At 34.6% G+C, this 288,358-nt stretch overlaps 1 protein-coding gene across 2 annotated transcripts; it reads left to right on the plus strand.

Annotated features, from left to right (window-relative positions):
• The first annotated feature begins 52,167 nt into the window (after window positions 1-52,167).
• Window positions 52,168-191,813, plus strand: CDH9 (cadherin 9). Of its 2 annotated transcripts, XM_037001658.2 has the most exons (13): window positions 52,168-52,353; window positions 82,529-82,585; window positions 92,453-92,729; window positions 146,901-147,195; window positions 153,025-153,144; window positions 153,750-153,917; window positions 155,938-156,125; window positions 157,094-157,347; window positions 184,472-184,608; window positions 185,112-185,233; window positions 188,910-189,027; window positions 189,123-189,374; window positions 190,803-191,813. In XM_037001658.2, the coding sequence occupies exons 3-13, from the start codon at window positions 92,502-92,504 to the stop codon at window positions 191,288-191,290; spliced, it is 2,370 nt and encodes a 789-aa protein (XP_036857553.1). In that variant the 5' UTR covers window positions 52,168-52,353; window positions 82,529-82,585; window positions 92,453-92,501; the 3' UTR covers window positions 191,291-191,813. The 2 variants fall into 2 exon arrangements, with proteins under 2 accessions (XP_036857553.1, XP_036857544.1); XM_037001649.2 differs by lacking the exon at window positions 82,529-82,585 and having other exon boundaries at window positions 52,169-52,353.
• The last annotated feature ends 96,545 nt before the right edge of the window (window positions 191,814-288,358 follow it).

Here is a 288,358-nt window from a genome sequence, read left to right on the forward strand (position 1 = left end):
TCTAATAGGGGAGAGAGTAATAAAAGTGAAAAAAAAACATGCAAAATGATAAATCCAAATGATCATAGCATAATAAATGAAACAAAATGAGTGAGTGTAATATGGCATATTGCAAGTCATTGCTGAACTTAAAAAGTGCAGTTTTTATAGTAAAGGATGGAAGAACATTATATAAGATTGTATATGATGCTAGTAAAAAAGAGCAAAGAACTAAAACATTCTGAAGGAAAAAAAGTTTGAGAAGGATTGCTAATAGATTTCATCCGGTTTGTGTAACTTTCTTGATTTAAGAAATTTCAATGGCATTTTCAATGAGGAAAATGTGGCTCTATATAATTAACCTGAGAAATTCATCCAGGCAAAAAGGTTAATGCTACCAGAAATGAAAGTTAAATTATAGCTATTCAAGTGAAATAAATAATCTGGCTTAACTGTATGAAATGATTATCTAAAAAATGATGTATGAAGTGAGTCTGCTGGTTAGAGAAAACATAATATGATTGATTACATGATTTGTAAAATTACCTAATACTTTCGAATAGGTAACAATCCTGATTCATTTTTATTTCATTTTTCTATGCATAATTTGAATATATTTTTTCAATTTATTTTTCGTTTTGAAATGTATCACTAGATGTTTTGACCGCCATTTCCAAAGCGCAAGCCCGTCTAGAAATACAATAGACTGTAGGGTAATTATTATTTTTAGCAATTCCAGATATCCTTTAAGTGAGTTGCTTTCCCTATAGTGTAAGTTCCACCAGTCATTTATGTAGGTAATCGGATAGTTCTTTTTCAGTTTTAAGATATCTTTATTTCATTTGTTACAACCATCATGCCGATTTGAGAATATGAATTATTTCAATTGTTTTCAGAGAGTCTAAAGCTACCCTCAAATAATAAATAGGATTTGAACTTTATTTTGCCATTTATTCTTGAACTGTTAAGTAATTCACTTAGTTAACACTGTTGGCTAGGGAAGGTAATACAGAACCACAGCAAATCAAAAGAAAGTAGTGATTGGTAATCATTCAAGTTTACTTTGAAATGGAACTACAACCAAATGTAGGTGCTTTTTTCATAAGATGAACATGTTTTTGAGACCATAAGGCTTTTCATATGCCTCCTTGATAGTCACTCTTTATATATGTATATATTAGTAGAAAAAGGCATTGAAGGGATGCTCAACAGAAACTTACATCCAACCCCCAAATGCCCAGCATTGCATCATATGATGTAAAAGATTTTTGGGATATCAAATTAATTTGAATTCCTGCTCCCTTTGTTTCTGTAGGGTATGGGGAAACAACTGAAGTACAGTTCTCAAAAAATAGGATTAGGTATTACTCTGATTTATAGACTCATTTTGTTGTCTTGAGAAAGACATACAATGCATGTACTTGTTTTGTCTTTAAGAAGAGTGGTTGAGGGACATTTTTACCAAATAGAAGGCATATTTCTTAACATCCATTTTTACTAGAAGATACTCAACAAGATCTTCAAATGTGTAACAAATGCATGAGGTAGGGAATATGATTTCAGAATAGAAACCTATAAAGTTAAAGCAGAGAATTGAAATACTACCCACTGAAAGGTGGAATCCAACTGTTCATAATTGCTCGTGAATGCAGAAAGTAAGAAAAAGAAGGGAAAAAAATGCCCTAATATTTCCGATTCATTTTCATGATCCATTGGCCAGCTGCTATGAGGAGAATCACTAATGAAGCATGTGGTTTCATGCTGTTTGGCCCCACAGCAGGAGCCATGCTTCACCTTATGGTCACATTCTTTACCCATTTCTAATACCAAAAAGGTCCATGTGTTTTAGACACATTAAAATAAGATATGTACATATTATTCAGCTTTCTTTGAAAATCACTGACAGCTACCATACCATTTGTGAGAGTAACAGCATTCAGTGGAGCATTGTTCTGTGAAATGGAGTACAGAATCACATAGTGTGAAAGGAAAAATGTAAAATCAAAAGTTTTCCAGAAGCTATTATTTAGTCAGGTTTTTGTTAAAGAGTTAACACTGTAATAGCTCACCTGTAATTTTTGTTTCTTCTTCTGAGAATAATTGGACTTGGTGAAAAATCAGATCGGAGTGTTTATTACTTGTTTTTGATTTTCCCATCACTTACGAGTTTTGTGTTGCATTTCCTAGCATGGTAAAACTCTACGTGTCTTTGACGTTACAGCTTACAACTGAGTGTTGACAGCATAACAATGAGATTTTCTTACTAAGTTATTCTTACAAGTATTACAAATAAAATACATAAAGGTACTCTAAGTTCTGGCATGTCAAAATAAGCAGCATATTTTTTTCTTAAGCTACCTACTGGTTAGACAGGCTACTCAGTTGACTCGACAAGTGTAAAGATGGAGCTCCTTTTTTAAAAATTTTTTCCTCTGCATCTTGTCCTGGTCTTGAAATTGAGATTGATTTTCAAATGTAAACAATTTGTAGAATTCTATCTCTGAATACTAGCTGTCATTAAAAGATGAATATGTATCCTATGTTTGTCCACTGAAACATGCCCTAACTCAGAATGTGCAACCTAAGTTGAAAGAGCCATTAGTGTGCTTTCTTACATTATTTAGTTCACTAATGATGAGTTTGTTCTATGAATAATAAAAATGCTGCTTACTAATTTTCTATGCTGTTAATATCGATGGCTTATAAATACATGTGTTGTTAAAGTTGGGATATTAATATTTTTCAAAGAGGCATTAAAGAGTCAATTTTTAGCTGGCAAGTACCTAAAATATTTTGTTTAACTTCGAACATATGTTTACCCAACAGGTCAATACTGTATGGAAAAAAAGATGAAGAAAGTCTTTGAGAAAATACAGCATTTGAAATGTCTAAGTATTGTTCATTATGAAAAATGTGCTAGGTAAATTCAAAAAAGAAAAAAATGCTATAATGTAAATCACTCAAAAAATATACATCAAGATGCCCTATTGGTACTTAGGAAGGTGATAATATAATACAATTCAGTAAAACCATCCATTCTTCAGTAAAACCTACCATTCCTGGAAGGTACCCTTATGTTTTACCTTTCTAGCCAATCTTTTATTGGGATTATGGGTTTATCTACTTTCTAGAGATAAGGAAATTGAGGTTCAATGAGGATAAACAAACTTGCCATGTAGTTAAAAATATGAAAGATGTGATCATGTCCCTATATTCTCTTGAGAAACTTAAATGAAAGCCATTGTGCTAACAGGGAGAAAGGGTAGAAAGGAAAACAAATCACAAAAAGAAGGAAAAAAAGGGGAAGGAGACATTGCCTTTGCACACTGTAATAAAGTAACATACACATGGTAATGAAAGAGAAATACATGAATATGCATTTACTTGATGAAGCTCTATACTCCATATTTTGAGCTATAATTAGGTATTTCATCGAAAGAGAGCACCTATCATGTACTATGGACAGGTTTAAAGTATTTTTCATTCACAGGAGCCAACTTTTGGAGATTAGGGTTTCCTCTTTTTAATTAGAGTTTCCTTAAGGAAAGCATTAGTGTATGAATACAGTTTTTTTAAAAGGAACTTAATTTTGTTGTTTTAGAAAACTCACACAATATCAGTTATTATATATATGCATTGTAACTTTAGGGATATCATTCATTAATCTGTAAAAGGCAATTATGAGTTTAAAATTTGAAAAATCTATCAATGATTATAGTGACATTTTGTTTCTGATTTAGTGAAGTCATTCTACTTCTTGGAATCAGCTAATATTTTCATAGTAGTTAGGTAGATAATACTCTACATCTTTCAAAAAGACACTTGGTATGTTTCTGGAGTAATATTCTTGTCTTTTGATATACAAACTAAATTCTGATGTAACTTCCATTATAACTTTTATCTGAGGCTTCCCCTCTGGCTCTCTATGTTTTGAAATTTAGCAAGAAAAGTTACTGTAAGTCCAGGGGGAAAAATATGTTCCCAGCCTGGGACAAATAACCTTTGAAGCCAAAAACAGTCAGAGTGAGAAAGAAAATGGGAGAAACCCCTTTATTGCCAGTCATCTACTTCTGCTCACCCCTGTCTCTTGCAACCCAGCTGCAAAAGGACCCCACCAAACCTTTCCAGTCCAGGTGTGTCCTTGCTCCCCACCACCATTTATAATCACCTTTCGATATGGAGATGGACTACTTCTCTCCACTCCTTGGAAACACCTATTAATATGGAGATGCACTAAGGCCAGACAAGAAATTCTGGAAACATTGCAATTTTACCTACAGTTACATGCAATGTAATGTTTAGATGGGCATTTCTAAATACAGAGTCATGTAAAAAAAGTAAACATGATTTCTGGACCTTAATAGTTGTCAAAATAGTAGAATGCAGAATTAAGTTTAAAATAACTTAATATGTAAGTTTTAGACGTATGAGTCTAAGGGCTGAGAAAGAAGAAAAAAAAAATAAAAGAAAGGGGAAGAAATGTGTCAAATAGAGTACATATGTATCCAGAGAAAATTTTCAACATTTTTCCAACATTTTATTTAAAATGGTCAAACATTCTGAAAAGGTGAAAGAAATTTACAGTGAATGTACATCACCAATCACTAATATTTTACTATAACATTTTACATAAATATTTTAATGTGGGATTTAACATATAACTGCCCATTTATCCAGCCCTTTTTCATCCATGCCTCTTTTTTATGTATTTTTAATCATTATGTTTTTAAATTGTTTGTCAAGATTCTCATGATAGACATGCAGATCTTTGCAAAATATTTTCTCAATCAATCCTGCCTCAAACATTATTCTACTTAAAATTGCAACCCTCCCAACATACACAAACATATATACATGCACACACATGCATACGCACACATACTGCATCAGATTCCCATTACACCATCTACAGTTTTATGTAAACTTCACCTCTTCCCATCTTACTATGAGAATGTAACACTATAAAGATGGGAATTTCTGTCTTTTATTCTCTAACTTAGTTCAAAAGTCTAAAAGCCTGGTGCTTAATATGTATTCAATATATATTGTTTGTATTTCATTGTATGTATATATGTGATGATATAAACTGTGTCATTGTACAGTATCCTCATGTTTACAGGATATATTTCCAGGTTTCCATATACAATTTTACAATTTTAAGATACCTGTATAACTTTGCAAATTGATCCAAAAGCCTGTTCCCTGATAATGTCTTTACTAATTTTAAAACCTTTTTTTTAGTTTCTTTCTAAAGTTATTTCTCTATCCTGGAGATCTAACTTCCAAGATGTAGTTTTAAGAATAATTGCAAATAAATTGATTCCATCCTTAGTTTTCATTTTTATCATCAATGTCATTTTCTATTTGTTGATTCTGATCCTTTCTATTGCTACATTTCTACTTCCTGTTTCTGTTATGGGTTGAGATTGTTCTCCTCAGTTCTTGTCCCCACTGCAACAAAGAATTGAAAGGCAGGAACACAGTAGTGAGGCAGCAGGAGAATTTTATTTGAACACACACCAAGGAAGGAGCAGTCCAGATTCAAGGTAGACAAAGGCTCTGAACTTTTAGGGGAAGCTCTATTTATCATGACCTAGCTGGGGAGGCACTTCCCATGATTGACAGGGTGAGGTCATGGTCATTTGACAGATCTAATTATACACCCATTCCTCTCGGTGTATATGTCTTTTCCCAAAATGCACATAGAAGAGCCCTTGGGGGGATGCAAAACTGGAATTTTAATGAGATTATGAGGTGTGGTTTGGGCAGTTCTTAGTTTTGTTAAATTGCATCCATGTTGGGACCTGGTTGAGACCAGTGTGGCCTGGTCCCAATAGGCAGGAAGTTATTTCCCTGCAAAGCCTTTGTCTTTACGTGGGACCCCTACCTGGGATGTTCGGGCAGTTTTTTCCTGGAACCGTATCTTCCCCTTCTGGCTGCTCATGTCTATCTTTCTACCTAATATTCCTGACATTTCCACTACTTCTAGTCGTTTCTATTAATTCTATATTAACACAGATATCAAAATTAATAAGGTAATTGAAAGCCATGGAAACATAAACACACAGTGTCTCTCTCTGGGATATTATGTATGGAAGACCAGCAAACTTTCAGGATCAAAAGAAATATAAAAGAATGACAAGCAGTAAGTAGAGTGGGTTTTTGAGGTCCTCCGTATTCTCTGACATGCCCTCATTTAACAAAAAGCCAGTCTCCTAAGCTTCCTATTCTAAGCGGTACAGTGCTTTGCTGTTTTGACAATCTGTTTATTATGATGAGGTCTCAGCTTTGACTTAATCTTGACATCAGTTGGCTTTTAGCTGAAAATCTGCAATTGAGATGGTGAAGCTGTCACTCTTGTTGACCTTTTAACAGCCTGGTGACAGAGACTCAATTCCTCTTGCTAGACTTTAGTTAACCAGAGATTCTGTGGGCCACTTTAAAGCAGAGATTTGGAAACACAAGTTAACAACCTGACAAACAGAATTAAAACATTCAATGTGTGAAAACATGCTTGTTATTCCAGCAGATGACAGAAGAATTTTGGCTTTGGCTTGCATAAGCAGCTTTTCAAAATACATGAGCCAAATTCAGCAGATAATTTTTCATTCCTCCTTTTGAGTTTGGTGGTGATTTCTCCTGAAAGTAAAACTGTTCAATGCTAGAGAACAGCATGTTTTAGACTAAAAACTTTCCTGATGAAATTCAAGGGCAATGGAAATCGGCTATCACAAATTAAGAATATTTATATAGATAAAGAGTGCTTACTAGGACTTCAAAAACCTTTTGCTCTCAAATTCTGTATAATTACCCTATTACTTTTCCTGAAAAAGTATTTTCATGATTGATATTTGGGATCATATTTTCTCTTCTTTTCTTACAATTTTCCCTTGCAATCCTTCCCCATTACATGCCTGATTCATATTAATCCTTTAATAGTAATTCTACCTCATCATTATAATAAATCGTTTTAATGAGCATTTTAAAAAACACTTCTGACATTCTTATCAAGCATTTAATAGCACAAATTAAGTAAATGGCAAATCATGATTTCATTTGTATTCACTGTAATGTTATTCATAAGACATTATTTTGGCATTTGTGTGAATGCAGCTCTCTATTTTCATGGAAATTTATTTTTATTTTTGTTCTTAATTGAGTCAACTTGACTCATTGTTCTAGAAGGTTTAGTTAGCTGGCTTGGAGTACCTAAGAAATAATTCAGGTACAAATGGCTGAAAAGAAGTTCCACTCTTTAACGAGGGTTTTGTTGGCCTGTTAAATGTTTAAAAAGATATTAATAATTAAAATTTGGGAGTATTTCTATACCAGTCAGAATTTCTGCTTTATCTTAAAAAATATGGTTGGGGTTAGCAGAAATAACCTTGGCATATGGAGTGAGCTCTCCAGTTTAAGCACCCACTAACTTCCATACTGTGCTTGCTTCCTTACTTTTATTAACTTCTTATCTTTGTCAGGCCAGTGAAATTGTATCACTTATGACACAGGCTTCCCTAAGGAGTACCAAAGACACCACTCTGTCCCTGTGTCACCTGTTCAGATTGTTTTGCCACCCATCAAGACTGGTTCCAATCTGAATCTAGGTACAAGACCTTCTGTAACTAATACTATCAGTAGACAGATAATTAGGTAGAACACTAATTTGTTAGCATTTTCCGAAACTAAGAAGGAAATATTTGTAACAAAATAAACCACTTGCCTGGACTAAACTCCTAGGCTTGATTACAGGCAGAATCCTCTCTCACCAAATGAATGTTATAGAGATGGATTGGTTGCTTGTGGTTCTCTGTGTTCATGACAATTGCTAGTTCCTAGAAAAAATGCTTTAATTGAGAAATGTTATGGAATGTGACAGGGACCATTGGTGTAGTCAGAGTAGGGTGAGGGACTCTGGAAAAAGCAAGGCAAGATAGTTACAATCAGAGAAATGTAACTCCATGCAAGGAAACCCCTTACCAAAACTGTGTTAAATATTGAACTCTAGAGTCATTCTTCAGTGAGATCAGTTAACATTCCCTAGATGGAGGAAAGTAGGCCATGTTTTTATTATGGTAATCATTTGTAATAATGTTTAAGATTCACTTTAGCATGCTAAAAGGCCCAGGCCTATGTGCTGTCTTTCCTCCTTCAGATCTGAATGAGGTGATTTGCAATCTGGCCAATTAATATTGGCAAGCAAGCCCTGCCATAAACAACATAGTAAAAGTCAGGAAGGATTCCACCTTAAAGATAAGATTGCATTTTAATACCCAGGAAGTTTGAAGTAAGATTATTAACTTACTCTTTGGCAAACAGACAATAACTCAGCCCACCTTGGGGGCTGGGCAGGTGGCCTTGTTTGATATGCTTCAAGACCAAGACATCAGTATCTCAGGGAAAAATCAGAGCAGGAAGTTCCTGTATTAATTCTAAATATTCAAGTCCACACCCCTAAGCCTTTTATCAGTTTTCCAAAAATCCTCAAATGCCTATAAAATCCCTCCACAATGCACAACTATGGCTCTCTTGTCCCCTCCTGGAGTGAGCCAGGAGCTCTGTCTTCTCACTTTATCTCTAAATAAAAGCCACTCCTTGGCTCTCCTACCTTGAGTGTTTGCTAAGTTCATTCTTCAACTCAGCAAATAACCCTGGCATTAGAATGTTATGTAGGTTTTTAAGATTGTCAGAAGAGAAAATTGAAATATTCCAAATAAAACAGTTTTTGATAGTGACTATGTTTTGTTTTATTTTTCTTCCCTTGTACTTTAAGGAGGTCCTGAATTTCATTCTTTAACTCAGTCAAGATTATGTCTTCTCAGCTGGGGGCTTAATTTATATTGGGTCAGTGTGCTAACACAGCAAAATACATTTCAAAAAAGTACATTTTCTAGTTAGCAGTTATTTTTTAATATGAGGTTTGTTGTTCCTAAAAACAGTACTTGTGATAAACTTTCTTGACATTTTGTTTCCTCATCTTTCAAAGATGAGCCTTTAAAAAGCCTTCACACATCAGTGAGCCCTACAATGCCGCCTTTCCCATTGGTAAATCTTTAAACTACCTGTACATTAGTTCTTTATCTTCTCTTTTACATTTTCATCATGATCGAAGAGAAAACCCTTCATTTACAAACACAGAAATTCTTGCTTTGCTATTTGCAATTAATTGCAGGAGATTGTCCAGTTTCTGCGCTTTGCAGTATTTTTTTTTCCCAGCAAAAAAATAAGTCCTTTCTGGGCCTCCTTTTTCATCTGTAAATGTGGATACTACTACTTGGTTTGCCCAACCCTGTTAAGGGTATTTGGAGCATCAGTGATTATAAAATTGAAGATTGTTTTAGACAACAAAGAATTGCTCTCTTAATTAATATTTCAGGCCAGGTCATTTTTTTCCCTCTGTCTTTACATCTAAATGAAATGTGTTAGATCTGGAATAGAAGGATAATGGTAGGAATAATAGAGAATGGTGGAAGAGCAATAAGGCCTTACTCTCAGGAATAAAAAGAAGAAATTGAGTTGAAGGAATCGAGTTGAGATCAAAATAATGATCTCTTTGAACCAGAATAACTTTTCTAATAATCAAATGTAATAATATTGATTCAATGTGCAATGTCTTGTAAATAGATAAATGTGTATCATTATGCATAGCATGAGGAGTACACCGTGAGCTAGGCCCTGCCTATATTTCCAGTCCTTTATTTTTCAATTGTCTATTGTCAATTTTCTTAATTCTGTTATAAGCAAACTTTTCTAATTGGGAATTTCCCAAACAAGCTTTCTTTTATATGTTTATTTTAATTGAAGGTTTTTATTCTTTTAATTCCATAGTACTTTTGTCAAGTGACCATCTCTTTCTGATATCTTAAAAATCCAATCAGGTTTTATTTACACTGTGAATTATGCTTAACATTAAAAAATAAAGTGATTACTCCTTTGCTTTAGCAGACATTGTGAATTCTATTCAGTCTTTTCAGATATGGGGGTGGGAGAGATGGAATAGAATTAACAGCCAATAAGGATGAGAGGAAAGAAAAGAGACTATATTCTGGGGCATAAGGAAGGTGTCTGAATAACCTTCATTGGAAACCGGACATGTGCTGTTTTTGTGTCTATCTGGATTTGTCCCAGGATGGAGGAGACAATAGGCCTTTCAAACTACAGATGTTGAAATTGAGATTTATACAAGGGGCAGTGACATAAATTTGAAAGATCTGTGTCAGAGAACAAGAATCCAGACATTATTGTTACTAAATCAGAGCAGGACAGTTTAGAGAACAGAAAGCAGAACCTGGAGTGATTCCTTAAAATGAAATGTAATGGATAATGGTTACAGCAATGGATTTTTTGTTTCTTGTTTGCCTATTTGTAGAAGGATATTTTCAGATTTATTCATAGAGAGGGAACAAGCTGTTAAGGAAACCAAGCCAGTACAGAAAGAGAAAGAAAAAAGGAAAACCTGGGATATGGCCAAGGTCTCAATAGTGAACTTTTAGGCTAATTAATTATGAAGAGTCTGCTTCGGCTCTGTCATACAGCCTAATAATATTCTTTAAACCTATTTCCCCATGATTTGATAAAAGAAGTTTATATTTATATAATGACTCTTAAAACAAAAGCACTCTCTTTGAAATGGCTGTGTAGGATGATAAAAATAATTTAATAATTATTTTAAAAATAAATTACAATTATTGAATAGCTATTGTGTTCAAGGCATTGTGCTAAGCAGTAGACAAACATATTCTCATTTACCCATCTTAAAAATTTTCCAGTCACCATTTTATGAAAAACACATTCAATCTTGGAAGCATTATGTTATTTGACCAAAGTCCCTGAATATTAAGAAAAACTGGAATATGGGACAGGTGTGTCTGTTCCTCACATTGTGAGCATAAAAGTTTCCACTTCTCACAACCTGTCTAATCTCTGTATGTTTACTTTGTGGGTAACTTTCTGCAATCATACACAGAGAAAGCTGTTTTTTTTCTATGAATTATTTTAGTGTAAAATATTTTTAAGTATTCTCACTAAAATACCTTACCACATATTAACTTTATGATTGAGTTTTGCATGCACAAACTAAAGTTAAAAAAGATAAAAATATAAATATTAATAGAAGCCCTTCATTCACTCACAAAGCACTATTCAGAAGAATGATACAAGGACAATGAGTTGTTTTCCTTTTTATTTTAAATAATTAATAGCTGGCTACCTAACATTTTTGGGAGCAGATTCAGAAATGTCCTTCAGGCTCTGGATCTGGAATTTGTACAGATTTACATATTTTAAAGCCAAGTATGGTTTATTATTGAAGCTTCCTATACAACAAAGAAACATTTTTAGATTAGATGAAGAGTCATATATTCTGCTGATCATGAAACTAGGATTATTTTCCCTGATGCTTAGTAAAATGTTTCTTAGGACATAAAATATTCTACATTTAGGTTACAAATACTCAAATTTTTATTCAATCCTCTCTAAATATTTCATAGTACTTCTAGTTATTTGTTAATAGGCATCTATTAGAAAATAGGCATTGGAATTTCTGTACTGTGGAAAAGAAAGGTATATTTTCTAAGTAGCTAATTATAAGATAATATAGTATATAACCAAAACTATACTTATGATTAAGAAATGAGTTTCACTTAAGAGTGAGGCATTTGCTTAAGGGAATTAAGAAATGTTGAATTTATGTAGCTGAATTATTTGAGGTTGACATGTTGAGTACCTTCAAATTATACTATAACTTCAAATTATTAGAAATAAGCTAATAGGTGTTCTCATTTATACTAAATGAGAAAGAGGAATTTGGACTGGAATTTTAAATTGATATTAAACTTCAATTATTTCATGCATTATGAAATTGGTACATTTCATAGACATTTTCACATTAAATATTAAATTTAACACTTGGTTTAGAATGCTAGGCCATGTAGTTCACCTTGAAAACACAACTAGGACAGGGAATTCTATATGTTTAACAGAAATTTCTTCCTTTCAGTCCATTTTCTGCCCGCAACACATCTATATCTGATATTCTATGCTACAATTAAAAGGGAGATTATTACACTTGGGAAAATAAGTACACGTGATTTGCTGCTTATAAATTAGGATAGACTCAACACAAAACAATGGGAAAATAAAAATATAACATGTAAACACTAATTATAAGAAAGTTAGAGTAGATATGAATGTATAAAAAAAAGTAGACTTCAAGAAATGAAATATTGCATGGATAAAAACAAACACTTCATCATGATGGAAGACTCAATCAAAAAGACATTTAAAGAAATCTAAATCTCCATAATTAATAAAAAAGCCACTGTCAGTGAAATACATAATGGACAAACAATAGGAAAACCAATTAAATTAAAAATAGATGTTTGTAAAACTAAAAAGTTAATAAATCTATGATTAAGAAAATATAGATGATACAGGTTACTAATGTCAGTGATGAAAGAGAAGGAATTCTAACTTATTTTATAAAGTGAGAATTACTGTTTCACAAAAAAATCCAAACTAGAATATTACAAGAAGATCAAACATGGTCATCTGAAGAAATGGAGAAAAGTATTTCACTAAAGTCAGCAACCAGAAAATTAGGAATAAAGGGAAAATTCTCTAGCTGATAAAGAATAGTTTGAAAAACCAGCAATGATCGCCACAATTAATAGTATAAAATTAAATATTTTCTCCAATTAAAAATAAAACAATGGTTTCACCTATACTCTGATTGAGTTATTTATTGTTGGCACTATCCAGTACAAGAAGGCAAGAAAAAGAAAGAAAATGCATACTGATAATGAGATGTAAACTGTCTTGAATCATAAAACAACATAATCATGCATGTACATAAATAAAACAAATATTTGAATATCCTTAAAAGCCTACAAAAACCTATTAGAAATAAGCTAATTAGCAAGGCCACGGGATTAAAATCAATATACAATTAAAAGAAAATGTAAATATTTAGGATTAAATTTAAGAATAAAATTTAGAAGAAATAAATAAGTTTTACAATAATTTTTTTGAAAGTGAAGAGCAAAGCTGGAGGACCTAACTAACTGATTTCATGATTTATTATGAAGCCACAGTAGGCAATAGAATGTGGCATCAATATATACATAGATATAATAATCAACTGAAAAGAATAGAGGGTGCACAAAACTTTCATATGCATAATCACCTGATACTCTATAAAGGTGCCAACGTAATTCAATTCGGGAAAAGTTCTTTACCAAAAAAAAAAAAAATAGGGCACACAACTTCTGTATACTCATATGATAAAAACAGGAATCTTTACCTGTTTCTCAAATCATCCACAAAATTTACCTCCATGTAGAGTACATACCAGTACATAAACATGGACACCATGTATAAGCTGGAGTTTTAGAAACCTTTCACATTCTGAGATATTCTACAGCAGTAAAAAGGAACAAACTACTGATTCATACAAAACATTGTATTGAACGAAAGAAGTCAGGTACAAAAAATGGAACATTCTGTCTGATTACATCAATGGGAAGTTCTAGAACAGGGAAAACTAAAACTTTATATCAATGGGTATTCCTATGAAGGAACAAGTAAGATTTTTCAGGTAAATATCTAACTTTGGGTCTCTGATTTTTCTGTTAATAAGTCTTTATAAATCAGTTCCCAAAAGAGAACTTTAAGAGAATTCTTTGACATATAGTTAAATTAATTATGTTACTTTTGTCCACTTTTTATACTACTTGAGTCTCAAGGATTTCCATATTTTGTGGTAGGTGACACACTACTGACTTTGCTAACAAAGTGTGCAACTAAAACAATGATTAAAGACTGGTTGTGCTTTCAATTTGATCAATAACGAATATCTCGAGTTAGGAGTTTTTACCTGGAGTGACACTAGAAATATTTAAAAAGTCTAAGTGTATAAACACTGTTAAATTTCTTCCTCCTATTTTCTTTTTCTTTACTGCTTTGGGTTTCAGTGTGCTGTTGTATTGGAGAAGGAGTTACAGGTTTGAAGAAATTAAGAAATAAGGGTAGTAGCTATGTATAGATAGTGCTTGGATAGAAAAACAAATAGGAAGAAACAAGAACCAGGAATAGTGAGAATGAACAGAGAGAAATAAGTGGATAAGTGATTGGGAGAGGGGTTTGAAAATTATAGAAAAACAGGATATGAATGAAAGAGCTAGCCTGGTGTGGAATACCCCTCAGTAAAAGGATTTTAAAGAAATTTTGCCTCATGTCATGTTATCATTTTCTTTGTTTTTTTCTTTCTCAAGAGATACTCAGTATAAAGCTTTTTTCAAATTTTGAAAATTATGTAAAAAAAGCAGTATGTACAGTGAAAGCAAAGATTACAATACTTGTTAACTCTGATGATGTGCTTTCTCACATTTTGCAGAATTTAAAACAATTATGAAATAATTTGCCCAAAACTTTAAACTTAAAATCCTATCAAACAAACCATAGAACAAACTCTTATATTCTATTTTATTCTTTCCTTTTCCCCTAACTTCATGACTTCCTCTTTCTGTGAGAATAAGGCAAACTCATTATAAGAAAATATGGATACAACAAACAAGCATATGGAACAATCAAAATCTTAGTCATCTTGTGTTGAGTTTGGCACGTATCCTTCTCCATCACTTTATTTGCATATTTGATCCATGTTATTACATGGAATCATATTGCACATGCTATGTATAGATTTACCAAAATCTATTTAACAGGTCCTCTTATTTGATGCTGTTAGGTTCTGTTTTGGCCAAGCATGAGATGATTGAATGACTAGGACATGGAGTGCTGTACACCAACCTTCACACATTACATTTGTCAGATTTCAGGTACGTGGCTGTGTCTGGGAGCAAAAGAATGAGAAATAGGATCTCTTTGTATTGTTGTGAGGCTAGGTTTTCCCAACTGTGAGCAGAAAGCACAAAATAGAAATAGCTGCCTAAAGCTTAACATTTGAAAGGTAAATTAAACACACTGAAAAACAAATGATAAACTTATTTAAAATATAGACCAGTACAAATTTCTCCAACTAAAATTGTTTTTGACCAATCATAATTATAATAGACCTGTTTTGATAAAGCATAAGTTAATCAATTCATTAGATTTATTCTATCCATATTTATCCTGGGCAATTAAAGAAAACCTAAAGTAGTGATTGTATTGTTTTTATTTATGAAAGAAGAAACAGGTCTTATGAACTTAAACAAAGATACCATAAATAAAATATTTTTTTTCAAACTTTCATACATCTCAGAAATGAGGGGAAAATCCTTCCAGTTTATTCAGAATTATATTATACCTGATGTTCTCTTTTTTTCTTATTTTTCCTGCAGCAAAGGATTCTGATAGAATCAAATGTAATTGAACAAAATGAGATATTATTTCCTTCCATACAAAGGATGCCAAATAATATTTGAATTTATATGCAACCTTGTATCGTTATTTACGTTTTTATATTCAAGGCTTGCCTATTGATTAGTTTGTAAATTTTGTCATGAATGTGACTTTGAGTTTGTAGATGGGGATTTTTAAAAATACCATTGTATCACACTTTTTTATCTTGCCCTGATGATGGCAAATAAATTAGAAATGGAAAAGCGCAATAGGGACAGTAGTTTGGATAAATATTAAGGTAGAAAATACATCTCACAAATGTAGGATCTCTGAGGATCAAAGCACTGTCTTTCTCACTGCTACGTCCTTGGCCTTCACTATAGTTCCTACTACATAATAAGTGCCCCATAAATATTTGATAAATCAGATAGCATTTTTTTTTGTCCTATTGGCTTTGAGATGTGTATTTTAAGCTTTTGGTTGGGCAATAATTATCACACAACTCTTTCTACATTTCTCTTACAAATAGAAAGAGGCAATAACTGCATAGTGGTGAGACAGTTTTATTATGGACTGAGATTGCCTGGGTTCAAATTCCTGCTCTGGCACTTGCAAACTGCATAATCTTGATAAGATGTTAACCTGTGTAATAATTATCAACTAGAAAAATGGGAGATAATAATAACTCATGTCTAATATGGCCAATGTGATAACCTTATGTGTTTCTTTCAGTACCTGAGACCCAGTAAGCACTAAAGGGGCACATCATAGCTCATTCAATGAAATTTGTAGCTGAATTGTGTGCCTGCTAATGTCAGTAGTCTGGTATTATTTGTTTTTGAGTGACTGCAAACAAATCAATACAAATTGTTAGTATTTTATAAATTAATCAACAGTTTATCTCTTAAAATGACTTAAAATCCTGTCTTAATGGTTTACATTACTAGACCAATTTGAACTCTGTATACACTCTGTGCTCTGTGTTTTTGTGTTAGAAATATTCTTCTAGAAAGCTTTTCTGTTTCAGTCAAATGAGATTATTTGCTCTTGTATTTTAGAACAATAGCAATACAAATATAGACAGATATGGATAGAATTCTAATATTTCAGAAACTAGTGATATTAATTATAAAACTTTAGTCCAAATACAAGGGCAAGGATATAGTTTTCACAATACTATATGATGAAAGTATGTAGACTATGAAAAGATTACTTTCAATGCAGTAGTATATTTTTAAATACTTTCTTTAGAAATTTTGAATATAGATTTGGGCTTGTGTCGAAGTAATTTTCTGGGGTAGAACTCTTTTTGCTAGTCATTTTTACTTATTTTATTTGTTTGGATTCACCTTTTCAATGAAAAATTAAGCATTGGTTTCAGGATTTTCTCTGTTGAATGAACAGAGTAAACCCAGTCTTTGAGTTGCTGAAGTGAAAAGGTAACTGTTAATAGTCATCAGCAGTAGGAATGTGAAACTGAAATTGGTGACATACAGAGTGCTAGTAGTAATTTTCCATCTAGAACTATTATTCAAGCATCTCTGAAGGTTTCCTTTATAAAAATAATAAAATCACTTTCCACTGTATAAAATGGCCATCTTTTTAAAAGAAAATATAGCTAGTGAGACTGAAAGTTGGAAAATTGAATTTATTGTATACTTCAGTGAGAAGAGTAAACAGTAGACGGTGGTGATGGTGATGACTCTTTTGAGTTGAATTATTATTATTCTCATTCTGTTGCTCTTAGACAGAAGTTGATGCATAGACTTAAAGACTTTGCATGATACTTCAAAAGACTTCAAGAAATCTGCCATAATTAAACTAAGAACACTTAATGACACATTTTCTATGAATATGTTCTTGTTGAATTGTAAGCCTTTTAGATATAATCCTGTAAGTTACCTCTTATTCTTCTTATCCCAAGATATAATGCAAAAATTCAAACAAATGTGAATAAATGTGCAATTAATCCTAGTCCTTCTGGATTATTCACATCACAGACAGGGCACTATAGCCATTTGAAAACCGTACAATTATTTGAGATCTCTAATGGATATTATAATACTCAAATAATATGGTCATTCCTTGACGTGGTTGTCATTACTTGCTTATGACAATGTAATAGTACATTCGTAGAAATTTATTATATAAAAAAAAATCTTAGAGCAGGAAAAGAAAATCTGTCCAATGATTGGATAGTTAAAATCATTTCTAAATGATGTATGAAAGTATTAATAGTGTCATTAAGAACATAGATTTTTAAGCTACATAGTCTTAGACTGTCTTTAGTTCTACGTGTCAAATACCAACAAATTGGTCCAACTAATTTAGCTGCTCTACTTTGTTTCTTGATCATTAAAATTAGAGTAATGATATCATGAAATGGTTATGAGGATTATATGAAACCCTCACCTGGATTTAATGAGGTTATAATTAACTAGTCAGAGAAACCACTTTCTAATTCACAATCATAAAGATTTATCATAGAGGTATTTTCCTTTCACCCATTTATACTCTTTTCCTGAAATGGAGAAGATATTCTTACTTTCAATATCAAGTTTTATGATAATTAAAAAATAATTAATGAGTCACCATGAAACTGGGTGATACCAAAAATTTTGTGACTGGTAAGATATTAAATGTGGTCAAATCAACATAGATAACAAGTTTGAACAGCCAGTAAATGAAGAACCATTTACTACAAACCAAGTAAATATCAGTCCATCAAAAAGATAAATACACAGACAAAGAAAATACAATCATATTTATAAAATTGGGATAAGTATGTTCACAGTTTTTATTGAAAATGTATTCTTTGATGTTATGTTTTTTTCTTTGTTTTATGTTTTGTTTTTGTTTAGGCTATACTTGGGTTTTTCCTGTTTAATATACTTTGTGATCAGTGGATCTTGTGTAAGATGATAATGCATAAATAGAAAACCTATTTATTTTTATTTTCTACAAATATATTTATGGGTATTATATTATTAATTATTCATGCAGAATTAAAGATATTTCTTCTTTCCTATAAAGAAGTCATCATTATATGGAGTTTCTTACAAATTCTACCTTCTCCAATAAATAATTAACTTTTGGTTACACAAAGTCCATAGTTTACATGAGGGTTCACTCATGGTACTACTGTACATTCCATGGGTTTTGAGAAATGTATAATGACATGTACCAACAATTATAGGATCATACAGTCCCCTGTGCTCTGCCTGTTCATTTTTCCTTCCCCTAAGTCCCCAGAAACCATGACTTTTTTTATCCATTATTTTGCTCTTTCTAGATTGTTGTATCTTTCGGATCATACAGTATGTAGGTTTTAACAATTGACTTTCACTTACTAATATGCATTTAAGTTTCCTCCATGTTTTTCATCTTTTTTCATGTCTTGAGCGCACATTTATTTTTAGTGGTGAATAATATTCCATTGTCTTCATGTTCCAAAGATTATATATCCATTCATCTAGGAAGGTCATCTTGTTTGCTTCCATGCTTTGGCAATTATGAATAAAGCTGCAATAATCATATATGTGCAGGTTTTTGTATGGATGTAAGTTTTCACCTATTTTGCATAAGTACCAAGGAGCACAATTGCCAGATCATATGGTAAGAATATGATTAATTTAGTGAGGAGCTGCCAAACTGTTTTCCAAAATGCCTGTACCATTTTGCATTCCCACCAATAAAGCACCATTTCTGTTGCTCCTTATCCTTGCCAACATTTGATGTTGTCTAATATTTTAGGTTTCTGCCATTCTAATAGGTACATAGTGGTATCTCATTATTGTTTTAATATGCAATTCCCTAATGATATATGATCTTGGGTATCTTTTTATATGGTTATTCACCATCCATACATCTCTTTGGTAAGATGTCTGAGTCTTCTGCCCATTTTTTAGATAAGTTGTTTATTTTCTCATTGTTAAGTTTTAAGAGTACTTTCTAGATATTAACAGTCCTTTATCAGAAATGTTTGAAAATATTTTGTCATAGTCTATAGCTTCTCTTCTCATTCTCTTAACAATAAAAGAAATGTTTTTTATACAGCAAAAAGTTTTAATTTTAATAAGGTCAGCTTATTAATTTTCTTTCATAGGTGGTACCTTTGTTGTTCTGTCTAAAATGTCATTGCCATACACAAGGTCTCCAAAATATTTTTCTTATGTCATCTTCTAGTTTTGTAGTTCCCCATGTCACATTTAGGTCTATGATCCATTTTGAGTAATTTTTTGTGAAGGGTGTAAGATCTGTGTCTAGATTCACTTTTGTGTTTATGGATGTCCAGTTTTTCTAGCACCATCTGTTGAAAAGATCATGTTTTCTCCATTATATTGTGTTTTTTCTGTTGCCAAACATCAGTTGACTGTATTTGTGTGGGTCTATTTTCAGGCTCTTGCTTCTGTTCTAGTGATCTATTTTCTATCCTTTAGTCAATACCATACTGTCTTGGTTACTGTAGCTTATATAAGTCCTGAAGTTGGGAGGTATCTTCATATTTGTTCTTCTACTTTAATGCTGTTGAAAAAGGTTTATATTCTAATTTAATAAAATATAATTGAGAACTGTTTTGTACGTGTATTTTATTTTCCAGAGCAAGCATTGACAAACTATTTTATTAAAGTCAGACAGCATATATTATGGGCTTCTTAATGGCAGGTTTATCTCCAAATATTCAACTCTGCTGTTTCAAGTAAAACAGTATTAGTTAAAATGTAAATGAATTAAAGTGGCTATGTTACAATCAGTCTTGAGTTGTAAAAGCAGGGCTGAAGCTGAGCCACCTTCAGCCCATTGGTCATAGTTTGCTGAATCTCCTGTTTTAGAGAATGACTTTTCTACCAACAACACCTATGGGAAAGGCACCATATGTGTTTTGTTTACTACGTTATAACAGGTAACAAACAAGTTCTTGGCACAAAGCATGAAATTAATCCCTGTATGGTAAAATGATTAATAAATAATATTTTTTATTGGAACCAACTATTAATATTTTAGTTCATAGAAATTATATTTTGCCTATAATTCAGTAGTGTGTATCATATTTGCAGCAAAGTATAAAGTCCTTTAAAAGGATTCTGGTTATAAGAAACTAATAATTAATGTATATCTCTCAGTGAAAAGAGTACTATTGCATATTACACCATGAATAATGTACACAATCATCCACATCTACTGATAATAGTTTGTACAATTCAATAAGGAGACTATAACAGAAGAAAAAAGGATGATATTCCCATTAGGAACTTTAATTTCTATATTTAATACTGATGACTCTATGTAAGTATTTATAATGGAAAAATACAGTTAGCTAAAAGTCATATTGTATATACAAGTTTCTCATAGCTCTAAAGTAGACACTCTCACTCAAACACAGTAATTTATAATGCCTACATTTTCCAGTAAGTTTCATTGTATAAGATAAATTTCTTCTGAAAATTCAGTTTATTTCATGTTTTAATTTGGCTTTTCAAAATGTGTGCACAAAATTATTTAGGAGCACATTTACTTCTGCAAATTGCAGCCTTTAATAGTCAATTGTAGTATTAATATTCATATTTCATTCCAGCTTGCTAATAGTCTTTATTCTAATCAGAATATGCAAACCTTTGTTATTATTCACTGTCAACATCCCCTTAACAAATCACATGGGGAAAAAATGTTCTTTAGCACACTGAGAGTGTGATCTGAAATAGGGATTTTATTCTTGTGGGATCCAAAAGACATGCTGGTATGGACAGTCAGAAATAGGAAGTTACCCAGAAGAGTGTTTTCCTTTTGTTCAGGAAAAGTTATATTTATGAAATAAAAGAATATTTATTAACATAGGTGCATATGAAAAATACCATCTGTAAGAAAATTATATAGGGACTTTCTTTTAATAAAATTTATCTCAATAAATTATTTACCTCTCAAAAACTGGAAATTTTTCTTACAATACCAAGTTTCATTTTATGATTAAAATTTACACCATAAAATCTTTAATGCTTCCACTATTGCATAATCATGGAGCTTGAAGGAACGTCAAGCATATTCTGAAAATTAACACAATCTTCTTTGTGGACTATAAAATTACCATATTTAATGGTGTCACTTTTGACCATGAGAAAGCAATACAAATGATCGATGATGAAAATCCTCAGGCCAAATACTTTGCAATAGCCACTGCATATACAAGAAAATATCTTACTGGATTTCATTAATGTCAACAGGGATCCATTATTTTAAATAAATTCTTCAAGTACAGTGAGCTTATCAGTCATGTATAAAATCAACCGTTAGTGTTTTCTGAATTTGTTTCCATGGTATTATATTTAAATCCATGGTATGTAATGGCTTTTTTAATACCTTGTATTACTAATGAACAAGGGCCAAAGATGTTAAAGAATAAAAATATAAAGATTTAATATAGCCTGTTAAACTATAATTTTAGTTTTAGCAAAAAAATTGCCACAATGAACAACCACAGGTTATGACTGCCACTGTGTTCACTACCGTAGCACTCCAGTTCAACTGTCACTCCAGTTCAACTCTGGTCCTGACCGTACATGTGTGCCCTAGTTTCCTATCTCTTGAGCGATTTATAGAACATTTCCATTTGCATTGGATGCTCTAGCTTCAAAATACATGGTTTAACAATTGACGTATTTTTCCTTTCTCTCTCAGCATTCCTGTCTCCTAATAAATAAAGCTACAAAGGTTAAGTTTTCCTTTAGGGCAAGTTCAAACAATTACAGATGCCTCAAAATGTTAACCTTTCCTATTGATCTGCATTGAAATAGTATGTGTGGGTCTAGACTTCAGCTGTTCATATAAAAGGCATCCAGTGAAAACAAAACTGAAACTTTACTCCTCAAAATATTGCAAGGGTTAATATTAACTACCTTTTATTGACATAATAACTGAGGCTTACAGAGCTTTGCCAGCTTGCACAAAACTTCATTGCTGATGGGACTGGAAGAGGCTATAAAGAGAAAAAGAAGATATTAGGGAGAAAAAGGAGAGAGTATCTGTGGGGGACAGAGGACACAGTTGAGAGAGCGGAGGAAAATACAGTGGGATATTGAACATCGCCATTCAAGCAATATTATCAAATCCCAGTGCTACTAAATATTAGTACTATTAAATGCTGAAGATATAGGGCATTTTTTCTTTTCATTTAAAAATTGTTTCAAATGTGGGCAATCTGAACTCACTGTGATTTTCTTTGATTTAGTTAAAATAGTTTTTTTCAGTCTACGTAAGAATTTTTATATTTTTTTTAAGATTTGCAGTATTTTCTTGAAATATCTCCCTACATTGGTTTATCATTATTGGCCTTCTCAATACTTCTATATCAGCAGGGTCCAATAGAACTTTCTGCTCTAATGTGGTGGCCAGTAGTCACTTGTGACTACTGAAATTTGGCTGATGAGAAGGAAGAAATGAATTTTAAATTTTATTTAATTTTAATTAAAATTTTCTGGATTGTATTCTGATAAATGACATTAACAGTCTCCTAGTTTAGAATTTCAATGTTGTTTTATTCTTCTTATCACTTTGGTGTATGGTTTTGAGTGTGTGTGAGTGTGTGTGTGTGTGTGAATGTGCATGATTTGGGGCCCTACAGGAAGTGCAGAGATTTATTGGGAGTGACGTCTACTAAAGAGAAAGGAGAGAGTGAGTAAGAGGAAGCAGGAACATCCTAGAGGCTGTGATGTGGCTCAGACGCGCGTGAGGAGGGGATGGGGGAGAGGGGAAAGGACTCTGAGTGCACTAAAGCTCTGAGGAAATCTGAGCAAGCCCAGTGGGGAATTCCAGAGCAAAGATGACCTGTTAGAGGAGTCACAAATTGTCAGAAATTAGTACTCCCACCACACTCAGTTGTCTCGGGGGTTCCCGGGGAGAGAGTAGGTCTAGCTCTTATGCTACAGCAGATTCTTAAGGCAGCTGGAGGCTGTCAAAGCCTTGGCTTCCTTACTGTAAATTCCTTTTTTTTTAAATTTTTGATTAAGGTATGATTGATATAAACTCTTATGAAGGTTTCACATGAAGAAACAATGAGGTTACTACATTTACCCATTTTATCAAGTCCCCACCCATACCCCAATGCAGTCACTGTCCATCAGTGCAGCAAGATACCACAGATCCACTATGTCTCTTCTCTGTGCTACACTGTTCTCCCCGTGACCCCCCACACCCTGTGTACTAAACATAACACCCCTCAATCCCCTTCTCCCTCCCTCCCCACACCGCCTCACACATCCCTCCCCTTTGTTAACCACTAGTTCATTCTTGAAGTCTCTGAGTCTGCTGCCATTTTGTTCCTTCAGTTTTGCTTCATTGTTATACTCCACAAACGAGGGAAATCCTTTGGCATTTGTCTTACTCTGCCTGGCTTATTTCACTGAGCATAATGTCCTCCAGCTCCATCCATGTTCCTGCAAATGGTAGGATTTGTTTCTTTCTTATGGTTGAATAGTATTCCATTGTGTATATGTACCACCTCTTCTTTATCCATTCATCTACAGATGGACACTTAGGTTGCTTCCGTATCTTGGCTATTGCAAAAAGTGCTGCAATAAACATAGGGGTGCATATGTCTTTTTGAATCTGAGAAGTTGTATTCTTTGGGTATATTCCAAGGAGTGGGATTCCAGGGTCAAATGGTATTTCTATTTTTAGATTTTTGAGGAACCTCCATAATGCTTTCCACAATGGATGAACTAGCTTACATTCCCACCAGCAGAGTAGGAGTGTTCCCCATTCTCCACATCCTTACCAGATCTTCTTGTTCTTAGTTTTTTCAATGCTAGCCATCCTTACTGGTGTGAGGTGATACCTCATTGTGGTTTTAATTTGCATTTCCCTGATGATTAGTGATGTGGAGCATCTTTTCTGTTGTCTGTTGGCCATCTGAATTTCTTCTTTGGAGAACTGTCTCTTCAAATCCTCTGCCCATTTGTTAATAAGGTTATTTGCTTATTGGGTGTTGAGGTGTGTAAGTTCTTTATATATTTTGAATGTTAACCCTTTGTCAGATATGTCATTTACAAATACATTCTCCCATACTGTAGGATGCCTTTTTGTTTTGTTGATGATATCCTTTGCCTTACAAAAACTTTTTAGTTTGATGTAGTCCCATGAGTTCATTTTTGCTTTTGTTTCCCTTTCTTGAGGAGGTAGGTTCAGGAAGAAGTTGCTCATGCTTATATTCAGGAGATTTTTGCCTATGTTGTCTTCTAAGAATTTTATGGTTTCATGACTTACATTCAAGTCTTTAATCCATTTCGAGTTTACTTTTGTGTATGGGGTTAAACAATAATCCAGTTTCATTTTCTTGCATGTAGCTGTCCAATTTTGCCAACACCAACTATTGAAGAGGTTGTCATTTCCCCATTGTATGTCCATGGCCTCACTGTAAATTGTTAAGGGGGATCTAAGCTGCATGTCTTCATGCTCCAGTCACGCCTGTTGCTCTTCAGGTCCTATTCTATATACGTGACTGAGATGCAGCTGCAAGATCCCCATGGGTCTTAAGTGCAAACTGAGGAGAGAGAGGTTAGTGGACAGAAGGCCAGGCCTCATGCCACTGGTGGCCTTTGTAGCTACAACTGCTGCACATCTTCTTACCCCTCCACTATCTGTTCTAAATTCCCATCACCCTTCACTGTCACCTTGGCAGACATTAGTGGCTTTTCTGGTGATGTGACCCAAACCAAGGACTAAGAATTCTGAGCTTCGAGTAACCATAACCTTCACAGGCTGGGGCTGCTGCATTGATATGAGTTTGGTCCTGGCTGTTTTTGAGCTAATGAGTCTCAACCTGCTGTGAAGAAATAACATAGGCACTAAACCCAGGGCCAATCATTGGCTCATTTATATAACAGACAATCTTCCATGGTCTTCATCCACTGTAACTCTCATACAATCTGCACTGCATATCCTTCACGTATGTGATCTCGGTGTTTCACACACACACATGCCCTTGACCTTGAAGGTCCTTGACAAGGCAGCCAGGCCATTTGCCACACCTTATGATTTTGAATAAATTTTCATGTTTGACCACTTTCATTTCTTATAATGAGGGCAACTCTGTATGACAGTCTGATTTCTGCCCTTTGAGAAGGTTTTCCTCTTCCACTGTCTTTTTTTTTTAAGAACATGCCAAATGTGTCAAAAAACAGCCACTGTCTATTTTATGGCTTGAATTCACATATCAAGGCTACCCATCAATAAACAAAGTTCAGGTTCTTTCAACTGGCCATGCAGGACCCCCTCCCTTATTGCCATGGAAATTAAGGAAAGGATGCCAGTTTACCATACGTGTGACATAGGAATCAATGCCACCAGCTCATGCAGCTTATTATTGCCTTCCATCCTGGTTTAGGATTGAACCACGATATACCACTTCCACATTATAACCGGGTGCTCCTAGGCCTGTACAACACTGTGTCTTTTCAGGTTGGAGGGAATCCGGCTCATAATGGGTATTTTGTGTCCCACAGTCGAGTTTGATCTCTCTTGGGGCCCAGTAACATCCACAAGCTCTTCCTCAAAAAACATACCACCCTCTGCTGCAAGTAACTTTGTCTTGGCTCCAGATTTCTGGAAACTATATTATGATTCTCCTGCTGAGTTTTGCCATAAAATCCACATTGCAACATTTCCCATTACCAACAACCTCAATAAGGTCTGCCAGATTGTACGTCCTAAGTAACAGGCCTGCCTGGTCACAGCCTGGAACTACTGTCTCTTGGCTTTCTCAGACTTTTTCATGCCACCCACATTATGGTCAGGATGTATTACTAGGTGTAGAATACATCACCTATAGAAACCAAGAGGCCCACCAAACATTGTGCTTCCTTGTTTGTATTAGGGGATACAAGATGGAATAATTTTCTTTTACTTTGCAGCTAATATCTTTGCATGCCCTGTAGAACATCTAAGTTTATTAAACTTTGTCAGATTTATCTCTCACCTCTGGAGCACATTTTTTATCAATGCCTCTAGCAAACTGGCCATCTCTTGCTCACTGTGCTTAAAAGCCTAATGTTACTGATATAATCGAGGAATATGATATTCCCTAGGATGTCCAGACAATCCAGACCATTTTGCACTGAAAGCAGGAGAGTTATGTAGCCATGGAGCAAAATGGAAAAGGTATGTTTTTGACTATTCTATGTGAATGAAAACTGTTTTTTATCTTTTTTGCTGGTTGAGTTAGAAAGAAACATGTTTTCTAGATAAATTGCCATATTCCATGTACACGAAGCCCTTTTATTCCATGTTTGTAATGACACTACCTCCAGATGGAGCTGGGATCAGGACTACTAATTCTTTAGCTTGCTCTAGTCTACAGTCATTCTCCAGGATATATCTGCTTGCCATTGTAGCCAGACTGATAGGTTAAATACAGATTTGATGGAGATCATTAGCCTTGCATTCTTTGGACCGACTCATCTTTACCATTCGAGGGCAGAGCTTGAGTCTGAACTGCAACTCCCTTTAGAGACTGTAGTGTGTTACCTGTGTGCTAAGTCTGGTATGCAGAGGGCAGCATCCCCCTGTGAGTCCAGGTAAAACTGGAAAGAGTATACAGTAAGAGCGTAAGTCAGTCTGAGAGATCACATACAGAATTATGGTCTAGAGCTGAACTTCTTGAACTACTTTGGCTGTCCCTCCGAGGCTGTCACACTAACTGCAGCCCTCTGACTTCTGGCAGTCTGCAATCTGTCCTCAGTTGCTTCAGGGCTCAAAAATCCCCACTGCTATTAATAAGCCAAGAAACTACATCTCCCAACCTCAACCTTCACCAGCAGAGGAGATCCAACACCAAACTTCTTAACATCATCCTGATGGTCTTAGTAAATTACACGTCCTCTGGGCCTTTTCATGGAACAACATCCTCTGGTGCTTCTTTTGAACCTAACAATGTATCCATTCCTGCATGTCTGTCTCTCTGGTTCATATTCTCCTCCTTCTGAGATGACAACCAACCCAGGCATTTCACCTTCCTTCAGTATGGAACATTATTTTCTCCAGACTTCTAAGAAGCACCCTAGTAGGGCATTTGCCTTATTTGCTAGGGTTCTTGCTAGGAAGGTAAATTATACATCCCAAAGAGTGTCCCCAAGTCAATGGGGCTTTATGTCCTAAATCCATTGATCAAATATTCTCAAAATCCAGTCCCACTGGGGCTACTTGCTGGTACTTGAACTACCTTAGGGTGTAATCTTTTCTCTCTCTTATTTGGCCCTGCGTATGTCTAGTTTGCATATGCTTTGATTAAATATTAGTTATTGGTCTGAAAGCCAGCAGAGGTGAGAGCAGCCCCTTGCCTTTGGGAGAGAGGTCTCCTTCTGCAGTATATTTCCATGTGGGGGAGGAACTACTTTTTATTAGTAAGGGACATACTCCCTCTTCAGATTCTGAGGGTTCAGAGGAAATCATTAGAGACACAGTCCTATGGGGATCCATCTGGATATTTTCACCTCATGTTTTAGAGTCCCAGATTTTCTCTACTGGGGCCCTGACCTTAGTAAAACAGCCTTGGCTTAAATGATAATTCAAACTTTGAAGTTTTAAAATTTTAACTGTCAAATTCTGTGCATGTCATCAGTGGTGTTTGTTCTCATACTACATGAGATAAGGACTTGCTATAAGAGATAATCTACAAAAGTGGCCTTTGCTCTTTTAAAACTCATTTATACTATTTGATAAACAGCCTTGATTTCTATTTTCCCTCTGGTAAGTGTCAATGCCCCTTGGTAATAAACAGACAACTTCAATATTTTTATAGATATTCCCTCCTACTCATATCTTATAAACATCTAAGTCTTAGCGTATGTACCCTTCACTGGAGACTTTTCCCAAAATCACAACCAGAAGAATTTTTAGCCTCTGGGCTACCATATTGTGCCAGAGACTATAGACATACCACTTACTCTATCAGCTACTCGGCAAGTGATCTGGTCCCCAGACCCCATCATACTGACTATTTTCTAAGACTGTTTCTGACAAGACTACTGTGTCAGTTTGGATCCTCCAGGAACCCTGCAGTACAAGATAAAGTTTCAAGGGCAAGTGATTTATAGTGAGCTATACCTATGCAGGTTATGTGAAAAGATCAGGTGTTGAAGGAAGAGTCCAGCTGCTTTGATACCTATGAAAAGAGAGGAGGAAGAGTGATTATTTAGGAAGAGACTCCATATGTGGTGCAACTTTGAGAAAATATCAGCTATCCCATAGTGGAATTCTAGGGCAAATATTGCCCATTAGAGGAGAATGGCACTAGGCAGAAATTGCCAGCTACCAGGAGCTACCATACTTGGTAACTTTTTGGAACTATCTGGAAAGAGCATAACCTTGGCTCAAATGCTGCAATTGATCCCAAGGGAAATACAGCTGAAGGCTATCATTTCACTGCATTCCTCATATAGATTCCTTTTGTAAGTAGATCTGAGTGGGATAGGTGCATGTTGGTCATGTTATGTATAGGTAAATATTTTTTATTATATTGTAAAATACCCTGTGCTTTGTAATCATTAATTCATCCAACACATATTTTAAATACCTACTTTGTGCCTGGCAAAGAAGGCTGATGAGCAAGAAGGCCCCTTTGTGGTGGAGTTGTTATAGGCCATAAAAAGAATTAGAAGGAAATACATAAGATACTATTTAAATAGTTAATGCATCAAGGTTGGAAGAGTGAGGCTGTTTGAGTGGCATAGTTAAAAGATTATTTCTTTGATGGTAACATTTGAGGACCAAAAGATGTGCATAAACTAGGTACCAAAGAAATCAAACAAATCAAGGAAAAGAGCATTGCAACCATATGAACAAATTAATGGAAAGCCATGAAAAGGACAAATAGTTTGATGGGCTGTAGGCACTGAGAAAAAAACTAGTGTGAATTAAAAATTGCTACATAAGAATTAGAAACAGAGGAAAGAGACAGATTATGCATTTTCTTGTAGGCTGAGGTGGAGAACTTGATTTTACTCTATAGGCCATAAATAGCCTACAAATTATTTTAGTAAGATAGATTATCTGATTTGATTCTGTTTATTATGTGATTAATTTGTTTGGTTAATGAATATAATGGTGTCAGTGGGAGTTGAAATAGAGGCATCATTTGAAGATCTTGTAGTAGTACAGAAAAGAGAGAGAAAACCATACTCAGTGGTAGGGCTGCAACTGGTATGTGCAAATATATTTGAGTTCTTAATCTGAATATTTCCAGACCATATACATAGAGAAGATTATGAGGGCACCTAAATCAGCCTGCAGAGGAGGTCACTAACAGCATCATACACTTCGTGTTAATGGAAAATGGTACTGGGAAAATTGATGGCTTACTGCATATTCAGACTAGCTATAGTAATTCTCTTCTTTATCTGTAATTGGAGTAACAAGAATAGTCCAAAGTGTTTAGGTAATTATCTCAATTTCCAGGTCAATGGAAACCTCACTGGGTTCCTCTAATCTAGTAGATTCCAGGATTTGGAGACAAAAAGCTTTTTTTTTCTAGCAAATAATTGAGAATAACAGAAAGAGTGGTAACTCCCATTTCCACATCTCTGTTCAGAATATATTTTGAAAGTCTGGCTATGGGGGGGAAAGGGGGTTAAGCCATTGTACTGGTTGCTAATAAAAAGACATACTACATCATAGAGGGCAACTGTTCACTCTAAGAGCCCTTGCCACCTAGCTGGTGCTAAAACTGAGTTCAACAAAAGGCTATTCTATCAGGTGAGCTGATTTGGAGCAAAGGTTACATAGAATGCTTGTAACTTCTCTGACTTAACTTACTGTCTCACTTGACTTGCCCTAAGAAGTGTTCCTTGGTCGAAAGTGATACTGTGAGGAATAAAATTGATGAACAATATTGCATGAATACATTGATGATGCTTTTGACAGAGTTATTGTGACCAGTAAGGCAGCTCCATATCCAGAAAATGAATCTATCCTAGTGAGGACAAATCAATGGCCCTATGATGAAAGATCTAATGTAATCAATGTATCATTAATGGCTAGATGGTCCCCCTGGAGAAATCTATAATATGGGACTCTGTTATTAACAGGTTGGGTCTACACAGGCCAGATCTGCTTGGTGAGATCTATTCTGGGCCCTGCTAAAAATCTAGCAGGCTTACAGATTATTTGATTACTGGTACATAATAACATGCCCAAATAATTTATAAGCTGCATGCAAAATACAAAGAAATCCTAAGCTTGGTAAGTCTTTGTTGGTGGTGAGAAAAGCCAGTTGTAGTATGTTCTTAACCATGTAGGGAAACTTTCAACATAACTCAGAAGAAGAGAAATATTACTGAGCTAAAGGGCTTCTGATTTTGTGGGTTGTATTTCTCTTTTGTACTTGCTTGTAAACAAGGCCTATAAAGAATTCAGTAACTCCCAGTTACAAGGTCTAATCAACATTGCCACATCTTCATTGCACATCTGTCCAACTTTCTACTGTTAGCCTCAATACTTTCCCTGAGGACACTTTACTATACATTCAACAGACTGAAAATACTGTAATTGACACCCATTTCTCAGGAGCAAAGCTCAAAAACTGAAGAAGAAAGGATATGCAAACTCCAGCTCACCTACCCTTTCAGTAAGATAATTCCTAAATACATGTTTTATTCTGTCCCCTGGACTTCCAGTGGAATTAGGTTCCAGGTACTCACAGTGGTAACTTGACTAATAACAACACACTTTCCTATAATGTGATAAAGAATAAATATCTATAGATATTTTAGGGTTTTAACAGTCAAAATCTGAAAAAAATTTCTCTTTTTAACTAAATTATATTAATACCTTGGTAACACATATCATAGGAAAACTAATTAGTAGAGTTGTTATATGCAGTAAACCAAGAAGATAAATAAGTAAATTGAAAGCTATTAAAAAAATAAAAATAAATGGGACCCGATTTTTTTCTGTAAAAGTGAGATGGGTAATTAAGGTTTAGATTTATTTCCTATTAGTTATATCTAACAAAAATAGCTGTTTGAATTTACTATCTGCATCCTGAAATGTTTAGGATTATGGCAAGTGAGATTTGTCAAGTTTTAAGGCTCAACCTTCTAGCTTTTCTAATTTAAATTGTCTTATAAAGACATGTATAGAGTTCGCACCCTGCTTTTAGGAGGCAGATCAGAATTGCTCATAAGGTTTACACACAGATATACAAACAATAAATTCTAGTAACAGCAATGGTGTTGGAAAGCAAATCAGGCATGCATGGTGGGAATATAAATTGTGAAAAATGTTTAATATCTGGCAGCATAAATTAACATCAAACGTGTATTACCTCTGACACATTAAAGCAGATTTTAGAATGCAACAGAAATGATAACACTACACATATGCCTTGTAAAACTGTAGAGGAAGAACATGAAAATGAATTAAATGTCCATATTGGGAATAGTTGACTTTTTCTATATTCATTCAATGAAATTGAAATACCATAAATCCATTCCAAGTCATAACTGAGTATGAAAGTGTTTTTTACAATTAAATAAATGAAAAAAGAGGGAAGGGAGGAAGGGGTGTGTAGGAGAGAAACAGTTGAAAAGATATCAAAGAAAAAAAAAATTTACCAAAGCATTCAAACTGGCTACTTCAGGAATCGAGATGAGAGTCTGACAGTCACTCTTTCTAAAGATTAATACCATACTCATATTTAAACCAAAATATATAACAAATAAGCAAGAACAGGATAGTAAATATAACATGTACATGGATTTATTAATGACAGTATTAAGAACCTTCATTTAAATATAGAATTTGATTAAGGGAAGCAAATAATAGTCTTCCTTTCCGACTTAAATGACAATTAGAAGCATAGTCAACATTTAGCATGCTCAACCTCAAAATTCACCAATCACTGTGTTTTGGGGCCTTTTTATGGTCCACATGGAATATATTATTCACTTTAATAAATTAATAAAAAGATGATGTTTTCCTCCTAAATTTCTTGTGTAGAATGCAGTGGCCTCTGCTTAAAAAAGGTCTTTGTGAACTCAAAACATTTTTAAACCATTTTGTAAAATCTATCTTAACTATGAAATACAAAATCTACTTTTTTTCTTTTAATACTTAAATGGTTGCCAGATCATCCAATATACCGTTGTGTAAAAAGATCATGCGGCAGTTAGGGATTTCAATATAAAAGGAAGTTCATCCTCCAAACTACCCTTAGATTTAATTTTCACTTTGAGTATTTACTTGATCAAGAGTAAGAAGCATTTCCTAGATTCTTTTATTCACTTTCAATTTACAGCATTATAAAGTTAAATTTCAACAGTTGAAAACAGTTGAAACAGATGAAACTGTTTTCCAACAGAATTTTAATAGTCATTAAAAGTTAGGTTTTTAATGCAAATGCTGTCAGGCTCTTAGCATCTTGATGATGTTCGTTATTCATTTCTGCTGCAAGGAAACTTTAAAAACTTTTTTTTTGGTAGCTGACACTATTCAATGCTTGACTTATTTTAAGACTCTTTTAAGACAATGGAAAAGAACAGTCTCATACAGAATTTTATCTGATGTAATGCTCAGACAAAATTTTGGAGAAGAATAAATTAATACAATGAAGAAGAAAAGTCTTGTCTGTTTACCTGGGGAGAAGAGAACCCACAGATAACCAGAAGTGCAGATAATTCACTTGGGTAGTTTGCTCTTTCAGGGATGAGCAGAGTTAACACAACCTTATTTTTTCATACCTACTAATTTTCATTCTTCTTTCTCTGCATGCTTTTAGAAGCTGCTACTGTGGGGTACTATATAGACCACAGGCTTTCAGTAAGGTATAGAAAAAGCAAGATATTAAATTTGATTTGTCTAGTGATACCAGTAGTTAATTATACAACCTAATTTTGTGACATTTTGCACCTTAGTTAAAAAATTGGTATATCTAAGCATGGATGAAATGAAGGTTCCAGTGGCCAGGATTCTCACCTGGCCCTGGTTGGCTTGCTCACTACACATGTGCGGGCAATACGTCGTTATTGACTCTAGATAAAAAGCTCTACCCAGTGCTCTGGGTGACATGGTGGCACAGCTGCAAGGCTGCAGGAGAGCAGAGGCTGGAGTGGTGGCAGCACTGAGGACAGAGGCCCAGAGAATGGCTGTGCAGGTAGAGAGGCCCAGAGGTAGAAACCAGCTTGCTGCATGCAGACTTGCTCTGAGTGAACAGGATTCTAGTGACTGACCTGCCACCATGGAAATAAAGTTGGGTATAACCCTCTCACTCCACGAATAGTCTACTGTCATTTCTTTGGTCACATTGAATCCATACCGAATTTGCCTGGGGCTGAAACCCATTGGCAAGACACTGAGAAATTGGAAATCCTTTTTTATTTGCACATTGTAATTAAATTGTCAACATAGATGCAGTGATTTCATGGTTAGTTACTATTTGCCAGTAATGTGTCTCAAACTAGAAATCACTCCAAGTGAAGAAAGTGGGGGAATAGAAAAAAAAAAGAGAAAGAGACAAAGATATTTCTGCACAAAGAAATTTGAAACTGTGTCTTACTTAAAAAAATCAATTTTCGAGTAAGCCCAGTCTCAGTGTGTTTGGTAGTTTGAGTTTAGATAACCATTTATAAATGCACTTTTGCATTTTGGTTTAATCAGTGGTATTACATAATGGCAGGATAAAGTCTAAGATGCTGAGATCAGAAATAGTTTTGACTTACTGTGTGATTGATAAAACCTGTTTGAAACAGAAAACTTAATTCTATTCAGATGCAATACCAGTGAGGAAACTTATTCCACTTTCTTGGTAGAACAATAGGAGATATATAATTCTGCCTAAATTTGTCTCACTGTACAGTTCATAATTAAATACATTATCACAAGTGCCTTTTCTACTTTTATATTAGTGATTAACAAAAGAATGATTTCACTTAGATGGTATAAATTACTATTCAAATAGAATAATCACTTTATATATTAAAATCATTTATGCTTAACTTTTAGAGAACATTTGTGTACACATTTATAAAGGTTTATAAGATATTTGGTTATATAATTTACAGTTTTATGAATTTTTAGTGATAATAATTAAGTTGGTTGCATGCTTACTATTTCAAATTATACAAATGTATTTTATGTATGTGCCTTCTAATTCTAGGAAATTTTGAATATTTTCTCAGAATGTCATATTTTTTCTGGAAGTTATAAATTCCATTTTAATAAAATAAAGGCATACCTCATTTTATCATGCTTGCTTTATGACTTTGCATTTTTACAAATTGAAAGTGTGTGGCAATCATTTTTCAGCACCATTTTCTGATGGCATTGCCTCATTTCCATGTCTCTGTCACATTTTGGAATTATTGCAGTATGTAAAACTTTTTCATTATCGTTTATTTGTTCTGGTGTTCTGTGATCAATGATTACAACTAAGATAATGGTTAGCATTTTTTAGCAATAAAGTATTTTTAAATTAAGATATTACATTGTTTTTAAGGCATAATGCTATTGTATACTTTACAGTAGACTACAGTATAGTGTTAAACAAAACTTTTAGATGCAGAAGGAAACCAAAAAATTCATTGACTTTGCTTTATTGTGATACTTACTTTATTGAAGTGGTCAGGAACCGCACTAACAATATCTGCAATATATACCAAGTTTAACATACACTTTCTTGAAAAAAATATATATATATAATACTCATGTGTGCACATGTGTCCATAAGTGCACAACCACGGTATGTGGCTGTATATGCCTATTAAGAGATTATACTCAACTCACTTTGATAATTCTATTCTATTCATTTGCATTATAACAGAATTAAAAGCTTTTCTCTTATTTCTTATTGTCTTAATATGCCATCTGCAGAATTTAAATGATAATTCTGCTAAAAATTCCATCCAAATGGAGAATTACATAGTTTTGGTTAGCGAAAAGAATGTGGATTCTGGAATTCTTAGAAAAACAGGTTCCCAGTAATGGACTCATGACTACGTATTATGGAAACTTTCTCTACCTCAGATGATATTGTCTGTTTGCTTGTTTTGTTTGTTTTTTGATCTTACATTGGGAGGTGGTTTGGATAATCAAGAGACTTCACCTAAGGCACTAAATATATCATATGAATATTGCCTAAAATATCAAATGTATTATTACACTTTTTATTTACATGGTCATTTATTTTTTACCTAACAAGTATTAATTATCACCTCTCCCCATGATTCTGTTATAGTGGGAGAGAAAAGAATACAAATAATAGAAGAACAAAAATGTTCTGTTTAAAAAACATATAGTTTGGCACACAACATATTAAATATAAAAATGCTAATATAGAATTGTGTTCAATGTTTTTTGGAACCTAAAGCAGGAAGCTCAATTCTGCTTGCAAACAGAGAAGAAAGAGTTACAATGGAAGTGATATTTGAGCTATGTCTTGAGTATGTGTTCTTCAGGTAGACTGAGTTTGAAGGTAGAATGGGCAGGCAGGGAGAGATTGAAATGAACTGGAAACTTTCTAGGCAAAGGGATCAACAGATGGAAGTAAAAAATAAACTGACATATTCAGCTACCTGAAAATAAGAGCACATGGCTCATATTTAGGCATGTGTGTCAGAGGAAATTTTACACCATAAGGCATTACATAAACCATATGTAAAGAGGAGGGATAACAATAGCAAATCTCTGAGTCATTCCTTTCCTACTTGAGGTTAATTTAATTGAGAGACCAACTTTTCTTTGGGACAATAACCAATTCAGTACTATGATATTTGAGATAAGGCAAAGTAAAAAGGAAGCTCTGCATTTATGTGAGCTTTCTCCCTAGGTTTGTTTTCCAAAGTTGCACAGGAAAACAGAGAACAAGCAGAAGTGGCTATATTGCTGCATGGGTGAAATAGAGATTGGAAACCAAGGCAGCCAGGAAAAGCAAGTTTTGGAGATAAGACATGATAAATGTAGAAACTCCATACAAGGATTCTCTAAAATATACACAAAAATTCCCCTGGTGTCCTTGACTATACACACTAAACACAAAAGTTTGAAATACCAAGGGCAGAACAGATAATAGGAGATTCAAAGCCAACTGGAAATGTAAGGTTTCAAAGTGCTGAAGTCTGTTGAACCCAGTGAAGATAGCAGTGAAGATTTTGAATGTTCATTTAAGACCCTGAAAGGCACTAGGAGAAAGAGCAAACAGAACTAAATCTGCCCTCCTATGCCTAAACCAAGTTACAACAGGGTCAAGGAAATCCATGAGAATTAAACTGATAGAACAAATATCAACACTGTTCGGAAGATAGCATAATCCAAATTCTCAAGACGTATTACCCACAATGTTCAGTAAACAATAAAAATCACTGGACATGTTAGGAGATAAAAGCCAAGTGATATTCAGAAGGTGAACTGTCAATAGAAGCATACTTAAAAATAATTCAGATATTGGAGAAAGCACAGTACCAACACAGTGAGGATTAATATGTTAAATAGAGAAAATAGTTGACAAAATAGTTTAATAAAATGAATTAAACTGGGCTGGTATCAGCAAATACAAAATAGGATTGTAAAGCTTGAAGACAGTTCAAGAGAAAATATCCTACCTGAAACTAGAGAGAGAGATAAAAAAATGGAAAAGGCAGAGAGCATGAGGGAAGTTTAGAAAATGATAAAAACAAATAACAAACATGTAACTGAGGTTCTAGAAGAAGAAGAGATTGGGAGAATGGAATGGAAGCATGTCTTTAAAAAGAAATAATGAACAATAGTTTTCCAGATATAAAAAAAAGACATCAAACCACGTATTCCAAAAAGTGAATAAATAAACTGCAAGAAGAGAAAAAACTACACTGAGGAAAATCATAATCAACCCTCAGTGAATGGAATGTACAGAATAAATCTTAAAAGCAGCTAGAGAAAAATAAACATTATCTTTTATCAGTAATAAGAAAACTGACTCCTCAACAGAAGCTTTGTCTCACCACTAGACAGAGAAATGTTACCTTTCAAGTGATGGAAGAATATAGAATAGTTAGTGAAGAATTCCATGTCCAACAAAAATATGCTTCAAAGGGGAAGATGAAATAAGAATAGTCTCACCTCCACTACAGGAAATGCTCCATCTTAAATGGAAGCAGATATATCTAACAAGGAATAGACAGCATTAGAAGTGACAAATACATGATTAAATATAAAATATTATTCCCTATTTAAAGCAATGTTAAATACAATGTTATAGAATTAAAATATATAGCAACAATTTCACAAAAAATAGGCACAGGAAATGAAGTTATTCCATTATTATCTTTTGCATTGTTTTATATGCTGTAAAATACTAAACTGACTCTAATAATAAAATATGTATTTGTTGTCTCTAAAATATTAAGGCTGTATTTTCAATTTCTAAGACAGCCAGTAGAAATAGTAATAAAAGTTTTATTTACTAGTGGGAGAAAAAACTAGTGGGAGAGAGAAAATGAAATAAATGCAGTTTTTAAAAAACAAATACAAAAAATGGCAGGAAAGAAAGAATAAAGAGAAAATAATAAATAGAAAAAAGAACAATATGGAAGATTTGAACCCAATTATATTAGCAATTACACTATATATGAATGATGTAAAACACTCCAACTGAAACAAAGATTGTCAGACAGAATTTTTAAAAAATTACTGTTTTAAATACATGTTCACATTAAATAAAATTAATTATATATGAAGCTGACAAAACCAGAGTTATTCCCTACCCTAGGAATGTTTACTACATAAAGCACAAACCTGATGCTGGTGAGATTACTACCACAAATTTTCACTATTGTGCTTTTCTTCCCCGTAAATCAGGGGGCAAGACATGTTCCCTTGTTGTACATGGCAGGGGTTCAGTGTATACAATTCGTATTTCCTCCTTTGGTTTTCTCTGTAGCAATACTATGACAATCTCTCTTCTTTACATGCAAAAAGGTAATTTTTCCCGATCATCTTGCCCTTGCCACATTCTGCATAATTGAGTTAATATTATGTGAGCAGGCTTACTCAATGTTAGCTCTCAGTACTCGTCTGGAATCCCAAAGTGAAAAAAGTCAGACAACTGAGACTTTAGCTGTGAGTGAACTGAGGCAAAACAAAACATTAGTCTTGGCCCAGTCAGGAGCTAAACTGGAGGAATGGCCAATGTCAAATAGGAAAATGTGTAGGCCACTGGAACCAGAAGAATTCTTGAAATAGATGAGGGCTTGTCCCTGTAGGGGAACTTCTATCTTTTTTCAAAAAAAAAAATTCTAAATTTGATGCAAGTCACTTAGGTCTCTACAGAAATGTTATTGACTCATTTGTTCCTTACAGTGAGATATTGAATAATTTGCTCAGATTCACATAGGTAGCACATGGAAAACTTGGAATTATAGTCTAATTTATCAATCCCATTTCCCTGAAGGGAAGACTATAAAATCAGACAGGTGTGCCCAGAATATGTTCTCACATATGGCACACTGGAAATAACAAAGTGTCAGAGTAAAATACATCAGGGTTCAAACTCAGCTGTGCCACCTGCTAGCTGTGTGATTTGGTCCTTACATTGACCATTTCTGAGCATGCATTTCTTCATTTGTAGGGTGAGAAAATTCATGCAGTCTCTTTTTCTATTACTGTGGAGATTCAATGAGGTCAATTTATAAAGTACCCAGTATAATATCCATCATGGTTGTTTTTCAAACTATGGAGGCTTTTATTATGGAAAAAAAAAACAGCGCTTATTCTTAAACAAGATATAAGTACATGTTGGTTCTTCTGCATGCATTTTTTTTATTTTAAGAACTGAAATTAATACATTAAGATATTAATCTTCCTACACAATAGCTGAAACTATGAAATCCAGTGTTGACTAATTACATCTCCTTTTAAGGTGTGTTTGTAATCATTATATCTCCAGCTTTGCCTGTTAAGGTATTCTGCTGTATATATAAGATTAGTCATATTTTACAGATAATGAGGCAACTACAGACCACTCTTTCTTTTAGAAAAAAAAATTGACATCTTACATATTAACCAATTGGCTACTTTAAAAATCAAAGGTCTCCCTTTATAATCTCTACTATATGCCAGGCACATAATCATGTTTGTGCTGGTAGCACCATAATGTATAAAATAAGAAAAACTTCCTGCCTCCAAACTTATGGTGTCATATAGAGAGATGCCAATAAGCAAATAAAAGAGACAGAAGGAAATTTGTGTCCAAATTTACGTCCATTAGTGACTGATACCCAAAGAGGAGTGAATTACTATCCTGTGACAGAGGAGGTGGTATGTATACTGTCCTGCAGGATTAAAAAAGAAATACAGAGAACAGAATTTCCTGTCAGAAAACAGTGTTTGTGAAGTATGCAAAACAAACAAATAGTAAGTGTGAGGAGGGATCAAAAATTTCATTGACCTTGAGTGCTGAATAGTGCAATTGGAAGCCCTGGAATTTGGTCTTCTGAGACTACTGGGAGTCACATGCTTAGATCCTCCCCTGAACATAACTGGGGGCTGAATCTGTAAGCCCATTCTCATATCAATTCCCAAGCCTGGGGCTCTTATCTGAACTATCTGCCAATTGGAATCATAGGGGCTAAGGAACTGTTAGGGTCTGGCCTTTACCCTAGAAGAGCAGAATCGGAATCTCAGAATGGTGAGCCCAGATAAGAGACACAGACATAGGTACATAGATACAAAGAAACATATACATAGGTTTTAAAATATGATTATAAAAATACAGAAAATTATAAAAGAGGTTGTTAATGTCATTACAGACATGGAAGGAAGGGGTAGTAAAAGAAAAGAGGGAAATGGATGAGGGAAAATAAGAGAGACAAAAGCAGTGTTGAAACAAAAGATTGTAAAGTGTCCATAATAAAAATAACAAACACGGTATGATCCCATTCATTTAAAATTCATTGGGTGGGTGATTTAATTTACATGTTAAATGATAATAGAAACTTTCTTTTATTGGTGTGTTGAGTGGTTTTCTTCTCTGACTTGGAGGATAAGCATACAGTGTTAATGTATAAACTTATAGCAAACCTATTTTAATTTAAAAAAGAAAATAAATGACAGGATTTTTATTAAATTTTCATTTTGTTTGAAACTTATATAAAGCCAATAATATGCCATTTACTGTCTAACTATTCTGTGCTTCTCCATGTATGAAAAGGATACATAGATGAACAAAATGTTAGGGGTTTTAAAAATATCTTTATTTAAATGTAGGTATCAGTGGAATATCTGTTATAACACTCTTTTCAGAATATTTTTCTGACTAACATATTCTGGGCAAGTATATATATATGTATTTCTCAATGTTTACCCATGAGCCAGTTAAGAAAGTTTTAAAATATGTTAATATGTATAAATCATTTATAAATTGGCATGTTCTTCTAATCTAATTCATTCCTAGAACTTATCCTAAATCTAGATTCATGCTTCCTATGATAAATGTGATAAATGTTTTCCTATTCTTGATAATATTCTATGTGATATTTTTAAAAACCTCTTTAGCAAGGATAAGCATTTTAGATATAATTCAATACTGTGTATGAAGATTGGGGAATTTCTCCAGGGGAGATTCCATGTACCTTTGCCCCTCAGTACCTATATGGTGATGGACTGTGCTGCCAAGAGGTATTTGAAGCTTGAAGCTTTATAATACAGTGCTTAAGAGGATAGAATTAAGCTTATGTAGAACTGGATTCTATTCCTGGTTCTATCAACCATCTGATCTAATAACTTTACCAGCTATAAGTTTCCTTGCCCTGTATCAATAAAAAACAAAATCTACCTTATAGAGTTGCTTTAAGACATTTATAAAATTGCTTTTATTGTAATTAGTGGTATTATTATTAATAGTGATAGTAATAGCAGCTGTAACAATGGTAACAGTAGTTTTCATGTGATAAGTATAACTATAAACAGTGGAAGCCTTGTTTGAGCCATCCATGTTCTACAAGATTTATGAATATCCAAGGATAGACTTCAAGGTTTCTGTGAACTTTGTAAACTTTCATCTTCTTTATAAAGCCTAGAAAATATCAGAGCTCACAAACTATAATGAAAAAAAAGAGCATTAAGAACAGTAACTCTGACTCCAGAATTCTACCTCTGCTGCCTTATTTGGTGTATGGATCACTGCATGATTCCAGAGTTTGTCCACGGTCCACATTTTGTTGCTACACACATGACGTAAATGCTCCTCTTTTAAATCTTCTTTGTCATAATTTTCTGAAAAAGTATTATTCTCTAGAGGCAATGTGTGTTCAGTCTGGAATGAGAACTGAACAAGAGAGTATACAGGGAAATGGTTTTGATAATGGGCTATGAGCTCAAACATGAGTGAGCAGAGATTTGAGAACCTCAAAGGGGCAGTCAATAAGAGGTCCTGCAGGGGAGGTAGAATTGTTGGCATCCAGTAAAAGAGGGAGTGATTTGAAAGTCTAAGTCAGAGTAACAAAACTGGGCTTCTTGAAAAAATCATATTCACGCAAGAGGAGGATTAAAGATGGTGGTGTGAGAGGTAAGAGAGAAACCTCTACCCAAAACCACATATAAAATGAAAATATAACAAATACATCAAATCCTGAAAGAGCAACAGGAAAGAAGGCTGTGGCAGACTATCTACACCTGGGAAAACAAGCAGACCTCAAGGAAAAGGGTAAAGTATCAAAGCTGCGATCCAGGAGGACCCAAGCCCTTCCCCCATCCCAGCTCACCAGATAGAGGAAGAGAAATGGAACAGGGAAGGGTTGGAGTCTAGGACTGCTGAACACCCAGCCCTGGAGATCTGCACTGAGAGCATGAATCTATATTACATGGTACTCTGGAGATTAGTGGGGTTGGAAAGATAAGACAGGTGGAATACTTGGAGAGACTGAGATTCCAGCTGCTTGTGGAAAACAGGGATCCACATTTGGCTGCTCTGGGACAAAAGAAAGGCAGGCAGTCTGACAGACTTCTTAACAGTGAGAGGCATGCTAAAGGGATAAAGATTGTGCAGAGCTTACTGCTCAGGAGAAAGGATAGGTGGACAAAATTGTCAGCATGGACAATGCCCAGTGGGTAGGGAACCTCTAGGAGCTTCAGGTACTCCATACTCCTGCTAGTTACAAAACTACAAGGCCCCCCCACCATGATACACAACCTGCTGCTCCTCCCTCCTGGCCAGCACTGACTTGGAAACTGCGTGCTCCTGCCATTGCATGATGCCAGCAAGAGGGCAGCCCCACCTATGGAAGCTATAAGAGCAAAACATAGAGGCTTCTGCTTGCATTCTCAGCCCACTGACACTGCAGCTGGGAAGCAGGAAAGAACTCTTAACTCCCAACAATCACCATTGCCACTCCCCTGAGACACTAGCCATCACCCCAGGGGCTGAGCAGCTCCAGAGGCTAGAGCTTCTGGGCACTTGAGGGCACCACCTACAAATATGAAATGAAAAAGGAGCCTGGATCAAACAAAAATTCCACAAACACAAGAAAGGTGGCCAAGTGAAACTGAAATTAATAACTTCCTGAAATAAATTTCAAAAAAAAATTAAAACCATGCTCATGGAGCTACAGAAAAACATTCAAGAACTCAGGGCAGAATTTAGAAATGAGATACAAATGTTCAAGAATACAGTATCTGAAATGAAATATACAATGGAGGGATTTAAAAGAAGCTTAGATGAAGAAGAGAAGACAGTGAATGAAATAGAAATTAGAGAACAGGAAAACAAAGAAGGTGAGGCACAAAGAGAAGAAAGGATCTCTAGGAATGAAAGAATATTGAGAGAACTGTGTGACCAATCCAAACAGAACAATATTCACACTATATGGGTACCAGAAGAAGAAGAAGAGAGAAAAGGGATAGAAAATGTCATTGAGGAGGTAATTTCTGAAAACTTCCCCAATGTGGGGAAGGAGATGATAGTCTGTCAGGCCATGGAGGTGCACAGATTTCCCAACACAAGGGACCCAAGGAGGAAAACATCAAGACATACAATAATAAAAATGGAAAAAATCAAAGTCAAGGACATCCAGAGAGAGAAAAAAGGTCAGTTACAAAGGAAAACCCATCAGGCTATCATCAGATTTCTCTACATAAATCTTACAGACCAGAATGGAGAGGCATGATATATTTAAAGCAATGAAACAGAAGGTTATCAAACCAAGAATACTCTATCAGGAAGATTTTCATTTACATTTGAAGAAGAGACTAAACAATTTCCAGATAAACAAAAACTGAGAGAATTTGCCTCCCACAAACCATCTCTACAGTCTATTTTGGAGGGACTGCTATAAATGGAAGTGTCCCTAAGGCTAATAGCTGTCACTAGAGGAAATAAAACTACAGTAAGGAATGTAGAACAGTTAATTACTAAGCAAATGCAAAATCAAATCAGCTACCCCCAAAGTCAGTTAAGGGATAGACAAAGAGTAGAGAGTATGATACCTAATACATAAAGAATGGAGGAGGAAGAAAAAGAGAAAAAAAAAGAAATTTTAGATTGTGTTTGAAATAGTATAGTAAGTGAGTTAAATTAGACAGTTAGATAGTAAGGAAGTTACCCTTGAACCTATGGTAACCATGAATCTAAAGCCTGCAATGGCAATAAGTACATACCTATTGATAATCACGCTAAGTGTAAATAGTCTGAATGCAGTAACAAAAAGACATAGAGTTATTAAATGGATAAAAAATAATACCCATCAATGTGCTCCCTACAAGAGACTCACTTCAAACCCAGAGACATACACAGACTAAAATTGAAGGGATGGAAAAAATTATTTCATGCAACTAATAGGGAGAAAAAAGCAAGAGTTACAATACTTGTATCAGTCAAAATAGACTTCAAAACAAAAAAGTCACAAAAGACAAAGAAAGACATTGAATAATGATAAAGGGGTCAGTCCAACAAGAGGATATAACCATTATAAATATCTACTCACCCAACACAGGAGCAACTACATATGTGAAACAAATACTAACAAAATTAAAGGGGGAAAAAGAAAGTGATTATTCATTTTAGGAGACTTCAACATTCCACTCACTCTGAAGGACAGATCAACCATACAGAAAATAAGGAAAATAAGTAAGGAGACAGGGGCACTGAAAAATGCATTAGAAGTGATGGACCTAACAGACATTGACAGAACACTCCACCCAAAAGCAGAAGGATACACATTCTTCTCAAGTGCACATGGAACATTTTCAATAATTGATCATACACTAGGCCACAAAAAGAGCCTAGTTAAATTAAAAAAATATAGAAATTGTACCAACCAGTTTCTCAGACCACAGAGGTATGGGACTAGATATAAATTGCACAAAGAAAACAAAAAAAATCCCACAAACACATGGAGGTTTAACAACATGCTCCCAAATAATCAATAGATGAATGACTAAGTAAAAACAGATCAAGCACTATATGGAGACAATTGACAGCAACAGCTCAACACTGCAAAATCTGTAGGATTCAGCAAAGGCCATGAATCTAAGAGGGAAGGATATTGAAATGCAGGCTTACCTCAGGAAAGAAGAACAATCCGTATAAACAGTCTATACTCACAATTAATGAAACTAGAAAAAGAAGAACAAATGAGCCCAAAAGTCAGTAGAAGGAGGAACATAATGAAGATTAGAGCATAAATAAATAAAATCAAGAAGAATGAAACAATAAAATCAATGAAAGGAGAAGCTGTTTCTTTGAAAAAATAAAATAAATAAACCCATGGCCAGATTTATCAAGAAAAAAAGAGAGTCTACACATATAAACAGAATCAGATATGAGATAGGAAAAAATCACTACAGACACCACAGAAATACAAAGAATTATTAGAGAATACTATGAAACATTATATGCTAATAAACTGAATAACCTAGTAGAAATGAACAACTTTCTAGAAAAATACAACTTTCCATGGCTGACCCAAGAAGAAACAGAAAATCTAAACAGACCAATTACCAACAAATAAATTGAACTGGTAATCAAAAAACTACAAACAAAATCCCTGGTCCAGATGGCTTCACCACAGAATTTTATCAAACATTTAGTGAAGACGTAATACGCATCCTCCTTAAATTTTCCAAAAAGTCACAGAGGAAGGAAAACTTAGAAATTCATTCTATGAGACCAGCATTACTCTAATACCAAAACCAGGCAAAGACACCACAAAAATGGAAAACTACAGCCCAATATTCTTGATGAACATAGATGAAAAATATGCAACAAAATATTAGCAATTCAAATTAAAAAATACATCAAAAAGATCATCCATCATGATCAAGTAGGATTTATTCCAGGGAAGCAAGTATGGTACAATATTTGAAAATCCATCAACATCATCCACCACATCAACAAAAAGAAGGACAAAAACCCCATACAGTTGCATCAAAAGAATAAAATACCTAGGAATAGAACTAAAGAAGTGAAAGATTTATACCCTGAAAACTACAAGACACTCATGAGTGAATTTAAGAAGATAACAGTAAATTGAAATACATCTTGTGCTCATATATAGGAAGAATTAATATTGTCAAAATGATAATCCTGCCTAAAACAATCTACAGATTCAATGTAATTTCTATCAAAATACCAACAGCATTCTTCAACGAACTACAGCAAATAGTTCTAAAATTCATATGGAACCACAAAAGACCCCAAATAGCTAAGGCAATCCTGAGAAGGAAGAATAAAGCTGGGGCGATAATGCTCCCCGACTTCAAGCTCTACTACAAAGCCACAGTATTCAAGACAATTTGGTACAGGCATTTGAACAGACCCAAAAATCCAAGGAACAGACTTGAGAGCCCAGATATAGACCCAAGCATATATGTTCGATTAATATATGGTAAAGTAGCCATGCATATACAATAGGGAAATGACAGTCTCTTCAACAACTGGTTGTGGCAAAACTGGACCGCTACATGCAAGAGAATGAAACTAGTTTACTGTCTAACCCCATACACAAAAGGAAACTAGAAATGGCTCAAAGACCTGAATGTAAGTCATGAAACTATAAAACTCTTTGAAGAAAACATAGGCAAAAATCTCTTGAGTCTCAACAGGAGCAACTTTTTACTGAACACATCCCCTCAGGCAAGGGAAACAAAAGCAAAAATGAACAAATGGGACAACATCAAGCTAAAAATCTTTGTACAGCAAAGGACACCATCAACAAAACAAAAAGGCATCTTACAGTATGGGAGAATATATTTGTAAATGACATATCTGACAAGGGGTTAATATCTAAAATATATAAAGAACTCACATGCCTCAACACCCAAAAAATAAATAACCCTATTTAAAAATGTACAGAGGAGCTGAACATACATTTCTCCAAAGAAGAAATTAAGATGGTGAACAGGCATGTGAAAAGATGCTCCACATCGCTAATTATGAGGGAAATGAAAATTGAAACCACAATGAGATATCATCCCCTCACACCAGTTAGGATGGCCAACATAGAAAAGACTAGGAAAAACAAATGCTGGCAAGGATGCAGAGAATGGGGAACCCTACTGTATTTTGGTGGGAATGTAAATTAGTTCAACAATTGTGGAAAGCAATATGTTGGTTGCTCAAAATACTATAAATAGAAATACTATTTGACCCAGGAATTCCATTTCTGGGAATTTACACAAAGAAAACTTCTCAGATTCAAAAAGACATATGCACCCCTATGTTTATTGCAGCACTATTTACAATAGTCAATACATGGAAGGAACTCGAGTGTCCATCAGTAAATGAATGGATAAAGGAGAGGTGTTCAATATACACAATGGAATACTATTCAGCCATAAGAAGAAATCAAATACTACCATTTGCAGCAACGTGGATGGAGCTAGAGGGTATTACGCTTAGTGAAATAAGCCAGGGGAGAAAGATAATCACCAAATAATTTCCCTCATTTGTGGAGTGTAACAGGAAGCAAAACTGAAGGAACAAAACAGCATTAGATTCGCAGACTCCAAGAAGGGACTAGTGGTTTTCAAAGGGGAGAGATGGGCAAGGTTTGGTGGGGTGGGATGGAGGGAGAAGGGGATTGAGGGGTATTATGATTGGTACAAATGGTGTGTGGGGGGTCACAGGGAAGACAGTGTAGCACAGAGAAGACAAGTGGTGACTCTGTGGCATCTTACTATACTGATGGATAGTGATTTCAATGGGGTATGTGGGGGACTTGGTAATATGGTAATGTAGTAACCACAATGTTTTTCTTGTGAAACCTTCATAAGAGTGTATATCAATGATACCTTAATAATTTTTAAAAGTACCAAGAAAAAAAACACAAAAAAACACGTTCATGCTTTTGTTGATAATTACAAGTCTAGGAATTAAGCCACAGGTTAGGAACACCAGTCAACACACACATGGGTGGAAAGCAAGGTTTATTTAAGGAAAACAATCTTACAGGAAAAACAACATACATAATTTTGCTATGGCCTGAATTTTCAATTAATAATTAATTATTAGTATAATAATTAATTAACTAACATATTAATTAAGCTAATTAATTTGTTAAACTCTTAATGCCCCAACTGATGCTGTTAGTAGGTGGGGCCTTTGGGAAGTGGTTAGAACCCTCATGAATGGGATTAGTGCTCTTAGAACCTAGAGTGATCCTTCATCCCTTCCCCCACGGGAGGGCATCATCAAAAGATGTAAAGTTAGCTCTCACCAGATACTGGATACTGAATGTATTGGTGCCTAAATCTTGAACTTCCAGCCTTCAGAATTGTGAGAAATAAGTTTCTGTTGTTTGTAAACCACCCACTCTTGGTAGGTAATAACCATGAGGTTACAGCTGAAGAGGAGAGGAAATAATCATTGGAAATGAGACATCAAGGGGTCAAGTTCTGCATGGGTCATCTAAGTGATTGCCGAATTTAAGAATGATAACCGTGGTTAAAGAACAATAGAGGAAGAAGGAGGAGAAGGGGGAGAAGCAGGAGGAAGGAGAATAGAAAAGGGGGTGGGTGGGATATTAACCCAAGAAATTAGCTTCAGTGAATGAAGAGTGATCATCTGGTTTTTAAATTGTTGCAACAAGGAGAGTTAGGTCTGAGAAAATCTATGGCAAGCATGGATAAAGAAGTGAGAATCTATGGCAAGCAAGCAGATTGCTGACCCCCAACTCTAGGCTTTGTGGTAGCTATAGCAGTAATATCATCTCTCATGTGAGAAATATGTAATGGAAGAGAACCTTCAGACAACAGCCAGCTTGGCGTCAGAGCAGAGACCTGAAGAGAACGTTCAATGGAAAGGATGAGGACACAGGATTTTCTGATATGAAGCAGATTCACTAGCAGTCATAATTGGTCTGAGGGAACTCGGGGAAGTCTCAAACCACAGGATGGTAAGAATCATGGGGGTGATACATTACTGGAGAAGCTTCAGCATTGGAAAAGGTCTGATGTAAGTAGGGATGTGAACAATAACGGGATTAATATTGTGGGGTGAGGCCTCATAGGGGATGTTCACGATAGCGGCATGCCCAACAAGTTGTTACACAAAGCATTTCAGTTTTAGCTGGGAAGGAGTGAGCAGTTCTTAACAGAAGGAGGTGGTGGTTTTAAATTCCTGGGTCTATTAATGGTATGTACCGTCTGTCTCACAGTTGTCCCAGTGCAATACCCTGTCCTTATGGTCCTCTCTGAATAATATTGGACCAATTATATGCTTAAAAACTCACTTGAATATAAAAGTTTAGTTTATTCATTAATTCATCCATATTTCTTTTTCCACTTCAGTTAAAGCAAACTAGCATTGTGGTGCCTTTACTCGAGATTTCTTTCTCAACAACTTGTAAAATGATTATTGTATAATAGAATAGTTTTTATACTAATAAAATGCCAAAGAAAACCTCAAGTAAATTTCCTTTGTGAAAGTAAGGAGGTTCTGGTTACAATTCCAGTGTGAGGAGTAGGGATCCTTACACCAGGAAGCAGTTCTCAGGAAACCATCTGGGTGTCCTATAATTTAACTCAATTCTGACACTGTCTACCTGGATTAGTATCAGATCCCACAAGAAAAGGGTTTAGTCCCATTAGATTGCCTCCCCACCCATTTCTGACTCCGGTCGGTCACAAGCTCAATCTATTACGTATACTTCTGACCAATTGGCTGCAAATGATCCCCTCTTTGGGTTCAGTTAACTTGCTAGAGAGGCTTACAGAAATCAAATAAATATTTTACTTACTAGATCACTAGTTTATTATAGAAGGGTATAAGCCAGGAACAGCCAGATGGAAGAGATGTATAAGGCAAGGTATGGGGAAGGGCATGGACCATTCATGCCATCTTTGAGGGTGCCTTCTCCTTAAATCTGTATGTGTTCCATAGCGAGTAAGCTCTCCAAACTGGTCCTTTCTGGTTTCTATAGAGGCTTCAATACAGGAACGACTGATTAAATCACTGCCCATTGGTGACTGATTCAACTTCCAGTCCCATTCCCCTCCCCAGAAACCAGGAGTGTGAAACTGAATGCCCCAATCCTCTAATCACAGATTTGGTTCTCCTGGCAACCAGCCCCCATCCTTAGGTGTGGTCTGAAAGTCGTTGCATTAACATAACAAAAGACACCTTTCTGCTTTCCTAAAGTAGGAAATTCATAGGGTTTTAGGAGTTTCTGTGCCAGAAAAGGGGAAGAAGACTATAAATTACGATATAACACAGGGATACATCAATTCTTTTGAGCAGTCTTAAATAGATGGAGTCCTCAAGAATGGAGAAGCATTATGTCAGAAGAAGAAAAAAAGAAAAAAATTCCGTAATGTTTTTTGCAGTAAGGTATTACATGTCAAGTACCAAATGATTAAGAAAGCTAATTCAAGCTAAAGTAATCTTGAAAAGAATGATTCAAATTAATATTTTACATTTACTCAATGTAAGGAAGAGGAAATATACTCTTACTATTGTAAATAATGATGATTAATATTTTTGTACAAATCTATTTGCTAATTCATAAGCATTATTCTAAGTATTAAAAACTATTTTATATGATTAAGAAAGCTACTTCTATTTGAACTTACAAGTAGCTATAAACATGATAATAAAAGAATTCTCAAAAATTCCAAGATTTATGCCCTCCGATTTCAAATGCTCCACAGTCACTATGACAAAGGAGAAAAGCAGAAGACAGGGATAGTAACCATGTTTTTACTTGGCAACACTTCCCCCTGCCTTTTTCCTAGGACTAGTAAAAATAACTTAAATCAGGTAATATAATGCTTTGTTGAATTGTGGATTTCACACAAAACAATTTTTCCCTACCGTTAAGTTTCAGGGGGAATTGAAATATATGCAACTTTAGGGATTTAGGGCTTTTATTTGTGAATATTTACCTTAAAATTTGATGAAATATATTGTTTCCTTTTTCCCACTTTATGTGCATTACTTTATCTCAGCATTAACAAAGAAAATCCTATAATATGTGCTTTTAAAGGAACAAGTAGACGTGGAAGAAATAAGTATAAAGGAGTGTGTGAATTTTACATGAACTGTCTTTGCCTTGAGAAAACACTCTTAGCCTCCATGAAGAATTCACTACGCTGTCCTTAACCACGTGAATCAGTCTAGCTCTGGACAATATGCATAAAGCTTTACATCTTCGTTGTCTTCCTTCATTTGTAGTTGAACAAAACTATGTCCCTTTTTTTGTCCATTTCCTAAACTTCAAATTCACAGTTATTTAAAACCACATACTACAAGTTCAATTACCATGCATTGGTAACATTTTTACTTTGGGACACATAAAACTGTATTTTCTAAGTACTTGTTTTTCCTTTTAAGAAGTAAATTTCCATAATGCACATACCTCAGATAGACAGCTCTATAACCTGCACTTCACAGATAAGCTTCACCATGGTCTGGGATAGGGGAAGTGGCAATTTTATTTTTATTTTCTATTGTCAGTTTTCCTTTGAAGCATCAAATAGGATATTGATATTTTTTGGCACTTAAGCTATTTACTTACTGTGACTTAACGAGCCGTTACAAAGTGAGCCATATTCCCACCATGCATTTCATACAACTATTACTAGAACTTCTTTTCAGAAGGATTTATCTACTAATCAATATCTTTCTTATTGTGCCATTTCCAGAGTACTACAGAGACTTCTGCTCTGAAACAGGGTTTGACTCTAATGTGGTTTACCTTCCCTAATAGCTGTAAGACGTACAACAGCAAATCTAACAGGTAGACCACCTGGTTCTTGAGATGTGGCTGTGCTCACAATCATTTGGACATTTCTGGGGAAGTGATAAATCTTCAGTTGCATTTATGAGGTAAAAAGCAAAGTATGGTAGAAATGTGAAATTACACTTGAAACCATTCTCTTTACTGAACAGGTTAGGACATCAATTAGTAGGCATATTTAAATTACAGTTTTGGGAAGATTGACTTTATAAACTCAGAGACACACAGAAATTCATCATTATCAGTGGTAAATATAAACTGGATTTTGCCCTTCCTTTTCTTAAACTTGGTCTTTTGGTATGAACTGAAATAGGTAGCCTGTACACAACATTCCTTTCCAGCAACAGCATTTTTCCTGTGATCTATATTTTCTACAGATGATTTACAGGTTACACGCATGCTGTGACCTTTCTCTCCCAACTGCAAACAGATTAAGCAGAGCTGATTAACCGAGACTACAAACACTGGGTTATTTTCTCTTATGAGGGTCTTTGACAGAGCCTCCCTCTCTGAGCCCACCCATTTCAATCACTTGCAAATCACTGTGCCTGAAGAGGGCTTCACTCTCGAGCCCCAAACCTGGAGCCCTGCAGCGCCATCAGCGGCAGTGTCTTCCCCTGGGAGGGACGTCTTTTATTAATCAGGAACGCTGAATGGAAACCAATCAGATAGAGAGTTTCTTTGGCTTCAGCTTCCTGCCTGTCTGAGTTAAAAGTAATGCTGGAAGAGGGCTGCACACTGAGATGCCTGAAGCTTCAGCTGTGATGATACTATAAAAAGAGAAGGAATGAGACAGAAGCAACACCGGAATCGTCAGGGCTGAGCAGGGCTAACCTCAGTTTCATTGCTAAACAAGGTAAATGTCATTTACTTTGCTTGACAATATAAGCTATTCAATGTTTGCTTCCTTATAATGCAGTAGTACCAATATTGCTTTCTCCTGGTTTCTAAATATTCTGTCTCTTACTCTCAACATTTGGAAGCAGGTAAGAATACATTTTGTAGTATTTGAGTAAGATGTTAAAATGCTCTGTGAAAAAATCTTACAGTGTTTACTTCTTATTTTACTTCTACAAAACTGATCCCTACCAAAGCTCTTTGCCTAGTGCTCCGTTTGCATATGAAGCATTATTACAAAAATAAAACTCAACTTCACATTGTAGTAGTTGATTTGGGGGGCTTTGAATTACTCACATGTTATAATGTGTTTAAGTATAGGATTATTATATACTTTGAAATGGACTCCTGGTTTCCTCATAACTTTTGTTTACATAATTTGAGTGAGAACTGTCAAAAGCAAGGACATCTTTTATAATTTAATCAGAAGTGATTTCTTTATTTTTTAATATTAAAATGAAATAATCTATAAACAGTAAAAATAACCCATCTATAGATGGACAAAGGATGTCAGGATTAAGATAAATCACTTTACCTGGGAGAGGAGATTTCTTCACATATTTCTGGTTCCCACTCAGGTCACCATTCTGCATGTGTACATCTGCTGGCTTTAATTGCTTTTCATTATTATAGGCAAATGCATCTCAATGTAGTACAGACTGGATGAAAACAACAGGAGAGAGAGAGAGTTTCAAAGGCAAAATTGGCATGTTTTATTTGAAGTGATATGGAAAATGCAATAATTTGATGGAGCATTGTTGTTTTTATATTCCTTTGCATACTCATTCATGTCTGTTAAATTATCAGCCCACTCCTCTCAAAAACGGCACAGTGAATTCCAACTATAAGGTTATCAATATCTATAGTATTTACTTTTAGGTACTGTTGACAATATATGTTCGCAGAATCTAGTTTAATAACAAAGATGCATGAAAAGAGAAGTGATCACCTCCAGTAGATAAGTCCACATTTATCTGTATGATCAACTTTTAATGAGGATGTAGTAGACTATAGATTTGAGGAGAAATTGGAGGTCTTCTCTGGAGATTTGTTGTCACTTAATATTTTATGTTATAGACCTATGAGATTACTAAAGATTTTTTTCAAAGGGTGTTCAAATCTCTGTAGCACGAAGTAATGAGTGATTTTGTGACAGCAAAAAAATTAGTGGTAACTTTTGCATGCCAGGAAGAAATCTTCACGTGGCTCTCATTACTTTATCAGTGGAATAAAAAGAGTTACCCATTGTCAGCCATAGCTGACTAAAAATGAATTGGATCCTTCAGTATTCTTAACTCAGAAAAAAAAAGTGTGATTTTAAAACCTCCTGCATTTGATAGATGGCAAATCCTGTTTCATAGTCAGAAACTGCTTCACTGCTTAGGCAATGGTATGTCAAGTGTAGAATACATTTGCGTAACTACAAAACCAGTTAATCCAGATTTGAACAGTAGATACTTTGAAAGATAAAGAAAATGAAACAGCAGGTTCTTCCAGCACACAGCAGCAAAGAACTTGGACAAAACATGAGCAGCATGCATTTGTGGTCTTGGCATCAAACATGCCATGGAATCAACTGAAGTTCTCTCAAAGGGAGAGTACCACATAATTGTATGTACTTGGTATGTATATGCTGAGATGTTGAAATACTGTCATCTCTTTATCTGTTCGTTTTGAAAAATGAGAAAATGTAAGCTCCATAAAGCGCATGGTATGAGCAAATCTAATCCTGGAAATTATGAATAGAAAAGTGCATTAGAGGAAGCAGATAGTAGCACCTACTTAAAAAAAAGTCAAATAAATTTGGTAGGACTAATAAAGCAAATCACTTAAGATAATGTTATTTTCTAGGATGGAAAAACATGGTTTTTCCCTTTAGCACACTATTTGATCATTTCAAACAATTATGAAATAATTTACATAATTGTCATGATTATTTTGTTCATTGCATAATCGAAGTAAAAATGTCTTGCACCACTGCCTATGTGTAACAAGTTCACAGTATTAAAGTTGGCTTTGAAATTGTGTTTTTAATTGTTGTGTTGCTGAACTTGATAAACTGTATGTTGGATCAGAAGCATTTCTGAATGTCACCTTGCATGAAAAGATTTCATTGGGGATTTTCCTGTGACCCTATATAAGCAAACTTTAGCCAGTGCACTGTTCCTTCTATGCTACATTCATAAAATGGGCTTCAAGAAATTAATTGGAGATTTTTTTCCAGCTGGCTCACCTCTCACTAGACATTAGTAGTGATTTGAGGTAGATACAGATTCCTGACAATATTTGCACAATGTATAGATGCAGTTAATCAGAATGCTTCAGACAATGTTTAAAATTATATAACCTAAAATATGTGTGTAAGATGGCAATATATTATATGCAGGAAAGTATAAATTAAGGTGAAAGTTTTCATGAGTACACACTGGCCATAACTTGTTTTCTATGAAAGTGAACACCTTAGATGGATAATTATTTAGCATTAATACAGAGGCTTCAGTGTAATAGATCATTAGTTTGCTATTTTCTTTAAGACTAAATTTGTTCTCTCAAATTAAAATTTAACTATAAAGTATAAATAAATCTCATGTTTGAAAAAAAGTACACAATTAAAAAAAAAGTCCAAAGTGGTATTTTAAATATTTATACTTGTGACTTCAAGGATATATATATATTTATATATACACTTATGTATATACATATGTGCTATTAAAGTGATACCAAAATAATAGGAATATTAACTACACAGTAAGTTTGATTTATGATGAGGTACTTTATTATAAAAACTCTAGTTAGGTTCTTAGGTATTTTACTTCTTAAATTATTTCCTTAATTAAAATTAAGTTTCTTAAAAAGAAGAAATCATGGTAAAAAGACCAAAGGACATTGGTTTTAATCAACTTTGTTCTCATCTGATCCTAACTTATAAATATGATAAATTTTATTGTAGAAAATGACATGTTTCCTAAGACGTTTTCTTTGTATTTTTCATATCTATTATAAAAATGTGTTGTGCCTTAAAACATATCCCAAAAACATTTCTTAATAACCATGACATTATCATATATATGTGTTTAAATAGATTCTAGAACTTTAGAAAAGGGATTTTAGCCACCTTCAACTCTATTGTAACACAAGAAACCTGAAGTTTGAGAGATGAGGTCACACATATCCATTGCTGTCAATTATATATGAAAAAAATTGGTAACATTATGGGAAAATATGTCAAGTTAAGTCATGAAAATCATATTAGGAACACACACAAACACACACAGTGATTAATTGAAAACAGTGATTCCTAGATTGTTTTAATATTCTGAGAAAAGTTTTTTATCTTGAGTCACTTCAAATTCCTCTGCCTGGAACCACCATTATCCTCATCATTAAAATATGGTAAGAAATGCACAGTGAAGAGTGTCTTTATAGCACTTTTATACATTTCCATAGCAGTCCTAATATGTTAATGCACTTATTCCTAAATTTAGCACTAGTAAGAGATGGGTTTATAGCCGCATTAAGAATGCAAAGTGCCTGAATAAAAGCACGATCTCTGGAGCCCAACCAACACATTGTATATTAGCAGTACCATGAAACACTTCCCAAAACGTAAAAGTCATGATAATGGATCTTACTGTCTATGAAGGGAAAATGGAAACCTCATGAGGAATTGTTGCTGTAGTGTATGTGTGTGTGTGCGTGTGTGTAGGGGGGTAGAGAGAGAGATTTATTTTTTAAGGGAAAAAGGAGAAAACCTGAATATTTTCTTAAAGTGACATTCAAGGTTTTTCTCTTTTTTTTTTTCTGTCCCATTACTTTGACAAATTATAAAACAATTGCAGGAGGAATGAATGCCTTCATATTCTCTGTTTCTCTTCACGAGCAAGATAATTCTTGGTTTTTCTAATTAATCAATGAAACACCAGAGCATATAATTGTTTCATAAGCATGAATTAAAAAACCTGCCCCTCATATTGCTTATTTGAGATTGGCTCTATTGTTGTGAAGAGCATGGATGACCTCATTATGTTTTTTACACCAAATGCTTATTCAGCTTATAATAGAAATAGCAGTGACTAATGGTTATTGTTTGACTTTTGAGTTTACAGATGAATATGTTCCTAAATGTGTTGTAAGAAATTGATACACCTGACAGAATTTATATTGGAATATGCTAAGCTCACAACAATTTATGTATTATTAAAAGAATATTCAATTATAATGGGATTTTTACTTACATTTACTGAAACAGGATTTCAGGAAAGTCATCAAAAACAAGAAACAATATTTACAGGAAGCCAGTTTAACAGGGAAGACAACAATGTCTATATTATAGGTAGTCTAAGCAAATAAATACTAAGCAAATAACAATAATTCACTTCTTGGGGCAAAAGACATCATATAATATTCTGCTTTTAAAATATTGGGACAAAAATCCTAAAAGTTTTTAAAGGACATTTCCCCCAGTCAAGTAACTTCCTTATCATCTATTTTTCCTACCAAAGTAGGTCACTATAATAATTTAATGAAATTGCCAGAAATATTTTTTCAAAATACTCACGTATGTTATAAATACTTCGTAATGCACAAAGAGCATATCAGAAATACAATACTTTAAATAATTTTCACTGTGATGATAATTAAGTCACAGGTGAAACATCTGAGAAAATTTACAGATCAAATTACAAAGTAACATCTATGTCTGTATCTTTATAGCTTTACCTATGCATCTGGATCTATACCCGTTTCCATTTATATTTCTGTGGATCTGTATCTGTAGGTAAATCTGCGTATGTGTATACTTACCTGGAAAATAGAAATAACACAATCATTCCACTGTGTAAATTAATTAGTCTTTAGACTGTTACAATGTTGCATCATTAGAAACTGTAAAGCATGTGTGTCAGTAACTTATAGATATTAAATCATAAGCAAATAATAATAAAGCAATTAGAACTTTCTCAATTTTATAAAAAGTTATGCTCAATTATAGTCCTTGTATTATGGCTAATTTGGATAAGTTTTTGAGCAGGGAGAATTAGACATTCTTCTTTCAAAATTGTAACTAGAAATAATCTTTCTCCATCGGCTTTCTACTACTCTTGAAGACCTCATAAACATATAATCGCTTTGCCCATTCGTATGGTGGGTGGGGAAATAGTAACATGAAATAGGAATTATAATGATTTCTCAAACCATATATGGTAAAAATTAGATTATTATCAAAAATAAAATCATTATTTTTTCATTTGTTATATGTAATACAAAGAAAACACACTATATGTTGGAATTTAAAATTATTTATATGGCCATTTTTCCTAGCTGAGGGTCAAATCTATAGGTGTTTTATATTTGTTGTATTATTGGGTAAATTATTTGCTTAATTGCAAATTTGTTTTATATTAATAATATACAGCTAAAATTAAATAGCTTCACCTTGTATCTAACAAGATATATACAATAATTAATAAAACAGTCAAGGATAAATACTTGTATTACTGCCACTCCTTCCAGATTAATGTTATAACATACTTATTAGTTCACTATAAATCATTATTTATGCATAACCTGAGCAGGGTTTGGAATAGGTTTAATTATTATAAATTATAATTTTTTTCCTTTTCCTCCAAATCTTGCCAGTTTATCTAGATAATGTGACATTTTATATAACACTTAATTGAGTTATGTTTTTAACATAAGTCCACTAAATAATATTCAGACTTGTATTCTGGCAATACTCTTCTTATAACTACATAATTAATGTACTATTATAATAGTACAAAACTATTGTATGCAAATCATATTTGTATGTCTTTTACATTCAACTTACATTGACATCCCTGATACAATCATTACAAAAAAAGAATGTTATTGTCATACCTACAATAAATATATTTTTAATAATTAAAATTAACTTTGGTCAGTTTAAAATAGGTAGTCATCTTAAAATACAAATAATCAATGTCAATAATAAACTTAGCTTTTTTAATATTACAGGGTTATTTTAGTATATGAGAGTGAAGAGTTTTTTTTATCAGTACTGTTTCTATGTATTTATCTCTCTATATCTAGATGGAAGTATAAATACACACGACGTATCTCAAGCTCACTTTGTTGGATTGAGACCTATGTTAAATTTCATTTTAAAAGCTAAATAAGAAAACCATTTTATTTAAATGGGAAAGAAAGTTTCAGCTTTGGAAAATTATGTGATTTTAGAAAACTAAAAGGATAATATTTTGATAGAATTTTAAAAAATAAGTATATATCAGGAAACTGCTTGAGTTTATAATTGCTTATACACAAAGATGAATATTGAAACTAGTGGAGACCAAATAATAGAATAAAGGGAGATAAGAAAGTGGCAGAATTCCATCGTAGCCCCACTAGAAGAGTCACACAGCAATTTGATTTAATAATGATGTCATCACAGACGACATCTCCCCAGACCTCTGCTGCCTATAGATTTGCTGCTTGACAATCAAAGTTTTACCCTGGGGACCACCACAAGCCTTTATTTAAACATGGACAAGGAGATTCTTCTCCATTACACTGAAGGTTAAACCTTGTTTATTGATGTCTTACATTGAAATTGAACTTTAGAGGTGTTGAGGGAAGAATAAAATGTTATTTCTGAATAGAAATGTAACCTGTGTATGTCTTGAATTATGTTTCAATGACCATGTTTATAAAATTCAGTGTTCTGTAATGACAAGAAAATGTAGGTAAACAGCCCAAATGGAGAACGAGGAAATTCTACCCTGGAATGAAAAATTATCCAGAGTATGGTTGTAGACAAATATATCACTACTTGTATATAATATTTTGTTCTATAAAATATGTATTTGAAAAGCAGATTTAGTAAATAAGTAATTTTTTATTATTTTAAAATTCTACACGTATTAATACAATACAGTGGCTTTCTACAAATAAGAGGTGTTTTATAAACTATCAATGATGTTTTTTATTAAAATTTCAGCTTTAGGTAATTTTTCTAAATATAGTCATTTAGTGTTTTTAATTATTTTTCATTTGCATATTTTAGCTTCTGTCATTAGAACTCAAAAACTGAGGGAAAAATTTAGAAGTTTTAACTAATCAACTTCCTAAAAGTAAATTTTCAACCAATTTAATATATAGGAAAGTAAGCATATGTTAAGGTTACAAAAGAGAATTTTCATACTTAGCATGTGATTAAGAAGTTCTCAATAACACATATATTAAAAAGATATCAACTAATATACTACTAAGTACACAAATACATATCTGTATATATATTAAAAAGTTACTATTTTTAAAATGTTAGGTGACATTTTGTGCTGGAAGTGTAACATGTGTTTTCTCCTTTAAATATAATTATAATCTTTGGGAAAGATATCCACATCCATTGTTTATGTTTTTTCTTCTGCTTTAATGCTAAATCATTTGATGGCTAACAGAGACTTCACGTAGGTTGTACATTGTCCACTGCCTTCTACCAAATTGAACACAAATCTAAGGTGAATCATGAAAACAGACTTATTTTTCCCATGCAATGAAATGTGATGATTGATTTCTCTTCTTGATTTTAACTACCTGTGCTTTCTTACCTTCATGGCAGCTTTAGCTTTGGTGCAACGTCTGCTGCCATATTCCCTTTGCTTCTTTGCCCATATTCTTTCCTCCCCCCTCTCTTCCTCCACTTTAAAGACAGACTATGTTTAACTGCGAGTGTCCAACCTTCTTAACTTGACTTGCATTTTAGGGAGATATTCAGTGAACAGTAACAGAAAGTAGCTTTCCAACAGGAGAAGCTCCTTGCATGTGGAGCTCATAAAAATTGGTCAGTATATTCATGCATGGTTTTAGACACTCTTCTCCTCTGCTCCAGCTCTCCTTGTGTGCACTTTCCAGATGACTAGATATGAACCTCAGTGGGGTTTGAGTTTGACCAAGGTTACAGTTCATTAAAAAGAGATAAATAGAACAAGGAAACACACTGCGACTGACAAGGCAGTTGGACTATAAGTCCAGGAATGCAGCCCTGTGTGAGGATTTTGAATTAAGAAAAATTGATGCTTGAAAACCAAAGGCTATCCTTTTCTACTTAATACTCATAGTGTGTGTGTGTGTGTGTGTGTGTGTGTGTGTGTGTGTGTGGAGAAAAATTGGCAATGTTTTGATATTGACTGCTTGGCTTTAGGAGTCCCAAAATGCATATAAACTTTTATATTAAGAATCTGCTCTTGTATCCCATTTCCATGTAGTAGAAAAGATAGTCCATCTTACAGTTGGCAGATGGAGGTAGAATTAATGCTTCTTATAACTTCAGAACCATAGTGTAGTGTTCTAAACATGAGCGGGCTTGTTGAGAAGTCTATTCAGAATCCAATATTCTTTTATTTAAACTCACAATTGGGAAGAAGACCAGATTTTTTGCAATAATTGATTAATTAATTGGCTGATTATTTCATTTTCTTAACTTTGAATGTACTTATTACTGAGCACCTCCTCTGTCCTAGGTTCTGGGCTATAATGAAATGCACTTTGGAGACCTTCACATGGAAACCACCATTGTTTCCAAACAACTTCAGTTGTTAGAGATTCTCATCTTGTTGTGACAAAAATTATTTGCCTGTAACTTTATTTTATTCATATAGCTTGGAACTAATCGTTATTCCAGCCCTATCTAATAGTGTTAAACTCTTTCATAGAAAACTTTGTCCAGCCTATTGTTTCTCTTCAGTATAAACGTTCCTCCTTACTGCAATTTTATAATTAGTAACATTTTACAGACTGCCCTACCATTCTAGTTTCCATATGTGAAATGAATTCTTCTTTGATATTGTCTCTAAAACTGAAACCAATAATTCTAAATGGGAACACACAATAAGTAGGACTATAGCTCCCCTATGAAAGCTACTTTTCAAATTAATCCAAGACCATATTATTATGCAAGGTATCATTTCATGGTAGTAAGGACAAGCAAAGTCCTGGAGTCACATGTCAAAAGTGTAAAAATCAGATTTATTATATACCTCAAGTATGAGTTTGCAAAAATCTTCTCTCAGAGCACTGGGAACTCTCTGTGTAAAACTGAGAGTTTAACAGTATCCACATTATAGTGTATCAGGAAACACAGTTGATTGTTCCAGTAATACCTACTGTTGTTATTAGAAAGAACTTTATTGCTTAGGTTCATTATACCTAGTAAAGAGTATTGATATTTTCCATATAGAAAAGCATGAGAAAGACCTAGCTTAATTTGATGACTAACTTCATTGTTCTTGAAATTAGATAAGGTAAATCTGGAAGTCAGTTATAACATTATGAATATAAATATTCATATATATATATATTATATGGTTTCTTGAGTTGACATTGCATATGATGAAAATATTTTGTATTTTGAATAATTTAGTGCTGTACATTTATATCTATATCAAAATTAAGGTTTATTGCTTTCAGTTGGAATGAGTACACTACATGTGGATCTTAGAGATGAGTGAATTATGAGTCTTTTAAATCAATGGTAATAAAATTTCATAGTATCTCGTATCACCACATATTTTAATGTCAGGTGTTTAACTTTTCTTTTCTAGCATTTTTATGGTTTCTCTCTTTTATTCTTTGAATTATATTAATGACTATAAAGAGAATGACATTCTTGACCTTAAAGCTTATAAAGATAGTTTATTTGTATAAGAATTTTAGTGTGGCTTGAAAAATACGGTTCAAACAAAAATGGTAACAATGGCATGCTTGTGAGTAGCACACACTAAAATTAACTTGGAGGTTATATTTGCAGTGAATGTTAATGATTTGATACTTTATCCCTAAATCATCGTAAAATAGAGTTTATGCTATTCATGAAACATAGACACTATTTTCAGTTATATTATTCAGTAAATTTGTTCTATAATCAGTATTGGTGCCAAATATTCATTCAACCTTTGCTATTCATACAGCATTTTTCTGGGTTCTGAGGTTTCAGCGATGAACTAGATACAGAATTTCTAATCACAGGAAGGTACTTCCAGAGGAGTGATACAAATAAATAGATAAGATAAATAAATAGAAAAGGTATGTTGGCAAAATAGGCTGTGTGATGGAGAGGTACTGAAGGGGTGGTTGGAACTTTATCCATATGGCGAGGGAGGATTTTTTGAGACGGTGATATTTGAATTGATTCTGAATGGAGAAAAGGAAATACTATGAGAAAGATCATTTTAAGTAGAAGAGATGGCAGGCTCAGAGGTTGTGGTATATTAACAAACATTGCTCATTTTATAATATAATCCTAATCACAATTAATTTAATTTATAAACACTACATTGTTATATTATGCTTATTTAAATATTTAAAAACTTAGCAGTCAGAATGTAAACTGGGCATTTTCCATTTTTTATTATAGCAAATATGATACATCAAGTTAGGAGAGCAACAACCTGCATTGTTACATTTTTTTCTTGTTTCATTAAATAAGCAGTTCCAATATAATGTAATAGTCATCTTTCTTGTGTGTGCAAAGTTAGACTTTCATTAATTGTTACTATTTATACAGTGGTGGGAATTTCAGTTACTGTAGAATATTTAAATATTAACTATGCATGTCCAAAATATTGGTTCTCTAGATTCTTCTGATTATATACAGAAGAAACACTGAAGCTAGAGCAGGAAAGAGTATATTATTATGAGGACATATGTACCTGTATGTATCTTTCTATATTTCTACATACTTATCTATAATGGTAAGGGACAGTGAATCTTGCAGCTCTTCAGAAAAAATAATTTGTAATAAGATTGATCTTTTATCCTAACGTTGAAGAAGATTCTATTCTTTTTGAAGGCACAAGGAACAGTAGATTTCTGTCTTAGAATTTTCTTGAATTTCTCCAAATGTTGACTCCTTCCTAGTTGTGTGATTTTAATCTTGAACACAATTTTCATATTTCAATATACTTTGTAAAAGAAGGAATCTACTTATGTGAATGCAACTCTTTACTGAGGATCTGCTGTCTATAGGCTCCACTCTTGTCATTTTATAATGTAATGCCTCCTTTTATCTTCAGGCACTTTTATGGTTTCTCTTTCTTTTTGACTGATTTCCTCTTTTCAATGATCTTCATTTAAATTTTCTAAGGTAACTGTATTAATCTAATTCTTGTTTATTTGTACCAGGACCAGAGACAGTCTTTGGGTTGGTATCCAGAATTTGGTTGGCTGGTATTCAAAATTTTCCTAATTGTATCTCAATTAGATGACCCCAGTCATTTCTTGGGTCCCTGATATATAATGTATTTGCTGAAAAACTGACCATTAACCTCACAAGGACTGGGTGGACATCCTTCTTTAAAAGGGACTATGAGCAAAATACTCCATGTATATTGATTGATACGTCTACACTAATTATGCAAAGTAAACAATTATAATAACAAAATTCTCACCGCAAATAACGTGTAGATGATACGCTTCTCATCCTACACAATGATGTTCATGTGGCTAACATGTATTCTGTAGTTATAAAACAAAAATGAAAATATGCTCAATTTTGGAGTTTTAAAATTATATCATAAAAATTTATTAGGTGTTTTCAACAAAGAAACACAACAGTTTAAGTGTTTTGGGTGCATCATGTTTTACTAAGTTATTATTTCAGGAAGTTCTACATTGCTTAATTATGAAAATGATACACATACCACATTGGAAGGTATAGTATTTATTACTTTTGGTCTGATGCTAATTCTCTGTCTCTTAAGTTCCTGCTTCTCCCTTTCCCAGCCCAGATCTGCCTGTCTTTCTTTTGAGCTACCGAGTAGGGAACAAACCATGTTTACTTAAATATTAAATGCAATGGTTTAGTGTTCAGATTCTTGAACTAGAAATGCCAACTCCATCTTTTGCCTCCAGTGTGGTCTCAATGAACTTGTTTCATTTTCCTAAATTTCAGTTTTCTCATGTGAAAATTGTGGATAATTATAATTATTAGGGTTGTTAAGAATGATTATAATAACATGCATCAATGTGCTTATCATAGTAGCCACTTAATACATATTAATTTTGCTTACTATTATTATTATATTCACAATGTAGACTAAATATTAATTTTGCTTAGTACTATCATTATTATATTCACAATGTACTCCAGCTGTCAGTTTCGTACTGTTTTTAGAGAATTTTACTATTCTATTTGGAAAAATTAGCTACAATATTCTGTTCATATTTCAGGACTTTTTTCCTTGTCTAGGCTTTTAAAAGAAGGTAGAAAATGAAAAATAAGCAGACCTTCAAATAATTGATAGAAAAGATGCTTTGGGCATCTGCTAACATTTTACTTGATTAAACAATATATTTTCTCCAAAGAAATTTGCACTGGCTTTTAAAAATGCCATATGATCAATCATGAATGCAGAGAGTAGGAGTAACAAGTAAGAACATATTGGAAACATTGAAGAAATGTTAAAAATTATGTAAGCAATCACACTTTCAAAAGGCACAGAGCACTAAAAAATACTCTCAATTATGAGTATGAAAAATATGTTTGTAAAATGTATGAAAAATATTGGTCTTCGAGAAACATTTGTTCCATTTTCATTATGAAAATGGGCCAAGTTGTCATAATGGTTTTCAATGATATTGCATGTTATTTTAAATGAAAAAAGTTTATCCTATAAAATGTGATCTCTCTCAGAAGATTTTAAATTACTTAAAGAATTATTCCACATAATCAGGGATTATTACAGCAAGTAGGAACCTAACTGACGTTTTATTTAATTGACCGGTTTTATACATAAGTATGCCAAGCCCCCCAAGAACTTTGCTTAAAATGATCCTAGAGGGGAAAAAACAAGAGTAGAATTTAGGACTCTAGGAACAGATTTTTATGATTAAAAATGACTCATCAATGTCAATCATTGCATTTTTAAAAACTCAATTTTAATTCATAACACTGTATATGTAAAACATGGCATTATAGCAAGCATGTGTACCCAAAGGTAAAAATGACTGCCATTTAATTCACCCCTGTGGTTGGTCCTGACTTTCTCCACAAACCTTACTGAGGGAATAAGATGAACCCACTGATCTCTGTATGTAAGGACAGTCAAATAGATTTATGCCAAGTGTCTCTGCTATCTGCAAGAACTAAAGTGGGTTGTCTAATTGTTTCCCGAATTTCATAGAGTGAAGTTACACTCCAATCTGGTGTAGTAAAGAGAACAATGGATGGGAATAAAAAGACCAGAGATAGGGGTTTATATTTATCACCCAGGGATTTCAAATTTATTATTACATTTCTTCTTATTTTAAAAATGTTAGCGACAGACTAGAAAACATCTAACAGCTTTTACAGTGCCAAAGACAATTGAATGTTTGCTTGAAAAAAGTCATTAAGCTTTCCACTGTTACTCTAATAAGCCTCTATCTTGTAGGGAAAAAATGGAATAGAAATAAATGATATTGTAAGAATTCAAACCTTCATAACATGCTTTCCTACCTCATTCTCTTGAAGTCCTTTTTTGTAGATGTGAGTTTCTCTAGGATGGTGTCCAATCTGGTACCAGATCTATTGCTTTTTTCAATTGACTATCTCTATATTACCTACATTTCTCCATTGAAATTTGAAATTCAGTATATAAAAAGAATATCAGTTGTAATTTCATTATTGTCACTCAATCAGTAATGTATTCAGAAATGTATATATTTCTCATGTTTACAGCACCACTGTGTCAACCATTCTGTCAGCATATGTACAAATATTATAACAAATTCAAATATCAACCACCTAAGAGTTTCCAGTAATTTATTTTAAATCAATTTACACCAATTTATTTTAAATCATTTTTTGTGTACAGATAATTCAAATAGTATGATCTACTCATTTGACTGAAATTATATGTATGTTTCTGCAGTTATAAATTTGTGCTATTTTTACACTACATATACAAAATATTTCTATATTATAGCAAAGATTACATGGTATGGAAAAAATTTTTGATACAACTGTTCAATCTTTGGTGAAAAAAGAGAGTATGTCAGTTTGCCAGTTTTAAAGATAAAAATATAAGTCATTTGAAGGATAATTAATTCTAAGTCAAATGAATTACTAAAAAACACTCAATTTGTAAAAGACTAGATTTTTTTTAAAAAGGAATGTAAGGTTAGCTATTTCTTTAAGACATTATGTATTGGAATCTTTCAATAATTTTATCCTTGGGTATAATTTACTTGGCTTATGTCAAAAAAGAATCTCTCAGGCACTTCAGTGTTAGACCCCCCCACCAGTTAAAATGAAGAAATTACTGTCTTTAACCATGTTTTATCTATAATGTTATGAGATTAATATGAAAAGCATAAGTGTATAAGATAATTTTTCCCAAATCACAAAAGAGCAACACTCCTGGTTTCAGCATAATGTCTTGGGGAAACATAACACACAAGTATCTAATAGTCAATTAAACATTTTGCTTTCATGATCTATTTACATGAAAATTAATTATTCATAAGTAAGTTATCTCCTCTCCTTGTGATTTCCTACCGGTGTTACAGATTTCTTTCTGATGTCTGAAGAAGGAAATTAATTTATTCACTAATTAAATTAATCCTATTGTAAAATAACATTTTGTAATAAGGAACTACAGATTCTGTTTATCTTTGGCAATGAACCTTTATTTATAATGTTATCTTGCCTTAGTCTATAGGGAAAATGGGTAGCAGCTGTGTTGTATAAACCACACACATAATTAGCATACAGGATCTCTTTGCCAGTGATATGGCTGAAGATCTCTAAAATATTATACATTCCTAATGTGTTTTGTAGATGAATCATATTTTATTTTACTCCTAACAGTGTTCATGTACATGGAAATGCCTCAGTATTATTCATCCTATTTATGTAAGTACAGAAAAAACTCAATGATTTTAGTTACCTTAGGTTTATGGTGATTCCTACCTTTCCTTTGTAAGACTCAGTATTAAGATATTTTATTTAATGTTCCTTCCATCTTTTGTAATTTATTTTTATTATTTGATGGTCACTGAAAACTAATTTTCTTCTGGGGGAATAAATAATTTTGGTCCATAAATTAAGTACTGTCCATGATTCTTCAATGCTATAAGTCTATATCAGACCCAGTTACATTTACATCGAAATATAGGCACAATTCATTTGTGAAATTGATCCCAAACTTCATATTCATGAAGCCAAGCTACTTAGCACAATACTTTAGCTCCCTCTTTTGGACGGTCCAGATTGCAATAATGAAAATATGAGAAAATGCCCTAATTGGCCTTATTTCTACTGGCATTTGTAATATTTAAGATAATGCTTATTCCATTATTTAACTGCATAACATTAATAATTTTAATCCGTTTCCTAGTAAAGATCAGTCAAACCTACATCTGGAAATTTTTTTACTAGTTAAATGGTAAGTTATTGAACCCTTCATTTTAAAGCTAAAGATGTATTTTGACAATATCTTAATACATATTATTTAAAATGAATTAATACTTACTTAATTTTAAGAGGATTTTAAAATGCCATTTCTCCAAGTAAGATATTTGAGCTCAATTATCCCATAAACTGCATACTACCCTTAAAGCATTTAAAAACCAAGACTTTTAGAAGTATTAAACACCAGATATTACAAATTTGGTAAATTTTTGTTTTAAAGGTTGTTAACTATTTTCCTTAGTTATTCCAGTAATGACTTAAAAAATTAATCAAGATATATAAAAGGTAATTTGACAATCTCTTGGATATACGTATGTAATGAATGTATGCATGCATATATGTATTTTGTGTATTCTACATATATAATTACTTTAAATAGTTATATATACCTTATTCCATAATGTCATCACTTAGAATAGTTTAATGCAAACACTAAAATAATATAAACTCCTGAAAGTCAAATTATCATATTTGTTGTTAAGCAGCTATGTTTCTCGCAGTGACTGAACTGTATGCATTAAAGTGTTTAATGTCTAATAGCAATAAGAACCAATTATGTGATTATACTGTAATTGATGAAATTCTTACCTTCCAGGAAAAAAATTGAATTATAATTAATATGATATATTGAGTCAATTATATTGATAGAATATATCAAATTGTATTGATACAATATAATATATGATATTATGTTGTACATAATATAGGTGTACAGTTTAGTGATTCAAGATCTATATCCATGATGAAGTGCTTGCCATGATTTTTATTTTTTTGCCATTGAAATTTATTTGTTAAACTTTATTTTGGAACTAAAGAACATCTTAACATTATGAAAATGTTTTTAAACCCTGTCACTATACTCAATATAGTAGACAAGGCAGTTAAGTTGGCAGATTAAAATATCTTAAAATTATATTTTGAGATACTAAGCTATTATCTAATTATAGAAAATAAATTATAATGGATATGTCATCACAGCCCAGTCAAAAGGAATATAATTTCCTCTCATCTATTCCAGTTATGTCCATTTCCTAAACCCTACCTCTAAAAGGATAACAAGTCATCTAATGTATTGCAAACATTGGACAACTCAAAACTATAAAAATAATTTTTCAAAGTCCAGATGTCAGATGTATGTCAAATGGATACTAGAAATCTTTGCATGTAGGGAAATGACTTTACTCTTGCTCTGTTTTGTAAAAATCTTATTTTATCAAACGACACTTAAAATCATTGTTTCCAATGAATACATTAATAATCTATCATGTTTATTTATGTATTATTTAAAAAATTTTTGACTGAATGGCCATTTTTTTCCCATATAAGTGTTAGTTGATTCCACCATATCTGTGCTATTTTTTTTCTGGTTTCTGTGTTCTGTTAAAAAGAAGGTAAATAGCAAATATGCAGAAGCTTTACAATGAGCTTGATTTCATAATGTGCCAGTGCTACATATGGCAATTACCTTCAATCTATTCACAAAACGGCACCAAGACCAAAGATAAAATAAGAGCATTTACTATATTTTCTAATTATAGAAACAGAACTGTGTAAAATAAGAGAATCAGGCTGGAATTAATTCTGGGTTATAGAATGTGTTAACTACCATGTTATTTTTCTAATGTTACACACAAATAGTAAGTAAATTGAACATTATAGAAAAATCAAAGAATCAAAATTTTTAAAAAATGCAAAATCTCATTAAGAGATGGTCATGTGAAACTGTGAGCATACATATTACATATTTCTGTTTCTTGGTCTCTATCAATATCTGCATCCTCAAATCTATATTCTTATCTGCAATAGCAGGTGTACCTAATGTTTCCAACTCTTCAAAGTTTTTCTTGCCTTTCATACCCAAATACCTAAATCTAATTACAGTGTCTGTGATAAAAGTACACCAAATCCACCTTATCAAATATTTTAAAAAAAATTTCCAGGAATGTTCCCCAAATCCTGGATTTCACCTATTAGTACTTGCTTAGAATTCTTCTTCAATTTTCTTAGCTTATCTCAACACTTAACCCTCACTGGGCTTCTTGTTTCCCCCAGCCCTACTAATACTAGGATAGTATAATAGTTAATAATAATGATATAATTGAATACCCTTTTCAGAAGGATAAATTGAATGAAAATTATTTTAAGGAACAAAAGGTACCAGGAAGAAAAAAAACGAAATGCGGTACATCACTGCTAAGTCATCTCCACAGTCCAGGCACTTTCCCACGACTTGATTCCTGGTCATCCCCATTCTTGGTGCACAGCCAGCTGCCATGTAGCTGGGGACCGTTTCTCTAAGCAACAGGTGGTATTTTGTCACTAATTGTTATTTGGGAACTCAGAATCCTCAGTCCCTCTCGGATTATAGGATATTAATATTTTTAAATAAAATATTTACTCTGATAACATTACCCCAAGGTTCCAGCAATTAAAAAAATGTTTTTACATTATTAAAAAAAGGTTTAATATCTCTGTAAGAAACATGGATATTTGGCTTTTTCTGTTCAAAAGGCATAAGGTTATAACTTGATCTGTATCTGCATGATTTAAATGGGCTGCCTGAGAACTGAAGAGCTTTCAAAAAGACAAATCGCACCTTCTAAGAGAAGAATCTAAAAAACAATTGTATTAACTTTGTTAATGGTTTATCACTAATAATAACTACCCATGGATCAGGAATATTTGCCCTAGTTTTCTGTCCTAATTTTAGGTAGATATACAAAATACTTAATTTTTATGTATTTAACATGGTTAAGTGAAGAGGATGTATATCTGAGAAACACTGTATATAGAAGATGTGAAAAACAAATTGTTTTAGTTCTTTCTCTAAATAAATAGGAACTTAAATCAGTTTGAATGGCTTTCCACTTTTTGGTTTACCTCCATTTATGAAATGTCTCATTTGTAACATAGGAATCGATTGAAATAATTTTCTGAGAAAGATATATATTTTTTAATGAACAAATATTAGGATTAATTAATCTCTGTCATTTTAGAACCAATGACTGCTTTTACTATGAAAATCAAAGATAATACACTCTCTTTTTCTCACATACATATGTAGTAAGAGCATATGTGTTAGGAAATAGTAGAGCCTGAGATGAAAAAATAGCATGGGTTTGATAATGGAACTCTGAAAAATAAGCGGAGGGATTTGAAGGTGATAATAGATGACAGTACCAGAGCCTCATTTAAACCATGTAGATCAGAGTTTACAAGGTTGTGCTATAAAATGAGATCATCTGGTTTCATATTTCAACCAACACAGTCACTTCCTAACTCCACTCCTAGAGGAGTGACTTGATCCTACTGAATCCCAAAATCTTTAACTGTACGAGACTGCTAATAATTTTTCCTATATGTTCATTTATGAGGCTCAATGAAACATACCTGAAAAATAGGTTTGTCTATTATGTTAAAGGAAATACAAGGAAGAAAAGGCATTATATATACTTTGACATATGTTTGTCAGAAATCAAGGAAAAAGCAGTAAGAAAAAAATAGAAGATATGAACAGTTTCGAGGTGATGATGTTCTGTATTTAACTTCAAACTTGTCATGTTGGAGAAGGGAGGCAAAGAAAAAAATGATAGAACTTGACAAGCACTCTAGCACTTGAAACTGCAAGTGATCTGGAATCAACACTTTAGAAAACTGTCAGGGCTTAATTTAAGTGAATAAAAACATACCTTTCCTTTCTGTGGATTAAGAAACACTCTGTTCTTTGAAACTTTGTTCTCTGATTTTTCTCTGAATCTCACCAAAATTTCATGTATAAAAAGTTATCTTATCTTACATTTTTGGATTTCAAGAGCTTTTTTAATAGTTAGTTGAAGAAAATAGAACTATATTTCAAGGATTATTTCCCCCCTGAATTTAAGTTACTCTTGGATTTAAAATTACCACTTAGGAGAAAATTGTGTGGCCAACTGTGCTAAACTTCCTCCCCAAGTGGACAGAACCCACTTCTCAGACTTTTAAATGCAGACATTGACAAACTCAAATTTCACAAATAGCTAAATGTTAAATAAGCATTCTTATAGGATGAATAACACATAGGGTTTTATATTGTCCAGTGGGTTCCCTTTCTGAATTGATGTCAGATTCGACTCTACAAGTACCATGATTAAAAAGTTTTTGTATATAAATTGCACAATTGTTTGTGTTCACATGGTGGCATTTCATGATGAGTAATCTATTTTTTCATCAAATGAGAATCTCTCTCACCTTCATTCCTCTCCTCAACTTAGTACAGTCTGTTGATTTGTAGGAATGTAAATGTGAATGACTTCTAAATGTACAGCCAAACCCATATTTGATCTTGATTTAATTTTCTAGAAAATCCAAAATAAAGTATATTAATGGTATGTACTCATATGCTGGTACTACCTGTTAGAGATTTATTGAGATGCTACAGTATCTATTGCTGATGATGGTTGCCATTAAGAAAAAATAAATTTCAAAACCAGGGAAATACGCAGAAATGTTAAAGGATAGATTATCTCACTAATTAAAATTACATAAAATGTCAATGCACATTGTATCTATTTTTATCTATATGGTCCCTCTGATTATTTACCAATATTAGTTCTCTTTCTTCTGAAAGTGATGGTGTCTCGTTAGATTAGGATGGTAAAATTCTGAACTAAAAATTACTTTTCACTAAGTTACTGTCAGGAAATAATGACATACTGAATGTTCTGAGTTGCAGTGTTGAGACAGATGACCTCATATGCTTAATAAACAGAATCCTATTAGAAGACACCTATAGCAAGCATTTGGCAGAGTATATGTTTATAATATTGTTCAATAAAAACATGAGGTAAATGATTATGTGAATCACTATTAATGTCCAAGAAACCAGAATATATTTTAGAATTTATATTTAGTATAGGCACCATCCTAAGTAGCAACATTTGCATAACTTTTTTGGCTTTGATGAATATACTTCATTTAGCATTTTATATTTCTGATGCTTAATGATGCTATTTAAGCAGGAAACATATGTTCCTTTTAGAAATATATAGAGGAAACATTTAAAATAAACTGGTCTTACTGTGTGGCAGACATAAATGAGTTTTTCTACAGAGAAGGATCCACAACAAGAGTTGTATCAAACTTGAAAAAAACCTGATTTTAAGGTTAACTTTTGGTACATTTTTGCTTTTTAGTTTTCCTCTTATAGCAAATGAAAATATGTCCTAACAAAGATTAATAGTGAAATCATAATTATTTAATGTGAAAATAATAAATACTCTCCTTTTGGAATTCAGTGGGTGAATAAAAAGATATTTCAGTCTTTTACTAACCCTTTTGGTTGTGCAATATTTTTAACTAAACTTTAAGCAGTTTTAATTGTATAGTGCTTTAAAAATAAGGTTCAATTAAGTGCAACATGTTATGTGTAAAGTGAAAGATAATATGTTCACATTTTAAAGTAGTTTGCTATAGTTAAATGTTTCATTACATCCCGTCTTATAAGGCACAAATTGAGCACATTGAGTCACTCGAACTCTTGGCCCATTATTCCTCTTCTACATCAGACCGCAATTCTACTCTAGCCTTTGGGTATATGATAAGGATAATTAATTTTTATTGCAAAACACTTTTGATTCACAGCTTCTTTTTTATTGAAAAAACACCAGGATCATTGGGAGAGCTGAGAGTGGCAGTTGGGGTAAAATAAAAAATAAATCAATGAAATAAGAAAAGGTCCTTACATAAATGCTCAGTAATTACAGCCCATGAGCTAGAAGAGTATGATTGATTCGACTCTGCACATGAGGTTGGAGCAGTGGGGTGAGAACTAAGCCTAGTCCTGGACAATGTTTCCCTTATATATGTATATATATAGGTATACACACACATAAAGACACCCGCACACACACACACACACACACACACACACACACACACACCAATAAGTCATATTGGTGCCAATTTTACTGTCCTTTGACATACTGTTTTAAATCAGATTCCTTGATTTGTTTGGTAAAACTGTCATAGAATTACTTGAAGAATTTTTTTCCTCAGCCTATATTCCTATGTTAATTACCTTATTCTCAAAATTCATACTGCTTTATTTGGGTTACAGTATAGTGATTACATCGTGGGTACTAGTGCCACACTCCCCAAATACAGATCTCAACTACAACTGAAAAACCCAGTGCCCAGACGATCACCAAGAACACAGTTGTAGACGAAGTAGGTAGACTGACTTACTGAATGGGAAGTCTTTTGGTCAGAGGAACTTAGGATAGGCTTATATAGAGTTTGGGAATTTGCTGGGGTACTTGGAAAGTACTATAAAAGCAGAGATCAGCACTTGATTAGGTAATACCAGGATATTGGGGCAATTCTGTGTCAATATCTATATAGAAAGTTGGAGAAACAGTTTGAAGTTGTTTTTGATCAAGTAGTAAGCAGGAATGGAAAACATTTGGACATTTCTGGGGTGTGTAATACCCCAGCTTTTGCCTTGTTCACTCATAGCTGTTTAGTGAGTTCGTCTGATGATATTCTGCTAAATTGTTTGTGTTCATCAGGGCAAACCACAACTTAGCTCATAGCTGCCAGTCTCGGTACCAGATGTCAGCTCTCAGAGCTGATTTTTATTTTCTCTTTCATAACCTAATGGATGTTTATCTTGGGCAATTTATTTAAACACTCTTAACTTTCATTTTCTTGTGAATGAAATGAAAATAACAGCATATTCATCAAAAGGACTAGTGTGTGCAGGGAGCTCATAACAAAAAGTTTCTTTTTCTTTCCCACTATATATTCATTAAAGGTTGGCTAGAGGGGGTGAGGGGAGCTTCTTCTTGCCGTCATTTTGGGTCCTCGGCTGGGAAGTGTTGCTATGCTTGCAGAAGTTCATAAACTTTCTTCCAAGAAAGGACATACATCATATCCACTCAAACTTAGCTGGCCACATAGACACACACAACCTCAAGATGGCAGTGAAGCATAGTCCCAATGGACTAGAAAGAGGGAGACATGGGCTGCTCGTGGACAGAACAAATGATTACCAAACCTGTGAGGTGCTTAGAACAGCATCTGGTCCTTAACCTGTGCTTAATAAATGCTAAATATAAAAATAATAAATGACTGTTACATTATTGCTATCATATCCATTTCCTTCCCTCCATAAGATTTATCTACATACGTAAGTTTATTTTCAGATGAGCTTTCCAGGTGAAACAAACACTAGATTTTAATATGCGTCTGACATTGAGATAGTAAGTAAAATTTTGTGTTAAGTGTATTGTGCTCGAATAGGTGACTTGCAAAGGTAAACAAGTTTATTTTTACACTAAAACAGTTTTTAAGTGTGGTTAGTATTTGAAATTTGAAACCTAGGAATAATTCATAGTTGTTGCTTATTTCATTTTTTTAGTGTGTTTAGATTTTATTTGACCGGTAAAATTAAATAATCTGTACATCCTGTGTGAAGTTGCCAAGTGGTACACTAGACTCATCTTATGCTGTGACTGTGTAGCAATAATTGAAAATATTACCATGGTGATTGCTATAGTAACATTTAAATTAGCATCAGTGCCAGGAAATCTTTACTATTGATCTGATAGAGCTTATTTTACAGTACATTATGAGAATATAAATGGAATTGTGCTGTTTTTTCATTCTATAGTATGAGGGAAAATAATGTAAGTTTTAAAAATAATAGATTTTTTTAGAAAAATGTTTAACTGCAAATGGTCATGATTTATGTATGATTAATCATATATTAATGATATCAGAATACTTACATAATTTTTTTCCACATTACATTATATTTCATTTGAATTTAAAAAAGTAAGATACATATAATTCAATATGCTGAATATTAAGTATTTTAAATTTGTTAAGCTATTTAGTCTTTCAACATGTATTTCTATTCTCTGTGTTGTGCAAGAGGATTTAATATACTTATGAAAGAAGATCCCTATTCTGTTTTTAAATCATCATCTTGAAAAGAGAGTCATAAGTAATTTGTTAGTGAAACTTATTTTTTCCAAAGCTTACAAGAGAATTAGTAGTAACTCCATGAGTATTACTATTTTTATTAAAATCCTGTTTTACAAATTAAGAAACTGAAATCATTAAATAAAGCACTTTATGTAACTCTCTGTCCTTAATATTATAGACTCAATGCTAAAACTTAAAAAAAAAGAATCTCTTATCTTTCTCTAGTAAAGTCAAAGAAATATTACAAATTGTTAACAGATATTTCTGTTTAATTAGCCCTGAATTAGTTTCTTAGGGCTGCCAGAACAAAGCACAGGGGGTTTAAAGCAACTGATATTTATCTCTTACAGTTACGGAGGCTAGATGTCGGAAATCATGGTGTCAGCGTGTCTGTACCCTCCATAGAGTCTAGTGAAGAATAATCCTATTTCTTCCAGCTTGTGGCATTTGGCTTGTGGCAGCATAAGTCCAGCCTACCTCTGCCTTCACATGACCATCCTCACACCTCACTGGTGCCTGCTCCCCTCTCCTTATGTGCATACCATTGGATTAGGGCCCACTCCAATTCAGGATGACTTCATCTTAACTTGATTACATCTTCAAAAACTTTATTTCTAAAGAAGTCCACCAGAGGGGTGAGGAGTTAAATATACATTTCGGTGAACACAGTTCATCCCATAACATGCACACTTACATGCTCGTGAAGCAATCCCTGGAACTGTTAACCAAATATTTCTGGATTTCTCTCTTCCAAACACATCATAGGACTGTTTGTCTTTTCTCCCACATCTGAATGTAGTCATAACCATGGGATTTGCTTCAGCCAGTGAAATGTGAGTGCAAGTGAGTGTGTCTCTTCTGTGTGGAAAGCCTAAGGGCCGACACAGGGTTCCCTTTGCCCCCTCTCTCCTCTTGGCAATCGTGGGAGCATGGCATTGGAAATACCCTTGCTTTGGGTTCCTGGTGATAAGGTTTATCACAGCCTCCCAGTAAAACCACAATGGCTATGTGCCCTGAATAAGCATTATAATATGAGTAAGGCTAAAGCCACTGAAATTTTGAGTTTTTTGTTACCATAGCACAGTGTGATGGGTGCATAAATATCTACTGGAAATTATATGCTTCCCTAACCATAAGAGCAACAACAAAAACTCTAAAATTTGTAGCATCAACTTAAGGCTAGGCTACCCAGGAAGTGGAGAAGCTTTACCAGAGTTTCAAAAGATGGATATTTATTTCACACAAGGATATAATGTTTGGTAAAACTATGACTGGTGGTAACTTGGAAAGCAGATCCTGGACCCAGTGAACTTGGGGTTAATGTAGGAAAAGAGAGTGTTAATAGTATATATTTTTCACTATGGCTGTATCATCCAAGTACTATAAAAAGATAAATCCAGAGAGCTTTTGCCAGTTTTCTGATAGAAATGTAAGGAAATGGAGATGGCATAAGTGGGAGACTGGCAGGTGGAGAGGAAGAGGTAACATTTTCTATGCTCCTTGATAAAAGAGAAACAAAGTGTTATGTGATCATGGCTGATTGAAACTTTTAGAGCAAAAAGCAAATCAAGAGAATGGTCAACACAGCTATTTTTAAAACTTCTGAATGGATTATATCATCAAGGTTAAGATCTCAGTTAAGACTTTAGTTCCTAGCAAATCCTTTTACTTTGACAAAATATCTAATGTTAAAGATACTAAGGCTGTGGTTCTCCCAGTAAAGCCCAATAAAACCTAGGAGGCTACAATCAAGTAGGCATAGCAAGACCTGTGGAGCAGTGGGAAGAGAACACATAAATATAGAAAATCTAAGAAGTATTTTTAAATGACACATGAAATTCACTAGCGTCAAATTGAAAAACAGGGTTTAGTTTAGTTGTCCTGCTAAAGAGTTCAGCAGCCTGGACCAAAAAATGTCTGTGTCTCATGGAGGTTAAAATGATGCTGGGGCCGTCAACCTGCCCAACCAGTAAGCTGGCTAAGAAATGTGTTCAACTCTCAAAGGCTGACACTATCCACTGCCTTCTTCAGCAGTGGTCAGTGAGGTCAATGAATACCAAGAATTCCAGAGAGTGAAGGTCACAAAGAACAGTATCCAAAGGAGCTCCTCTTGGGAAGCACAGCCTCATTCTCCATGACAGGATGAAGAGACAGGCAAACAGGATTCCAAATCTGCATGGCTTTCAGAAGAAAAGCATTTATTGTGCTTGCACTGACTCTGTACCACCACTGTTCATTGCAGGTGTGGAGCAAAGACACTATCATTTTAGTTCATAACTCTCTTCATGAGAAGCCTCATCTGGACTTGATATAGATACTACTTACTGCCTGTGATCCCCCCCTTAGCCACCCCCTCAATTTGAACTTGATAACAAGTCTAGATGTGACTTATGAGTTGTATTTTTTTTTCTCCAGGGGAAGAATCAACCTTATGTATGGTAACCAGGGCTTGAGTTGTCTTGATGACCTGTGTTATTTACTAAATATCTCTGATTTCTCTTGTTTGTTAGGAACATATTTCACTAATACTATTCAAGTTAGACAAAGTAACCTGATTTGTTCAATGAAAAGTGAGTGGAGTTGATGTGTGTCAATTCTGGGTGGAGGTGTTAACAGACTGAATGTCAATTGTAAAGTTATTCTTTGTCCTGTTTTGGCAAAGGTGCAAGCAGAGATTGAATATGTCTCCTTTATCCTGAAATTCTGATAAACATGAGATGTAACAACCTTCACTTGCTGACCTATGTGGGTGTGAGAAAGATATATTATTGTTTTAAAACACTGTTATCATTGCACTCACTAGTCCATTCAAACTAATATCCAGGCACTATTCTATTTAGTTTATGTGTATCAAATAACTTAACTCAAAACACCATAAAAACAATACACATTCAAGAGAGCCAGTGGTTAAATAACATGTTCAATGTCACCTAGATAGGACTAGTGGAGCTGTGATTTGAAACCAGACATCCTGACTTGAGGACATGCTCTCAATCAATAAACTGCAAGAGTCTGTGTCTTAAAATTTGAAATAGTTTTGCAAACCAACTGCAGAGAAGTGAAATTAAGACAGATATAAGAACATCTGCAAATGTATTTGTCAATAAGAAACATTGTAGCTTGTTTTAGGAAGTAAAAGTTAGACCACTTGACTATATGAATATTTAGAGACCATTTGAATAGTCCAGGTAAAAAACAATGTACATTTACCCATAAAGACATTGCAATATATGAATTATATAGTGAAGGCCATAGTTTCAATCCAGTGGCCAGTTTCCAGTCTTCATATTTTTGATCACTTGATTTTGGGTCACTACCTCTTACTGGATACACTTCCCTCCCTGGGCTACAGGAACACACCACTCTTGCTCGGTCTTCGTCTGCTACTCTCTCCCCCTCCCTTCTGTCAGAGAGACCCAACTGAAACAAGCCAGACACTGCTGCTGTAGGAACCTTGATTCGGCTTTTGCTCTGAAAATACTGTCCACCACATATCTTCTTGGATAGCTCCCCTTTCTTCAGATATTTACTCAAATAACACCTTCTCAATAAAGCCAACTTGTAATTTCACTTGCTTCCTTTAACCAACCAACCCCTTTTATTCAAATCCCATGATGTTGCTCTAAGGTTTTTTCAAGAGCACCGAATATCTTCTATCTACTATATGTTTTTCACATTTATTATGTTTATTGGATGGTGTTTGTCTCTTCCTGACCGAGTATAAGTTACATAAGAGCAGTCATCTTCGTCTTTGTTCTTGGCAATAGTAAGCACCAGATAAACAGTTAAAGAATAACTGGTTGGTTCATTTCTACAGAGTAGATGCTCATTCACACCACGGATATAATGTTAGATGGCTCCTTGGAGTCCATCTAGGACTTGGATTTGGATACAGGTGATTGGCTGAAAATGTGCTTCTCAGGAGAAAAAATGTAAGGGAGGGAATGAAGCAGGAGTGAGAAAGGAGAAAGAACACACCACCAACATAATCTCAGGTTGAGTCTAGTCTTGGTGTGATCCACATGAAGAAGGCTCTGAGCAAAAAATGGAACAGAGAATTGACCCACATTGAAACAAGAGGTTTGCCTATTTATGCTTCAGTGTCATTGCCCATGGTAGTGAATAGAGTGATTTCCCTAATTTGGTTGTGCTCCCAGTGCAGAAAATTACTCAGAGGAAAGTGATTACTGCAAGCAGTTAGCAGTCAAATCTCCCAGCATCTAGCTGATAAGTAGACTGGCTTGGTAACTGGGATTTACATGGAGCATAAAAGCATTTACTACAGCATCCAGATTGACATAATAAACTACGGATGTGTTTATGCCTTTAAAATGGTTAGTGTAATAGTTTACAATGACCCTCTCAAATCTATTTATAGTTTCTTAGGCAAAATTCATATTGTTTCACTGTACATTAATAGAATATAATTATATAATGACCTAATCAATAGCTTCAGCGTGAAGGAAAGGCATACTGTTATTTTATATTATGCACCTATTATATTGCAGGTTTTTTTACACACATAACTTTATTTAATCATTTATCCCCTTAGAAGGTAAGTGCATGATTGCCATTCTAAATATAATGAAAATAAAACCTAGTTAATAAACTCACTTCCACTCATTGAGTGACAAAGGCAGAATATTAATCCAAACCTCCTTCAGATTTACTATCCATTCCACTCATCTACCTGCATCTATAATGTCAATGTAAAATTACATATTTTTCAAAATTAAGTCTGTTTTATTTTGAAAGTAACTGAGAAATCTTAAATTCATATATTTAAACAGAAAAACATATCAATATTTCTACTAATCTCTAATTGAAACTTAGCATATTTTTCAATTATATTTATGGCTATCAACCCACAGTAGTATTAGAGGTATCTGTGACTTTATATCAGTAGGAACTCAATATTACATGAAATACCTTATACATTTTTCTTTGAAATTATGGTACTGATCAGATATGCTGCCAAGTCTTCTTATTTATTGCATTAGGTAAGAAGCATTATATTATTTTACCCCAACTGGTTTTAAAAATATGTTGATGGCTGTATTTTTAAAAAATTGGTTTCCTTTTTAGTACTATGTATCTTGTATGTTAATTCATGCTTTAAAAACATTACTCTGTCATCAGACTGACAAAAGTTTCATGAAACAAAAAAGTTGAAATTCCTTTTTAAAATCCTTAATATTGTCTTGAATATTTGATTAAATATTACCTTCATTTATATCTCTGTTGTGGAAATTATTATACATACTTGTATATTTGTTCAATGATTTATTCCTCCATAGCTATTTAATGTCCCTTTCTCTCCATAGCACTGCCAAACACATCCTACCATCCACCCACTTGTTCCCATTTGCCCCAACCCCATGCTAAGACAAACTGGCCAACAGTTGGGTATGAACTCTTGCTTTCCAGAGCAAACTCAAGAAAGGAGCTCTGTCAAATCAAATACATTTTTAAATATGGGTGGAACACTACGTGTTCCTTCTTAAACGAGAAATACTTAGCGTAGGCTGATGGCATGTCAGACACTCATTAACTTGCATCTGACACACTCTGATGTTCATTTCTGACACTGGAAGTTGACATGAAACCACAGGCAGAAAATTCACTTACAGCTTTCTCCAGTAATTAGAAATTTGAAATGTAAATTTAAGTTTTTCTTTCATTTTCCTGAGGGATTAAATATTATTCAACAAATGACTTCTAAGGTCAGTAATCTCTTCAGGAATGTGTCATAAACAAACTGTCTCTTGTTACATATGTAGACTATATTCCTAGAATGTATACTCCTTGAGGAGTTTGCTGTTCTGTTGAGCTAGAAAAATGACTAGGAAAAGAGTAGGTACTTCATATATATTTGGTGAAAGAATTAATATGTGGGTTTTTTGATAACTTTATGGTGCATCACTGTATTATATGTAAGTTGCATTACCTATTTACCCTTCCCCTGCTCTTACACATTTAGTTCATTTTCAGCCCCCTCAATGTTTCTGTCAGGATATTTGCAGGAAATGAGTATGCAGGTGACAGGCTCCATGATTAGGAAGGGTTTAATGCAGGATGTGTCCAGGGTTAAAGGAACTAACTAGAGATGGTGGCATAGCAGGAATTCACAACTACATGAACCTGTCCCCTCCTGGGCCTAACAGAGTTAGGCAGGAGCTGGGGCAGAAACTACTCCAGAGAGAGTACCTGTATTCTGACAGCTTTCTCTGCAATGAGCTGTGACTCGATGGTATTCTGGAGTGACAGCTCATTGTAGAGAGAATCAACCAATCTTAGTGGTGCTGCATGGAGGAAACTCTACCTCCCTTTCCTCCTGCCTGTGCCTCATGCTGTCTGACTCCAACCATGGACCAGTGACCCCACCAATACTGAATTTACCTCCTGCCATCCTGAGCAAAGTGGAGACTTCAGATTGGCTCTGAAGGCACAAATACAAAATGTCCAGAACATCTAATAATAAATAATGGTTTGATAAACATGGTTTTACTCAAACATTTCTTTCAAATGTCTGATTTCTTAAGAAATTTTCCTAGAATTTGAATTACCTGGTCAAACACTGTAAATGATTTTAAGGCTTTACACTTATGACAAATTATTTTGAATGAAATGTTATACATCAACAATATTCAAAGAACTATTTTGGTTTCCTTTTCTGTACCAAGAACTATGTCCACCCTATGACCCCTTAACAGCACTAAATACTATCCTTCCTTTTTTTCAGAATTTCAACTTTCATTGCCAAATACCAAGGTTTATATACTCAAAACTTAATTATAAGGTTTGTATTTTCTTATTTTCCATTGAGACTGAAATTGTATTTGTATTTTTTTACTACATGTATAATTTTAACCATTGTATTATCTTTAATAACCATGGAAAATACTTATGGAACTCAATATTTTAAGTCTAGTCTGGAGCATTCCTGAAATTCCAGACTCATATATCTAAATGCACATGTGTTATCTACATTTGGATGCTAAATAAGGTGCATCAATCTTAACATGTTCAAAATCAAAACCTTGATTCCCTATTCCACACACTACCTGAACTTCTAGTGCCTCTCATCAGTAAACATTAGCTCTTATCTATTGTTCAAACCGAAGCGGTGGATTCATTCCTAAATTTTCCACTTCCATTCCTTCATCCCAGTGAGAACATTGTATTATTAGGATTATTTCAATCACTTTCTAGCTATTATCTCTGTTTCCTTTCTTGCTTTACAAAGACTATTTTACATATGCCAGCTAGAGTTACTCATTAGCATTCAATTATGTTACGATCCTCCTGTGCTACAAACTCTCACGTGATTTCGATATGAAGGTTAAAACAATTTACGGCTTGCATGACTTTGAAAGCCTAGTGCCTCTTGGGCCTCACAGATGATGACTCTCCTCTGGTTCATTTAGCTGGATGTACATGCATGTTCCCTCTGGGACCTGAAGGCTTCTGACATAAAAACTCTTCCATGTCAAGTATTTGCAGTTTGTTAGTCCCTTTCTCTGGAACTCTGTTCCCATTGAAATCCTCATCCCTCACACCCTAACTCCTCCAGCTTTCTATTCAAATGTCACCATCACTGAGAGGCTCCCTGTTTGACCACATTGTTGAAAATAATGATATCTCCCCCAGTACATGTAATTTATCCTCTATCCATTAAATTTATTTTTCTCAATAGGGGGCCATTTTTAGAATAGTTTTAGATTCACTGAAAAATCAAGAAGATAGTACATACTGTTCTAATATGATATGCCCTTTATCTACTTTTGCCTACTATTAACATATGATGTTAGCACAGTAGTTCTTTTATAATTAATGAACCAATTGATATATTATTAAATGAAGTCCATAGTTTATTCAGACTTCCTTAGTTCAAATTTAATAAATTTTCTGTTTCAGAATTCCCCCCAGGATATTACACTTCATTTAGTAGTCATGTTTCTTTAGTCTCCTCTTGGTAAAGATAGTTTCTCAGACTTCTCTTATTTTTAATGACCTGGGCAGTTTTAGAGAGTCAAGTATTTTGTCACATTCCTCTCTATTGGAGTTTGAAATTTCTCTTATTATCCAGGCTTTATGTTCTTGAGCAAGAAGACCACAGATGTCAAGTACCATTTGCATGATATCAAATCAAGATATTTGCTATCAACTTGATTAATACTATAGATATTGACCTTGATCACCTGGCAGAAGCAGTGTTTGTCAGCTTCCCACAAAAGCAAACAAACAAAACACACACACAAAACCTTGTTTCCCTCAATTTTCATACTGTGTCTCTGGAAGGAAGTTACTCTGTACACCCCATACTTACAAAATAGGGATTTGAGTTCTTCCTCCTTGAAGGTAGAGTTTCTAGATTATTTGGAATTCATCCTTAAAGGAGATGTGTTTCTTCCCCAGTAATTCATTGATTGAATCATTTATTTCTATCAATATGAACAAAGGGGTATTTATTTTACCCATTGGGTTATAATACAATCTTTATTAAATTTCTTATTCATATTGTTAGAGATTAGGCCATTGAGGACTTTTTCATCCTGTGTCCCTTGACATATTCCTGTAAATGTGGGTTTGGGGATGCATGTGTGTGGTAAGCACTTCTTTACTTTCTGGCATTATGATATGCTCCTTGTTCATCTTGTACATTTCCTGTTTTATTCTTGGAATCAACCATTTCTCCAAGGAGCCATGGTTCCTTTAATTGGAAAATGGTATTAGAAACCAAAGTCTGGGTGCCAGGTGAGTTCACTGGTACTCAGTAGCATTGTTGCTAGGCCATCTCACACAGCAAAGGAAGGAATACATCTGTGTGTATGCTAACTTGCGTATATACACATATCTATAAATTTATGTTTTCAGTATGTAGCCTTCTATAACTATATTAAAGTATGTGAATTTTCACTAATGTCTCCAACACTATTCTATTACCACATGGATCATACTGTCCCTTCCCCTTGTCTATCTATAAATTCCTACAATAGTAAGCAACCTGACTCCCAATAGATGTCATCTATCTACTTAATTGCTCAATTTCACTATACATGTATAGCACCACAAGAATCTCTAACCTATACCCTCAGGAGAAACAACTTTAATGACTAGAATGCAGCAGTTATGTGCAATTCTTTCCATTTAGTCTTAGGGACTCTGCTTACTTCTGAGGTTATTTAGGTCAGCACCTTTCTCTCCCATTCCCTTCCCTGAGATTGTTACACACATTTGTAGTTAGTTAGAATCTGCTGTCATTGTCTATATTCCTTCTTGGAGCCCCATCACTCCAGCCTCCAATTCCTAAATGATTTTTTATTTTAATTTTCATAGTTGAGGTTCATTCTGTGTTGTGAAGTTGTACAGAATTTGACAAATGCATAGTATCATGTAGCTGCCATTGTGGTACCATACAGAACCCACTGCTCCCAAGGTCCCCTTTGTCCACCTGTTCATCTCTGCTACCCTCTTTCCTGGACCACTGGCAGCTGTTCCTTCAGTTTTGCCCATTCCAGAAAGGCATTTGAATCATTCAGTGTCAGTTTGAGTCATTCAGTGTGCAACCTTTTCAGACTGAATTTTCTCACGTAGCACTATGCATTTAAGTTTCTTCATGTTTGTTTGAGACTTGATAGCTCATTTCTTATCTCTGAATAATATTCTATATGGATATACTACAATTCACTTCTCCACCTATATTTTCCGCTGGTCTCAACCAATATTATGATTTTTAAAAAGTTTTTGTTTCTGGATGTCCAGATATTCCAGAATTTTGTTGAGACAGCTATCCTTTCTCCATTGAATTGCCTTTGCCCTTTTATCAAACAATAGTTGACTATGTATGTGGATCTAATTCTGGACTATATTCTATTCAGCCAATCTTTGTGTCTATTCTTTTGCTAAGACTATGCTGTCTTGGACTGTAAACTTAGAGTAAGTTTTGAAATTGTCTTGCTTTATTTTTTTATAACACTTTGGACCACTGTCACTTCATTTATTTATTTGTTTGGTTTTGTTTATTTGTCCTCTGCTACCATCTCTACAAGACAAGGTACTTTGTTTAATTAATTGCTGTGGCAATAATACCTAGAATAGTCTGCATGTGGCATGTTTTTATCAATTTTGTTTAGGCAATGAATGCATACAAGTCTATAATTCTTTTTACTTATTTTAAAATACATGTCTATTATTTTTAAAATAGTTTTTCAGAAAATTCTTTATAAATGATACTGACTCATTCTCTATAAAATTTTTTGTTTTGTTTTTTTTTTCTCCTTTTCTCTTGTGTTTAAGGTGGAGGGGTCCACCCAGGTTGTGAAAAGTGTTGAGATTTCATACAAGCTTAATTACCTATTCCTATGTAAAACCTTCTCTTCATCTCATTTCCTACACTTACAGCCTCACTGTTGTTCTTTGTTCTTGTATTGTTTTTCCTCAGGTGAGAGTGTTATTGCATATGCTTTTGCTATAGAATAGTGTACATTCCTCTTGGCTTCAATGTAGCCCAATTTCATGCTACCTGTTATGTCATTTTGCTACACCAACTTGGAACTTTTCATTAGCGTCTAGTGTTTAAGGAGAAATTCACTAAAAATGTCACTATTGTTTGTGGTAATATCAAATTTTACCTGCCTCTTCAACCAATAATACCTTGTCAGCCAACATTCTTAAACAAGTCGTGAACATAGACTGCTCTCTCCTGAGAGATTTCCAAACTGAAATATATCTAAAATAATACTCCTTAAGTTGTCTCCTTTTTTTCTCTTGGCTGTTTATATAATGGGGGTGTATTACTGAATGGATATAATGATATCCTGGCAAGCACCAAAGGAGCATCTTTCAGTAGAGGATTATACATAAGTTCTGATTCTCTTGATCCCTATCCGTGGGACCAATGCTGGGAAAACACTTGCTTGCCAATCTCAGTCTACTTTTAATTGAAAGTTGATGTTGTTTTCACATATCATAGAATTATCAGTTGTTATTTCTTTTCTTAATCTAGCTCCACTATCCTTATGAACAGTAGTTATTTTTCTCACATTCTGGTGATAGGTTGTTTACATGCTTTTATTTTCTCTAATTCTATATATTCTACTTATGTCTTCTTATTTTGGTTAATGTTATTATTGGTTTTATGATAAGTTATTGGAAAAACCTGATTTAAGAGCTTTTCTTCTGCCATCAGTCTATACTGCCATATTTCTAGGAAAGACATAAAGCTAAATTTTTAAAGCTGTGAGTGTACTGGTGTTAACTCTCAAGCTTTGGATTATGCAAGATAGGCAGCTCATGTTTCTTCCTTGAGTTTCTGTTTTTCTTGAAATCACTTTACATTTATTTAGGTAAGGGTTATCTAAATTATAATGTGACAATGATTGGAGTGGAATTCTTGGAAAATAATAAATGATTTTAGAGACCTTAAATAACAAAAAATATGTGTGTGACTATATATATATATATAAAATCAATGAAACAGATGATCAATTATACATATTCATATACACATATATTTATATAGCACATGTAATAATTATCAATTACTATGAAAATAGACATGTGAAAACATATATCCATTAATAATTATTTGATTATGAACTCAAAATTTTGGTGTCTATTTATGTGATATGCATAGCACTTGTTCTTTATATATGTCACCTAACTGAGCTGTCAGACTTGTTTCCCCAACTGCTGTAAAAACACAGTTGTTCGTTGAAAGAGCACTGGCCATGGACTCAAACAACATACATATGGCTTTTCCCAAAATCAGAAAATAAATGGGTGATCAGAAATGATTTCCTTTAACTCTCTAAACCTCATAAATATCATTGGAAAAAGATTTAAATTATATGACCCTATCACACAGTTGTTTTGGTTTTTCTTTATTTTTTTTAAAGATAAATAGGTTAGTGTAAGTGGGAGGGTGCCTTTGATTACAAGTCATATGACAGGGTACTAAAATTAATCAGCTACAATTGTGCAATATGTATATTTTATCTGAGAAACTTTGCCTGAAAAATAAGATTGGAATGATTAAGTACTTTATTTGAGTTTAAATTGTAGGGATAAGAAATAATGATATACTTTAATTCTGGGTATGTATTTTATATGCTGAACATCCTACTTAATTACAATAATACACTTTTTTGATTCACAAATAGCCAACAGACATTTTTCTCAAATGCAATTGAAATTCACTTCTCCACCTATATTTTTTTTGATTCACAAATAGCCAACAGACATTTTTCTCAAATGCAATTGAAACATAATTAAGGGTACAAGGGAATAATAATACAACAATATTCAGTTCTTAAAGTTAACAAGACTCAAGTGAATTCCCTGATTACAAAATCAAAGTTAAACTAAATTTGAAATATTGTACTTTATAATGCATCTGATGGTATTTATTTATCAACAAAAATGTGTGATTAAAATGCAGAGCAATTTAAGTCTGATAGAGACAATTAGGCATAGAAAATTTAGTAATCAGCTTGTTGCAATTGAATGAGTAAAGGATATGAAGAATTTTTTTTTTAAACCCATGAGATAAGAGTTTGCTAACTAAAACTAAATGCAACAAACAAAAAACCTTTTAGGATATGCACTTTTGTCTGAGAGCAGAGGAATGTTCTGCTGTTAAATTGGCCACAATTGAGGTACACAAGTATTTCCTAAATGTGAAAGATTTATGCCAAGAATTATCAGAGAAATAAAGAAGATAATTAATGAAAAGATTCTAAGTTCAAAAAAAGCATTCAATAATTTATACCAAACACATTTTGAAGTTCATACTTAATCCTATGTTGTACAAATTTTTATGAATAATACTCTTACTTCCCTGAAGATTATATTCCACTTGTTAAAAAAAATTGTTTCAAAAGACACACTTCCTCCCAGTTTAATTATTTGCATATATCTATTAGCATGTTTATGCAAAGGAATATCAAACCAATCTTCTGTGTGCTTCCAGGTTCAAATTGGGGGTTTTTCCATTTTTGGCATGAATCAATTAACTCATTAATTTTACAAATATATATTAAGTACCTACTGTATGTAATTGCTGTCTTATGCAGAATATGGTAATTTATAAAATATCTCACATTAGAAGTTACATTATAACTAGAGGAAATAGTCAATAAGCATATAATCTACTAAATGAAAGAGATTATTAAAATCATAGTAAATAATATAAACGGAATAAATGAGTGATATGAAAGAAATCAAAGTAGGGAAGATTGCTTTTGAAAAAGTTGTTATAAAAGAGTTTTTAAGAAAGTAAAATGTTTCCCCATCATAATACGACAGATTATAGAAGAACCTATCTTAAAGAGTGTCATCAATACTTAAATTAAATTATGTAAAATTAGGAGGATAATAAATCACTTTGCTTCCTATTATTAATTATGCCAAATATTGTTAGTGACACTATCAAAATGGCTTTTTTCTACCAAATATAAGAAAAAGTTGATTCTTATTTTTCTAGTAGATCTTTTCCCCCAATATGAATGACTCAAAAAATGGCTCAACATCCACCCAGTTCACAAACTAATAAACTAGAGTTATGTTTCCTTTTTTTTATTACACCCCCCATAACTAATATGTGAGAAGGTAGTGTCTACTCTTCTGAATATGTGAACTATGGAATTTATCCATGTTTTTGGTCTGGTTTCCCTGAAGTGGACCCTGAGTTGAAGATTTGTATGCAAGTGATTGATTATCGAATTACTAACATGTCAGAAAGTTAGGGAGAGAGTGGGGAAGCAGGACAGGAAGAAAATTTCACACGAGTATGATTTCAATCAAAGTCCCAGCCTCATTATGATTCTGTAGGGAAGCTTTGGGATGTGAATAACATGTAGGTTTCCATACTTCCTCACCTATTAAACAGTGGCTCCTGGCTTCCATAGTATGTGATTATGGACCTGCAGGATCCCTGCACACGTGGGCAAAGTGGTCCCTGTAGCCAAGAGAAGTCTCCCAAATACAGCTGCATGGGAAGACCTTTGGAAGCAAAAAGAGAAGAAATATATAGTGTATGTAGTGTGTGTGTGTGTGTGTGTGTGTGTGTGTGTGTGTGTGTGTGTGTGAATGTAGCTATATTAAAGAATCAAAGGGAACCTTAGAAAAGTACTAGTGTCCCCTTCAAACTATTTCTCAATATACCATTATCATCTTTTTCTGGACTAGAATAAGTGTCCAATTGTTCTCCCCTTTAACCATATTCCTTATCTACCTCTAATCAATTTTCCACTCTACAGCTTGGTTAATCTTTTCTAAATGTCATGTTAAAGTCTTCGAACTACTTTCCACTGCACTGAAAATAAATGCTATTTCATACTCCAGCGTGTACAGGTCTATGGGATCCTCACCTCTGCCTATGTCTCTCACTCCATCTAATACTAACTTTTCTGCTTAAAAGCTTACATTCCACCCAAAGTGGGCATGATGGTTAGAAAAGACTACAGGAGATGAAAAATGTTCTCCAGTTGCTTTTTCAAGAGTGATTAATAAGGACAATGACCAAAAGAAATCTCCCACCAGATAGAAAATAGGGTAACCGGTTTGGTCAACTAAGGAATTTGTTATTTTATCAAAGTGAGATATCAGCTTTCTTTGAGATTTTCTGTCTCATTGCTCATTTCCCAGTACACCATCGTTGATCAACAGAATTTGGGAATTGTTTTGAGCAAGTGGCTGCTAAATGCTACTTTTCCATTACATTTTTCGACATACTATTTGACATTGTAGTTTTCTGATAGTTATTTTGGAGTTTTACATTAGCTAAATTTACCAATTTCCTGGAGTTTACAGGATTATGAATAGCCAAATGAGGACCTGTCAAATACCATCACCCAAGATTTTAGAGTCAATGACATAACTTTGATTTCTCTTATTCTGGGAAGCGTGAGTTTGTGGCCACTTATGTGTATTTTGTTAAATAAGAGCATTTAAAAAATAATGGGTATGGAAAATAGGAGACCTATGTATTGCCGGACAGAGCCAGTAACTCTGGACCATAGCAAGCATCCATTCCACTACCTGCCAATCACCATTCTCTGCTATGCTATGTAGGAGGAACCACGGTTGGTGGTGATGATGATGATGATGATAATGATGATGATGATGATGATGATGGAAACATGCTGAGAATTTGTATGCTAGCTTCTTTACATATATAATCTGATGTGAAAGTGGTTTTTAAACCTGTTAGTCCAAGAAATAGTTCTAACACTACTTGTGGATCTTTGTCAAATTCTTCACCCCTCAGTTTTCTCATAGGTCTATGCTGCAGTAAAAACAACTCCTTGTAATACAAATAGCTATTAATCTGCATTGATAAAAGTTCAAAGTGAAAATTAATAGCAATATCTTGTGAGCCAGGTACTGAATATTCTCCTTTAATAGGAGTAGATGAGAATTAGTGATGGGGGTTAAGACCCCAAAATTTCACAGATAATAAGGGACAAAGCCAAGCTAGAGGCATATATAGGACTTTCACATCTTGATAATTGCAACTGATTCCACAGATGGATGGCCCAGGCCTGGGCATCTGGCCTAAGACAGGTAAATCAGAATGTATTACCAGAATTTTTTTTCAAACTCAAATTAGAAACAACTGCCAGTTGCTTTCTGGATTGGAAGATATTAAAACTGAACTCCATTCCTGTAGTCCATCAGGTTGAGGAGATCATTATCAGCAACAGCATCTTTGTTATTATCTCACATCTTCTAAATTAAATGCCTTACAAATTAAAACAATTTGCTAATAAATAGAATTATAAATGAACTATCATCACTAATATAGAATCAGTTATATCAACAGATGGACATTGTATGAAAATTCTGGATCAAATTATCCCATAGGTAAAACTCCATATATAATTTTGCAATACCATTTTTGGTTGCTCCTTTTTCTTATTATTTTAGGGTATAAATACATATCATCTTTCTAAAGTATCAGATAAAATGTTTCCATTTACAGAATGTTCCCCTCAGTTTCAAATAAATTTGAATGACTTAGTCAACTGATTCTTGGAAAAAAATTGTTATCAATTGGAAAGGATCAACATGGTATGGTGCTAGGTATTGCAAGACACCATCCAAAGATATTTGGTATAATTTAATTTGTCTTGAGGCAACATCTCAATATATTACAGAAAAACAAGGAAGACAAAGAGAACAAGGAAGAGGAAAAGAAGTAGGAGAAAAAGTTTATAAAAGGTGATAGATTGTGAACAGAAAAAAGTGTTCTTTTAAGTATTAGGTCTATAAATATGTAGTATATATTAATAAACATTAAACTTATTAATTGTAAGGACTTTAGGAACATTGCTATAATCTTTGGTGTATTGTAACCTTAATTTTTTTCAGACTATGTAATATTTTAAACTACAAATATACTTACATTTACGTGCTTCAGTGTAGTGATATTCCAGTCAAAGGGCAATTTTCTATATAGTTTATTTGCACTACATGTATCTTTCTACTTTTCTACATGATATGTAAGCTTTTGAATGATAATTCACTGATATAATATCGGTAAATAATGTATATATATTATTTATAAAAGATTTAAATAATGTTTAGAAAAGTTTTACAGTTAACAGGTTACACATAAGTTAAACACAACCTAATAAGACATCTTTTCTCCCACACTCCTCAGGGGAAGCAGACGGTATATTGAATTTGATATCCTGCTGAAGCTACAGATAATGAGGACTTACCATTGCCTACCACTATTCATCTGGACCTATATGTTTCACACAGTTGATGCTATCCCATTACAAGAAAAGGCTAACAGTGATTTACCAAGCAAAAGGATAGTGGGTCTGACAAAAGATGATGGTAAAGTGCTACATCGCACCAAGCGTGGCTGGATGTGGAATCAGTTCTTCTTGTTGGAAGAGTATACAGGTACAGACACACAATATGTAGGCAAGGTAAGAATTTTTATATGATAAATCTGGAAGCCAAAAGTGATAGCAATTTATTTTTTACAGCAACTTTCCATGTCACTAATGATTATTCAAAGATATTAGACTAATCATGATGTGCAGAAGGCATGGTATTGCATATTTCTTCAGTAGGGTAGGATGAGGATGTGATTTGTTCAGGTAGCTAAATATAGGGTCGTATCCACAGTCAGCCTCAAAATAAAATAAGACATGTATGAACTTGATTCATTATTAATCAGCTAATAGGATTTAATTTTATGTGTATGCATCTAAAGATTAAAAAACTTTCTTTGAAATTTAAAGTCAAGGTAGATAATAACTTACTGTGTTATCTGAGGCAAAACAAAATACAATTGTCATATACCAAAAATTATGAAAACACATTGTTCTTTACTAATGAATAATTTATTAAGAACAGTATGTTGTTTGAGAAATAAATACAAAGACTTGTACATGCTTCTATTTCTTACGATCTGTCAAACTGAACTACTCTCTGCCTTTAACCCAGACCAAAGGGTTTGATGCAGGAGGAAGAAAAAGAAGTAGAAAGGAGACATGACCTTTAAGAAGACTTAATGCCACTCCAGTAGCACTGGGGAGTTAGTGGCAACAGGAACATGTAACTCCCTTCTTGTATCCAATTTTGAGGAAATAGATTAATTACCTCCCTCCTTTTCTTTCCTTTGTGTCTCAAAGGTGAAATGATCTTTCTGATCTCCAGAAATTTCTATTTATCTTCCCCTTACCACTCTCATTCATACTATTTCATACCCAGGACAATGCTTTTGTTCACTGTGGATTATCTCCACTTTATACCCAATACTGAGATGCTTTCAAATTCTGAGAGCAAAACAAAATAAACAATTATAAATGCTAACATTGCCCATAGAACATGTATTTCTTTTTCTCGATTATTGGCACATACACTAGAAGGGACTATAATGGTCTGAGTATTATTTGACTCATGGCAAAACTAGACAAATAAAAATAGGCCAAAAATTTTTAAAAGACACAGAAAGTAGCCTGTTTCACAAAATTCACGTTTATTGCTTTTAAACCAGAAGCATATTTATTCTGTGAAATTGCCAGAGTCTTGGTCTAATTTTTCATTTTGTGTGTGTGTGATAGGATATTTTTTCAAATGCAGCCTTCTTTTTCAGAAGCCTATTATTTCCTCTTCTTTGGATATTTCTATCCTCTGGTTCCATAGGTTGGACTCATTTTGCTCCATACAGTCCACTTGCTGATTATTTGTTCTCTCATTTCTCCTCAGGTTAGTCATATAGCATACCTAATTTAACATCACTTTTCACTCTATAGTTTATAACTAACATCAAGATATTTGAAGGTCAACTGAGAAATGTTTGTGTCTAAAGATTTCAAATTGCCTTATGATTCTCATTCAAAGGCAGTGTATAAAGGACACTTTCAGTTCATGGGCTTCATATAAAGGGTTTCATCCTTGGAGAGTCACAGATGCAGAAAAAAAGAGATTCTTGTAATCTTAAGGCAGTCAAGGCTCCACTACGAGCATTTATTTTCAGCTGTAAACAAAAATCTTCCCTCTAAAAATTGTGCCATTGATTAATTGACCACCATTACTGCACTCTTTTAAAATATGCATTAAACTTTATATCTTTTTGCACTGTCTTGCTTATTTTTAATTAATTCCATAACTTGTCAAAAACATTTACTAAAAGTGTGTTCATAGTTTTATTTAATTACTTTTCATAAAATACTTTATCACTTGTATTGGGAAAATCAACTTTTTTTTCACCCTTGGACAAGTCAAGGTGTTCACTTTTTGGTGCTATTTAAACTTGACAAGCACTACCATGAGTCCAAAATAGAAAACCCAGTACGATAATCAGAAGTTTCGTCAAATAAGGATAATTAAACAGAAACTATGTGTCAGATATTTTTGTTTTATCCATGAAAAAATAATGTGTATGAAAGAGAAACTGTAACAAAATAAAATATCTATACTACTTTTTGAAAGAATTACTTTCTCTGTTTTGTAATAGGGACTTGTCTTAGATATGCCATGTACCACATTAGTTCACTATAAAAGTGGGTATCCAGCTACTACTTAGTTTTTTTTTTTTTACATTCTTAAGGGTCAATTAAATCTCTTCTAACCTATTCTCTTAACTTTTGACATCATTATTCATTTGCCTATACAGAGACTAGCTAGACTCTTGGCCATGACTTTTGCCAAACGTGTGAGTTCTGATGGTGTTTTAACTTCTTGAACACCACACAGATTGGCTTTTAGACCACATTGCTCTGGCTTCCCTGGGTAAACTGAAATCTAGGCTTCCAGGATTCCCTGCACTGCTGACATCCCATGTGGTATAAAAGCTTACCATAGTTTCTTTCTTAGTTTTATAAAAGCTAAGTATTACAGAAAATGATAAGACTCATTAATTTACAGGTGATATAAAATTGTGTATAAATCAAAGGATATATGATCCTTGGATATAAAATCTAGGAAGCAATTTTGGAACAGACAAAGTAGTAGCAGCAAAATTTAATTAAGTACACATGTGCACAAGCATCCAGTTTACACAGTTCAGTCTTGATTATGCAGTTCAGTCCTAGAATGCAAGGGGGTTTTAACATTTATCAAGTTCTTGTTTACAATTGGCTATAATTGATTTAGGTGCTAACAAAAACAATGGGAAACACTGATACCAACTGCAAAACAAATAGTATTCTGGTTTATATTAAATCAAGTAATCAAAATGTGGGATGACTCTCTCGCTCTCTCTTTTGTATGTTGACATATGCACCAAATATTAATTAGTTCCCTGAGGGTACATAAAATAATGTCCTTGGATAGGCAATTTTCTCTTTAGCTTTCAGAGTATAGCAGTTTGATGTGTGCAAAGACAAAAATAAAGTCTCAAATTCCCTGAAGGATGTTTGATAAATTTTATAGTATATTATAGTGTTTTTCAGAATCTAAATAAATTATCTTTATAAAGGTTTTAGGATGCCATTACCTGTGGTACAGAACATGTAGCAGCTGCTTCTGATTTATGGGCACACTGTATCTCAAAATTCTCTTTATAGGTTGGTTGTTTAAAGCTAGGAACACAAGAGAAAAATATTAAGCATTAAGGCTAGGTTCTCAGGACAGTCCGTAAAGATTTTTTTCACGCGGAGTTCTATAAAACTCTACTTTTATAGCAGATTGCTGTCATTTAATTCTTATAAGCAATCCCCTCCTTGCCAGTACTGTATTACACTTCATTATATCACCATGAGCACACTCAATAGCCTCTTTACTTGACTTTATTTTTACTTATTAAAAACATATTACACACTGTTTCTTGAATCATACCGACCTCTTCGACAAAAACGTCAATAAAAAAATAACCCAAATTACTTAAGGAGGGTTCAAAGAATTCAACATCATCACATATTCCAGATGTTCTGTGTCCCCATAACTATGCAGCCTGAGCTCTAAGCAAAGAGAAATCTTTCCTTTTCCACATTTTTGACCACCATTTCATCATGTTCACATGGTCTTTTTCAGGAGCTTTCTAACATCCTTTCCATAATTTCATCTCTTCAACTTAAGTCCTATCTCAAATGCATCCTCTTACCCATCTTCACTCTCCCCAGTTAGAATTTTCTGTCAAAATGAAACCATCTATCAAAATTATTGTTCTCGATACAGTTTTAGTATATTGATTTACAATTTTACCTCCTGGAATCTGGGACCTTAGGGCCTTGAATTTGTTGTGTTGGACTTAAGTTTTTCCTTCCCCAAAATATTTGACATCATATATTTACTCAAAATTAATATCCAGTTGCTAAACCAATAGATCTTCCTTGGGTTTCATTAATCTAGGTACTGAAAGCCTGACATTAAGAAACACAGAAAGAGCAGGGAAAATTTAAAATAAATATGTTCTCTTTTCAGACACACATTATACCAGTCAATTCCTCTTATATATTTCCATTATATTTGAGGACCCTAATTGCAACCAAGCCCTCCCATTTTGCCTCAAACAGCATATATTTACACTCACTTTCACTCCAAAATAATCTCTGTGTCCTTAATAAAGATAATTTCAAACAGGAGTAAGAATTAAAAAAAAAAACATTAAACAAATTCTGACTGATTAATGAATTTTAACTATTCCTAGAAAAATTTGCATTTAAAATTTAAGTGAACTCTTTTTTTCCAGAAATACAAGTAACTGTTAAACCATTCAAAAAATTTAGTGTAGTAGAACATGTTTATTATGATTACTAAACCTGTGTGATTTTTCCTGATACCTTCCATTAATTTCAGTATTTATGAACTATTTCTAATATTTCAACATTTTTTTCTTCTATTTCCAAAATTGCAGAAGATTAAATATACCCTAACATACATATCAATGTTAAAAAAAAAGAAATGAAAAGAAGAAAGAACGAAAGAAAAAGAAAGAAAGAAAGAAATAAATAAATAAAAGAAACTTAAATAGAAATGTAGCATCTTCAGGACGATACAGAGAGAGGGGTGGAAAAAATATTTAAACACAAGCATATTTATTATCATATTATTATTATTATTATTATTATTATTATTATTATTATTAAAGCAATTTGTGCTCCCTACAAAAACCAGATTAAGAAAATTAATGAAAAATATGAAAGATAACTACAATCATAGCACAAAGATAAGGTTAATATGTTTACATATTTCTGATTATTTACTGGTTATATTTTTTGACAATTGGATTTCTATTATTTATACATATTTTATTTTGTCTTTCTGAGTTAACGTTGTGTTGCTTTTTACTGTTAAAATGTCAGGATTAGCCATATCCTACATCACATATGTAATCATAATAATTTGAATTTTTCCAAATATTCTATTTAGACTCTGCCTGGTTTTATACATGTGTGCATGCACATATACACACAACACACACTCTTCTATGATGAAAAATTTTTACCTGATAACTTTAAGTGTATTTTAAATTATCTTTATATATTCTTAGTTTGCTAGAAGTGGAATTTCCAGAATCAAAAATATGAATGATTTTAAATCTCTGGATACATATTAGTCAACTGCATTTCAGAAATTTATTCCACTTATCTTCCAGCAATATGCCAACATAGGACGTGTACACAGGATATTTATTTGTAAAATTATGACTGCATCTTAATGTGGACTTTAGCCCTGTATATTATTATTATTCAATTAGTTTAAAAAACTGAACACCTATAAAATAGGACACGATGGGTGAGTCCTAAAAATACTAGTAAGTAAGATGAACTGGTTCCTATCTTAGAAATAGATACAAATAGATATCCCTACCTACAATAGGCAATATGTTAATATCACTGGTCTGCTTAGAGACCTGATAAAGAGTCTCAATTTAGGGAAAAGATGACACTTTTTTTTCTCCTTATGCAGTAGATGAACACCTGAGTTCTCTTTAGCCTAATTTGGCACTAGAATCATTCTCCAAATTAATAATATATGCATGTTTGTTCATGTATTTGTTGATTTAGAAATTTCATGTTTTCCTTTTCCAATGAACACAGACATTTTTACCAGATATTCACAAAATACTTAAAACTTTTCTTGTGCAAACCTTTTTTAAGTTGTTCACAATAAATCCTAATTTCTCATACTGAAATCTTGTAGCTAAACCAATAGATCTATTGGTTGTATTTTTCATGGTGCAAAAGTGTTAGGAAGATATTCTAAAGAATGTCACACCTCCTTTACACTGATTTCATAGGTAATTAAAGTCACTTTAGATATGCCATTGAATATTGCTTTTAGGGGAATTCCTCTATACACCTGTTTTGCAGCCAGAATTTCCTTGGGATACTACAGTATTCATCATATTCAGAACCATACATTAAAAAACTGAGGCAAAAAAAATGAATTCAAGATTAAGGACTAAGTGATTTAGCAAATCCAAGGGAAAAGAGCTTTTTTTCTATAATGGGAAGAGATGTATTTGCATGTGGCCACAATGTGAAAGTTTCAACTTCTTCAGTACTTTCTAACAACGGAAGTTGAAACATTAAAATCATATTCTCCCACAGTTTATATTATATTGATGTTACTCTAAAAATATAATCAGATCTATTGCTATCATATGTTAATGGTTTTAGAAAAAACCTGCAATTTTAAAAACTATTTTGGCAAATGTGTCTTATATACTTGAAAAGAATATGTATTATGTTATTACTGGGTATAGAATTCTACAATCTCATATACAGTTGGTGATGGTATTCTTCAATTCACTATCATTACAATTTTTGTGTCTTCATGTTTCAATTCTTACTGGGAGAAGAATATTGGAAAGTTCTATTTTTAAGTTTATTTTTTAACTGTTTTTTTCTACATTTACATTTATTTTTTATGCAATTATTAGGTGAATGATCAATTATCTTTTATGTGTCTGATTACTTGGTATTTTGTTATTATGAAATATCACTCTTTATCTTTTGTGGTACTACTTTCTTGAAGTTAACTTTGCCTGATACAAACTTACTACACCAATCCATTTATGATTATGGTTGTGTGGTTTAACTTTCCCATACTTTTGCTTTCAGCCTTTTTATGTAATTCTTTTCTAAAGTGCAATTCTTATAAAGACCTGAGTTGGTTTGTGCTTTTCAATACAGTTTGACAAACTTTAATATTTATAGGAGTGTTAAATCCATTCATATATGATGCAATTATTGATACATGTGGATCTACATCTACTGTTTTCTTGTTTTCATTGTCCCACACAAGCTATGCTCCATGAGTGGAACCAGAACGCATACGTATTTTTTCTTTGTTAACACATGTTTTCTGTCAGTAAATGTCTTAACAATTGAATGCAGGCATGAAATGAAGTCCTATCATCAGCATTGCAAATATGACTTAGAGAATATAGGTTGATTTTATTCTATTCTATTTTTGTTCATGAGTAATTTTTCTTTCCCACATTGTAGGATGAACTGAAGAAGAAACTGGACATTAATCTAAAAGACCGTCAGAATACCACATAATAAGTTTTAAGTCTCTGCTTTAAGTGACTATTTTCAGAGTTTCAATTGAAATAGTACCTCAATATGTTAGGGAACATTATTGAAGGAAATAAATTGCTTGAAAGAGAATATTAAGCCATTAGCATAAAATATTCCTAACACTATATGGGAATAATGGCAATGACGAGGCAGAAGTACATACTTGTATTTAATTGTCCTCTATGTCCCAGTGTTCCTGGCACTGTTTCTTCCTGTCAGCCACTACTGAAATACGGCCAGTATACTTAATGAGTTAAAGGATAATTAACTTTAAAGAGGAAAAAAAATTATCACCAGCCACTCTATTTCAATTAATAACCAATATTTTCTAGTAATTATGTTAATGTACATTTTGAAAATACCCATGTTTAAGTTTCTGCTTGCCTAGAAAATTACTCTTTATACTCACTAAAGTATATTTCATACTAATGACAATCAATAAGAAATGCAATATTAAATATCCTTAAATAAAGATAATTAAATAAAATTTTATAAATAAAATTAAGTAAATCAATAAAGTATACATCTTTAAAGCAGCAAAATACCAGGTTACTTATTGATAAAGTTTTTAATTTACAAATTCCTGAGATAAACTTTATTGACTTTTTTATGATTACCCCAATAAAGCAAGTCTTAAACTTTCTTGAAACATCTTTATTTCAAAGTGAGTGAATATTTTTATATGTACATGAGAAAATAATAAAAAGTGGCTTGATCAAATAACAAACCACAAAATAGTTTTTAATATATAGAATAATTTTTCTAATGTATAACAAAAGCAAGATAAACTGTATGCCTTTTGCCCTAAAATTTATTATGAAATCTATTGATTTTGACAAAATAAATGAAAATATGTAATTTATAATGAACCAAATTTAAAAATCATATTTCTCTCACAAATGAATTATACTCATTTGACTTCAATTATAGTTCAAAATTAATGTAGAGAAAGGAATGTTAAAATTTCATTATAAAATGGATATTAGAGAAATAGTTAAAAGGAATAAAATGAAAAATCATACATATGAAAGAATTCTATTAACATTTCCCATAAATCCATTATAATGGAAGTTCTGAAGTAAGTTATGAGTCTTCAGTGTGTGTCTTAAAAGTACATAGATCAAGGATACTAGAAAACTTTCATTTTTCTCCCTTCTGGTTTTATTAAGCTGGTATTAGCAAAAAAAAAAACTTATTTTGCTGGTGACAAATTGGAATATAAAATGAGAAGTTAAAAGCTTTGACCACCCCAGTGAAGAGAAGAAAGGTAGGGTCACAGGTGAGAAAGAGACACACTGTTACAGAAAGCCTTGCCTTTATCTCCACTAAGGGCTCATAGGAAGAATCCACAGAACAAGTTCTAGAAAAGAAGTACTGAAACTTCTTGTGATATTAAGAATGCCCTTTAATTAAAGACAACAGTGCTAAGGTGATTATCTGGTCATGAGAACTAATAACATTTTAGAATTTGCTTTACAGAGATTATTTTTTGACCATTTACTATGAACTGTAAGGAAACTGAAAGAGATCCAGGTGAGGAATGAACACAAATTTTAAAATAACTCAGAAATGGCAGGAAATTGATGTTACATCTTCCCCTTGAAACGTTTGCTTACTAATTCTATTCTGCTTTGTATCAATCAGTCATTATCATTGTGTCCTTTGCTCTTCTCTTTAAATTCTAAGTCAAAAGGCAATAACATAAAATGTGAAGATTTGGGTTAAGAATGTAAAAAGTACAATTAGAAGATTTTGAAAAACTTGAAATTAGAGGTGACTAATAATTAAGTGGACTCCTTTGTAAACCAATAAATTCTCTCTCATAGTGTGCAAGGACAGCTTAAATGTACACTGATAGTTGAAAATTTATAAATGAAGAATAACATAAAGAAGAAAATAGATAACCCCACACCTCACTGATAACTATAGTTGTGATGAATAAATTAATTTCCTCTGGCATTCTTTTTTGTCATAAAATTTGTATATAGTAAATATCTGCAAAATACAAATTGTGTTGTGCCTTGTGTATCCAAAAGTGTGAGCAAATCTTGATGTCCCCAAATGATTTTAGAGAAAATAGTTTCTAATTGCTATGTAATAGTGTATCAAATTGAAAATTACAGTATGAAGAACTCCATAACAAATAATAGTGACTGTGAACATAAAGAATTCTGAAAGAATAAGGGTTTTAATGAATATGCTGAGTGTGTTTGTATATATGTTGCTAACTTGGTTTGTTTAAAGATGTGCCTGTATAAACTAAAATATGCACATCTTAATTGTACAATTAAATTTTATAATTGGATATGCCTATGCTAATATGACCAAGATCACAATATGGTAAATTTCTGGCATCTATCCCTTTCTGATCAATGCCCTCCAAAAGGTAACCCCTTTGCTGACCCCAAATCCCTATTGAGTAATTTGCCAGTACTTAAATTTCACATGGATGAAATTAAATAGTGTGTCTGGCTTCTCTATTTCAACTCGTGGAGGATAAATTCATTCATAACACTGTGTGTACGATGAAAATTTGATGACTGTACAGTATTTTATTGTACAGTATTACCACAACTGATCTATTCCCTTATTGGTAGTTGATTGATGTACTTCTAAATGGAAACTATAATAAACAATACTCTATAAAGATTCTTACACATTTTAATTGTCACATGTTGATTCATTTCTTTTGAGTATTTCAAGAATGGGATTGCTGAATCATTGAGTGGATATAGGTTTATCTTTAGTAAATAGTAGCAAAAGTTTTCAAAGAGATTTTGTCAATTTACACTCCCACCAGGAAGTTGTGAGAATTCTAGTTACTCCATGTATTTACTAATGCTCTATAGTGTTAATCTTACATAATTTTGAGAGTTTAAATACTTTCAGTGGTGTATAGTGCTATCTCATTGTAGTTTTTATTTGAATGATTCTGAAAATTTAAAAGTTAGTTATGTTTTCATTTTGTACTGACCATAACTGCCTTATCACTTTATAAAGTCCTTTATATACAAGTCATTTATTAGAGATTCTGAAATTATTTTCTTCCAATTGCAGCTTACTTTCTCATTATCATCATACTGTATTTTAATGAAGAAAGTTTCTTACCTTTAATGCAGGTCAGTTTATCTATCTCTCTTTTTAAGCGTATTGAGTTTGGTGTCCTATTTAAGAAACATAAGGTAGTATCTTTTTTTTTTTTGGAAACTTTATTGCTTTATCTATCACACTTAGGTTTATAAGCCAATTTAAATTTATTTATGGGTTCGATGTAAAGTAGAGATCAAACAGTCTATGTAGATATAGAATGCTCCAGCATTTTTTTTAAAGATTTTTTTGTAAAGATCATTCTAATGGCCATTTCTGTGTAATTCATGAGGCTGTTCATGTGTGCATGCATTTGTAGTCATTTCATTGACCTTTCTGTTTATCCATATGTTAATAAAAAGCTATCTTAATTATTTAAGGATCATTGTTTTATTTTTTGATCTAGTCATTTAAGTCCCCCAACCCTATACGTCTTCTTCAAGATCGCTGTGTCTTTTGAGGTCTTTTGCATTTTCATAAAACCTTAAAATGTAATTTATCAATTTTCACTACTCTCAGGAATTGTTTCAGGGTAAAGACAAAAATGACATACTTTGTAAGGGAATGTGTGATCCTGGATAAAATACTGGATTTTGATGGGAAATTATCATAAATTGATTATTGGAACAATTGGCATATATGAAGATGGATTGTTTATTTTGATGTTAAATATGATTAGTCACATTGTTAAATTAATTTATACTATGATTATATTAGAAACTTTCTTGTTCGTAGAGTATAGATGCTGAAATATTAATGGGAGGTCTAAACTGATCAAATGTCTACAAATGGGAGATGGTAATTGTAATGTATATAATACATGCAATAATTGATATGACAGATATCATATACCAAATCTATAAAGCAGTAACTAAAAGATGAACAGGCAATATAAAAACAAGCAAAAGGATTGAATAACTATTTTATAAGAGATGATACCTAGGTGGCCAGAAACTATATATATGTATATAATAGATGCTCAACTCATTTTAGGAAATGTTGATTTAAACCACTCAAACACCAGAATGATTAAGAGTAAAAAGACTCAAAATCCCACCATTTAGTATGATTTACCAATTACCAATATTCCACCTAATTTGTTTTATCACTCTTACTGTTTGTACAGATTTTACATTATGGCAGAACTATTTCAGTGTCATTACTTCTAGGGCTTGTCCCTTCTTGATCTCTGCATAAGATCTGAATACTTTCAAATCCACATGAACTTGGCAATGACTGAACTCTGGTTCAGTCAATTTCTGGTACCTGCTGAGGAAATCTCTGTTCATTCCTTAGCCTTGCTGACATTTCCAAGTTTCTTGGAGTTGAATCTTGTGCACAGGAAATTTAGATGTCAACTTGGAAGTGTTAACAGAGATTTGGAGCTCCACTCTCTGTGACTCTCTGCTCCCCAAGGTTGCACCCTCCAGTTTCTAAACACTCTGGCAAACCCAAACTCTGACCACTCTTCCCTCATCCAAATAATACTGCTTCTCTTTGCTTTAGCTCTAATTGTATTACTCCTACCCTCCTAACTAGAAAGTATTCTCAGAGGAAAAGTCTGGTAAGGGTGTTTTATTTTTTGATCTAGTCATTTAAGTCCCCCAACCCTATACCTCTTCTTCAAGATCGCTGTGTCTTTTGAGGTCTTTTGCATTTTCATAAAACCTTAAAATGTAGTTTATCAATTTTCACTACTCTTAGGAATTGTTTCAGGGTAAAGACAAAAATGACATACTTTGTAAGGGAATGTGTGATCCTGGATAAAATCCACAGCAAGCTGTGGTGATCCACAGCAAGCTTAATTCAAGGTCATAGACTGTGCATTACCTTGTGTTTTCATTGGTGTCCAATGTCATCAAACAGCTTTGTCTGTTTACATGTTTGTATGGTCATGTTTTCGTAATTATTCTCAGTGGGTATATTTGCCCAATGCAGCTAATCTCTGAGGATAAAAACTCCCAGTCCAAGATTGTTTTTGAAAGACTCATCATGATGTAAATATGTGGGTTTTGTGCACTACTAAGGCTAGCAAAATTTTTCCAATGTTCCTAGTCAAAATAAGCTCTCTTTTTTCCCACAAACGTATAGTTAACATTTCCGTTTCATGTTATATTCTTGTAAGTAGAACTTTCAGAGTGTTTTACATCATAGGTGATAGTATGATCACTTCGTTGTCACTCTAAAGGATACAATCGCTGGTATTTTTGAGGTTTTCTCACATGTTAAAGAAACATGATGGCTCACTGTCTCCTTCCTGACAAAGACTATGGCCTTCCAGTGGAAATCCATTTGTAAATGTTTTCTATTCATTCCTTGCCTTGACCAGCAAGTCCATTTTAGAGTGGCACTTCTGGCCTTCCACTCCCAACATCTCAAATGCCCTGTGAGATCAATGATTAGTGTCCTTTCTTTCCAGGGAAATTTTGAACATGTCAGTCATTCCATCAGTGCATCAATAAGAGGATGAGGGCAGAAGTCAGGTGTCACTAGTTAGCTTTCATATTTTGAACTATCTGTTCTTCCATTCTACTGCATAGATAACAGGGTTATGTAAAATAAATAACACCACCATTATGTTTTTACTGAATTTTATAAAAATACTTCTATTTTATATGTACAAACTGGCTTATTCTGAAAATATAGATTTCTTTTGCCCTACTTCAGTGCCAGGCACATATTAGCACCAGTTTGTTATTGATTGAGCATGAGACTATGATGAAATCACTGTGTATCCTGATGAAGCACTAAATAGAGCTATATAGACAAACAAGCAGATATCTTCCAAACTCACTGAACTGCATTACTGGAGTTTTGCAAAGGAAAAAAAATCATGTGTCTATTTACTTATTTATCTTTATAAGTAAAAATATCATCATTTTGCTCACCAAAGATGGCCTTTTATTAACATGAAAACATGGTCTTAACAAAGTGAAACAGAAGGTCAAATTAAATGTTAAAATATATCATGCAAATACTTAGGTAAATTATGCGATACTAAGTAATATAGCGTTTACATTTGATTTTTTAATGTATTTTAAAATATGAACAATTCATTATAATCACTGAGTCTTAAATTCATTCATGGTATTAAAATGGAAAATGAGATCACAATACAAAATGAAAGAAAACCCATTGAAATAAATACGCATTAACACATGTTCCCTGAAGTGTATTAGGGTAAGGAGAGAGGTACTCAAATTTATGAAACTTTTTGTGAGGGTCACTTGAAAAGCATTGTTCATGGAAGAGACTGAAATTGATGGATAGTATTCCATAATTATATGTGTGTGATAAATTTAAATCCAGCCTCAATTACATACTAATAATTAATGTGGCTTGCACCACTAATCTTGAAGAACATTTTCTATAAAAAAATACAAAGTAAAATAGATGCCATGAAGATGATCAGAAGCTAAAATGCAAAAGCAATGGTACACTTACGCAATCAGGTATGTGGCAGGACCTTCCACAGGCTACATACCACGGTATCCAGATAGTTTTCCAATTTCTTAAGCAATTAGCTGAAGTCATAGTATTAAGCTAATATAGAGGGCACATTCAATAATAAGTTTTAAAGCCCCACATCATGATCACGTACCAATTCAAAGCCAAATAAAAATAAAAGCTTATTATTATTATTACCTTGGTGCAATTAGCAATCCTAAAAGTGATTCATTATTCTTGCTTCTAAGTTTCTTCCTCCTACCCTTAACCTCCAATTAAAAGGCAGAATCAGAAGACACTTTTTCATGTTCGGCCATATGCTGTCAGTGCTGGTAAGCTTTTAATAATTTGCCTCACATGGCCACTGAAGAGCACTGAGTAGAGAAAGTACACAAACTAGATTCAAGAAAAACAAATGCATTTAGTTTATTCCCCTTCTGCGATCGATCTGATTCTATTAATTTATCTCCCAAGCTACACATGTATTGCTGTTGTAAGTAGTTATCCTCTCAATGTCTCTAGTCAGCTTTCTTATATTAAATCTCTAACTGATCCCATTCCCCCTGATTTTTATTTCCTCTTTCAAATTACTTTTCTATACTCTACCAGAGTATTTATTTTAATTATGTATCACAGTGCTATCCTGTTCAAACATCCTTTGTAATGGCTCTTCCTTGGGAAAATCCTCAAATATGTTGAGATTACCATTCTTCTAAAAACCTTAACAATAGGGCATTTACTATTCTTTACAGTATAATTACACCATATTTAATTTACCATTAATCCCCATACCTCCACGGTTTATTCATACCTTCCGTTTTATTCTCTGTATATTAAATCTTATACAAACTTAAAAGGTTTACATTTGATTATGAGCTGATAACCCTTATATATTTTATAGTGTTTTATATCTTAGCATTCGATTGTTTCTGTGTTTGTGTGTGTGCATGTGTTGTGAGTACATTTTTGTGTAGGTTGTGAAAAGAAAAATTATTTAATCCCTTTACATTCTAATTCCCCTATCACAGTGCAGACATGTGTACACAGTTTTCTTGGTAAAGAGATTAGACTCAAGTAAATATCTTGAGGCAAATTCTATTGTCAACGTACATTTCAGTCATGTAGTTGATTTTAGCAACATATACAAATAATAGGTTGCATGATAATGATACACTCTAAACTCCCTTCTTTGTGACTTGCAGATCTTAAATTTAATAAATTTTGTACATTGAGAGCACAATGGACAATACTACTTAAAGCTGTTCCTACTGAACAGATACTTTTCTGAAGTTGGAATGAAATAGGGATAATACATTGCTGTAGTTAGCACTCCCCAAGGTATAATAATTGCCTTTTGAAAATGATGTGTGCAAGGTTAGAACCTTCATTTGTATTCTATGAGATATAATATGACCGATGAGTGGACCCTAATTTTCTCTCATGTCATTTCACTCTTGGTAATATGGGCTCCATCTTGACCATTTTCATGGTGAATCGTGCTGAATTCATACGCAGTACACAGTCTCTTTTCTGACTTTCTAGTCTAGGCTAGAAATAGAGGCTCCCATTTTAGCTTTGCATAAAGCTGAAAAGAAGCAGAGTTCGCATTTGTGTCAAAAGGAACTTGATAGAATAAAAGGTAGCTGAAATGTGTGAATTGTGATAAGAATGGCCTCTTCTATGTCAGAAGCATTTCTGAGGTTTTTACCGCTAACATTTTTTTCCCCACTAAGGATCATAAAATTTAGAGGAAATAAAAATTTATGCTGGTATTCAATTTGAATTATATATGAAGATCCCAGGACTATTCTTATTATAATCATACTAGACATTTGAATTACTGTAGGACTTGCAACATTTATGAGAAAAATCATCTTATTTATACAGGTATACAGGACAACGTCAAATTTGCAAAAAGAGTTTTTTTTTCTCAAATAAGGTCTTGTCTATATAAATATATGGAAACAAAATTCAGTGAAGGCAGAGAAATGAAGGTTCTGATTACTAATGCAAAAGCTTCAGGGTGTACTCAATTATTCTATCATACTTCTCTAGAGTTGTTACAATGATTTAGTCAATTTCTTTGTTTATTTAGTCCAACTTAAGCCTGGAAAGTATGATGTAACCTGAACAGTGAATCTTGATCATGGTTATCCAAGCAATGCAATATTGGTGAAACCATTTTCATGACATATGGAACCACATACATCATGTGTATGTATATACACTGATACAGTGACACTGTTTTTTCTCACACATTAGGTAAGTTGTTAGAAAAACTATGAATGAAAATATAAAACAATGTGTCTTATGGTCATTTCTTCATTAAGCTATTTGTAAAAGATTAATTTATTAGAAAGAATGTAGCTTAAGGTCAGGAACTATAATTTAAATTTTATATAGTAAAAAGAAAAAGACAATGACTAGTTTTGTGACATTTCTGTAAAAAGAAAAAGAATGGACCTCTCTCAAATTGTTAGAAATCAGAAATTACTACTAGATTTTTAACTTATTTTCAATTTGGAAATTCAAAAAGTGCCACCTGAAATATTTATGAATTCAAAATTGGTTTTATCATGACACAGTCTGAGACTTACAAGCCTCACATTGAAAAGGTTATATGTTTATATACATGGTACATATATGTATATGCAATTTCCTTTCAACCTACTAGTGATGTGAAATCAGCAGAGGACAAGAAAAAAAACCTAGATTTATTGATGTTAGTTAGCAATAAAACAAGGAAAAGAGAGATACCAAATAATAAACAAAGATACCAAGTAAAGGAAATTTTGAGATTTTAAAGAATTGTTACAATACAGTTAAGCTGTACAATGGTGTATAGATATCTGCTACTTGCAGGCATTATGTAAGGACATCTTTGGTGTACAGTGAATGTTTGTATCACATAGTCCAGTGGGATTGGGAGCAGGAACATAGCAGTAATGGAAAGAGCTAAATTTTTCACTTTCCACTTAAATGGAATCCTTGCTTTTGCCTTACTTCATTCTCTAATTTATCACATTGATATTTCAAGAAATTGAAATGATTATCATTCTGAAAATCTTTTTATGGCTAATTAACATTAAAACAGATTCTCTACCTCACTCCCTCTTGCGGTTTCTCCCTACTGGAATGTAAGCTCCTCGCAGCAGGCATTTTCATTTGTGTGGTTCATTGCTGTATTCCTAGTGCCTAAAAAAGTGACTGGAATATATTTTGGTACTTAACAAATGTATACATTCATAAGCACTCTTTCTGAGGAAAATTATAATCAGAGTAATTAATTAACTAATCTAAGGATTTTATTTTATAATCAATTTCAATATGGACAGATGTATTGTAATTTCCAGAGGAGCAGTCAAATAGAACTTGATCCTGAAACTTATGAGCAAGGCTGCTGGTTTAGAGGGACTTTCTCAGATAAATATGGTGTTTGATGACACTGATGGAATTAAAGTAACAGGGGAATAAGCCTAGGAAGAGAAGAGAAGATAAAATAGAAGACAGGAGAAGATGAGTCTAGAACTAAACACTGAGGAATGCATATACAGTTGACCCTTGAGCAATGGAGAGGTTTGGGGCACCAACCCTCTGTGCAGTCTAAAATCCATGTATAACTTTTTACTTCCCAAACACCTAACTAATAATAGCCTACTATTGACCAGCCTTACTGATAACATAAACAATAAATGAACACATATTCTGTATGTTATATATATTATATGCTGTACTCTTGTAATAAAGTAAAGAAAATGTTTGTTTCAGATTGTCACAAATCTCCAAAAAATTTTTCCAACATTTTTATTGAAAAAAAATATGCATCTAAGTGGACCTGCACAATTCAAACATGTGTTCTCCCAGGGTCAACTGTAGTTCAGGAGCAAGAAAAGGACTAGTAATTCCAGAAGAAATCAGTATTTACAGATAAGGAGAGGCTCCAGAAGAACCAGAAAAATTCAACACCAGAGCTTAAGAAAGGATAATTTGCAATAAGTGTGTGGTAAATGATGTCACAGCAATGTATTTATTTCACTGGACCAAGAGAAATACTGGTTTTGTTAGCGCTGAAAGAACCTTTCACTTTTGTGGGATGGGACAAATTGTGAAAGAATCTCTTGGGAATGTTAGAAGAGTAATTGGAGAAAGTTATTAGAGACTCCCACCTATTGTAGGAAAAAAGAAAAGGAAAAATAAGTGGTAGCTTTAGGTCAAACAGCAAGATATGTGCTCAGAATAATAATTTGAATATGGATTGCATTTTAGATTGTGTTCAATCCTGTGAAGAGTTCTATAGGTGCACTTGCCCTTCAAAGCTGCCCGAAACTGAGATAAGGAACCCAGACTTCATACTCTGAATCAAACACTGAATGTGGGGAGACACGGGGAGGGGGTATAACCTTGGGTGAGGCCCTTTCCTGTCACTGAGCTGCAGTGACTAGACCCTCATCAATCAGCTGAGGAAATGAGTGCCCTCAGTTCTGTAGATCAAGTTGATCAGAACATGCAGGTTTATAGCACTTAATTCAGCGGGCAAAAATAGTATCGTACCATATTTGCTTAAACACACTAGGATACTTATGGAGTTATTCAACATTTCAAATATTAAGTGTTTTATTGTATGTATTTATAAAATATATTAAAATCTTTGATTTTGTTGCTACTGTTATTGCAAAACTTTTAAATCAGTCTACATAGAACATGAGAAAGAAATGAACCAAAAAAATCCAGTACTGGGTTCTTTTTGGCACTCTAGTTTCCACATCTCTTGGGAGAAGCCCGGAAGTGTGCACATAATTAGACTAAAATCATGAATTCATTTTCTTATTGTCCAATTATTGCTTCCTGTTCATAAGGCTCATAGGTGCATCACCAACTGCACAAGAAAGATATTTTATTTTAATAATATAATAGGAACACTATTTTACATAAATGGCCTAGTTATAAGCCAATATTAATATTAGATATTTTGATTAGGAGATTCTATTTTTTATAGAGGAATTTACAACTGTTCTGTTAAAAGGGGTAAAGGATATTCTAAAAGCACTGAGTAGTTGATTAATCTCTTCATTTCCTGTCCTGGTAAAATCACTAGGAGACCAATAAGAATTAAACTTATTAGCTGGAAATTTTTACTAAGGAAATAAGTGATTAGAATATTGCTGAATCAGAGCTGTTCTACTTGTCTCTTACCAAAAAAAAAAAAAAAAAAATCAGGTGCCTGAATATAATAATATTGAGAAAATCTGTTTGACTCATGAAAACAAAATTTTTGTATCCTGTCAACACACTTTTTATTTTTCAGGGAAAAGAGAAAGATTAATGGAGAGAAAAATAGCAAAAAAATTATAGTATATACTGTACAATTTGGATATCTTTGCATTCATTGAGAAATGATAAACCATAACTCGGTGGACCAAATTCTTAGAGAATAGAAACAACTATGTCCTCGTGGTGCTCTTAGAAATCTGGCTTTAGTGAAGTAAAAGATTAAAAAATATTTCCCAACTTCCCATGTTCTAGAATGAGTGTGCATATGTATGAATTATAGAGGCTTGTTCTATACTGAACAGAAGTTTTATGCAGCCTTTTTTTGAACAAAACACTATGGCAGCTCCATTACAAAGCTCGTGAAAACACTACTCACAATTTATTATTTTTAACATGAGCATTCATACTTTTTTTTTTTAATGGAAACCTGTAATGGTTGCTCTTGAATACAATTTGGTAAAAGCAATTCAATTTAGTAAGGTAGGTTAAATATCTTTTCCAAGATCATACTAGTACTCATCCAGAAAGATGTTCATATTCCTAATTAGTGTTATTTCTTTCTATTACTCTTTTAAATTCCAATACAAATTACCTTTTCCCCACATCTTTATTTTGTGATTAAATTAACATTCACTGAGCTTCCTGATCTCTGGGGATGATTTACAATGTCCGCTGAAATAATGCATCACTTTTTTAAAAATGACAAAGAGATAGTCACCATGCTGCACAAATGTTCACAGGATGTGTGTTAAGGGTCAATTTGCACTTATGCCCATTATTCCAGAAAAATGTTTACAATAATGAAGTAAAACCTCCCAGGTTCTCTGTTTTCAGAACATTTTTGGAGAAAGCATGGGGTGGCTAGCTATTTATTTATTTAGTGATGATTTTACATCTTTGTAGCAAGCTGTTAAGTAATATACTGTGATGTTCTGGCAATTGCTGTCACCATAAACCAGGAAAGATAAAATTGAAGCTCAATCCCTTTGTGCTTAGCTTACTTCTTATATTATCTATATATTTTGAAAGAGTCTACACATAAGTGGCTTATCCAAAATCAACCTGAAAGTACTCCAGTATAGAACACCTCAAAAGGGACTGGAACCAGAACCTAGATCCACTGCTATTCCACAAAGAAATGTAAATTATTTTGGTACTGTTTTATGCTCTACATTTTCCTCTAGGAAAAACAGGCACTATTCCTCAAAAAAGGGCAACACCTAAATGCTATAGATTAAAGATGATATTATTATCAGTAGTTCTAAGTGATTAATTCTAATGTGATTTAATGAGTTCTGATTAACTATTGTTCAGGATTTATGTGTAGCATAGTAGTTGTATTTGCAAATAATAGTACCAAGGGTAATTTTTTATGTCTTATATTCTCATGAAATCACTGTGCAGATTAATTTGTTCAAATAGAATAGTTTTTTTTTTATTTTGGAAGGAAAATATATTGATTTAGCTGTCAGAAGGGTCCATTTACTAAGACAAAACTTTCTTAAGAAAAAAATTTGATAAACTGATTAAATAAATAGTGACATCTTCAGGGCAAAATCTAAACCAGCAACAAAAAATTAGTTAAAATTAGAATATATATATATATATATATTTCTCATTATATCTATCTATATATATAGCACTTGATTTCTGTGTAGTGGTCAGTGTCAATGTGCTGGGCATCAGTATAATAAATAAAGTCAATTGTCCTTTCAACTGTTTTGTTTTTTAATTCATTTTACTCTGTTATTATGGTAAGTCTTATTTTGAATAAATAATGATGATGACATATTACAGAATGTTTTCTGAGGTTTCTGAAATCAAATAAGAGATTTTTAAAAAACTGTGGGTGAGAATGCAAGTTCCTGACAAATATGAAAAGCTTGAGAATTAAAAAGAAATACTGCTGGGTCTCATTGTTTATGTGTTTTAATAATACAAAAGATTTTTATATACCCCAAGTATGTCATATTAAATAAGATCATTATGCCAAAAAGAGAAATATGCTGGGTTGAGATACCTTTACCATCTCTTTCATACGTGAAAAGAATCCAACCGTTGTCCCATTAAAGACAAATATAAAGAGAAGACACTGAAATAAGACAAGTTTCTGTAAAGAAGGAGAAGGTTTAAGAAGACGTGATGAAGTTTCTGCTTCCTCATTGGGCTTTTCAGTCAATATCTATAAACTGAGAGTTGCTAGCCTGAGTGGGTCTAGGGTCTGGTGGTAGTTAGGATCGGTTAGAAGACGAGTCTTTAGCATGCATTGGCACAGATCTTCACTCAGCTCTGCCTCCCTTTGTTGCCTTCAGACCAGACCAAATGTAAATGTATGTATTAATTAGTTAATTTATTTATTAAATCTCCTACAATATACTACAAATTACATAATGATCTGTAAGTAGGTATGTTAGTGGGTTCATTCGTTGGTTTTGGTAGAAATTAAGTGGATTAAACTTACTTTTTTTACTTTCTGTAAGGAGATAGTATATCTGGGATGACCTGGAAAACATGTAAGAGTAGAAGAGTAAAAGTAATAGATGACTATATAATAAATAAATAATAAAAGGTATAGGCATCCTTGATAATTTTTTAGTGAATGGAGAGGGCTTTGCATTTCATTAGGACACTAAAAGAGGGTTCTGCAGTTCTACCTAAAAAGATGTTAGAATATATCAGCTAATACCTAGCTTTCAATTGAAGCTATACTATACATTTGAAAATTAATGTCACTCAGATGACAAATAAAAATATGCAGAAAGTCTCAAAATCATAAGAATTGTTTTCTCAGTATCTGCCACTTACTGAATCATACTTTTTAGTTTGTCAAATGAATTGTGAATATTTTCCAGAGATTTTAATTTTTTTTGAAGTATTTGTCTTTTCATGTTGACAAAATTTATAAATGCCATACTCAACAGAAACCCTCCAGTGTCATAGTTGTGTTATTAATATAATTAAAAATTATATCAAACTTCTTAATATATTAAACTAGTTGTTTTATAAATGGCATATGGGAGGTAAACTCTTTGTAACCATGCATCAGTTGTCTTGACTTCTATCCTATCCTCCCATTAAATTAACACCTTTACTTAGAATAGAATCTGGTTTTAAAAGAGTTTGAACATGAACATTAACAGCACTTGTTATTCCTTTATTTCCTAGTGTCCCATATTTTAATTAGAAGTCTGCTGTTAATGTAGTGTATGTTCTTTGCAGGTGATTGCCTCGCTGAAAGCATTTAGAATGCTTTCTCTATATATAGTTTTGTAAAATTTATTGATACCAAAAGAAAAACTCAAAGAGGATCCAAATTTCTATGTTTCATCATTTTATCTTTGTTTAAAACTTTTGTTGGATGTATTACTAACATAAAATTAACCATTTTGAAGTATACAATTCAAAGGCATTTTCAGCAATCATCACTTCTATCTAGTTATAAAAGATTTTTATCCTCCCCAAAAGAAAGCCCATACCCATAAAGCTATCACTCCGTAGTGCCACTGGTTTCTAGCCTCTGTTAACTACCAGCCTGTTTTCTGTCTCCAAGGTTTTATGTATCCTGGATATTTCATACCAATAGAATCACACAGTATGTTGTTCTGGCTTCTTTAACTTAGCGCAATATGTTTGGGGATCATCCACACTGTAGCAAATATCAGTACTTCATTTCTTTTTCTAGTTGAGTAATATTCCATTGGATGAATATACCATACTTTTTAAATCCACTCATACATTAATGGTTCTTTGGTTCCACCTCTTTGCTATTGTGATGATGCTACTATGAACACTCATGAGCACATATAGATTCAATACATGTTTTCAATTTTGGGGGTTATGTAGATAGGAGTGGGATTTCTGGGTCATATGGTAATTCTATTTTTAACTTATTGATATACCATCAACCTATTTTCTATAGCAGATGTACCATCTTGCATTCCCACCAGCAATACCTTAGGTTTCCAGTTTCCACATCCTTCTTGGGACTTGTTATTTCCCATTTTATTTTAAATAAAAGTTATTTAAATAAAGATACATTATTTAAATAAGATACATCTTGTACCTTGTGGCTTTGATTAGTATTTCTCTAATGACTAATAAAATTAAGCATTTTTTCGGTATTTTTTTGGTCATTTGCATGTATTCTTTGGTAAAATGTCTCTTCAAATCCTTTAATCACCTTTTTTTTTAATTGTGCTGTTTCTTATCTCTGTTAAGTTGTAAGAGTTCTTTACATATTTTGGATACTAGACTATTATGAGATATATGCTTTACAAATGTCTCCTCTCATTATGTAGGTTAATTTTTCACCTTCCTGTTAATGTCTTTCAATGCACAACAGTTTTTGTTCATTTTTGTTTTTTTCTATGATTTCAATCTATCTATGTTTCTTTTGTTGGTTCTGTATTTGTTGACATATACAATCCATTGACAAATCCAGTTGTGGAGATTTACTCTGATGTTTTCCTCTAAGAATTTTATATTTTATTCTCTTAAACTTAAGTCATTGATCTATTTTGAGTTAATTTTTTGGTATAATTGTATTTTTATCTCTACATTTTTCCAATCACACCTGTTAATAATATATTTTTATTGCAGATATTCTCTATATTTTTTATTACAGATATTTCTAGTTGTCCTTTTATAGTGAAATATTTTGCTATAGTGAGTGTAAGTTCTTCCTGAGTATAATAAGCATACAATTAAGAATTTGTCTTCACTGTACTGATGCAGTATTTTCTGGGTACAGTTATCTAATCTCAACTTAGTTATTTTCAAAACACAAGTTTACTGCAAACATATAAGCATTTTTTGTCTGTTTATGTCTATGACTCCAATCACAACCATTATTCCTTAATTTGTAGGTAATCTTTAGCTTTTTACATACTAAAGATCCATATAGAATATAAGCTTTATGTCAGAACGCACATGTGGGAGTAAGGCAGGCAAACAAGGAGGGCACGCTTTCATTAAATAAATAAAGGAGCCTAGTGTCAGAAATATTTCTGATTTCTTAGAGAGCTTATGTCTTGCTTCAGTCTGGAGGAAACTCTCTCTCCCCCGTGTTGGTTAGGGAAGAAGGGTACAAAAGCTGTCCGTGATGCCATTGTAACAAACCCTTATTTGATTAATTCCCTCAGTGTTCATCCTTCTTCTCTCTTTCACTTTCCTTTTCTCTTAACCTCTGGATTTCATATGTATGGGGAAGAAAAGTCTCTTCCTTTCCTCACTAGTGTTCTTTGTTGCTCTATGAACTTTTTGCCTCTTTTCTCAGAATCACGTGCTAATTAATCCCGCCCATTTGCTCTACCCCAGGAATTAGCTAGAATTAACTAATGCTTCTCCTCTCATTCTCAACACTGTTATGAATCCCATTCACTTTAGTATTTCTTTTTTCATATTTCAGTTGGTCTGAAAGACAGAATGGGAGCTAAAGTTCTTTTCTTTATCTGTTATTTTAAATCAAAATTCTCACAATGACTTTGAGGTAATCCTTAAATAGAATCCATATGTAAAATGATTGTAATTTGTCTAAAATAAAGACAGTGCCAGAACATATTAATGAATTTGAAGTTGAGAAAACATAAAGTTGTACAGCATGGAATCTGCATAATATGTATAGTTGTGCACCAAATTTGCCACCAAAGAAAAAAATATTTAGGTAAATAATTCCAAATATTCATGGAAATATTAATTTGACAGCATAACTATCTTCAATAACTAGATTTTATTATCCTTAACAGATACTTTAAAGAACATTTATCTTTTATATTATACATATATTTCTCACTAATATCATATAAAATGTCCTCAATATCACTCCTATAGCAAACCTGATTACAAGCTTCAGAGAGTTTATTTCTTTTAGCATTTTATATGGGAATCAAGAAGGCAATATTAAAATTCAACTAAATAAAGGGGTATTTTTGAAGCAGCATGTAAATGAAATAAAAAATCTCAAGTACAGAAGTTATCAAATTAATTCTATTAGGATAGTTTAAGGAAATAGTAAAAGCTGAATACTGAAAATAGGAAAGGAAGTAAATGTCTTCATAGATAAATTTTAAAAAGCACATGGAAAGAAAACTTCATTGAGTTATGCTAATAATTATGGCTAATATTTAGTGAACACGAACCATGGCCCAGGCACTTTTCTAAGTATTTCATATATTTTGACACATTGAATCCTCAATTCTAAGAGTGATTGCTATGTTATGACTAGTTCATGGAGATACAAAAATGGTTAGGTCACTTGCTCAAGTCACATAGCATGAATTTACAGACCTGGTATTTGAATCCAGTTTGCCTTTAAAGAACACACTGTTAACCACTACATTATAGTGATGCTTAGGGTAGCTTAGGGTATTATGATATATCAATAGCACATCAACTAAGTGTAGAAAGATTGGTATTGGAAACTGTACCTGAGGATATGTGATAAAATGATGATCCCAAATATGCCTATGTCCTAAAACTCAGATTCTGTGACTTTAGTACATTATATGTCAAAGGAGAATTGAAGCTGCTAATCAACTGACCTTGAGATGGGGGTGCAAGTATGGGTTGGGAGAAAGTAAGAGAGAATGCAACCACAAAAGGAGTTTCAGAGAAATACCATGCGAAAATCTCTTAATCTATTGCTAGTTTTGAAGATGGAGGAAGGGGTCTGTGAGCCAAGGAATCAGGCAGGCCCAAGAAACTTAAAAAGACAAGGATGAATTTTGCCTAGAGCTTACAGAAAGGAATGCAGTCCTGCTATCTTGATTTTAGCCCACACAGACCTATCAGACATCTGACCTAGGGAACTGTAAGAACTATGAGATAATAAACTTTGTTACTTTAGGCGTTAAGGTTGTGGCAAATTGTTACAACAGCCACTGGAAACCAAAACAGGTTATCACTAAGGGCTTCTCAATATTGTAACATTTAACCTGAGCCTTGCAGAAGGATTGGAAATTATTACTTCAAAGAAACATGAGAAGACATTCCAGATAGTGGTAGCTAATACTTGAAAGAGAGATGGAGCCAACAGTGAAAAAGGAACAGATTAATTGAGGGATATACTAGCAATGTTTGGTTTTAGTTTACAGTGAGTGTTTAAAAGCTTGTTATGAAAATATTCCAACAGTCCACTGTAAATTGTTACTTAAATTGAACTTTATGAAGACAAATGACACAGTCAGCATTTGATTTTAAGAAGTGTTGTCAGTTTGTGTAATTTAAAAATTATCATTTTTTTCCTTCTTCGATTATAATTTTTATCTTCACCACAGTAGGAGAGATTTTAAGATTCAAGGAATGGTAATCTAATTTTTTAAGAGTGGGCAAAAAGCAAAAGATCTAAATTTTCCAGAACTTTAGAGAGAGAATAAATGTTTACAATTGATAATTAGTCACAAATGGAGGAAGGTGTGGAAAGTCTTGTTAATTAGAAATTACATATTAATAGAAAAGGATGAACAATGATGATAAGGAGTCAGGAAATTTTGATTTAAATACTTTCCCATATTAGAATTCTAACATGAGCTTAGACAAGGTAATTGATCTGTCATTGTACATTGAAGAGTTTGTGCTCAATTATATTGACATCCACATGGTAAAGAAAGAAAGCTGATACGGGTATAGTTTAGTGAGTGAGGAGGGAAATAAAGACCAGATAAATTTGGAGAGAGAGGAAGAGGTAATATCAGGTAGGTTCTTGGAAGCCATAGTCATCTTTTGGTTTTGTGTGTGTGTGTGTGTGTGCGCATGCATGTCATTTAGTACAATGAAAAGCCATAGGTGTATTTTAAGCAAATAATTCACGTAAACTGATTCTATTTTGAAAAGGATAAGTGTGGTTGTTGTGAGGAACATGAACTCTAAAGGAGAATGAGATTCAGGGAGACTGAGGAGGAAGCTACTGAAAAAAATTCAGGTGGTCACAATAGTGGCTTGAACGAAGATATTAACAGAAGAGACTGAGACCATAGGATTCACAGATAGATTGGACGAAGGGGTTGAGAGAGAGGAAATAATTATTTTGATATGATCAAATACCCAATGAGCAGTACTCTTTACAACAGTGAAGTGTGTTAGAAAAGGCAAGGTAGGATGAGAAGTGGCTTAGAGAGAAATAGAGAATTCTGTTTGGGCCACATCAGGTTTTAACTGGTGTGTTTGATACACTGATAGATATGAAAAACAGGCATTTAAATATTAGTTATGAAAAGAAAGTTTAGGCATGGAGATGTCATTTTGAAAGTTATTATATATAATCTGTATGTAAGGCAATTTGACTAAGTAAACTACCTAGAAAGTATAAAAAGAAGACAGGGATAAAAATTCTTATTATTATACAAAGGTAAATTCATTAAGACAGTATCAAGGTAATGTCTAGAAAAAAATGTTTTGTGAGGACTAGGACACAAGTTCTATTAAAAAAAATTTTTTTTTGTTTTAAATTTTTTACTTACATTTCTGCATATATAATTTCATTTTAATAAATAAATAAGATATAATACATGCTGGGATTTTTAAAAATTATTATTTTTTAATTTTTTGCAAGCTTCATCTTCACCTCTCCTTACCTTCATGTATCACTCTTTTTTTTTTCTTTTTGAGAGGGCATCTCTCATATTTATTCATCAAATGGTTGTTAACAACAATAAAATTCTGTATAGCGGACTCAATGCTCAATGTACAATCATTAATCCACCCCAAGCCTAATTCTCGTCAGTCTCCAGTCTTCTGAAGCATAACGAACAAGTTCTTACATGGTGAACAAATTCTTACATAGTCAATAAGCTCTTACATGGTGAAGAGTAAAAGGGCAGTCATCTCAGAAACTTTCAGTTTTGATCGCGCATTATGAACTATAAACAATCAGGTCAAATATGAATATTTGTTTGACTTTAATACTTGATCTATATGTGAATCCCACATTTCTCCCTTATTATTATTATTATTATTATTTTTAATACAATGCTGAAGTGGTAGGTAGATGCAAGATAAAGGTAGAAAACATAGTTTAGTGTTGTAAGAGAGCAAATGTAGATGATCAGGTGTGTGCCTGCAGACTATGTGTTAATCCAAGCTAGACAAGGGCAATAAAACATCCACGGATGCAGCAGATTTCTCTCACAACAGTGGGGGGGAGAGGTTCTAAGCCTCACCTCTGCTGATCCCCAATTTATCACCTGATAAACCCCCTGTGACTGTGCCTGTCTTAGGTTGTTCCTCCCTTGAGGAATCTTACCCATCTCTGGCTAACCAGTCATCTTCCGGGGCCATACAGGGAAATGTAAAGTTGGTAAGTGAGAGTGAGGCCATATTGTTTGAAAAGGTTAGCTTTTTACGTCTTGACAGATTTATGCCCTGTGGCTTCTGTGCCCAGCATTTGTCTTGAGGTATCTTTACCACCTGGAAGAATTATGATACTCGGTAAATTCGATATGAGGCACGAATTCTATTTAAGGGTTGTAACTAGGAAGGAAGAAGAAAAGCTATAGAAGTAGCAGGCGGAAGAAAACATGGAAAGATTGATTATTTCTTTGACATATCATCTTGTAGAGTAACTTAAGCATGTATAGGTTTTAAACTACTAAAAAATTACACACAGACATAGACATAATATGAATACAGTTGCATAACCAAAGCAGACCTATAATTACTAGCCATCTCCAGTGAAACGAAGAAAACCTGTTAGGAATCCTAGGCATTTGTGAAAATTTATCTATAATATGATGGATATTGTCCAACTGAACTTGAACAGTCTGAGAGAAATCAAAGAAGTTAAAACAACCCATTCCTGGGAACTGTTCACATCCCATATTTTCTTTTAACAGTAGATAGTCTGTAGTTGTAAGATTTTGGAGTGCTACAACTTGCACTTTCCCTAATTCTTGGTTGAGTTCCGACACTATGGATCCAGTCAAATTTGTTGTTTTACTGTATGCACAGGCCAGCTTAGATATCTCCTTCTTCATTCCCATGGTAATTCCAGGAACCAGTGGGATGGATGCAGCTACAAGGCTAGCAGCGCCTGGATCTTTGATGAGGTTTTTTGATGATCTTCTGGTGTGACTCTTCCAGAGAGTGCTGATGTTGGAAGTTCTTCTTCATATCGTATCTTAGTTCATTTTCTGGGTAGCCCAATTAGTCTTTGATCTTCGGTATAAACACACACAGACCCTTTGCCCACATTTTGATATGCCCTTTATATTATTGTGTAGAACTCATTGGAGGTCACCACAAAGGAACTGCTTTTTTTTTGTTATCATTAATCTACAATTACATGAAGAATATTATGTTTACTAGGCTCTCCCTATACCACGTCCCCCCTATATACCCCTTTACAGTCACTGTCCATCACCATAGCAAAGTGTTGTAGAATCACTACTTGTCTTTCTGTGTTGTACAGCCCTTCACTTTCACCCACCCCCCCATTATGCATGCTAACCTTAATATCCCCCATCTTCTTCCCCCCCTTGTCCCTCCCTACTTACCCATCCTCTGCAGTCCCTTTCCCTTTGGTACCTGTTAGTCCATTCTTGGGTTCTGTGATTCTGCTGCTGTGTTGTTCCTTCAGTTTTTCCTTTGTTCTTATACTCCACAGATGAGTGAAATCATTTGGTATTTCTCTTTCTCCACTTGGCTTATTTCACTGAGCATAATACCCTCCACCTCCATCCATGTTGCTGCAAATGGTAGGATTTGCCCTCTTCTTATGGCTGAGTAATATTCCATTGCGTATATGTACCACATCTTCTTTATCCATTCATCAACCGATGGGCATGTAGGTTGCTTCCAGTTCTTGGCTATTGTAAATAGTGCTGTGATAAACATAGGGGTGCATCTGTCTTTTTCAAACTTGATTGCTGCGTTCCTAGGGAAAATACCTAGGAGTGGAATTCTGGGGTCAAATGGTAAGTCTGTTTTGAGCATTTTGAGGATCCTCCATACTGCTTTCCACAATGGTTGAACTAATTTACATTCCCACCAGCAGTGTAGGAGGGTTCCCCTTTCTCCACAGCCTTGCTAACATTTGTTGTTGTTTGTCTTTTGGATGGTAGCCATCCTTACTGGTGTGAGGTGATACCTCATTGTAGTTTTAATTTGCATTTCTCTGATAATTAGCGATGTGGAGCATCTTTTCATGTGTCTGTTGGTCATCTGAATTTCTTTTTTGGAGAATTGTCTGTTCAGTTCCTCTGCCCACTTTTTAATTGCATTGTTTGTTTTTTGTTTGTTGAGGGTTGTGAGCTCTTTATATATTTTGAACGTCAAGCCTTTATTGGATCTGTCATTTACAAATATATTCTCCCATACTGCAGCATTCCTTTTTGTTCTACTGATGGTGTCTTTTGCTGTACAGAAGCTTTTCAGCTTAATATAGTCCTAATTGTTCATTTTTGCTGTTGTTCTCCTTGCCCGGGGAGATATGTTCAAGAAGAGGTCACTCATGCTTATGTCTAAGAGGTTTTTGCCTATGTCTTTTTCCAAGAGTTTAATGGTTTCATGACTTACATTCAGGTCTTTGATCCATTTTGAGTTTACTTTTGTATATGGGGTTAGACAATGGTCCAGTTTCATTTTCCTACATGCAGCTGTCCAGTTTTGCAAGCACCATCTGTTGAAGAGACTGTCATTTCGCCACTGTATGTCCATGGATCCTTTATCAAATATTAATTGACCATATATGTTTGGGTTAATGTGTGGAGTCTCTAGTCTCTTCCACTCGTCTGTGGCTCTGTTCTTGTGCCAGTACCAAATTGTCTTGATTACTATGGCTTTATAGTAGAGCTTGAAGTTGGGGAGTGAGATCCCCCCTACTTTATTCTTCTTTCTTAGGATTGCTTTGGCTATTCGGGGTCTTTGGTGTTTCCATATGAATTTTTGAATTATTTGTTCCAGTTCATTGAAGAATGTTGCTGGTAATTTGATAGGGATTGCATCAAATCTGCATATTGCTTTGGGCCAGATGGCCATTTTGACAATATTAATTCTTCCTAGCCACGAACATGGGATGAGTTTCCATTTGTTACTGTCCACTTTAATTTCTCTTAAGAGTGTCTTGTAGTTTTCAGAGGATAGGTCTTTCACTTTTTTGGATAGGTTTATTCCTACGTACTTTATTCTTTTTGATGCAGTTGTGACTGGAATTGTTTTCCTTATTTCTCTATTGGTTCATCGTTAGTGTATAGGAAATCTACAGGTTTCTCTGTGTTAATTTTGTATCCTGCAACTTTACTGTATTCCAATATCAGTTCTAGTAGTTTTGGGGTGGAGTCTTTAGGGTTTTTTATGTACAATATCATGTCATCTGCAAATAGTGACAGTTTAACTTCTACTTTATCAATCTGGATTCCTTCTATTTCTTTGTTTTGTCTGATTTCCGTGGCTAGGACCTCCAGTACTATGTTAAATAACAGTGGGGAGAGTGGGCATCCCTGTCTAGTTCCTGATCTCAAAGGAAAAGCTTTCTGCTTCTCGCTGTTCAGTATAATGTTGGCTGTGGGTTTATGTTAAATGGCCTTTATTATGTTGAGGTACTTGCCATCTGTACCCATTTTGCTGAGAGTTTTTATCATTAATGGATGTTGAATTTTGTCAAGTGCTTTTTCAGCATCTACGGAGATGATCATGTGGTTTTTGTCTTTCTTTTTGTTGATGTGGTGGATGATGTTGATGGATTTTCGAATGTTGTACCATTCTTGCATTCCTGGGATGAATCCCACTTGGTCATGGTGTACGATCCTTTTGATGTATTTTTGAATTCGGTTTGCTAATGTTTTTTTGAGTATTTTCGCATCTACGTTCATCAGGGATATTGGTCTGTAGTTTTCTTTTTTGGAGGGGTGTTTGCCTGGTTTTGGTATTACGGTGATGTTGGCTTCATAGAATGAGTTTGAGAGTATTCCCTCCTCTTCTATTTTTTGGAAAACTTTAAGGAGAATGGGTATTATGTCTTCCCTGTATGTCTGATAAAATTCTGAGGTGCATCCATCTGGCCTGGGGGTTTTGTTCTTTGGTAGTTTTTTGATTACCACTTCAATTTAGTTGCTGGTAATTGGTTTGTTCAGAGTTTCTGTTTCTTTCTGGGTCAGTCTTGGGAGGTTGTATTTTTCTAGGAAGTTGTCCATTTCTCCTAGGTTTCCCTGCTTGTTACCATATAGGTTTTCATAGTACTCTCTAATAATTCTTTGTATTTCTGTGGGGTTCGTCCTGATTTTTCCTTTCTCGTTTCTGATTTTGTTGATTTTTGTTGACTCTCTTTTCCTCTTAATAAGTCTGGCTAGAGGCTTATCTATTTTGTTTATTTTCTCGAAGAACCAGCTCTTAGTTTCATTGATTTTTGCTATTGTTTTATTCTCAATTTTATTTATTTCTTCTCTGATCTTTATTACGTCCCTCCTTCTGCTGACCTTAGGCCTCATTTGTTCTTCTTTTTCCAATTTCCATAATGGTGCCATTAGACCACTCAGTTGGGATTGTTCTTCCTTCTTTACATATGCCTGGATTGCTATATACTTTCCTCTTAAGACTGCTTTTGCTGTGTTCCACAGTAGTTGCAGCTTTGTGTTGTTGTTGTCATTTGTTTCTATGTATTGCTGGACCTTCATTTTGATTTGGTCATTGATCCATTGATTATCTAGGAGCGTGTTGTTAAGCTTCCATGTGTTTGTGAGTCTTTTTGCTTTCTTTGTACAGTTTATTTCTAGTTTTATGCCTTTGTGGTCTGAAAAGTTAGTTAGTAGGATTTCAATCTTTTGGATTTTGCTGAGGCTCTTTTTGTGGCCTAATATGTGGTCTATTCTGGAGAATGTTCCATGTGCACTTGAGAAGAATGTGTATCCTATTGCTTTTGGATGTAGTGTTCTGTAGATGTCTATTAGGTCCATCTGTTCTAGTGTGTTGTTCAGTGCCTCTGTGTCCTTACTTATTTTCTCGCTGGTGGATCTGTCCTTTGGAGTGAGTGGTGTGTTGAAGTCTCCCAGAATGAATGCATTGCACTGAATTTCCTCCTTTAGTTCTGTTAGTATTTGTTGCAGGTATGTTGGTGCTCCTGTATTGGGGGCATATATATTTATAATGGTTATATCCTCTTGTTGGACTGAGCCCTTTATCATTATGTAATGTCCTTCTTTATCTTTTGTTACTTTCTTTATTTTGAAGTCTGTTTTGTCTGATACTAGTATTGTAACACCTGCTTTTTTCTCTCTGTTGTTTGCATGAAATATCTTTTCCATCCCTTGATTTTAAGTTTGTGCATGTCTTTGGGTTTGAGGTGAGTCTCTTGTAAGCAGCATATGGATGGATCTTGCTTTTTTATCCATTCTATTACTCTTTTTCTTTTGATTGGTGCATTCAGTCCATTTACATTGTGGTGATTATTGAAAGGTATGTACTTATTGCCATTGCAGGCTTTAAGTTTATGTTTACCAAAGGTTCAGGGTTAGTTTCTTTACTATCTTACTGTCTAACTTAACTCACTTGTTGAGCTATTATAAACACGGTCTGATGATTCTTTATTTCTCTCCCTTCTTATTCCTCCTCCTCCCTTCTTCATATGTTGGTTGTTTTGTTCTGTGCTCTTTTTAGGAGTGCTCCCATCTAGAGCAGTCCCTGTAAGATGCCCTGTAGAGGTAGTTTGTGGGAGGCAATTTCCCTCAAGTTTTGCTTGTCTGGGAATTGTTTAATCCCCCCTTCATATTTAAATGATAATCGTGCTGGATACCATAGTCTTGATTCGAGGCCCTTCTGTTTCATTGCATTAAGTATATCATGCCATTCTCTGTTGGCCTGTAGGATTTCTGTTGAGAAGTCTGATGATAGGCTGATGGGTTTTCCTTTGTAGGTGACCTTTTTTTTCTCTCTGGCTGCCTTTAATAGTTTGTCCTTGTCTTTGAACTTTGCCATTTTAATTATTATGTGTCTTGGTGTTGCCCTCCTTGGATCCCTTGTCATGGGAGTTCTGTGTACCTCTGTGGTCTGAGAGGCCATTTCCTCCCCTAGTTTTAGGAAGTTTTCAGCAATTATTTCTTCAAAGACACTTTCTATCCCTTTTTCTCTCTCTTCTTCTTCTGGTACCCCTATAATGCGGATATTGTTCCATTTCAATTGGTCACTCAGTTTTCTTAGAATTCTTCATTCCTGGAGATCTTTTTATCTCTCTCTGCATCAGCTTCTCTGCATTCCTGTTCTCTGTTTTCTAGTCCATTAATGGTCTGTTGCATCTTGTCCATTCTGTTTTGAAGTCCTTCCAGAGCTTGTTTTATTTCTGTATTCTCTTTCCTTAATTCTTGCATATTTCTCTGCAAGTCCATCAGTATGGTTATGACTTTTGTTTTGAATTCTTTTTCAGGAAGACTGGTTAAATCTATCTCCCCAGGTTCCTTTTCAGGGGAAGATGTAGCAGATGCCCAAGCTGTCTGGGTTAGTCTTGTCTGGATCAAATTTTTTGCCTTTTCATGTTGATAGGTGCTATTGCCTGTCAGCTGGGAGAGCCACACTTTCCTCTTGCTACTGGCCTTTCTTTACTGGGACAACTGCGACCCTTAGTGGCTTGTGTTGGGCAATTGCATGTAGACTGGGTCTTTGGATCTTGCCGGCCGGTATGGAGGAAGCTCCCTTGCTGAGGGGTTGGCCAGCCTCAGTCTGCTTCTCTGCTTTGGCAGGGTCCCGGAGGGGTAATGGATGGGGTGCTGTTTGGCTGTTTTCCTCCATGAGGTGTCTCAGAGCTGTTGACCAGGGGGTTAGTGCACCCGGGTTTCCTTGGAATATCCAGCTTCTGGACTGTGACCTGGGTTGTTTCCATCCAGCTGTTGCGTCCCTGTCCCTTTAACACTTTCAAAAAGCACTCACTTTTCTTTGTCACAGGTGCATCAGCTTTGGGACCTGCTCAGAGGTCTTACTGCCCTGTTTCCCTAGTTTCCAGCCTTCCATCCATGCACTGTGCCTGTGCTCTGGTGCAGATGGCTAGGGCTGGTTGTTTAGCAGTCCTGGGCTCCCTCTCCCTCCCCACCCTGACTCCTCTCCTCCTGCCGGGTGCTGGGGTGAGGGGCGCTCGGGTCCTGCCAGTCTGGGGCTTGTATCTTACGTCTTTCACCAGGCGCTGGGCTCTTGCACGTGTGGATGTAGTCTGGCTGTTGTCCTGTGTCTTCTGGTCTCTCTCTTAGGATTAGTTGTATTTGTTGTATTTTCAAAAATATATATGTTTTTGGGAGGAGATTCCCACTGTCCTACTCATGCAGCCATCTTGGATCCACCTTCCTATATTTTTTAAAATTTTTAACCTTAATAGAGTAACAGTCAAATTTTCAAATTCACTGTAATAATTGAGTCAAAATTATATAATGTCTATATATATCAAATTACTACTTCATAAGATTTTCTAAAGAAGAATGTTTTAATGTTAATCAGTATGAACTTTAATGTTTTCCAATAAAAATGAGCAGGTATGTTGCAGAATTATAAAAATTTCCATAAACACTGAGGTTACATAGTGTGAAGAGTCCACTGCAGGCAGTGTGCCTTATACTGCAAAGAATATCAATTGCATAACATGCTTTCTAATTACATATTTAATTTTTTTTCCTTTGCTGTTTAAAAATGCCTCACTATTCAACTTTGTTCTCTCCTTAAACCATGTGTCCTTTAAGGAATGGAGATATTTTGGGTTCAATGAGAGACTTAGAAAACCAAAAAGCCTGGGGAAAACTTTGTTTCTGACTGGACTCAGGTTTCGAGGGTGAAAGTTCTGTGGGGTTATTCAAAACAAGGACAGAAGTAACTGTGAGAACAGCCTTGCAATGTCTCTGCTTAAGGATGGTAAATGATTGTTCTTCCTTCTAAGCTAAGACAAATGATTGGAAATTGTCAAGTCACACTCATATAGATTAGAATTATTACCCAATATCTAGCTTCACTAACTATTTCAAGGATACATACACTATCCAAAACAAAAAAATTAGAAGCAATTGCGGGATGCTCAGTGCAGCTTTGCAGATCCCCATAGAATGCATCTCTAGCTCACATCTAAGGAATAGGTCTCTGAGTAAGATGGACAGTTGCCTGCTTTGGAAAACAAGTGTATTTAGGTTACAAAGCACCTCCATTTTATATTTACATAGGTTGCATGACATTTTCTAGAGAGCATGCCTTATTAATCATAGATATTTTATTTAATTAACATAGGTGACCCTAAACCAGTCCACTAAAGCATTTTAATGATAAATATTATCTTCCTACCAAATACCATTGATTTATTTTTAAGACATCTGTTCTTGGTTTTTTATGAGACTAGAGCAGTTCATATGTCTTCTTTCAACCCAAGTGCTAACCCCCATTAATGCAAATGAAACATGCTGAAGGCTAACTGCTTAACTTTCTAATCTCTTCTCTGTCTTCAGGCAGTATCTCCATACTATATATTTCTACGAAACAGTTTCTTTTCCTATCTTGTAGTTTATTCTATATTTTCTACAAAGATTAATCTTACTGGCACCATGACAATGAGTTGGATTTGTCTAATATAGCTTTTAGTAGAATTTCCTTTGCAAAGCTTGTTAAATTAGATGAATCCCTTTTGAGTTGTTTTAATATTCTTTTTTCAATGCAGTTACTCTTATTCTTCCAATGACTATGGTCATTTGAACTTTTTATGTGTGTTGATGTAAACATTTATTGAATGTGAAATTTTCATAAGGCCAACTTTACTTCATTTTCTGGAGAAACAATTTTCAGGGTCATTTCATCAATTGTTGGCTTCCACTTACATCATAAAGTAGCATCTCATCCTGTAGAATTATCACATCTCGTTTTTATTTAATTCTATAAATCATTTTCAAATCATTTGTTCATCACATAGTTTTGTCAGAGAAATTAATCTATCAATTTCCCTATGTACCATACAGTCTGACTGACTGACAGACTGTGAACAAACACCATTCTGTGAATTTTGGGTTACATTTGACTGGTGGACCTAACAATATCCAAATTATCACAGGAAAGTGTTTAGGACATTGGCTTCTAGATGTAAATCCCCATTAGGGATGACAAGGTTTTGCCCTATCTACTCAAACCCAATTAATTGCATCATAGTGAATATTATTATTTGCAATTTTCAGGACATTAAAAAACAGTGATAAAAGCCACAATTCTTTGTTATGATCCATTGTTATTTAAGTTTAATATAGTACTCATACAATTGAGCTTCCTTTGTTTCACTCTCTAAGCCACACAGTCATGGACCTTAAAAGCCATCACGGATTACGATATCTGATAGTCTTTCCTTGTAAAGAGTATGCCCTCTACTACCATTTTTGACAGCTATGCTAAAGTTTTTATTAAATGAATCCATATATTTAGAGATTTTATTTTCTCTCAAGACCAATTCCAACCATTGACAGTCTCCTGGAAGATAGCATTTTCTAGTGTTCCTTTTTGGGTTAGCAAGATGTTTCTGTCATGCTGACAACCTTCTAGGATTGGCATTTCAATCCTACTCAGAATCTCCAGATGAGCTCCTAACATACCTACAGGAAACTTGAAATAATGGGGCTAGTGCTTGTCAAGGAACCACACACACTGTTGCCATGGCATAATGAGCAGGAGTTCAATATTTCTTCTATGGGAACAAGTCCCAGATTTCTCCCTCCACCTGCAAATGGTCATCATTGGATCTAAGAGAGAGAACTCAGTATCATTCTCTTTCCTGAGATGCTCATTTGGAAGTTTCATATGGGCCATCCTTCCCTGGTATATTGTAGCTCTGGGAGGGGGCTCCAAGCCCTGAGCAAGTTTGCTGTGGATTCAGTGAGACTGAATAACAACAACATTGGGGATAAAAGAGGTTCATACCAAGTTTTATTCTCATGGCAGTAAGTAAAGCACTGGATTCCATCTGCCTCATCTTAGCCCCCAGCTCAGCCTCTGCTCCCCTTCCCTCTGCCCATAGCACAAGGCAGAACTCTTCTTATATCAATACCGGCAGTAATGGCTTACTGTCAATGAGTATCCAAGTATGTGCCTGTGCAGTAGGCTACATACTACTTCATCACATGTATACAATGGGTGAAATTAGGATCAGGTGAGAATCCTGGGTGTGGAATTTCCATTTTCCCTACATATATTAATCCTTTATGAGTGCCTTTCCCATTTGTTATATCCCCCATTTCTATGTAATACTTTTCTTTCTACCTCAGTTTGACCTTTAAGCTTTGCAGGCAGCTTACAGAGCTAGTACTAAAAGCAGACTTCCTAACAATTCTGAAACACTTCCTTTCCCCATTTCCAGGTAGATGAGGGGTTTGACAGGTAGAGAATATAGGACAAGCCCTACTGCTTGGTAACAGAATTGCATTTGTAGATAACCTTAATTAGGCCACAAGAGTTGATGTTATGACTCATCCCGAAATACCTTTACATATATACAACAGTAAATTCAATGACACAAAAATTAGCCGTAAGCATTCTTTATATGTACAGCATTTTTAAGTGAGTCTGGCATCACTGGATACAGAAGAATGAAAGAAAATTTTTCATAGATGGAAGATGGAATATTTCTTCATTGCATTCCACGACCCATCAGTTCCTACATGTAGATTCTACAAATAATTCCAATGAAGATGTCACCTTATTCCTTTCATACGTCAGCACATGTTCATTTAACTATTAAGCCAACACTTAGAACCTTTTCTGTTGCCCATTTTCAATAACAAGGCTTCAGTTGCCAATTGAATAGAGCACTTCTCTGCATGTAATAAATGCTATGACCGTAAAATTTATGTGTCCTTGGTTCTTTTTGTATAGTGATAACAGTGTGTAACCTGAGTAGAAGAAATATACCCATGTAGGACACACTGACAGACAATATGCTATTCTAAGCCTTTAAGTGTAATCTCTGATATTACATTTATTACATGAATAGCAAAACTGAAATAAAATCAGTATCAGGACTGGAGAACATATACATGTAACCCTTAGGGCTACCAGTAGAAGCCATGTGGTAGGAACTATGTCATGTCCTGGTCCTAAGGAACTTTAGCCACAGCCAATTTTTTTTTTGAGAGGGCATCTCTCATATTTATTTATTCATCAAATGGTTGTTAACAACAATAAAATTCTGTATAGGGGACTCAATGCTCAATGCACAATCATTAATCCACCCCAAGCCTAATTCTCATCAGTCTCCAATCTTCTGAAGCATAACGAACAAGTTCTTACATGGTGAACAAGTTCTTACATAGTGAATATGTTCTTACATGGTGAACAGTACAAGTGCAGTCATCACAGAAACTTTCGGTTTTGATCACGCATTATGAACTATAAATAATAAGGTCAAATATGAATATTCGTTTGATTTTTAGACTTGATTTATATGTGAATACCACATTTCTCTCTTATTATTATTATTATTATTATTTTAATAAAATGCTGAAGTAGTAGGTAGATGCAAGATAAAGGTAGAAAACATAGTTTAGTGCTGTAAGAGAGCAAATTTAGATGATCAGGTGTGTGCCTGTAGACTAAGTGTTAATCCAAGCTAGACAAGGGCAATAAAACATCCACAGATGCAGAAGATTTCTCTCAAAACAGGGGGGGTGAGGTTCTAAGCCTCACCTCTGTAGATCCCCAATTTCTCACCTGATGGCCCCCCTGCGACTGTGCCTGTCTTAGGTTGTTCCTCCCTTGAGGAATCTTAACCATCTCTGGCTAACCAATCATCTTCTGGGGCCATACAGGGAAATGTAAAGCTGGTAAGTGAGAGAGAGGCAATATTGTTTGAAAAGGTTAGCTTTTTACTTCTTTGCAGATTTATGCCTGTGGCTTTTATGCCCAGTATTTGTCTAGAGGTATCTTTACCACTTGGAAGAATTATGATACTTGGAAAATTCGATATGAGGCACGAATTCTATTTAAGGGTTGTAATTAGGAAGGAAGAAGAAAAGCTATAGGAGTAGCAGATGGAAGATAACATGGAAAGATTGATTATTTCTTTGACATATCTTCTTGTAGAGTAACTTAAGCATGTATAGGTTTTAAACTGCTAATTAAATTGAGTACACGCATTAACATAATAGGAATACAGTTACATCAGGCTTTAGATTCGTGGTTACCAAAGGTTCAAGGTTAGCCTCTTTAGTATCTTACTGCCTAACTTAGCTCGCTTATTGAGCTGTTATATACACTGTCTGGAGATTCTTTTCTTCTCTTCCTTCTTATTCTTCCTCCTCCTTTCTTCATATGTTGGGTGTTTTGTTCTGTGCTCTTTCTAGGAGTGCTCCCATCTAGAGCAGTCCCTGTAAGATGCCCTGTAGAGGTGGTGTGTGGGAAGCAAATTCCCTCAGCTTTTGCTTGTCTGGAAATTGTTTAATCCCACCATCATATTTAAATGACAGTTGTGCTGGATACAGTATCCTTGGTTCAAGGCCCTTCTGTTTCATTGTATTAAATATATCATGCCTTTCTCTTCTGGCCTGTAGGGTTTCTGTCGAGAAGTCTGATGATAGCCTGATGGGTTTTCCTTTATAGGTGACCTTTTTCTCTCTAGCTGCCTTTAAAACTCTTTCCTTGTCCTTGATCCTTGCCATTTTAATTATTATGTGTCTTGGTGTTGTCCTCCTTGGATCCTTTCTGTTGGGGGTTCTGTGTATTTCCGTGGTCTGTTTGATTATTTCCTCCCCCAGTTTGGGGAAGTTTTCAGCAATTATTTCTTCAAAGACACTTTCTATCCCTTTTCCTCTCTCTTCTTCTTCTGGTACCCCTATAATATGGATATTGTTCCTTTTGCACTGGTCACACAGTTCTCTTAGTATTGTTTCATTCCTGGAGATCCTTTTATCTCTCTCTATATCAGCTTCTATACATTCCTGTTCTCTGGTTTCTATTCCTTCAATGGTCTCTTGCATCTTATCCATCCTGCTTATAAATCCTACCAGGGTTTGTTTCACTTCTGTAATGTCCTTCCTGGCATCTGTGATCTCCCTCCAGACTTCATCCCATTGCTCTTGCATTTTTCTCTGCATCTCCATCAGCATGTTCATGATTTTTATTTTGAATTCTTTTTCAGGAAGACTGGTTAGGTCTGTCTCCTTCTCTGGTGTTGTCTCTGTGACCTTTGTCTGCCTGTAGTTTTGCCTTTTCAGGGTGATAGAGATAGTTTGCATAGCTGGTATGAGTGACAGCTGGAAGAGCTTTCCTTCTTGTTGGTTTGTGGCCTTCCTCTCCTGGGAGAACAGCGACCTCTAGTGGCTTGTGCTGAGCAGCTGTGTGCAGAGAGAGCTTCTGCTTCCTGCCCGGCTGCTATGGAGTTTATCTCCACTGTTGCTGTGGGCATGGCCTGGCTCGGGCTGCTGCTCCAAAATGGTGGAGCCCCATTGGAGGGCTCCATAACGGGCCTCCGAGCTCCCTGCTGCCCAAGGGGTTAGAGTGCCCAGAGATCCCCTGATTCCCTGCCTCTGGATTAGGTGTCCCATCCTGCCCCTTTAAGACTTCCAAAAAGCACTCGCCAAACCAAAACAACAACGACAAAAATAATTAATTAATTAATTAATTAATTAATTAATTAATTATAAAAAGAAAAAGAAAAACACACGATTTTCTTTGTCCTCAGGCACCAGCCTCAGGCACATGCTCACCAGTTTTACTGCCCTGTTTCCCTAGTATTGGGGTCCCTGTCCCTTTAAGACTTCCAAAGAGAAAAAAAAATGGCCACTCCTGTTTCTTTGTTCTCTGGTGTTGGCCTCAGGCATCTGCTCGTTGGTCCTGCTGCCCTGTTTCCCTAGTATCCAGGACCCCATGCATGCACTGTGCCTGCGCTCTGTTCCGGATGGCTGGGGCTGGGTGTTCAGCAGTCCTGGGCTCCCTCTCCCTCCCCGCTCCAACTCCTCTCCTCCTGCTCGGAGTTGGGGGGAGGGGTGCTTGAGTCCCGCGGGGCTGGGGCTTGTATCTTACCCCCTTCATGAGGCGCTGGGTTCTTGCAGGTGTGGATGTGGTCTGGATGTTGTCCTGTGTCCTCTGGTCTCTATTTTAGGAAGAGTTGTCTTTGTTATATTTTCATAGATATATGTGGTTTTGGGAGTTGATTTCCGCTGCTCTACTCACACTGCCATCTTGGCTCCGCCTCGCCACAGCCAATTTTGAGAAATTTATTTTCCATTGATATTAATTTCTAGGCACAGTAGATATTATTTTGGATGCTAGAGGGATTTGTTATCTCTCAGCCCATCAGTTATTGGCTGAGGCTCAATATATATTTTCATTTCATAAACCCAAATAACTAGCTTAAAAGTCTGACTAAGGCACTGCCTTAGCATTCCATTGCCTTTATGAGCTGTGTGTTTTCATTATTAAGTAACAACATTTTATAATGATTTAACTCATAATTTATACACAATAAAAAACAAAGCTATTCTTTAGAGCTTGACACCATATATATTTATATGTATTCACACATCTCACTTACATTTGTTATAATTGATGTAACAATATTGTTATATTATAATTAATTAAAATCTATAGTTTACATTTGACATCACCTCTATGTTATACATTTCTATGGGTTTTTACAAATGGACAGTGCCAGGTACCTACTATTATAATGTTATACAGAGTAGCTTGTCCTAAAAGTTCTCTATTCATGCCTCCTTCACTTCCCCAAAAATGTCAGGCTACTACTGATATTTTAATTTTCTCTAAAGTTTTTCCCTTTCCAAAATATCATATAGTTAGAATTATGCTCTGTGTGTCCTTTTCAGACTAGTTTATTTTACTTAGTAATATAAATTTAGATTTCCTTCACATGTTACTTTAAAGAATTATAATTGATTTTCTAAGAGTAGAGAGAAAATAGGATATAGAAAAGGTTCAAAAAATCATAAAAGCCAGGAAAAGAATAGGAAAACATAAATAAAAAGAAACAAAACCAGGGCAATGAGTAGAAAACAATGCCAAGTATATAGTTATTAAACCAACTACATCAATAAACTTTTTAAATGTGAATTGTCTAAGTACACCAATGATACGAAGAGAGAGTAGATGAAAATTACAGAACTCCACTGTATGTTGTTTAAAATAAACTACATTAAATATAGACACAGATATGTTAAAAGTAAAGAGATGGAGAAAAATATTCTAAGCTAACATTAAGGAAAAGAAAGTCAGAGTAACTATATTAATTTCAGAAACAATTCATATCAGAACAAGAACATTTATCAGGGATGAATAGGGGGATTACATAATGATAAAAAAGGTCAGTTCTCCAAAAGACATACAATTCTTAATGTGTATGCACATAAGTGCAGAACATCAAAATACATTATTTTGATGATTAGATTTTAATTTTGATTACATAAGAATATTGGTTTTATTTTCCTTTTTGTTAGTGCCTTTGGTTTTGTATAAGAAGTATTTGCTTGTATTTACATCATGAAATCAAGGTCATACTTTTTTTCCAAGATGCTTTTTGGTTCTAGCTATCATATTTAAGTCTGTAGTACATCTCAGATTAACTTTTTGTGAATGATCTGAGGTATGGATGAAGTTTCTTCATATTTTAAATAGTGATACAAAGTTGCTTTGGCAAAATTTACTGACAGTTCTTCCATAATGAAATTGTATTGGCATCCTTTATCTAAACTCGTTACTATGTATGTATGAGTTTATTTCTAAATTTTCTATTTTGTTCTCATTTGTCCATCTACTACCTCACTTTCTTCATTATTGTAGTTGTATAATAAGTTTTGAAATTCAGTAATGTAAGTTCTTCTACTTTGTTCATCTTCAAAACTATCTAGGCTATACTATATCATTTGTATTCCCATGTCAATTTTAATTTTAGGTTATCAGTTTATTTTAGAAAAACAACAAATTTTTAAACAAAATTAAAGAAAAATTTTGTTACAAAATTCCATCGCTGGAATTTTGACAGGGATAAAGTTTGTTCCATATATGATATGTGATATAATATTAAATATATATTTTTGGAGGGCAGGAGAACAGATATAACAGAGATCATAATAAACAAGGTATGGGCCAAACTTTGCCCAACCCCAACTCAACTTAGTATAATCTGGCGAATGTTCCATGTGTCCTTAAAAATAATGAGTATTATGAAGATGTTGGGTTTGCCCTTAAAAATAACGTGTATTATGAAGATGCTATAGAAATATTATTGAGGTTGATTTGATTAGCAGCATTATCCAAATATTCTATATCTTTACTAATATTTGACTTATAGTCTATAATTATTGAAATTAGTATGTTAAAATATCTAACTCTATATATCACAGTGAACTTCATATTAATATAGTTTCATATAGATATATGTACATACATGGATTACTATACACTCACATTTCATTCTGTCAGCTGATAGGTTCTAACAGCAACAAGCACATCTACCACCCAGATCTTGATTTCTAACTTCAGTCTCAGTGAAAAGAACCAAGGTTTCTTGAAGAAATGACTGATTCTAGCACTGGGACAGGAAATATACAAGATGATCCTGGATACGTAAAGGAAATGAGCACATGCAAAAACACACATTAAAGATGGGGGAATGGCAAAAGGACTCAAGAACTGATTGTAGGGATTCCAGGGCGCAGAGCTGGAAAAATTGGAGCAAAGAAAAATAGTGATATTAGACTATAACCCAAAACATAAAATTAAAAAATCTCATAATCCATACTGATATTAATAAATAATCATAAATAGGTAAATGAGAGAGAATAAACAAATCTCCCATGTAGAGCAATTCAAAATAACTTATGAAGATACTGCTCCTTCAAAGAAATGGAGCATAACTCCCCATTCCTTAAATGTTAGCAGAATACTGTGATTTCCTTTGTAAGAATACCTAAGGAAAGTGGGAAAATAGAGTGAATTTACAGTGGGAACATGGGGCAAATACTAAGTAAACTAAGTTAACATCATGGGTAATATATGTTTTTGACAGTTCGTACCCTTTATATGATGTAATGAAAATGGCACTTTACTACTATAGACTTTCTGCCCAAAACAGGTAATCCTAGTATAAGCATGAGAAAGAACATCAGATAAATCTCAGTGCTACTAAATACATGCCATGCATTACTCTGGAGGTAATAAAAAATACAGAAAATCTCAGAAAATGTCAGTACAGACGGTACAGGGGAACCTAAGGTGCATGAAGGCTAAATGATATGTGGAACAAGTAAAAGATATTAGGTAAAAAATAAGGGACTCTAAATAAAACATTCTATAGTTAATAATTTGTCAATATCTGTTTATTAATTGTAAGGTAAGGAAGAACTAATTGTAGTGTGTTTGTAATTTTTATGTAAATCAAAACATTCTAAAAACATTACTGACATACATGCCCAGTATTAGATGAACATATTTGTTATTTGTACATTTATTGTTATTTGCTGTTTTAATTGTAATGTCTCACTGTGATCATCTAAAATCTCATAATTTCAGTTATAAGTATTTAATGTGTTAGTTTCTTATAAGAAATAAAAGCTTATTACTTCCATAATAAAATCAACTATGTTTTGGATTTGTCTGCTACTTCTTTTAGCTTTAGGAAATGTGTTTCATGTACTTTGAAAATTTACATTAATGATTGTTATATCTTTCTGAAGTAGTATCCCTCTCATCATTATTAAACATTCCTTTTCATCATTTCTTAAAGTTTTTGTCTGATATTAATATAGCCCTATATACTTCCTTGTAATTACTGTTTGCAAAGCTTTTCTTTCTTGATTTTAAATTTATTTGTTCTGTTATATTGAAAGCAGGGCTCTTTCAGCATGCAGAATATAGCAGGTGGTTCTGTAACATCTTTCTGTGTTGACAGATAGTAACTGCACTAGTTGGGGTGAGGATTTAATAACGTGTGTAACTGTTGAACCACTGTATTGTATACTTTAAGCAAATATAATATTGTGTATCAATTATACTTCAATAAAAAGATATATATAATTATTTTTAATGAATTCTGATCATCTCTTCCTTAGTTGAGATTTAAGTCCATACTATGTAATCTAATCACTAACATCTTTGTGTTTGTATCTTCTACTGGCCAACAATGTGTTTATCTTTGATCTAAATCTAATTATTCTTTGTTTTTCTCTTATTTCTTGCCTTTTTTATGGAAGAATACTTTTATCTGTCTCCTCATCTTTCTCCCCTAATTAGTATTCGATTTTATTTCCACTATTGTCTTTTAAGTTTTTTCTTGTACTTTTTAGTGGCTGGCCTAAGGATTATAAAGGGATTATAAGGATAAGGATAATATCCATCCTTATTTTACTCAGGTCAAACTGAAATATGATAAAACCCACAGAATGTTAGAACTTTATAAAAGTAAAATTTCATTTACTTTTCACACACTTGGATATTATTATATAATTTACTTTTCATTTACTTTTCACACACTTGGATATTATTATATAATTTACTTTAACTGTGTTACATTAACCTTATAACATATTGCTATTATATTAGACTTAAACAGTGGATTATATTAGTGAATATTTAAAGACAGTCCTCATATTTATAAACTATTTTGCCTTTTAAAGTCTCCTCATTTCTTTCTTTGTGTCAAAGATTCAGTCCAGGATTATTTCCATTCAACCTAAAGAGATTATTTAATATTGCTTGAAGTAAAAGTCTTATAACAGCAAATTCCATCTGCAATTTTTTCTCTCAAAATGTTATTATTTCTTCATTTTTGAAGATTATTTTTACTGAAAAATTCTAGCTTCCATTATTTGTAAAGTGAAGTCAGTTGCCTTTCTTGTTATAATTATTTACCCTGAACATATGTTTATTCCTTGGATGCTTTTAACATTTTTTTCTTTCACAATAGAATCATACTAAAATCAATTTTAAAAAATGGTAATAAGAAAACATTCAAATATTTGGAAATTAATAACATGCTTCTAGAAAAATAAAAAGAAAATCACAAAAAATTTATAGAGAATATGAATATTTTCTCTAAATCCTTAGTTTTTATCCATTTGACTATGATTTGCTTAGACATACTTTTCTTCATAATTATTTTGATCGAAATTCACCAAAATTGGATATGTGGCCTGGTGCCCTTCATTAACATGAAAAATGTTTGCCATTATCTCTTAAAAATTATCCATTATCTCTTAAAAATTATTGTCTGCTACACTCTTTCTTCCCTTTTGTAACTGCAAGTTCATATTTTATTTGGTTTTCCAATTACATGCATGCCTATTAGTAGTTTGCATATCTGGGTTATCTGTGTTTCTGTTTCTATGGCTGGGAGAACATATATATATATGTATATGTTTCAAATCATATTCTACTGGTGTTTTAGTTGTTTTATATTACTATATTCTGGGCATTGTAAAGGATATAATTTCCTGTCAAACCTTGATTTTAGGACTGTTTAAATGGGTCTATTTTACTTTATCTCTTTTTCTTATGATGTGCTTTTTTACTCATAGAACACAGTCCTGTCTCCTAAAGTATGGTTTTTCTCAAGTTTTAACTTTGTGCTCACAATGTTCACTTAAAACTGAACCATTCTGGATAAAGAACAGGTGGTACATATACACAATGGAATACTATTCAGCCATAAGAAAGAAACAAATCCTACCATTTGCAACAACGTAGATGGAGCTAGAGGGTATTATGTTCAGTGAAATAAGTCAGCCAGAGAAAGACAAATACCAAATGATTTCCCTCATTTGTGGAGTATAACAACGAAGCAAAACTGAAGAAACAAAATAGCAGCAGACTCACAGACTCCAAGAAGGAACTAGTGGTTACCAAAGGGGAGAGGTGGGGGTGGGCAGGAGGGAAAAGGGGATTGTGGGTTATCATGATCTGTGCACATGGTGTATGTGAGGTCACAGGGAAGACAGTGTAGCTTGGAGAAGACAAATAGGGACTCTGTGGCATCCTACTACACTGATAGTGACTGCAATGGGGATTGGGGGGACTTGATAATAAGGGTGAATGGAATAACCACATTTTTTTTCTTGTTAAACCTTCATTAGAGTGTGTAACAATGATACTTAGTAAAAAAACAAACTGTACCATTCTGTTTATGTCAATATTCCTACCTCTATGCATCCTTTGCAATGACTGAAATGATCAGTTGAAATCTTAGGCTACTAGAAATGTTCAGTGCTAGCTAGTCCTCCCTGTATGTGTAGAGTATATGATTCTACTACAATTTTAGCAGAACTCTTATGCAGATACTGGGATCCTCTGTGGCTTTCTCCTCTTTGTACCCTGTCCAACAAATTAGTGTCACAATAGCAGCCTTGAAATCTGATCTCTGTTTTCTCTGCCCAGCCATAATAGCTAATTTCTGTACATTCTCCATTTTCTTCCAGTAAAATTCTTCCCAGGAAGAATGGTAAGGTAAGCTATAAATTTATAGCTTACCTTGGTGCTTCTCTCCTGTTGTTCAATTTCTAAAAAAGTTGTCTCATATATTTTGTCCAGGTTTTTACTTGTTTACTATGAGAAGGTAAGTCCAGCTAATTCATCTTATCCCAAACTGGAACTTTTTACCGTGTTAATATATTGCATATCAGTGGCCTGATATTTAGTTCCCATTTAATCTCATATACCATAAAACTGCATATTAATATATTAGTCATGAAGCCTGACCCAGAACTTTTCCTCTCTGTCAGCTGACTGAAGGAACTCTTCATTGGGCCATAGATACAGGCCAGGATAGAAAAGGCAGTACAGTGGGAGTGAGGCCCATGGCACTTGCGCCACTGCTTCCTGTAACTTGTGCTTTCAGGGCGTGTCCAGACCCAATCACATAGATACTTCCACTTGATGATAGAGTGCTGCTGTGCACACTTAACTTTATGGTTTGATGGTTAAGATGACACCCAGTTCATGATGAACATCTCAGGTTGCAGGGTAACTTGTGACTCATGCTTAAACATTTAGTTTCTAGACCCAGTAGCAGGCCAAGAGCTGTTTCTCAAAAAGAGACTAGTTATCCACTGAGAACTGCATGGGTTTGTTCTAGAATCCTAAGAACCTGCCCTGCAGTTCATGTACACATCTCCCATAGCAGCCCAGACCTGTTGCAGAGGCTTCTCAAATTCTGGGTCTCACTCAAAACTAGCAGCTTTTTAGGTGACACAGTACTTAGATAGGAATAACATGCAGATGAGGTAAAGGATGCCTCCAGAATTCAAAGAAACTGATTAGACATTGTGCTTCTTTGGTTGTAAGATGTGCCAGATGTAACAATTTATCCTTCACCGTATTATGGGTTTGTGGGCCCACTTTGAGATGGATCTCAGGTAAAAATCCATTGATCACCTGACTTCCATATGCTTCTAATCTGGTTGGCTGATCACACTGATGATTTGGGTCTCCTGCAATCACTGTCAGTTCAGAGCCAGTGTCCAGTAATACCAAAATGTCTGATGATTTCCCTTCTTCCTAGTGTGTTACCCTATTAAAAGATCTAGGTCCACTTGGGGAAGTCTGGGAGAGAGATTCATAGTATAAATTTTGGCATATGTACTAGGGTCCTTCCTCAAGGGGATCTGGTATCCCTTCATTCAAAGGGCTCTGGGTCTATAAACTGGCTCAAGTTTGGGAATTGATTGAGGGGTCATCACTCTGTTTTTGTGATTCAATTCAGTCTTTTGTTCTCTTGACGTTGAAATTTTCTGCTTTACATATCAGGTAAGAATTTAGTAGGCTTCCTATCTGTTTCACTAATAGAAATATCATGATCAGCTAACCAATGCCATAGGTATGTGTGAGTCAGACTCCTCTGATTCCTGCTTGACTCAACTGCCCATTTACTGTAATCCCACCATCATTCTTTTGGCTGTTGAGCACTGCCATTTGGCACCTGCCATTCTAGGGTCCAATTGCCCAAACTGAATTTCTGTGTCACAATTCAGTGACTGCAGTTCCCATTGTAGGGTCTGTCTTATAGAGAAGAGTAGCCAGAGGTCTTCAGGCTGCTAGGACTCCCTCCCAGTCTTGGTGAAAGGTATGTTCTCTGGGCTTTCTCAGCATGAGTGAGTAGGTTTTAAATGAGAAACCTACTCTAATATTCCAATCTCCCTAAGGATTATTGATTTCTTTCTCTGAAAAACCTAGACTAACACAGATTTTATTTACGTAAAATAAATTTATGTATATTTATGCTATATGTATTTATTGTGTAAGTAAATATATATATATATATATACACAAAATTGGCTTTCTCTGGAAATAATGTAAATATATAAATATATGCTATATTATATGTACAAGTATATTTGTATTATTACATACAAATATACATTTTATATATTATATTCTTATATATACATATATATAATAATAAATTGGCTCACATGATTTTGGAGCCTGGAAAGTCCTAAGATCTGCAGTGGGCTGGATGGAGACCCTGGAATGCTGACACAATGGCTCACATCTGAGTCTGAATGCTTAGGAATCTGGAGACCAGGAGACGAATGGGTGAGGGAGTGAATTCTTTCTTACCCAGAGGGTATTTTTTTTGGTGCTCAGGACTTTAAAGGGTTAGATGAGATCCACCCACACTGATAGAAGGCAAGCTACATTACTCAGTCTACAGATTCAATTGTTAACCTCATCTAGAAGCATCATCCTAAACATACCCGGAGTACCATTCCACCAAATATCTGGGCACTTTGTGGCCCACTTAAGTTGATACATTAACCACCACATATGTATTTTAAATTTTAACCTCTTTTTCATTCATATTTAATTTTTTCAAACTTATAAAACAAAATATCTGTACCAGGGCACAACTAAAAAACCATACTGTCAGAAAGTACAAAGTAACAGTGTTTGAAAAATTTAGCTAGGATTCAATGTGCTTTCAGTATATTAATTCAAGTTTAGAAGAGGAAAATAAGTTATTTCCACCAAGGGAGGACTATTTGGTTTAAGAAATCTGAAGAAAATAATTATACTTTGGTACTCATATTTCTTATGTCATTTTATGTGGGCTTCTCTCTATGAGAGAGAAACAATATTCATAAGATTTCTACTTTATTTTGTTTAATCGATCCTATGAAAAATGTTGAATTTGGGATTCACATAGAAAATTTTATTTACATTTGGTTATTGTATTACAGGTTTTACTACGGATTTCTATCAATTCTAAATGTATGATTCAAAATTCAACATTTTAAGATACCTTTGGTTTTTGTTAGGTTGCATTAGAAAATAACTAACAGGAGTTTTCATTCTTAAAATGAAATTATGAATTAAAGACACTGCTTTAAAATGTGTGGCTGATTAGTGTAAAATAGTTATTTTAAAATGATATTTTAAATTAATAGAGTAAAGAGTATATAAAAAATATCATGGCCAGAATTAGAACATGGAGGAATAGGGTAATCTAAATTACAATGATGTTAATATATGAATGAAAAAAATATCATTTTGCTGCAAATATTTTATTTTGTAACTAAAATCCAGTATTTTCAGGAAGCATATGTATTCTGAAAATCTTGTAATTCCATAAATATTTTAATTTCTCTTTGAACAACATCCTCAGTCCAAACAGCATCATTTAATAGTGAATTTTCCTTTAAATTTTAAAAATTGAATATAAACAATTCAGAGAAACATGTAGTGATTATGATTACTATCATGTTTGGCTAAATAATTTTCCAGACTCTGAAATACTCTGAATGAAGAAAAAATATTTGAAAAGTGAATTGTTTCTATAGGTATTTGAGTCTAAGTAAGATGCAGAATCATATCTTACTTAGTGGAGAGGTACAGATTCAGTTCCTTGCACATTTTAATACCACATTAAGTGTTAAATGAATATTGGCTAAATGAAAAAAGATATAACATTATTATAATTTTATTATAATTATGTTAAAAATATGGACAAATAATGGGGAAGAATATAGGCTATTAAAACTGATTTTTATTTATGTGTATGTAAAATTTACACAGAAAGGTTATAACACTATGAACTTGTTCCTGCTTACTTGGTTACTTAGGAATTCCCATAAGATAATCATCGGATAGGGGTCCCTGACATAGTACATGGTCTGTGCTCCACAGTACTTACTGTTCCATGATTTTTAGAAAATGGCAGTGTCACCCATGGATTTCCACTATTTCAGTCTGAAAATAATTAACAATATTGACAAACAACCAATCTTTCATGTTTCTCAGAGTGCATAAATATGAGAACAGTAGAGTATAGGCTGTGGGAGACATTTTATAATTTATTTCATATATTGTTCCTGTCTAGTTTTATTTTTCCTTTATTTGATTGAGAAATTAACACAAATTACTCATCAAAATATATAAAACATATAACTCAAAAATATAGGAGAACAATTTAAAACTAACTGCTCTCAATATTATGAATCTTCTGGGTATTTTTATCAAAAAATAAAGATATAACAAGTTGAAATTATACCATATATACTGTTTTTAACATGAATACCTTATTTAAATGATTTATATCCAACAGTACATATGTAAACCATCATTTTAATGTATACAAACAATATCATTATATATTAATTAGCTTAAACGAATTAATAAGGTGAACATTTTAGTTGTTTCCACAATTTTTGCCAAATTAAAAAGAACTTCTATAAGTATCAATTCTCTATCTACCTATCTTTTTCATTTTTTTCTAATTATTTTCTTTTATTAAAGCATCTTCTTTGCTTTTTCTCTTTGTATAATAAAAGTACTAGCAATACAAGAACATATGTAAAAAGTTATTTGAAAATGTAGTCATTAAAAGAATTTTGTTGACATATAAAGATTATGCAAATATTTTGAAGAAATAGGTATTGACATCCTAATGATTTAAAATAAAAATATCAGTCCTTTTCTTTTGGATTTTACAGTTTAGTGGGCATGGTAAACAATTTCACCAAATGTGATAAGTATTATGATAGGAGTTGATATGTGTTTCATAATTATAGATCAGGAATATCTTGTCTTATCCATAAAATAAGGAACAGTATTCTTAAGAAGAAAATTTTAAAACGAGACACGATATTTTTTGGAGAAAATGCAGAGGAAAGGAAGGGTATTAAAGGGTGAGTGAAACATATGCAAACATCAGAATGAAAGCTGGAACAGGCCTTCTAAGAAATGAAGAAAAAAAAAACAAGGCATAATTAAAAAATTGGTATGCACAGAATGCATACAGAAGTGGGTAAAAGTGGCAAAGATGTATCTGAAAATCAGGATAACATTATAGCCGGTGTATAAATAAGGGTATAGAGTACAAACAAGCAAGTAGAATAACAATAAGAGTAAAGATTCTTTTTTTAATTAATATTTTCCCCTTTCAAAGAGGCTTAAACACACACACACACACACACACACACACACACACGCACACACAAATTGCTCTGTATAACAGAAATTTGTGTGACACTAAGACTGGTTTGTAAGACTTTAGCTTATGTAAGACTAAGACTCGAGTTTCAGAATGTTAGGTTTGCAAAAATGTATGATTTTTTCCAATCCAAATTACTGTGAATTCATGATCCATTTGTCTATTTTAAGTACTAAAATGTACAGCCTTCCAAATTAAGAAGAATTTTTCTTTTATGATATATATGTTTCAGAAGAGGGAAGATAATAAGTGAAAAACTCCCAATATTTTCATTAAATTATTTATACGGCCAGTGGAAAAGCCCTGTGTGCTTTATATCACTTTGGATTTCAAAAAAAGTCTATAAAATATGTCTACTTCTAAAAAAAGGAGAACATCCTGGTTAAAAGAGTACTCTCCCAAAGTCATAGAAAGAATAATGTATAGATTAAAATTCTCTCTGTTGACAGACCCTGTGCATCTACAAGCAATACTATACTGAAGGGAAGTAAAATCAGTTTAAAACTGCAGTGTACATCCTAAACTTAATGTCATAATGAGTTCAGGAATTCCTCTTCTCAGTTCCTAGAGTTACTGATTTTTATGTAATCCAGAGTAGATTAATATTTTACATTCAAGATCTAGGTTAATGGCTTTCTTTTCTTGGTAATGTACTAGAGGTTTATATGTTGATAGCTTCCCATTCAAAAACATCTTAGAAACAATGTGTTTTGAAAAAGATTTATTCATTTCCATTTTATTTTCAATTTAGTCCCTTATAATGTATAAATATAACTGTTTAAAAATTTTGAAAATGATAAAATAGAAACGTTTAGTGTCCCTGCAGTGAAAATTAAGAAAACTAGTGCATTCAATGTTCTAGTGTGTTTTGTGGAGACGAACTGATATGTGCCAAGATTATTTTTTCTGTAATACCAATGCATATATTTATAGAACTTTTCTTTTCTACCTCTCTGAAGCTTCACACTGACCAAGATAAAGGAGATGGAAATTTAAAATACATATTAACAGGAGATGGGGCTGGCAGTCTGTTCGTTATAGATGAAAATACAGGAGATATTCATGCTGCAAAGAAATTAGACAGAGAAGAAAAATCCCTGTACATTCTTCGTGCCAAGGCTATAGACAGAAAAACCGGGCGGCAGGTGGAACCTGAATCTGAATTTATCATTAAAATCCATGATATCAATGACAATGAACCAAAATTCACAAAAGACTTATACACTGCCAGTGTTCCTGAAATGTCTGGAATCGGTAGGTATATTCTAATCCATGTAAACTTTTTTATTTGTTTGTTTTGCTAAGGTAATTATTATGGACATACAGTCATGATATGTGACATTTTTTAGAATAAGAAATATAGCTTAAAACTACTATTGAATCTCAGCTGTCTCACTTCTAATTATTTTCCATTGTGTGTATATATATAGTATATATATACTATATAGTGTGTATATAGTTTCCTGCTATGTTATAAGTGATATGTAAAATGATTACTGAGAACAGTTAATCTATAACATTTCTACCAACATCTTCATCTCTACTCAACTGCCACTGAAATGGCAGCCAAGTTGAATGTATTTTTGCCTGAAATAAAAGGAATATCAAATAGTGTCAGCAGTTTTAGATGGCTTTGCTTGCATTAGTTTGCATAATAACATCTAATGCTTGCATTTGACAAATTTCTTTTGATCGTCTCATTTGATCATTGAAACAGCTTCATGTGGTAAGCATGGGAAATAAAACTTTAAATCCCCATTCTGTTAATTAGAACTCAGGATTCAGAAAGATTAAGCAACTGAATTAAGATCAAATAGTCTGGTAGCATAACAACAATATTCCAAGTCTTTTTATGTTATTTCAGTTACATTCCACTACAGAATAGTAGTTGTTCAAACTGAAAATAATTGTTTCATTTTTTAAGGCTGCCCACAATTTTAAATACCATTTGTTATTATGCAATGTTTTTATCTCTATGTATTCCTCTACTTATACAAAAGGTTTGCATTTGTTGAGATAATAGAAGTTGACTATTAAATCATAAATTTCTTAAAAAATTTTGAAAACCCTATGATACAAACTGACAAAAATACCCAAAATATGACTTATTTTCAAAATTTGGTACTACTTAGTTGAATATTATTTCAAAAAGAGTTCCAATTATACATTTTAACATTATTATAATTAATACGTTTCTGCCTAAAATAATTTCTTTATCAGGAAAAACAAGCTTATAGCCACCTTTACTTAAAGAGCGATATAAAATGTTTAACAACTATGTGTGTCATCTAGCAAGAAGATGCAAGAGTTTGTAAAGAAGCTGCAATTTCCTCTCACCTCAGTGAATGAAAATGAAATCTAATCTGTCCGAAAAAGTGCAGTTCTATTGCCTTTTCAGGTGTTCATTCCAATAATACGAAAGGGCCTTAATAAATTAAATAGGAGTCCTATGAAATTATAAAGCCAGGATGAAATATGAGCAGTTGCATTTTATTTCATATTTAAAAATATGTGTTAGCTTAGCACAGTTTCATGAAAAGTAGTGGATTGGTCCATATGCATTGACCAGGAGGATAATGTAGAGATACATTATGATCTCTTTATGGGTTTATATTTGAAATGAAAATATCTAAACTTGTACTCTTCATTTCAAATTCCTGTTGATGAGCATTCTAAAGTAGTTTGGTTTTCCAGGTAATATCCTTTATGCTTTATAAAACATCATTGTCTTTCTTGTGCGTGTTATTTTTGCCAGTTAATTTAACAATTAACAGTACAAAAACTTTCATTTATCTTTCTCCAGAAAAGATTTGATATGCTGATGGAAGTAAATAGTCTAATGAAGATGACAGATATTTAGATATGGTACATGTTTATACTAATTTATTTAAATTTGAGTCACTTAAAATTTTTTAAAGCATTACCTCATCTTTAAAAATAATATTTATCAGAGATTATTAATATTTAATCTCAAATAACCTGCATTTTCTCCCATATAATTGTGTTATTTAGTGGAATATTATCTCTCACTGTATATTTCTATCACCTATCTATCTAAGTCAAATACATTCTTTATCATCTGAAATGCTAATATAATTTAGATTCGCATTTTTGAAGTATATGACTTAAACAGGACTAGGCACATCTCTATTTTATTTTCTTAAAAATCCTTCACTTGTTCAATACCTATAATAAAATATGGAATATATAAATTTATACATGGAAGAAGCCCTTTCTGACAGGCAATCTGTATTTCACTTATATAAGCTTAAACTGTGGACCGTACAATTTCCAATTATTACAAGACTTAAAAATAAGAATTTAGGCCATTGCCATGTTCATTCCCTTCATATCTCTGATTCAAACAAAACTGAGAAAAACATAGCAGGCAGCTCTGTGTGGCTCTGGTTTCAGCTTTTGGAACAAATAAAGATTTGAGAACTACAGGTCAATCCTCGTCCAATTCATGGAAGATGGTTATTGTGCTATATTAATAATATTGATGCCACTGCATTAACCGCTTCCTCCTTGGTTCACCCTTAGACTTTGTATGTATGCTTATTTTTAAATGTATGCTTATTTTTAAATAAAAAGGTACGTATATACATATACACTATCTATATGCAGAGGATACTGTATTTGGTTTAATCAACTTTTAATAAATAAGTAAAAATGAATCCAAAAGAGTTAAACCAAAAACACACAGTGACAGCTTATTACTGTACTGGTTTTTAAAGAAAAAATAACAAGGCTAATGAATGCAGGTAAAGCTGGATAATTTTAATGCCTTCCTAGTTTTCTCTACTGTGAAGCCTTTATGCTTACTATGCATAAGTACTTGCACAGAAGTTTAGAAAGCTGATTTTATTAGATTCTCAGAAACTCCTCAAAAACATCATTTTCTTACTTTATTCTTTTAGTTCAAATGGCCCTCTAAATAAAATTAAATTCAAATAAGAGTAAGGATTGGGGGGACTGCATTTTATATTAAGCTCTTAGATCCATATATTGAAAGTATTATGTTTAAATAAAATATACGTGAATTTTATATCCTGAAATTGTTATTTTGTCATAATTCTCCTACCTGATTTAAAGGATAATAAAGATTAACTCACAATTTTGCAGATATAATTTTCTCTGCTTTTACCTATACAAATAACCATTTACAGTGGAAATTTAAAGAGCAATACTTAGGAAGTTTGTCAGGCTATGTGTAACCCATATATTGATAATTAAAGACCCTACATGATCAGTTAATAAAGAATGCCTCTATAGAAGTAATGCACAATTATTTCATTCTAATATTAATTTCATCATGAGTAATTTTCATTTCCATGAAGGAGATGAAAAACATTAATTTTGGGGGTAAATGAAATCTAACAGAATAATATGAAATTTCATCATTATTATTCTACCCTTCTTTCCAATGATTTCCTCCAGGGGTCTGCTCTGTACTGTTCTCTTCCACCTGTTTGTCTTGTCTTCTTTTGCTCTATCACAAATTCCTCTCCTTGCTTTTTCCCTCTCCCCTTGTTTTTTCTATCAAAAGCATACACTATTTTGCATTTCAGTTCTCAGAATCACATGTTCTTCCCCCTTTTAGCCAAAAACAAATTACTCCAGTGAACTCCTGAAATGTGAAATGCTAATTAGCATCTTCTGATCAGAGCAAACAATCTGGATGGTACATGAAGAATATTTAGTCAAGAAAAATGGGATACACTTCGATTTAAATATTTGTAGCAGATCTCTACTTTTTATATTTTCCTTTTTTTGTGTATAGTCACTGTACTTTGATTAAAGATTATCTGTTAACTTTCTATATTTGTATGTATTCATATTTATCTAGGCAAATTCCTGTGTAAACCTGTGGGTTTGGGATGCATACTTCCTCATGAACTGGGTCCCCTAAATGGTCTCTCAAAAATTTACCAGTTCCCCCTCTAATGCCATTCCTCCAACAAGGAATCCCTCTGTAGTATTTCACAGATCACACAAATAACTCATCAAGCAATCCTTCATGTCCTCATCCAGGACCTTTCTTAGAGGTTCACCGCTTATGGATTCAATGATGAAGCCATTGGATAAATTATTTAAAATGGTGCTTTTTCCTTCAGACTGGCTTGGTTGAAACTCGTGCCTTTCACCAGGCATTGCCCTACTTTTGGAGAGTGTATATCACACTGGCCAAAACATGCAGATAACAAATACCATAAATTTGTTGTTCAGGCTTCACTACATTTTATTTAATGTTTTTATCTTTGTTTAATATAGAAGTAAAATATTTTTCTTTGAAAAAAAGAAAAGAATAAATATCTCAGAAAATTTAGAGGCATATAAAAATCAAAATGATGTATTTATTTTCTTTTAATTTGCTTTCATGAACAAATAGAAAATCAGTCCAAACATATGAATCACTTTCTGCCTAATTTTATTACCAAACAGTATTCACTATATAGTAAGGCATTATATTTAGGGGAAAAAAATCTATCCATTCCCTATAGTCCAACACACTAAATAGTTCTCTTTTTTCCCATCTTGCCATTATAAATAGTGTCAGTGATATGCGATCAGTGTTTATCAGTGTCTGAGAGCACTCCTAATTATTACCATGATTCTAGAGATGGAATAGTATTTTTTATACGCATTTGCAACATTTTAGCCACATCACAGGATTAATTTCTATTCTTTAGATTAACTTCCTGTCTTTTTTTAGGTTAAGTATTTTTGGATAAGTTCAAAGATCTCATACCCATAGGAAAATGAAAACAATGAAAACCAAAAGTGTCAAAAAGGTATCAAGGAGTATTTCAACCTGTGCTCACTATGAAAGAGAAAAAAATGAAACTGGTAGCAAAAGACATGTCATAAAATTGATGAATTAACTATTTGCATTGAGCCATTAGTTATGCTTAATAATTCATATTTCAAGTAATCCTCCAGTATGAAAATAATTCTTTTTGTAACATATGCTCACATAGGGCTACATAAAAAGAAATTAAATATAAATCAAAAACCACTTTATGTGAATTTGTCAACATTATTGTAGCAGAAAAATAACCATCATTTCTGCTTTGGCCTAGTGAGAACATAAGTGAGTACTTTTTAAATGATAAGAGAGTACATGTGGGATTGACTGAGTGACTAGTAGGGTCCCTCTCATGGGTAATACCAATTCTGCTGCAGCTGAGAAACAGAGGCCTCAACACGAAGGGCTCAAGTTCTCATCTCATGCTAATTAATTTTGATAAAACATAAAAAGAATGTTGCTAAATCCATGTGGTGGTATTCAAATACACTGATGAGAAATGAGTCATTAGTTTAAAATTTCAAAATTTACATAAGAGTCAGGTATTTGATAAATTATTTGTAGTTTAGTGGAAAATGTAATATAAACTCATTTTGCCCAAGGGAAAGATGATAGACTTCAGTTAATAGTAGTTTCACATTATAGAGAGGAATGTTAAATTACAGTATTACATGTGACAAAAAAATATACATTTACTTAACTTTTGGGGAGAATACTGATTTACATATGTGCAGCAAATATTAACGTCACATATGAATAAATATAATCATGTATGACTATGTTAACTACATTTGAAAGGTTGGTGCACTTAATGATCATATATATCTTGAACACACAAAAGTTTTGCATGTCAATTTTATGTCATTTTTCTTTGTTTGCTTTTTCATAAAAACAGTTAACTTACCAGAGTAAGAAGCAGCAGGAATGTTTTCATTGTTAGGTTTATTTTTGAAAAAATCATTTCCAGTTAGCAATATAAGTATGCATGTGAAATTTTGTCCCTCACAATATTTTCAGTGAATTAAACATGCACTACATTTGCCTCATTATATTCATCTTCGTAATAAAATTGTTTTTGAGTTTTCTTAGATTCCTCAAACAGTAAAATTAAGGGATATTTAATTGTTAAAAGAATGAAAGAGAAAAGTTTTTTTTTTGAGGGGGCCACATCATTAAAAAAAATTTCTTCAAACATACCAACAATAATTTTTCAGAAAGATAGTTTCCAGTTTAGAAGAACTTAAGTGTCTGTGTTTGGATGGGCATTCATGTAGGTACATCTGTTATACAAGTAACTGCGACAGATGCAGATGACTCCAACTACGGAAACAGTGCCAAAGTGGTCTACAGCATATTGCAAGGACAGCCATATTTCTCAGTGGACCCCGAATCAGGTAACAACTTCTAATACTTCTCCTTCTCATTATGCATGTTCTCTTTCTCATGATGTAATACATCTGGATGTGCAGTTAATTTATAGACTTTTCCATATTTTCAAAGCTATCCATACACTATTGTGTTTCCATTTATTTCCTACAGTTATTCCATGGAAGCAAAAGTAAATTTTTTGTTATTTAAATAAATTATTTAAACTGTTACCTCTTTAGACTATTTATTGAGTTTAAATTTATGACATTAAGTACATTTTAGAGATTCAGCACTTTATGTGTGATAGGAAATACTTAAAACCTAAAAAATGTGATAATCATCAAAATTAAGCAAGCCTATTTGTCTGAAGCTTTTGGATTGAAGTTAATTTTTTTAATCAAAAGGATAATTAAATCGATTTAGTAAAACTCATTTCTTGAACAATAGCCCATAGAAGAATTCTTTCTGTTCTGTCAACTATGTTAAATTGGTTATGGATTGAAAGACTTATTTAGGTACACTGACATTTTATCTGTTTGTTATGATTAACCTCTGTAAAACGAATCTTGCATAGCTTCATTTTAAAACTCAGTGATTACATCGTAAAATATTTGTCTACTCTTTCCAAAAGGCATAATAAAAACTGCATTACCAGACATGAGCAGAGAAAATAGGGAGCAGTACCAAGTGGTTATCCAAGCCAAAGACATGGGCGGCCAGATGGGAGGCCTTTCTGGAACCACCACAGTGAACATCACTCTGACAGATGTCAACAACAATCCTCCTCGCTTCCCCCAGAGTAAGGAAGGTTTCAGTAATCTCATGTCAGAAGCTGCCTCCGACACACTACAAACAGAGACTATTATTTGTACCAGTGGTTTCATTACTCGTGTATGCAAAAGGCAAATCCACAATCCCTACCCCCCCAACAAAATATCAGTACTTCCCACAAATTGAAAGTGACTGTTATCATTTTCATCATTAAATATGTAGTGAAAGGAAACATGGAAATGACGTATTTGGGGCAAATTTAATTATCCTCTTTTAAAATTCAAAGAATTATAGTTTTCCAGACTACCTTTCTCAACATTCGCTATGATCATATCACTCTTTTTATCTCCTTCCTAGTTAGGAGTGTAGACTCAAGTCAAACTGTCTGGCTTCAAATCCTATGTCCAATCCATATGGCTTGCCTTAGTTCTTTTGTCTACAGATAATAATTATAATCGCTTATTTAATTGATTCTAAAACACTGACTTGTTGATGTTTTATTGTCTCTGAAATCAGATACTGTATTAAAATCACTGCGAGTTGGTTTAATTGGCAGACTTTTTCATTTCTTAGTGATGCAGAGTTATGGTATCCCTTGATTGTGATACCATCAGATAAATTTCACTGATATCTGTTACCTACTTGTGAAGATTAAATCAGTCAACATACTTTCAGTTGTCACCATTTTAGGTATATATGTTGAACCATGGATGCTTTGCATACCATGAGGTACTACAAAAATACATTCGGATTCTCGGCTGAAAATGTTTCCATTTTGCAGTGAAGAAAACTTTAAAAGGCCATATCTTGGAATGTTCAATTAAAGCGGTACCAATTAAAATTTATAACATTGATTCCAATTCAGTAAAGCATTATTCCAGACTAATCAAATTTAAAATATTTGATGATTGAGCTTTTGATAGTGGACATATACATATGATAAATGCTAAAAAATAAAGTTTGCTGAGAACATGTTTCAGAAGCCTGATTAGTATAAATCTAAACTTTTCAGTCATTTTCCTTAAATATAAACTGAAAGGGTACAACTTGATGAATTATCAAATGGCCTGCCACTCTATAATTGCCACTTTATAATTCTGTTACATATTATAATCTTAGCAAAAGGTTTGGTACTATAATAGTAATGCTAAAAATATTTGAGAACCAGACCCTGGGCTGAGCATATTAAGCACTTAATTTTATGCAATCCTCATAAAAACAACTATGTGCTAATTACTATCGTGTTCTCCTTATTTTAGACATGTAGAAATCAGAGTTTAGAGAACTTAACTAACTTGGATGGTGATAAATTCAAATCGAGGCAGCTGGATTTAGAAGTCCTTCTTCTTTATTACCAAGCATATAGCAAAGAGAATAGACTTGGAATTCAGAGACTTAGTTTTGCATTCTGCTTTTGCCAATTTTACAGGGTGATTTCCTTGAGTCTTATCCTTGAGGATAATATACGAAACTTGGTCCTATGAGGTCTAATATTAGAATTAAATAAACATGGAAGACCTCAGTCTTAATGTAGAGCTCAGCACATATTAATGTTTAAAGATACAACTATCTTCATTAACATTTTTTTGTGTGATTTTTTTCCTATTGTCTCTTGAATAGTCACAAACTAAAAGGTTTTCAGAGACAGCAAAATGCAATATAATGATTGGCTGGAACTGCAGGAAACACATTCACAAACAAGAACAAGAAATTGCTACCTATGGATTTATTTTTCTGTCCCTGACTTAGAATATAACAATATGTTCTTTAAATAACTTAAAGGCCTGCCATCTGTTTTGTAAATAACCTTGGGACATTCACTTAACCTTTCTGAAACTCATATTTCTCATTTACAAAATGAGAGTATTCTGCTTTTATAAATTATTTTCCAACTTAATAAATCGATAATTTTTGACAGCTTACAATTCGATATGATGAAAAACTCTCCCAATTTAAAATTAATCTCTTTAAGTAAAAAAGGCAGAGGAAATGAAAGATTCTTGTTATCTGAAGATGAAATGTCAAAACAGCTCTGATTTAATTCTCAGGTACATATCAATTTAATTCTCCTGAGTCTGTACCTCTTGGAACCCATCTTGGAAGGATAAAAGCCAGTGACCCAGATTTGGGGGAAAACGCTGAGATGGAATACAGCATTGCCAAAGGAGATGGGGCAGACATGTTCGAGGTCATCACCGACAAGGACACGCAGGAAGGGATTATAGCTGTCAAACAGGTTCCTTTTTGCTGTCGTCATTTTTTCACTAAGTAGCTTCTAGTTTATTTCGCTTTTCAGTTAAAGGAAGAAAAACCTAGGATTTAGTTTCCTCATCCTTTACCTGCTCTCTGTCCTTCACATGAGTCAGAATAGTTGTGATTTTATTTCAAATAAGTTAAGCATCTTTATCATTAACACTTAAAAAGTGATATAAAATGTCTACTCATAGTAGATCTAATTTGTTCTCATAGTAGACAAAAATTCTAACTAGAATTTGATAACCTCCTAAATATTGGTTTTGTATTTCTCTGTGGCAGAAAAAAAATAGTCATACAGCTATCATTTTACTTCATACACTTTTTAAAATATTTTAATTGTTCAGTGTGATGGTCTATCCAATAGATGAAATGTGAGGGCGCTTTGTGTTTTATGTTGAATTTCTTGATTTGTAATTCAGTGTAAGGGAACACTGTGGAAATTTACATTGAGTAGTCCAGCTAAATATTGATTACCTGACAGTCTCTGCTTTCATTCACTTCTTGCTTTCCACATGTTCAGATTAATGAAATGTTTTTTTTCTTTTTAGAAATGTAGGATCTAAGAAAGAAACGTATATGAATAGTTTGCCAAATTTCTATTCTATATTTCCTTTAATTTTAATGTTGCAGAACTTTAATAGTAATAATAAGAAACCTATATATCTATTAGATAATGCTTCTTTTACCAGTGACCACCAAAATGTGAAATGCATTACCAAGTGGAAATCGATCAACGTGTGTACAATTATATTCAGTTACCCCCTATAGATAAGTAGTAAGGCAAACAGTTTTTTATTTATTTGCTCTACCTATGAAGCAATATTTGGGAAAATCATTTAACCCGAATTACTGCTACTATGAAGAGAGCTTGTTATCAAACTTTGAAATTGCCTTCCATTGCTATTTCTGCTATATGGTATTAAATTTTCTTATTTTATGTAATTTCAGAATTTAGATTTTGAAAACAAAATGCTGTACACTTTAAGAGTAGATGCAAGTAACACTCACCCAGATCCACGATTCCTACACCTGGGACCTTTCAAAGACACAGCAGTGGTCAAAATATCTGTGGAAGATGTCGATGAGCCTCCTGTGTTCAGTAAAAAGTCTTACTTAATAGAAGTAGATGAAGATGTCAAGGAGGGCAGCATCATTGGACATGTCACAGCATACGACCCAGATGCCATGAACAATTTAGTAAAGTGAGTATTTTGAGAAAATTGAAGTTTGCTGAAATATAATAATCTTCTCACTATATATATGATGTGTGAAAGAAAAATACATTGTGCAATGTAGGATCAACTACACCACACACATCCATAGCTCAGTCTCCTAGCTTGACTGTCTTCTCAGGGCTCTGGATTTTTATTTTATTTGGATCTTCATACTTTACAAGATAGACTCTACTATTACACATTTCGGCAGATGGTAAGATTAAGGCACCGAAGATTTAAATAACTTGCTATAGACTCTTTGGTGAAGCTGGGTTTGAGAATCAGATCATCTGACTCCAAAGCCTGTGATTTTAGTCTTTACCTATTGCTTTGATTCTTGTCTCATTGTCCCTCTTGGATAAATAGTAGTTCAAATAACTGACCTAAATAAATAAGTTCTAAGAAAATATTTGTTATTCTAGAAATTGTATGAAAGAGATGCCTTGAAAATGTTGAAATATCTTCTTTTGTAACAGTCACTAGGCTTACTGTATTATCAATATTTTAAAGAAACAATATGTCAATTATATTCTAATAATGACAGAGAATTAGTAAAGAGAGTAATGATACTTGAGAATTGTAGAAGTATTAACAATTAGTATAGTATTATGTGGGGTAATGTAATAATTTCCCAAAGTTTGAATACTGTATTTGCCATTCAAAGTTTTCAAATTATGCCAAAACTAAATGATTCTTATACATGGTACTTAAAGAGAATGTAAATATAGTTGTAATATAAATCGATGAATAGGACGGGTGGATGAAGATGGGTAGATATGTCAGTGAAGACAGAACTGGCTGAGGGGACAGATAAATAATACATTATTTGTTTTGTGTTGCTAGTAAAATGCCTAAATACTGTTTTAAATTTAATATCTTAATTAAGGAAAATAAATGGCTAAATAATTATTGGAATGACCAGATTTGTTTTTTTCTTTTTTATTTAAGTATCATTGATATACATTCTTATATTGGTTTCAAGTACACAACATGGTGATTCAACAGTTGCCCACATTATTAAATCCTCACCCTCTACTCATGCAGTTACTAACTGTCTACATGGGAAGCTGTTACAGAATCACTGGTGACCAAATTTTTTATAATTCATGTTATGCCAGCACATGTAGAAAATTAATAAATACAATAGTAAATTCATACTTATTGAGTTTCATTTGAGATGTAATGACTATTCACATGTTGATTTACAAAGCAATCATTACTGCACTAAATATGTCCTAATGGATATTTAATTTGTTGCTAATATATTATTAACATAAACAGTCCATACAATTTTAATCTATAGCTAATTCTCTTAGTTTATATTAGCTTGAAATATTTGGTTTGTTTGAGGTTAATTAGAATAGAATTCACTAAACTTCCTCTCATAAATAAATACTTAGCTTCAAATTATGTATAAATTATTTTTAAAATATGAGTTACAATATTAGGAATACCTAGATTATTTCACTCTGACAATTTTTATCAGCATATACATAAAAATCTATTAATTTAAAATCCCTATATTATATTAAACAAAACTCATAAAATGAAATGAATAAGTAATCCAGTTTTCTGTTGGTCTCTCTATATATACTACCATGTTTATATATAAAAAAGTGTATTTGTATTTGATTAAAATTATATTTAGCTGATTAATTTTGGCATCGCTTATATGTGCATTCTTTAAGTGGCAAAAAAAAATTTAAGATATTTTCATGTTCTTTGCAATATTGAAATGGAAATAAACCACCATATTAAAAAAAGATAAAGGATTGCTTACACCAATATATATAAATGCTCAATGAGTATCAGCCCGTGATAGTTTTTGCCACATTACAAACAATAGTAGTCAGTGTTGTCTGTGCCTTCATTTCTCTCTAGTATTTGCAGCATCAAATGCTTATGCTAAAAATCTCTCATTCATATTTTTTAAAAGTCATTGATTGTTACTTTTGTCAATTAACATTCCTCACTGTTGTAGGCAAGAGGGAGTACATCGACTCTTTTAGATGAAGAACCATTTATTGCCCAACTATTGAGCATTCCTTAGTGAGAATGAAACCAAATTTTAATCTGTGTATCCTTTCCTTATTTGTTTAGGAGGATACCTTGCATATTAGAATTCAGTGACTGTTGGTTAACTTAAGGCAGGCACACTGACTTCCGTGTTGCCTAAATTTTGTGCTGCCTTGTTGCCAAGAGTTTTTGTATATGCAGAAACATCGTTTCATCAAGCTTTATCGGTCTAACATTCTTTTCTACATAAACACTTTCATCTTTACATTAAGTTAAGTGATAAGCAATAAACTATATTTTCTTTCATGCAATTGTGACACCAAAATCATGACATGAGCCTGTGGAACATTTTACCTAGTCTGTCTTCCATAAGTTAATTGTTATCACTTATTGAGCACCTGCTATGAAATGGATACTGTCTAAAGAGATTTATGTTTATTAGCTCATTTAAGCTTCATCACAACTTTATAAGTTGGCAGGCACAATTGTTATCACCTACATTACATAGAAGAATAAACTGAGATGCAAAGATTTTAAGGAGCCCTCCCATGGACACAGCACAAGTAATTAGAAGACTTTAACAAGTTCTTTAGTAGCTGTTCTCTGCTTTCTTACTGATGTGATTATTAATTAGAGATTATTAATATAATGTCTCTCACTTGTAAACTAATTCAACTGACCTCAGTGGTACAAAGTAAAGCCTTTAAGGACAAAATTGTATAAAAGGCAAAACATGACATCTGTGCCTCAGAATCTGGTGTAGTTTCTCTTCATTTTTCCTTTTGTCTATAATAGGGAATTTCATAAGCTCAAACTGTAGGCATGTTTGTTTGGGAAAATTATGCCTTTATTTTTATTATTCTTTTTTAACAATTGTGTTGAGGTATTATTGAACAATAAATGGCACAAATTTAAACTGTATGCTTTGATAAACTTTGGCGTATTCATATATCCACTGAAACGTCACCAAAATCAAGCTAATGCACATATCTAATCCTCAAAGCTTCCTCATGCTCCTTTGTAACACATCCCTCTCAAACTTCCCAAAATCCAGCCCTATCCCCAAACACTGATCTGCTTTCTGTCAATATATATCAGATTACATTGAATATTCTTAAATTTATATAAATAAAATCATACAGTATTTATTCTGTTGTATCTAACTTCTTTCACTTAACATAACTTGGTATTTTTCCAGGTTGGTTTGCATCAGTGCTATCCTATTACTGTCTAGTATTCCAATGTATGTGGAAATGCCACAGTTTGCATATCTGATCATTTACTAGTTAATATTTTGTGTTGTTCCAAACAATTGAATATTATACACATCTGTGTATTATAAGTACATAAACATTTGTGTATTTGTATAATGATAGATTTTCACTTTTTTTGAGTAAATATCTAGAAGAGTTATGAATGGACTATATGGCAGGTATAACGTGTTTGACTTTTAGGAAACTCCCATACTGTTTAAAGTGGTTATATATTTTACAATCCTACCAGAAGGTAGTATGGTTGGTATCCTTACCATGTCGCACAGTCAGCACTTTTAATTTTAGCCATTCTAATAGGTATTATCTTTATGGCTAATGTTGAGCATTTTTTCCATTTGTTTATCTGTCACCCACATATCTTCTTTGATCAAGTGTCTACTAAAATATTTGCCTAAATTTCACTGGGTTATTTCTTTGTTATTGATTTGGAGATACACACACACACATGTTGGATACAAGTCCTTTATCAGATACGTGATTTGCAAATATTTTCTTCCAATCAGTGGCTTGTATTTCTATTTCTTTAAAGTGACTTTCAAAAAGCAAAAGTTCTCAGTTTCTATGAAATCCGTTTATTAACTTTTGAATTTATGTATTTTAAGTGTATTTTTTAAATGGAAGTATAGGTGTGTATTGAGTATTTTTGTCTTATGAAGGACACATCTGCCTGATCCCCAAATTCTTATTCTATGCTTTCTTCTAGAAGATTTATTGTTTTTATTATTATATTTTCCTTTATTATTTATTTTAAGTTTATTTTTATATGGTGAAATTTATAGTTCGAAGTTCTTTATTGTTTTGGATAAGCAGTGTCTCCAGCACTATTGATGATCACAAAGACCATCATTTTAACAGAAAAACCTTTGTATCTTTGTCAAAATTCAGTTACCCATATATGCATGGATCTAACCCTGAACTTTCTCTATTCCAATTATATATTTATCTGTTTACATAAATGATACACTTTTGTGTAGCATTATAAAAAGCTTGAAATTAAGTAATATTTGTCATGTAACATTTTTTACTTCCAAATTTGTTTAGTAATTCTAGGTCCTTTGCATTTACATATGTCAACTACCACAAAATATCCTATAGGTTTCTGATTGGGATAATGTTGAGTTAGTAAGTCACTGTAGGAAGAAATAATGATGTTGTAATGATATCAAATCTATTAAACCCATAAACAGCGGATATTGCTCCACTTATAAGGGCTTTTATTTCAGGTATGTTTTCTGTTTGTATGTCTACAAATCAAGAACATCTTTTACAATTCTTATATACCCTTAATATAGCAGCAAGAATGTCCAGGATAATGTTAAGTATAAGAGAAGGAATCTTTGCTTTCTTTGTGTCATAAGGAAATCATTTATTCTTTCATTATTTCATATGATGCTATCTGTAGTCATTTTTAAAAGGCTTTATAAAGTTTGAAAAAATTTGATTCTCTTCATTTGTTTTTAACATTATTATCAGGAATGAAATTTGGATTTTGAAATATAGTTTTTATGTCTATTCAGATGACCATAATGTAAAATGATGAATTAGCTCGATTTATTTTTCAAGTATTGAACAAGCCCTGAATTATTGGGCAGAGGACCTGTATGGATATTTTTCCAAAGAAGTACTACAGAAGGCCAACAGGCACATGAAAAGATGCTCCACATATCTAATCATCAGGGAAGTACAAATCAAAATCACAATGAGATCTCACCTCATACCAGTCATAATGGCCACTATCCAAAAGATAAGAAATAACATAGCCACATCACAATATAATTATTATATATTTGCTCAATTCAATTTTACTGAGTTTTAAAAATAATTTTGCTTCTATGTTTATTTTGGATATTATCTTAAAGATTTGTTTTCATGTAATGTTTGTTTAGATTTATAGTAATGGTAATAGAGTTTCATAGAATGCAATAGGAAGCATATCCACTTTAATTTCTGGAAGAGTTTGCATAGAATTGACATTATTTTCCTAACTTTGTTTTAACTGAAGTATAGTTATTATACAATTTTACATTAATTTCAAGTATACAACACAGTGGTTCACCAGTTACCCACATTATTAAATCCCCACTACAATTAATGCAGTTGCTGTCAACATAGAAATATGTTAGAGAATCATTGGCTATATTATCCATGCTGTACTACCATCCTCATGACCAACTTGTATTATGTTTGAGAATTTTTGTGCGCTTTTATCCCCCTCACTTTCCCACTCATCTGCTCCATCTCCTGCCACATGGTAACCAGCAGTCATTTCTTAGTGTCTCTCAGTCTATTGTTATTTTGTTCTATTTATTTTGTTCTTTTTTCAGAGTCCACAAATAAGCAAAATCATATGGTATTTGTCTTTCTCCACTTGGCTTATTTCATTTAGTATAACACCCTCGAGGTCCATCCATGTTGTCACAAATGGTAGGATTTCTTTTTTTATGGCTGAATAATATTCCATTGTGTATATGTACCACCTCTGCTTTATCCATTCATCTATTGATGGACACTTTGATTGCTTCTGTATCTCGACCATTCTAAATAAAGTAGCAATAAACATAGTGGTGTGTGTATATATATATATATATATTTGAATCAGGAATTTTGTTTTCTACTGGTAAATTCCTAGAAATGGAATTACTGGGTTATATGCTTTTTCTATTTTTAGTATTTTGAGGAATCTCCATACTGTTCTCCACAGTGGCTGTGGAATTTACATTCCCACCAACAGTGGAGGAGGGGTCCCTTTTCTCCACATCCTTGCTAACACTCATTATTTCTTGTCTTTTGGATAGCAGCCATTCTGACTGATATGAAGTGATATCTCACTGTGGTTCTGATTTGTATTTCCCTGATGATTAGTCACGTGGAGCATCTTTCATGCGCCTATTGGCCTTCTATAGTTCTTCTTTGGAAAAATGTTTATTCAGGTCCTCTGCCCATTTTTTAAAACAAGTTATTCATGTGTTGGTGTTGAGGTATATAATTTCTTTATATATTTTGGATGTTAACCCCTTATCAGATAAATTGTTTATGGATATATTATCCCATACTTTCCAGAAAAAAAAAATTACTCATGCTTACATTCAAGAGATTTTTGTCTATGTTTTCTTTTAAGATTTTTATAGTTACATGTCTTATATTTAGGTCTTTAATCCAGTTTGAGTTTAATTTTGTGTATGAAGTTAGTTCACCAGTTCCATTCTCTTGCATGTAGCTGTCCAGTTTTCCCAACAACAGCTTTTGAAGAGTCTGTCCTTTCCCCATTGTATATTCATGGCTCCTTTATCATATATTAATTGACCATATATGCTTTGGTATATATCTGGATTCTCTATTCTGTTCTAATGATCTATTGGTCTGTTCTTGTGCCAGTGCCATACTGTAAATTGATGTATTTATGAATATCATACCATCTTTGCATCTCTGGAATAATTCCACTTGGTTGTGATGGATAATCCTTTGATGTATAATTTGGTTTGCTAATATTTTGTTGAGGTTTTTTGAACCTATGCTCACCAGGTATATTGGTCTATAATATTCTTTTTTGTTATGTGTTTGGTTTTTGGTATTAGAGTGATGCTGGCCTCATAGAATGAGTTTGGATGTATTCCCTCCTACTTTTTTGGAATACTTTAGGAAGGATGAATATTAGGTATTCTTTAGATGATTGTTAGTACTCAGCTATGAAGCCATCTGGTCCTGGACTTCTGTTTGTTGGGAGTTTTTTGATTACCAATTCCACTTCATTACTGGTAATTGGTCTGTTTAGGTTTTCTGTTTCTTCCTGGGTCTGTCTTGCAAAGTTGTACTTTTCTAAGAACTTGTCCATTTCTTCTAGGTTGTCCCATTTATTGGCATATAATTTTTCATAGAATTCTTTAGTAAGTCTTTTTGTTTCTGTGGTGTCAGTTGTAACTATGTCCTTTCCATTTCTGATTTTATTTGAGTCCTCTCTCTTTTGTCTTGATAATTCTAGTTAGGGGTTTGTCTGCTTTGTTTGTCTACTCAAAGATCTAGCTCTTGGTTTCAATGTTTTTTTTTTCTATTGTCTTATTCTTTTCTATGTTATTTTTTTCTGCTCTGATTCTTATTATATTCCTCCTTCTACTAACTTTGGGTTTCACTTGCTTTTCTTTTTCTAGTTTCTGTATTTATGAGTTAAAACAATTTATTTGGGGTTGTTCTTATTTCTTGATGTAAGCCTGTCTTGCTATATAATTCTCTCTTAGAACTACTTTTGTGGCATCTCACATATTTTAAGCTACTGTATTCTTTTTTCACTTGTTTCCATGAATTACTTGATTTCTTCTTTGATTTGTTTATAGATCCATTGATTATTTAGAAGCATGCTGTTTAGCATCCATATTTGCAGTCTTTTTTGTTTTCTTCATGTCATTAGTTTCATACTATTGTGGTCTGAAAGTTGCTTGATACAATTTCAACCTTTTTTAATTTATTAAGCTCTTTTTGTGTCCTAATATATGATCTCTTCTTGAGAATGTTCCATGTGCACTGGAGAAAAATGTGTATCCTGTTGCTTTTGGGTGGAATGCTCTGTAGATATCTGTTAAGTCAATCTGATCTTGTGTGTTGTTCAGTGCCTCTGTTTCCTTAATTATTTTCTGTCTGGCTGATCTGTCCATGGATGTCAATGGTGTATTAAAGTCCCCTAATATGACTGAACTGCAGTCTATTTCTCCTTTTAGTTCTGTTAATATTTGTTTTACATATTTAGGTGCTCCTATGTTGGGTTCATTGATATTTATCACTGCTATATCCTCTTGTTAGATTGACCCCTTTATCATTACATCATATCTTTGTCTCTTATTACTCTTTGTTTTGAAATTTATTTTGTTTGATTAAAGTACTGCTACTTCTTTTCTTTCCCTATTATTTACATGAAACATCTTTTTCCATCCCTTCACTTTCAGTCTATGTCTGTCTATAAGTTGAAATGAGTCTCTTGTAGGAAGCATATAATGGGTCATTTTTCTTTATCCATTCTGTCACCCTATGCCTTTTGATGAATGAATTCAGTCCATTTACGTGAAGGTAGTTATTAACAGGTATGTACTCTTAATGACATTTTGTTAGTTGTTTTCTGGTTTTTGTAGTTCCTCTCTGATCTTTCCTTTCTCTCTTTTCTCTTGCTATTTGATGGTTTTCTTTCATGTTGTGATTGGATTCCATTTTTTTAAGTTATGTATCTATTATAAGCTTTAGGTTTGTTGTTACCATAAGATTCACAGATAGTTTCCTATATATAAAAAAAGTCTATATTTGGTCACTCTGTTTCAAACACAGTCTAAAAGTACTGTTTTTTAATTCTAACTCCTCCACACTTCATGCATTAGATGTCATAATTTGCATTTATTGTGCATCCCCCTTGGCTGATCTTGTGTATAGTTGACTTACTACTTTTATTTATTTCTTCCAATTTCATACTTGCTTTTTTTAAGTAATCTGTCTCCTATCTTTAGTGTAGGTTTATTTTCACTGATGAAAAACATTTAGGCTTAAGAACATTTCCATCTTCAGAAGACCCTTCAACATATCCTGTAAGGCCAGTTTAGTGGTAGTGAATTCTTTTAACTTTTGTTTCTCTGGGAAACTTAATCTCTCCCTTAATCCTGAATGATAACCTTGCTGGGGAGAGGATTTTTGGTTGAAGCCCTTTGGTTTAAATACATTAAATATTTCATGCCACTACCTTCTGGACTGTAAAATTTCTTCTGAGAAATGTGCTGATAGCCTGATGGGGTTTCCCTATAAGTAATTTTTTGCCTCTCTCTAGCTGCTTTCAATACCCTTACTTTACCATTAATCTTTGTCATTCTAATTATTATGTATGTTTGTGTTGTCTTCCTGGGATTCCTTTTGTTAGGGGTTTTCTTTACTTCTAGGACATGGGTATCTATTTTCTTCCCCAGATTGGATAAGTTTTCAGCAATTATTTCTCTCTCTTCTTCTGGTATCCCTAATATGTGAATATTGTTTCATTTGGAGTTGTCACACAGCTCTCTTAGCCTTCTTTCATTTTTAGTGATTATTTTTTCTCTCTTTTCCTCATCTTCATTGTTTTCCTGTTCTCTAATTTCCATCTCATTGATTATCTCCTATAGTTGTAGCAATCTAATATTCATTCCCTGCATTGTATTTTTCATTTCAGTCACTGTATTCTTCAGCTCTGATGGCTTGTTTTCAAATATTCTCTTTGCTCATGTTCTCCCTAAGATCATCAATAGTTTTCCACAGATCTATGAGCATATTTATGACTGTTATTTTGAAATATTTATCAAGAAGATTGGTGTTCTCTATTTCATTTAGCCCTCTTCTGGTATCTTATCCTGTTCTTTTGTTTGGAACAAATTCCTCTGACTCCTCATTTTGTCTGAGTTTCTATGTTTCTTCCTTTGTATTAGATTCATCCACTATGCTTTCTGGTTTAGAGAGTAATGATTTTATGAAGAAGGTGTCTGGTGGTGCCCAGAAGCTCAAGACTCTGCTCACCTGTTCCTAGTTCTCTTTTGTGGTGGAGCCACAGTTGCTATTGGTAGGCTGTGAGTGGGTCTGCCTTCCTGCCTTGCTGCTGGCAGTGGCTGATCTCTGACAGCAGAGGTCCTTTTTGAGCTTTGGGGATCATTGTTGGCAGATCTGCCCTCTGTCTGCCCTGCAGTGATGGCAGCACTGCTGAGCTGATAAGGTGGGTGGAACAGTTTGTAACATCTGGCTGAGTTGCCAACAAGGGGGTAGTCACTTCTGGAGCTGGCTCCCACAGGCACTTTCTCACTTAGGGTGAGAGAGGGCTGGGAGAGCTTGAAAAGACTCCCTTAGACTCTGAGGCAGCAAAGTCTAACCACTGCTGGGACAAGCAGGATGGATATGCAGAGAGATACCTCAGAGCTGAGCTGTCATCAAGCAAGATGGAATGGTTGGGGCTAGCTCCCATGAGTACCTACCTAATCAGTTAGGCAGAAGGAGGGCTGCAAAGTCACCTTCAACCTGCCCTTTCTCCTGTAGAGAGAGCTCCATCCAATTCTTGCCACTCTGGCACTCTTCCTGCTGCTGGTAAATCTTTCAAATTGCTGCCTATATGCTGGGTCTCAGCAGGACAAGTGGAGCATGCCTGTCCTCCACAAATTGAAGGATGCTCAGCCTCCCAGAGTGCTCTGACTCTCCCTGGTGTCCAGACCCATTACTTGGGAGGATGGGTGGGAAGGAAGGGATAAGGGTGGGGAAAAAAAAAGGGGGCATTTAATTAGCATGTATAATGTGGGCGGGGGTTATGGGGTATTGGACAAAAGCCCAATGAAATGTGGACTCATGTTCCCACAAAAGGTTTCCAGCACCAGGTGTGCAGAGTTTCTGAGCTCCTGTCCCCTCCCTGCTCTGTTCCCCTCCCTCCTGCTTGTGGGCTGGTACGGGGGAAGGGCTTGGGTCCTGCTCAGTCATTGCTCTGCCACTTTATCCTTTTCTGTGTGGTTCTTCCTTCACCAGTTGTAGATGATCTGTTCTGCAATATTCAGATTGTTTTCAGGGTGTTTTTGCTATAGTTGCTTCCTGATGTGTATGTGGGAAGAGGTTTCCAACTTGCCTTCCTACTCTGCCATCTTTTTTTCTGAAAGTCCCTTTAAATGTTTGATAAATTTAAAATCAAAGATATTTAGGACTCAAATTTTCTTTTTCATATAACTACAAATTCTATTTCTCTAATAGTTGTAAGAGTCCTTAGGTTGTCTAATTCTTGCAAGAGCTTGTTTTGCTGTGTTTTATTTTTTCTTCATTTATCAAGGAATTTGTGAATTTCATCAAAGTTAAAAGAAGTTGTTCAAAACTATTTTCGTATTACCCTTTTAATTTCTCTGATTCTCTAATATTGTAGATTTGTATCTACTTTCTTTTTTTGACCAGTATGACAGATTTTTTTGGCTTACAAATCTTCTCAAAGAACTAACTTTGGATTCCATTAATTTTTTTCAACTGTTTACCCATTTGTTTTCTAGTTCAGCTTTTTTCTTTTTTTGCTGTTTTTCTTCTGCTTATATTGAAATTCACTTGCTCTTCTTTCTTATTTCTTTGTGTTGGAAACTGACACTTATTTTTTTATCATATATTCATTTTAGTGATATAAATTTCCCTCAGTATAGTTTTATATATGTCTCAGAATAACTGATATTACTGTATTTCAAATTTCTTTAATTACTGTTTTCACAATATATATTTTCTATCCTTCTGCTGTTCACCTGTTTTTGCTAATTTAAAATGGTTACCCTATTTCTATTATTTAAAATGCTTCTTGTAAGATGCATATAGTTGTGTCTTTATTACACAGTCTAATACTATATGCCTTTTAATTAAAATGTTTAGGTTGTGTCCATTTAACATGACTAGAGAAACTGCCAAGTTTATAATTTTGCTATTGCCTGTCTCTTTATTTTCTGCCCTCTTTGTATTAACATTGTATTTTATTTTGCATTCCTTTTCATTTACTGTTTTTTCTATCACTGGTTTTGGGTTTGGTTATAGAATTTTACATTGAGAGCCATTTTCTAACTTTCTTTCTTTACTTTACTTTCTTTTTTTATTATTATGGTATCAGTTATCTACAATTACAAGAAGAAAATTATGTTTACTAGGCTCCCCCCTTCACCAACTCCTCCCCACATACCCCTTCACAGTCACTGTCCATCAGAGTAGTAAGATGCTATAAATCACTACTTGTGTTCTCTGTGTTGTAGAGCCCACCCCTTACCTCCCCCACATTATACATGCTAATTGTAATGCCCTCTTACTTTTTTTCCAAACTTATCCTTTCCTTCACACCCATCCTCCCCAGTCCCTTTACCTTTGGTTACTATTAGTCCATTCGTGGGTTCTGTGATTCTGCTGCTGTTTTGTTCTTTCAGTTTTTCTGTGTTCTTATATTCCACATATGAGTGAAATTATTTGGTACTTGTCTTTCTCTGCCTGGCTTATTTCACTGAGCATAATACCCTCTAGCTCCATCCATGTTGTTGCAAATGGTAGGGTTTGTTTTCTTCTTATGGCTGAATAATATTCCATTGTGTATATGTACCACATCTTCTTTATCCATTCATCTACTGATGGACATTTAGGTTGCTTCCATTTCTTGGCTATTGTAAATAGTGCTGTGATAAACAAAGGGGTGCATCTGTCTTTTTCAAACTGGGCTGCTGCATTCTTAGGGTAAATTCCTAGAAGTGGAATTCCTGGGTCAAATGGTATTTCTATTTTAAGCATTCTGAGGAACCTCCACACTGCTTTCCACAATGGTTGAACTAATTTGCATTCCCACCACCAGTGTAGGAGGGTTCCCCTTTCTCCACAACCTTGCCAACATTTGTTGTTGTTTGTCTTTTGGATATAGCAATCCTTATTGGTGTGAGGTGATATCTCATTGTGGTTTTAATTTGCAATTCTGATACAAGCAATATGGAGCATATTTTCATATGCCTGTTGGCCATCTGAATTTCTTATTTAGAGAACTGTCTATTCAGCTCCTCTGCACATTTTTTAATTGGATTATTTGCTATTTGTTGAGGTGTGTGAGCTCTTTATGTATTTTGGATGTCAACCCTTTATCAGGTCTGTCACTTATGAATATATTCTAACATACTGTAGGATACCTTCTTGTTCTATTGATGGTGACCTTTGCTATACAGAAGCTTTTCAGCTTGATATAGTCGCACTTGCTCATTTTTGCTTATGTTTCCCTTGCCCAGGGAGATATGTTCATGAAGAAGTCACTCATGTTTATGTCTAAGAGATTTTTGCGTACGTTTTTTTTCTAAGAGTTTTATGGTTTCATGGCTTACATTCAGGTCTTTGATCCATTTTGAATTTACTTTTTTTTTGTTTTTGTTTTTGTTTTTTTTTTTAGAGGGCATCTCTCATATTTATTGATTAAATGGTTGTTGACAACCATAAAATTCTGCATAGGGGACTCAATGCACAATCATTAATCAACCCCAAGCCTAGTTCTTGACAGTCTCCAATCTTCTGAAGCATAACGAACAAGTTCTTACATGGTGAACAAATTCTTACATAGTGAATAAGTTTTACATGGGGAACAGTGCAAGGGCAGTCATCACAGAAACTTTCAATTTTGATCACGCATTATGAACTATAAACAATCAGGTCAAATATGAATATTCATTTGATTCTTATACTTGATTTATATGTGAATCCCACATTTCTCCATTATTATTATTATTATTATTATTATTATTATTATTATTATTATTATTATTATTATCATTTTACTAAAATGCTGAAGTGGTTGGTAGATGCAAGATAAAGGTAGAAAATATAGTTTAGTGCTGTAAGAGGGCAAATATAGATGATCAGGTATGTGCCTATAGACTAAGTATTAATCCAAGATAGACAAGAGCAACAAAACATCCACGGATGCAGAAGATTTCTCTCAAAACAGGGGGTGGTGAGGTTCTAAGCCTCACCTCTGTTGATCACCAATTTCTCATCTGATGGCCCCCCTGAGACTGTGCCTGTCTTAGGTTGTTCCTCCCTTGAGGAATCTTACCCGTTTCCGCAGTGATAAAATATCAGTGCGCCAGGAGGTTCAGCATCCTAAATCTGTGTGCACCTGCTGACAGACTGGCTATATGATGTAAAAGCAGAGCCAAAGGTTGAAACACAAATCCACAATCACTGTGGGAGGTTTTAACTCACAGATCTCAGTAACTCTTAAAGCTGGTGATAGTCTGTAGTCGCAAGATTTTGGAGCGCTGCAACTTGCACTTCTCCTAATTCTTGGTTGAGTTCCAACAGTATAGATCCATCCAATTTGTTGGTTTACTGTATGCACAGGCCAACTTAGATATCTCCTTCTTCATTCCAATGGCAAGTCCATGAACTAGTGGGATGAATGCAGCTACAACTGCAACAGCACCAGGATCTTTGTTGAAGTTCTTTGATGATCATCTTCTGGAATGACACTTCCAGCGTATGTTGATGTTGGAACTTTTTCTTCATATTGTATCTTAGTTCGTTTTCTGGATAGCCAAATTAGGCTTTGATCCTCTGTATAAACACAGACACTTTGCCCACAACTTGATATGACCTTTATACCATTGTGTAGAACTCATTGGAGGTCACCACACAGGAAATGCTTTTTTTTTTAAGAGAAAGGAATATTATCAGACAAATGTACATCCATAGCTGATCATCTGACACCCTTTAAATGATCAAAATTAAGGATATTTAAAGCATGCACTATTTATTGATTTACAGTTAGTTTTATCCTATCGGGGAGTATTCCCCCTTATCTTTTTTTTTGTCATCATTAATCTACAGTTACATGAAGAATATTATGTTTACTAGGCTCTCCTCTACACCAGGTCCCCCCTATAAACCCATTTATAGACACTGTCCATCAGCATAGCAAAATGCTGTAGAATCACTACTTGTCTTCTCCGTGTTGTACAGCCCTCCCCTTTCTCCCACCATCACATTATGCATGCTAATCATAATACCCCCTTTGTCTTCCCCCTCCTTATCCCTCCCTATCCACCCATCCTCCCCAGTCCCTTTCCCTTTGGTACCTGTTAGTCCATTCTTGGGTTCTGTGATTCTGTGGCTGTTTTGTTCCTTCAGTTTTTCCTTTGTTCTTATACTCCACAGATGAGTGAAATCATTTGGTATTTCTCTTTCTCCACTTGGCTTATTTCACTGAGCATAATACCCTCTAGCTCCATCCATGTTGTTGCAAATGGTAGGATTTGTTTTCTTTTTATGGCTGAGTAATATTCCATTGTGTATATGTACCACATCTTCTTTATCCATTCATCTATGATCGATACTTAGGTTGCTTCCAATTCTTGTCTATTGTAAATAGTGCTGCGATAAACATAGGGGTACATCTGTCTTTTTCAAACTTGAGTGCTGCGTTCTTAGGGTAAATTCCTAGGAGTGGAATTCCTGGGTCAAATGGTAATTCTATTTTGAGCATTTTGAGGAACCTCCATACTGCTTTCCACAATGGTTGAACTAATTTACATTCCCACCAGCAGTGTAGGAATGGTCCCCTTTCTTCACAACCTTGCCAACATTTGTTTTTGTTTGTCTTTTGTATGGTAGTCATCCTTACTGGTGTGAGGTGATACCTCATTGTGGATTTAATTTGCATTTCTCTGATAATTAGCGATGTGGAGCATCTTTTCATGTGTCTGTTGGCCATCTGTATTTCTTTTCTGGAGAACTGTCTGTTCAGTTCCTCTGCCCATTTTTTAATTGGACTATTTGTTTCCTGTTTGTTGAGGTGGGTGAGCTCTTTATATATTTTAGACATCAAGCCTTTACCGGATGTGACATTTACAAATATATTCTCCCATACTGTAGGGTACCTTTTGTTCTATTGATGGTGTGTTTTGCTGTACAGAAGCTTTTCAGCTTAATATAGTCCCACTTCTTCATTTTTGCTGTTGTTTTCCTTGCCAAGGAAGATATGTTCAAGAAGAGGTCACTCATGTTTATGTCTAAGAGGTTTTTGTCTATGTTTTTTTCTAAGAGTTTTATGGTTTCATGACTTAGATTCAGGTCTTTGATCCATTTTGAATTTACATTTATGTATGGGGTTAGACAATGGTCCAGTTTCATTCTCCTACATGTAGCTGTCCAGTTTTGCCAGCACCATCTGTTAAAGAGACTGTCATTTCACCATTGTATGTCCATGGCTCCTTTATCAAATATTAATTGACCATATATGTTTGGGTTAATGTCTGGAGTGTCTAATCTGTTCCACTGGACTGTGGCTCTGTTCTTGTGCCAGTAACAAATTGTTTTGATTACTATGGCTTTGTAGTAGAGCTTGAAGTTGGGGAGTGAGATCCCCCCCACTTCATTCTTCTTCTTTAGGATTGCTTTGGTTATTCGGGGTCTTTGATGTTTCCATATGGATTTTTGAACTATTTGTTCCAGTTCACTGAAGAATGTTGCTGGTAATTTGATAGGGATTACATCAAATCTGTATATTGCTTTGGGCAAGATGGCCATTTTGACAATATTAATTCATTGTATCCAAGAGCATGGGATGAGTTTCCGTTTGTTAGTGTCCACTTTAATCTCTTTTAAGAGTATCTTGTAGTTTTCAGCGTATAGGTCATTCACTTCTTTGGTTAGGTTTATTTCTACATACTTTATTCTTTTTGATGCAATTGTGAATGGAATTGTTTTCCTGATTTCTCTTTCTATCAGTTCATTGTTAGTGTATAGGAAAGCCACAGATTTCTGTGTGTTAGTTTTGTATCCTGCAACTTTGCTGTATTCTGATATTAGTTCTAGTTGTTTTGGAGTGGAGTCTTCAGGGGTTTTTTTTATGTACAATATCATGTCATCTTCAAATAGTGACAGTTTAACTTCTTCTTTACCAATATGGATTCCTTGTATTTCTTTGTTTTGTCTGATTGCCATGGCTAGGCCCTCCAGTACTATGTTAAATAACAGTGGTGAGAGTGGGCATCCCTGTCTTGTTCCCGATCTCAGAGGAAAATCTTTCAGCTTCTCGCTGTACAGTATAATGTTGGCTGTGGGTTTATCATATATGGCCTTTATTATGTTGAGGTACTTGCCCTCTATACCCATTTTGCTGAGAGTTTTTATAATGAATGGATATTGAATTTTGTCAAATGCTTTTTCAGCATCTATGGAGATGATCATGTGGTTTTTGTCTTTCTTTTTGTTGATCTGATGGATGATGTTGATGGACTTTCGAATGTTGTACCATCCTTGCATCCCTGGGATGAATCCCACTTGGTCATGGTGTATGATCCTTTTGATATATTTCTGAATTTGGTTTGCTACTATTTTATTGAGTATTTTTGCATCTACATTCATCGGGGATATTGGTTCTGTAATATTTTTTTTGGTGGGGTCTTTGCCTGGTTTTGATATTAGGGTGATGTTGGCTTCATAGAATGAGTTCGGGAGTATTCCCTCCTCTTCTATTTTTTGGAAAACTTTAAGGAGAATGGGTATTATGTCTTCTCTGTGTGTCTGATAAAATTCCGAGGTAAGTCCATGCAGCCCAGGGGTTTTGTTCTTGGGTAGTTTTTTGATTACTGTTTCAATTTCTGTGCTCCTAATTGGTTTGATTAACTTATGTGTTTCTTCCTTGATCAGTCTCGGAAGGTTGTATTTTTCTAGGAAGTTGTCCATTTCTTCCAGGTTTTCCAGCTTGTTGGCATATAGGTTTTCATAGTGGTCTTTAATAATTCTTTGTATTTCTGTGGAGTCTGTGATTTTTCCATTCTCATTTCTGATTCTGTTGATTTGTGTTGATTCTCTTTTTCTCTTAATAAGTTTGGCTAGAGGCTTATCTATTTTGTTTATTTTCTCAAAGAACCAGCTCTTGCTTTCATTGATTTTTGCTATTGTTTTATTCTTCTCTATTTTGTTTATTTCTTCTGATCTTTATTATGTCCCTCCTTCTGCTGACTTTAGGCCTTATTTGTTCTTCTTCTTCCAATTTCGATAATTGTGATGTTAGACTATTCATTTGGGTTTGTTCTTCCTTCTTCAAGTGTGCCTGGGTCGCCATATACTTCCCTCTTAAGACGGCTTTTGCTGCATCCCACAGAAGTTGGGGCTTTCTGTTGTTGTGGTCATTTGTTTCCATATATTCCTTGATCTCTATTTTGATTTGTTCATTGATGCATTGATTATTTAGAAGCATGTTTTTAAGCCTCCATGTGTTTGTGAGCCTTTTTTGTTTTCTTTGTATAATTTATTTCTAGTTTTATACCTTTGTGCTCTGAAAAGTTGGTTGGTTGAATTTCAATATTTTGGAATTTACTGAGGCTCTTTTTGTGGGCTACTATGAGGTCTATTCTGGAGAATGTTCCATGTGCACTGGAGAAGAATGTATATCCTGTCGCTTTTGGATGTAGAGTTCTATAGATGTCTATTAGGTCCATCTGTTCTACTGTGTTGTTCAGTGCCTCCGTGTCCTTGCTTACTTTCTGCCAGGTGGATCTATCCTGTGGGGTGAGTGGCGTGTTGAAGTCTCCTAAAATGAATGCATTGCAGTCTATTCCCCCCTTTAGTTCTGTTACTATTTGTTTCACATATGCTGGTGCTCCTGTGTTGGGTGCATATATATTTAGAATGGTTATATACTCTTGTTGGACTGAGCCTTTTATCATTATGTAGTGTCCATATTTATCTCTTGTTACTTTCTTTATTTTGAAGTCTATTTTGTCTGATATTAGTACTGCAACCTCTGCTTTCTTCTCTCTGTTCTTTGCCTGAAATATGTTTTTCCATCCCTTGACTTTTAGTCTGTGCATGTTTTTGGGTTTGAGGTGAGTTTCTTGTAAGCAGCATATAGATGGGTTTTGTTTTTTTATCCATTCTATTACTCTGTGTCTTTTGATTGGTGCTTTAAGTCCATTTACATTTAGGGTGATTATTGAAATATATATACTTATTGCCATTGCAGTCTTTAAATTCGTGGTTACCAAAGGTTCATGGTTAGCCTCTTTAGTATCTTACTGCCTAACTTAGCTCGCTTATTGAGCTGTTATATACAATGTCTGGAGATTCTTTTCTTCTCTCCCTTCTTATTCCTCCTCCTCCGTTCTTCATATGTTGGGTGTTTTTTTCTGTGCTCTTTTTAGGAGTGCTCCCATCTAGAGCAGTCCCTGTAAGATGCCCTGTAGAGGTGGTTTGTGGGAGGCAAGTTCCCACAACTTTTGCTTGTCTGGGAATTGTTTAATCTCTCCATCATATGTAAATGATAATCGTGCTTTATACAGTATCCTTGGTTCAAGGCTCTTCTGTTTCATTGCATTAAATATATCATGCCATTCTCTTCTGGCCTGTAAGGTTTCTGTCGAGAAGTCTGATGATAGCCTGATGGGTTTTCCTTTGTAGGTGACCTTTTTCTCTCTGGCTGCCTTTAATAATCTGTCCTTGTCCTTGAACTTTGCCATTTTAATTATTATGTGTCTTGCTGTTGTCCTCTTTTTGTCCCTTCTGTTGGGAGTTCTGTGTGCTTCCTTGGTCTGAGCAACTATTTCCTCCTCCAGTTTGGGGAAGTTTTCAGCAATTTTTTCTTCAAAGGCACTTTCTATCCCTTTTTCTCTCTCTTCTTTTGCTAGTACCCCTATAATGCAGTATTGTTCCTTTTGGATTGGTCACACAGTTCTCTTAATATTGTTTCATACCTGGAGATCCTTTTATTTGTCTCTCCATCAGCTTTTATGCATTCCTGTTCTCTGGTTTCTAGTCCATTAATGGCCTCTTGCATCCCATCCATTCTGCTTTTAAGTTCTTCCAGAGATTGCTTCATTTCTGTAGTCTCCCTCTGTACTTGTTCCTTTAGCTCTTGCATATTTCTCTGCAGATCCGTCAGCATGTTTATGATTTTTATTTTGAATTCTGTTTTAGGGAGACTGATTAGGTCTGCCTCTGCAGATCCTTTCTCAGGTGTTGTGTGAAGTATCTTGGACTAGACCAATTTTTTTTTGCCTTTTCATGGTGATAGTGGTGGCTGTAGGCAGCTTGCAGGTGTGTCAGCTGCGAAAAGAAAGTCCTTTCCTGTTTGCTGGATGCCTTGCCCTTCTTCACTGTGTTTGTCAGTTACTCACACTCCTGGAGCAGCCATCGGGTTAATCCCCTAAGCTGCTGTGGGCAAGCTGTCAGAGCAGCGCAGAGCCCTGCGGGGAGTGGTGGGTATATCGGGTGCGCTCCCACACGAATGCAATGCCCCTGCAGGGCAGCTGTGTGTCTGGCTGGGATTCTGGGTAGCTGCTGGGGGCGCCGCTGCTCCTGGGTCCCTCTGGTGCTGCCACCGCTGGTGCGTGCAGGCCACACTCAGATCCCTCTGGCACTGCCACAGGTGTACGTGGGCCCAGAAGAGGGCCTTTCCTGCTCTTCTCTGGCACCGCCGCCACCAGGGCAAGCTGCCAGTCTCCCACTACTAGGCTAGTGTGTTGGAGTCCGTGCCAGTTGGGGGAATGACTTGCAGGCTGCTTATTGCTGTGAGGGGCTTCAGAGCTGCACTGCTGCCCAGGGCATTAGGGCGCCTAAAGTTCCCTGGGATTCCCACATACTAACTAATTTTGCTGGGGTGACTTCGTCCAGCTGTGGGGTCCCTGTTTCTTTAAGACTTGCAAAGAGCACTCACTTTTCTTTTTTCTCAGGGGCGCCAGTTGCGGAGACCTGCCCGCAGGTTTTGCTTTTCCGTTTCTCTAATATCCATCACCCCATGCACCATGTATCCGTGCTCCGGGTGCAGATTTCTAGAGCTGGTTGTTTAGCAGTCCTGGGCTTTCACTCCCTCCCTGTTCTGACTCGTTTCTTCCCACTGGGTTCTGGGGTGGGGTGGCATTTGGGTCCCACTGGGCCACGGCTTGTATCTTACCCCCTTCATGTGATGGTGAGTTCTCGCAGATGTAGATGTAGCCTGGCTCTTGTACTGTATCCACTTGTGTCTCTTTTAGGAATAGTTGTATTTATTGTATTTTCATAAATATATATGTTTTTGGGAGGAGATTTCCACTGAACTACTCATGCCACCATCTTGGCTCTGCCTTCTACTTTACTTTCTTTTAGTACTATTTCTTTACTATATGTAAAGATGTGTCATTCCCGTGTTTTTCAATTGACAGTTTCCTAAGACATCTCATTTTTCTGTTTTTTTTTCTGCATGCCTGCAATTTTTTATTGGATATAAACTTATGCTTTTACTGTGTTTAGAGTTGGATAGCTTTGCATTTTCATAGACCTTTGACCTGTGTTCAGGTGTATGATTAAGATGCTTGAAACATCTTAATGTTAATATGCCTTGTTCTGTGCTTCATTACAGAGCTTTGTCTAGGACTAATTTTGCCTTACAAATCCAGTACAACCTTTCTGAATAGTCTACCAAAGCCCTATGAGTTATGAGTTTTTCCATTTTGGTTGTTGGAAACTGGAACTATTCCCAGTCACATACCAGTTCATAGTTTTACTTCCTCAAATCCTTCTGATTGGTTATTTCTATTGCTTCATTTCATTTGCTCCCATTGTTCTAATCAGTACTCAGCTGAAAAGTTGAGTAGAATCTTCTTCAGATTTCAGTAGTTCTCTCTGTGAGGCTATCTTCTCTGAAGTATTCTGCCTTGTAAATTCTAGACACCTTGCTCTCCACTTGGATTATGAGCATTATCTCCTAAACTCAGGGGAATAACAGACTCCATCTGAACTCTCACTTCTGACATTACCGTCTGGAAACCCTCCCTGGCAGCAAGCTATGGGAGTTTTATGAATCACACCATTTCTTTCTCTTTTTCCAGAGATTCTTTTCTTTGTTTTCTGTTGTGTAATGTTTAAAAATAATTGTTTCATACATTCCATCTAGTGGTTTTTTGTCAGTGGATGGGGGAGTAATAAATCCATCTACTGTTAGTCTATGTTTGCTAAAAGAGGACAAAGTATATTTTAAACATGTTTTTGATTATATAGTTGTAGTCATTAATTTTAGAAACATGGATTAGAAAATTTTGATCAAATAAGACATATATAATTCTCCTCTCAATATACCTTCCACTGCTGTTTTATACTATTTCTATCATTTAACAATATCCTAACTAATTTTTAGTAATTAGAGCTCATTATAATATACACATAGGTTTATGTAGTTCTATAAGTTGTGAATATTTGCCAATGTCATTAAAGTTCTTAATACACCTCTATTGTCTAAATAATACACTATCACATAGATGATATATCACTGACAGATATTTAGATTGGAGATTCCATCCCCAATCTATATTTACATAACAAATAATAGTACATATTTTTATATAATATATAATTTTAAGAGTAAAATTTCTGAGTGAAATACTGATAGTAAAATTTGCAACCTTGCTTCACAGTGTATAAAAATTGCTGATAAATTTTAAGTTCATAGCTAGCCCAGAAATATTTTCTTTTTAAAGGGTACTAAAATATTGGAAAAAACAGTGAAAAGCAGTTTGACCTATAAAATCTCAAAAATTATGACAAAGAGAAGAAAAACATTGAGAGACCTAATAATCTCAAACTATGTTCCTAAAATTATAGTGTCAAGGCTGCCAACATTATAAGGCCATGCCTGAAAATATAGCATAAATAATATGTTGAAAAAGCTTTAGTTATCCAATTATACTGTGAAAACCCAGGAATAAGTCAAGAAGGAGACAACATTGTAATATGTGATTCTCTTGTTTTCTCTAATTTATAAAGATGGCTATTCCTAGAGCATAAACAGTCTATCACAAGCACCATGGAGAAACATTTCCTAGGGAAAAGTTGGGAACTATTTCTCACTCACCAGTAAATTTGTTCATCAAACATATTTTCTGAAATACATCTGCCTCTTGCAACATGATATTATGGTTACAATTAGCAGCTGTTGTCAGATCTGCTTCACCTCATTAGTAATCATGGATTTCCTAAGTTATGGGGTTGATTATAGCTTTACAGGTTCTGAAAGAACATGTCTCATTTCACACCTATTTTATGCTCAACATATTTAAAGTTCAATGAATTTTAGAAGAAACCCTTTTTACTGCAGTCATTTCAAGAAGTAAGAACATAACTAACTTGCTGGCAAAAATTTTCGTTGAGCTTAAATAAAATGCACATGATTCTACCATAAGCTGGTACAAGTGAATTCATATATATTGTGCTTACTATTTGATTTTATTTCATAGAGTAAAATAATAATACTTTAAAAATCATGTCACTAATATCTGAAGAAAAGATTTGAACTATTTGTTTAAGCATTAGACAGTCACATTTTCTTTTTGAAGGGAGTGAAGGTCACAATTCTTAGCTAGAAAATACATTTCTGGAAAGCAGTAGCTGGAAAGGGAAGACAAACATAGCCTAATTATGTTGACTTAGTCAGTGGAATATGTACCTGGAATTCAGAAACGGCGAAGGAATGCTCTTTGACATATGTCTGCATATCACTGATTTGTTCTGATGCTTGTAATTTAATATACATGTTTTCTTGTTGTAGATGAAAATACAAGAACCTGATATGAATTGGATTCTAAATAGTAGAATATAAAATTGAAAAGCAAACAAAGACCATTCAGTTTGCACAAGCTGTTTATCACTTGTTTGCTGCCTATAATATCTTGTCTCTGTAGAAAGTATTCATTCAAAAAATGACAGTGGTCTTTAAAAAAAACTTGTTCAAAATTCATCATAAGAAAATCATTTATGGTTTTCATAGGTCATCTTCTGTGACACAGGGATAGTTTTGTCCTTTGTTAAGTTTTATCAGGCTTTTTCTGGTTAGTTGTTGTAATTCGGGCTATTTACTATTAATAGGTAAACCAGAACATCTTATTCTCTGTTGAAAATAGAACACTGGCGGCTAAATAAAAGAAAATTATTTCTGGGCTTCGACAAATTGTGAGACATCATTTGCACTAGGGTTAATTTCTGAAGCAGACCTGGAAGTCTGCAGTATTAATGGTAAAGTAAGCTATTTCTAAATCATCAAAGAGTTTCCCCTTCATGAATTCTTAACTTTAAAAATAGTACCTTTCAAGGTTGAACCTAAGAGTAGCCACAGGCCTATTTTGATCCCACATAAGCTTCAAGTGAGTCAAAGCTGACTTGTAAAATGTTAGAGTTGTTAACTATTTCTCAATCATAGAAGCTCCAGACTAATCTCTATGACAAGTAGCAATAGGCACAAAGGGATTTTTATTTTTCATTTTGATATTCAGTGCAAGCCGTAGGAAGAAATTCAAGATCCATTCGGCCATAGCAGATAATTGTTAACAATTGACCTTTCCAACAATGGAGAGAAATACGTTCAGTTGAATATTGTGAATAGAGTTCCATTCAATACATAGATGTGGTTGCGTAATGTTCTTTTACTTCCTTTCTTTGTGTTCATTTTAGGTTTGTTTTTATTCCTAAGCAGAATATGGTATGAGCATTTAAAGAAAATAGAACTTTTTCAATGTTCTAGTGACTTCTCAGCCCACATTAGGAACTAAATTGTAGGAAGGTTGACACTTAGAGGTAGGAAACCTTGTATTTTGTTCCACTTTAGCACTATTAAGCAATAGGGATTAAAAAAGAAAATTTAATATGACTGAATTGTTTAATTTTATTATATTAATAGCTATTTTAAAAATAAGATCTATCTCAGATCCTTGTCTGACAGTGAATTATCGGTTAAAATCTGATACAACTTTTGCTTTCAGGAAATATATATATATATAATATATATATATGTATGTATGTATATATATGCCATTATGCATTTTTATATATTCATTTATATATTCAGGCTTTTAATTATCTCCTCTCTCTTTAGGATTTACTACACCAAATATATAACTAGTACTCTTGGGTATTGACCATGTATCATATGAGTTTTTTTTTACATCTTCCAAATTATTTTTATAAGACCATGTAGGAAAATTATAATCAAGATTACCAAAAAGTGAGGAAATACTGATATTTCCATGTAATTCTAAAATCCATTGTACAGGCCTTCCAAAGGACAAGAAGGTGAATAAGCTGGTTCCCTGTTTGGGAGTAAGGTTTAGAGTGGAACCTAAAGCCAACTATGTAAAGTTTTTAGCTGTTACACCTTTGAGATGAAATCCAGTATGTACGGACATTTTTTTTTCTCATATGCCCAAATACTCAAATTGAATTGGTGTCTGTTTATGGAAATTGTCATTTTACAAAGTTTAGCAGAAAATGACTTAGGCAAGCACCATGGGGTACATATATTAAGTTGCAATTATTTTGGAAATGTTTTTGGAAGTTTGCAGTGTTGATGATAAAGTAAGCTATTTCTAAATCATCACCATGTTTCTCCTTCATGAATTCTTAAATTGAACAGTATTGTCTACTGGATCTTTTAAGTTCAAATAATTCCTATAGCAATAGACTAAGCCATGGGTTCTTTATTAAAACAACCAAATAAACAAGTCATAGAATTTAGATAAATGTGTTTTCATTCAATGCTTTTTAAACTGCCAAGGTTTCACAGTTTAGAACACTGGCTGATAAATATCTATTACTTATGCTTGTCAAAGCCATTGTATGATGGTGAATATATTACAGATTCATAATGGGACCTGAAATTCTCTAATTGACCAGATCACAAAAGGCGTTCATCTGCTAAACGAAATGTCTGGGAAAAGAACTATACCGATTACTGATTAGTCTATTAGTTGTCTGTCAGTGTTCTTCCTTTATCTCTCCTTATTCTAACTGTTTATGGTCTAGAACCTTTCCTGTAGAAAGCCTTGTCCACAAACCTACATAACATGGGATTCACCTAAAGTTTCTTAGAAGTGCAGAATCCCAGCTCCCACACCAGACATCCTGACTCAGAATCTATTTTTAGCAAGATCCTGATATAATTCATTTGAACATTAATGTTTGAGAAACAGGTTCCTACATGGTTCAATTAAACACTCAACAGAAATCCCAAAAAGGTGTAAACTGTTAGTTAGTACTGCTAACATTGCCTGATGTAACCGAAGGATTTTCATATAAGCTAGCCTTTTAAAAGAGTTCTCTGGGACCGAATTATCCTTCCAATGCTGTCATAACAAATTACCATAAACTTAGTATCAAAGGAACTCAAATTTATTATCTTACAATCCTGTGGGTCACAAATCTGGTATGAGTCTCAGTGGGCTAAAATCAAGATGTTGGTGTTTCAAGGAATACATTCCAGTGGAGATTCTGGGAGAGAATCATTTCCTTGCTCATTCAGGTTAATTAGCAGATTTCAGTTCCTGGCAACTGTAGGACTGAAATCTCTATTTTCCTGTTGGCTGTCAGCTAAAGGTCTGAAGGTTCATTCCAAGTTTCTAGAGGTCACCTGCATGCCCTGGCATGTGGCTCCCTTCTACCATCTTCAAAGCCAGCAATGAGGGGTCAAGTCCTTCTTTTACATTAGACCTTTTTTCTTCTGTCTCATCTCTCTAGAGCACTTCTCTGCCTTTTTTCTCCATGTTAAAGTTTCTATGATTAGTTCAGCTTAAATAATCAGATATCATCTTTCTTCCCAACATCTTTAACCTTAATCACATCTGCAGTCACTTTTGCCATGTAAAGTAACATATCTGCAGATTCCAGGCATTAGGAGGTAACATCCTGCCGAGGGGTAGGGTGCATTATTTTCCCAGCCATAGAGTGATACTAAGTTGACAGAGACATCTTTCATACCCAGCCCTGATGAAAAAGAGTCATGGAACTCTGTGTTATGTCATTTCATTCTTATTTGGAATAGGTTGAAGGCCCAGACTGAAGAATGACTTTTGATTCAGCCAAGATGTTCCTTGGATAGAGTCATTTGAAAACAATGCATTTTACAACAGCCTCTCTATCTATATTCACTTATATTCATAAGGACTCTGTGGACACATGTTCTTATGTGTTTTTTCTAACGTAATTCCAATTTATCAATACAATTTACTCTACTGAATTTAGTATGACCTTTTATTATGTCTCACATACTGCAAAGATAGTATAAGTAAAGCAAGTGACAGTTAAAAACTCAAAGGGTTTTTCTGTATAAATAATGAGACCGAAGTACACAGAATCAAAGGCCAGTAATAATGGAAACCAAGTATAGAATGCCAAATATATCAAGTTTTCTAAAGGACAATCACATTAAATAAAAATCCAAGAACAATATTAGCATTTTACTGGTAATATCTTTTATCAGGAAATTGTTTCAATTGCCTATAGCTTGAAGAAAATAGTTGATGAACTAATAATCTTCAACCAATGCCTGAATTTGTGAATCTCTTTTCTACCAGATACTCTGTTGATCGGCATACTGATATGGACCGGGTTTTTAGTATCCACTCAGAAAATGGCTCTATTTTTACTTTGAAGCCCCTTGACCGGGAATCCTCTCCTTGGCACAATATCACCATTACAGCCACAGAAATAAGTAAGTTGGAAATATATCCATTTGAACATGTTATTTCTCACTAATGCAGTAAAATAATGACACAAAGTAGACTCTTCTTCTTGAGTGGAATGATTTTCTCATTAGCAAGTTCTGCGAGAAACAATTTAGAATGTTAGATTTTTAAGTTACTTCAATGATTATCAAATATTTATTTTAAACTTGATTTTCTTTTGTGCATTACTATAGGATAAAAATATAATTTAACCTCATAAAAACGTTTAATCAACATAATTTAACCTCATAAAAACGTTTAATCAACTTAAGAAAATTTTCTCTTACAAATATACTTCATTCTCAATCATATTTTCCTCTTTTTATCATGCTTTCCATCTGGACCATGTAAGAAAGCTGAGCTATCCATCAGCAATTCAATCAAGAAAGTGAATACCACAGAATGATCTGTTGCTAAGTTACCAATGGGGGACTGTTATCACTGTTTCTCTGTGAAAGAGACTGAAGTCTTACGCGTGTTCTCATTGCAGATAACTCAAAACAAAGCAGCCACATCCCTGTCTTCATCAGAATTCTAGATATAAATGACCATGCTCCGGAATTTGCAATGTACTATGAAACATTTGTTTGTGAAAATGCAAAACCTGGGCAGGTAAATAAAATTATTATAAATTTTAAAAAACTGTTTCCTCTTCACAAAGGCAGATCACATTACATTAACTGATACAATTATTTTTCATGCAAACTATTGTCCGTCCTTGTCACCCATTTATCTCCTCTTACCAAAACAATTACAGTGATCTTTAGAAGAGTTTTAAAATTTTTATTGTGTGTTTATTATGGAATCCATGATATAATAGGAAAAAATATAATATACTCTTTAATTTATGTACCAGGCATCTAGTGAATATCGCATATGTATAAAGCTCCTACCTGGATTTATAATTACACTGATACTGAGTTATATCACAATAGAATGGAAATACATTATTAAATAAAACAAAGTATGAACATGAAATTATTCTGTGTTAGTATAAAGGGAGTGATAATTGTTTTGTTGATTAAATTTTGCCACTTTTAATTGCTCAGTCAGGATATTTTGTTTTGATATGTTATATTTTATTTGTGATTTTTCAACTTTAATGTTATTGAGATAAAAAAGATTGTACAAGAGTTACAATGCCCCTTTACAAAATAATATTTGGGATATCTCTAAAGTAGTTTTAAGCAGAATATGTTCATTTTTAACACTATTGTGTTATTTTACAAATAACAGTAATTACATAAATTTTATTGAAAGGAATTTTAACCTGTTATTTAAATATTTCTTTAAGGAAAAAGTGGGTAGATGTTAAGAGTCTTATACAATTCTATCATGTCTTTTAAAATATAGAAAACAAAGTAAATGCAGTCTTTTTTCTATTCTAGTAGAGATTGTAATAGACTGACTGTTTCTGTCCCCACAAAATTCATATTGCCATACAGTGAAGCCATAAACCCCAGTGTGGTTATATTTGGAGATGAAGCCTCTAAGATAGCAATTAAGGTTAAATAAGGTCCTAAGACTGGGGTTCTATACTGATTGAGTTAGTATCATTTAAAGAAGAGATAACTGAGAGATCACTCTCTCTGTCTCCATGCACACACAGTGAAAGGTCATGTGTGGGTGTAGCAAGAAGGCATCCTTCTACAAGTGGCAACCCAGCTGACCAAGACAGAAATACATACCACATTTCACTTACATGCACAAAAATAAAAATAGGGTTTTTACCTTCTTTTGCCAACAAAGAATCATTACACAGTGATTTGGATTAAAAAGTTTTTATTTTTTCACTTTGCAACATGTAATGGTCATATTCTCAGTTTGATAAATACTGATTTTTAATTTGATGCTTAATTTTCATAGCATAGCTGCACATTATTTTATTCAACTATCCACCTATTAATGGAAATCTGATAAACAAAATGTTACTCTAGCAGACAGCACTGCAATGAGCATTATAGTAAATTAACATTTATATACTACATGGTATTATTTTCCTTTTATATAATCCTCAAAGTAGGAATAATACTTTTCTATCTATAAATACTGATGCTTTCAAATAGCTAAATGTCATGTACAAAGTGTTAACTCCCCCCAAATGTAGATGATTGCCTATTTATTGGACAACTCTAGATTTTAAATATCTCCCAATATGTATTACCATGTAATAATTTTAACATAAATCCCTCCAAAATTATTGAGGCTGAACATTTTTTTTATAAACGTGGCAGTTTTTTAAAAACTTCACAGATGCATTAGTTTACTAAGGCCACCATGACAAATGATCACAAACTAGGTAGTTTACAGTAGCAGAAATGTATTCTCTCACACTTTTAGAGACTTGACATCTGAAATCAGGTCCATCCTCTTTCTGAAGACTCTAGGGGAGAATGCTCCTTTGCCACTTCCTACCCTCTGTGGTTCCTGGCAATTGTTGGCTTTCCTTGGCTGGCAAACCCAAATTTACTCCAATCTCTGCTTCCATTATTATGTGACATTCTTCCTGTATCTCTCTTTATCCAAATTTCCCTCATCTTACCAAAACTTCATTCATTGGGTTGGGGCCCAAACTAATCTAGTAGGACCTCATCCTTGCTTGATTACATCTATCTATAAAGAGACCAACAAACAAGGTCATATTCACAGGTACTGGGGATTAGGACTTAAACATTTTTTGGAAGGACACAATTCAACTGCCAGTAGTCTAGAGATATTCTTTACTTGTACTTTAATATGATTTTTTAATTGATTCATGTGTTATTGATATCCTATAAATTATTATTTGATGATAAAGTATAACTGATATTAACTAATTATAATTATTTTAATATTACTAGTATTCCAATTTTTATGTCAATGTTCATATGCTTGGTGCAAAATAATTTTCTTATTAAAATTAACAAGGTTAAAATAAAACTTTAAGTGACATATGTATTCTCTTAAAATATGTTTAAACAATGACTCATTTCAAGAACTCAGAGTCACATTATCAATGGTTGAATACTTATGATTTAAAATATTACTAAAAATTAGATACATTATTGCTAATGTGGAACAGGAGGTTGAGCAAAAACATTACATCTTATGTAAATGTTTTTCTATGTCATGATCCAATCTTCTAGGGGGAGAAAGTGTATTAAGTCTGTATTAATGATTGTGCACTTTCAGAAGCATTGTACAAAGAAATGTTGACATGCCTCTGTCAATAAAATGAATAAATTATAGTTGATATTAAATTAAAGAGGAAAAACTATTGATTAGGGAGTGTGCAGATTGTATGGCTATAGAAGGTACCCAGTAAGCAAAACAAAAGTTACTTTCAACTACTGTGAAATTCCAATAATTGTTTATCACAGAAGTTGGACTATTATACCTGGAAGTGGTGCAACTGTTTGTTTTTCTGGAAGAGAAATTTGAAAGAGCAATTTAATGGCTGTGCTTTCAAATCACACAGATGGCAGAATGAGGACTAGAAAAACAGGCACCCAAGCAGCTTAGTGCTTTTTCCACTATAAAATGCTCAATGGAATTTTTATGCCCACCCTGTCATTTGCAGCTCCTTCTTCACAGGGTGGCACAGCACACCTCTGATTCACAGTGAGCACAGCTGAGAGGTGCTATCATTTCTCAACTTGGACAGTGATTTTATAAAACTTAAAAAGCACTTATTTGCATATGTTGCTAGAAAACTACAAATACCTTTCAAAGAAAAGTAAATAATTTGAATAAAACATGCATTATGATTGTAGTTATGGCATCCTATATTTTTAAAATCTTTTGCTTTCTGGTACAGGGCATATTGCACATTTTGCTAAAAATATGTTAATGTTCTTAATCTATAAGAATGATTGTGCTAAGCACTTTTTAAAACTATGTGTGTTATGTTCTCTGTGTTTGAAAAAAAACATTATCTACTGGAGGCAACAAATTGATAACCAATTAATACAAAAATAGACAGACAGGGGCTTCCTAACAATACTAAAAGAGGACAGATGTTTGAGTGACCAAACTTTTCTTTAAGGTTGGACTCTGTGGTGGCCCAGAATCAGACAATGATGCATAGAGATATCCTGCACACTAATACTTGATGGTTACTTTTATTCTTAATTAAATAAGTTTCAATACACAGAACCATAAAAGAAACTTTGGCATACTTTTCTGAAAATGGAATATTTTTGTTTCTTTAATCTCAGGGATATATTTAAAGCACACTGATTTCAAATGTCTTGTAATAACAATAATTGAGTTTTGTTGTGCTTTATTTATTGTATTTATTTGTTTTCAGTTGATTCAGACGGTCAGTGTCATGGACAAAGATGATCCTCCCCGAGGCCACAAATTCTTCTTTGAACCAGTGCCAGAGTTTCCCCTCAATCCCAACTTCACCATTGTAGATAATAAAGGTAGAGGACTTTCCACAGCTAAAAAATTATGAGATCTTAAGATGCAAAATTAAAATCTGGCCTGAGATTTTTCTCCCCTACCATTTATTTTCCAGATAACACAGCAGGAATCATGACGCGCAAAGATGGGTATAGCCGCAACAAACTGAGCACCTATCTACTGCCGATTTTAATCTTTGACAATGATTACCCAATTCAGAGCAGCACGGGCACGCTCACTATTCGCGTATGCGCCTGCGACACCCAAGGAAATATGCAGTCCTGCAACGCGGAGGCTCTGGTCCTCTCCGCTGGCCTGAGCACGGGGGCGCTCGTTGCCATCCTTCTGTGTGTCCTCATTCTGCTTGGTAAGCTCTGCTCCCTGAGGCCCATTCAACTCGAAGAATTGCCCAGTGATTGGGCATGAAAAGCACTCTTCTCTAGAACTAAAGATTGAACATTTTAACTTTTTAATTAATTATTCCTCCAGTTAGGAAAAAAAAAAAGTTGTCCTTGGGGATAGGTTCAGCTTGCCAAGGATGAAAACAAGTATATAATACCTAATGATAAATATAAATAAATAGATAGATAGATAGATGATGCATAGATAGATAGATAAATAGATAGATAGATAGATAGATAAATGTGTGTATGTGTGTGTATATATATATATATATATGCTTAGAATTATATTTTATATTTAAATATACTTTGTATATTTATAGTGTTTAGTGCTAAGAACCATGGTAACTGTTCTAAGGACATTTAATCTAAGAGTTGCTTTAATTTGCACATCAACTCTTGAGGTACTTTTATCCCACAGAAAGGCTAAATTACAAACTCACCTATTTAGAAATTTTTTAACTAGCATTCAATCCCAGTTGATTCTGTTTCAGAAATTACCTTTCTAACCATCACTCTCAAAGCCAACTACCTTTACAAATGATACTATTAATAAATACTAAGTTATGTATATTAGACATCTAATTGGCAAATGCACTTGTCACAATAAGATATACATTTCTCATGACATTTCTTATATGTAGGTGCAAATTTAGTTTTAGCAAATTAGAAGTTTCAAATATTCTTTTTAAACTAGGCGTTATGGTTGTACCTAGTCCTGCAATTTTTCTAAATAAAGTCATGCCTCCACTAGCAAATGGTTCATTTGAGCATGCCCTAACAGGACAACAATTTAATTCAATTAAACAGTTGTTCCACTGTAAAACATTCCCTCCAAAATTGTTTCCATCAAATATTCATCCAAAATGCTTATACTTAGGGCCTTAGAGCTAGCCAAACTTATGTTCCAATGCTCATATGTGCTGGCTCCTTTTCACTGCAAATCCTTTCAAACTATCTGGATGGAATCCCTTTGGGCAGATACCCTTGCAGGACTTCAGTGAAGGATTGATGAAAGTGAGCAGAAAACATTTGTCTCAGTTGAGATGATCCAACTATTTAGGAAAACATTTTCTCAGGGTGGTTTGGAATGTGCAACACCACCATTACACTTCTCCACCTGCTGCAAGAAAATGCACCTCCTCTCTGAAATATTTTTTTGTATCCCCATGGAGATTAGACTTTGGCTTACCCTTTTAGCCAAGTGCTACTGCCATCATATTGTTTTATTTGCTCTGATAGTCCTACTTTCCTAGTTAAAAGCAAATGGAATGATCCAAACAATCTTAGCACCTCTCAGATGGCACAAACTTCACTCACAGAAGCATGCTTCATTTAATTTAAAATGGAGTCATGGAATCTCACTAGTTTCGCTGGTCTGTTCTTGTTAATAGTTTTAGTTGTGCTGTTTGCTGCATTGAAGAAGCAAAGAAAGAAAGAACCTCTGATAATTTCCAAAGATGATGTCCGGGACAACATCGTGACCTACAATGACGAAGGTGGCGGGGAAGAAGATACCCAGGCTTTTGACATTGGCACATTAAGGAATCCAGAGGCAAGAGACGACAGTAAACTTAGAAGGGATGTCATGCCTGAAACTATTTTTCAGATAAGGAGGACTGTGCCTCTTTGGGAAAATATTGATGTGCAAGATTTTATCCATCGAAGATTAAAAGAAAATGACTCAGACCCAAGTGCACCTCCTTATGATTCACTGGCAACCTATGCTTATGAAGGGAATGATTCCATAGCAGATTCACTCAGTTCTTTAGAGTCTCTCACAGCAGATTGTAATCAAGATTATGATTACCTCAGCAACTGGGGGCCTCGTTTTAAGAAACTTGCCGATATGTACGGCGGTGATGACAGTGACCGAGATTAAGAGTATTGTATAACTTGATCAACTTTAGTGGGAGTATTCGCTTTGTTAGTGGATTGCGTGGCCTGCATACTCTTCCTTGGAGGAAATTTTTAAAAATCGAAATTACAAACAATACGTAGGTGTTGTGTTAGTAAGGGTTTGCTTAATCAGTAAATTTCTGTGAATGATTACGAATGACCTAGATTTTAAAAAGTACTAATAACCAGTTCACCCTCTTTGCCTAACAATCTCTGAAGGAAAGTATATAACATCAATAATCAATAAAAATATATAAAAGGCTTTTTGTGCCTTTTCTAGACATAAGAACTTTATAAATGTTTTCTTAAATAACTTAGGTAACCTTTACTATTAAATGAAACATCGTGCAACTGCTTTGTAAATTAATATAAAAACTATATCCCTAAAGAAATAGGAATGCCTATTACTGCCATATTTATTTAGTTGAAGAATGTCTTTGTGTTAATTCACTCATATTTTTATAAGTGTATATTTATATTTTTGTATTTTTATGAAATAAACTAGTATTTATAAAAATACTTTTCATTTTATTTAATTCCTAGGAGCAGTCCTGATCTCAGTTATACAGAAATATTTTATATCTTTAAAGGTAAAACATGGTTTACTCAGGGAAAAAGCAGCTAAGTAGTTACTGCATGTGGTTTGAAAATTGAATGTAGTAAAAATATAAAGTAGCCTCAGTACAAATTGTGATTGTCTGCTTCAATCACTTAAACATGGGCAAGAGTTTATTGAACAACTGATTTTTACCAATCATTAGTATATGAAACACATTTGGAATATAAATATGAATATACCTGTGAATAAATAAGTTTTTTGTACATTTTTTACTATGGGATCAACGAGTGGATTGCATGGGAGAGTGAATGAAATATATGTTAGTAATATCAGGCAGATGAAGAAAAAAATCTGAGTCTCTCTTTCTCCATCACTACTACAATTTTCAGAATAGAAATGATAGTTTTCATTTTTTTCTTCACGATCAGACAATTAATAGAATATAATCTAGGTGACATTTAAAGTATTTCAACAAATTAGATGAGTTTTTTTAATTGATAATTTTATTGAGGAGATTTGAAGTCATTGTACTTAAGCTAATCTTGAAAGAACTAGTGACATGTAAACTGGAGAGAAGAAACCCTAAAGAATGTGAAATTTTCCTAATGATTGAGATTGTTCAGAAAACAGGATACAGGCCCCTTAAGGCACAGTAAAGAGAAGAGAGAGGGAGAATTGTGCATAATAATAATATACAAATCTTTGAAAGACTACCGTGCAGAATACTTGCCCTGGTTTGATCTGGAGATAAAACCTAACCTAAAAGGTGGAAACTTCACAGGAGGTTACATATTACTCATTTTGTGCCATGATTTATCCTTTTCTTTCTTTTCTACTACTCATCCTCTAAAAGCAAAGGTGATGCCAGGGTGATTTCTAGGTGGAATTTATGTAGAAATTTAACACGGACTGTTATCAAGCCTTTTCAAACAGCAAGTATTTAACCAAATTACAGTAGGCACTTATCTGTTCTATTTTGTTACGATGTCATAAAATTTTTGAAGACTAAATTTCTATAACTTTACCACCAACAGCTAACGCATATTGAAGATTTCATTTAATGCTAAGAAAAAAAAACAGACTGCGCAATTAAGAATTATTTGAAATTTCTCTAATTATCAGAATTGTCAGAAGACAGGAAGTTTTTGTAGTTTCAGTTCAGAAAGTTTTAGTTTTTACCTAAGAAAGTAGTTTCCCCATTACTAGAGCTCTTCCAGTATGAATCAGACAAATATTTGAGGAAAATGATATGAAGATGGTAGTGACTTAACATAGCAAGAATAAAAATGAATGAGATATCTATTTTTGCCTCTTAAAATAAATTTATTCTATAATCACTAGAGAGATAAGTGACAATAAGCAAAAACATTCTCAGGAGATCTGTGATGTATGTGTAAAGTCTGCGTAGAAAAGAAGAAATTATGTCAAGACAGGAAGGGGTAATTGATAGTTACATTGCTGGTCTGGGTTTACCTGCTATAAATCCTAAGAGTGACACAAATAAACCAAGCTGCCTACAAGGTGTAGACCTACAATTGTTATGAGAAAGTCATATTGATACTAGATAGAAAAAAAATGTTAAATTAAGCTCAGTTATGAAGAAATGTTACTTTGACCACCATTTTTTGGCAATTATGTGATACAGTTAGTTTCAGAGTTCTCTCATTACTTGATCTGGGAATGACTGATGGTCTGTTTTGTTCAAATGAATTACCAGATTTGGATAATACTAATACTTCTTAAAATTTTCCAATAATCTAATAAATTCCTGTAGTGGAAAAAATGCATGCAAGAGTTAGATAAGATTTTATCGTTTCCTTACTGGCAAATAAAGAAATTATTTAACTGCTCCAGAAAAGTAGGGATGATTAAGATTTACCCTATTGGGTTTCGATAATTTTATTTCACTATGGGCATATAGATAGATGTATCTATCTATGAAAAAATTTCCAAACATAGACCTCCCATCTTTCCCTCTTCCCTATAATCTAAACATATATTCAAAGAACTATTCTAAATTTCAACTTGCATGTCTAATTAAGTGGGGTAAGTACACATTTTAAACTCTGATATTCATTCCTACACCTGTTCTACTCCCAACTTGGCCATATCAGCTGACCATAAATCTATCCTCTACTTGCCCAAGCTAAAAATCTTGCTGGCATCCTTCATTCTCTTATTCTGTTATTCTGTTATTCTTGATATCCAAATTTTAGAAATTCCTATTGACTATACCTTCAAAGTGTATTTGATATACAATTATTTTTTTATCACATCTCCTGCAACAACCTTGGTCTAAAGGTTTTATCTGGATTATTGCAATATGCTTCTAAGTGCTCTTTTTTACTAGCCTTAGACCCTACCATCTATTTTGAACATAGAACACAGAGTTAGTTGCTTTTCTCTTTCTTTTCCTTTTTCTTTCTTCTTCTTTTGATTAGGTAAGTGTGCACATCTCATTTCTCTACTCAAAATTCATCAACTAACACAGTGAGAGTCTCACAGATATCTGCCAGATCAGGTTCTTCTTATTGTCTCTTCAATCTTTGTTTCCTCTATTTTCTTAATTCATTTCATTTCAGTTACTGGACCTCTTGTTGTTCCTTAAAAAGGACTAAGAATTTTCCTTTTGAACTCACGTCATTCTACTAGGAACAATCATAACCCAGACATCCATGAAGTTATTTAGCTATGTAACTTCCTTCAAGTCCTGGTTCAGATGCTATTTTCTAGGTGACAACAATATTAAACAAACTATTTAAAACTGCAACCTCCAGAACCGATTTATCCTTTCTTTATTTTCAAATAAATATTTTCCACAGCAAATATCATTTAACATGATACATAATTGGTTTATCATTTAATATTTTTGTCTGCCTACTTCTGTTACAACGATTGTTGGTTCACAAATTGCCCTCCCCCTCCCCCATGCACAAAGGGCAAGGGAAGCTGAAGAAAGAGGCTGGCCACTCCAAGTTAGGTAGCAGTTTCAACAGGCAAGGGAGTTTTGAGAGGGGCTTGTCTGGGACAACTGAAACGTGAGTAAACATATACCTGCCCACCAGAGTCTTAAAAGTTTATATAAAAGGTTTAACTGAGTTCAATTACATATTCCAGTCCAGATGTTCTCAACAACACCTTAGTCTCTCAATGCTGCACCCATGAAGCAGCTCCTAGTGTGGGAATACTGGGCAAAACATATATTCCAAGGACAGGGGGTGGGGCGAGGAGCTGCCAATACCCAGATCCAATTTGTGCATCAACCTGCAGTCTTGTCTTCTCAGTGACCTCCTCCAACAATGTTTATTACCCTTAGGCAACAAGTTTCATTTATTATATTTACTAAAATATCTCATGTGCCTAGATTAGTGCCTGATGTCTTGCTGACAGGCCCCAAATATTTGCCAAATATAAAATGATATGCTCAATATTTAGATACGATGCTTTTCTTAATTTGATAAAATATCATGAATACATACGAGATTAAAATAAACATTAAAAAAAAGAATTATACTCAAATTTATAACAAGGTGCATGCCTTCACGATGATACTGATTATAGTCTAGAACTTAAAATCCAAGTACTGTTTGCCGAACTCTGGTTGATTATAATTAAGTCACTATTTGAAAAGATCTTTTCAAAAGACAGACAAGCATAAATTATGTTCCAGGTTTTGTTTTTTTTTTAAGCCTGTGAAAATAAATACAGGAAAAACCTCATTCAAAATAGAGTGAAGTCCTGAAGAGGGAGCTCTTAACATGCACCACTTCACATACCTGGCAGGAAGAATCTAACTTCATATACTCAAACAGAAGGAAGGATGGTTTTCTCCTCGCCCAGCAACACCCCAGCCAATGAAAACAGCCAACAAGAAGTCACCACAACCCCAAACTCGCTCTCTTTCAATGGACTTTCATTTCAACCAGACTGGTCTAATTTCCTTCTTTCCTGTATAAGAGAATGCTCCCCAACTTTGTTCTCCAGACTTGCCTATGGCTTGTCATGGTTTGCATCCCCCAAATTAGAAACCTTCTGCTATTCCTGAATAAAAATTTTGCTGGTAAACTAAAACTGGCTGTTTTATTTTTACAATAAGCCTCACATTGAACTAAAATTGTATTCAATGATGTTTGCTTCTAAATGAACACAGTAATAGGATTTTACTGTATTTCAGGCCATCAATTCTAAATGTCAGAATCACAATACAACATAGAGAAGGAATTTTTTAAAAAGGGGACTTCTCTTCTGCAGTTTGAATTATCTTTACAATCTGTAGATGAGTAGTAGAGTGTGGGTAAAGGGAAGCTGAACAACTCTTAAGAAAATATTTTCTTGCACAAATATGTTGAATTTCATTCCAAATTTCTGTACTATATGTGACTATTTTTAAAGAATAGGTATTAGTCAATGATCATCTATTTAAGTCCATATAGCCAAAATAGCACTTCACGGATATTGGACCTTATCTGATTTGCAGTCTCTGTTGCTGTTTGACAGAATGTTGTTAGCTAATATAGTATTAAAAACAGGAACAAAAATGATTACATTATTAATAACAATTTAAAAGTCAAGATATTTTACCTGTAAATCATTACCTTTGATTTTCTTGAACAATCTACTGGTGAAATTAAACATTTTCTCCCATATATTTATACTTTACTCAGTTATTTTCAGAAATTTCCAGTTCTTGTTCTTCAGTTATTTTAGATATTTTCTTCTTTTTTTGAATACATAATTATATAATTTTGATAGTAATTACTTAATATTTATATTTAAATATCTTTCACAAGTACATGATTTTTGTTTACACTATAATTAAATATAACTGAAATTACATATGCTATGGTTTATGGTTTCTCTTCTAATTTTGCTTTGTTTTCTATGTGTCCTTATTACTAATTTGGCCTGAAACTATGCATCAGTTGTCCAAACTTTCTCTCTAGAGATTCAAAAGCACAAAGAAATAGAGAACCAGTTTAATCTCCTGAAAGAAACTTTTTCTTCCCTTCCTGACCCATACCAGTAGGATGGACTAATTGCCCTCTGTACCAGTGCATCCTATACCTGCTCCTGTCATCAACATGGGCCTTCCCAGGATCTGTCCCTTGGAGTTGGAGTCTTGAGTTCCATATTCTATGTCAAGCACTTTAGGTTTGTTTTCCTGGTTTTCCATCTCCATCATTTTTTTATTATACAATTTTTTTATTTAGCTATTATTGATATACACTCTCATGAAGGTATCACATGAAAAAAAGTGTGGTTACTATATTCACCCCTTTTATCGAGTCCTCCACCCAATACCCCACTACAGTCACTGTCCATCAGTGCAATAAGATGCCACAGAGTCACCATTTGCCTTCTCTGTGCTACACTGTCTTTGACCATGATGCCCCCCCACACCATGTGTACTGATCATAATACCCCTCAATCCCCTTCTCTTTCCCATCCCACCTGCCCTCTCCCACCCCTCCCCTTTGGTAACTGCTGCTCCCTTCTTGGAGTCTGTGAGTCTGCTGTTGTTTTGTTAATTCAGTTTTGCTTCATTGTTATACTCCACAAATGAGGGAAATCATCTGCTACTTGTCTTTCTCAGTCTGGCTTATTTCACTGAGCATAATATCCTCCAGCTCCATCCATGTTGTTACAAATGGTAGGATTTGTTTTTTTTCTTATGCTGAATAGTATTCCATTGTGCATATGTACCAGATCTTCTTTATCCATTCATATACTGATGGACACTTAGATTGTTTCCATATCTTGGCTATTGTAAATAGTGCATAAGGGTGCATATGTCTTTTTGAATCTCAGAACTTGTATTCTTTGGGTAAATTCCTAGGAGTGGAATTCCTGGGTCAAATGGTATTTCTATTTTTAGTTTTTTGAGGAATCTCCATATTGCTTTCCACAATGCTAGTTTACATTCCCAACAGCAGTGTAGGAGGGTTCCCCTTTTACTGCATCCTCGCCAGCACTTGTGGTTAGTTGTTTCGATGCTGGCCATCCTTACTGATGTGAGGTGGTATCTCATTGTGGTTTTCATTTGCATTTCTCTGATAATTAGCGATGTGGAGCTTCTCTTCATATGCTGTTGGCCATTTGAATTTCTACTTTGGAGAAGTGTCTGTTCATATCCTCTGTCCATTTATTAATAGGGTTATTTCCTTTTTTGGGTGTTGAGGCATGGGGGTTCTTTATATATTTTGGATGTTAACTCCGTGTACGATATGTCATTTACAAATATATTCTTCCATACTGCAGGATGCCTTTTTGTTCTGTTCATGGTGTCCTTTGCTGTACAGAAGCTTTTTAGCTGTATGTAGCCCCGATTCTTCATAAAACCACGTATTAAAAATTTATACTCCGCTACAGTATAAAACAGCAGTTCAGTGGAACATATACAAAGCAGATTTATTGGGGGCTAATAGCAAGCTACAGACTAAGTGGGTTCTTCTGTCTATGCTTTATAGAAAAAAATCCAATTAATCAATAAATATTTTTACTAATTATATAAACATGGCAAAATGTCAAGATAATATCCAAAAAAAATCACTGAGAGTAAAAACTAAAATGCAACAGTATGCATGAGATTTCTGTGGGTCACTTCATATGGGAAAATTAACCTATAATGACAGAAAGTCCCACAGAATTTTGTATATTAAGACTGCACATTGGAAAAGAAGTCATATAGACTGTGTGTAGGATTAAATATGTCTGTTTTTCCTTAAAAGCTACATATATATTTGAGTAAATTTTTAATCTTGTTAAAACTAACAGTAATAGGTAAATTTGTATACACACCTTGAAGGCAAGTAACAGTGGGAAGTTTTCCCTGTTCTCTTGCACAGGACTAGGGCAGGGAGGCAGTATGAAAGAACAGAGATTTGAGGTTAGAAGGGAGACTTCACACCCTGCATTTCCATATCATGCTTTGAAATCTCTGAATGACCACTTTTGAATTAATCTGTGGGGCAAGCAAATGAAGATGGGGCCTAACAGTAATTAAGTCTAATTCCAAGAGGGAATAGTGAACATCACACTTGTCACTAACCATATTAATTCTAAATAGGACAATCTGGAACTTGAGAACATCTTGCTAGGATGAAAGAACAGAGAAACAGGCAATGGCAACACTGATTTCACTGCTTTTTTCTCTAACCGCTGAATAAAACCGTTTTTATGTTGTTGTTTGTTTTTTTGCAAAGGGTATCCAATTAAATCAAATCACAGAGGTAAGCCAAGCAGGCATTTTGATGGCCCTCCTTTTTTCCCCACACACATATTCACCCACTCCCCCAGCATGATTTAAAATTTGCCTAAATGAAAATATTTTCTCAAGTGCTGAGGCAACTTTTCAATGAGGGAAAACTCCATGCATGGTCAAGTGTTAAACGATAATAATTTTAAAACTAAATAAATAAATTTAAAACTAATTAGAATTCTGCCAAACATAGGTTCATATATTGATTCTCAGTCATTGTTTACATTTCTTTAATAATACCTTCTGAAAATTAAAAGATTGTTCAAATATGTTATCTTAGTGTGTCTGCATAGTCAGATTTTAATTGTCATAAAAAAGTATTTGAATTAACATTCACCCAATCAATGGGAAATAACTATTTCTGAAGTTTACAGTATTTTAAATATCCCCCTGTTTTTCCAGAGTGGTAGCTTCTTGAATTGGTAGCATCATGATAATATACTGGCTAACTTATAAAAATTGTTGCTAACAAATTCACACTTGTTTTGGTTTGAACTGTTGATGTATTTGCTTAATGAAATAAAGCATCTTATCAAGACGTAATTGTGTAATATGGTAGTTCTTACTTGGGTATTATTTATTGAGTTATATTAACCTAATGAACTGATGAAAATGTCGATCTAGTGCCTCTAAATAAAAGAATAGACCTGTTCTCAATAAAAGAGTTGATTATACTGATCTAAGCACTGGTTAATAAAATAGTGGGGAAGTTATTTCCATTTCATGGTGTGTAAAATTAATTCCTTAACCTTCCAGCTATAATGAAAGAGCATATTCTGCATTTTTCATTATTAATCTACTCTCATACTTATTATCATGAAATTATATTCAATATTCTCAACCTTTATTCATTAAAACTTTAATGCAATAACTATCAGTTTTGCTCACTGAATAACAAATAATTTAGAAACAATGTGAAAAGATATTTAAATGCAAATCTCTGTTAAATGGAAGAGTGATCTGAATTCTAAAAAAATGTATTTAAAAATCGACTAATTCAGTTGAAAAAATAGAACTAAACTGCTTGCTGTTAGTTCATATATGACAAATTAATTAATTAGCATGATTTGTTTTCATTTACAGCAGCTGAACAAAATCATGTTCTACTTATTCTCTAAATACTTTGTTCATCTTCCTTTTAAGAATAAATATACATGCCACCAGGCAATAAAAACCTATAAATACAATAGTATTTCAGAAGAAAAACGATGTGTACTTAACAATTTTGGGCATCATTTTTTTATAAACTTCTGCATTGGCAGCAAAAACACCTTTGTGAATTGGGATCAAGGATGTGAACTTAAGATTAAGAGGAAATTCTGTTAATCTTTGAGGGAAAAGCTCTTTTTAGAGATTCCTATGAAGGGTCCAAGAGGAAAAGCAGTAAATGTAAGTGATCAAAAAGAAAAGCCCCAAGCTAAAAAAATATGTTACAAATCTCAAAGGGTAGTTGCATTTTCAAGATTTTTTAAAGAGTAGAATTCTGTTCTGAGGAAAAAAAGAAGAATGTTCATCCTTCTTCTTCAATTTATGATGAAAAGGAAATTACCTCATTAAAATCTAATTCAAAATCAAATCCCAAATAGAATAAAATCAACCATAGAAATGAGTTGAATTCTAATCCACTGAGAACAGTAACAATGATTTAAGGACAAGTATTCTCATAAATTCTCATGTGTTCTTACAGCATTCATCATCTTTTTTAAATGAATGTCCTTTATGAATACAAAGCCTCATAATGTATTATTGATAGGAGAAAAAATAAGTAGCCAGGGAGATACTAAACAAGAAAGAGTACATAGTCTTCCTTGGTTTATCTGCCTATTTTATTTAAATTATACTTTTCACCATTTCCACTTTTGGAGTTGTCAAGTCTTCATCATCATTAATTTACTCAGTAATACACATAGCCAAAGGAGAGACTGCCAAGTCCAAAACATGAATTTTATATTTTGGTTAGTATCTCATAGGTACTTACAAGGGAAAATAAAAATTTGCTAATAAAAGCATTAAAAAATTATTGTTAAGGCCATTTTACTAAAATCTGTTACATACTAAGGTATTAGTATGTATGCAATGTTTAATGGCTCTGTCATTTACATGTGTTTTGGAATCTAATAGCATCCAGGAATTGTGCTAGATGTTAGTTGAGCAATGACAATAAGCAATGACAGTCTTCCTTCAATGTTTGGCATAAAAGTATATTCCCGCTATGTTAATGATGGCCCAATTTGTGTATTAAAAACACAATTCCAAATACTAAATTTCTGATAACACACCTAAGGATTTCAAAACTCAATATAACACAAAGAGAACATAAAATATTTTACTACCAAATTCTAGCAGTATCTATGAAAGTATCACTCCTTGTCTTTAGCCAGAGTCACTTTTTGTGTCATACCATTTACTGAACTGACCAACTGTCTACATATTCACAAATAAAGTTTTCTCATTTTCTAGAGATCACCAGTCTCTTTAGGCAAGTTCTCTGTACTTTCTTTGTTCTTTCACATGGAGTTTCAGAAGTTCTAAAATATTCCCCTTTGCTTTCTAGGGGCCATGGAGAATGTGGATTAGGAGGCAGGATTGAGGAATTAGCAGACAGCTTCCATCTTTTCCACAGGAAAACTGTCATTCCACACTTTGTTCTTACCTCATTAAGTATCTAAAAAGTAGTGGAAAGAACCTCCAGAATTTTATCTACCTTTCAAAATTAGGAGACACGTGATGGACTTTCCCAAAAATGCATTCTTTTCTGTTCTATTACAACTCACCGATTCAGGAATTTAGTAAGTATCTAATTAACAAGAGAAGGGAAGCCAGATTATATTTTTGATAAATATATCCCTGATCTGTTTCTGTGACTTATGTTTGAGGCCAGGTGAACACTTCACCTGACTTCGAGAGGTAGAAATATGGTAGACTGAAGAAGTTGGCCACTGATTTTTTACAACATCTCCCATCAAGAATTATAATTTCACCATGAATCTGAGCTGGCATTTCAAAATGCTTTAATCTAATAGAATGTGGGAGGAGTAATTTGTATAAACTCTGACAATTCCTTAAGAGGACTTTTCACTCTACCCTTGCCCTGAGAAGTGTTGTTTCCCCAGTGAACGAGTTTGGTTAACCTCCTGGAGGACAAGAGATCAGATTTCTATGAAGAGAGCCTCTGACATTTCCACCTATTCCCCCAAAACTGTGGTTAAGCACAGCAAATAATACCCAGGCCAATATAAGAAGGACCACCCAACTAAGCCTAGACTAAATTGTCAATCCATCTACATGAAATGTTTTTTGTTTTATATCACTGAGTTTTGGGCTAACTAGATTTATAGCAGTGAGTAGCAGAACCACTGGGGAAGAATCATTTCCTACCTGCACATTAATGAAGGGAATGAAAATAACAATTTTCCATGAACAAGATTCTTTGTGACCTCTGACATTTATTTCATGACTATCCCTCTGTATCCCTGTAATTGTGACATATTTTTGTCCTCATCTTATATTTAATTCATTAAACTAGAAAGCTGTCATACTCGGTGTGTATAGTGTGTTTAACTGAATAAAGGGATCATACATGAAAGAGCAGACAGAGTTAAGAGAACCAAAGGAGAGTGAAGCATCCAGTAACAAATGACAATGAGAAGAATTTTAACTCATAGTCCAAAAAAGATAAGGAAAGAAGATGTGTGACAGGAGCAGTCTGCAAGAGGATCCTTAGTAAGGTCTGCGGGTAGAGACCTGTCTAACAGCACACACATTGAAAGCAGAGAGGGGCACCAATATATTCTGGCTTCTCTCTCTGCTTGCCCCCATATCTACTTATGGCATTTTTCCCTGGCTAAATCCAATGGAAAGCTAAAAGACAAGGAAATCCAGTGATGCAGTCTGTAAATTTTAGCATCCTACAGCACAGAGTAGATCAACACAGAGCAGATCAGGGAAATTTGGAAAATTGATCTGGAGAAGCAAGGGAAATGACCCATCATAGTTTGGTCTATTGTGAGACCTTAGTGGAAATCTCATCCAACATTCAAATCATTCTGAGCAGAAAGCTGATGTTTCCTCAGTGAATTTATGTGTCAGGCACTGTGCTAAGTGTTTTATGTCTATATATGCACCTATTCTTTGAAACCCTGTGAGATTAGTATCACTATTATCCCTATCCCACAGTTGAGGGAACCAAAGCATAGAGAGATAAACTATTTTCCCAAGGTCACACAGCTGAAAGGCGGTAACACTGGGAAGTCCAACAAAAGAATTTCTGGGCTCAGAATACACAGTTTTGTTCACTTCTCTGCATTGCTTTCAAAAGCTTCCATAATATAATTACTGGTGAAATAAGTAATGCCAACAGCCCTGGAAACCTAAGGCTAAGAAGAAGCTTTGAAATTAATAGGCAGAAATTAAGCAGGTCTGTCAAAAGGAACCTGAGTATCTAGAGGTACATGTACTACCTCAGTATCATTTCCATCAAACATTGGGCAGATCAGACCAGGCACTACATTTATACACATGTTCAGACAGATCGGAAGAGATACTCATGTTTATTCCAAACCTAGAGATTCCATACAAATTCTCCCCTAAAACGTGGAAGCAAACTCTAAAGTAGTGCTTTGTACTAAAGACTTATTTAATACATAACTAGTAGCTGTTCAATCAGCAGATCAATTAATTTCTTCTAAGAATTTTCTAAGAAAATCCTGAACAAGCTAAATACTTGTCAACTCTTTCCAAATGACCCAACTATGGTACTCATTCTTATAACTCAAGGCAGATAGCATCTCCTATCAACCTGAATATATTACAGGACCATGGTTTGCTGCTGAGTCTTTAAAATAAATTGTTATATTAGTTATAAATCAAAGGACAATCTCAAGAGAAAATTATTCCAAATTATTTTTGAAAAATAATATTACCAAAATAGTCAAACTGTATACATTCTCACAATTTAAATTTTTATGATAAATTTGGAAACTTAATTTGCTCCCAATCTCAAATGTATGAGATGGAATTATGAATTTCTATGGTAGTGTTAATAACAGTCTGACTAATCAAACATATATAAGAAAGAAATTAACATATATGTTTAGAAGTCTATTATTATAAAACATTCTGAAGATCAAGCTATAATCATTAAATTATTCTATCGTCCAAAAATATATGCTATATGAAAAACAAAAAAGGCATTTTGGAGCTATGAGACTTTGGCATTATAGCAATAACTTCCTAATATTAATAAACCTACATATATGTAAAGACTTTTGGATTTCTAAAGTCTGAGAGTCAATAAATTCTCATCAGATGTGATCTCTATGATGATTTAGTGGGCTTTTGTAGTTTATTCACCTTGGCATGTTTCAGTAGAACATATAAGAAAGAAGGATCCTATATGTCTGGAATAAATGATTCCTATTTCTTGGTAGTAGACTCTCTTTTAACAATAAATTCAGTGACTGATAGTAAGATAAAGTACATCCATTAAGTTCAAAAGTCAACCCAAATAAAATCCTGGGTGATATGTATACATTTCTCTTTTTTTCAGAATTTAATAAATTAAATAACTTTAATATGTGCTTTAAGTGTACTAGCTCCATGACTCGCTTTTATTCATCTTCAGCCATTCTCCCCCATTAGTGTGGTCACTCCAGAAGAACACAGACTAAATCCTACATATTCATTTATCTGTAGCACACAGCACATGCTAACACTGTGGAATTAGTTCATATATATTTGTTGGTTACCTGAACAAATATATCTGGGATGGGTTGAATATTCCTGTCTTCAACACATAAAGTAGACAAGAAAAACCTTGCCTCATAAAAGTCAGAGGGTGTTCAAAATAATTCTTTAGAGAGCAAATTAAATGAGAGGCAACATTTTTGCCAGAGGGATTGTTTCTGCTAAAAAGACTCATTGAATAATAATAATAATAACAAAGTCAAAGCTAACTTGCTTGTTCTTGGTCAGTGAGAAATTAACAGAAGGATAAGTGTAAAACAATCTGTGAAGACCTTTCTTAGCAACTGTGCTTAGATCATCAGTGAACCTCTGTCTGAGAGACGTATTGATATTCTGGGACATGATGGCAAAAACTAATTCATTTCAATGGAAAACAGATTTTAAGGAGACCATGTTTCTGAGAAATTCCTGAGTGGCAGCCCTGTTAAGTAATGTCTCTTTTAAGGAAGAAAGACATGAGTAATTGATCACAGAGAAAGGGCTTACTTGATTTTATATCTAAAGAACACTGTTTCTCTAAATCACTAGGATGAATCACCAGTTGGCATTCATTGCAGCCATATACCAGTGAGAGCAGATGGAATATAAAATGGTATGAAACATGTTGACTGAAGAAACACACATTTTAAAACTTAATGAAAGACAGAACAACAAGGATATAAAGTAGGCTTAGTGAATGCTAATGTAATTACAGCATACGGAGAAACCCTACGCTTTGAATGATTATCCAAATGGTAATTAATAGTACTGGTAGTAATACTAATAATATATTTATTATTTTTCTAAACATTATCTTAAGCATTTTGAGCATATTATCTGATCCTCAAATGCCATTTGAGAGGTGTGCTCTTATTAATCCTATTTTATTGATAAGATCAATGAGACTCAGAGGTTAAATAAACCTTTGGGAGTGGCAGATCTAGCATTCAAAATAGATTTATCCCAATATTTAAGCTCACAAACATTATGCTATATCAATGACATTAAATCATATTTTGAGGATTGTGTTCTTTGTATTAACGAACAGATAAATGATGTAGGAATTTTTGTGTAGTACCTTGAAATGTATTAACTCAACAAACATTTCAGTGCTTACTATGTCAGGCACTTTAGGCACTGGAGGTAAGACAACACCTTACTTCAAGTTCCTTATTTTTGGGGGGCAGTATTCAGTATTGCTTCTTGAGCATTTACTATGGCTTTGTTACTAGTCTAAGCTCTTTAAATCTATTAAGTGATTGAAGCTATCAGTGAGGTAGGACTATTATTATATACATTTCTGATGTGAGTAAACAATTAAATAATTTGCTTGAGTTCTCAGTTAATAAATAACAAAGCTAGAAATATCCCCCCAGGCAGTCTGCCTCTAAGTTCAGCAGATGTAAGCACTAGAAAATAATTTGAGAATGTATTACCAGGGGGCTATCACAGCTTCTTAACTGCTTAGTCAACTCAAAATCTACTTCCCTGAGGATGAATTCAGTAATAGAGTCTAAAGATGGAAAACATACCCAAATAAGTTAAATATAACAGTTTATAATAGGAAGAAAAAGCAGCCTCAAATATAAATCAGAATCTGTGGAGCTGGAGATCATGGAGTACCAGGCTCTGTGGAGCAGAAGTGTCAGCCTACTGTAAGGATCACCTTGATTCCATACCTGAAAGAGAGAGAAATGGGTCCCCTTTTTAAGTAACTAAATTAGTGTTGTATCTCTCTGTTACAGTCTAACTTTGCCACGACCCAAAAAAAGATGATTATTAAATTATTTAAGTCTTCTCATTATAAAAGAGTATAATTACCAAAAAACCATATACTTGAAAGAAAAAAAAACTGAATCTAGCTTATGTTTTAGCTATTCTTAACATGTAGAATAGGAGCAATTTTAGATATGGGAACATTTGCCATTAAGGGAATTGGAATCCTCATGTCCTTTAGGTGAAATGGGCCATGCTTAGTAAATTCTGTCTGGAAATCCAGCCAAGGCTCTTGTATCCTACTCATTCTGCTATTTCCCAGTCTATAATTTATTGAAGTATCAGAATATGGACCAGTGCTTCTACTGAACTTTTTGTGTGCATTTCGTCTCTTCTAGTATATGCTGCATTTACCAAAATGACATTCATTCAATTCTAATTTTGATCCAGACTGGGATCATCAGTAAATTTGCCATGCTAGAAAAAGATCTGAACTCAGTTGGTGTGGGTGCTTCTCCAATCAGATCTCGGTTGTATAATTTTTCAGTATCAGAGGTATTTTCTACCATAAGTAGTTTATGAATTATTTGTGTGTTTCAGAATTACACAAAATCAGACTGAAGGATCTGAAAGGTAACCATATTGGTATTGGTTTGTCTCTGCATCTGAATGCTGGAGTCAGAAACAAAGCAGAGGAAGAAACGGTGGATTGTGCATACATATTTCAAAACTTTGAGCATATAATCCAGCACTGCATACGGCTTCCATGAACCATAGGAAGTTTTGCCTTTGTGGGTCCCTTCCTCTATAAAAAAGTTAAAATTGTATTTTGCATCTTGACTTAAAGATATATTTCATATATCATAAAATTCACCCATTTAGAGGGTATAACTCAAAAATATTGAGTATTATTACAAAATTGTGTACCATTACCACACTTCGTATCTGTTTCATGTGTTATCCTTCCAATTTTAGGACATTTTTATTATCCCCCCAAAAGACTCCATTCCCCTTAAAGATTACCCTTCTATTTACATACACCTCCCAGCTCTAGACAAATAGCAACATATTTTCTGTCTCTATAGTTTTGCCTATTCTGTACATTCTATATAAACAGTATCATACAATATGTGGCCTTCTATGAGTTGCTTATTTCACTTAGCATAGTGTTTTCAAGGTTCATCCATGGTGTAGCATGTTATCAGCTCTTCACTTCTTTTTTTTGATAAACACTATTCCATTGTCTGGTTATATCAAAATGTGATCATTCATTCATTGATTTTCATTCAGGGTTTTTTTCCCACCTTCTGACTATTATGAATAATTCTCTGTACATTTGTATACAAGTTTTGTGTGTAGATATGTTTTTATTTCTGTTGGGTATGTAGAGATTATTTTTGTTGGTTTTGTTTTTTCTGTTTATTTAGTTAAATACTATCTTATTAGAGCAGTTTTAGGCTCATATCAAAATCGAGAACAACTACAGGGGACGTTCACCTAATGCAGGCCACTAACTGGATTGTCTCCTCACAAGCCAACCAGGCAACAACAAATGCATTTATGTTCATCTTATCTTCATCACCTGTGACAACTCTACCTAACATAGGTATAAAACAAGAAGATCAGAAGGCACAAGAGCCACACACAAGATATTCTGTATTATGCTTTTATGGGTGTGATATCAGTAAAATAGTGCCCATAGAACCATGTGACTGTGGACTAAATAATGAAAAAAGATGAAAACAGAAAAAAAGATAAAGGTAGAAGGTACCATCAAGCAATCTGGGAATTGGTGAAAAAGAGATCTTTTATTGTATTTCTCGAGTTTCTTTTTTTAAAACTGTCTCTTTGTGTTATTGGTATATTGGAGAAAGGTGACCCATGTGACATAATCAAAATGCAATTGCCTCTTTAAAATTAATTTAGTAAAATATGGTATAAACTGCTAGTTTCATCTAATATTTGTTACTGCCTAGTAGTAACACTTCTAGCCTAGCAAATGGTCACGTATATGAAGAACACATCCCAAAGCCTCTTGCAGCTAGTGTGGCCATATCACTGATACCAACAGTTAGATTGCAAGCAGGGTTCATATGTTTAACCACTGGAATAGTATACTCTTTGCCTCTTCTACTGCCTTTAGTGCAGAAAAGATGGAAATACGTGTATAAGGGTAAATTACTAAGGATAATGCACAAAATCAATGAAGCAGAGCTAATACACTAGCTCAGACTTTTTTGTGATAAAGCGATAAATTTCTCTTATGCAGGTAATTAATTTGGGAAAAGTTACTAAATGTCAAAAACATGGTGCCTATTCAGTTACAGGTTTTTGGAATGAATAGTTTCTCTCAATTATCAAAACTCTGAACTTTCTCTATTGTCAAATATACTCCCAGCCACCTAAGCCAGAGGGCTGTAGATTAATCATTTTCAGTGGAGTTTGGTCTGTCATATCTCTTGGTTATTTCATCCCTCACCTGATAATATTCCTGACCTTTCCTGGTCTGGAGGACAAAAATTAAGAAGGAAAGGGAAGATAAGAAATTTTCTATAAAATAGATCAGTCCTTTCTCTGTATGGTGCACACCTGATACATGTAAACAAACACATACGTACTTGGAAGTATTTGCTTTCAGTATTTGCTTTCCAGATGTAGCATGATGTTTATTCATTGCAGTTCTCTCAAAATAGCTCATCAGTTTAACTCTCATGCCCTCCAATTATCTTAGGGAAAAATTGCCTTCCATTATGTGAAAAAAAAACAACCTTTATAACCAATGCCTTAATTCAATAAAAGTGAAGTTTAATCCATGCTCATTTTATAGTTCAAATGATTTTACTGAAAATGATTTTCCATACATCCATTCAATAACTCAGCAGGGCCCTTCCATTTTGCAATTTAACCATCTGTTGCATTTGACCAGTAGGCAGGATAGAGATGGAGATAGAGAGAAAGAGGGAAGTTGAGAGAGAGCAAAAGTGAGTAAAATTGGAGGCTGAAGATCTGCAGGAAAGAACTGAGATGGAAGAGAATTCTGGGAAGACTAGTCAATGGAGCTCAGAGTATAGTTGGAAGTGTTTCTTTAGTTAGAAGAATGAAACGAATTGATACAAATATTAACTTTTCTAGATTTTTTACAGGAATTTGAAGAAGTTGCTACTTATTGACTTTCATTTTCTACTAAGTATTAGATGGGAAGTATTAGAAATGGAAAATTTGGAGGAAATGCAGAGGCTTTGAAATAGCTGACTCTAGAATATCTCAAAGCATATTTCATGAAATATCAATGTTGCAAGATGCAATATGAATAAAAGATTCTATGGTTAAATGTAGAAAGCAATACCTGCATATTCAATGAAGACTCTCACATTACATTAGCATATTAGAGGTCCCAGATTTTGGTGCTGAAAATGGGTACATCATCTAATGTTTAACCCAAATGGTTCATCAAAAATATTTAAAATTATAACTTTCTTTGACTTATTACAAATACTATTGAATTTAACATTTCATATAAGCCACATAAGAGAGCAGTCTTCATACATTTTTTCAAGTGCTAGCAATTGTTATAACATTTTCAAAAAAAAAGATTATGTCCATCCAATTTGTTCTCTATCTAGACACATTAACACCAAACACAACAATTATCTCAATCCTTAAAACAATCAAACTGAATGGATATGTGGGTGATAGTAGACTGACTCACTTTCAGTTCTGCTGTGAAACCATACTGACAGGAAGGAAAAATACATAGAGGAGGTTATGGTAAGTGCACGCTTGTTTTCCAATACCTAGGAGATAGATATGTGTCTGCTTCTGAATATAAAAAGCTAGAATCATATTTTTCCTAAATTTGATTGGAATAAACTCACTCTTGCCATCTGCTGGATTTATTAGAGGCCAATGGTGAAATGACTGAGAAATAATGGGGGCTAAAGGTAGAACCCCTGGAAACTCACAGGATTTTATGTCTATTTGTTGAAGTAAAGTTTCCCAATGTATTCTTTTAAGAAAACAAAGGAATTTTTCAAGTCTAGTTGAAAGAAAATTTTTCCCTCAAGCAACTATTTGCATAATAACATTTAAGGCAATTATCTCCATAAAGGGATTGTGGGATTCTGTAATATTTCTCTTGACAAAAATCATCTAAAATTTTTTTCTTAAAAATTCTTAGAACTATGTGGTATGTCAAGTAATACTGTACAACTTATTATGCTTCAAACTCTTATATCAAGTTTACTATAAAATTCCACATTTGTCTATTTAGATGACATCCTGACAATTTGTGACATAAAATAATTATTTAAAAATAATGAATTACATTTTACAGAATAGGAAAAGTGCATATCAGTCTAACTAACCAATAATTTCAGGGATAGAAAAAAACAACAAATCCAAAACTAAGTTGTTGTTTATCATAGTCCCATAACAACTATGTGCAGCAGGAAAATACTAATATTTAAGGTGATTTTCGCAGCTTACCTCAATTCCATTGACATGAGTTCCCATTTTGAGCCATCCAAGATATGCTGTATGATTTATCCAATTTAGAATGTGGTACAAATACCTTAGTTTATGATAAAATTTATACATAGATTAAGTCAGAGCATTAAATATTATACATTTTGAATTAATAAAGCAAGGGGGGTAAAAAAGTACAAACTTCTAGTTAAAAAATAAGTAAGTCTGAAGATGTAATATACAGCGTGGTGACCACAGTTAATACCACCTTTGCATACTTGGAAGTTGTTAAAAGAGATATTGAAAGTCCTCAAGTTCACAAATTCATAAGAAAAAAGAAAATCACCTATCATGGCAACATATTAAAGTGTAGTCATTCAAGACTGTATTCAGGGATAGGTTTTAGAAAGAAATCTTTCTTGTTTTTTGACCCATCTTCATTAAAATTGTCTTCTATTCCTCCTTTGACTTCTACCAGTTTCTGTGTGCTTTGAAAAGGCTCTCTGCAACGCCTCACTCTGAAATGACCCAATATGTAAAACAGGAAATTCCATTAAACCTCCACTGTACTGAGAAAATGTATAAGCTCTCTATATCCTTTGCTCTCATTTTCATGTGCTTATATTTTCCTCTTTGAAGATGGCTTCTGCCACTTACGTCTCCTTTCTCTTCTTGTACCTCAGTTTCACTTCTTGTGATATTAACATCAATGCAAAATAGATATTCCATTGTGTAGTATGATACTTTATAACTTTACTTTTAGAGGATAGTTACTTTACCCCTTTTGGCAAAGTAGGAATATATATTTTTCTTAGGATTCCACTAATCATATTTGAATTTTAAAAGTGATTCTTGGCAAAAATACCAAAAAGGATGATCCTATCCTCAGGAAATAAAATGTCTCCCTTGTTGATGAAACTCCTAGTTATCTCACTTTAAAGTGTTCCCTATTATAGACACTGAACAAGATCAAAGAAGCCATTAGAGACTGGGAAAGTAGGAAATAGAATGAGCACTTACACTTTAAGCTTTTTATGGCCCACCACGTGTAGATTTAAATGGTATAGCATAATCTTAGATCTGCATTGACAGATGTCTCTATACATCAGCATTCAATAGTGTTCTTCCCAGTTGTTAGATAAATGTAGTCATAAGCATTAAACAAAGGCTCTCATACTGAGTGTATGGCGATAAAAATCAAGATGTAGGCTAATCCCTAGAAAAATGTGGTTAAAGACTTTGGTGATCTATGCTACTTAAAGAAATGACAATAGACAGTTTTAAAACCTCTTGGAGGCCTTTTAGGTATCGAAAATTTTGACAAATTTACTTTTTTAACTGATGTGTCCACCCTGCTGGTGGTTAAAGCAAGTATTTAGCTTAAGTAATTGTTAACTCTGAGAAGATTAGAACAAAGACCAGGTGAAACACCTCTGCTAAATGAACTTTAAACCTATGCTCTCCAATCACAGTACTTATTTTTCTATATACAATTGCTTGATGGTTCTCCTTCATCAACATCTAGTCTTCTTTATTCATTTTGTAGATCAATTACTTAATGTGATGACAAATACATGATAGACACTCGAATTATTAATTTATAACAGAAAACTCAATGAAAATGAGTACAAATTTTATAGATAAATATAGTAAAATAGTAGTTAATTGTTTATATGGAAAACAATAATTGGCCATGCTAATTTTTCTTTTCTTTTTTTTATTTTTGTAGTGTTATTTTTTTTAATTCTTCTAAAATGAGTGCATAAATCATGCAATTCCACTAAGACTTCCAATGTTATTTTTTGTTTCCTTTTTAACAATCAGCTTTACTGAGGTATAATTTACACACAGCAAAAGCATGCATTTTTTTTTTTTTGAGAGGGCATCTCATATTTATTGATCAAATGGTTGTTAACAACAATAAAATTCTGTATAGGGGGGTCAATGCTCAATGCACAATCATTAATCCACCCCAAGCCTAATTCTCGTCAGTCTCCAATCTTCTGAAGCATAGCAAACAAGTTCTTACATGGTAAACAAGTTATTACATAGTGAATAAGTTCTTACATGGTGAACAGTACAAGGGCAGTCATCACAGAAACTTTCAGTTTTGATCACGCATTATGAACTATAAACAATCAGGTCAAATATGGATATTCGTTTGATTTTTATACTTGATTTATATGTTGATCCCACATTTCTCCATTTATTATTATTATTATTTTTATTTTTAATAAAATGCTGAAGTGGTAGGTAGATGCAAGATAAAGGTAGAAAACATAGTTTAGTGTTGTAAGAGAGCGAATGTAGATGATCAGGTGTGTGCCTGCAGACTATGTGTTAATCCAAGCTAGACAAGGGCAATAAAACATCCACGGATGCAGCAGATTTCTCTCTGAACAGGGGAGGGGGGAGAGGTTCTAAACCTCACCTCTGTTAATCCCCAATTTATCACCTGATAAAACCCCTGTGACTGTGCCTGTCTTAGGTTGTTCCTCCCTTGAGGAATCTTACCCGTCTCTGGCTAACCAGTCATCTTCTGGGGCCATACAGGGAAATGTAAAGTTAGTAAGTGAGAGAGAAGCAATATTGTTTGAAAAGGTTAGCTTTTTACTTCTTTGCAGATTTATGCCCTGTGGCTTCTATGCCCAGCATTTGTACTGAGGTATCTTTACCACCTGGAGGAATTATGATACTCGGTAAATTCGATATGAGGCACGAATTCTATTTAAGGGTTGTAACTAGGAAGGAAGAAAAAAAGCTATAGAGGTAGCAGATGGAAGAAAACGTGGGAAGATTGATTATTTCTTTGACATATCTTCTTTTAGAGTAACTTAAGCATGTATAGGTTTTAAACTATGAATAAAATTATGCACAGACATTAACATAATATGAACACAGTTACATAACCAAAGCAGACCTATAATTACCAGCCATCTCCAGTGAAACGAAGAAAACCTGTTAGGAATCCTAGGCATTTGTGAAAATTTATCTATGATATGATGGATATTGTCCAACTGAACTTGAACAGTCTGAGAGAAATCAAAGAAGTTAAAACAACCCATTCCTGGGAACTGTTCATATCCCGTATGTTCTTTTAACAGTAGATAGTCTATAGTTCTGAGATTTTGGAGCGCTACAACTTGCACTTCTCCTAATTCTAGGTTGAGTTGCGACAGTATGGATCCAGTCAAATTTGTTGTTTTACTGTATGCACAGGCCAGCTTAGATATCTCCTTCTTCATTCCCATGGCAATTCAAGGAACCGGTGGGATGAATGCAGCTACAAGTGTAGCAGCGCCTGGATCTTTGATGAGGTTTTTTGATGATCATCTTCTGGTGTGACTCTTACAGAGAGTGCTGATGTTGGAAGTTCTTCTTCATATTGTATCTTAGTTCATTTTCTGGGTAGCCCAATTAGTCTTTGATCTTCTGTATAAACACACAGAGACCCTTTGCCCACACTTTGATATGCCCTTCATATCATTGTGTAGAACTCATTGGAGGTCACCACACAGGAACTGCTTTTTTTTTTGTTATTGTTAATCTACACTTACATGAAGAATATTATGTTTACTAGGCTCTCCCCTATACCAGGTCCCCCCTATAAACACCTTTACAGTCACTGTCCATCAGCATAGCAAAGTGTTGTAGAATCACTACTTGTCTTTCAGTGTTGTACAGCCCTTCACTCCCCCCCCCATTATGCATGCTAATCTTAATACACCCCATTTTCTCCCCCTCCCTGTCCCTCCCTACCCACCCATCCTCCGCAGTCCCTTTCCCATTGGTACCTGTTAGTCCATTCTTGGGTTCTGTGATTCTGTGGCTGTTTTGTTCCTTCAGTTTTTCCTTTGTTCTTATACTCCACAGATGAGTGAAATCATTTGGTATTTCTCTTTCTCCGCTTGGCTTATTTCACTGAGCATAATACCCTCCAGCTCCATCTATGTCGCTGCAAATGGTAGGATTTGCCCTCTTTTTTTGTCTGAGTAATATTCCATTGCGTATATGTAACACATCTTCTTTATCCATTCATCTACCGATGGGCATGTAGGTTGCTTCCAATTCTTGGCTATTGTAAATAGTGCTGCAATAAACATAAGGGTGCATCTGTCTTTTTCAAACTTGATTGCTGCATTCTTAGGGAAAATACCTAGGAGTGGAATTTCGGGGTCAAATGGTAAGTCTGTTTTGAGCATTTTGATGAACCTCCATACTGCTTTCCACAATGGTTGAACTAATTTACATTCCCACCAGCACTGTAGGAGGGTTCCCCTTTCTCCATAGCCTTGCTGACATTTGTTGTTGTTTGTCTTTTGGATGGCAGCCATCCTTACTGGTGTGAGGTGATATCTCATTGTGGATTTAATTTGCATTTCTCTGATAATTAGTGATGTGGAGCATCTTTTCATGTGTCTGTTGGCCATCTGTATTTCTTTTATGGAGAACTCTCTGTTCAGTTCCTCTGCCCATTTTTTAATTAGATTATTTGTTTGTTGTTTGTTGAGGCATGTAAGCTCTTTATATATTTTGGACGTCAAGCCTTTATCGAATCTGTCATTTGCAAATATATTCTCCCATACTGTAGGATTCCTTTTTGTTCTATTGATGGTGTCTTTTGCTGTACAGAAGCTTTTCAGTTTAATATAGTCCCAGTTGTTCATTCTGGCTGTTGTTTTCCTTGCCCGGGGAGATATGTTCAAGAAGAGGTCACTCATGTTTATGTCTAAGAGGTTTTTGCCTATGTTTTTTTCCAAGAGTTTAATGGTTTCATGACTTACATTCAGGTCTTTGATCCATTTTGAATTTACTTTTGTATATGGGGTTAGACAATGGTCCAGTTTCATTCTCCTACATGCAGCTGTCTAGTTTTGCCAGCACCATCTGTTGAAGAGACTGTCATTTTGCCATTGTATGTCCATGGCTCCTTTATCAAATATTAATTGACCATATATATTTGGGTTAATGTCTGGAGTCTCTAATCTGTTCCACTCATCTCTGGCTCTGTTCTTGTGCCACTACCAAATTATCTTGATTACTATGGCTTTGTAGTAGAGCTTGAAGTTGGGGAGTGAGATCCCCCCTACTTTATTCTTCTTTCTCAGGATTGCTTTGGCTATTCGGGGTCTTTGGTGTTCCCATATGAATTTTTGAATTATTTGTTCCAGTTCATTGAAGAATGTTGCTGGTAATTTGATAGGGATTGCATCAAATCTGTATATTGCTTTGGGCAGGATGGCCATTTTGATGATATTAATTCTTCCTAGACATCTGCATGGGATGAGTTTCCATTTGTTAGTGTCCCCTTTAATTTCTCTTAAGAGTGACTTGTAGTATTCACGGTATAGGTCTTTCACTTCTTTGGTTAGGTTTATTCCTAGTTATTTTATTCTTTTTGATGCAATTGTGAATGGAGTTGTTTTCCTGATTTCTCTTTCTATTGGTTCATTGTTAAGTATAGGAAAGCTACAGATTTGTGTGTGTTAATTTTGTATCCTGCAACTTTGCTGTATTCCGATATCAGTTCTAGTAGTTTTGGAGTGGATTCTTCAGGGTTTTTTATGTACAATATCATATCATCTGCAAATAGTGACAGTTTAACTTCTTCTTTACCAATCTGGATTCCTTGTATTTCTTTCTTTTGTTTGATTGCTGTGGGTAGGACCTCCAGTACTATGTTAAACAACAGTGGGTAGAGTGGGCATCCCTGTCTAGTACCCGATCTCAGAGGAAACGCTTTCAGCTTCTCGCTGTTCAGTATAATGCTGGCTGTGGGTTTATCATATATGGCCTTTATTATGTTGAGGTACTTGCCCTCTATTTCCATTTTGCTGAGAGTTTTCATCATGATTGGATGTTGAATTTTGTCAAATGCTTTTTCAGCATCTATGGAGATGATCATGTGGTTTTTGTCTTTCTTTTTGTTGATGTGGTGGATGATGTTGATGGATCTTCAAATGTTGTACCATCCTTGCATCCCTGGAATGAATCCCACTTGGTCATGGTGTATGATCCTTTTGATATGCTGTTGAATTCTGTTTGCTAATATTTTATTGAGTATTTTTGCATCTACATTCATCAAGGATATTGGTCTGTAATTTTCTTTTTTGGTGGGGTCTTTGCCTGGTTTTGGTATTAGGGTGATGTTGGCTTCATAGAATGAATTTGGGAGTATTCCCTCCTCTTCTATTTTTTGGAAAACTTTAAGGAGAATGGGTATTATGTCTTCTCTGTGTGTCTGATAAAATTCCGAGGTAAATCCTTCTGGCCCGGGGGTTTTGTTCTTGGGTAGTTTTTTTATTACCGTTTCAATTTCTTTGCTCGTAATTGGTTTGTTTAACTTCTGTGTTTCTTCCTTGGTCAGTCTTGGGAGGTTGTATTTCTGAAGGAAGTTGTCCATTTCTCCTAGGTTTTCCAGCTTGTTGGCTTATAGGTTTTCATAGCAGTCTTTAAAAATTCTTTGTATTTCTGTGGAGTCTGTCGTGATTTTTCCATTCTCATTTCTGATTCTGTTGATTTGTGTTGATTCTCTTTTTCTCTTAATAAGTTTGTCTAGAGGCTTATCTATTTTGTTTATTTTCTCAAAGAACCAGCTCTTGGTTTCGTTGATTTTTTCTATTGTTTTATTCTTTTCAATTTTGTTTATTTCTTCTCTGATCTTATTATGTCCCTCCTCCTGCTGTCTTTAGGCCTCATTTGTTCTTCTTTTTCCAGTTTCGATCATTGTGATGCTAGACTGTTCATTTGGAATTGTTCTTCCTTCTTCAAGTGTGCCTGGATTGCTATATCCTTTCCTCATAAGACTGCTTTCGCTGCGTCCCACAGAAGTTGGGGCTTTGTCTTGTTGTTGTCATTTGTTTCTCTATTTTGTCATTCCTTGATCTCTATTTTGATTTGTTCATTGATCCATTGATTATTTAGAAGCATGTTGTTAAGCCTCCATGTGTTTGTGAGCCTTTTTGTTTTCTTTGTAGAATTTATTTCTAGTTTTATACCTTTGTGGTCTGAAAAATTGGTTGGTAGAATTTCAATATTTTGTAATTTACTGAGGCTCTTTTTGTGGGCTAGTATGTGGTCTATTCTGGAGAATGTTCCATGTGCACTTGAGAAGAATGTATATCCTGTTGCTTTTGGATGTAGAGTTCTGTAGATGTCTATTAGATCCATCTGTTCTAGTGTGTTGTTCAGTGCCTGTGTGTCCTTACTTATTTTCTGCCCAGTGGATCTATCCTTTTGGGTGAGTGGTGTGTTGAAGTCTCCTAAGATGAATGCATTGCTGTCTATTTCCCCCTTTAGTTCTGTTAGTATTTGTTTCACATATGCTGGTGCTCCTGTGTTGGGTGCATATATATTTAGAATGGTTATATACTCTTGTTGGACTGAGCCCGTTATCATTATGTAGTGTCCTTCTTTATCTCTTGTTACTTTCTTTGTTTTGAAGTCTATTTTGTCTGATATTAGTACTGCAACCCCTGCTTCCTTCTTGCTGTTGTTTGCCTGAAATACTTTTTTCCATCCCTTGACTTTTAGTCTGTGCATGTTTTTGGGTTTGAGTTGAGTTTCTTGTAAGCAGCATATAGATGGGTTTTGTTTTTTTATCCATTCTATTACTCTGTGTCTTTTGATTGGTGCATTAAGTCCATTTACATTTAGGGTGACTATTGAGAGATGTGTACTTATTGCCATTGTAGGCTTTAAATTCGTGGTTACCAAAAGTTCAAGGTTAGCTTCCTTAGTATCTTACTGCCTAACTTAGCTCACTTATTGAGCTGTTATATACACTGTCTGGACATTCTTTTCTTCTCTGCCTTTTTATTCCTCCTCCTCCTTTCTTCATATGTTGTGTGTTTTGTTCTGTGCTCTTTTTAGGAGTGCTCCCATCTAGAGCAGTCCCTGTAAGATACTCTGTAGAGGTGGTTTGTGGGAAGCAAATTCTTTCAACTTTTCCTTGTCTGGGAATTGTTTAATACTGCCATCATATTTAAATGATAGTCGTGCTGGATACAGTGTCCTTGGTTCAAGGCTCTTCTTTTTCATTGTATTAAATATATCGTGCCATTCTCTTCTGGCCTGCAGGGTTTCTCTTGAGAAGTCTGATGATAGCGTGATGGGTTTTCCTTTATAGGTGATCTTTTTCTCTCTAGCTGCCTTTAAAACTCTTTCCTTGTCCTTGATCCTTGCCATTTTAATTATTATGTGTCTTGGTGTTGTCCTCCTTGGATCCTTTCTGTTGGGAGTTCTGTGTATTTCCATGGTCTGTTTGATTATTTCCTCTCCCAGTTTGATGAAGTTGTCAGCAATTATTTCTTCAAAGACACTTTCTATCCCTTTTCCTCTCTCTTCTTCTTCTAGTATCCCTATAATACGTATATTGTTCCTTTTTTATTGCTCACACTTCTCTTAGTATTGTTTCATTCCTGGAGATTCTTTTATCTCTCTCTATGTCAGCTTCTATACGTCCCTGTTCTCTGGTTTCTGTTCCTTCAATGGCCCCTTGCATCTTATCCATTCTACTTATAAATGCTTCCAGGGTTTGTTTTCACTTCTGTGATCTCCTTCCTGACATCTGTGATCTCCCTCCGGACTTCATCCCACTGCTCTTGCATTTTTCTCTGCATCTCCATCAGCATGTTCATGATATTTATTTTGAATTCTTTTTCAGGAAGATTGGTTAGGTCTCTCTCCTCAGGTGTTGACTCTGTGATCTTTTTCTGTCTGTAGTTTTGCCTTTTCATGGTGATGAGATAGTTTGCAGAGCTGGTACGAGTGATGGCTGGAAGAGCTTTCCTTCTTGTTGGTTTGTGGTCTTCCTCTCCTGGGAGAACAGTGACCTCTAGTGGCTTGTGTTGGGCAGCTGTGTGCAGACAGGGCTTCTGCTTCCTGCCCAGCTGCTATGGAGTTTATCTCTGCTGTTGCTGTGTGCATGGCCTGGCTCGGGCCACTGCTCCAAAGTGGTGGAGTTGCATTGGAGGGTGAGTGGCTGGGAGGTTTTTTATCTCCGTAAGGGGCCTCCATGCTCCCTGCTGCCCAGGGGGTTAGAGTGCCCAGAGATCCCTAGATTCCCTGTCTCTGGACTAAGTGTCCCATCCTGCCCCTTTAAGACTTCCAAAAAGCACTCACCAAACCAAAACCAAAACAAACAAACAAAAAATTTAAATAAATAATTTAAAAAAAAGAAAAATGCACAGTTTTCTTTGTCCTCAGGCGCCGATCTCAGGCACCTGATCACCAGTCTTGCTGCCCTGTTTCCCTAGTATTGGGGTCCCTGTCCCTTTAAGACTTCCAAAAAGCACTCGCCAAAAAAATTAAAATGGCCGCTCCCGTTTCTTTGTTCTCTGGTGTTGGCCTCAGGCACCTGCTCACCGGTCCTGCTGCCCTGTTTCCCTAGTATCGAGGGTCCCGCACATGCACTGTGTCTGTGCTCTGGTCTGGATGGCTGGGGCTGGGTGTTCAGCAGTCCTGGGCTCCTTCTTCCTCCCACTCAGACCTGTCTCCTCCCGCCGGGAGTGGGGGCAGGGGTGCTCAGGACCTGCCGGGCTGGGGTTTGTATCTTACCCCCTTTGCGAGGTGCTGGGTTCTCGCAGGTGTGGATGTGGTCTGGATGTTTTCCTGTGTCCTCTGGTCTTTATTCTAGGAAGAGTTGTCTTTGTTATATTTTCATAGATATATGTGGTTTCGGGAGGAGATTTCCACTGCTCTACTCATGCCGCTATCTTGGCTCTGCCCCTCTAATTTTTCTTATAGAAAAAATTATAATTATATTCTGAACACATACTTTAAAATTTGCATATTTCTAGCCACAGTTGGTTTTACCATAACTTCTAAAATCTTATTTACATTGTCCCTTTTATTTATTAATTCATTTATGTACTCAGTCTATCTGTCAGTTAGTCATTTATTTAGCAAATATTATTATGGGATTACTGTATGTTACACAAAAACTTCTGCATCATTACAGACATGAGAAAAACAAACAACTTCGCTGTAGTCATGTTCTAGTAGATGCTGCTTTTATTCTACTGGAGAAAATAGACAAAAACAAATACATCGTAATTATGTAGTGTAAAGAAGGGTTGATGAAGGTCTAGGAAGAAAATAAAGCAGGTTAATCAAGACAAATATTCTTAAGTAGGTGTGCATTATTTTATATAAGGTTGTTTAAAATGGTTCCCCAGTATGGTAATATTTGAGCAGACACCATAAAGAAATGAAAACAAAAAATGTGCTTGAGAATTCTAGGGGAATATTTCCCAGGCAAAGAGAAAAACAAATGCAAAGCCAGTGAGGCAGGAGTTTTCTTGGCATGATCTTTGGGACAATAAAAAATCAAAATGGGAGTGAGAAAATGAGAGAAAGAAAGAGGGAAAAAGGTAAGAAATAAATTACAGTTATAACAGTGGCTCTGATCATATACATTATGGAAGTTGGAATTTGGATTGTAGTCTGAGTAATATTGGAAAATCCTGGAGACTTTTGAGTGATATGATGTAACATACTTTTAAAGCACCAAATTTGATGTCAAAGACAGCAATGACTGCAGTGAGGTGCTGGAAGTGGTCAGAGAAGGGATAATTCTCAGGGGAACAACCAATGGTATTGTTGATGGATTGTATATGAACTATAATGGAAGAGGCTCAATCAAGAATGATTCCATGGATTTGGTCTGAGCAAGTAGAAGAATGGAGGTGACTTTTCCTTGAGACCAGAGTTCTGCAAAAGGTATGAGTTTGACGTGGGAATTATAAACAGTTTCATTTTGTGCACATTAAGTTTGAAATGCCTCCTAGACATTCAAATACAAGTAACTGAGGATTTAATTTGCTGGAGTTAAAGAGTAAGATCTGGACCAAAAATATGAATTTGCATTCCATCAATATATAGAACACGATCAAAGTTGAAAGACCAAGTAAGATCATGTAAATAAAGATTAGTTTTGTCAGTGCTGCTGATGGTTGAAAAAGATGAGATTTTCAAACTGTCCATTGAATTTGCCATCCAGGGTCTATTGATCCTAAGAGCTGTGTCAGTGGGTGTCATGGGAAATGAATCAAGACTGAAATGTTTCCAAAGGAGAAAGGGAGGATAAAACAGGAGATTTAAAAATCAAATTCAAATATTGTAATTTCCTCTAAGTCAGGAGCCAGTAAAATTTAGGTTAATTGGATGGGGTTCAGAGTCAAAGGAAAACTTTTGAAATTTGGAGATATTGAAACCAGGCTCTATGTTGATGAACTTGATTTTCTAGAAAACATACTGATGGAAGAAGTAGAAAGAAGGGACTATTACTGAAGTAATGGAAAAGCAGAAAAGAGATAAAAATCACAAGTGGGTATTTTTGCCTTAGATACACTTAGATTCCTATGTGTATCCATCTTGATGGGGAGAAAGACAAGAATGTATCAGATAGAATTAATACATTTGATGGCAGATGCATATAGACATTCTTTTTTCATTGCTTCAATTTTTTTTTTTTTTTTTCAGTGAAAAGGAGCTAAAGATATCTTGGAACAAGACAGGAAAAGGACATCTTAAATGATTTAGGAGAGAAAAGATGTGAAATTGGTATCTAAGAGAGTACAACTCTGCCATCAAGTCTACTTAAACTTAATTCTAGCTGAAGCAAGAGCACTTACTCCTTTTCCTACTTTGAAAAATCTAACCCTCACCTCCAAGTACAACTGACCACACTTTCCTTTGGGTTACTACTTGACCCTGAATCCTGGTTTCTTCCTATCACAATCTCTGGCACTTCAGTTTTATAGTGATCTCACTTTGACAGACTAACTGCCTCAAAAATAAGAACACTTGTCTTATAATTCAAGGTGTTTCCCAGTGTTTTTCACATAATATTCTCTTACTATATGTTTCACGGAGAATATGAATTGATAATGAGAAATGACACTATACAATGATGAAGTCTTAGTTAAGAGAAACGATTTGAAGTTTGTGGTAAATCTTACATGTTAGATAACTCCAATTTCATGATAACTAATGGATATGCCAAACTGTACTACTTATACAGTCCAAGAAACCTAGAATATAAGCACAACTGTCTTCAAAAACCCACTTGCAGTAATTAAAATATCTTTTGGTGCTCCTGAAGCCTAAATCTTCATTAATAACCAAATCAAGCTGATAGTCTTTGTCTTGGGTGATCGACTTTATTTTGGTGTATATTTGAATCTGTAAGTATTATAGGAGCACTTCATTCAGATACTACTATTTGTTTTTTTTCGATTATATTGGAATTTTTACTTGAAATTTGAAAATATTCCTAAAGAATAAAGATCAGCACTAACTTTGTAAGAAAGGAGATATTATTAATTTGCATAACAGTTCCAGTTGAGAGTAGGTTTTAGGAGAAATTGTGTTACTTTGGCTTGGGATTAACACAATTTTTTAACAGTTACATATTGTCATCCAAAATTACTTAAAAAAAAACTATTGTAATTCCAGGGCAAATTACCTCTAAAACCAAAATCTGTCAAAGGGGCAATACAGTTCAGAAACCCATTTATTTCTTACAATGAGTCGTCCCATTTCTCTCTTGACCAGGTTGCAACAGTAGGCAGCCCCACACAACTTCTCTGGTCCAGATAAACCCTCCAACTCCCTTGTAATTACCTATTGATATGTAGATAGACTAATTCTCTCCACCACCTGGAAACACCTATTGATGTGCAGATGAACTAAAGTCAAGGAGAGAGATGTTGGAAATATTGCAGTTTACCCACAACTACTTCTGGCAAGATCTGCTTCCACATATAAATCACTTTATTGTTAAATACTCTTAACTCTAGATCTAGAACCTATATGCCTTTGTGAACCACTCCCTGGCTGACACTAAGGCAAATTAAACTCAGCAAAACCAAACTGAAATTAGGATTTTTCTCCCCTCAAAAGCAATATCTTCCAAACGCCTTATCTAAGTAAATGACAACTGATTCCACCCAGTTATATAAACTAGAAACCACAATATCACATTCTCCTGTAGTCTTCATTATCTAATCCACCGTCACATTCCTGTCAATTTTTTTTCTCCGGAACACCTTTCAAATGTGTCTACTTTTTTTCACTTGCAAAACTACCTTTCTACTCCAGACCCGGCCAGATTATTCCTGAAGTTCAGCAGTAGTTTTTAATTTACCCTTAGTACTTTAGCCTCTTTCAAACTACTCTATTTATCCTCCATTTGGGAATATTTTTGTGAAGTTAAAATCTTACTTACGTTACATTCCTAAAAATAATATAAAAAACAAAAACCGGTGTGGTCCCATTGTTCTTAAATTCTTCAACATGAGACAGAAGATCTGGTTTCCATAAGGCTCTCAGAGCTCTGTCTCAGATACACTCTCCTTTCTCTCTGGACAGCCCTTTTGTCCTTCCAACATTTCTGCAAATGTGACATGCTTTTGCTGAAGGATACTTTCAGTTATTGTCCCCGTTGCCTGGGACACTGTTAACTCTGCCTTACACCTCATTCTACTTTGTGAAATTGTACTCTTCTGTCTAATGTTAACTTAAAAGCCATATCTTCAGAGAAGACTTCTCAGATCTATCTGAAATGATCAATTCTCCTCTTACGAAAGTTTCAAGGTAACTTATTAAGTTATATTTATTTAAGGTTAAAAGATGAAGTTTCATCAGAGCTAGGGTATTTTACATATATTTATATATTTTTGTGATTATTTGCTTGATTACTGTCTATCATATTAGATTGAAACCCTGTAAAGTTAGGTTAAGAATCGTGCATGCTTTGTTCGGTTATCCCACTGATGGGCACTCCTAACGGGGTACAAGATTATCCTTATTAAATATGTGTTGAGAGAATAACTGTATAAAAATATATGGATACACTGAGGTAGAGCAATAGGACTCCATAGAATATATAATAATTTCCCAGAGACAGCCATTCTGGAAGCCTTATATTTTAACTAACTAAAGCAAAGGGATTTTTTGTTTTATTTTTTTCTTTTTTAGAAGCGGGGTGCCAGAGGCAATTCTGGAACCAATTGTTCAGAATTGCACAAGCTAAAAGAAGATTCTGGACACTTTTTTTTTGGTTTATTTGAACAGATGGCAGCTGCTCATATAAGAAAATACATGTTATGTAAAAAAAAAGAATTAAAATCAAATGACAAGATATATTTAGAGGGATGATAAGTCTATCTTTAGAGGAAGCATTTATTCTTCTAATGATTGTTCATAAATCATTACTCAAATTTTTCATATTCTTGGTCTAATTTGAATTAAGTTCTTTTTACAATTGACAACATGAGTAGTTTGTTATATGTAAATACTCTGTTTTATAAAATACATAGTGTAATATTTAATTAACCCAATTTAATACATATAAATGTTATTCAGCAGAATATTTAACTTAAGCATCACACTTCTAATGAGTATAAATTTTAAATATAATATTAATGGAAAAGTTTCATAAGGGAAGCATTTTCTAGAATCAAGTCTTTTAAAAAAAATAAATGCTTGGTGTGTAGAAATATAATTCACTCCTAATTATATGGATAATTCCTTCAGTATATCTTCTGTATTTGTTACAGCTTAGGTAAAACAGTCCATGGAAAGGAATAGGGAGAATTGTATTTCCCTCGAGGCTCTGTCAGAAACTAGCTTCTTGGCCTGGGGCAGTGCACACTGGCTTCTTGGGTCTTGCTTGCCTCATATTTCAAACGAATGTGCTGTCCTGATTATTTCGAAGCCATGATTTTGTGGTTTGATTTTCTAATTCAAATAGAATACAGAGTTAATGTAGTCATAGATTTTTATCCCTGGAGTTTCTTTATTGGGGAAATTAAAATAGCTTAAAGAAAATCACAAAAGTATAAGGAGAAAGGCTAAGCAGACCTGAGGAATATTTCCCAATTTGGACAATTTTGTTGCTGAGAGATTGTTTCCATGGTACACATTCTGTTAGAATCCCTCAGAAAAGATGTCTGCATTACCATTATTTGCTCTGACAATATCAGCTGTGAACAGTCTTATACTTCCTTTTCAAAACAGATATTGAAGAAAGGACAAAGAATGAAATGGTGTAAACTCGTTACTGTGCCAAAATTTAATTCAAACTCATTATCATTTAAAAACTATAATCTTGTGCTCTCTCAAGATGAGAGACTCACTCAGGGATACTGCATTATTATCTTTCCTTAGAGACCATTAAAAGAAAATTCTTTGCAGGGAAGTGAAGGCCAAAAAAAAAAAAATCAACATCTCATCTATTTAAAACTAGAGCGTTTCATCTTTCTACAGATTAGATTTACTTAGAAATTAAATTAGTTTTACTTAAAAATTATTTTTACATTGCAAGTCTGAAATAAATTACATGTTTACATGTATAATATGTATGCATGTGCATATACATGCATATGTATGTATATACACATTATAAAGTCAGAATACATATTGTTTAATAAAGTTATCCTCTGACATATTTTTCTAGCTAATAATGAATCATAGATATCCATTCAAGTAAATTAGACAAGGTCAAACTTACTCTTGTAAATACCTCATTATTCTTTATATGAAGTTTTTTATTTTAATTACACACTTGGAGCAGCTGAAATTAGGAAAAATTCAACATATTTTTGTGTTCTACATTTAATTGAATTGTTGAGTTTTGCTCACCTCCCATTTTGTTAAAAAAAAAATTTTAATGAACCTAATCATGCCTCAACTGTTAATTACTTTTTCTGAATTTGTGTTTTCTCATATATTGTGCCATTTTATACCTGTGGTAACCAGAAAACAGAATCTGAAACAGGCAAGCAATTTGTTTAAGTATAATATTTGCCTTTTATACAATAACATATTCAAGTTATACATTGTATTATGCTAATATTGTTAATGCTGTTTTTTATGTGAGATATCTGAGACCTCATAATCAATATAGATTCAAAACTATTTTTCAACAATAAAATTAGCATACAATTCTACTGATTTGTTAAGAGTCGTCAGTTAGACAGCAGTGGGAGTAAGGGACCAGCTCATCACCAAGGAAGACTCCTCCCTGGCCAATACTTAAGTCTTCTGTAACTCTGGGGGTAGAAATATGTTCCCAGCCCAGGGAAAATTACCTCCAAAGCTGAAATCAGTCAAAGGGAGAAATAAAGTGGGAGAAATCCATTTATTGCTTACAAGTAATCATCCACTTCTGCTCACCCTTGTGTCTCATGACCTGGCTGCAAAAAAGGGACCCCATCCAACCTGTCCAGTCCATATATGCCTTCTTCTCCCTTGTAATCACCTATTGATATGGAGATGAACTACTTCTCCCCATCCCTTGGAAACATCTATTAATATGGCAATGTACTAAGGCCAGGCAAGAGATTCTGGAAATATTGCAATTTTACTCACACCCTCCTTAGTTCCCAGTTCTACAGTCAAGGACACCTATCTTATCAGGAGACCCAGTCAAGGATACCTAGATTGTCAAGAGGCCCAGGACACAAGGATTCCCTAATGACTGGGCATGAGCAAGATCCAAAGACCTTGTCTGAAAGTAATCTCACCTCATTAAAATAATATCTAAATCTAATTAGCATTGCAATTTTGGCCCCACTGTGGGCTTTGCTTAGGTACTTATGAGTAAGGTTCCTGCACATTGAGAAAATGGTTATATAACCTAGAGATGTCAACCAACCTATCAATCAAAGAATGTAACATGCCGGGCAGGACTTCCTGTCCACTTAAGAAAGCCAACCTAACTTCTCTTTCCAGACAGCCTACTCTTCTGTTTCAAGAGTGTATTTTCACTTTAACCTAATAAATTCCTTACTACTTTCTTCTTGCTATCTGGTATCTTGACTGAATTCTTTTCTTTGAGAAGGCAAGAATCAGGGAAACAACATATTCCTCCAGTAACATATTTAATTTAATCTAAAATATTTTAATGTTCTACTTCAATTTCTTCAAATTTAGTTTTCCACCCATGTAAAATATAACAGCTGGCAAATAATGAGCTAGTTTTTTAATAAATAAGTAAGTACATAAATAAATATGTATCTCAAGCATTTGCATTTCTTTCCATTTGAACTTTGACCAAAATAGTCTCTTCTAGGAATTACTGTGAATGTGTTTTGTTTTGCTCTTGATCTGCTAATTTTTCCTCTTATTCCATGGTTTTTATATCTGAACTATTGTACTGGATGGTTGTATATCCTTCTGTCTTCCCTAATTTGTTAATTTTTCTCATCCTTGTTCTGGCTTATGTTTATTTTGACTTACTACCTGTCGTAAAATTGCAATATTTCTAGAATATTTTGCCTGGCCTTGTGCATCTCCATATCAATAGGTGAATACAAGGGTGGGGGAACCGAGGGTATAACTGGACCAGAAGTTTGGTGGGGCCCCTTTTTTGTAGCCAGCTGGCAAGAGACATGGGCAAGCAAAAGTGGATGACTGCTTGTAAACAGTAAGTGGTTTCTCCTACTTTATTTCTCCCTTTGACTGATTTCAGTTTCAAAGGTAATTTGCCCCAGTCTGGGAGAAAGATTCCCCCCCGCCATCCAGAGTTACACCACCATATTCATTGCTTTACTTGATCCCTGATTTTGAAATTCTACTAAGGTCTGGAGTGGAATTCTCTCTACTCAATGCTCTCAACTAACATAAAAGCTCTGCCTAGCCAAAATCCCAGGTTTCACAAGAAGAGAACTGATGTGACAATTTTCCATAGCTCTTGTTGATTCAGACTCCCAACTGGCTGCAAAGAATGGAGACTTGGCTGTTAACCATTCTTACTCCAAAAGTCAGTATAAAAAAATCAGGCTCAAATGGTCTAAGAGTGCTAAGTTAGCATTCACCTGACATAACTGTACTTGAAGCTAGTTTAAAACATAACATTCTGGTACTCTTTCAATCAACAGAAACTGGGATATGATAGCAAATTTCAATAATATTTCTCGTTTCCCTACAAATATATCTGCACAAATATTAAGGACCTTTGTTCTATGGTTCATAAAGAATTGATAAATTTTCTCAGGGGAGGAGATTTATATGTTTATAATGAGTAAAATATTTTGCTTAGAGGATTGTAGTGCACCAATCCCTGAAAAGTGGTTACTTGACTCAGAAAGAGAGTTATCTTAGGATAGTTGGGGCAGGGCCTTACTTTAAGATTCTTAATTTACATTTTAACAATTAAGTGTTTGGAATTTAGAGACAATCCACAGAAGAATTACAAATTTTTCCAGGCTTCAAAAGCAAATTCTGAATGTCTATCTCTGAGTTACTTTTAATAGAAAAACTATAATGACTTAAAAGGTCAAGCACTTCTTTTCCTCCTGTCATGCAGCAGGAGTGTGAGAAAATTGTTAACTTCCCCAAAAACAGCAGTGGTAGTGTTTCTTCTCACTGTTTCTGCCTTCCTGTACTTCCTCCACTGAAGAAGTGAGTTAAAGCTGTGTGCCTCTTTCCTAATTGACCAGAATTTCCAACCATCCATCCATACCTTCTTTCTTTTTGGATAACACTAATTTCTTCAGTATTTTATCCTTGCAGGTGGTAGAATGATGCTGTTATGGGGTGAATGCTGTCCCCCAAAAACATATATGTTATGGTCCTAGTCCTCAGGAACTCAGAGTGAAACCTTATTTGGAGATAAGGTCTTTACAGAGGTAGTCAGGTAAAAATAAGATCACCAATCTGATTGGTGTTTTTATAAAAAGGGGGGATTTGGACACAGAAACAGACAAACAAAAAAGAAGATAATATAAAGAAACACAGGGAGAAGATGATCATGTACAAGCCAGGGAGAGAGGCCTGAAAGAGGTCCTCCCCTTTGTAAGAAGAAATAAAAATAAGAATCTTATGTCTCTCTCTTGCAAAGGAACAAGACATATCTTCTGCCTCAGAAGGTCATTTACTTTTAGAAAACTTGGCAGGTGTTAAGTTATTTCTCTGCCTCGTGAAATGTATGTAAATATTTTTAGAAATGAAATGGCAGCTTTGTGACCCAGAAATGTCCTTTTTTTTTAAGGATCTGGGAGACGTATCTTTGAAATCTAAACATCAAGAGACATAGCAGCCAGTTTCTGTGAGAAGGTAGGAGCCTAACTTTTATGGGCAGAAGTTTGGAAATTTGTCATAAAAAATATGAGAATGTAAAGCCAATTAGCTCACAGAGGTGGTCACCCCAATTACCAGGTGATTCTAGGATAAGCTACGTGTGAAAAATGGTGCTATCAAGTACTCTTACTTCAGGAGTGATTATTGTTCATCCTGAGAACATGTAAGTAATGAGTGTGTCTGCTTGCCTATATGAAAGGGTGAGATTTCTTTTTGTCTTTGCAACCTCTTAGGAGACTGTTAGAGCATCACATTTTGCTTTAATATTCACTAATGAAACTATTTCTTTTCTCTATTACCTTGATGGCATGGTTTTCTGGGGAGAGGAGAGAATTTTGTTTTTAATTATATTTACCCAATATTTTATAGTTCTTGGAAACACTGTCAACATCTTGATTTTGTATTTCTAGCCTCTAGAATCTTGAAATGGTACATTTCTGCTGTGTAAGCCATCTAGGTGCTGGTACTTTGTTATGACAGTATTAGCAAACCAATTAGATGTTAAAACTAGAATTTAAGTTTAAGGACTGGGAAACATTTTAAAACTTTAATTCCAGTTCGTTAGATTTCTATTAATAAATTGGCCAATTTTATCCATCCTCTTTAAGATTTTTGGGGGAATGGGGAAGTTGGCTATGTATAGCTCTGGTATTTCTGTGCTTTAAGGGCATCATGCTTTCCTAATACTCATTTTGTCATTATTTGACACCAATTTGATAGCATTACTGTTTCATCTACTCTGTTAGAGATTAATGTCCAGAAACATATCCTTGGCCTCTGTAAAGGATTTCTCTTCTTAAATATTTACATTTTTCATATGCTGTTTGAGCTTTAAACCATTCCAGAAATTCTTAAGAACTGAGACATAGCTTAATATACACCCAAATGTCATGATGAAAAATAATCAGTTAAAGAGACATTTTTAGGTTTCTTTCAGTAAACAATCACAAATGCCTTGAGAAATCTGCTCTATTTCAAAATAACTGCTCAGTATGGCCCTATGTCTAGCATCTACACTGCAGAGAGTAAATTGCAGAACTCTCCAGAGTGATGAGGTTCTCTGTTTCCTGGCAAATTAACAAATTCAGTTTTGATGTGAACTATTTTGTTGTGATGGTTGTTTTTGTTAATCTTCAATACTTCTGTTTATGGAGATCAAAAGGTAGATATGATATGTTTATCTTCTTTCTATCCATTATGGGGAAGATCACAATAAAAGAATATCATGGTTTTGGATGAGATGTTGCCATAACTTTTCACTGTTAAATGGATCTTTTCTTTGAGTGCTAATATGGAGAGGAATTCAAGAAATTCTCCACCTGACCCCACTCTCTAGGCCCGATGAGAAGGTGTATATGGACAAGGACTGATAAAAGCATCAGGGGGCATGCCATCTGGAAATAGACTTGGATTTCTTGTCAGAACAAACAGGTGGCCCTATTTTCCTCTCTTTGCAACCTAAACAAAGACACAGGGTGGTATCAGATAAATATAAATCTGTACCTAAATAGGGAAATACTTTACTCAGAAGAAAAATTATACTATACTCATCTCAAAAATCTACAAGTGTCATATCAAATGGAAAAAAGCTTTTCTTTTTTGTGGTGAGGAGGGTAACAAAGATCAGCTAAAATTTATAAGGGCAAGCAAGAGAAAATGATCAGTGAGGTCTGACAGGAAGAGTATCATGCTTTAGTCAGCCAATTTAATAAGCTGATAAAGGGGCATGTTACACATTTTTAGCTCTTGCTCAGACTTGGGAGAGTTAGAATTCAAAGACATGTAGGGAGGAAAGAAGCCTGACTAATGTTTGATCAAAACGAAGCAGAGGGTAAGAAAGGGACAATTGAGAAAATTTGGTCCGTAGGGATGGAAGCATTTCCTACTCCAGGAAATGTGGTTCCTCTTGTCAGACCTGACCCATGATGGACGGGGGCTACTTGGTAGTTTTCTGCACCAAACGCAATGTTACTGACACCAACACCTCCAGCAATCCGACATTTCCGCTGCTGGGAAAGCACTCCCTTTGGGACACCACTGAAGCAATTCCTTAGGGAATCATTTAACGCATCCTCTACACTTGAAAACCAGCAAAGCTGTGAAGTCTCAAAGCCAGTCTCCAAGGAAACGCTCTGTTCTTTAAAAACTCAGAAAATAAGCACCTTGAATCAATTTGTGTAAAAAAAACAAGCAATATATATTTAATATTGACAAATCATTATTCAAGTATACTATCCTTTGACAATGTTTTATTTTTCATGTATCCAAAGTTATTTAGGAACAGTTCATTCTATGAACTGAAGCAATGTAAGAAAACAAATTACAAAATACTTTTAAAGCAAAAACTTTTCTCTCTTATGAATAAATGTCTATTTGCAAATCTGCAGTTTTAAATGGTACATTCTTCTTGGTATAATCTTGTGAAATGTATTTACATGTGGTCTTAAAAGTCCATTTTTATTTATTTAATATGACTAGTTATACTTTAAATGTAAAAAATAATGTTTAGTTATGTTCATAACATATGGGACAAAAGAGTACACTCCAAAAATTTAGTGATGTAAAAAACACCACAATAAACCAAATGGATAGAAGTATCTATGCAATCTATTTGCAACTTTAAATGTTTCCATGTATCATGGGAACTTACTGTACATGGTTCATGAGTATTTGGCAGGCTGCTTAAATATGATATCCCACATTCATACTTTTATTTAAATGAAATACACTTGAAAATATACAGGTGATGTAAGCAAGAAAATGCCTTTGATTCTTAAACTTGTATGAATAATATTATAATCATCTTTATTGTGATTATAGTTAAAACTGATTTGAACTATTATGACATTACCCTTAATTTTAATTATCCTTCAACTTGTAGAAAATGATTCTGTATAGAAATTTTACTGAATAAACTTACACAAAATAGACAAGACTACTCAGTAATCATTAATTGCCTGTTTTAAATAGACATAGTAGTATCTGAAAATCCTCTAGCATTGATTTGCATTAGATTTGAGAATTAGATTTGGAGCTCATGCCTGTCTTCTGTATCGCCAACAATGAAGTCACATTTTTTAAAAATATACCTCTTCTTTGGGACTTACCGGGTAAGTATACTATCAATACCTGAAATCTACTGATAAAATATTGATGTTTTCAAAAGCCATTGTCACCTGCAAAAATCTCAACTTGAAATCCTCTGTGAGATTAAGAATCCTGTGTCTAAGCAGAATAGTACAGGGATGAGAGATGACATAAATGAAAGCAATAACGTGATCCCTGGGGAAGTTCGAGCTATTATTCAGTGTCGACCTGGTGATATGACATTAGGTAAGCTATTTCATCTTTTAATTTCTCAGCCTCCATATTTGCAAAGAAGGGTTAATACCTGAACTCAAATTTGTAAGATGTAGATAATTTCTTTTCAAAATAGGGTATTATTAACCTAGCCCTCACTCTGACATCCACATTTGAGATAATTAACTAGGAGGAATTCAAAAGTCATAATTATACTTGCAAATAAAAGAAAGCAGTACTATGAAATTTAGCTGGTTCTGGTCCATAGCACATAGTTGGAAACCCATGAGACCAAGTGTGTTTCAAATTAAGAGATTTGGGATTTAAAAAACCTAATTTGATACATTTACTGTATATTGATTATTGTACATATGCATATATATTCCACATAGGAAAGTAGGAGATTTGAAGAGAAAAATATAATTTATTTTGAATAGAATATGGACATGGAGGGGTATTTAGAGATATTTTCCTATATATATATACAGTTATGGCCTGATAATCCAGAAGACAAAGCACTTATTTAATCTTTAAACTTTAGCATCATTGAAAGGTACATCTTCTTGATTTATGACATAAAATTTGACCTTAGCACATATATCATATATACCACATCCTGTATGTTCTGGGAAATTGGCTGCAAGTATTATTATTCAGTGTGACTAAAAGGTAATAACACTGACATTTGTTAAGTACACAGCAGGCATTGTGTCCTTCTGGTACTGTCCACTTACAAGAAAACCTGAGCAACCCTTGGTTATCTTTCTTCTGTTTGTTTCTTGTGCTCTTATAATTTTCTTACATTGTTTTGTTTACCACAAATGCCATTTTGCTAGTTAATGACCTAATGTTAATTAACCACTTGTCTTTCTCTTGGCGCAACAGTAGTCAAGTACAGGTCAGACCTTTCTGATTATGTAAACATCAACAATTCCCAAGTGAGTCTTCCTGCCAGCAGTGCCTAGCCCACCCATCTGTGTGGTTTGAAAAGGCAGGCTACTAAATTCCTCACCTCTTTTATAATAGGGGTCAGACACCAGGCCTGATCAGGCTGACTGAATGCAAAGTGAAATATGCTAGGAGCTCCTGGAAATCCTGATAAATTAAAAGAAGAAAGAAGTGACAAAACCAATCCTGTCCTTCTGGGTATGGGGCATTATTCTGGAGATACTAGCGACTGAAAGTCACTGCCATCATCAAAAGAAAGGGCCAGGAAATAACAAAGAAGCTGAATCTGAACCATCTCAACATTATTGAGTAATTAAGATAATGTTGGAATCCATTACCCTTATTAATATAAATATATTAATATTTGGTACATATAAATTTATTTCTCAGAAACTTTTAGTGAAGCATACTACATTTCAGCCAAAACCACCTTAACAGATAAAAGGTCTTGAAATGATCAGTTATCATGACGATTTGGGATGGTGCACTTTCTCCCCTTTACCCCATTCTTTGAATTAGAACATGAGACAAATATATAATTTTTCAGTTATTTAGAAGTGATTTTTACACAAATGCTAAGAACACAACTAATATATATGGAGATATAATCATAGAAAGGAATGCTGAAGCTTTAAATATGAGGATAAGTTAAATATGGTCTTAATGACCTTATTCATTTTAATATTTTTACATTTTATATATTGATCATTAGTTAATAAAATTGTTTAGAATAATATTTAAAATTTTTTTCTAGTCCTATTTTTTACCCATTATAAAATTATGTGACTCTGTTTATCATATAGTTACATGCACAGATACTTTAGTATATTTTTGTCACCACTAAAATAAGCTAACACTTCTTCTTAGTAATTTGGTAAAACCACAGATTGTTGTCTTATTCATTCTTATGTTAAGGCATTTCCCAACTGGTGTTGATTTTTTTTTTAAGTAGCCTTCCCACATTTCCAAAAGAATGATGTTCACAGCATCACAGCTTCATTAAATTATGAGCTTCAGTTTAACTTTCTTTGTTTTAATGTTTTAGAGAATACTGCTGTTCTTAGGACAAATCACAAGAACCAAATGACTCACTAAGCATGGGTAGTCAGCTATCTCAACGAATTCCTAAAAATGAAGGAAAAGCCCTCCTTTGGCTAGAATTTGGAAAACATGAAGTTATTTGAAGCTCTAGCATATGATAATACAATGGTTGTCAAGACATTATTTCTTTACATTATTATGAAAAGATGTCTCAGTCATGAGAAGAAATTTATCTTCAAGGTGGTTTGGAATTATTCAAGTTGATACTTCCCAAAACACTTCAGTCTTATATACTGAATACCTTTGGGAAAGTACTGGAGAATAGACTCCCAAAGGAACTATAACATCTTTTCTACTCTGGAGACATACCAGTCAGCCTTCAAATCTCACATATCATCTTGCACTGTGACATCCACTGGGCAAAAGTTCCAAATCAATATGAAGGGTTTTCTCAACAGAATGAAAGCTTAGAAGTGACTGGTGACCTACCATGATTCTTCTAAATAACATTAAAAGAATTGCTAATATTAATGTGTATAATTAGATAAATGTTAATACCATTTTAATAAAAATATTGAAAGTATAAATACTGACTATCATGTTGTTTCCAGCTCTAATTACTCAGGTGCTAGACAATTATTTTTATTAGTTTGCATTCTCAAACTAGCTGTTGCTTATTTTTTAAGCAATCAATTCTTTGTTTAATAAACAACTACAGATTAATGCTTTCTTTGTAGTGAACAACCTGAAATGTTTATCACTGGAGTGAAAAATGTTCATTTCAAAAGTCTATCTGTAGACAGGAAAAAAGATGCATGAGCAAGCCTAAGCTTCAGTATTAGAACCAGGATTTAAACACAGACCTCTTAACCCAATATGCTGCATGCTCTCATTAACTAAAGAATATTCCCTGTGTCTCTGATAGGTTAGTTCAAAAAGTTAGAACGTGATAGGAAACAGGGAAAAAGGCTGGGAATTACATTTGAGCCTGGAAGCACCATCATTGTCTATATCCATGAGTTACCTCTTTCACAACGGTCAGAATTTTCAGATAAATCTTGTTAAACATGAAAAGATTCTGATTAAAACCATGTGTAAATATCAACATGTACTTATTTATACTGGTTTCTAATTAATGAATGATTACAACATATTTAGTTAGTATTATTAGTAAATTATGGAAGTAAAAAAGAAAGCAAAAAGGAAAGGAAATGCACATTTACACATAAGATTTCATGGTTGAAAGGAAGAATACTGAGATGAAGTGCAGAAAAATTTTAGCACAATTCTTGGCATAAAGTAAGATGTTAATAATTGAGAGATAATATATATTTTTAATCAGTGAATAAAAGGAAGAAACTGATAAAAAATAAAAACATGTAAACCATCCAAAAAATAACAACAAACCTCAGGAAGTTAGACTTCCTGAGTAAGTTTCTTATTCCTACTCTAACTAATTATCACACATACGTGGCTTAGAACGCCACAAATTTATTTTCTTACTATTGGGAAGTCAGAAGTCCTAAATCAGTCTCAAGGAGCTAGAGGTATGATGTTAGATCTGGTTCCTTTGAGAATCTCTAGGGAACAACCCATTTCCTTTCTTTTCTAGCTCCTATGGGGAAATCTCCCTGTCTCAATATCCTTAACTTAATCTCATCTGCAAAGTTCCTTTCTCCACTTAAAATTACATATTCATATGGCCTGGGGATTAGGAAGTGAGTATCTTTGGGGTGGGGGTCATTATTCTGCCTACCAAACTGACCAATAACATATGTACTCAAATTACATCAGTTCGGTTAATTCATACAGCAAGACTCCTATGAAGACCAACTTCCCCCATTTGCCCAGGACTGTATCAGTTCTATCATAACTATCATAATAGTCCCACATCCTGTTGTATCTTTCAGGACTGTACAAACAGGAATACATACCTTATCTGGGCCACAAGACAACTCTTGTCTTTACTCATCACTCATAATCCAAAATAGTATGACATCTGTGTCTTGGGCAATGCTGGGTTTCATTTACAGCATATTTGGCTGGATATGGGATGTAGTGGTAGCCATGATTAAAGGGTTGGGTTTGGAAAAGGCTAAAAAGATTGTAAAGTATATGAAATCTAGCAGGGACACTGATATATTATACAGTCTTCATAATATCTCTTGGCTACTGCTATGGATTTTTATTGCCAAATGCATAACTACAAAGCTATTTTGTTTCATCTTTCAAGTGTGTCAGTCTCAAGGTCACTGAAATGAATTGAGAGATGCTAGCATCCCTCAGAAAGGATTTAGATAATATAATAAAATTTGGGGTAGGAATTTTGGAATTATCTATTTTTTTACATTTGCTGGGCAGCTATGCTTGCTGTCATTCATTAGACCCACAGACGAAAGTCTAATTCACTAATTAAATGGAAGTTTATTTTTTATTTCTATTTTTTGTTCAGCTGTAACTAGAAATAATTTATACATATTGCTAAGATTATTTCAACTAAATTTCATTAGTGGCCTTATGGATGTACATATTGCAATATCATAACATGTTATAAATGATTAGCACTTAGGAACCACAGAATGATTTAAACTATTGGTGACAATACTGAGATCCATATTAATTATTCATAAATATTATTTTACTTAAATTTAAAGTGCTTTCATTTCAAGGAAAAGTTCTTACAATTAAAATGTGTTACTAAATATAATTAAGCTGATTTTTTTTTGGATTTAGGTATTCAAAGTTTCTGAAAAACAGTACTTTCAGGAAAGGACATAGTAGCTACCTTCCAGGATATTTTCTGCATTTGAATTATCACAGCACTTAAAGGAGATTTGGCCATTCTCTTTTCTGAATATTATCCTCTAAATCTGATGCAGAATGGATGTTTGTCAAATACAAAGTATAGAAAAATTACTGAACTCTGAAGCTATTTTCTCCACCTAGTTCTCAGAAAAACATGATTGGAATGCAAATGTGATAAGCATCAAATATTAAATACAATCACACACACACACACCACTATGAAAATATAATAAAATAATAAACATATCTTCAAGGAAGCAAAACCTAATATCTACTTTCAGAGAAGTTTTGGAAAAAAATATAGAAAGAGACATATAATATGATATACATTGAAATTAAAAAGATAAGCTGAATTTGTGGGATGTCATAATCATTCTTTCAAAATTCAGCCTTAAGTATTTCTTGATATTCTATTAAGAAAATGGCTATGACAGATGTTTAAACAGGAAAAATACAAAGAAAACAAGTAATTGAAAATCAGGGAACATTTGAAAGGGGATAAAAAAGGTTTGATTATATATTAATTTGTTCATTTTTTTATTCCACACTAACAGGAATGAACATACAACCAGCTGTAGAAATAATTCTTTATTCACAAAGTGTGAAAACAGCTAAGCAAGCAAACAGGAAAGAACACATCATGACTAATAATAAAATAGTAATAAAATTAATAAAACAACAAAACACAAATAGAAACTTTTTAAAAAGCCATGAAGTGAAAGTAAAATTATAAAATATTAAGAAAATTAATATTATGATACTAATCCAGAAATTAGAACAGGGGTTAAGAGATAAATAAGAAAGAGACTGCAGGTTTAAGCTATTTAACCTGATAAAGTCATTCAAACTGAGTTTGAATGCAGAGTGAGAATTCATTTTTTAAAAGATCTTGACACTTCACATCAACTTGATAATATTTAATATACTATATTTTATGCTATATAGAAGGTAATCCATTCCATTTTCCATTTGTTATTTCTGGTAATATTTTTCTTCTCATTTTATCTTAATGGGAAACTTACCCTAATTATGTGGTAAATAACCTGTCAAAACTGAAATGTCAGTGCTTAATGTAAAAGTCAAAGAAAAAAGTCAGTAGCTATTTGTAAAATTATATAGTGGATACTGTTATTGCTGCTATTTTAAGATAAACAATTTGAAGTCTGTAAAATGTAAAACAAATCACCAAGTCATATAAAACTGAAAATAAGAAGAAAGGGTAGCAGCTACCTGGACCAAAAGTAACCTGTTTAGCTAAGGTCTCTGTATCCCATGGTCCAATTATACATATGCAGCTATTTTTTTCTACTGAAACCCACCTACAATCACAAAAGAAAAGTTTTTCTCATGGAGACTTTGAAAAATGGGTATTCTACTAAATCTCATCACATTTAAATGCAAGGGTTAAGTGATATGGGCATTATGGTCTACATCAAATATGATAAGAAAATACATGATTTTGGATGATTAGGGTTACAAGAAAGAAAGAAAAAGAAAGAAAAATGAGGAAAGGGGGCTCTTGGTGATCCACCACCGCATAGTAAATCACCTCACTCTTTAGTGACTTAAAACACTAAACGTATTTTATCTCACACAGTTTTGTGGGTACATCAGACACAGGTTGTCCTGGTTCAGGGTCTCTCATGAGGTTGCAGGTCAGAGGTTGACCAGGGCTACAGTTATATCTGAGGGCTGACTATGGCCAGGGGATCTATTTCCAAGATGATTCATCACTCACATGTTGGGTAAGCTGGTCCTGGCTATTGATAGGAGGCTACAGTTCTTGACCATGAGATATCTCCAACAACTTGAGTGTCCTTATATGACAGTAGGCTTCTGGAGCAAGATATTAAAAAATAAACAAGGTAGAACCACAACTTCTTTTATAATCTAGCCTTAAATGCTTCATGCTGTCATTTATCAGTGTCATGTTGATTATACAAGTCAGAGAGGACTACATGAGGATATGAACACCAAGAGGTCAAGTTCATTAGGGATCTTCTTGCAGTCTAGCAGCCACAGAAAGGAATAAAGATATCTCTCTTTGACAAATAATAATCTATCATGTGTTAAATTATTTAGTAATAATGATATAATAAACCTATATTGAAGGATTAAGCATTCCCCTAACATACTGGACTAGTGACATTTTAGCAATAAATTTGTCTCATTTTTTGATCCATGCAAAATAAACGTGTGTGTGTGGCTTTGTACCTGCGCACTGTAGAACACTAGAGAAGGAGGATTCCCCAAATTTTCTTCTGGCTTTTCTATGAGAGAAGTTCCCTCAAGTTTTTTGAAAATGCTTGAGGATCAGGGTATCATTTTTAAGAATCTAATAGAACATTGCATTTGAAGTGAAATTAGATTATGCAAGGTCCTACTATTCATGAAGAAACTCTGCAGTAATGCTGAATTCAGAGTTTGCTGTTCCAACCACAAGCAAGTTTTATGCTTTCTGTATTATGCAGGTTCTTGATAGAGTGAATTCCCTGAAGACCATGTGAGAGTTTCTTCCAGAAAAGACATTCATTATGTTAAAGATGAAGACTTTATTTAGAATTCACAAACAAAATTTCATCTAGTTGTTATGATCAATTTTCCTTAGATGGAAGAAATTATTATACTTTCATTATGCATTTCCTTTCACATACTAAAGTTGCTTTTTTCTTTACACACAATCCTCTTGTTTGAAGCCACTAACTAAAAGACCATTAAGAAGTGTTATGGTATTATTTGTTCTCACAGATTAATTTTATAATTATGTTCACTAAAGAAAGTCTACTTTCTAGCTGTTCTAGCTATAGTTTCTCCTTGCCCAAGTTCATCATCTCAGGCTGTCTTTATGGATTCCACGAATATTAAAGATTTAATTCTTCGTGTAAATGCTAATATTGATGTTACTACACTTACTTAGATGCCCTGAAATCACATAATCTCTGATTGAACAGGTAGAAATATTTTTTACATGTAATTTGAAAACATACAGCAGAGCTAAACAAAAAAATACAAGAATTCAAATCAAAACATACAAACAGAGCAAGGTCTCATTTAGAACCTGGAAATATCCCTCTTATTTATACAATTTTGCCCATCTTTACATAAACACACACACACGCACATGTGTGATATACAAGAGAAATAAATACCTGCAACATTGTGCTGGCTCAGGCAGATTTAATAATGTATGGGGCCAATGAATCGCACTTAGCTCGTCCATCCAAATGTATCTGTGCAAACAAGTTGACTTGACCATTTTTCCCAAGAACAGTGGACAATGGGAGTAAGTATAATCAGTCCTGGGGTCCCTCTGACCCATTTTGATTTCTGACCTCTAAAACCATAAGATAATAAAGTTGTGTGATTATAACCCATTAAATTTGTAGTGATTTTTAAAGCAGTGTTAGGAAACTAATTTAAATTGTTTAAAATGTTTCATTTGGATACATACTAATCTAAGAGATGGATATAAATGGAGTAATAAAACAGCATAAATCAATCCAATATCCCACCAAGGAAGGCAAAGATTTGTAGCTTTGCCAGAGATAAAATGTAACAGACATTTTGGATTGTTTTCCTTAAGATGCTCTTAAGGAATCTTGGAAGAGGTTACATTTAAGTTGAGACATTAAACCAAAAAGGAGTCAGACATTTAAAGATAGAATGGGGAGTTCGCTAGACAGAGAAAATCATTCTGATTATGGTGAATAAAATGGGTAAAGGTACCAAAGAAGAAAATAGCTTATTTTCTTAGAAATTAATGAAAGCATAGAGAGCATGAATGTGACAGAATATTGGAAATTAGGTGGAAGAATATTGTCTTTACTGAAGGAAAGACTAGATCACATTTCTTTAAATATATTATTAAGGATAATTTGGCACACTGCATTAGAGGGTATACAGGAGGCACAAGAACCTGTGAGGTGCTTGCTACTAACAGTGTGATCCATGGACTAGCAATGTCATTTAACATCTGGGATATTGTTAAAAATAAACAACTTTATACCAAATGATTTCACTCATCTGTGAGGCATAAGAACAAAGCAAAAACTGAAGGAACAAAACAGTAGCAGACTCACAGAACCCAAGAATGGACTAATAGGTGCCAAAGGGAAAGGCCACTGGGGGGCACAGGGGTGGGAAGGGAGGGAGAAGGGGAATAAGGCGCATTACAATTAGCACACATAATGTAGCAGGAAGCACAGGGAAGGCAGTATAGACAAGCAGTGATTCACAGAGAAAACAAGTAGTGATTCTACAGTATCTTACTATGCTGATGGACAGTGACTGTAATGGAGTATGTGGTGGGGACTTAATAATGGGGGGAATCTAGCAATCACAATGTTGCTCATGTAATTGTATATTAATGATATCAAAATTAAAAAAGGGAAAAAACATAAATAAATAAAAATAAACAACTTTAATGCCAGCCCTGATCTATGGAATCAAACTTTAATCAATTATAACAGGATTCCTAGGTAACTCACATGCACATGAACAAGGGATGCAATAAAATTTAAACCACATGGGAGTTTCCTAGAAGGAAGAAAAAACAGAGGCCTAAATATTCTATGGGGGAAGAGCAACCATGAAAACTTAGGCAAAGAAAAAGAGTTTTCAAGGGAAATGCTATATTGAGTGTACTGAGCAATGTGACCCTTCTCATAACTCCACAGATCCTGAGCAAAATTACAAAAAAAACAAATTATGCAGGTGTGATTAGATGCCTTCTGGAAGCCTGTGAAGGATATGAGTTTTATGTCAGGGATGTCTAGGTCCAAAAAGAAAGCCATCTATCTGGATTACCCTCCATAATTCAGTAGATATTTTTTTCTGTTAGGTATCAAAAATAGGTAGGAAAATAAATTGCAGACTTCACTTTAATGTTTGGGTAATTTGCATAATTTTGAATATTTTATGTGCTTTAAAATGTTTTCTCTCCAAATTCTTTTCAATGCTAATATTAGACACAAAAAATATCAATTTAAAGGGAAATGTTCTGTGTAAGTGTAATGGTACCTGTGATATCCATGAGAAATATAATGTAATATTTATTAAGGGAATCATGCACAAAGAGTACAGCATACATTCTAGAGTATGGATTAAAATACAATGTTTTGCCTATTACTAGCTAAATACCTTCAATGTACATGGACATATGCTCCCAGAAAATCTACTCTTAAAAAACACATTTTCATGATAACATCTGTGAAGGATTATTTGAAAGGACATTTGATAATCTATTTTCTAAGAATGTGTGTATACACACACACACACACACACACACATACATATATATACATATACACTAAATGTATACACACATCTATTTTTAAATGCCTTAGAAAAATGTTCTGATATTAATACAGCAAGCTGGGTGTTACTATACCCCACTTACTGTTCATGAGAAATTAAAGCATGGAGCGGTAACATTTTTAAAGACATAATATTTATTAAGTATTAAGGATGTTGTATTAATTTCCTAGGTCTGCCATAACAAATTATCATAAACTAAGTGGCTGAAAACAAGAGAAATTAATTTTCTAAGAGTTCTGGAGGTGAAACCAAGATGTGGAGCACAGCCATATTCCCTCAGAAAGCTCTATTCTTTCTTTCCTCTTTCTAGCTTCTATGACTCCCAGAAATTCTGGACATTTCCTGATTTGTAGATACAACACTGTAACTCTGGGGTTGGGGTGGCGACAGCCCAGCCCAGGGGCAAATTACTGTTGAAGCTGAAATCAGTCAAAGGGGGAAATAAAGTGGGAGAAACCCGTTACTGCCTACAGGCAGTCATCCACTTCTGCTTGCCTATGTCTCTCATGAGCCTAATCACTTATTGCTATGGAGATGGACTACTTTTCTCCACCCCTTGGAAACACCTATTGATATGGAGATGCACTAAGGCCAGGTGAGAGATTCTGGAAACACTGCAGTTTTATCTACAATCACCAAATCTCTGCCACCATCTTAACATGACCTTCTTCCCTGTGTCTCTTTGTGCCCTCTTCTCTTCTTTTAATGATGCCAGCTATTGGATTGAAGGCACGGTCTTACCTAGTGTAATTTCAATTATTCCTTTTGTAGGGAAGCTACCCCCCCTCACATTCCCTACTGTACTATGAGGACAGCTGCGCGCTTCACTCCAAATATGTCTGACCTTGAGACACCTGAAAACACAGAATATTGTGCCCATGGGAAAGGAACTAGATAAGGGCCTTCAAGGCCAGACACCTGGCCATGGAGACCACACACATGAGTGTCTTCAATGCTTATGTAACCATGCATTACTGTAGCAGTATAAGAAGTATAGCTTTATGCAGAACAAAGTGTCCTCTATTGAGCACCCTCCATGATGACTCCCACTGCCTTCTTTGCTCTTTGCATTGCCCCAAAACCTCAAAGGCAACACCAGACTCCAACACTTGGCACAACAAGCAGGGTGAGATAGGTGGTCTTGAGAGCAGTGGTCCTTCAGCTTCCCTGGACATGGAGGGGCAAGTGGAGGAGATGTGACTCTCAGCCTCTGTTTGGTGCCCAGTGGCATCATACTTGACCACTTGGGCAATGTGGGAGGATTGGGAGTCCATACAGCTGACCCCAGAGGCTATACGGACAGTGTTGAAGACGCTGGAGTCCCTAGTTCCTCCAGCCCTCTGGAATCAGCTGGGCGACTGGTGTGGATGCTCCTGATGGTTATCTGCCATGCTGCTCACAAAACCACAGAATTGAAGCAGAAAGTGCAGAGTCTCCCATGGAAGGAGGAGACTTCAAGCAATGACCGGAAGCTGCTGAACGTATGTTATGGTGGTCAGTGAGTACTGCCCCGCCACCGGGGGCCAAAAGCCCGGAGTGCAGCGCAGCACTGTTAGTTTTGCATGCTTGCCCCACTGTGTGGCAATGCATAGATATTCAGGAACCTGTAGCCGCAGTGGGGCAGCCAGCAGCCCCCCACTGCCAATGCTACCTGACAAATGACATATACGGCCATGGAATTGGAGAATTTGGCCAAAGAGTGTAAGCAGCATATGGGGGAATCTGTGCCTGCCTGGATGTTGTGACTGTGAAGTAAAAGCACTGAGAACACAAAGCTGTGTTGTTGTTTGCTCACTGGGAGATGTGAAAGTAGAGCGGCCTCAAGCAACCAAAGTGAGAACTACCATGGGGAAGCGGCACAAGGAAAAATTAAATATAACAGCCATGGCAAAAACAGCATGAGAGACGGCCATGGTAGGACCACTGAAAGTGAGCCACAGGCAGGAATGGACTGACCTTTTGGCTGCTGGTTTGGCTCGTGAAAAGCTTGATGGACAGTGTTTAGAGGTCTTGATGGGGCTACAGGAACAGTTGCATCTAGACCAACGCTACAGGCCACTGTCCCCAAAGCAGGTGCGGGTAAGGGCTGTAGCAGACCAGGAACTCACGCCTTACGGTCTGACTGATTTACTCCCCAACTAGGGGTGGGCTGGCATACTGAGACACTGGACACTGGAGGCCATTTGTTGAACTCACCATTCACTGGTATTCACTCATGGGGCCTGTGAAGAAGCCTGAAGGAACTTGGAGAATGACAGTGGGCTACTGTGAACTAAACAAAGTGACTCCCCAGCTGCATGCTGCAGTACCGAACATTACTGACCTGATTGATAAACGGACTGTGACTCTGGGGGCTTACCGCTTTGTGTTGGACTTGGCTAATGCCTTTTTTTCCATTGACATTGCACCGGAAAGTGAGGAACATTTTGCCTTCACGTGGCCAGGCTGTCAGTGGACATTCACTGTCCTCCCACAAGAATACTTGCACAGTCCTACTTTGTGTCATGGCTTGGTGGCTAGTGGCTTGGCCATCTGGTCCCATCTACCCTCAGTTCAAGTGCTCCATTATATAGATGATACAATGTTGACTTCTGATTCTCTTCCACAACTAGAAGCTGCAGCTTGCAGTTTGCACCAGGCCCTCCAGGGATGGGGATGGGCCCTCAATGAAGACACTGTGCAGGGACCTGGTTATTCTGTCAAGTTCTTGGGTGTTGTCTGGCCGGCTAAGACAAAAGTGTTACCTGAAGCAATGGCTCAGGCCCAGATGCTGTGAGTCACTGACCACTTCCAAACCGTTACTGCTGACAGTGTCTGCCAGCACAGATGGGTATGGGTGGGGATTATGGCAGAAGCATGGGGCCCACAAAGTCCCAACAAGACTTTGGTCTCAGTTGTGGAAGGGAGCTGAGATTCACTACTCGCTGTTGGAAAAACAGTTGGCAGCAGTGTACACTGCTTTACTGGCTACTGAAGGAATCGCAGGAATGCAAGCAGTACAGGTGGTTACTGCCCTCCTGACTGAAGGGTGGGTGTAAGCCTGGGCTACAGTTCCCTGGACTGGGGTTGCCCAGATGCCCACCCTGACCAAGTGCAGAGCTTATTTAGAACAATGGACTAGATTCTCCAAAAGCCCTCTCTCACAGGAATTGCAGCAAGTCCTGGGACTGTTAACTTTGTGGTTGAACCTACAACCACCTTACTGTGCGTGGAAGTGCCAACAGTAAGACCCTATGAGGAGGGGACAGGATGCCACCAGTGGAGGCCTGGTACACAGATGAATCCACAAAGGGCCACCCACCAACTTGGGTGGCTGTCACCATTCAGCACTTACAGGAAGAGTTCTGGTGTGAGTCTGTGACAATCCAGTTGATGGGCTGAACTACAGGTGGTGGGGCTTGTATTGACTAGGGGATCAGGTCACGTAACCATCTGTACTGACAATTGGGCTATGTTTCATGGCCTCACTGACTGGTTGCCTCAGTAGGCAGCACAAGACTGAGAAATTGGCCGTCACCCACTGTAGGGAAAAACAATGTGGAAAGATCCATGGACCCATTGGTTAAAGGATGGTGCCCTGACATTCACGTCTCAGAACACGGCCCAGCATTAAGCACTGGGAATGATGTGGCTAATGCCTTGGCCAGGGCTCATATGCTCCAGGAACTGCCCCCTATGGACATAGAGCCATGGTTGCATAAGAAATTAGGGCATGTAGGCCCTAGAAACATGTGTAAAGTGATCCAGAGATGGCACATTCTGCTGATATTTGCTGATGCAAAACAAGCGATCAAGCATGTGCTCAATGTATTCACTTTTACCTGCATCGTCATCGGGTACCCATGCAAGAGGGACTGAAACATTCAGGATAGATGCAGTGGGTAAAGCACTTACCCATAGCAGTATGCTTGCTGAATGAGCAACGAAGGAGAACCGGGGAAAATCCCAGAGAGAGGTTGTTAATGGCTCACCCATACATGTTGAAATATTTGAAACAAGGCTCCAGTGGGTTGCAGCTACAGTTACTGGAAGAAACATTGCTCCATCCTGTCCCACATACGCTGTCTCCTGGCCATATGGAGGAGTGGCCATGGCCATGGACCTTTGTGTTTGAAGGATGTCCATGGGCCACCTTGTATGGGGTGAGGGGCAAACCCATGGGATATCCTGTGGATAGGAAAGTGGCCTTTTAAACTGACTGCTTCCTTGCCAGAGAGGCCAGCAGGCATACTGGCAGGAACTTTAGTCATGCAAGTGTGACCAATACCACAATTTCTGTTGAAGGCTGAACCTGATGCTCTGCCAGTGTCTTTGGGCTCTCTTGTCTGGTATCACAGACCAGGTTAACTGCCCCTGGCAGCCACTGTTTTGTCACAAGATGATAACGTCACTTGTATCCTCCTGGAGAACCAGGACTTGCCATTTTTGGTGTCTTTGTCTGCTCTGTCTTTCCGTCCAGGTTGACAGAGAGCAATTGTATGGTGGCATGGGCCCATACTTTTGCCGAGGTACATAATGTCTCCCACTGCTGGGTGTGTACAGATCTGTCTATGGAATTCTCTGCCAGACTGCCATGGTAAATTGCTCCCACCAATCTGTCGGCATGGGAACGCCTTTGAGCATGGAATCGCAGTGATGCTAAAGGTGAAGCAAAACAGCACACAGCCAAGCAGTTTATCCTACAATCAGCGCACGCTCCTCCTGAGGAAGGTACCTTATAATGGGCGGGGTGTTGTCTAGTATAAATGTAACCTTGCAAACCACAGTTCCACAGTGCACTGAGCAGCAGGTTTCCATAACCAATCTCATTGCTGGTTGGTTGCCCAGAGAACTGTGTGCCAATGTCACTGTTAATCGCACCTCTAAGCACTGGTGAGACAGTCACGCCCATGTGGGCATTGTGCCAACCGACCCTCTGCTGGGAGAAACCATTTGGATATGTGGGGAATATGGCTGGTCCTATCTCCCTGCAAATTGGACAGTCTGTTGTAGTGTGGCTGCCCATGTGTAGTAGAACAGATACTACAAACCTTGTCATGGCCCACACATAATTGGGATATTGTTTATTCCCATTGGCATTGTCCCAAATGGATGGCATGGTGGTTTTATCCCTGGCTATCTTCCTGCCAGGAGTCGGCACTATAAATGTAGAATTATAAATAGAATCCCTGGTACAGCATCTTGCTGGTGCCTTGTATGTAACAAGGTCCTTGCTAGCCCTATTGCTTGATGAAGTCACCCAAATGCAGAAGGTGATTTTATAAAACAGAATGGCTCTGGATATACTCATTGCTGCACAAAGGGACACCTGTGCTTTACTGCATGTTGACTGCTTTTTTTATATCCCAGACTAGCAGCAGCAAATACAAGCTGCACTCCAGGAAGTGGATGATGAAGTGTCTCAGACAGAAACCTTATCCTAATACCCCTCTGTCTACTTGGTGTTCACAGCTTGGTCCCACTTGGCAGTGGTTCCTAACCATAGTGACCACTAGGGCATATAACCTTCTTGTCTGTTGTTGTTCATTATATTGTTTCTGTGGGATTTGGGCACAGAGCTCTGCTTTGTGTACAAGAAAGAAGCAGATGGCTGCTGTCCTATAGAAAGGGGTGGGGTGTAGGGAAGCATCCCCCCACCACTTTCCCTACTGTTCTATGAGGATAGTTGCCTGCTGCTTCACCCCAGGTATGTCTGGCCTTGAGAAACTGAAAACACAGCATGTTTTCCCATGGGAAAGGAGCTAGATAAGGGCCCTGAAGGCCAGACTCCTGGTCCTGAAGGCCACACACATGCACATCTTCAATATTTATACAACCATGAATTAGCACTGTAGCAGTACATGAAGTACAGCTTTATGCAGAATAAAGTGGCCTCTTTTGAGCACCCTCCAAGATGACTCCCATTGCCTTCTTTGCTCTTTGTGTTGCCCCAAAATCTCAAGGGTAAACCCTGGACCCTGACACCTCTACAAAGATTATTTTTGAAATAAGGTTGTGTTCACAGGTAAAATTCAGCCTAAGATGCTATATACTTAATATCTATTACCTTATTTAATCTTCAGATTAACCCAATGAGGTAAATACTATTATTAATTTTAACTTTTACTTGAAAATCCTACAGTTTAAAAATTGAATATCTTATACATGACTGACAGGTAAGAGGAGCAGTGGGGGTTCTGATCCAATTTCACTTAAGAGCTTAAAATCCTAACCATGCAGGACATTTATGCAATAGTTCACCTAGATATCACAGACAAGCATGTAAAATTCTATCTTTTGACCTCATAGTTTATGTTTTTTTTTTTCATTTCACCAGATCCATTTCCTAATTATCCATGTACACATTGTTTTTAATGTGTGTTCTGGTTACTCAATAACTAGTTTATTGAAAAATTAACCAGTGCCACTTTTCTCTATTTTTCATTACCTGTTTCTTTGAAATATTGAAGTATTTATTACTTACTCAAAGCTAGATACTATCTGGGCACTGGGTATACAGCATTGAAAAAAACAGGCAAAACTTCCCGCTCTCTTATAGTTTATAGTCTAGTGATGGGCTTATATTCTGTGAAGGCTCCATCAATCAACAGGGAAATTTGTGTGTGTGTGTGTGTGTGTGTGTGTGTGTGTGTGTCCATAGAATGCATGTTTTTAGGGATGAATATATTTCCCTATCTAATACTGTTATAGTAAGATTCAGTTAATTTGTGAAGAGATTTTTCTCAAAATACTTTGGTAAAAAAGCATTAAAGAAAGACTCTGAAGTCAGGCCCTTAAAATAGAAACGATGATTGAAATTTTGATCATTTTCTACAGTGTGTAATTAGGGAATTTCTTAGAAGACAGACATGGAATCTTTTATGTATAGATAAGGATAAGCTAATACAAAGATATCAGGAAATTTTTCTGATACACATGCAGAATATTTTTGTCAGAAGTGTGTGGTGTCTGTAGTGCCTTACTGAGCAGTGTTTAACTGTCAGTGGTCCCGTTGCTTGCTAATTGACTGGTACTGAGGATCTGAATGACCTTTGAAAATACCAACTTCTGATCAAGACCTGATCTAAGTCTTTAGAAGACTAACTATCTCTATATAGGATGCCCTAAATCTTCCATTCTTTTACTCTTAATGCCAAATTAGTACCAACTTTTCACTGACAAATAAGGGTGATGACTATTGCTTCTCATTATAATGACATTCTGACTTAAAAAAAAGAATCATCAGGAAACATCAACAAAAAATGAAATAAGATAAACAAAATTGAAGGGCACTTCCCTGCATATTTTCTAATTTTTATGCAGCTGAACATTGAAATAATTCAATTAAAATTATAGGCTGGCAAATATGTCACAAGGCTATGTTAGGATTTCTCTTATAGCTTAGAATAAAAAGAACTTCAGGAATTTGTTTTTTTTTTATTCCCATGGAAAATTTAGATCATTGTATGAATTAAAAAAAACTATATTTAGAACAGCAAAATCCTCCTGAGGTTATTTTAAGTAACTTTGGAAAACTCATTTCAACATAAATGACAACCAGAATAAGATTAAATAACCTGCAGTACTAGTGGAAATTAATAATAATCAAAATAATGAAACATAAAAACACAACTTGGTATTTCTTTAGTATTTGATACTTGAACTAATAAAATAATAATACTGGATAGAAGCAGAAAACCATAAAATATATAAGAAGAACACTACATTTATTGATCTCCCAAATATTCTCTGTATCAGTTTTTCTTGGGATATATAGCAATATTTTCAGTACATTAAAAAAGGTTATGTGACTTTTAATATGGGACCTATTTTGTAGATCTTGTTGACATAATTGTCTTCCTATATTTTGTTACTGGATTTAATAAGATAAATTTTATTCCCAACTCCCAATACCATAGAAAAATGGGTTTCTCAAGATGTATTTTTATCTTCTGCATATTGCAATTACTGTAACCGATTCATATTGACTTTTTATTTTGCTAGACAGAAACTTATAGCTCACTTTATCTAGTCTAACTATACAATCTAATAACATACATTTTCACATACTCTCCCTTAGTTATTACTTTAATTTACACTTTTATTTCTCATTTAATAGTTCCTTCAGTTATTTTTGTAAGCACTATGAACAATGAAAGAATTAAGAAACAATATAATAATGAGAAAATCTATTGGCAGGGGTTATAATTAGGGAAGTATTGGCACTTTATTATTTTCCTACACTTCTTTATAATTATAAAACTTTATATTTTAATATAAAAGAGAAACTAATAAAAACATAAATATAACAAGCTTTGAAATGAATTACTGATACATATTAAATAGACATACATATCTACTTTATTACAGATACTGATTTACCAATATTCTTTAAACTACTTGCTCTACAAAATTTGCTATACAAACTACAGTTCCAGGAATCATAGGGGCTTATGGGCAATGATAACATTGTGAGCAATATCTATGGTCTCATCCCAGAACTACTAAATCAGGATCTGCATTTTAACAAGGTTCTAGGTTCCTGTTTGCCTGGTTAAGTTCAGACCCACTACTGGAGAATGCATCAAACAATATGTTGTATGTGAAAGAATTTTATATTCCAATACACTGAAACATGTAGAGGAGAACTAAGAAACAAGATTAGGTCAACAATGGAATATTTTCCATGCTGAGAATTTACTTCTATAGAGAGAAAAAATGTATTTTTACACCTCATTCAGTAACTCCATTATCACATAGATATCTACTATTTATTTATCCAGATATTAGATATTAGTACCTATAAGAATATATTAGCAGCAAAGTAAGTAGCAATTCATAAAACTTTAGTGTATTCTATCATCTGAAAAGTATTATTTTTAATACTTCTTGTTTAAAATGTTATTCAGATATGAATATGGTTAACATTTTTCCTTTTCAAATTTATACTTATCCTTGATGTTGGAAGTGTACTTTCTAATATGCTTTATCAAAATATTTTCTGTAGAGGCATATTTCACTTTACTGCACTTGAAGACACTGAATTTTTTAGAAATTGAAGGTTTTAGGCAACCTGTGTTTAGTAAGTCTATTGGTGCCATTTTCCAAGAGCTTTTGCTATCTTCTTGTCTCTCTGTCATATTTCAGTAATTCTTATATTTCAAACTTTTTCATTGCTATTATATTTGTTGTGATTTGTAACAGTGATATTTGATGTTACTATTGTAATTGTTTTGGAGTACCACAAAACATCCATAGAAGCCTGAATTTAACTGATAAGTACTCTGTTTGTTCTGACTGCTTCACGAACTGGCTATCTCCCTCTCTCCTTCTCCTCAATACCTGACACAACAATATTGAGATTAGGGTATTTAATAACCTTATAATGGCCCCTAAGTATTCAAGTGAAAGCAAGAGTCAATGTCCCTCACTTGAAATCAAAAGCTAGAAATGATTAAGCTTAGTGAGGAAGGCATGTCAAATGTGCTGGGCCTTTTGTGCCAAACAGACAAGTTGACAATGCAAAGGCAAGTTCCAAAAAGAAATTAAAATGCTACTTGAGCAAACACAGAAATGATAAGAAGGTAAAAACAGCTTTATTGCTGATATCTCAAGATAATTTTAGTGGTCTGAGTAGAAGATCAAACAAGACACATTTTCTGAAGCCAAACCTAGTCAAGAGCAAGACTCCAACTCTCTCTAACTCTATGAAGGCTGGGAGAGGTGAGGAAGCTGCAGAAGAAATGTTCATTGCTCCCAAACATTGATTCTTCATGAGGATTAGGGAAAGGAGCCATCTCCATAACAGGAAAAGTGTAAGGTGAAGCAGGAAATGCTGATGTAGAAGCTGCAGTAATTATCTGGAAGATCTAGCTAAGATAATTAATGATGGTGGCTGTACTAAATAACAATTTAATGTAGATAAACAGCCTTATATTGGAAGAAGATACCATCTAGGACTTCCACAGCTAGAGAAGAGAAGTGAATGCCTGGCTTCAAAGCTTCAAAGAACAGACAGATTCTCTTGTTAGGGGCTAATGCAGTTGGTGACTTTATGATGAAGCCAATGCTCATTTATCATTCTTAAAGTTCTAGGGCCCTTAAGAATTAGGCTAAATCAATTCTGCCTGTGTTCTATCAATGAAACAACAAAGCACACCTGTTTACAACGTGGTTTCCTTAATATTTAAGCCCACTGTTGAGATCAACTGCTCAGAAAAAAGATTCCTTTCAAAATAGTACTGCTCATTGACAATATACCTGGTCTCCAAGAGCTCTAATGGAGATGTCTGACAAGATTAAATTGTTTTCATGCTTGATAACACAATATTCATTCTGAATCCAATGGATCAAGAAGCTATTTTGACTTTAAAGTCTTATTATTTACCAAATACATTTTGTAAGTCTATAGTTGCCTTATATAGTGGTTCCTCTGATGGATCTGAGGAAGAAAATTGAATAGTAAATTAAGACTAATTTATAATTTATAAATTCAAAATGATTTGATAATAAAATTTAAAAAATTTTGAAAAATGTATTTTATTTAAATTTTTGAACTTTGTAATGATGATAAACGAAGATGGAGTCTAAGCCTGATTTTCTAAATTCAAGATAGATTTCTAACAAAAAATGTCATGAAGTGTCCTACTGTAAATCATCAAAACTGAAGAAAATCTATTATGCATTAACAATTTCCCTAATTCTAAGAGGTACATTTATTAATAAAAACTGCTCTTTTTGTATCCAGTAGAGATATAATCAGATAATTTAAAAAATTATAACTGCATTTCCAAGAAAATCCTCCATCAGTGTATCTAATAATTTTCCCATAACTACCCTGTAAAGTCATTGCTTCGTAAATAATTACTTAGAAGCTATGAAACAACCTCTAAAACCTCCTGAGGAAGGAGAATATTTGTTTAATGGGATTCAACAAAGTTTGTATTTCTAAGAAATGGAACCTGACCCTTTACAACTTGGATTCAGCCTGAATTCTATTAATAACATTTCCTCAGACCCTCCAAACCCACTATAAAGAATTTTCCAACCCCACTATAAAGAACCCAGCAATTCTACATGTAATGGGGCATTGCAAGACTGAGGTACAGCAGAAAATGATATAAAAATTCAGTGCTTTGTGCTGGACCATGGCATAAATAATGAAAAAGATTCCAAAATTGTAAAACAACTATAATTAGTAATTATTTTATATGATAGACACTATTCTAAACATTTTCATATATTAATCCTTCCAAACTGTCTTATAGTGAAGTCCCTCACTATCTTTTTTTTAACAAAGGATAAAAGGGAGTAAAAAAAGCTATATTTTATTGATGTACTTTTTCCCCAAATTAAATATTTCTGAAGGCTGTATCTTACAAATAATGATATCTTACATTCATGGAAGAGCAAATTATCCAAGGTTATACATATAGCACTTGTTGAAGTTTAGTTTCAGCCTCAAGCCCTCTGCCCTCCTTCTCTCAACCATGCTAAGGTAAGATACATGCTGCCATTGTGGAGAAAGCACTGGGAGAAATAGTTTTGTGCTAAATATATTCACTGAAGATCATTTAACCTTTAGATTTCAGTCAATTGATGGCTAAAATAAATTGAGTTATATTAGGTGATCAGTGAAGGCCCTGATTCTAGGAAAAAAGTATTCAAATGCACACTGACCTGGGAAAATGATCTGTGATAAAAAGATTAAGCCAAAAAAGAAAACTATTAACAAGATAAAGGAAATGTCCTTTTTCATTCCTAAGTTTATGATTAATTTTGTAGAGAAGAGGTCTTCAAATCAATATTAGAAACACATTCAATTAAATTTATTATCTGCTATGTATGCATATATGTAATTCTAAAGGCATCTTCAATATATTTCACAGTTTGTATTGTAGTATATGATTACTCAACATATTCTTGATGATTTTATGCATTTTTAATGAAGGTACCTTTAGCTGCTTTAACAGAAATACTTTGGTCTTGGAAAATCCATAAATACCAATTCTAGCTATGAATCTGATATCAAGATGATCAGGAAAATGGAAAATATTTGTTGAAACTGTACTGATAAGTTTTTCTACCAGTGTAGAAAATCTATGCATCTATGTCCCATGAATAGTCCTGCATTATTTACATAAATATTTTTTCTTCTTTAAGTCAAACATTATATTACTAAATCTTTCTTACTGTTGTTTCCTATTGCTCATCACATTGCCTATCTATTCAGATTCCATTTGCTATTTTATTTTCTTCATCAAGTCTTGTTTTCAACCTTAAGTTGCCAAAGTTCATAATATCCATGGTAACATTTTTTCCTTTCTATCTATTTCAAGGAATTGCTTATTTATGCAATGTTGAGTGTTGTGTCTTCGCTTAAGCTATTAAGAATTCTTCAATCAAAACTACTTCTTAAAATACCCTAGAATAGTGAAATGTCTTACCCATTTCAAGCATGTTTATTTGGCATGTGGCTAGATGTAAAACATGATATAAATCTGCACAAGGAACATTGAAACAGACCATGACAGTTTATCTAGTAAATTATATCATCTTTGCTTTTGTCTATTTGCTAATATGCCACAATTCTTTCAACATTTACTAATTGTGTTATATTGAGGAAATTATTAGACTTTCTATGCCTCTGCTTATTAATTTGTCAAAGAAGATAATTATAGTTCAACTTCATATGTTTAAAGTGATAATTAAATAAGTAAATACAGGCAAAATATTTGGAATATTGCCTGTCAAACAGTAAGTATGTAAGGTGGAATATTATTATTATATTTTAGATAAATATTAATGTCAAAAAGTGACAAATATTAATAAAAAAGTCACTTCTCAAATCATAAGTAGTAAAAATTTCCATAGAAAATCATAGTTGTAAAATATTTGCTGAAACTAAGATATTATTATGTTTTTAAAATATTTTTGGAAATGATAGAGAAAAACTACCTAATACAGGTATGATACCTATTCCCATTCACATGTTTAAAAAAATACTATTTTTATATTAGCTCAGTTAAAATTCATGATTGCAAACCTTAAATGGACACTAAGCATTGTTTAGTGATTTGATACACCACATTCTGAAGTGATTCTTTTATCTCTAGCCTCTTCCGAAATTTACATAGACTGTCTTGTATTTCCATTCCCCACATACAGATGACCTTGTGTTGGAAGAGGTCACTGAGAGGACGTGAACACAGGTTGATGGAAAAACTGGACTTGGGAAATTGAAGGCTCCTGATCTCCTCTCCTGTCCTTGGAATGTATGTTCTGTCCACTATGTATAGCTCCACTAGGAACTATTTTAAGGACACAGCCTTTAGAAAGCAATGTGTTACTGAGACCATCTGGACAATGTACATGCCTGAACCTCATTAAGGCCTCTACAAGCTTTTAAGATTCTGGCAGCCTGGTGCAGAGATCTATTGGTCTTGTGGTCAATCAAGACAAACATCGTATGTAAATTCCCTTGCTTATTAAAATTGTCACCTACTAGTTGGGAGTGACCTGCCTCTTTCTTCCATCGCTTCTTGCCCTGTGTATACAACGACCAGATTCAAATTTCACTGAGACAGCTCCCAAGGTTGTAAACCAATACCTTGATACCTTGTTGAAAATTTTAACCCAACTGAAAGTTTTTAATTCATTTTCCCAACACTCATTATGAAGTTCTTCTTGCATACCTCCCACTGTTCTTCAGTCCTATTACACTAGAAGAAATTTTATTTCTCTTGCCTATCTATGTTCAGTCTCTCATAGTCCCGTGTAGATCCAAGTGTCTGACTATATCATATTTCTTCTGGAATTTCTTTGAACATTTTCTGTAAGGGAGTTCTGTTGACAGTTAATTCCTTCAGGTTTTGTTTGTCTCACTAAGTTTTTTTATTTCCTGTAATTTGGAAGGTCATTTTCACTGGTATTGAATTGGGTTTGAAATGATTTTTAGCATACTGATTATTCTACTCTTGTTCTTTTTTGTATAGTGTTGATGATAAGTCTATTCTATTTTTAACATTGTTTCTCTGAAGGAAATTTTTTTTTTTCTTCTGGCTTTCTTGAAGTTTTCTCTTACTCTTTGCTTATAGGGTATGTCTGTTTGTGTGTGTACACATATGCATGTGCAAGTGAGCAACTGTGTGTTTAGATATTTTTCAGGTTGTATTTTATGACCTTAGAGTATTGATTTGCTATCTGTCATATTACTTTTGGAAACATCAGCCATTATTTCTTCAAGATTTTTTCTTCAGGGATTCCAATTAGGCATATATTAGAGCATTTGTATTATGCCACAGATATTAAATATTTTGTTCTCTTTCTTTTATCTTTGCATTTGTTTTTGGATAATATAATCAGCCTATCTTCAAGATTAGGGTCTTTTACAGCTGTGCTGAGTCTACTGATGAGTTCATTAAAGACATTCCTCATCTCCATTCATTGTTTTGAATCTATCTTTTCCATTTGATTCTTTTTTATAATTTCCATTTCACTGTTGAAATTACCTAACTGTTCTGGCCTGTCAACTACTTTTTTTGCTAGAGGCTTTATCAAGTATTATTCATAGTCATTTTAAGTACACTCTCTTGTCCATTCTATATTGTGGCATGTCTAGTTCTCATGATTGCTTTCTGCTGTCTTTGCATACCTCATGAATATTTTGGGTTTTGTTGGTAACTAGATGTTTTATAGGGCAGTATATACCGAGATAAATATTTCCAAGCTTATTCCAAACATTTTTATGAATGTTCTGTTTATTGTTTCAGCTCTAAATATACCCATTTTCTTAGTGATTTATTATTTTATATATGTGAGGGCTGGGCCCCTAGCCAGGGCTCAGTCCCGGGGCTGATCCACCGCAGCTCCCTTTCCCAGTGGTAGTTCTAAGACCTGGTATTTTAGCCTTGCCACCAGCTGGAGAAGATGGCGCCCATTTCCTGCTCACCACCCTTTCCCCTCTTCCCTGTTGGGGATTGGCCCAGCAGACTTCCGTACCCGTGCACAGCTTGTGCTGCCCGCTTAGAGTGGTGCATGACACCTATCCACTTAAAGGTCACACATGATACTGTCCCGGATTGGTTGGGTGACTGAATATAAGGGAGCCTGCCGGGAGGGAGAGGAGCTTTCCGACAACTGCTGTAACCGCCGGGAGAGATTAGACAATAAAGCCTAGAGAAGAATCAAGACCTTGGGCGTGTTGCTTCGGTCCCTGAAGGGTTGCGACAAGTGGCGCCGAAACCCGGGAATCGCTAAACCTCGTCGTGACCTGATCCCCTGACCCTGGCGCCTGCCGATGAAGTAGAGCTTGTAACTCTTCAGGAACGTCACTGGATGCCGTTTGGTCGGCTGGCCAGACCGGGAGAGGGAACTGAGGAGGGTGAGTGGATCGGCGAGCAAACTGAAAGTATACATGGCAGGGCAGACAGCAGGGAGTTGTGGTGGGTGTTTATGTGTAGTGTGTGTGTCCTGTTAGTGTTTGTGACATTGTTTATTATAATATATGGAATGAGGAGGCACAAGTGAAGGTTCGCAGAGCGGCGACGAAATCAAAAGGTTCGCAGAGTGGCGATGAAATCAAAAGGTTCGCGGAATTAGCGACGTAGTCCATCTAAATCATAACTAGGATACTTGCCCCTTTAGAGAGAGGATGGGGATGGAGGCCTCTAGGGTTAGGGCCGAGGAACCTCTGAAAGCGCTCCTTAGAGCTAATGGAACCCCTTTGAAAACGAAGACTGCCAGGGCATTCCTGAACACTATAGAGAATCATGCCCCATGGTTCTTAGATGAAGGAAAAATCACCAGCCCTTTATGGGACAGGCTGGGGGATGACCTACGCCGGGCAGACAAGAGGGAGCCCCTTCCACCAGGGACAATCCCTATTTGGGGTCGAGTAAAAAATTGCCTGAAGGGACAGAAGCCAAGCTGCCGAGAGGCCATCCAAGAGGGGGAGGAAATATTAGAGGAAGTATGAGAAGAGCATGCCTCTGCAAAGGCATTGGAAGGGGGATCTGAACAGGGACTGCCATCTGATAAGGATGAAGATGGGGAACTTTCGGGGAACGAGCTAGAGAACAGGTTTAATAGCAGAGCATCACGCCCGTCATTATATCCCTCCCTTGAACCGTTGAGACTCCAGCCAAGGGAGGAGGGGGAGGCTCACCACACCCCCCTAAAGGCAGATAATGCCAAAGCAGGGCTAGTAACTCCCTCAGCCCCCATTGAACTCTCACGATTAAAACCAGGACCATTCACTTCATGGCCCGAGCCGCCACCTTATCAGCACTGTCACTGTACCGGCTGGCTCCCTGAGGAAGCGAGAAAAGATGGCTGGGCGAGGTGGGTATGCAGAGAAGGGCAGGCAGCATTTCCTGTAATAGAAGACCTGAACACTCAGCAAAGATATCATCAACCCGTAGACTTCAAAATAATCAAAAGCCTGAAGGAGGCCGCCACCACCTATGGGCCTCAGGCTGCCTTTACAGTGTCTATGGTAGAATCAGTGGCCTCCTTGAACCTAACCCCAGATGACTGGGCCAATGTCGCCAGGGCGTCTCTCTCCGGAGGCCAGTATCTGACTTTTAAAACTGCATGGCAGGAGTTTTCCCAGGATACTTCATGGCATAATATTGCAGCAGGGAACCATCAATGGAACCTAGACATGTTAATGGGCTCTGGACCCTACTTAGGGCAGCACAATCAGGTCAACTACCCTCCTGCGGTTTACTTACAGATTTCCACAGCCGCAGTCAGAGCTTGGAAGACCTTACAAGGCACAGGGGATCTACAGGGTCAGCTTTCTAAGGTGTTGCAGGGGCCTAATGAACCCTATGCAGATTTTCTCGCGAGGTTGATGCAAACTGCCGGTAGGATCTTTGGAGATGCAGAAACAGCCATGCCCTTAGTCAAACAGTTAGCATATGAGCAAGCAAACAAATGGTGTAAGGAAGCCATTCGGCCATGGAAAAATAAAGACTTAAACACCTATATTACGGTATGTAGAGACATAAACGATAGTGTAGTTCAAGGGCAAGTGATGGCCGCTGCAATAACTCAAGGACTGCGCAATGTGTGCGGCGGAACCACCCCTCCAGGGGCATGCTTCTATTGTAAGCAGCCAGGTCACTTGAAGAGGGACTGCCCCAAGCTAGGGAGACCAGGAGGTAATGCCGTACCCATCAGGCAACCTCGACTGTGCCCTAGGTGCAGAAAAGGGAACCATTGGGCAAATGAGTGTAGATCAGTGGCCGATGTAGAAGGACGCCCACTGCCTCCACAGCAGCCAAAAAATGGGAGGCAGGGCCCCACACCTCAGGGCCCGCAAATGTATGGGGTGATTCAGCAAATCCCCCAAACACATTATCACCTGACCAATCAGAGCACTCACAAGGAGGCGGAGAACCAAGGAGAGCCACAACAGGGAGTGCCGGACTGGACATCCATGCCACCACCCGCCTCGTACTGACCCCAGAAATGGGAGTTCAAGTAGTGGAGTCCGATTACAGGGGGGCCTTAAAGAGGGGGGTGGTGGGACTCCTTTTAGGCCGCAGTTCCACCACTAGAGCAGGCTTGATAGTCCATCCTGGAGTGATAGATCCAGATTTTGAGGGAATAGTAAAGGTGATGGTCTCCTCCCCGCGAGGCATTACCGCCATAAATCCAGGAGACTGCATCGCTCAAATTCTCATGCTTCCCAGTAACCATGACAATTTTGACAGTAAGAAGGTCATAAGGGAACCTCCGGCTTTGGGTCATCCGGGGCTCCACTAGCTTGTGTCATGCTAGAATTAGGGGACCGGCCTATGTATGTAATCCAAATTAGAGGCAGGGAGTTTGTGGGGCTGTTAGATACCGGGGCAGATCGCAGCATCATCAGGGAAGAAGAGTGGCCTAAAGACTGGCCTCTAAATCGAGCTGCACAAACACTGAGAGGTCTGGGGATAGCCCAGGCACCAATGTACAGTGCAGCCACGCTGCCATGGAAGGACTTAGAGGGGCATCACGGTGTTATTCAACCATACATCCTAAAAATGCCTATGTCCCTATGGGGACGAGATGTGTTAACACAAATGAATTTTAAACTAACCACAGAGACTTTTTACAGTGAGCAGTCTAATGCCATAATGAAAAAACAGGGGTATGCGGGCACTAGAGGACTAGGGAAGGATCTCCAAGGGAAAGAACAACCAATCCTTTTAGCAGGGAGACCACTCAAAGGGCCCAGAGGACCAGGATTGGGTTTTTCTTCGGGGCCACTGAGGGAAAACAGCCTATAGAAATAACATGGCAATCAAAAAGGCCCATGTGGGTACCTCAGTGGCCCCTCACCAAAGAAAAGAAGCAAGCAGCCCACACTTTAGTACAAGAACAGATAGCAGCTGGTTACCTCCAGCCCTCTACCTTGCCATGGAACACACCTATTTTTGTAATTAGGAAAAAGTCTGGCAAGTGGAGATTACTCCATGATCTCAGGGCAGTGAACAGACAGATGGAGCTTATGGGACCTGTACAATTAGGCCTTCCTCTCCCTGTGGCCCTGCCCAGAGGATGGAATTCACTAGTGATAGATATCAAAGACTGTTTCTTCTCCATCCCGCTTCACCCCAGAGACTGTCAAAGGTTTGCCTTTACCGTGCCAGCAGTGAATCATAGTTGTCCCGATGAGCGATATGAGTATTGCCACAGGGCATGGCTAATAGCCCCACCATGTGCCAGACGTATGTAAAGAAGGCCTTACAAACTGTCAGGAAACAGTTTCCCCTGATAATCATCTATCACTATATGGATGACATTTTGCTGTGCAGTGAAGAGGAGAGACAACTGGAGTTGGCTCTGTTTCCTGCAGGAACATTTTGAGGAGTGGAACCTTAAAATAGCCCCTGAAAAGATCCAAACATCCAAAGTAAAGGAATGTTTAGGAATGAGATTGGGAAACACAATGGCCAGGTCATTAAAGGTAACCATAAGGACGGATCCCCTGAAAACTCTAAATGATTTTCAGAAACTACTGGGAGACATTAATTGGGTTCGTCCATATTTGAAACTCACCAATGAAGAGCTAAGTCCCTTATATGACCTCCTGAGGGGAGAACCTGATCTGGCCTCCCCTCGATCACTCACTGAAGAGGCGAGAAAAGCTGTAACATTGGTTCAGTCACGCTTGCAGTTAGTGCAAGTCGAGTGGATTGATTACTCCAAACCAATTGCCTTCATAGTGCTCCCTAGTAATCATAGCCCCACAGGCGTACTGTGGCAAGAGGGCCCTATGCTATGGGTCTACTTGGCACATTCGCCCAGGAAGATCCTGGATTGGTATCCCCAGAGTGTGGCCGAGCTGATCTTGAAAGGTGTCAGGGTATCCACAGAGACGTTCGGTGCCCCTCCAAATACCATCATTACCCCATATACTGCAAAACAAATTGAATGTCTTACCGCCTGCTGTGATGCATGGGCTATCGCCTGCACCATATCTAGTGCCACCTTTGATAATCATTATCCAAAATCCTCCTGGCTCCAGTTTTGCCTAGCTAACCTGATCATTTTCCCTAAAACTACCAGGAGGGAACCCATTCCTAGGGCTAAGGTAACCTTTACCGACGGCTCTAAGGATGGCACCGCCGCAATAGTTACCAATGAACAATCATGGACCCTCACATTCCCGGCGACATCTGCCCAGCAGGTAGAGCTGCTGGCAGTGGTGCAGGCCTTTAAATTATTTCCCCATGAGCCATTTAACCTCCTGTCAGACAGTCAATATGTAGTTAACTCAGTTACCATTATAGAAAATGCAGGGCACGTTAGATAGACATCGCCGGTCGCCGGAACACTTAGAAGCTTGCAGCACCTTATCTGGGATCTGGTCCATCCTTTCTTTATTGGACATATCAGGGCTCATACTCCACTCCCAGGCCCACTTGCCGAAGGAAATAGGAGAGTGGACAAACTAACCCGCAGCCCATACATCCTAGCTTTAGCCAACCCGGTAGAACAGGCCACTAATTACCACAAGCTCTTTCATGTTAATTCCACCACCCTATGGATGAAATATCCTATTACAAGGGAGCAAGCGAGAGCCATAGTCCTCGGCTGTAAATGGTGCATTGCTCTCCTACCCCTACCATCTCAAGGCATAAACCCAAAAGGACTACTACCAAACCACCTGTGGCAAATGGACGTCACACACATCCCCGAATTTGGGAACATGAATATGTTCATGTGTCCGTTGACACATGCTCAGGAGTAATCTTTGCTTCCTGCCACACGGGCGAAAAAGTCCGAGATGTTATTTCCCACTGCCTACAGGCATTCTCTGCCTGGGGCATGCCTAAACACCTGAAGACTGACAATGGACCAGCATATACATCCCGACCGTTTCTGACATTTACTCAGACTCTAAACATTGCTCATACAACGGGTATTCCATACAACCCTCAAGGACAGGGTGTAGTAGAGCGCACACACAGAACACTCAAGGCCACTCTAATAAAACAAAAAGGGGGAATGGGGCAGACTGCAAATCCCCTAAAGATAAACTTAATATCATCCTATTTATATTAAATTTTTTGACATTGGACATAAACGGCCAGAGTGCAGCTGAAAGACACAGTCAGTCTGCCGACCCTGACAGGAAACCCAAAGTACTATGGAAAGACGTGCTGGAAGGTAACTGGAAAGGCCCGGACCCAGTACTTATCTGGACCCAAGGCTCTGTTTGTGTTTTCCCACAGGGCCAACACCAACCTATCTGGGTACTGGAGCGATACGTGAGGCGAGTGGAAAACTCGAGGATGGAAGAATGGAATGCTGATGCTGATAGCGCTCACGATCCTAGGGTGGACCCTGCCGCCAGCGAGACTCGAGCAGAGACAGCTATGGGGAGTAGTAAAGGCATGGCCACTGCCACTGCCCCTGAGTAACCTATCAGCAGAGACTTTGAACAGCCTGTCGCAAGATACCGCTTCTGCGCTGATGCAGCAAAACCTTAATACACACTTGAAGAACGGTATAGTCTTGATGAACCAGCGCGTGGACCTTCTCCAGGAACAACTGGATTTGCTCGGTCAGATATGGCATTTGGGCTGTGTCAGTTCCTACACTGGACTGTGTGTTTCCAGCATTCCGTTCAACAACTTCTCTCGGGCTGCAAACCTATCCTGACAGCTGGGACAGTTGCTGAACACAAACTGGTCTAGCGAACTTGAGGAGTTTACCGCGCAGCTAAGATTAGAAATCATGAATGTTAGCTCTAACACTGTTAATGTTATCTCCATGTCTCAATCAGCTATGACAGTGTTTGATGCTGTAAAGGCTTGGTCTGGGGTGGGAGTTATGGGTGTGATTGTGATCGCTGGACTGCTGCTCCTTGGCAGGGCAATTTGCTCTGTGCGGCAGCAGCAATTACAGGATAGACGAGTGCTGTTGCAAGCGATGGCTGCCCTGGAAGAAGGCGTCTCCCCAAATATATGGCTTCAGATGTTGGATCAGTAGCCAGAGACGGGTAAGATCTGGAGCTGCGCATATCAACCTAAGACAGGGCACAGACCAGAGCTGTCTGCCGCCTGAGGACAGGTAAGAATGCTGCAGACTCTGGGCAACCTAAGACAGGCATGATCCAAAGGCCACACATTATATTAAACAAAGAAGGGAGAGATGTGAGGGCCGGGCCCCTGGCCAGGGCTCGGTCCCAGGGATGATCCACTGCAGCTCCCTTGCCCAGTGGTAGTTCTAAGACCTGGTATTTTAGCCTCGTCACCAGCTGGAAAAGATGGCACCCATTTCCTGCTCACCACCCTTTCCCTTCTTCCCTGTTGGGGATTGGCCCAGCAGACTTCCGTACCCGTGCACAGCTCCTGCTGCCCGCTTAGAGTGGCGTGTGACATCTATCCGCTTAAAGGTCACGCATGATACTGTCCCGGATTGGTTGGGTGACTGAATATAAGGGAGCCCGCCGGGAGGGAGAGGAGCTTCCCGACAACTGCTGTAACCGCTGGGAGAGATTAGACAATAAAGCCTAGAGAAGAATCAAGACCTTGGGTGTGTTGCTTCGGTCCCTGAAGGGTTGCGACAATATATGCATGGTACTGAGGCATTTTCCATTTCAAAATTGTTGTTTTGGCTATCTTACTGTTATTAAGCTATTTCATTTTTGTGTATGGTGGAAGAAGAAGACATGTATGATTCTATTATTTGGCATTTTCTGAGACTTTTGTTGGTGAAAGAGAACATGGTCAACTTTCATTTCAAGTATGCTTGAAACAAATGACTATCCTCCAGTCAGCTTATAAATGCCATCTTTTAAAATTTGTGCCAGAAAGGAACGTCATAGTGTTGATTAACTCTGGACTATGTCAGGATCTTTAAGTATTTTTTTAAACCCATGCTTGGTTAATATCTTTAATACTCATAATCCATAAGTCTACATATACCTTGCTCATTTAAAACATTCCCACCCTAGTTTAAAATCACCACTCTGGGAATATAAATGTAAAACACATATAAATTTTCACTAAAAGGTACTGTATGTAATAACTAACCACAAAAGTCTATCTAAATAACTGCTGTGTGTGTATGTGTGTGTGTGTGTGTGTGTGTGTGTGTGTGTGTGTGTGTGTATACATCTGCATGTGTCTGTGGAGGAGACCTAGAGACATTTTGATTAGTTTAGTACTTTTATAGACAAGGAGGTCAGGAGATGGAACAATCTATTAAAGATACCTTCAGCTTTTGCAGAGCAAGTAGAGCTGCACTATCTCAGAATCCTTTCTAGTTTTTAAGTTAACTAACTCTTTAATTGGAAGATAGAGAAAAGATTATGGACATGAGCTGCATCATACACAGCATCTCCTTAAGCACCAATGTAGAAGTTGAAAAAAAATAGATAATTTTTTTAGTTTCATAGACCTTAACATAAGTAAGCAAAATTAGGAAAATTGTTTGAATTTATTTATTCCTAATTGAAATTTTATTTTTTTCTTTCTCTTTTGAAACACGGCATTTTTATTTATTATTGTATATCCTATCGTAGAGCCCAAGCTTTTCAGTTAAAATGATTGCTTTAGGTTTTGGTGCGGTTTGCAAATGCACATCAGTTACCATGTTTACCTTCATATCCGAAATCTTCAGAGCCTGATCCCATCTTAATCCAATCTTCCTTTTGCTTCTCTCCTGGATCAGATAACATAAATGGATTTCTTCGAACACTCTTTACTTTTTATAATACCTTGTTTTCCAAGACTGTAGTAATCAGAGGGTGGAATGAAGAACAAAATCAGTAAGAAAAAAATGCATCCATCCCTTTTTTTAGTCAACGATGAATGTGACAGTCGGGCTATGGAGCAGTAAACGGCTGAAGCATCAGCATCTATGCAACAGCAGCATCTTCTGGACAAAATGAAAAAAACGTGGAATGAGAGCAATGAGACTGCATTTAATGGAAACTAGGCACTTGCTAAGAAACTCAGTTTCTTTTCAGGACATTATTAGAAACATAAATAAATAAAACTGAAAATAGAAAATATGTAAGCCACAATAAGTGTTTATAAATCTCCTAATCTTTCACTTAAATATGGCACTCTGAGTTTGATTTAACTTTCCTAATTCTTAAAGAAGGGGATTATCCTAGATAATTATGCCACATAAAATCAGATCTGTTAAAAAAATTATGTGCACTTTTTTTTTTATAACTCTCACATTATGACAACTACACCATCATTTTCAGCTGGGCATCTTTCTTATCCTGCCAACTTTAACTGAATTCTGTGATTTAGCATTGTCATCAACAGTGTATGATAAACAGTACCATATATAAGTGTTTATTTAAATATAATTGAATTGGCATTTGTTCTCTTCTTAATAGCTTTCTTCAGAAAACAATAATTATATTGAGGTATATATCAATCTTATCTTTATCCTTTGGCTTTAGGAATTTGAAATAAAACTTATTTTTATACTTAAGGGTACTGATAGAATCCTGTGCATAGTAAAGAGAGTTGGACAGGAAAAGAAACCAATAATAATATTGAATGAGGTTTCCACACCCAGCCCCCACACAGGTGCAAAGGTTACAAGTCTATACTTAAGAATTTTTATAAAGAGTGCACTTAGTTTGGGTCTATATAACACACAGAAGCACACAATAATTACACTACAGGTTTACCAGTACCAAAATCAGACATTAAATGAAAACACTTTTTTTTTTAAATTAAAGTGTCACTGATATATAATCTTATGAAGGTTTCACATGAGCAGCACTGTAGTTCCAACATTCACCCATATTATCAGGTCTCCCACCACCCTGTTGCGATCACTGTCCATCAGCATAGTAGCTATGGAGTGTAAATGGAGACACTTTCATACATTTGTGTATAAAACAAAATAGCAGTCTTCTCATGACCTGTTTTCTTTGGCCAAATATGCTTCCTCATAATTTATGCAAGATCTATCTGTGTGTAGAATTCTGAATCTTTTGTGGATTATGTGGGAAGAACATTACAACATTAGTGAACAAAGTGTTTATTATATGATTTTTGTATAATACTTGAATTCAGTGAAATAGCTTTTCATCACATGTCTCTGGAAAACGGTTATAAAATTGTATTAAGCATTACATGTCTTAAATAATTAGATGCCTTCTTTCTTGGGCACTAGAGAAAACTGCCTGTTTACTCTCAAAAAACTTTGCATTCTTCACACCATTGCTCAAAGTTGCTTCTTTCTTCCTTTGAGCTAGCAATCAAGTTCCAAAGTTTGAATCCTTAAATATTTTCTCAATAAAAGCCAGTCTCTAATTCAACAAGTTTTTGTAGTAGCTGCTGAGGGAATAAAGTAGTCTCCACATGATTACATATATTAATTTCTAGCCTCTGTAAACACTCACACACTCACAATCTATTCCCATTTTCTGCTTCAAAGGATATTTTCATTTAGAGTTCCTAAAAATTAATTTTTTTGAAAACAGATAATTTTCCAGGTGCTTACATATTAAATATTGCCAAGCTCCACATGTGAGAGAATTTGATTATTCCTGGATCAAAGCTTGAAGTGTATTAAATTAAAACATTATTTTTAAAGTCATATGAAAAATTCAAATCTGTATTTCCTTAGAACAGTTTACGTTACAAGATGACACTTTATATTTCAAATGGATTCAGTATTTCCAGGCAGTACAGACAGTAAAAAGAAATAAGATTAATTTTTTCTTGTATATATCTCTGGGCTTCTACTGTGCTAACCTTTGTGGGAATACAGCTCAAAAAAGTTTTATGATGTGATGGTTTTCTTGGAGCTTCCTTATGTAGCACAATAACTTTAAGTTTTAAGCAAAATCACTTTCCAGATACAAATTCCTAAAGGGATAGAGATAGAATAGAGGGGGATTATTTTACCTATTATTGCAGACATTCCCTGAGGCCTGCATGTTTCATATTTACATGTCTGTGATACATCATAGCTTGCTAGTCTCAGGATACATTTTCTACATTGTACCTAACTCTGAATCCTTTCTCCTTTGCAAATTGGTGACCTCCTTTCCTTTCTTGGAAGTACTCACTTCCATTGGGGGAGGAGGACAAAAATGTAGCTATGAGGGACTTTAATAAATCAGTACCTCACATATACTTCTTATTTCCTTAATACATGGATATTCTCCTGGATGATGATTGAAAGTAAAGCAATTGTGCAGAAAAGTCTAATTGGATCTGATACAACTGCTTGATGGAGTCCAAAGCATAACTGAAATGTTTCTAAGCATTCCGTAGAGTGAATGGCTTTCTCCTCAAACCACATAAAGGACTTAAATGGAGGCTGATGCTGATGGTATTGGTATTAGAGAGAAGAATGTTAACTCACTGGGTTTGTCTAGATAACCACTATGTAAAAATAAAAATATTAACATCTATTTAAAATATACTTTAGTTGAGTGGAAACTCTTCTACATCTACAGGATATTCTCAAAATGTCTAGAAAAAAGTAGGGCTAATTGATATCAGGTAAATTCACCGTGGGTTTATGTACTATAAAGAAAAATGGAATGTTCACTATATATTTCAAACAGTAAAGACTGTGTTTAATACTATTGTTCAAGAAGTTATCAAGCCTTAGATTAATATGAAGTAAAGCAGTAGAAACCAAGACCCTTCTATTGAGTTAGAAATTATAAATGTTAGGCTTGCAAATCGTTTTGGGGCAAGAAAATTCCAGCTATTCTGGTGGGTCTTTGCCCGAAGCTGAAGAGACTGGTTTTCTGTCTCATTCATAGTGAGATATCCTATAGAGGGGAATGCCAAAGCATAATGTAAGACCGTTCCTCAAGGGAAATCACTTTCAGCTTAAACATGAAATGAAAGAAACAAGAGTGTTTCCCGCTAAGCAATAAGTAATTCTTTCAAAATCAAATCTGAACTCTATCATTTATTAGATCCAGGCAGGTGTCCTATTCCATTTGTGTGTATGTGTATGTGTGTATCTCATTAATTTCTGCCACAGGGAATAGATACAAATATCTTGAGTAGAAGAATTGATAAAGAATATGCAAAATTTTTCATTCCTTTGTTGAATATCTTTACAATATCATAGGAGACTTAGGCAAGAAGCTCTGCAGATAATGCTGATACACACACACACTTAGAGTCACATCTAGACAATTCAACTCATGAAAGCACATGTCATTATTTGGCTCCTAGAGACTACTGAGATGCAATAAAGCAAATGTTATTTGAGTTAAAATAAAAGTTTTAGTTTATTTTCTCAATAATGATATATTGAACAGAAATCATAAATTAGGGAAAAATATAGAAATTTTTTAGATCATCCAAATCCTTAAATATACTCCTTAGAAATCATCTAATCCAATGCCCTTACTGGCATATTAGACTGCTGTATAATACCTCTGAATTTTTTCTTTAATCTGTGCTTGAATTATTCCACTTTTGAGGGCTTATTCATTTGTGAGACATCTATTCCATTTTTGGATAAAGCTTCTTTTTATAAACCATCTCCTTGTAATGATCCTAAAATTCTACTTCTTAGCCTAAACTTTGCTTCTGAAGCTACAAGTTAAATGAATATGGCTTTCTCATAAAACATTAGAAATATTTTATAATATTATAAATGCTTCAAATATTAGAAAATGGAAGGTTTTACCCCTATATTTTTTTTAAATGTCAAAATTTGAGGTTTACTACTTATATATAGTATGTAATTATATATATATATGAATATACACACACATATTTAGGGAATACAAAAACTCACATAATTCAGTTCTGAATGTTTAAACCTCTATATTCAGGTTGAACATTCTGTACACAACACATGAGAAATATAATTCTACATTTTCTTGATACAAGATGTTCCTCCTAAGTTATTTTTGCCCACTTAATTGAATCATACCCCTTCATGTATGTCACCGCTCTTTTTCCTAATACAAGCTTTAATTCTAATGAGCCTAAAACATATTACCATTGATTTCATGTGCAAAGAATACTCAATGTAATCTAATATTCCCATGATGAGTCATATTATACAAATGAACATCAGTTATTGTATCAGGCTATAATACAAACATTTTCTTAATTCCCTGCATTGCTAGGTTATCAGTTGTTGTTCCTGCTGCCATTGTACTTGGATAACAAACAAGTTTCTTGTCCTAATTGGCTGCTTGTAAAATTCCGAGGTCTGAAAATCATAGATGAAAGCTTTTTAGACTGTCTTGCAAATAAAATAATGTCTATTCAATAAGTGTCTAAGTATACTAACAGTGGAAAACTCTATACACTCTTAAGCTGAAGACTTCGTGATACGTTTTCAATGGTTCAGTGCTCAGATAAAATTTACATTTTCTTTTGGCTTTAGAACCATGATAAATACAGGATTGTGTTTGTATCCCAATGCAACACTTTCTAGCTAAATGACCTGGGCATTTTAAATCCTCACAGAGTCTTGAATCAGTCCAGTTAAAAGAAATAAGAATGAAAATATCTACATTTCAGAAATATTTTGAACATTTTATAAAGAAAAGCACACAAAGTTCTAGAAAGTGCATAGAAACTCTAAATACTTAACAATTTACATTTTCTTTTTTCTATTTAATCTAAATCCATGCCTATACATACATCTCTCTTGAAGTCTACATTGTCATCTATGTCTATGTTTCCATCTATTGCCTATATCCATATATAACAGTTTGCAACTGTGTGTCTGGGTTGGGGGTGGGGTGGATGCATGTAGAAGCAAACCAAACTCAGTAACTACATTAAGCATAGATCTATATTTCATTAACTTACAAAGGGAGCTTAGCCTGATGTCATCAGTGGAGAGAGAGGATAAGTATACTTAATGATAAGGAGTGAATCAGTGAAATTCATTAAGACAGGAGGAAATCAAAAGAAATAATTTGCATACAGACATTTTATTGTTACATAGAATTTTCAAGGCAGATTTATGTAATAAAGAAATTCTCAAAGACATTCTTATTTTTTATCATTGAAGTCTCAATGTTTGTTCTATTTAGTGCCCAATAATCAAATCCAAAAAATAGTCTAAATTTTGGAAGGATATTGTTGACTATATATAGCAATTTCATAAAATTCTTTAAATTGACAGTTACATTCTTTCACAAATAAAATAACTCTTTTTAGTTTGAAAAAACTATTTAGGGCATTGAATGCTGTTATGTATTTTTTCCCTTAGACAAGAAAATAGAATGTAATCAAAGGACATAAATGGTATCACAGTAATTAATAATGGAAAATGCAATAACTATGCATGGATAAGTCTATATTTTAGGAAGGTATACAAGTACAATTAACTAATATTGACTGGCCAAGGTGTAATAATCACCAAAGCAATCAAAATCACAACAAATTTCCTTACCCAGATCATCATGTGCATTAGTTTTATAGTTTTATATTCATCATAAAATAAATATATATTAACATTATGTGGAAGTTTATGCTCTAGGATCTCTAACATACTTCTCAATTTTACCTAATGTAAATGTGAATTTCAAGAATGAAAAAGAACCTTATAACTTCTCATTTTATTAGAGATATGTTGTAGTTTGTTTTCTATACCTTTTAGGAAATAGCCTATATTTGTAATTCATCTTCTTTTTTAGTAACTGATAACTTATAAACAGATTCTTGCCACTTCAAAATTAGAATGAATTCTTATGTTTGAATAAAGTCAAAAGAGACAAAAATGGTATATTTTAATTTTCTTCCAACAAAGAAGAATCATGAAAAGTTGAAAGTTCTATAGAAGTTATAGATTTAAGTAAATCATGTATAAAATGTATGTCAATATTAACTATGCAGTGCTATATTTAGGACTAGAACTCAGTTCTCCAGAGCTCATATCCTGATATTTAAATTGCCAAATTCCAAAATTTTTGTATGCTTATCACGTGGTTATCATGACAAATGACTTTCTTATAAGAGTCATAATTTAAAATTTTTATAATTCATCATTTCATCTAATTAACCGCTTATTTATTGCTAAATACAGAGATAATGCAATTCACATAGAATGTGGAAACATAGATTATATCTAATAACTTATTGCTAAACTTGTAGAAAGTGGCACTAAGTACTTTTAACCATAGAGGAAATCTAATTCTATTTTGGTTAATATACTCTCTAGTCTGCATTGGCATTGTATGACACTTTATATCTCTATAAATTTCACCATCTGCAAGTATATCATTGTCTCTGCTCTCTCTTAAATGGTAATGAAATGCTAGAAGAGGAAACAAATATTGTTGATTAATGCAAAGATGCCAGGAAAGATGTATTAAATTAGCAAATTACAGTTTCAGGAAGGAGAAAAACAATAGCAAACTGCTGGACTTAAACCTAAGTTTAAGGATAATTTTATCAAAATAAATAGTGTGGTTAAAGGACAAAGATTAAAAACTGGGGAAAATAAAAGACCCAACTCAATGCTGCTACAGGAAATACACTAAAATATATAAATAAATAAAATGTACATAGAATGAAAAGGGAAAATGGAAAAGATGTACCCATAAAAACTAACCAAAGGAGGATGGTTTAGCTATATTAATATCAAGCAAACCCTATTTAAAAGCAAAAGATATCATAAGAAATCAAGACTGAAATCTCTTAGGTAAAATGTACCATGACCCCTAAACTATGATAATAACTAATCTTTAAAATATATAAGCATTGACAAAATATATAAAAATTAATGTATTTGCTTTACAAAAGGTGTAAAGCACTAGACTAGGTCACAAAAAGATAAAATTTGATAGTAAAGGTAACAGCAGGAAAAGTTAAACTAGAAACCTTACAAATAAACAAAGCTAAGAATATGTCTCCACATAAATGATTAAGTTGGATAAACTCAATAGGCAAATATGTAAAAACTCATATTGGTATTAACAATATTCTTTTTTAAAAAAGATACTAAAAATTATACATAGATATCCAAAGAATGATAATAGGATATACTGAAAAAGCTTATCCCAAATAATTTAAGATAAATAAAATATAAACTCCCTGATAAAATTTGCTAACACTGTCAGCAACATAAATAAAATATTGGTCTAGAACTATGAGTATTAAAGAACTTGAATTCATTAATTAAATTAATTATGCACAAAGAAATCCCCCGCCAAAATGGTTATACTGTTAATTTCTTCCAAATACCAAGCAAGAATTCATTCCAATAATTCATAAAAAACTTTCAGAGCATATAAAAGTAAGAATAATCAAGATCACTTTATGAATCAAGAATAAACAATACAAAAATTATTTTAAAATGTGGACTTCTGGCAAAAAAGATGGTAGAGTAGAAAGGCAAGGTAGAAACCCTTTCCCACACACACCAAGGAAGCAACCATAGCAAAAATGACTGACACTGAAAATGATCTGAAGACTGAAGACTGAAGAACAGGTCATGTATACCTGGTGAGGAAGAGAAGCCCATGGAGAGAAGGGCAAAGTGGCAGAGCTGTTACCAGCTGGGGCCCAAACACTTCTCCTTCCCAGCCCACAAGAGGGAGGGAGAGGAACAGAGTGGGGAGGGAATAAGCACTCAGGAACTCTGCACACCTGGCCCTAGAGATCTGCCCTGGGAACACAAGTCCACATTGCACTGGGCTTTGGTGCTTAATAGTGCTGGACACCAGAGAGAGTTGGAGCACATTGGGAGGCTGAGACCCCTGCCTTTAGTGGAGGAGCGGCACAATCCATTGGTCCTGCTGAGACCCAACACAGAGGCGGCAGTTTGAAAGATTTATCAGCAGCAGCAAAGGTGCCAGAGGGGCAGGGAATGGACAGAGTTCTCTCCAGAGGAGAAAGGGCAAGTGGATGATGTTTCCCCAGCCCTCCCTCAGCCCAACTGGTCAGGCACTCAAGAAGCCTGCTCCATACACTTTACCCACCCCGTGGAGGCTCAACCCTGAGGAGCTTCTCTGTGCACCTGCCTACCCACCCCACTTGGCCCAGCAGTGGTCAGACTGTTGCCTGGAAGGTGGAGGGAGACTCGCCTGCCTGGCAGGCAGAAGAAGGCTTTCCCAGCTTTCCTAGCCCTCTCTCAGCTCAACAGGGGTAGCACCTGCAGGAGCCACCTCCAATGCTCCTTGCTCCTCATTGGCAGTCCAGCCCTACACCAAGATCCCCTGAATACCCACCCCTACCACTCTACCAGCCCAGCAACCCACAACATCCCAACAGAAGCATAATTGCATGGCTCACAAAGGACCAGCTGAGGTGAGCTGTCAGTCATGGTGGTCTGAGATTAGCTTCAGAAGGGCAGAAAGGTGGCCTCACCCACAGTGATCCCAGCAGAAGCTCTAGGGCATGACCCACAAATAACCTCTGCTGACAGAGATCAGCCACTGCAGGCAGACAGGCAGAAAGGTGGACCCACTCACAGCCCACCAACAGCAACTGTGGCTCCACCACAAAGGAGTGCCAGGTACAGATGAGCAGAATCTTGAGCTTCTGGGCACCTCAGGACACCTTCTTCATAAAGCCATTACTCTCTAGACCAGGAGGCATAGTGGAACTATTTAATGCAAAGGAAGAAACACAGAAGCCCAGACAAAATGAGGAGGCAGAGGAATATGTTCCAAATATAACCACAGGATAGGACACCAGAAAGAGGGCTAAATGAAACAGATCACCAATCTTCTTGATAAAGATTTCAAAATAACAATCATAAATATGCTCATTGATCTGCAGAAATGTATTGATGATCTTGGGGAAGGTTTCAACAAAGAAAAGAGTTAAAAAAGAGACACAACCAGCTGAAGAATACAGTTATTGAAGTGAAAAATACAATGGAGGGAATGAATAATAGAATGCTGCAAGTGGAGGAGATAATCAGATGGAAATTAGATAATAGGAACACAGTGAAGCTGAGAAACAGAGAGTAAAAAGGATCTCTAGAATCAAGAGGATGCTAATAGGGTATGGGACTACTCCAAATGAAACAATATTCACACAATAGGGGTACCAGAAGGAGAAGAGAGAGACAAAGGCATAGAAAGTCTGTTTGAAGAAATATTTGCTGAAAACTTTCTCAGTCTGAGGAAGGAAACAGACATCTTGGTTCAGAAAATACAGAGAGCTGCTAACAAAAGGAATCCCAGAAAGACAACACAAAAATTATAAAATAATTAGAATGACAAAGATTTGGAATAATTTTTTTGCCTCTCTCTAGCTACTTTCACTAGAGAGAGGCAAAAAAATTATTTATAAGGGCAACTCCATAAGGCTATCAGCAGATTTCTCAGCAGAAATTTTACAGGCCAGAAGGCAGTAGCATGAAATATTTAATGTATTGAAACAGAAGGACCTTCAACCAAGAATCCTTTACCTACCAAACTTATCATTCAGAATTGAAGAAGAGATTAAAAATTTCCCAGATAAACAAACGTTAAAAGAATTCACCACCATTAAGCTGAAAGCTTTTCCTCTAATATCAGGAACAAGACAAGGATGTCCACTCCCACTCCACTTACATAACATAGTACTGGAAGTCATGTTTTATTCTTTATTCTGTTACAATCACATATTACATTGAATGATTTCATATATTAGAACAACAAACTTTGCATTCTTGACTTAAATCCCCCTTGATCTTTTTTTCTTTTCTGTATCACAGATTACCAATGTCCTATTAAGTTCAAATTTGTCCAGGACTAATCACCTTTATCCATTGTTCTAATAACTTCAAATAACCACAAGTTTGGTAGTTATTAAAATGAATTTCCCATTTTAACTCTATAGAAAATACGTGATTAAATAACATCATATTTAAGAATAAGCATATTCTAATATACGGCATTAAACCTGTACAACACATGGTAAAAAATACAGAGTATGTGTGTGTGTTTGTGTGTATGTGTGTGTGTGTGTATATATATATATGTATATATATATATTCTAATTTATTACATATAAATATGATAGTCCTGCTATAAGGCTAAAGAATGATAACTGACGTTGACAATGATAAAATGAGGGTAAGGCAAGATCTTGAAAGAATGTCTTTGGAAAACAGCAAAGACATACTTTTGAGTCTAGTTCTTCTATGTAACAATTAAGTGGTTACTAAATGTTCTTGAATTCTAGTTTATCTAAAAAAATAAAATTTATAAAATGATTAAATGTTAACTTCAAAAGACATGAATATAAAAATATTAATCTTAACAGTCAACTACTACTACAATCACAAACAGAAACATTTTTGATAACATTATTTTTTCCATTTATTGCCTTTTTTTTATTTCTGCATACCCTATTATACATATGCTGCATGTTTGCTTTTATAAAGGATGAAGTATCTAAATTCCACTGGGATCAAATTAACTGCTGTTGAACACATGGTTCTACCTTTTGAGTAAGGATTTGAATGCATGAAGTTTGAAATCTTTACTCTTTTACCTACACTGTGTAATATATGTGAATACTCTTCACTAATAACTTAATCATTTGTACAATCTTTCTCTTTTCCTGGGTAAACAGAAGCTCCAGCATATTCATAAATATGTAAATACAAAGCAGAGTCAGTAGACATTTGTTTTGTTCCTGTAGCCTGATACAGTTCAGCTGCAGTGATACAAATCAATTTGGAGTATCACTCTCACAGCACTATGGCAACAAAGATCTCCAAATGAATGGAAAATTACAAGGGTTAGATTTATCCATTTACCAAATGAAAACTACAATCTTGTTCTCCTCTTAGTATAGAGAAATCCAGTAAAAATACTTCATTCTCAAATGCCAAGCACTGCTTTTTGAGCAATTACTGTACCAACTCTTCCTTTCCTAACTGTACATTTGTGAGTTTTATGTACCAACCAATCAAGACTATTTACTTCACGTAGAACTTCTGCCAAAAAGGCAATTTTGTGTATAAATGGCTCCAATCTGGGAAGCCATCCAAAAGAAGCTGTTCAGGTGAGTAACAGTGTGATTTACATGCAGGTGCAAAACATAAACTTAGAAATAGTTTGAAAAAGCTAACTAAAGATAAGGAGTAGAATTGAGTTAACTAGACAGATAAATCACTACCCTTTCTATATTTTAAACACTCTAGAATTGTTCTATTTTTGTTTTGTTATTATTTTTAGATTTACAAGAATACATCTTATTTGAGGTTTGCTTATGTGTTTGATTTTTAGGGAAATTGATATTAAGGTAATGACTCATGGCCACACAGAATCTAATGGTAAAAAATACTGTGGAGTAGAAAAGAGATCTTTCTTGCTTGACTAAAAAGAAAATCACTCCAAGGGGATGCATTCATATACCTGAAGATAAAATGCAACTTTTCTTTCACCTTCTCAGTCCTTCATACAACTCTTTTATTTCTTTATTTACTTTTAATAACATGCTACATAAAGCAACCACGTAAATCATCAAACCAAAATTAGGGGGGAAAAAGGGCTTTAGGTTGTTCAAGAAGTTCAAAATACATTCATCTGCGCTATTTCCCCTGGGCCATTTTAGAAGTTAAAAAGAAGTTATGAAACATGAAATGTAAAATAAGGGATTGAATCATAGTTTGTGAGAAGTAGATGTGTCACATGTTTCTCTCCTTTGTCTTGGGTAGTCTTTTAGTATTGATTGGCTAACAGCTGTGTCTGGGATTCAGGAGAAACACACATAAGAAAGCTGATGGAGCATCTGATCACTGATATTTCAATGTCAGCACCAACAGGTATTAGAAATGGAAACTTGAGAGTTCTGAATCTTAATTTCCTTATCTGATATTAATACCTCACTGACTACCCTTCAAGTTGGCTATAAGGGTACATGGTGTAATAGCAATAAAACTTTTTTTCATAAAATGGATTACTAAATGGATTTTATAGGAATCAAAAGGAAAGCATTTTTAAATTATTTAAAGAGTAAATGTAGTGATTTACAAAATGTTTCTAGCAAGTATCTTGATACTACAAGTACAGTTAACTTCTCTTAGATTCCTATGCAGGGGCTTTAACAAAAGTGGTTCTAATATGTTAAATAAAATATGATAATCTTTCCTACATATGAGAACTAAAAGGATATTAAATATGTGCAGTTGTGGTTTGGTGTGGTCACTGCTTTATTACAAGTATTTCAAACGAGCATTAAGCATGAAAATTCCATATGATCTCAGCATACTTTAGGAAAAACATAGCTTTACTACTACTATGAAGTAGATGAATATCGACCATAATCAGCCCTGAATATTAGGTGGATTGCTGGCTTTATAGTTAGCCATGCTTGAATTTACATTTTATTTCTGGCCCATGTTAAAGATTAAAGCCTATGACCTTGGAAAAGGCACATAACTGTTTGAGTCTTCTTTATTGTAATAGTATAAAAGAACATAGGGAATAGATGTAAGAGAGAAAAGAATTGGTAAAGAGGGAGGCATTTCAGAAATAAATAAGGGAAGTGAAATTAAGCCTATACAAACCCTAAGAAATTGTTTATAAAACTTGTTTAACAATATCTCTTTGTTCTAGTTGTAGAGGAGATGCAAAGGAAATGGTCTAAGATGTAAATAACCATGTAAATTTGTTTGTACTCTTACACAATTTTTAACCTAATATTTTTGTATATTCACATTCCTGTGAATTTTACTGACAGAATCTGACTTTATTTTCCTGGCTTACTTACTAAGTAGTAATTAATTCTTAAAGTGCAGATATGACTTTAATACTTCACCTAAGTTTCTAATCCTGAAATTTAATCATTTTTCTCCAATAATTCTTGTGCATTGATGAAATACATCATATTGATTAGTTGGATAATCATCAGTATGGCTTCGTAAGAGAGCACTAATTACATTAGTAGAAAATAAAAATCGTTTTCAGCAAATACTAGGTAAGCATTGGTTGTATAATAGGGGTTCCAACATTATGGGTGTTGAGCACATGTTTGAGTAAAAGCTTCCCCAGGAATATGTGGTAAAATCTTAGATAAAAAGTGTGGTGACAAATGGAAGTATGCTGCATAGAGATGTGGGGAATTTAGTTGTGAGAAAAAGCAATTCATAGAGAGTAAAATGGGATAATTTATATGTGAATGGAATCAGTATAAATTGCTATTTTCCTAAGTAGACACAGCTATGCATTGGAAGTATCTGCTTTAGTGATCTAAGGAATTGGAGAAATGTGTATGGTTAAAGTAAATGTTCTTATACATATAAAATATTTTATTGTCATTTATTAACCACTAATAGCAATCTAATGTCCATCTATAGTTATAAACATGGCATCATAAAAGTCCATATTATCAGTAAAATAAAATAAAAGACTAATTAGAAAATTTAAAACAATTAAAAATTTAAATATACAATATAAAGTGAAATTCCCCAGCAAAAATAATCACTCAAAATAAACAATCATGTTCATTATATGCTTCCACATGTTTCCTATTATGTACACAAATTCACATCCACAGGAGGGCATGTGATTATCCAACTAGATCTCTTACTGTATGGTATTCCAATATATGGAGATACAATTAATTTTGGCCATTAGAATTTACTATTATTATAAATTATTACACATTAATTATTCATTCATAATATGTTTATATATCTGTGTGAATTTAGACTATACATATATTCACATAGTATACATCTTAATAGTGAATTTGCTTTGCTAAAGTTTATGTGCATTCCACAGATAAGTACATATGGTCAAATTCCCCTTCAAGCTTATGTTAGCAATTATAAATCTCATTAAGTTACAGTGTGTTTTCCTCTCATACCTGTAATTTAACAAAATATTTAAAAATATTTTCTAAATGGTAGCTGAACATTCACATAAATTGACTGCTCTTTTTAATGTTCCTATTTGTCATCACATTTCACTTCTTCACCCATGTTTATTTGCCATTTTTACTTTTCTACTGTAAATTGCCTTTTTGTATTCTTTGCACAAATACTGTTCTGCTCTTTTATTGCTGATTTGTTGGCTATGAATATTGTGTTCTTTTAATATATAGATAAAATAATGTAGATTTTACAAGTAGCTTTTTTTATAGTAACTATTCTTCAGTGAGAGTTTATAATTTGACAATTACTACTTGGTGTCATACCAAAAATAAAACTTACCTGAGACATTATATCATTCTTTCTAATGCTGTTTTTTAGATTTCTGATATATAAATTATTTTTTTATTAAATTAATTAAACTTGTTTAATTTGTTCAGGCAACTGGTTAATTTTAAGGCACTGAATATTACTACTCCCCTATCAGTGAGTCAAAAAGCTAAATTTATCATATATTAAATTAATATATCTCATAAAATTCGTATTCCTTTAATATTTTTTGAAATGTGATTGTTATGATTCTCATGATTCTTATTTTAGAAGATTTTATTGGCCTTTTAAATTTGTTTTACCATTATTGTCAACTTGTTAAAGTTTTAGTCAAATTTTTATTAGAATTATCAATACTACCTTCAGCTCTTGCCAAATGGTACTCTCAAACTTGACAGTTCACCAGAACCAGTAATAGAGACTTTAAGCACAATGAGTATACTTACTATCTTCTGTAACATTATCAAATATGTGACATCCCTCAATGTTGATTATTCAATTAGTCTAAGTTACTCAAGAGGAGAGGATTGCAAGAGGCAATGAAAACCATTAAATGGAGATCCTAAGAGGCTACCTTAGTGCCTGTGTACCTGCAAAGCTATATGAAAACATTGAGAAAGGGAATCTACAGACCAACATCCCTCATGAACATAGATATAAGTATCTTCAACAATGTATCAGCAAATTAAAGATAGCAATAAATAAAATGATAATACACTTTGACCAAATGGGGTTCATCCCAGAAATACAAAGGCTGTTCAATTTTCAAAATCAGCCATGTAATTCACCATACTAACAGACATATAAAAATTAATATTTATCATCACAAAGATTAGAAAAATTATATTCAATCATATTCAGCAGCCATCCATGATAAAAATCCCTCAGCCAGATAGGAATATGTTTTCCTTGCCCTAATGTAATAAAGTTGTATAAACGAAACTCCACAGCTATCATATTATATCATACTGAAAGACTGAATGTTCCCTCAATGATAGGGACTGAACTGTGTTCCCCCTAATTTCACATGATGAAACTCTAACTTCTTTGTAAATACTGACAAGGTGGACTCAAATTTATTCAGAAGAAAAAGGAACTACAATACCCCAAAAAAATTCTGAAAAAGAAGAAATTTGGAAGACTCATACTGCCAGTTTTTAATATTTACTATAAAACATTACTAAGAAAATATTGTACTTCTTAAAGGATAAATACAAAGATCAATGAGACAGAATAGAGACCCAAAATAACTGACACCAACAGAGTATCTTGATTCATCACAAAAATGCAAAGGTCATTCAGTGAAGAAACTTCAGTACCTTCAACTAATATTAGTGGGATAACTGACTATCCAAATGCAAAACATAATTTTCACATTTAGACCTTATCTTACATCTTACACAAAAATTAATTCAATATAGATAATAAACCTTAATATAAAATATGAAACTATAAAATATTTAGAGAAAACATAGAAGAAAATCTTTGTGACCTTGGGTTTTCCAACGAGTTTCTAGACACTTGCTCATTATTATGATCTTTGTTTATATGAGATTGGTTTTATTAAAAAAACATGAAATTACACATTAACAATAACACAGATTATCCAGTTCTAATTAATTCAACATTATACAGTATTTATTTCTTCTTAAAATTTGGGATATACATAATGGATAGTCACTGTAACACAAAGTTCAGTATATACGTAAAATCAAATAGAATACATTCACGCACCTGAACTACATTGTCAACATGGATAAATCTAACAACAATAAAGAGACTTTTACAAAGATACATTAATTTTAAGTTAATATATTCAATATTCAAAGAATAATTTTGTATAGATAGAACTATAAAGATAAGATATATATGTCCTACACATATATAAAGATATGGATGGGATAAGTCCCAAAATCAATATAATGAGCATACTCTTCATAAGGGAGAAATGTGTTCATCATGATAAAATTAGTTTTGACTTTATTCATAATATTTATTTCTTTAAGCTAGAAGAAATCTACATAGTTGTGCATTAAATACTCTCAATAAATTTCCCCAGTTTGATAGCCTTTATAACAAACATGATAAATTGCACGTCCCTTCACATTTAACATAAAATGTAGCTAGTATTTAGAGAAAGTTCTAAGATTAACATAGTTGCTAATTGTTCTGAAACTGAGTCGTTTTGGAAATCAGATTTAGATGCCTTCCTAGAGGAACATACTTTTGTTCAAATTAAGGACAGTGGATACACAAGAGGACTTTCATGTAAGGTAGGGCATGTGGGGTAGAATGTAAATATGGCCATAGTCATTCCCATCGTTACATCTGTGTACTTTGGTAATAATTTCATATACTAACTCTGAGGCTGGTCATGGGAAATAAAATGGGCAATGGGAAAGTAGAAAATATACGGCAAGAAGGGTCTTGAAAATAATTCCTCTTGCTGCATTTGGGACCTATCTACCACCATATCATGCAGCCTGGGCAAGCCTGTCTCCCCAATCGATGAGGCCCTGATGGTAGATAGTTGTGTTCCTGATGGACAACTGAGCAATAATGCATGAGTGAGCCTAGTTCCAAATCACCAGAAAAACTTCTCAGCCAAATCAAGCAAAACTGACACAGAGTCATGAACTAAATAAATGGTTGTTTTAAGACATTATATTTGGGGCAAAAAATTCAGGATAAAAGTTATGCATGAAATGCTAACTTGTAGAACAAAAAATAACTAATGGGCTAATCAAAATTTATGTTATGTCTCTTCTTAAACACTGATTTAAATCAGGGAAATCATTGAAAATTATGTTCTATGTTTAGAAATGAATATAAAAATATTTTATCTAAATCTCTCGTTACTGCTTCATGTTTTAGTAATTTGTAAATTTGTAAATTACAGCATGTTGTTCCAGAACTTTTGTGACTTGCCTCAATCATTTACCTCTAGTAAGTCTTTTTATTTTTACTATAACATAAGTTTAGCATGCTTGCAGATATATGCTATCTATTTCCATTTCTTCCAATCTCAAATATTCAATCTATAAATGCTGGAATTTCATCTGGTAGTACAGAGACATAATCTCCCTGTATCACCTTATGTTTTGAAATTTACATGGATAATTGTTAAAAATCATCCAATTATAGGGATAGTCAAATCAGTTTATATAAAGAGGCTCCTGGTTAAGTAATACTCGGAGTTAATTTGTTTTAATTCCATATTTTTAAAGATGTTTACTATAATTATAATAAAATTTGCAATTAAAATAACCATAGTACTAACATAACTATATTTAATTATACAGGTAAAATGAAAACCAATTTTATCAGATATATTATTGTTTAAATATCTACATATTATACAATTATAAAGAAGTTGAAATCAGGATCTCAAAGAGATACTGCATTCCCAAGTTCATTGTAGCTTTATTCACAATACCCAAGGTATGGAAAAATCTAAATGCACATTGAGAGATGAATGCGTAAGGAAAATGTAGTACATACCTATAATGAAATATTATTCATCTTTAACTTGCCATTTGCAACACAAGAATAGACCTGGTGGTCATTACGTGAAGCAAAATGAGCCAGACACAAAAAAAGACAAACATTGTATGATCTCACATGTATAATCTAAAACATTCAAACTCATAGAAGCCGAGAGTAGAAGGTTGGTTGCCAAGCACTGGGATAAGTGAGAAACAGGGTGGTGATGGTCAAAGAATGTAGTTATAGTTACACAATATCAATAAGTTTTACATCTATGATAGAGTATAGTACTTATAGTTAACAATAATTGTTATGTACTTAAAATTTGCTTAAAGGGGGCAGGAGGAAAATTTGGGAGATTATTGATATATCTATGGCCTTGATGGTGTTGATGGTTTCATGGATGTATATATATATACTGAAACTTATTCAATTGCATGTATTAAATATGAACAGGTTGTACATGTCAATCATACTTCAATAAAGTGGCTTAAAAGATGAATGGCCAGGGTTGTGTTCACATTATTCACCTATTGATGAATCTCATCATGTTCAGATCATCACATGTACACTCACAGTCTTACCCCAGCTGCAAACTAAGTTATGGATAGTATGCTTCTACTCTAGTTTAAAATGTCAAAAGACATTGTCCCAGATGGACAGTAAGAATATCAAAGAGCATATGAATATGGATGCATTTTTTGGTATATGAATAAGAAATAGAAAACAACCTAAAATATCAGATAAACAGAAAATTTAGTGTAATGTAAATCAGTGCCATAAGACACATAGAGAAAAATTACTGGTCATTCATTTACTGCAGAAACTAGAAGAATGTGTTAGAAAGGATCTACTTTGCAAATAAGCTGTTTTCTAAAAGATTTTTTTTAAACTAGTGAAATATGAGCAATATAAACTCATGAAAATAAAAAATAAAATTTTATAAAAATGGCATTGACTACATATAATCAATAATAAAATTTCCATCTTGGAAATATTATATAGACAGATAGAGATAGTTAACCCATAGACCAAATGAGAAATATACTCTAAAAATGTCAAAAAAAAGGAAAAGACAGCGGAGCCAAGATGGTGGCATGAGTAGGACAGTGGAAATCTCCTCCCAAAAACATATATATTTTTGAAAATACAACAAATACAACTAATCCTAAAAGAGAGACCAGAAGACACAGGACAACAGCCAGACTACATCCACACGAGCGAGAACCCAGCACCTGGTGAAAGGGGTAAGATACAAGCCCCGGCCGGGTGGGACCCAAGCGCCCCTCACCCCAGCTCCCTGCGGGAGGAGAGGAGGTGGGGCAGGGAGGGAGAGGGAGCCCAGGACTGCTAAACACCCAGCACGAGCCATCCACAGCAGAGCGCAGACACAGTGCATGCGTGGAGGGCTGGAAACTAGGGAAACAGGGAAGCAAGAACTCTGAGAGGGTCCCGAAGCTGATGCCCCTGTGACAAAGTAAAGCGAGTGCTTTTTGAAAGTCTTAAAGGGATAGTGATGCAACAGCTGGACCGAAAAAACCCAGGTCACAGTCCAGCAGGTGGGAATTGCAGGGAAACCTGGGCACACTAACCCCTTGGGCAACAGCTCTGAGACCCCTCACGGAGGTAAACAGCCAAACAGCCCCGTGCGAATTACCCCTACGGGGCGCGGCTAAAGCAGAGAAGCAGCCTGACACTGGCCACGCCCTCAGCAAGGGAGCTTCCTCCATACTGGAGGGAAGGACACAAAGACCCAGTCTACACCCAAATGCCTAACACAAGCCACTAGAGGTCGCAGTTGTCCCAGTAAAGAAAGACCAGAAGGAAGTGGAAAGTTTGGCCATCCCAGCTGACAGTCGATAGCACATATCAACATGAAAAGGCAAAAAAATTTGATTCAGACAAGACTAACCCAGACAGATTCGGAATCTGCAACATCTTCCCCTGAGAAGGAACATGGGGAGATAGATTTAACCAGTCTTTCTGAAAAATAATTCAAAACAAAAGTCATAACCATGCTGATGGACTTGCAGAGAAATATGCAAGAACTAAGGAGGGAGAATACAGAAATAAAACAAGCTCGGGAAGGACTTCAAAACAGAATGGACGAGATGCAAGAGACCATTAATGGAATAGAAAACAGAGAACAGGAACACAGAGAAGCAGATGCAGAGAGAGATAAAAGGATCTCCAGGAATGAAAGAATTCTAAGAGAGCTGAGTGACCAATTGAAATGGAAGAATATCCGCATTATAGTGGTACCAGAAGAAGAAGAGAGAGAAAAAGGGATAGAAAGTGTCTTTGAAGAAATAATTGCTGAAAACTTCCCAAAACTAGGGGAAGAAATGGCCTCTCAGACCACAGAGGTACACAGAACTCCCATGACAAGGGATCCAAGGAGGGCAAAACCAAGACACTTAATAATTAAAATGGCAAAGATCAAAGACAAGGACAAATTATTAAAGGCAGCCAGAGAGAAAAACAAGGTCACCTACAAAGGAAAACCCATCAGGCTATCATCAGACTTCTCAACAGAAACCCTACAGGCCAGAAGAGAATGGCATGATATACTTAAGGCAATGAAACAGAAGGGCCTCAAACCAAGACTACTGTATCCAGCACGATTATCATTTAAATATGAAGGAGGGATTAAACAATTCCCAGACAAGCAAAAGTTGAGGGAATTTGTCTCCCACAAACCACCTCTAAAGGCCATCTTACAGGGACTGCTCTAGATGGAAGCACTCCTAGAAAGAGCACAGAACAAAATAGCCAACATATGAAGAAGGGAGGAGGAGGAATAAGAAGGGAGAGAAATAAAGAATCATCAGACCGTGTTTATAATAGCTCAACAAGCGAGTTAAGTTAGACAGTAAGATAGTAAAGAAGCTAACCCTGCACCTTTGGTAGCCACAAACTTAAAGCCTGCAATGGCAATAAGTACATACCTTTCAATAATCACCATAATGTAAATGGACTGAATGCACCAATCAAAAGAAACAGAGTAATAGAATGGATAAAAAAGCAAGATCCATCCATATGATGCTTACAAGAGACTCACCTCAAACCCAAAGACATGCACAAACTTAAAATCAAGGGATGGAAAAGATATTTCATGCAAACAACAGAGAGAAAAAAGCAGGTGTTGCAATACTAGTGTCAGACAAAACAGACTTCAAAATAAAGAAAGTAACAAAAGATAAAGAAGGCCATTACATAATGATAAAGGGCTCAGTCCAACAAGAGGATATAACCATTAAAAATATATAGGCACCCAATACAGGAGCACCAACATATCTGAAACAAATACTAACAGAACTAAAGGAGGAAATAGAATATAATGCATACATTCTGGGACACTTCAACACACCACTCACTCCAAAGGACAGATCCACCAGACAGAAAATAAGAAAGGACACAGAGTCACTTAACAACACACTAAAACAGATGGACCTAATAGACATGTAGAGACCTCTACATCCAAAAGCAACAGTATACACATTCTTCTCAAGTGCACATGGAACATTCTCCAGAATACACCACATACTAGGCCACAAAAAGAGCCTCAGTAAATTCCAAAAGATTGAAATCCCACCAACCAACTTTTCAGACCGCAAAGGCATAAAACTAGAAATAAACTGTACAAAGAAAGCAAAAAGCCTAACAAACACATGGAGGCTTCACAACATGCTCCTAAATGATCAATGGATCAATGACCAAATCAAAATTTAGATCCAGCAATATATGGAAAAAAACGACAACAATAACACCAAGCTCCAGCTACTGCGGGATACAGC

This window comes from Manis javanica, chromosome 1 (assembly GCF_040802235.1).
Source record: "Manis javanica isolate MJ-LG chromosome 1, MJ_LKY, whole genome shotgun sequence".
In the NCBI taxonomy this organism is placed as follows: domain Eukaryota; kingdom Metazoa; phylum Chordata; class Mammalia; order Pholidota; family Manidae; genus Manis; species Manis javanica.

Excerpts from the sequence above, each read along its gene's own strand:
- CDH9 (XM_037001658.2), top strand. The coding sequence starts at position 92,502 with ATGAGGACTTACCATTGCCTACCACTATTCATCTGGACCTATATGTTT. Across the intron at positions 156,126-157,093 it reads GGATTATAGCTGTCAAACAG|AATTTAGATTTTGAAAACAA; the intron begins GTTCCTTTTTGC and ends ATGTAATTTCAG. Across the intron at positions 189,375-190,802 it reads GTGTGTCCTCATTCTGCTTG|TTTTAGTTGTGCTGTTTGCT; the intron begins GTAAGCTCTGCT and ends TCTTGTTAATAG.